The sequence below is a fragment of the Notamacropus eugenii genome, chromosome 5 (assembly GCF_028372415.1).
Source record: "Notamacropus eugenii isolate mMacEug1 chromosome 5, mMacEug1.pri_v2, whole genome shotgun sequence".
NCBI lineage: Eukaryota > Metazoa > Chordata > Mammalia > Diprotodontia > Macropodidae > Notamacropus > Notamacropus eugenii.
The window spans coordinates 97366341-97654698 of NC_092876.1; the positions used below are offsets into that span (position 1 = coordinate 97366341).

At 40.3% G+C, this 288358-nt stretch overlaps 3 protein-coding genes and 3 pseudogenes across 8 annotated transcripts; 2 read left to right on the forward strand and 4 right to left on the reverse strand.

Moving 5' to 3' along the window:
* Nucleotides 1-90989: 90989 nt before the first annotated feature.
* LOC140504919 (butyrophilin-like protein 8) lies at nt 90990-180540 on the forward strand. 3 transcript variants are annotated; one of them, XM_072610334.1, is made up of 7 exons: nt 90990-91087; nt 94397-94507; nt 96393-96737; nt 108410-108763; nt 114948-115070; nt 116837-116956; nt 180356-180540. In XM_072610334.1, exons 1-7 carry the CDS (start codon nt 91030-91032, stop codon nt 180418-180420), a joined length of 1176 nt encoding a protein of 391 aa, XP_072466435.1. In that variant the 5' UTR covers nt 90990-91029; the 3' UTR covers nt 180421-180540. The 3 variants fall into 3 exon arrangements, with proteins under 3 accessions (XP_072466435.1, XP_072466434.1, XP_072466436.1); XM_072610333.1 differs by lacking the exon at nt 180356-180540 and having other exon boundaries at nt 116837-119306; XM_072610335.1 differs by lacking the exons at nt 114948-115070; nt 180356-180540 and having other exon boundaries at nt 116837-119306.
* On the forward strand, nt 110477-114941 carry LOC140503177 (zinc finger protein 131 pseudogene; annotated as a pseudogene).
* LOC140503178 (ecto-ADP-ribosyltransferase 5-like) lies at nt 137476-139841 on the reverse strand (annotated as a pseudogene).
* On the reverse strand, nt 147399-184661 carry LOC140504920 (ecto-ADP-ribosyltransferase 5-like). 3 transcript variants are annotated; one of them, XM_072610338.1, is made up of 5 exons: nt 184508-184661; nt 182700-182787; nt 162095-162217; nt 150564-151266; nt 147399-148717 (listed from the first exon to the last, which is right to left on the reverse strand). In XM_072610338.1, the coding sequence occupies exons 3-5, from the start codon at nt 162155-162157 to the stop codon at nt 148617-148619; spliced, it is 867 nt and encodes a 288-aa protein (XP_072466439.1). In that variant the 5' UTR covers nt 162158-162217; nt 182700-182787; nt 184508-184661; the 3' UTR covers nt 147399-148616. The 3 variants fall into 3 exon arrangements, with proteins under 3 accessions (XP_072466439.1, XP_072466438.1, XP_072466437.1); XM_072610337.1 differs by lacking the exon at nt 182700-182787; XM_072610336.1 differs by lacking the exons at nt 182700-182787; nt 184508-184661 and adding an exon at nt 157174-157600 and having other exon boundaries at nt 162095-162181.
* LOC140504923 (elongin-C pseudogene) lies at nt 176823-180359 on the reverse strand (annotated as a pseudogene).
* Nucleotides 184662-185304: 643 nt separating the features above from the next.
* LOC140504922 (ecto-ADP-ribosyltransferase 5-like) lies at nt 185305-216412 on the reverse strand. Of its 2 annotated transcripts, XM_072610340.1 has the most exons (5): nt 216358-216412; nt 200462-200584; nt 192696-193404; nt 191042-191074; nt 185305-190660 (listed from the first exon to the last, which is right to left on the reverse strand). In XM_072610340.1, exons 2-5 carry the CDS (start codon nt 200534-200536, stop codon nt 190638-190640), a joined length of 840 nt encoding a protein of 279 aa, XP_072466441.1. In that variant the 5' UTR covers nt 200537-200584; nt 216358-216412; the 3' UTR covers nt 185305-190637. The 2 variants fall into 2 exon arrangements, with proteins under 2 accessions (XP_072466441.1, XP_072466440.1); XM_072610339.1 differs by lacking the exon at nt 185305-190660 and having other exon boundaries at nt 190667-191074.
* Nucleotides 216413-288358: the final 71946 nt, after the last annotated feature.

Consider the following 288358-nt stretch of genomic DNA (forward strand, 5'->3'; position numbering starts at 1 on the left):
CTTAGATATGTTAGCAATATTTGGTCCTAAGGCAAATGTTTCCTCAAATTAACTTTTAACTTTCCTACACCCTCTCTCATAATGTCTTCTCTACCTTCCTATGTAACCACACATCCACACACACACACACACACACACACACACACACACACACATGCACACTTAAATATGAGCAGGTCTGTGTGTATGTGTGCATGTGTGTGAGAGAGAGTGAGAGAGAGGGAAAGTGTGAGTGTGTGTGTGTGTGTGTGAAAGAGAGAGAGACAGAAAGAGAGAGAGAGAGAGAGAGAGAGAGAGAGAGAGAGAGAGAGAGAGAGAGAGAGAGAGAGGAAGTGTGTCTGTGTGTGTGAGAGAGGAAGTGTGAGTGTGTGTGTGAGAGAGAGAGAGGAAGTGTGAGTGTGTGTGTGTGAGAGAGAGAGGAAGTGTGAGTATGTGTGTCTGTGTGTGTGTGTGTGAGAGAGAGAGAGAGACACAGAAAGAGAGAGAGACAGACACACACACACACAAAGACAGAGAGAGAGAGAGAGAGAGAGAGAGAGAGACCCATACTCTGGGTTCTGGATGAAAAGGGAGTCAAAACACTCCTTGCTCCCCATTGCTACTTCTAGACTCTCCCTCTACTGTCATCATTTAGCAACTTCTCCTCTGAGTTTCATTTTATCCAAATGTATCATCCAATAAGATCCCAGTGGCTTTTATGTATTGGTCTCCAGGACATTTTCTTTCTTTAATCAACAAATACAGTCTATGCCTTGTAGTCTTCTTCTCTACTCCAATCTTGTCTTTACACTAGAGGACTTTAACATATGTGTTGATGTCACCTCGAAAACCCCAACTTCCAAGTTCCTTGGTCTACTCAGCTTCCTTGACCTATTCCTTACATTTTTATCTAGTCAAAATGATTTATTTTATCTTTTGTGATATCTTTAAAGATCATAGATGTAGGACTGGATGAGATCTTAGAGGTCATCTACTCTAACCCTTGGGCAGCTAGGTGACTCAGTGGATAGAGTGCTGGGTCTAGAGTCAGGGAGGCCTGAGTTCAAATCCAACCTTAGATACTAGTTGTGTGATCCTGGGCAAGTCACTTTACCACATTTGTCTTACTGTCTTCATCTGTAAAATGAACTGGAGAAGGAAATGGCAAACCACTTGAGTATCTTTGCTAAGAAAACCCCAAGCGGGGTCATGAAGAGTCAGACATGGCTGAACAACAACAATATTCTAATTTACAAATTAGGAAGTTGAGGTGACACAGGAATGGTCACATATTTGATCTTGCCACCATTCACTAGAGTCATGCTTCTATGATCAAGAATTCTGAAATTACATCATTTGCTTATTTTCTCCTGTCATTCCATGCTTTACTTCTCTTAAATCTATTCATCCTCACTGTGATCTCTAAGCTGTCCATTCCACAGTATATTCCCAAGTCATCACTCCTTCCTGACTCTGTTATCCTCTTTCTCGATCTTGATCCTTTGGTTAGTCAGTTCAACTCTACATTATCCCTTACTATATAATCCTGCAGTCCCTTGACCTGACAGTGCTTATGCCAAGCCTGGATTGTTTTCCCACTACTTATCTCCTCTACTCCTACTCACATCCCAAATGGAGTTGGAGGAAATCACACAACTGTGCTGACTGAGTCCACTACAGATTTATGTTAGGTGATCTTACCTGGTCCCTCTCTGTAGCAAGGTAGTCCTTCTAACCATCCCTAATGGATTGTCTAGTCTACTTATCCCAACAGTTCAAATTCCATTTTGTTCTCCCTAAGCCTATCATAGCACTGCCTTTCCTCTTACCATTCCAGATGGTGATCTGATCTCAGACTTTACAGAGAAAATTGAGACCATTTCCTATAAGCTCCTTCTCCCATTTTACTCACTTTACATTCCCTTCACATCATCCCTGATTATCTGCTGTTTTAAAGTCTCTGGTTAATAAATGGCCTTTTCTTCATCATAGAAAAACCTTGACCCCATCTTCTTTAGCAGATTGCCTCCACTATCATCCCCTCTCTCTTCAATCTTTAATCTCTTTTTATATACTGATTTCTTCCTTGTTGTCTATTTATTTCCCTCCCCAATTATTGTCAAGACAATTTTTAGTATTCATTTTTACAAGATTTGGAGTTCCATATTTTTCTTTCTCCCTTCCTCCACTCCTCTCTTCTGAAAATGGTAGACAATTTGGTATAGGTCATACATGTATTATCATGTAAAACATATTTCCATATTAGCCACAGTTGTGAAAGAAGAAACAGATCAAAAAGAAAAAAAATGAGAAAGAATAAGTGAAAAAGTGTTCTTCAATCCACTTTCAGAGTCCATCAGTTCTTTGTCTGAATGTGGATAGCATTTATACTTGTCTTAGATCATCATGTTGCTGAGAAGAGCTGAGTCATTCATAGTTGATCATCACACAATGTTGCTGATACTGTGTACAAAATTTTCCTGAATCTGCTCATTTCACTCAGCATCAGTTCATACAGGTCTTTCCAGATTTTTCTGAAATCCACCTGCTTAGCCTTTCTTATTGAACAATAGTATTCTGTTATATTCATACAGCGCAGCTTGTTCAGCTTTTCCCCAATAGATGGGTAGTCCTTCAATTTCCAACATTTTGCTACCACAAAAAGGACTGCTATAAATATTTTTGCACATTTGGGTAAGATCCCCTTTCATATGATCGTTTTGGGATACAGACCTAGTAGTGATATTGCTGGGATCAAAGAGTATGCACAGTTTTATAGCCCTTTGGGCATAGTTCCAAATTGCCCTCCAGAATGGTTGGATCAGTTCACAACTTTACCAACAATGCATTAGTATCCTAGTTTTTCCATGTCTTATCGAACATCTATCATTTTCCTTTTTTGTCGTATTAACCAATCTGATAGGTGTGAAGTAGCATCTCAGAATTGTTTTAATTTACATTTCTCTGATAAAAAGTGATTTAGAGCACTTCATATGCCTATAGGTAGCTTTGATTTCTTCATCTGAAAACTGCCTGTTCATATCCTTTGACTGTTTATCAATTGGGGAATGGCTTGTATTCTTATAAATTTTACTCAGTTCTCTATATTTTTGAGAAATGAGGCCTTTATCAGAGACACTTGCTATAAAAATTGTTTCCCAGCTTTCTGCTTTCCTTTTAATCTTGGTTGCATTGACTTTCTTTGCACAAAAACTTTAAAATTTGATATAATCAAAATTATCTATTTTACATCTTGTAATTCTCTCTCTTATTTGGTCAATAATTGACTTCTCTGTTAAGAATTTGGATTCTGTACCACTTGGCACATATATGTTTAGTATTGATATTATTTCATTGTCTATTACATCTTTTAGCAATATGTAGTTTCCTTCCTTTTCTCTTTTAATTAGGTTTGTTTTTGCTTTTGCTTTGTCTGAGATCAGAATTGCTTTCCCTGCTTTTCTTTTTTTTACTTCAGTTGAAGCCTAGTAGATCATGCTGGCTCCTTACCTTACTTTGTGTGTGTGTGTGTGTGTGTGTGTGTGTGTGTGTGTGTGTGTGTGTGTGTGTGTGTATGTGTACTTCAAGTGTTTTTCTTGTAAACAACATGTTGAAGGATTCTGGTTTTTGCATCCCTCTGCTATCCTACTTTTTTTATGGGAGAACTCATCTCATTCACATTCACAGTTATGATTACTGACTGTATTTTCCTCCATTCTATTTTTCCTTCTTGACAGTGTTTTACTTCTGTCTACTACCTCCACCAGTCTTCCTCCCCCGCCATTTACTTAATCTCCTCCTTTCCTACTGGTAAGATGGATTTCTATATTCAGTTAAGTGTATATTAGTCCCTCTGATGAGAGTAAAGTTCAAGTGATGCCCATCACCCACCCTTCCATCTTTTCCTCTACTGTAATAGGTTTTTCATGTCTCTTCATGTGAAATAATTTACTCGACTCTATCCCTCCCTTCCTTCTGCACCAAATGGACTACTCTTTCTTGTCCATTTTTTAATGTCATTCCATCAGATACACCTTATACCTGTACCCTTTGTCTACGTGTATTCCTTTTAGATGTACTATTAGTGGCACAATTTTAAAGAATTATAAATATCATTTTCCTATGTAGGGATATAAACAGTTCAGCTCCATTGATTCCTTGTGTTTTCTTTCCCCTTTTTCCATTTTCAGACTTTTTTTGGGGTCTTGATATTGGAGATCAAATTTTTGTTCAATTCTGGGTTTCTCCTTATGAAAGCTTGAAATTCTTCTATTTCACTGAATAGCCATTTCCCCTCCTTGAAGTTTTATGCTTAATTTCACTGTGTTGGTGATTCTTGGTTGTAGTCCTAGCTCCTTTGCCTTCCAGAATATCATGTTGCGTTACCTCTGATCCTTTAAAGTTGTAACTAATCTTGTGTAATCCTTATTGTGACTTCCTGATATTTGAATTGTTTCTTTCTGGCCACTTGCAGAATTTTTTCCTTGACCTGATAGTTTGTAACTGGTTATAAAGTTCCATGGAATTTTTTATTTTGGAGTCTCTTTCCTGAGGTGATCAGTGGATTCTTTCAATGCCTATTTTGCCCTCTGGTTCCAGGATATTGGGGCAGTTTTCCTTGATAATTTCTTGAAACATGCTGTCCGGGTCCTCTTTCTGATTATGGCTTTCAGGTAGTCCAATGATTTTGATGTTGTCTCTCCTGTAAGTTGTTTTTCCCATGAGGTATTTTACATTTTCTTCTATTTTTTCATCCTTTTGAATTTGTTTGATTGATTCATGATGTCTCATAGAGTCATTAGCCTCTACTTGCCCAATTCTAATTTTTAAGGAGTTGTATTTCCTTTAACAGTTGGCCAGTTGTACTTTTTAAAGAGTTATTTTCTTTTTCCAAGCTCTTGAGTCTTTTTTTATTTTCAGTTTTCTTGCATTGCTTTCATTTCTTTTCCCAATTTTTCTTCTACTTCTCTTTTATGATTTTAAGCTCTTTTTTGAGCTCTTCCATGAGTTCTTATTACTTTTATTGGATATTCTCAACTGAACAATCTTTAGGTATCCTTTTTGCCTCAGTTTCCTCACCTGTAAGATGAACTGGAGAAGGAAATGAGAAAGCACTTAAGTATTTTGCCAAGAAAACCCCAAATAGGATCATGAAGAACTAGACATGACTGAAAAATGATTGAACTGAAAGCTAGGGTAGGGTTTGATGGATTGATTCTAGAGAAGATTTCTGTGATTTCTAATCTCTGAGAGATACATTTTTTACATGGCTTTTATTAACCCAGAGAAAGATTCAAAAAGGAAATGAGCTAATAGCAGTGTAAGCAGAATGAGACGGCTTGTGCTTAAAGTTCACAAATAGGTGACATTGTTTACTACTTTTCCAACTGAACCTGCTTCTCTTTTTGTCCTTTTGGGTGAGCTTGCAATTCCATTTGGTTTATTCTTGGAGTAGGGTAATGATTTTTCTTGCTCTTTGGAATGAGGATCCAGAGAATATTTGTCTGGACCCTTAGAAGAATGCCTATGGTGCAGGGAATGCTAGATAATGTCGGTGTCTTTTGTGTACAAAGGGACACTTTCTGTACAGACCCCAGTTGGATGGCCTTGTGTGTGTGTGTTCGTCCTTTGTTGCCGAAGAAGACCATGCCATCAGAGAAATAATGACATGACTTGTACCTCACTTTATTTTGAGTGAGGGAGGGCTGTGCAGGTCACCATCCTCACTTCTCCTCCAGAGCCATCTGAATCCAGTGACCAGATATTCATCAGGATGACTGGAGATGACCCAGGATAAGGCAATTGGGGTTAAGTGACTTGTCCAAGGTCACACAGCTAGTGAGTGTCAAGTGTCTGAGGTGAGATTTGAACTCAGGTCCTCCTGACTCCTCCACTGCACCACCACTGAGGGAATCAAGGAAGACTTTCCATCTAAGACAGGTTTTTTTTTTAAAATTTGATTATTGGATGATGCCTAGTTTACCCAGGTCCCAAATCCTAGTGGGGACAGCTCCATGTAGTTTGGGAAGACCAGAGTAGATCAGGTTTCCAACTAAGATAAGAAGTCGATTTTCTTTGCCTCAGTTTTTTTTTTTTGCTTGTAGGTTGAGAAAGGCCCCACACACTGTCTGTTAATGCTAAGCAAGCAGACATACTAGGTAAACATTGTGAAATGTTTCTTATTTTGTTGAGTCTACAAAATGTTGTATTTGGGGATAACTGTGACTTTTACCTGTACATGTGGGATTATATATGATCATGTAACACTATTTAAAGACTTTTTCTGTAAGGCACTGAGGAAGCAAGTGGAAGGATATTGCTATGCCTCCTCAGAGACCCCCAGAAAACTATTCTGAATTGGGGACAAGTACCGTGTTTGAAATGTACTCCTACATATTTGCTTGTGATGGCAATTATTTCAGAGGAGAAGAGTGTGACAGAAGTTTGCTGTATATACTGAGATCGCCTAAGATGGATATACCCATGTGGGAGGTAGCAGGAACCTGCTTCTGGAAAAAGGCATCCTGTATTGTGTGAGTGGCAGTCCCCTATTCCTATTGGATATGTTGCGAGAATATGCTGGGGCAGTCTGTCTCTCTAGTAGAGGTAAGATGATATTGAACTGAAGCTTAGGCACCATGTACTGAGTGAGGTCTGTGTGAAGGACTAGCCTTTCCTCATAGACCTTATGGCCCCAGAGTTTGGGGTTTTGGTCTGTTTGGTTGGTGCTTTTCAGTTCTAGGGAGAGGCCATGGAGTCCCCAGACCTGGGAGTTTGGATCATATTAAACTGGGAGGCAGCATCCAGGCTGGACTTTTCTGCTAGCTGATCAAGGAAGCCCTGAGAAATTAGGGTGCAGAGATAAAAGCCCAAGGGGGCTTTGGACTTGAACTTGGTCTGATTACGATCTACAGGAATTGAATTAAGTTGTGAACCTAAGCACTCAGAGAATAAGGTAGTATGAGGGGAGATTATGCCCCCAGGTATTGGGGGAGAATGTTTACATATTTGTTCTGGCTACCCTTTAGATGCAAGAACTAAGCTTTGTAAACAAGAAAACAGAGCATCACCTGAGCAGGAACACATTCAGAGCTTCATGGTCTTGGGCTGCCCTGACTCTGCTCTGGAGGCTGTGTTAACTTCACCACCCCAATGTTCTCTGACTCTCTTCTGTTTTGTTTCTGGGTGTCCACGCAGGAATATTCCCAGTATCTGGCCCTCTGGTCCAGCCAGGGTCCTGTCCTGGGTGGATAAAGATGTCCTGTTCTCCTTCACCTCTCAGCTAAGATTAATGCTCAGAAAATGACTGTGAAGTGGGTCAGAGGTCACCTGGTTGTGCACAGGTACTACATGGGGAGGGAGATGATGTTAGTCTAAGCCCCTGCATTCCAAGGGAGGACAAAGATGCTGAGAGAGGACGTGACTGAGGGGAAGCTGATCCTGAGCATTCACTAGGTCCATCTGTCTGACACCAGCTGGTACATGTGCTATTTCCAGGCAGGTGCCTTTTACAACAATGCCAGCTTTGACCTTCATGTAGCAGGTAGGACCTACCTGGGTCATGGGTTCTCTAGACCTGGAAGGGATATTCAGACATTGACAATGACACAGCTCTTTAGAGTGCATCTCCCTGGAGTCTCACAACTACCTTGTGGATTACTATTTCTGTAACAGTGATTACATGGGCCCCAATGCCTGAGAGCTTGAACTGTTACCTTTCAACCTCTCAGTGTTCTCTGGGAACTTTAATGGGGTTTAGAGGTATCCAGGCTCTCTGTCATTGGTTCAAACCTACACCCTCATGATATTTCTCAATTTTAGAGGCTTTTCTGTACCCTAATTCTAGGCAACCTCTTAATGGTTAGATTAACTTTTATACAGTATTATTTAATTGGATAATGTCATAAGAACATATATATGAAACAACATTTTTCCTGATACCTGAGGACATTGTCGACCCCACACAGGCCACCTCAGTCTCTGGAGAGATGGGAGGGAATTCAGGTTCATAGCTTAGTCCAGTTCCTACATATTATAGTTCCACCAAGTTCCAAGTCCAAAGGACCCATTGGAATCAAGTCCCAGGCACCCTGGCTTTTCAGGGCTTCCCTTTATTCACAGTAACATTGGGTCTTGATTCTTCCTTCCCAGGTCACCATGGCTTGGGTCTAAATGGAGTGGGGAATCTATGAACTATGCCTAGAAGTAAAAAAGACAAAGAAATAGACCCCTGTTTCTGGAGGGACACAGAGACGAAATTGGGGAGGGAAAGAGAGTCGTTCCTTAGGCAGCTCAGTTCATGGTACCTGTGCATTGTGAGTGAATAGGGCTTTCACCTCTTCTGGACCCAGCTAGGAGGAAGTAGAGGAGAGACAGACAGACAGAGAGACAGACAGAATCCCAACTTGCTAGTTCATAAGTCATAGACTATTCCATCTGTGCAGCTCAAAGAAAGATGCTAGTCCCACCCAAGTGGTAGGAAAACACAGAATGGCTTCTCCCAGTCTCAGGTCCCTGGGATTTCCCACAACATGGTTCCTCCATGTTAGGTCAACTGGACAGGCACCAAGGAAGACCCCCTTATGTCCTTCACTCCATTTCAAATATTTGCATCCTTATGCAATAGGCAGGGGTGCATCTTGAAGCCAGTTCTTGTCCCCAGTTTAGAACAATCCTCTAGGTGACAATACCTTCTGTCCTCTACTTAGCACTTTTGTCATTTCACAGAAGTGCCCCAGCAGTATAACAATGCACACTGGATTATTTCCCCCAACAGTCATCCTTTCCCCCTATACTCAAATCACACAGATCATTTTTCTTCTCTGTGGGGAGAAGGAAAAGTCATTAGCAGAATCACATCTTCTCCTTTGATACTATATGCTCTTAGTACTAGGTATGTCCTGGACTACCATTCTCAAGCAGTCTTATTTATGAATTGGGGTATGGGGTGTGTTCAGGGAGGACTAGTACCTTTGGTGTGATGGCTGCCAAACCCCTTTCAGGGCTGTTTTCTACTTTTGGTGTCCACCTGTTTCACCGAACTCTCACCTGTAGCTCCAAGAACCTGCAGCATGTGCAGCAGCCACAGCCTGGTAAACCATTTCAGCAGATGGGCCACACCAGGCTCAGGGTAACCAAAGGGTTCCAAACCCATTGGAGAGTTAAGGGGGTATGTACCTCAAACATGTGAAGATTTCCCCTGGTAGAATGGGGTGGAATGGGCAGATGAGAACAATTTGTTCCAACAGCCATGCAGGCAGCTGAAGCAGGCAATATGAAGCGCTTGGAGCTTGGTTAGACACCAAAGACTTGACAGGTCATTCACTTCATCCTGAGTCATTGCCAGTTGTCTTGTATCTGTCCTGCAACTGGATTATGATGACTCTGGAGGAGAGAGTGAGGCTGATGACTTTGTGCAATTCTGCCTCACTTAAGTCCAATTTATGCACAAATCAAAAGACATCACCCAGAAGACAAGAAAAAAAAAAAAAGGACATCACTTACGAATTATTTGAACACCAAAGAACCACAGGGACAGCAGAGACCAGGAGAAGTCAATAATTTCTAGCCCCTTCCTTGAAACAGGACAATATCAACACCTCAGACAGCTGGATATATCTGTCCTATTTTCAAAGAATGCTTCAATAAGACCCTTCACCTCACATGATAACCTTTTTAAGGAACTGGAAATGCTTATCCTCAGAAGAGAAAGAATGTAACCTTGGGTCACATTTTGGTTGACCAAATTTTACATGATCCATAATTTTAATTTTCATGATCGGATAGCACCCTGAGAGACTATTGTGTTGAAAAGTAGGCCTTTGTTAAAAGCACTCCCCAATTTCCCAAAAGTTCTCCTTCTCCTGCTTAATTCTGGGCCCAGCTCCTTGTCCATTTGTTGTGTATAAGGTATAAGTCCTACTGGATTTGTTCAAATCTAAATGCACATCACAGTCTCAACATTAGGTATTCTTTGTCCACATTGTTTTTCATATGTGGATAATTGGGGAGGTGATTTTGAGAAATTATAGATTTCAGGATGTTCTTCAATGTTCCAGCATTTGTCTAAACAATCAACAAGTGTTTATTTTTTTTTTAATTGTTTTTAATGGCCTAGTTCCTAGAGAGCTAACCTTGGAAGCCAGGAAGACCTGAGTTGGAGGCCTGTGTCTAACACATAATGGATATGGGACCCTGTGGACAAGGCATTTAATCTTAATAAAGAGAACATACAGAGAAGGTGTTGGTCTGTATTGACAGAGGGAGTTTCTTCATCAGGTAATTCCCTAAAGGAATGAAAGCATAGGCCTTACCCCTATTTTCAAGAAAATTTGTAGTAAAATTAAAGTTATTCATCACATATGTGTTATACCCTTGTATGTGTGTGTGCCAGCTCCAATAGGATCTTCTTCTTTTTTTTTAATTTAACTTTTAACATTTATTTTCACACAATTTTGAGTTACAAATTTTCTCCCCTTTTATCCTCTCCCCCCCCCCAAACCCAAGCATTCTAATTGCCCCTGTGACCTATCTGCTCTCTCCTCTATCCTCCCTCCCTGCCCTTGACTCCGTCTTCTCTTTTGTCCTTTAGGGCCAGATAGCTTTCTTGACCCCTTAACCTGTATTTCTTGTTACCCAGTGGTAAGAACATTACATTTGATCCTAACACTTTGAGTTCCAACTTCTTTAGCTCCCTCCCTCTCCACCCCTTCCCCTTGGAAGACAGGCAATTCAATATAGGCCAAATCTGTTTAGTTTTGCAAATGATTTCCATACTAGTTGTGTTGTATAGGACTAACTATATTTCCCTCCATCCTATCCTGTCCCCCATTACTTCTATTTTCTTATGGTCCTTTCCCTCCCCATGAGTGTCGACCTCGGATTGCATTCTCCTCCCCATGCCCTCCCCTCCATCCTCCCCCCCACCCTGCTTGTGCCCCTGTCCCCCACTCTCCTGTATTATGAGATAGGTTTTCCTATCAAAATGTGTGTGCATTATATTCTTTCCTTTAGTGGAATGTGATGAGAGTAGACCTCATGTTTTTCTCTTGCCTCCCCTCTTTATCCCACCACTAATAAGTCTTTTGCTTGCCTCTTTTATGAGAGATAATTTGCCCCATATAACTTCTCCCTTTCTCCTCCCAATATTTCTCTCTCACTGCTTGATTTCATTTTTTTTTTAAGATATGATCCCATCCTCTTCAATTCACTCTGTGCACTCTGTCTCTATGTATGTGTGCGTGTGTGCATGTGTGTGTGTGTGTGTACTCCCACCCAGTACCCAGATACTGAAATGTTTCAAGAGTTACAAATATTGTCTTTCCATGTAGGAATGTAAACAGTTCAACTTTAGTAAGTCCCTTATGACTTCTCTTTGCTGTTCACCTTTTCATGGTTCTCTTCATTCTTATGTTAGAAAGTCAAATTTTCTTTCCAGCTCTGGTCTTTTCATCAGGAAAATTTGAAAATCCTCTATTTCATTGAAAGACCATTTTTTTTTTTTTGATAAAAGCAACTTTTTAATATGACATCTGTCTCTCAAATTCCATTCCTTTTTTTCTTGGCATAATATTTGAACAAGAACTGATGAATTCAGAGTTACCATGATATAGTATCTCACCAGAGTTACTCACTCTGGTAAGGGTAATTCTTGTGAAATCATTCATTCAATGAACATTATTTGACAAGGTGAGAACTATGTACAGTGAGTGTGCCACATGTAGGAAACAGTTTTATATGTCATGAACTCAGAAGTTAGAAATTGCTGACAGTTTTAAATGGAACTGAGAGTTTATAATCAATTTATCAAATGAAGTATAGATTTTGCTAATGTTAAGGGGAGCTGGTGAAGTTAGAAGTTTTCTTCCATATTTGGAAATATTTCTACTGTACAGGTATGGTTATTTGAAAGACCATTTTTTCTCCTGAAGTATTATACTCAGTTTTGCTGGGTAGGTGATTCTTGGTTTTAGTCCTAGTTCCTTTGACTTCTGGAATATCCTATTCCATTCCCTTCAATCCCTTAATGTAGAGGGTGCTAGATCTTGTGTTATCCTGATTGTATTTCCACAATACTTGAATTGTTTCTTTCTAGCTGCTTGCAATATTTTCTCTTTCACCTGGGAATTCTGGAATTTGGCCACAATGCTCCTAGGAGTTTCTCTTTTTGGATCTCTTTCATGCAGTGTTCTGCCGATTCCTTGAATATTTATTTTGCCCTCTGGTTCTAGAATCTCAGGGCAGTTTTCCTTGATAATTTCATGGAAGATGATGTCTAGGCTCTTCTTTTGATCATGGTTTTCAGGTAGTCCCAGAATTTTTACATTGTCTCTCCTGATTCTATTTTCCAGGTCAGTTGTTTTTCCAATAAGATATTTCACATTATCTTCCATTTTTTGAATCTGCACGCTATGTTCTGCGATATCTGTCTTTCTCATAAAATCCTTAGCGCCCATCTGTACCATTCCAGTTTTGAAAGATCTATTTTCTTCAGTGAGCTTTTGAATCTCCTTTTCCATTTGGTTAATTCTGCTTTTGAAAGCATTCTTCTCCTCATTGGCCCTTTGCACCTCCCTTGCCAACTGAGTTAGGCTAGTTCTCAAGGTGCCAATTTCTTCAAGATTTTTTTGGTTCTCCTTTAGCAGGGAGCTGATCTGCTTTTCATGCTTCTCCCTGATCCCTCTCATTTCTCTTCCCAGTCTTTCCTCCACCTCTCTAACTTGATTTTCAAAATTCCTCTTGAGCTCTTCCATGGCCCGAGCCCATTGGGTGGGCTGGGACACAGAATCCTTGATTTCTGTGTCTTTGCCTGATGGCAAGCATTGTTCCTCCCCATCAGAAAGGAAGGGAGGAAGTGTCTTTTCTCCGAGGAAGTACCCTTCAATAGTTTTATCTCTTTTCCCTTTTCTGGGCATTCTCCCCAGCCTGTGACCTGACCTCTGAATGTTCTCCTCACACCCACCTCGCCTCCTGGTCCTCTCAGCCAGCGTTTGGGGACTGAGATTCAAATGCTGCTTCCCGCCTTAGGGTTTTTGGTGGGGGCAGGGCTGCTATTCAGTGTGAGAAATAAGTTCAGGTGGTCAGGGGCAGGGCCGCCTCTCTGGCTCAGTTCCCTCAGGGGGTTTATGCACAGACCTTCCACAATGGATCCAGGCTCCCACCTGTTTGGGGAGCCCCTGTCTGCAGCCGCCTCTCAGCTTCTATCTCCTGGGGGGGCCCGAGCCATGGGGGCACCCCACTCCCCTCTCGACCTGCCAAAGAGACTCTCTCACCTACTCCCATCAGTCACCTGTTGGTGGGGGGGCTTGTGCCGCCGCTGGAGATCCCATCTCTGGAACCTTCTCAGATCTGTACCTCTCGGAGCCGCGGCCGCTGCAGGTCCGGGCTGGGCTCTGCGTCTGCAGCGCGCTGGACCTTTTGCGAGAGGTTTGCAGATCCCTCTGTGGGTGGGGGGACCCGCGTGGCTGCTGGAGATCCCGTCCCCATAGCCCGCTCGAATCTTTTCCTCACGGTGTCGCGGCTACGGCAGGGCTGCCTTCTGCTCCCCGTCCCGGCGCCCAGTCCACGGTGCGAAGGATCCCCCGCGAGAGGTTTGCAGGTCTCTCCGGAACAGAAATCTCCCTCGCTCCAATATTCTGTGGTCTCTGGGTGCAGAATTCACCCTGGGTTGGTCCCCTCTAGCCGTTCTGTGGTTTGTGGGTTCGGAGCTAGGTGTATGTGCGTCTTTCTACTTCGCCATCTTGGCTCCACCCCTCAACAAGTGTTTATTAAAAACTTACTATGCACCAAGCACCATGTGTGCTGATTGCTAAAGATATAGAGACAAAAACTAGATAGCCAATGCACTCAAGTAATTGATAATCTGATAAGGGAAACAACATGGACACGTAATTTCATACAAAACAGATAACAAATAGATATAAGTTAATGGAGGGAGGGTGGTATTAGTGGTTTGGGAGGTCTGGAAAGTTGGTGCTTGAGCTGAGTTTAAAGCAAACTAGAGACTAAGAACAGGGGGAAGAGGAAGTTCATTCCAAGAATGACGGACACTGCAGTAGTAATGGAGTTCCCTATTTGAGAAACAGCAAGAAGGCCAGTTTGGCTAGACCAAAGATCACACAAAGGGCAGTAATGTATAATAATGCTGGAAGGATGGATTGTGACTGGCTTGTGAAAAGCTTGAAATACTAAACAAAGGAGTTTACGTTCCATGCTAGAGTGGAGGATAGCCCTAGGCTTTGGGACAATCATTTTGGCAACTGCCTGAAAGACGAATTGGAAAAGAGAGAGACTTAAGGCAGGAAGATTAATTTGGAGACTACTACAGCAGTGCAGGTAAGAGGCTCTAAACTAAGGCTATATCATGAAAAAAAACAAAAGGGAATGTTTTTGAAACAAGATATGGAGGACAAAAAGGACAAAAATATGACAACACGCTCAACATGTGCAAAGATCACCAGCACAAAGTCATCCACAAACAGAAGCAACCAGAAGACCACAAAATCCATGAAATTGAAGCTTTTTGAGGGTTGACATAGCTTCACTTCTATCTTTGTATCTCCAAGACTTAGCACAGTATTTTGCATGTGGTAGGTGCTTAAGAAATGATTACTGAATTTAATCTCTAAGGAATTTCTCTTGCCTTTGGATTCTGTGTTGGATATCCTCTGTAAGAATGGCAAGCCTTTGGTGAATAATGACCTTCATATTTTTACATGGTACATGATATTCAAAAAATCAAGCAGTTACAACTTTCAAAGAATCTTGTATGATTCCAGCAAATTCATGAGAGATACCTTTCTGGAGGAGAGTCTTTAAGGTGAAATTCTGCTCTAAGAAATCAAATGCGTTTTTGTGGTCAACAAACATTAAGCATTGTGGAATTTTCTATTCTCTCCACCCTTTAGCCAACTGTATAACTCTAAATAAATACCTGCTATAGAACATTTTGCAAAAACCTTCCTGTTTATTCTCATATTCTAATCAAAATTGTCCTCAATACATATGTATATTATTCTTATAAAGGTGTGGTTGAGATAGGAAGAATGTGGATCAGCAGTTATTGATAGTCTCTCTGTCTCATCATCACTTCAGTCTGTGATTTTCTCTAAGCATCTGGAATCTCTATAAGAAAAAGGAAATTGAATCAATACCTGACAAGGCAGAGGATCCTATGAATTCCCGAGACACCATAGAACCACAGCACGATGTTCTTGAGTGGTTTAAAAGAGAAATAACCATTGAGAAAGAATAATTCATGTTCGACAAGGCAGAAATAATTAGTAGAATAGAAAAATTAGAATCCACCATAGAAAGTCTCACCAGAGATAGAAATATGGACTGGGAATGCATGCAGATGAAAGTGAAGGACAATATGGAAGAAAAGCAAAAAGTAATAAAAGAAAACATGATGTCCATATAAGCAAAATACTGATGTTGAAGACCAGATGAGCAGAGATCACTTGAGAATCGCAAGTTTCTCAAGAATACAAAAAGTTTCAAAAAATTTGAACGTAATTTAAGAAATAATACTTGAAAACTGCCCAGAATAGTATTTCTCTAATCAATGTAAGGGAAGCTGGGTTGTAGAGTGGATAGAGTTTGGGGCCTCATCTTCCTGAGTTCAAATCCAGCCTCAGATACTTACTAGTATGTGTGACTCTGGGCAAGTCATTTACCCTTGTTTGCCTCAGTTTCCTCATAAGTAAAATGAGCTGGAGAAAGAAATGGCAAACCACCTCAGTATCTTTGCCAAGAAAATCCTAAATGAGGTCACAAAGAGTAGGACAAGATTAAAAAAGCAACTGAACAACAAGTAATATAAACTATACAGAATGGATAATAATCAGTTTATTTGGGCTAATTTCTTTTAAGCTAAGGTAGTAAAAAAGCAAAAGAATTGAAGAACATACTGTGAAAGCATACTAAAAAGTTCCTTTTTACTTCAGTTGAAAATATTAAGAAATAACGTTGTCTAGTCTAAAAATCCTTTCCAGACTTTTCCCTTTAGGAAAATGTGTAAAAGGTCAAGGATAAGGTTAAGGTTCTAGGAATGAGGTGGTAACCAGATTTAACTCTTTTCTAGTTATTATCTTTCTCACCTTCTGAAATTAGACTACTGACCCATGTAAGGGCAGTCCCTTCTTTGAACATCTCATGAAGTGCTTAGGGTATTGATCAGAAGGAGGAGATTCCTTTGATTTCTTCATGTCACCTATGATGGGTCATGGAGAGCCATAGAAGGGAGTGGTCAGAGATGAAAGAATAATTTTAGGAGCATGGTTCTCTAATCGCTTTACCGAGAGATTAAGGGACTATTATTCCATGAGATGAAGCAGAACGTTAACCACAAAAACACGTTTCATTATTTTGTGCCATTTTCTTGTTCAAGCTTTCTATAAATGTTATCTCAAAATGTCTTGGAGAAAAAGATGCCCAAGAACATAAAGAGACTATCTCAGTTTGGATATTGCTCTAAGTTAGAAGTTCTTTGTTTTAAAATAATGGTAAATATGTTAAAATATTTCTGGCAGACTTGTCCCTAAAACAGAGTGTATAATATTAATAGTGATTTTTTCTTCAACAACCCAAATTCATGACCTAGACACCTAAATTGAGAGTTAAAATTCCTTAAAACAGTTATCTTAACGGTTTTTCTCAGCAGACAACCAAATGCCTTTCAGTTCAACTTCTTAACGTTTCAGAGAATTGCATTGTTATCTAACTTCTGTCTACTGCAGCAAATATTTCATTTGAGAATTTATGAAATAACAGTTCCTTGTGAGCTAAAGCAGTGTCACTCCTCTGATAAAGGTCTGCATCCAAGATCCAGGGAGGCAACGCAAGGTTAGAGGCTAATCTTGTACTATCAGTCAAGCAGCCAACCTCTGAATATGTTGGTTTGGTTTTTAATGTTCTAATGATATGCTCCAAGTCAGATCAGTACGGCCATAATTCTCTTGCATCATTTCCCAGAATCAAGAGAAGCCCCCATACTACATATAGTACAGCTACTAAGGATATGTATCCCAGGTGGTTTTCCAGAGTTTAATTAAGCATGGGTTACGCTAAGCTTTTTCAAATGTTTATATTATAGAAAAATAGTTGGTATGCCCAGACTTTTAATTTTTTACACAATGCTGGTGAATTCAGATGGCATACAAATGTCTTAGATCTGATGAAATAAACTAATCTTTATCTTTATTATAAACTCATATGGTTTTTGCTGTAACGGCTGCACTGTTCTTAGCACAGGCCCAGTTACAATTCAATTAACGTAACAGAAATATTCCTGAATAGGTGTACATATATCAACTTTCTTTTTATCAAACTGCATAACAGGGGCTCATTATTTAAAGGAGTGATCATAGAATTCCTTCTTAAGTCACAAAATTATTTAGTAAAATGCCTGATAATGGCTAACATTTAAATACAGTTGGGTTTTTACCTATCAGACTTACTTCAGGTGGGATACAATGGACTGGATTCAGAAGGTCATCACGAGTTCATCTAGGCCCAATTTAACTACCCCTGAGAACTCTGCCTCATGTTTATAAATCTCAAGAGACAGAAGATAGCAAAGGAACAACCCCAGCAGGCAAGAAGTCCCTTTTTGTTTCGAATTTAAGTATGTCTTTCCCGTTATGATTTAGTGCCATTTTCTTTGCTATCGCTTTTGTTTCTCTATTATTTCCCAAAAGCTTTTAGGAGCTGATGAACCCTATATTTTAGTGTCATGATTTTATTCCACATTGATAAGAGCAATGTGAAAAATAAGATACAAATTCATAGTAGCCTTAATCATTAGAACAAGGCATCATCTGGAACATGGCCCTGCTCTAACTAAAAGCACTCTGTGCATGCAAACTACCCATCCATGTGAGAAATTAGCAGTTCCAGTGTCCTTGGGTATCATTAGAACATGACTAAATGCGGCATATCAGGCGTTACTGTGGTCTCCCAAAACATCCACGGTTTTTGCAGGTATTTGGTTACTCAGTTTTAATCAATCAACAAGCATTTATTAAGCTCTTACTATATGCCACGTACCATATTAAGTGTTGAGGATTCAAAGCCAAAAAAAAAAAGAAGCAATATTTGTTCTCAAGGAGCTTTCATGTTATTAGGAGAGAGAACACATGCATATATATATATATGTAAAATATTACATGTAATAAATACACAATAAATGCAAAGCTATTAGGGAGGGAGGGCACCATCATTTAGGAAATCAGGAAAGTCTGTAGAGGAGGTGGTATCTGAGCTGCATCTTAAACTATATAAGGTATCATATATCCATATGTGTATATGAAAGAATGAGTTTTAGAAAGTATTCATGGAGCACTTCGTATGTGTAAAGCACTATGCTGAGCACTGGGGATGCCAAGAGAAAAGTGGGACTGCTTTCAAAGCATTCACATTCTAAGGGGGAAATGAAATAGACAAGAGGTTTCAGGTATGGGTCAGATGGAAAGACACTGTGACCTTAGGGAGATACAGACGATGTATAAATGGAGGGAAAGATATATCTTATACATCAGTACTCTTTGCATCACTTCAAGTTTAAATTTCTGCTTTGTTTTCACATCACTTAAACCAGTTACTTCTAACCAGTTATCTCCTTCATTACTAATTTCAATTCTAAACCAAGTAACCCATGAGGAGGGCTATTATACCCAGATAATATAGATTGTACCAAGTGAATTACACAACTGGAAAAATCTACTACAGTCATTTTTTCTTTTTTGCAGAGGGAATTATGTTTTAATCACCTCCCTAACTCCCTCCTTCTTTAGCGAGTGACCATGAAACCAGTGATAGTTTCAGTTTCTTACACAAAAACTTCAGGAATTCATACTGGTCCTTGTAAAGTGCTACTCTGATTATTTTAAATGGAATCATGCTGGGAAGCAGGCTAGCTCCCACTGAATTCCAGATTATAACTGTGGAGCTGGAATACTCTTCTTCCCTAGACCTCCAAAAGCTTTATTTTCTGATATGACTTTAAAAAACACCCCTCAAGCACTAGAGGCATCCTGCTTTGAGGCAGGGAATACCAACTTAAATAACTGTACTTGTCCTCTTAGGATTTCAAACAGCTGCCACACATCAGTTTAACTCCGAAATTAGGGGAATTTATTCTGATAGTCTATGCTCTTACATACACCCTGAAAAAAAAATCCAAGAGAAGAAAATGGCAGCCACTAATGGGATATCAAGAATGTGTCCCATGAGTGATGAAGTAGAGGAGTTGAATAACCAGCAAGACCGTATTTCCCAATGATTAAAAGAAGAACAAGATTGACTTTTCCGTTCGCTTATCAACAAGGTTCACCGTAATGCCAGCTGTGGCAATAAATTACTAAACTGTCAACAACCACAACTCCACACTGGTTTCTATCAAATTGGCCTGAGAAGTCTCTTCTAATGTAACGTTGATGCTTCTACCAGCTTAGCCCTGTAGAGAATATTTGTAATTGTTTTACAATCAAAATATTGGCCAAACATAACAGAATACAGAAAAACATTTTTCTACCTTTAAGCCAAAAGGCTGAAACATGGCAGCTGAATATTTCTTCAACTGAATTAAATGTCTTAGAGACCACTCCAAGAAGCCCTAGGCATAAAATTCACCTTAACCTTTAGGGCTTCTAAACAATTATTAACAGTAATAGAAAAAATAATCGTAAAGGCCACACAAGAATTAAGCCAACTCTACTTTGTACCCATTGGTGGAAAACCTTTAAGAACAATTCTCAATTTTTTTTTGAAAGTAATTTTAAAGGGACAGAAGATCCTAGGCAAAATAATCACCTTTCCTACTCATGAAAACAACAAAGCTTCAAGCAATACATTAAGTAAATAACTTGTTTTTACTTTGATTTCAAGTCATCCACCTTGTCTTCAAATGTAAGTTTAAAGCTAAAATTTAAATTTACGTGAGGAAAGGAAAAAAACCCTCATTTTGGAGACTTGTATTTTGGACCAATGCACAGGCTACACTTTAGAATGACTGCTACAGGTTTCCAAAGTATTTTGCCAAAATTCACCAAGCGAAGACAAAAGCTGTTATCTCGATAAAGCAATAATGTTGAGAGAACTCCCATCACCTCCTAGTTTCAAATACATGTACACACCCAATCTAAGGAGCTATCTCCTTATTTATACACACAACATATGGGGGCATCAGAATGCCCAGCTGAGCAGGCCCCTCAAAAAGCCCACTGACCTGAGTGGAGCTGGTCTTTGGCACTCCATTGGAAGTTCATGGAGTCAATTCCTTTCCCTTTGGGGGCACTGGTTTAGAACAGCTGCCTAAATGAGAGATTTTCCTGAAGCATGGTTACTTGTGAAGAGCACGCTAGTCTTCTTAACCTAACCTGTTCCTTTGAATCAAGGAAATGAGGCAGTTAGTGCTGACTCTAAGCCATGGATGTGTAAGAATTACAAGTGAAAAGTGCTGTATAAAATCAATCAGTAATCATTTATTAAGCTTTTACTCTGTGCTAGGCCCTGTGTTGAGCTCTGAGAATGCAAAGCCAAAAATGAAACAGCCCCTGCCTGCAGGTAACTTACAACGTGTATACAATGGATACACATATAAGCAAACGCAAAATGCAAGCAAAATAAACACAAAGTAATTTTACAAAGAGCCCTGGCCACCAAGGAGATCGAGAACAGTCTTGTACAGAAGCAGTGTGTGAAATGAGCTTTGGAAGAAGCTGAGAATGAGAAATGAAGGGGACGGGGTCAGCCTGGGCTAGGACACAAAGACAGAAGATGAGATCATATTTAGGAATATTGGCAGTTGATGTAAATTGCTGTTCCTGTTCTGCTTAAAAACAATAAGGGTAAGAAAGGAAAGAATAAGCCCCACCCCCCCCTTCAGTTATATACTAAGTGTGACTGCTCAGATCCATACAACACCCAGATGTTTAACTCACCCAGGTGTTTAAAGTCACAGGACAACAGAAGCCGAGCCAGAGAGGACCTAGGGATCACTTAGCCCACCTTACACGCAGAAGGGAATTCCTCCAGCTTCTCCAACAATGGTCAAACAACCTTTACTCCTTTACTTGAAGGCTGCCATTGGTTGGGGACTTAATACTTTTTAAAGAACATAAAGACATAGATAGATAGCTGTGTCTGTCTAGCTGTCTTTCTGTCTAATCTTTATCCCTCTTTATGTCCATTCTGAACATTATTGTTGTTCAGTTGTGTCTGACTTTTCATGACCCCATGGATCAGAGCATGCCCATACACTCCATGGGGTTTTCTTGGCAAGGATACTGGAGTGGTTTGCTTTTTCCTTTTCCAGCTCATTTTACAAATGAGGAAATTGAGGCAAGCAAGGTTAAGTGACTTGCCTAGGGGTCATACAGCTAATGTATTTTGTCTCTTTTGTATCTCCAGTGCTTAGCACAGTGCCTGGCACTAGTAGGTGCTTAATAAGTATTTATTGATTGGTTGATTGATTGGTCCTGTCCAAAATCATGTGTTTGCTGTACCGTCATCACTTCTCTGTTAGGAGGTAGATGACATGCTTTATCATAGGTCCTCTGGTGAGTCATGACTTTGGTCAGAGTTCTTAAGTCTTTCAAAATTGTTTTTCTTTACGATGTTGTCATTGTATAAGTTGTTCCAGTTCTGCTCATTTCACTCTGTTAGTGTTTAATTTCCAGAATTGTCTGAAATTGTGTCTTTCTTCTTTTTCTTATAGTGCAGTACTATTCCATACAATGTGTTCAGCCATTCACCACTTAAAGGATAGGCCCTTAATCTCCTCTCCTACCCTCCCCTCTCATCTCCTCTTCTCCTTCCCTCTCCCTCTTCACTTGTCTGCCTAGCCTTGCCTTTCTTTTTCCACCTTCCCCCACCCCCCAGACTTTCAGAATCAGGAAGTTTGTTTTCTTTATGACTATTTCTTCCCTAGTATTATAGATTGACTCATAGCTTCCATTCTTTTCCCTCCTTTATCCTTCAGGTCTGGAGTTTCTCACTAAAGATTTATGGAGGCCTTCCTGATGTGCTGGGGTTTCAGAAGTCAGATCATTATTTTCTTTCATTCTTTACAGAGAATGTGCCAGGTCTCCAGGGAAGAAAACCTAGTCTCATTGCTTGCAAAATTTCTAATCTAGCCAAGGAGGGAAGATGATTAAGACACCCCAAATAATTAATCTGTAGGAGAATGAAAAGCATTATTGCTCAGTGGATAGAATCCTGGCCTTGTAGTCAGGAAGACCTGGGTCTAGATGCTGCCTCTGACTCTTATCAGTTGAGTGACTTAAACTCTTTGAGTCAACTTAATTCCAAAAGACAATTCATTCTACCTGGATCCACACTGACAATGGTATAGGCCCTAAGGTAATGATGTAAATAGCTAGGTTCCAATTAGAACTAACTGAAGGTATTCCAACTCATATGATTTGAAGTTATAATTATATAAAGTGTGGTAATTGGTTGGAACTCAATGGTAATATGCAGTGGGGATTCAAATAATGTGACCACTTCAAGGAATTCATTATATGAACAATCTAGGACCTAGCTGTATAATCAAATTGTAGACTATATGGGCCATAATTTAATTCAATTCAAAAAACATTTATTAAGCACCTACTATGTGTAGATGCTTATGTTTTGGTGGAGAGGATAGAAAATTTAAATAAGAAAGACCCCTGCCCTCATGTTCCTCAGGTTAAGAATAAACTAATATAGTAAGATCTAAGTATAATACACAAAAATCAAAGATAACAGCCTGAGAAAGGCACAAACTGAAATGATGCATGAAATCTGATGGGGAAGGTATTAGTACTACAGGTTTCAGAAAAGGCCTCTTAGAAGGGTTGACATTTTAACTAGACTTAAAACAACCTGATAGCCACTCAACAGAAAGAGAATGGGGAAGGGCATTTGCAGCACAGGAACTATGACAACAATGGCATGCAAGTTGGAAGAGCAGGTCCAGTGTGGTTCAGTCTGACTGAGGCATGGAGCACATGGAAGAAAGTGGGATGAGCAGGGATGTCAGATGACACCAGACTGAAGAGGTTAAATCTCTCTGGAGACCAAGAGAAGTAAGGTAAACTCCACCATAAAGAGCATCTGGAGATTTTGGAGGGCAGGGCTGTGGGTAGGGCAAAAGAGCCCAGCAGCTGAATGTAGGATGGAGGGAGGGAGTAGAGGAGGAAAAACATGTCTGGAAGCTAATGGAAGACTCCATGCATGAAGAAAAGAAGTCTTGTGCCAGGGTGGTCCCAGGGAGAACAGAGAGGAAGGGAGGGCTGGGAGAGTTGGTGTGGAGGAGCATAAAGAGGAATTACCAATGACTTTGACATTCGGGGTGAGTAACATAGGGGGCATCAGAGATTCCTCAAGCACAGGGTAATGGATGAATCATGAGACCTCTGATTCTAAAATGGTGAATCAGAAAGAGGGACTGATTTAAGAAGGACAAATAATATCCCCTTAACTAGATGAGATGAGGACAAAGAACCAACAAAGGAGGTAGAGGAGTTACCAGAGAAGTAGGTGGACCAAGAGACCATCTTGTCTCTGAAGTCAGTGGAAGAGAGAAAAACAAATGTTCCAGAAGGAGCTGAGGTTGTCTAGGAACATCAGATACTGCAGAGAGGTCAAGGACAAGGCAGACTCAAAGGAACTCCATGGGATCCCTTTACTAGGAGGACTTTGGAGAGTATGTTTTGTGGAATGATGTGGAGGAGAAAGGCAGATTAAAGAGGATAGAAGACTACACCTGCTAGGAGGTACTAGAGACTTTTTGAGTTGGCAGCTTTTCACTTAATTTCAGCAGTTAAGGGGCAGTTATTGGATGGGGGTAAAAATATCACGGAAAGCCTTAGGACTGAGGAATCTTGGTCATACTTTTGGGTCAATGGGAAGGGGCCACTGGAAAAGGAGACAATGAAGATTTGGAGAGAAGGATAATTATGGAGCAGAGTCCTAGGGGAAAGAAGGAGAAAAGGGGACAAGATCAATGGTTCAGGGAAAGAAATCAGTTTTAATGAGTAGGGAGGTCTCTCCTTTTGTGACCAGAGGAAAGGAAGAGAGTGAGGATGAATAGGAGGATGAAGGAATGGAGGGAGAGGCCTCACACTGGGGCTCCTATTGGACTATCTTATAAGGATTCAGCTTCCTCAGAGTTAGAAAGAAACTGTGAGAACACCTAGTCCAGTTAGTAGCTGAAAAGAAAAATCCCTGAAATGTCTAAAACATCCATCTGTTATGTACAATTTGCTATTCCATTTAAGTAGATAATAAAGTTATCATATAAATTTCTTTTTTTTCCTTCCTTCCCCCATCCCCCTAAAGATGGCTACCATTAAACACAAATAAGTATGTGCATGCATATATACATGTATATGTAAAATTATTCTATACAAACTTCTATTTATTTGTTCTTTCTTTGGATGCAGAGAGCATCTTTATTCATATGTCCTTTATAGTCAGTTTCGATATTGGAAATTGTCAAAGTGATTTATTTGCTAAATGTCATTCTTAAAACAATGCTATTGTTTCCATATGCAGTATTCTCTTGGTTCTGATCATTTTGCTCTTCCTTATTTCGTGCAAGTTTTTTGATGTTTTTCTAAGATCATTCAGCTCATCTCTTCTTATGACATAGCATTCCATCACAATCATATACCACAGCTTGTTCAGCCATTCCCCAATTGATGGGCATCTCTGTAATTTCCAATTCTTTGCCAACACAATGAAAGCTGCTACAAACATTTTAGAACATGTAGGTTGTTTTCCTTTTTCCCTAATCATCTTTGGAAATAGATCAAGTAGTGGTATTTCTGGATTAAAGAGCATAGGCAGTTTAATAACTCTTTGGGCATTATTTCAGATTGCTCTTCAAAATGGTTAGATCAATTCACAATTCCACCAACTATGAATTAGTGTCCCAGTTTTTCCACATTCCCTCCAATGTTGGTTGCTTTCCCCTTCAATCATTTTAGCCAGTCTGGTAGGTATAAAATGATACTTCAAGGTTTTAAAATTTGCATTTCTCTAATCAATAGGGATCTTGAACATTTTTTATATGATGAAAATTCTTATGCTTTCTTCATTGGAAAACTGCATGTTCATATTCTTTGAGCATTTATCAATTGAGGAATAATTCATATTTTTATAGATTTGACAAAGTTCTTTATATGTTTTTGATATGAGACTTTTATCTAAGAATGTATCAGTCGATTTTCCCCTTAATTTTCTGCTTTCCTTCTGATTTTGGTGACATTTGTTTTATTTGTACAAAGCCTTTTAAATTTACTGTAATTGAAATTATCTATTTTGCACAAAATTTTGCTTCTCTATCTCTTATTTATTTATAAATCATTGCCCTATCCATAAGTCTGAAAAATAATCTGTTCCATGTTCTTCTAATTTTCTTGTAATATTTCTCTCTTTACATATATCATGTGTCCATCCATGGTGTAAGATATTTGTCCATGCCCAGTTTTTGTTTTACTGCTTTCCAATTTCCCCAACAATTTTTTAAAGCCAAACAATTAATTATGATTCCAAAATCTTGTTTTTAAACTTGTCAACTATAAGGCTATTACATTTATTTGCTGCTGTAATTATGTCTACTCTTTTCTATTGGTATTTCTATTTGTTAGTACCAGATAGTTTTTATAATTTTATAATTATATTTTTATAATAATTTATAATTATATGATATAATTTTTATATTTTGTAATTATAATAATTAAAATTTTTATAGTTTATAATTATAATTTTATAATTAATTTGTTAGTACCAGATAGTTTTTATAATTATAATTACCTTATAATATAATTTAAATCTGATACTGCTATACCTTCTTCACATTTTTTCTTTAATTCCTTGACCCTTCTTGACTTTTTATATTTCAAAATGAATTTTGTTGTTATTTTTTCAAATTCGGTAAAATTAATTTTTGGGTAATTTTACTGGCATGACATAGAATATAAATTAGTTTAGGTAAAATTGTCATTTTTGTTATATTATCCCTGATTACTCATGAATAATTAATATTTCTCCAATTATTTAAATCTGCCAGGGGATACATTATCTTGACAATCCAAAAGCATCAAAGACTGGAATGGTCTATGTTATCTAGAAGAATCTACCTTTAGCCAAAAAAATTTCATGAGAAGGTATCTAGTATTATTCAAGAATCCATCCTGAACCAAGAGAAAGGCTATACACTGTTTCTGACAAACTAGTAATTATAAAAACATCCATAGAATAGGATCACAGACTCAAAGCTAGAAAGGACCTTAGAGGACATGCCATCCTAACACTCTATCTACAGAGGACCTAGAACAGAACATTAGTGTTGAAAAGGACCTTAGAAAATGTTTACATTGAATGTCAGAGTGAGGAATGACATTAGAACTCAGGCATTCACAGTCATGCACACTTTTGATGCTTGAAGGCACTTGCGTCACAACCTTGCTCAGTAAGTTGTACAGGCAATTGATGTATCCATTTGAAAGTTGATGAACAGGATTTTTTTTTTTTATTAATTTTTTTATTTTTTTTAATGTTTAACGATCACTGCCATACAATTGCGATTTTATCCCTCCCCACCCACCCCCCACTACCTCCCTCCCTCCCCACGACTGCATACAATTCTGTATAGATTCTACATATACTTTCCTATTGAGTATATTTTCACTATAGTCATGCTGTGTAGTCAGACTAAGATAAATGAAAGAATCCGTATAACAAATCAGAACATGATACACAAACAGATACACATACACAAACATGATCTGCTACATTATGTGAGTGACTTCCATATTTCTCTCTCTGAGTGTGGAAGGCATTTTGCCTTGAGGTCCACCATTGGGATTTTTTTTTTTTTCAGAAGTTCTTGTGTTATTACAAAAATCTAAGTCTACCAGAAAAAACTCTCACACACTGTGGTTGTTGCTGTGCATAAAGTTCTCCTGGTTCTGCTCCTTTCACTCAGCATCAGGTCATATAAGTCCTTCCAGGCCTCTCTGAAGTCTTCTTGTTCATCATTTCTTATGGCACAATAGTACTCCATTACATTCATATACCATAATTTATTCAGCCATTCCCCAATTGATGGACATCCCCTTGACTTCCAGTTTTTGGCAACTACATAGAGTGCTGCTATAAATATTTTTGTACATGTGGGACCCTTTCCCATTTTTATGATCTCTTGGGGATATAGTCCTAGTAGCGATATTGCTGGGTCAAAGGGTATGCACATTTTTGTAGCCCTTTGGGCATAGTTCCAAATTGCTCTCCAGAATGGTTGGATGCGCTCACAGCTCCACCAACAATGAATTAGTGTTCCAACTCTCCCACATCCTCTCCAGCATTTATCATTTTCTTGTTCTGTCATGTTTGCCAATCTTATAGGTGTGATGTGGTACCTCAGAGTTGTTTTGATTTGCATCTCTCTAACCAATAGTGATTTAGAGCATTTTTTCATATGATTATAGATAGCTTTAATTTCTTCCTCTGAAAATTGCCTGATGAACAGGATTTTTAAAGAATTAGTAATTTATCTGTGATTACCCAGGAGGATTCAAAACCAGGTTTCCTGATTTCAAGTCCATTGCTCTATCCATGAATGATGTGACATTTCTTCACAGAAACATGCAATCTGAAATTGGAAGGGGCCTTGGAAATACAGAAAGTCAGAGATGAAAAGGACTTTAGAACATAGACTGTCAGGTGCCTTAGAATACTTCATGCCATGAGTGGGAGGGTACCTACAATCTAAGACAGAGAATGAAAGTAATTCAAAGGACTTTAGAACATAGATCATAGAATGTAAAAGTTTGAAACTTAAAGCATAGAATATAAAATGTTAGTTCTAGAATCACAGAAAGGGAGTTGAAGGAATAAAACCCAGAATTCTAGAGACTGAATAAATTGAAAAACGCAGATTATTAGAGCTGTAAGGAACCAAAGAGACCAATTTGTGAAAATCCCTGATTTTACACAGGAACAAATCGAGGCCTAGAGAATAAATGAATAACCAAGTAAGTCAGGAAGCACCTATCGAGACAGATAAATGGATAACTCACAATAAAAGAAAACCGTTTATTAAGCACATGCTATATGCCAAACATTGAACACACAGATGAAAAGGGAGAGAGTTCCTGCCCTCAAGGAGCTCACATTTCAATAGGGAGAGACAATAGGAAAGCAGAGTGATAACTGGGAAGGGAGCTGTGGTTTGGGGACTCAAAAGATGGTGAGTAAGGCAGTTCATTGACATGCTTTTCCCAAAGGCAATGCTTAGTGTTGACGCAGTTACAGTGCTCAGAGCAATTTAGAAGGGAAAGAAGAGTAGAGGAGAGTGGGGGAAGAGGTGACTGACTGTGCCCACAACAGGGTAGAAAGTGGCCCAGTGAAGAGGAGGTTGCATGGGCTCAGGGAGGACCAAGGCCAATGGCATGGCCCTGGAGGTCATGTTTGGAGAGCAGGGCAGCATCAGGAGGCAGGGTGGAAGATGTCCAGGAGGAGGCTGAAAGAGATGGGGAAAAGACTTTTCTCCAGCTACACAGGGGACTGATGGCAGAGCCAGGACTAGAAGTGAGATCTCTCAACTCTCAAAGATTCTCTGCTCATTCCAATCCTAGGAGTGTCCTGCTAAGTGCGGACACTTGTGAGATGGGCTGCCCTATTAGGCCATCCTCTGTCTTCCCACCTTAGCAATAATGACTTGGTCAGATCCTTCCCAATACTACCCAGCAGAGATCTAGAACAGAACACCAGACAGACCTCTCCATCTGTTCAAATGACCAGAAGCTGAGTTCCATCTGCTCTTGTAAGTTATCTCTGGATATAGATGGACAGGGCAACTAGGAGATGCAGTGAATAGACTGCTGAGCCTGGAGTCAGGAAGACTTGAGTTCAAATGCAGTCTCAGATACTGACTAGTTGTGTGACCCTGGGCAAGTCACTTAATCCTGTTTGTCTTAGTTTCTTCATGTGTCAAATGATGTGGAGAAGGAAATGGCAAAACACTTTGCTATTTGGCAATCCAGTATCTTTACAAAGAAAACTCCAGATGGGGTCAGGAAGAGTCAGACAAAACTGAAACAACTGACCAAAAGCTACCGGGATAGAGCAGAGGCTGATGCCTCCCTTTAAAACACACACACACACACACACACACACATACACACACACACACACACAGATATATGTTCCAAGTTATCTCCCTCTTTCCCCCCAAGATGGCACATAATTTAATATAGGCTCTACATATCCATTCACGTTAAGTATATTTTCACATTAGTCATGTTGCAAAGAAGAATTATGACCTATGGAATGAACCACGACAAAGAAGAAACAAAACACAAAAGAGAGAGAGCAAATAGTGTTCTTTGATCTGCATTCAGACTCCATAATTCTTTCCCTGCGTGTGGATAGCATTTTCCATCATGAGTCTTTTGGAGTTTTCTGAGAACCTTGCATTGCTGAGAAGAGCCGTCTATCAGAGTTAGACATTGCCCAATGTGATGATAAATATGTACAATGTTCACCTGCTTCTGCTCCCCTCACAAAGCATCAGTTCATATAAGTCTTCCCAGGTTTTTTAGAAATTCTCCTGCTCATCATTTCTTATAGCACAACAGTATTCCATTATATTAATATACCACAACTTGTTCTGCTGTTCCCCAGTTGGTGGGCATCTCCTCAGTTTCCAATTCTTTGCCATCACAAAGAGTTGCTATAAATATTTTTTGTATTTGTGGGTCCTTTTCCCATTTATATGATCTCTTTGAGATACAGCCCTAGAAGTGGTATTGTTGGGTCAAAAGGTATGCATATTTTTATAGCCCTTTGGGCATAGTTCCAAAATGACTGGATCAGTTCATAACTCCACCAACAATGTGTTAGTGTTTCAATTTTCCCACATCTCCAGCATTTATAATTTTCCTGTTTTGTCATGTTAGCCAATCTGACGGGTGTGATGTGATATTTAAGAGTTGTTTTAATTTGCATTTATCTAATCAATAGTGATTTAGAGCATTTTTTTGTATGACTATAGATATCTTTAATTTGTTCCTCTGAAAACTTCCTGTTGCTACCCTTTGAGCATTTATCAACTGGGAATGATTTGTTTTCTTGTAAATTTGACTCAGTTCTCTATATATTTTAGAAATGAAGCCTTTATCAGAGACACTGGTTGTGAAAATTCTTTTCCCTCCTAATCTTGTTTGCATTGGTTTTGCTTGTACAAAAACTTTTCAATTTAATAATCAAAATTATCGATTTTGCATTTCATAATGTTCTCTATCTTTGTTTGGTCATAAATTCTTCCATTCTCCATAAATCTGAAAGGTAAAATATTCTTTGCTCTCCCAGATTGCTTCTAGTATCAGCCTTTATATCTAAATTGTGAACTCATTTTGACTTTATTTTGGTATATAGTGTAAGAACTGGTCTGTGCCCAGTTTTCCCAGCAGTTTTTGTCAAATAGTGAGATCTTATCCCAGAAGCTGGAGTCTTTCAGTTTATCAAATAGTAGATTACCATAGCCATTGACTACTACGTCTTGTATACTTAACCTATTCAACTGATCCACCACTGTATTTCTTACCCAGTGCCAAGTAGTTTTGATGATTGCTGCTTTATAATGCAATTTAAATCTGGTATGGTAAGGCCACCTTCCCTAGCATTTCTTTTCATTAATCAATCCCCTTGATATTCTGGACATTTTTTCTTTCAAATGAATTTTGATATTATTTTTCCTAGCTCTATAAAATAATTTTTGGTAGTTTGATTGGTACGGCACTAAATAAGTAAATGAATTTGGGCAAAGTTGTCTTTTTTTATTATTTTAGCTCAGCCTATCCAAAAGCAACTGATGTTTCCCCAGTTATTTATATTTGACTTTATTTGTGTGAAAACTGTTTTGTAATTGTGTTCATATAGTCCCTGGACTTGTTTTGGCAGGTAGACTCCCAAATATTTTATAGTGCCTACCCTACCTTTGAATGGGATTTCTCTTTCTATCTCTTGCTGTTGGGCTTTGTTACTAATATAGAGGAATGCAGAAGATTTGTGTGGGTTTATTTTGTAACCTGCAACTTGGCCAAAGTTGTTTATTATTTCAAATAGTTTTTTACTTGAGTTTCCGGGCTTCTCTAAGTATATCATCATATCATTAGCAAAGAGTGATAACAGTTTCTTCTTTGCCTATTCTTATTTGAACAATTTCTTATAGTTCTCTTATTGCTACAGCTAACATTTCTAGTACCATATTGAATAATAGTGGTGATAATGGACATCTTTGTTTCACCCCGATCTTATTGCAAATGAATCTAGCTTATCTCCATTGCACATACTGCTTGCTGAAGTTTTTAGGTAGGTATTACTTATTATTTTATGGAAAGTTCCCTTTATTCCTATGCTCTCCAGTGTTTTTAATAAGAATGGGTGTTGTATTTTGTCAAAAGCTTTTTCTGCATCTATTGAGATAGTCATGTGGTTTCTGTTAGGTTTGTTGTTGATATGATCAATAATGCTAATAGTTTTCCTAATATTGAACCAGCCCTGCATTCCTGGTATGAATCATACCTGGTAATCATGTATTATTGTCATGATAAGTTTTTTGGAAATGTTTGAAATAGTTTGTGTGAAACTCAGGTGAGTCTTTGTTTTCACTCGACTGTCTTGGCTCTGCCTTCTGATGCCTTCTTTAAGGGCTCTGAGGGCAGTTATTGACTTCCTGTCCCCATTATCAACCTTCCAGCCCCTAAACAGCTTTCTTTCCTTTCTGAGTATACAAAGTAGTCAAGAAAAAGAATATCTTATCTACAAGGAGATCACAGGAGTGATTTATTTGAAGGTGTGGCAGTTGATCCAGGAACAGAAATCAGAGCTTCAGAGTGGGGGTTCCCCCCACCTCACCTGCAGCCACACAAAAGAGAAGAAAAAAGTAAGATCCAATATGCACCAAAAATATTAGTAAAATCTTTTATATTTCTTTTTGTTGTTGTAACCAGGAAGTAGAAAAAAATACATTCTCTTCATGTGGAGAAAGCCTAAACAACTTATGGCATATAGTTGTAGTGGAATATGATTATCTTGTATGAAGTGTATGATGTATAGATTTATATGTATGAATATGATGTATAGATTTATACGGACTGATGCAAAGTGAAATTGGCAGCCCCAGGAAAACAGAACACACAAAGACTCCAACACAGTAATGGAAAGAACAATGACAAAAAATGGAAACAACATTGTGATGGGGTACTTGGGTTCTTGTGCTTGGACTCCATTTCTGAGATCATAGTTTTCCCTACTTTCAAAACACTATCTGTGACAGTTTTCTCCTCAGCCCAATGACACTATGCCAAGCAATAACTCATGAGTGAGCCCCAGTAAGACAAACTGCCTTTCCCACAATTGCTCACGAGTGACACCTAGAAAAATAAAAAATCTTTCCCCATCAAAATAATAAACTGACCTTTTAAAAAATTCTCTTGCAAAAACAAGAGTATCTTGTAACCACAGGATTATTATGTGTTGATTTCCAAAGTTATCACATTCATATCATATGCTACAGATATAATAGACCTAAACTACAGCCCCAAGAAACTCCTTCCACTGGTTTCCAGTAGTGGATGTTGTCTGTGTCCAAGGTTGTAAGGTATCATCTAATTAGCATATTGTAAAATCCAGCAAAGTGGGATTTTTGTTGTTTTTTTTTTACAGTTCAGTCTCCCAGGCTCATTGCAAACCTCTGAAGGCTCAATCTCCTTTGAACACTAGTAGTTCACAGTTGTACTGACTTATGTGGGTTGTGATGTCTTATTGTTCTGAGCCTATTAGATGAAAACTAGATATACTGGGAAGTTGATATTTTACTTTGGGGACTTGCTTATAAGAAGGATCTTGTGATTCTGTGGTTGAGACTCTGAGTGTCTTATGTTCAGAACTCCCTCACTGCTCAGATATAAAAGCTCTCTCAATCCAGGGACGTATGTAAAGTGCACTGCAATATTGCTTTGATTCAAGCAGTAGAGCCCTGTCTATTGACTTTTATTTCTCCTCTTCTATTTTCTCTGTTTGTATTTGCTCTGAAGTTCAGGGTGCTGACTTTTCCCCTGAACTAGTGAATGTAATTTAAAAAGATTGTTGATCCCTTAAACAGCTATCTTTCCTAGTAAAGCAAGTCTAAGAACCTGTGCTAGCTGTTATCCTGGGTATGCCAGTGTGGTTGCCTTTACCCATATCTGCCAGATAATCCACTACTTTTCTGAAATAAATTGTAGCCTCATTCTCATTAAGTTGCAAGTTCCTTAAGGAGTGCAAGTTCCCTAAGGTGCTTTGACCACAAGATTGGCATTACAATAAACCTTTGTCACCTTGACTTGAAGAATGCTTGAGTCTATGAATTCATTCCAGTTGACCCTCCCCCTCAAAATTTTGGAAATTATAATGACCAAGCTAGGTCCCCCAAAAGAATGAAATATATCTCCCTTCCTTTTTAGCACACCTTTGGGATTGTGGGTGTGAAACACTGTATATCACATCAGATGTTTCATCTGTTAGTTTTGTGGGCTGTTTTTTTTCCTCTTTTTTCTTTCTTTTTTTTTGGTGAGAGTGGATAACTTCTTGGGAGAGTGCTCTGGGCTGAGCCTAATTCAGGCCACTTCTTTGTAGTTCATGCACGATGTTAGAACATGAAGGGACACTTAGAGGTCATTCAACAGTTAATAAGAGGACACTTCCTTAGCCATAGCAGTAGAGGAACATTCAATAATGGTTTACTGAGGGACATCTCAAATTGATGCAATTGAAGTAAGCTTCTCAGCCTCTGAGCTGCCCACAATGGTCTGCCAACCAAGTACCAAAGCCCACCTTGGAGCTCCCTGTGACTGTTTCCTGTTCTGGAAACCAGGAAGTGTATTTCAACAGTCTGAAACTGGAGTTGCCTGGGGCAATTAAAGCTTGGGAGTCCTTTCAGTACTTTGTAAGGAAAAACTAGCCTGACTTGCATGGGGCCTTGAGGGTTAGGATATTGCTTCTAACACAGAGAAGCTGGGGTGAAAGATTTATTCAGAAATGAAGTGACAGAGCTCCATTTCTTGAGAAGGCAATCTACATGAGTTGTCTCACTTCCTCTCTTCTCATTCGCTTCTGAACCCTCTGCAATCTTGCTTTTAACCTCATCATTCAATTGCAGCTGTTCCCTCCAAAGCTGCCTATGACTGACTGACCGCTAAATCTACTGATGTTTTCTTATTCTGTCTTCCCTGTCTTCTGAGCTATCTCTGACATCCTCTCCTCGACTTTCCCTGCTCTCTACATTTTAGTGACATTGCTCTCTCCTGGCTCTCCTTCTGAATGGCTGTACCTTCTCCAGTTCCTTTCCTGGATGTTCATCAAGGTCTCACTCTAATTGTGAGTGCCCCCAAGACTTTTTCCTGAGTCCTCTTCTCTTCTCCTTCTATGCTGTGTTACTTAGTGATCTTGAGCACCATGGATTCATTTATCATTTCTATGCAGATGATTCCCAGCCTTACTGTCTCTCCTGAGGTCCAGTCCTGAAGCACCAAGTGCCTTTTAGACATCTTCAACTGGATATCCCATAAAGCATCTTAATCTCCCCAAATCCAAAAAGATTCATTGTCTTCAGACACCACTCCCAAAACTTTGGGAGTAACTTTCTTGTTACTGATCAGAAACTATCCTTCTCCCACCCAAGTTTGTATCAGCCTTAGCTCCCAACTTCCCCTCACTTCACACATCCAGCCTCTTGTCAAACTTGATTTCACCTTAAATTCACCTCATTTCACCCCTCAAATGTGTCAAATTCTCTCTATTCATACAGGAAGCTCCTCATTCCAGGCCCTTACGGTCTCTCTCTGGGAATATTTCTGTAGCTTTCTCATGAATCTCCCTGCCTAAGGGGTCTCCACCTCCCATTCATCCTCTATTCAGCTGCCAAATGAATTTCCTAAAGTGTATCTCTGACTGTCTTTATTCATTCAACTGTGGGAGGTGCACACAACCCACAGGATCAAATCCAAACCCTTGTTAGACTTTTCCAGTCCTTCTTGCCCCACCTGCCCCAAGTCCCTTCTTCCCTTTCCAGTCTTCTTCCCCTTCCCTCTCTTCCCTCAAGTGCATAGTCAAGCTCTCTTGGCCTTCTAGCTGCCCCTAATCCCTGATGCTCCATCTTCTGAGCTGAGGTTCTGAGGGAGTCACAGGGAGAAGCTTCTGCTAAGTCTCTGGCCCAGCTGAAAGAGCTTTTGACTGCATGGAGATGAAGTAAACTTTCTGAAAGAAAGGACAGCAAGGGCCTGGAGTCAGCTTGGCAGGTCTGTCTCCTACAATTATGTCCCATCCCCATTGTCCTTTGGGTTCCTGCCGGTTCTTTCACCTCCTGGACACTGAGTTTATTTGTGGGTAAGTGTGCCCCTGGTGCAGGGGAGGGAAAATGATTTAAACTGTATTATTTCTGTGCAGTTTGAGTGAATACATTACTTATAACCTGAGTAGTCAGGTGACTGATTGTTAAGATTAAAAGGACGGGGTGTTTGGGTGCTTGTGCTTGAACCTCAACTCTAAAAATCACATTTCTCTCTCAAAATCACATTTCTCCCTAACCTCAACTATCCCAGGCAATTTCTCCCTGTCCCAAGGACAACTTGCCCTAGATCTCACTTCCTGATACAGTAGCCAGCTGCACCTGTAGAATTAGTTCTGAACTGGGCGTATATTGGGTCATAAAGACATTTACTACTCACTGATCAATCATATGTATCCTAGACTTAGACGTGAATACTCCCTTATGTTTATCTTGTTTAACAAGACATTGATGGGAGAAGCCCTGTTAGTTGACATAGTGACATGTCTAAAACCACACCTCCAGGTAGTCCTCCCTCATGATATTTCCCAGTAAACTCTGGGTAAAACAACTGTGCAGTAGATACTAAAAATGCATGTTCTTTTAAGAACTAACCACTCTTAAACCACTCCCTAATTCCTCCCTGAATCACCTAGTTTGCATATTTGGCACATGTTTTACTTCAGAATATCCTATATAAACTTTAATTGTACCCTGCTAAATGTGTGTGTGTGTGTGTGTTTGTGCATATATATGTGTAGGTTCCCTAAGAACTCTTGCCCACTGAAAAGTGTAATAAATCTGTACCTCCTTGACTTCAAGAATGCTTGAGTACATGGATTCTTTTAGGATGACTCCCAGAGAGAAATCCAGTGTTGGGGTTGCTGTATCTTTCCAGCACTCATCAGAAGGACACAGGAGGAAACTTGTGGTCTAGGAGGACCCCTAGAATCCTAAGAATGAGGGAAGAGCTGGAGCAATAGGGCCCAGAGGGTTGTTACAGACATTTTTTATTAATTAATTAATTTAATTTTAGTTTTCAACATTCACTTCCACAAGATTTTAAGTTCCAAATTTTCTCTTCATCTCTCCCCTCCACCCACCCCAAGACAGAGTACAATCTGATTATCCCTTCCCCCAATCTGTCCTCCATTCTATCACCTCCCCCCTTCTCTTGTCCTTATTCCTTCTATTTTCTGGTAGGGCAAGATAGATTTCTATACCCCATTGCCTGTATGTCTTATTTCCTAGTTGCATGTAAAAACAATTTTTAACATTCATTTTTAAAAGTTTGAGTTCCAATTTCTCTTCCTTCCTTCCTCCCCACCTATCTCTATTGAGAAGGCAAGCAATTCAATATAGGTTATACTTGTGTAGTCATGAAAAACACTTCCATTACAGCCATGTTGTGAAAGACTAATTATATTTCCCTCCATCCTATCCTGACCCCCATTTATTCTATTCTCTCTCTTGACCTTGTCCCTCCTCAAAAATGTTTACTTGTAATTACCCCCTCCTCCCATTTACCCTCCCTTCTATCATCTGGCCTGCACCCCACTTATGCCCTTTCCCTCTACTTTCTTGTAGGGTAAGGTAGATTTTCATACCAGATTTGTATGCATATTATTCCCTCCTTAAGCCTAATCTGATGAGATTAAGGTTCACTCTTTCTCTCTCACCTCTCTCCTCTTCTCCACCATTGAAAAAGCTTTTTCTTGCCTTTTTTATGTGAGAAATAATTTACCCAATTCTATTTCTCCCTTTCTCCTTCTCCCAACATATTCCTCTCTCACCTTTTTACTTTATTTTTTTAGATATCATTCTTCATATTCCACTTACCCTGCATCCTCTTTCTATATGTATGTAATCCCTCCAACTACCCCAATACTGGAAAATTGTCTCAAGAGTTACAAATATTATCTTTCCATGTAGGAATGTAAACAGTTTGACTTTAGTAAGTGCCTTATGATTTCTCTTTCCTGTTTATGTTTCATGCTTCTCTTGATTCTTGTGTTTGAAAGTCAGATTGTCTGTTCATCTCTAATCTTTTCATCAAGAATGCTTGAAAGTCCTCTATTTCATTGATTTTTTTCCCCTGAAGTATTATACTCAGGTAGGTGATTCTTGGTTCTAATTCTGCTCCTTTCACCTCTGGAGCATCACATTCCAAGTCCTCTTGTCCATTAGTGCAGAAGCTGCTAAATCCTGTGTTATCCTGATTGTGTTTCCATAATACTTGAATTGTATCTTTCTGTCTGCTTACAATATTTTTGCTTTGACCTGGAAGCTCTGCAATTTGTCTGCAATATTCCTAGGAGTTTTCCTTTGGGGATCTCTCTCAGGAGATGATCAGTGGATTCATTGAATATCTATTTTATTCTCTGGTTCTAGAATATCTGGGCAGTTTTTCTTGATAATTTCTTGAAAGCTGATGTCTAGGCTACTTTTTTTGATCATGGCTTTCAGGTAGTCCCTTAATTTTAAAATTGTCTCTCCTGGATCTGTTTTCCAGGTCCATTGTTTTTTTCACTGAGATATTTCACATTGTCTGCTGTTTTTTCATTCCTTTGGTTTTCTTTTATAATTTCTTGACTTTTCATAAAGTTATTGGTTTCCAAAATACTCCATTCTAATTTTTAAGGAATTAATTTCTTCAGTGAGTTTTTGGACTTCCTTTCCCATGTGATCAGTTTTACTTGTTAAGGCATTCTTCTCCTTATTGGCTTTTTGGATCTCTTTTGCCATTTGGGTTATTCTATTTTTGAAGGTGTTATTTTCTTCAGCATTTTTTGGGTCACCTTTAGCAAGCAGTTGATTCAGTTTTCATGATTTTCTTACATCATGCTCATTTCTCTTCCCAGTTTTTCCTTTTCTTCTCTTATTTGATTTTCAAAATCCTTTGTGAGGTCTTCCATGGCCTGAGACCCATAGATATTTCTCTTGGAGGCTTTGGATGTAGGAACTTTGACTTTGTTGTCTTCTTCTGGTTGTACATTTTGGTCTTCCTTATCAAGAAAGTAAGATTCTATAGTTTGATTCTTTTCCCACTTTTTCCTCATTTCCTCAGCCATTTACTTGACTTTTGAGCTCTTTGTCAAGGTAGTTCTCTGCTTCCAGTGATGGGGGAAGTGCACTGTCAGCTGTTTGATCCCCCCACAACCTGTGAGTCTAGAGCTCTAGAAACAGCCTCTGCCCCTGTTGCTGCTATGGCTGCAGTGGTCTGGGGCCAGGCAACACTATTTTCTCACACAGATAGGACAGATTTTTTTCCACTGACCTCACAATTTCTCCTTGGCATTTTGGGGCTGTAAAGTCTGCAACCTGACACAGATGCCAGAGATTCAGTTGCCCCTGAGGCCTCTCAGGTCCCATTTGTGCTGGTGCAGCCCACACTGGACTGCACTCTGCTCCCAGCATGGCATGATAGATGCTTCCCATCAACCTTCCAGGCTGTCTTGTGCTGGAGGCTTGCTTCAATTTGTCATTCTGTGGGTTCTGAATCTCCAGAATTTGTTTATAGAGTCATCTTTGTAGAGGTATTTGTCTGGATTTGGGGGGAGAGCACTAGGATGTCCCTGCTTTTACTCTGCCATCTTGGCTCCTGTCCTACAGACATTTTTAAAAAATGGGTTATTATGGATATTTGTTGTTTCACATTGGATAGGTTTCCCCTATCTGTATCTTCCTCCTAGGGAGTCAGTCCTTCTCACAACAAATTTTAAAAGAAGAAAGAAAAAGAAGAAGAAGAGGAGAGAAAACAGAGCAATCAATATTCAAAAAATTCATATTCTATACAGTGTTCCATATCCTGGCCTGAGAGTTCTGAACCAGTATGTAGGTCAATGGGAGGGGGGAGGTGTCTTCTCACATTTCCCCTTTGAAGACAGACTTTATGACTTTAATTTACCAACATCCAGTTCTGGTTTTATGGCTGTGCACTGTTCCAATTTCCTGTGGGCCCTATAGTAATCGTGTCAGGTGAGAACCCAGGACTGGTTATCTCTATTTTATAGATAAAGAAATAACTGTAAAGAGCACTTGAAGAAATCTAGACCTAGTCCAGCAATGGCTAAAGGAGTAATTCAAGTTTGAACTGGGGTCTTCTTGACTCCCAGCCCAGCATTGTCTGCACCAAGCTGCTTAGCTGCCTAGATGTATAACTGAAAGGGCCCATAGAGGTCACTAGCTTCATCTCCTTCTATTTGTAGCTATATAAATTAAGACCCATGAAGGATAAAGGGACTTTCCAAGGTCCCACAGGAAGAAATCCTAAGGGGAATGATTTGAACACAGGTCCTCTGACTTCAATGACATTTTTTTTTCTACTTGAGTTATTTAGAAGGGAGGACAGTAAGATTTGGATAGGGAAGGGTCTTATACAAGGTCACACAACTCTGCCAGAGCTTTGGAGTCCAAGAGCAATGCTTCTTCCATTATGTTGGACACCTTGATTGTCCTGGGCTCAGTGTTGGGAGGGATCTCAAAGGGCATCTCTTCTAACCTAGCCCTCAATAAAATCCCCTTTCCAATGTTCCCAGCAAGTCATCCTCCAGCCTTCACTGAGAGAGTCTAACCCAGTTCTCCTAACTCTAAAACTGCTTTTCTGTCCATACCATGGTGCTTTTTAAGATGAAACCAAGAAACAGAAAATGAGTGGAAAAAAGCAGGACCTCTGTATACAATACCAGCTCAGATGCAGGAGTCAATATTTTATGACAGATAACAATTCAAAGATTTGCCTTTGACAAGTAGGACCATGTATTTGTCAGAGATTTGAGCAAAAATGAAAAAGACATGAATATGTCTAGGGGATCTGAAGGGTCTGGTAATAACTTGTGGCTCAATGAGAGGCACTTGGCATGATGACAAGCCCATCCCAAATCTAATTACCTGCTAATAGCTTTTTCCAGCTTTGTACAGTAATGACATAAATATATAGAGAGACAATAGACTTTTCTCTTCTTGGTGGTATGAATTCTCTCCTTTCTGACTGAGAATGAGCCCAGAAGATTTTTTGCTATTCAGCAGATACCAAGGTGAGTCACACAGGAGGTCCCTGTCTAACCTTGGTGTGGGCTGGTGGAACTCTTTTGTTGGAAGGTGCTTTGTTCTGAAGGGCTTGTGTTCATTTTCATGGTGGTCACTTTTCTCTGGACTGTAACCCTGTCTCAGAAACTTGGGAAGCGCAACTGGATTAGTTGTTAATTAATCCCCTCTTAGCACAATGTCTAAGAATCAGACTTAATTGTGAGAGGAAGCCTGAGAGTCAAGCTGGCATATGGAACAGAGGACTAGTCTTGGATCCAAGATTCCTGGGTCATGTCCTGCCTCTGCTACTTAAGAGCTCTATGACTTGGGGGAAACTACTTTTTTTTCTCTGTGCTTCTTTCCCCAAATCCCATCTTCCTTAGAATTGTAGATGGCAACACCAACTAGAAAAGATTTTGCCCAACTATATGCCAATAAAGTTGACAACAAATCAAATGGATAATAAATTAAATTCTAAAATTCCTTTATTTCCTTTTTATTTATGTTTTCTTTTTTTTGATATTGTTAAATTCATCTTGTTCTCTGTTAAAAACCACAATAATAAACCCCACCTCTTGATTTTATCTTCTCATTTCCACATTTCAATTAGCCTCTCACTTCTCACTTTCTACTTAAATAAAGGAAAGGCTAAAGATGCTTCCCTTTTGTTCCCTCTCCCCTTTTGTCTGCGTCAGACAGCTTGAGAAAGGATTTTCCTGATTGCTAAGAGAAGTGGGAAAAGCATGAGTTTGGAGATTTGAACCCAATATATCAATGATAAATGTCCCAGCAGCTAAAACCAGGTCTGGGTCAATGGGCTTCATTCTTTTTGAACCACACCAGGTCTGGCAGTTCTTTTGGTATACAGGAAAAGTCCTTCTCAGAACAAAGTAAAGTAGTAGATATGCTAATTTTCAGGAGGTCAACATCCCCCACTGTCCCCTACAGTCAGCTTTGTCTCTGACATTAGCCATCAGAATGAATTATTATCTCTGTGGAAACAAAATCCAATCCTACCTTGCAGGGAGAGAATTATCTGCCTGGCTGTTCTGTGCTCCCCAAAACCTTAGACACTAGAGACAAGGAATGTGGGAGCTTACACACCTCTCCTTATGGAGAGAAACCAGTTGCCCTGCTGTACCAAATAACCAAGTAGCTCATGAAATTATGTTTTTTTGTTGCCTTTCTGTCTACAATAAAAACATCTCTACTATTTCTTTGGTTGCTTTTCCAGTGGGAACCAGTGATGCCTCTTTCCTTTTTGCTGTAACTTCTTTCCTCCATCTAGTTGTATTTATAGTAAGATTCACTTTCTCCTGTAACATATCCCTCCATTGGCCATTGGAAACAGAGTATTAGCTTGAGAACACCAAGAAGTAAATTTTAGTTCATAGGTGGTCCGAGAACTATTGAACCTGTAGTGTTCTTTGCTTCCTTTGCTGCCACTTTGAAGAGGCTCAAGGGAATTCCAGAGAAAGGAGCATTTCTTATCTACCTTGGTTTCCTGGATTGCCTTGGCCAAGGAATTCATCCCTAAATGGCCAAGCTACTGGTGATAATCATCTTTGTACTTAGTTTGGTCCTCAGGCAACCAATTCAGTCTGTTACTAGTCTTGAACAAGAAGCATTTCAAATCCAGTAGAACCTGTCAGATCTGGAATAGCCTTTCAGAAGAAAGGTCCTATCCATATTATGAGGACATATAGAAGTGGAGTTGGTGAAAGATTTTCCTTCTACTGAACTGAAACTGTCCTAATATAACTTCTTTCCTTTGGCTAATTTGTTCTTAAGCATAAATAATTTGTTTTATATTTTGTACTTGACAGATACCAGTAAAAATGAGCACATTTATATATAAAGAACAGAAAAAAAAGGGTGGTGTATAAAATCACAGATTGTGATTTTGTATTTCCTTGTGTTTTGTAGGTGTAAAAATGACTGTCCTGACCCTCATTATGTGACAACTATGTTATATTCCTTTTTCTTTGAACTTGACAAAATTCATTTACCATTTCTTTTCTTTTGGGGGTTAGTTGATAATTTCTTTGATTTTATCTTCTGAGATTAATTTATTGAAACTCTTTCTCAAACTTTACTGCAAATTTTACTGTCAATTTTGTTGGCACAGACTTGGGCAAAATCTTTTCTAATACAATTCCTTAATTTCTTCTTGATTTGTTATGTTTCCTTTTTTTGTTATTTTTCATACTGGTAAAGTAATGTTGCTATCAACACTGGACATATTGGAATCAATAGAAAGGAGCAGGAAGGACATTATAGGTGAGAAAAAATAGCATGAGCTGGGCTATGGAGATGGAAATGAACATAGGGTGTGTGGGGACCAGCCTGATCTATGAGATCTCTATGATGTGGGAGACACAAGCTGAACCACAATTTCTACGCCTTTTAACGTGTGGTTGCTTAGACTTGGAGACAACACTCCTGATTCCTAGGGTAAGGGAACGTTTTTCAGGCTAAATTATCCTGCTCTTCACAGCCAACATCCTCTTCTTTTTCTTAGTATTTCCCTGGTTTTGTTTGTGTCACCCATGATCTGGATCATAAAGTGGAATCCCTGGCCAGTTGTCCATAGCAGCCCCACTCTGCCATTATACTTCATATTCCTCATGTTCCAGCTTCCTTGTATTCCTGGCTCAGGTAAGTTTACTTTGGTCTCTGCCACTGTAGCATTCACCTACTGATATTTCACTTCAATTAAGCCATCAATTCAAGAAACATTTATTTGGCCCCCTACTGCACACAGATCCCTGTGTTTTAATACTAGAGGCATGGTCTCTGATCTGAAAGTCATTGTGCTCCTCCCAGAAAAAACCATCAATATCTGAAATAGAGTATTATGGGATTCTGGAGTTGAAGTGGATCTCATCCATTTCAGGCCCTTATGTTACTGGCCCCAAAAGGGAGGAGACCTGTTTGAGTAGGAGGATCTCTCATAAGAGGAATTCAAAGTCTTCATTAACGTAGGAGATGATCAGTGTTCATTTCAACTCAAAGAGAGCGGGGAACTTATTGATATTCTTGTACAAAACATAAGGTCTCTGAGAGCAATATGGAAAAGCTTTCACACATCTTGGAGGATCCATCTAAACCTAAGCACTTTAATTTTCTCTTTGTTCTACTAAGAGCTCATGTTAAATGTTCTTAATATAGCAAAACCTGAGAATTTTTGCCGACCTAGAATATCATCCAAAAAAAATCCATGCTTTTGTGGTCAGTAAATATAGTAACATAATTAGATGTTATACATGTGCACTCTATATCAGATATTTTATGAAGATATAAATGAGCATGTATATATATATATATACCTACACACACACACACACACACACACACACACACACACACGGCAGGAATTTGGATGCTGCCTGATTCACCTAGTCTTTTTTTTCTTTCTTTCTTGATCTCTTTGTATGTGAATAAAAAATTCCTTGGAGTCAGTGGAATTTTGAGTCCCATATCTTCCATACAGATCCCATGGAGATTGGTGGACACTCCCCAAAACTGGTTGTGGATATAGAAGCTCACAACCAAAGAACTGATAGGATTTCCAAGGAATTTTGCCCCTCCAAATAACCACATTCTCTGGGACCAAGGATCCTGGGCCACTATATCTATGCAGGCAATCAACAAGAGCCATCAGAATGATACAAATTAAGACTGGCTCTTTTTATTTTTTTTTAACTATCTTGGTCCAGTGCTTACTGGGAATGTTTTCTTCCGAATCACCACATGACCAGGAGATGGAAAATCCCTCACAACTTCTTTGAAAGAGTTGCTTAAGGGTCTGTAATCTCAAAACCCACTTTTGGTCTCTCTCCCCTTTTCCAGCTCCCCTAAATCCCAGCAACTCTCTAGGACTAGTTTGGAGGTTAGGACACAAAGACTCACTTTTGCTACCCAGAGCCTCTTTGATTGGCACTGAAAGAAATCTAGGGACAAAAAGAAGAGCGTCTACATTTCTGCCTTTGTCAGGCAAATCTGCAGCAACAAAAGTACTGATTGCTTATGTCAGAAATGGGCTCACTCAGAACAAAGAACCATACTCACTGTGAAGCCAGGAAAATTCTCATTTTATTTTATCCAAGTATTCTAGGTTCCCAATGAACGAGACACTCCCTAATGGAGAGGACATTTGATCAGACAAATGCTACTTTTTTTATTGTTCCCAGGTGGAACTTCCTGCCTCACTCTTCATTGGCTAGCTGCAGCCTCCTGAACCTCCCACTTCTGTTCTTACTGATAGGTTCCCCTTGAACAGCTCCTTAAGCGTGCCTACAAGCTTCTGACCTTTTACCTCATCAGAAGCCTGCTCTGCTGATTAGAATCATTTCTCTCTCACTTACATTCTGCTATCATGTCCTATCCACAGGGATGAAGAGACAGTAAGTGATGTCTCAGAGGATTTGAGGTCTGGGCCCAGCAAAGCCCTTTCCAAACTTTTCCTCTCTTCCCTAAAGTGCTGGTGATTGAGGCAATCACTGGGTTTGAAAGAAAGACACTGCTGGGGAAGGAAGAGCAAGATGGAAAAGTCTGGAGCAAAACCTCAGGCCAAGGGAGGTTAGGACCCTGAGCTTTTTAGGGAGATGCCACATACCAGGCACTCAGGAAGATGGGAGCTTGGATGGAAGCTTCAGGAGAAAGATGTGCTAGGGTTAGAGGAGGCACAGGACTAGCAGTGTCAGTGAATGAGTGTCTGATGCAATCTGCATCCGAGGAGCTCTGCTTTTTAATCCCATCACTGACTGTTCCTCTGATGGGCAGACCTCTGAGGGTGCTGGTGGCCAGACTAAGCCTTGTCCTCTTGACCTATGTGTGAGGGAGTTGTGAGAACAAGTGCTGTCCACGGATGCAAGGGTCCCATCACTTCTGATCCAGACCCACCCAAGAAAATAGTAGACGTCAAAGTGTGTCACCAGGGGTACAGCTACTTTTCCCCTTCTGAAAGGGACGTAGAAAAAAAGTCCAGGTTTTTTGAGGACTCTGCACCAAAGAACTTCAAGGAGATTCTCCCCAGTGACACATACAATCAAGGGAATAACAAGAAAGAATGATAGTCTTAGAACTGGAAAAAACCCCCAGAGACCATTGAGTTCAATCCTGTTATTTTACTGAAGAAACAAGAGAACCAGAGAGGTCTGGTGACTTGTCCAAGATCCCACAGCTAGTCTATAGCAGAGCTAACAATTGAACTCAAATTCTTTCCTTCCAGGTTCAGTCATCCAGGATGCCCTTACTACAGTAATGCCTGATAAACTCCCCACATTTCCATGTTCACACCCCTCCTCCCTCACTGTCACACAGGGGTCTTCCTCAGTTCTCTGGCCCAGTCTCCTCCTCATTTGCACAGCCATAGAGTCAGGTTAAGTCCAACACAAGCCCAGAACCCTGGGCTTCTTCTGTTGTATTGTGCTATCTATGGGAAGCCTAAGTAGTGAGGCAGAGGCTGGTCCCTCCATGGGGCCATTGACAGGAGCTGTTGCCTTCCTGCCTCCAACCCCCACCTCCCCAATCAGCTGCCCTTCCTCCGTGAACATACATAGTAGTAAAGGGGAGAACATCTTGTCTCCATCCCACAGATGTAGCACAATATGGAAAGTGATTTCCCCAATCCAGGGCTCAAAGCAGAGCAGCACCTGAGCAGGGACACATTTAGAGCTCCATGGTCCTGGACAGCCCTGACCCTGTTCTGGAGGCCATATTAACTCCAGTACACCAGCACTCTCTGATTCTCTTCTGCTTTGTCCCTGGTTCTCCCTACAGGAAGCTTCACAGTGTCTGGCCCTCTGCTTCAGCCCATCCTAGCCTGGGTGGGTGAAGATGTCCTGCTTCCCTGTCAGCTCTCCCCTAAGATGGATGCTTGAAAAATGACCGTGAAGTGGATCAGAGGTCCCCTGGTTGTGAACATGTACCGCAAGGGGCAGGAAGTGGAGGATGTCCAGGCCCCTTTATTCCAAGGAAGGACAAAGATGCTAAAACAGGACATGGCTGAGGGGAATGTGACTGTGCTCATCCACCATGTCCAGCTCTCTGACGCTGGCCGGTACATGTGCTATTTCGAGGCAGGCACCTTTTACAATGAAGCCAGCTTTGACCTTCAGGTAGCAGGTATGTCCTACTTTGGTCATGGATTCTATATAGAGCAGGAAGGGATGTTCAGACATTGGCACTGGCACAGATCTTTGGAGTGTGTCAAGTACTTTCCATATGTTGTCTTACAACTATCTTGTGGGTTAGTGTTTCTGTCACAGTGACTACCACTACCTATACCCTAAAGTCTGTTTCTGGAGGGCCAGAGGGCCTAAATTGGGGAGGGCATAGAGTCCTTCCTTACCCAACTTAGTTCATGGTACCTATGTTGTGGATGAGAATGCCCAGAGCCCAGAGATGGAGGGTCTGTTTTGTGGAATAGCCAAGAGGCCTGTGTCACTGGATTAAAAAACATGTGTTGGGGAGTGAGATGTAGGAAGATTGGGATGGTAGGAAGATGGTGATGGTGATGGTGATGAAGGTCTTTGAATGCTGAAAAATCATTTTGAATTTGCTCTCTGGGGTAAGAGGGAGCCCCTAGAGTTTATTGAGGATCAGGGTGATATGATTCAGCCTCGATTTCAGGGAAGACACTTTATGGATCCTACTGGATGGAGGGTGGATTGGAGTGGGGAGAGACTTGAGGCAGGCAGACCCATGGGCAGACTATTTCAGGAATCAAGGTATGAGGAAATGAGGAAGTACCCTAGAGTGGTGGCAGTATCTGAGGAGAGAGAGGTCAACATGAGTGATGTTTCAAAAGTGAAAGTGAGAGCCTTAGCAACAGGTTGGATGTGGGGGATGAGAGCGTGAGGAATCCAGAATGACAGCTAGGTTGTGAGGCTAAGGGGCTGAGAGGATGGTGTTGCCCTCTACAGTCATATTGAAGGTAGGTGTGGGGAGGGTGTAGGAGAAAGATAATGAGTTCTGTTTTGTTTATGTTGAGATTAAGAAGTCTACTGTAAATACAGATTGAGATGACTAAAAGGTAGTTAGAGACTTGACAGTGGAGGTCAGCAGATCAACTAAGGAAGGAAAGATAGACTTGAGAACATTAGGATAGAGACAGTATTTAAATTCATTGGAGCTCTTGAGAAAACCAAGTCAGGTTGTGTAGAGGGAGAAGAGAAGAGCTCTGAGGACAGAACCCTGAGAGATGGCTGACCTTAGAGGCATGATCTAAGTGAGGATCCAGTCATGGAGAGAGAGAGAAGGAGCAGGTAGATAGGGAGGAGGAACACCAAGAGGGAGACAGGAATCCTGAAAATTTACAGGGAAGAGAAACCAAGGAGGGGAGAGTGATCCACAATGTCAAAGCCAGCACAGAGGGGAAAAGCAGGCCTGAGAAAAGGCCATTGGATTTGGCAGCTAAGGGATCAACAGCAGCTTTGGAGAGAGCAGTGTCAGTGGATTGAGGAGGTCAGAAGCCAGCCTGTAAAGGGTTAATAAGAAAGGGAGAGGAGGGGAAGTAGAGGCAGTCAGTGTAGAAGGCCTTTTGGAGGAGCTGAGCTACAAAAGGCAGGAGAGATATAGGGGATTAGGGACCAATTTGTCTCTAGTCTCTATCTTACAGATAAGGAAGCTGATACAGACAGAGATTTTAGTACCCTGCCCAGGGTCACCCCCCTAGTAAGTGTCTGAGACCAGTTTCAAACTCAGATCTTCCTGACTCTGGTACCAGAGCTCATTCCACTGTGCCACCTGGTGGCCTCGTGAGCAAAGGCAGGTTGGGTCAGAAGAGCTGCTGTCTTCAGGAGACATTGAGTTCTCCACTCTAGCCAGAGCCCAGAGTACCAGGAGTGCAGTCAGATGCAATACACGGGAAGGGTAGGTGGCACCAGTCTGGAGAGGGTTCTGAATGTCAGGAGAAAAAAAATCTGAGCTTCACTTAGAAGGAAGTAGAAAACCAGCACAGATGTTTCAGGAGAGGAGTGGTCACTTCTGGGCATAAATAACATGAGCCTAGAGTCCAGCTTGAGTGGGAAGGGGGTTTGAGGGAGGGGATCTGGAGTGAGAAAGAGATGTAAGTCAGCCAGTCAGTTCACAAGCATTCTTTAAGGACTCCTGGCAGCTTTGTGCCAGAACAGATAGTGAGACTTGGATCTGGGCACATGGGTGCTCTAATCCTGATAGACATTTAAGAATTTTATGATACTGTGCAGGGCACTTACACTCTCCCAGCCTTAGTTTCCTCGTCTGTAATATAGGAATGATAATAAGAACTAGCCTGTCTCTAGCACTTGAAGGTTTGCAAAGCACTTTACCAAAATTTCTGCTTATTATTCTCAAGCCTGGAAGGTTTCTATTTCTATTTCTATTTCAGTTTTATCAATGAGCACACTGAGGCAGACACATTTTAAGTGACTTGCCCCATTTCATGCATCTAGAAAATATCTGAGGCTCGATTTGAACTCAGATCTTCTTGATCCAAGCCCAGTGCTCTATTTACCCACTTTGAACCTACCTACCTCCTAGGGTTGTTAGGTGGACCAAGTGAGATCACCTGTTGTGTGAGAATTAACCCATTTGGACACCTATTCTAGTCTAATCAGCTTTAATCAGATTCCAAAGGAGTAATGATTATAAGTTCTGTATATTAGGCCCCAGAGCTATGAGCTGTAGATTGAAAGTTCACTTCCTTAATCATGGGAAGCTATCTAGAGGACCTTCACTGTAGTTTTCCTTGTTATGGTGACCAAACCCAGCATGATGAGGTGACTCAAATATATAGAAAGTCCCCCAACTTATTTTTATACCTCTGGACCACTCTTTCTTGTCCAACATGAGCAGTTGACCTTCTCACGACCACCTTACATCCACTTTGTCAGTGAAGACGCTCCATGCCTCTCCCAGCCCGAGATCCCCCTGCTTACACACCATTTCTAGCTGATGCCTCAGTTTTTGGCCCTCTAAGACAACAGGAAGAGAAGAGTGGTGACAAGCCAAAACTAAAGTGGAGGAAGAGTTGGTACATGACATTTTGTTTGTAGATCCTCATGCTTCCAATGTGGGCTCTGAAGTTGAGATGCTGTTTGTGCTAATTTTGGTCTGACAATTAACACCAAGAAAACAGAAGTTCTCCACCACCAGCACCACACCATCCCTACATGGAACCATCACTTACAACAGATGGAGAAATTTTGAAAGCTGTGGATAAGTTTACTTACTTTGACAGTATACTTTCCAGGGATGTCCAAATAGATGAAGAAGTTGATGCATGCATTGTCAGTTTTAGTTCAGCGTTTGGGAGGCTCCAAAAGAAAGCATTGGAGAGAAGAGGTATTAGATTGCCCACCAACTGAAGGTCTACAGAACTATTGGACTGATCTCATTGCTGTATGCCTGTGAAACACAGACAGTCTACCAGAGCCATGCCAGGAAACAGAATCATTTCTATTTGAATTATCTTAGGACAATTCTGAAGATCACCTGGCAGGATAAGGTATCTGATACCAAGCTCCTGTATTCAGCTGAACTACCAAGTGTTTCAACTCTGCTTTGGACAATATGACTATAATAGGCTGACTATATTGTTGAAATGCCAAACATAATTGCCAAGAAGAATTCACAGAAGGTAAATGCTTACATGGAGGTCACATGGAGAAATACAAGGACACCATCAAGGTCTCTCTGAGGAACCTTAGAATTGATTGTGAGACAATGGACACACTGGCACAGGACTGACTAGTATGGTGTGACCAGCTCAAAGAAGATGCTGTATTCTATGAGCAAAGCAGAAACTCCAAAGAAACATGAGATTTGAAAATTCAGAGCCAGCCACACTTCAAATATTTATATGGACCATTTGTGCCTGACCTCTGGTACAGTCTTCTGAGCTTGTATTTGTCTGATCAGCCACAATCGTTCACACTGTACCTGGATTCCAACATGGTAATGTCATTTTTGTCCTCTTAGAGATTGAAGGACAACACTCCAAAGAATACAAATACAAAAGTGAGATATTTCTTCCTTCAAGAAACTTACATTCCAACAGGTTAGACAAGAAGAAGAGAAGAGTGGTGACCATGGAAAGGAGCTATGGTTTGGGCAGTTTGAGATGTGGAACTGTAGGGCAGTCCATTGACACACTTTTCCCAGAGACGGTGGTTACTGTTGATTTGGTTACAATGCTCAGAGCAAGATGTGGAAAGGTATGAAGAAGAGTGGCAGTGAAGGTGTGGGAAAGGTTGGACCCACAACATCAGGGTGGAAAATGACCAGGAGAAGGATTCGGATAGAGGGTGAAGGACTGGCCTGCAGCCCACCACACAGGAGGGTGATAGCAGAGCCAAGTCCAGAGGCCAAGTTCCTCAGCTCTCAGAGAGTCCCTGTTCGTTACACTTCTGAGAGTGTCCTGTTAAAATCTAAAGCCTTCTGCGAGGCACTGGCATATTAACCCATCCTCTGCCACAACACGTTAGCAAGAATGAGTGGGTCAGAACCTTCCTAATGAACCAGACAGAACTATCTATGTATTCAGATGACCAGACTCCTCAGCTCCCCAGTGAGCAGAATTCCTCCTCAAAGAGACCTCACCAGGCTCTCTGGCCCATCCTCCTTCTACCTCAGCTGCACAGCCACTAGAGTATAAGGGCCAGGAAAACATCAGCCCAGGTGCCTGGGCACCTCTGTGCTTGTAAGTTATATATGGGCATTAGCAGAGCAGAGCCTAATGCAATGCCTCCATTAAGGTCATTAATTGCAGCTGCTGCCTTCCTGCCCCCATCCCTAACCTTCCAACATCCAAAAAGTTCTCTCTTTCTCACTGTGCAAAGTTGTCAAGAGAGAGAATGCCTTTCTATGAGGGAATCACAGGAAAGAAAGGGATTTGCCCAGAAGTGGGCCCACAGCAGAGCAACAGCTGATCTGAAAGTCAGGCCTTCATGTGCTAGAGCCTCCCAACCACACAAGCAAACACTCTTAATCCTATACCTATCTTGTCATCTAATTTTCTTCTGTTTTCTGCCTAGAATGCCAGAAAGAATCATTCTCCACTGGCCCTTCTCATCCCATTCAGGCCAAGCAGGGGGAAGATGTCACACTCTCCTGTGAACTCTCTCCTAAGATGAATGCTCAGGACATGCCTGTGAACTGCTTCAGAAATAAGACCTTCATCCAAGGGATTCCTGGAGGAATCCCAGGGCACTGATTTCCAGGGGAGGGTGGAGCTGCTGAAACATGACACAGTTGAGGGAAAGGTGACCTTGAGGATACAGCAGGTCCAGGTGTCTGACTCAGGTCCATATACTTGCCAGTTCCAGTCACCTCACTATCACCTTGAAGCCCACATTGAACTGCAAGTATCAGGTAGGTCCTGTGTGGTTTATGGGTTTCTTCTTAATCTCAGGGTATTAGAACTGGGAGAGATTTTAAAGAGCATCAAATCAAAACCCCCTCGTTTGGCAAATGAGGAAAATGGATTACAGAGTGGGGAGGGACTTTCCACAAGATCATACAATTTGGAAATGTCTGATGTTGGGAATCAGACTTGGCTCTTCTCACTTCGAATCTGGCCATTTTCTTTCTTTGAGATTTCCCTTGGTCCTGCATGTGTGAAACCACAGGTTTTGTGAAAGAACAAACTCACTTTGTGACATGAACCTTGACTGACAGCTTCAATCCTGTTCCCTCCCTTTGATCCTTCAGGCCTTGTGTTCCCCACTAAAAGACGATGCAGGCCTCCCCTCTGTCCTGGAGTTCAAAAAGGGGGATGATTTTATTGTTTCTTTCAGAGACACCAGGCCTCACGTGCCCCTCGAAAGGAATATACTGAGTGGGGTACAAAGGGTCTGAGGCCTTCTTGACTGTTACCTGCATCACTTCCATACACACTGGCCTGGTAGCAAATGTTTACTAGATGTCTTCTCTGTGCCCAGTTCTGTGCTGAGTAAGACTGTAAAGAAAGGAAGAAGACCTGGCCTCATCCCTTCATGGAGCTAGGGAGACATGATGCTTAATGTGCTTTAAAAAAATTAGTGTATAGCGGAGTGAAAGGGAGTGTGGCAGAGTGGAGAGAGTGCTAGGCTGAGTTCAGATGCTGCCTCTGACTCTGGGTGAGCATGTGACTGTGGGTGAGTCAGTAAAACTCTCTGTGCTGACAATTAGAAAAGACCTTCATAGTTGTTGGAACACTGACATAATCATAGGTCCTTAATGAATGATGTACATACCATATGAAGCATGTACATACATTGTCCCAATGATGTACATACTGATTAGTACAAGTTTAAAACATTGCAGTTCATACTATTTGAATTCAAAACTCTGTGAAATATGGCCATTGGTTCCAACCCAATGGAATTATGCAGTAGATTTTTAAATGATGCAACCATGTCAGGAGATTTCTTCACTAAACTAATCTGGACTGCACTCTATAATGGAGAGATAGATCATTTGAGATAGGATTTAGTTCAATTTCAAAAATGTTTCTTTCCATGCAATTTAAGTTAATGTGTTAATTTATATATTCATTTTAATCCCATATAATCTAGTTCACTCTAATAATTATTGTGTATGAGTCCCTATACTTTGGTGGAGGAGGTAGAAGATTTAGATTAGACAGGTCTCCCTGCCCTCAAGTTGCCCAGTTTAGGAATAAGGTAGCTTAGGAAAAGAAAGGAAGAGACATAGTTGGAATATACAGTAATACAAGATAAGTGCATGAGAATGGTACAAAATGAAATGAGATGTGAAGTCTGATAGGGAAGGTGTTAGTGACACAGGGATCAGGGAAGGCTTTCTAGAGGTGGTGCTGATTAACCTGGTCTTTGAAGGAAGAGAAGAAAGAAGGGCATTCCCAGCACTGGGCTCTGTGTGAGGGGCATTGTTGTGGTACAAGTTCTGGTCCAGTCAGACCAAAGCACAGAGTTAATGAAGGAAGAAGGGATCAGGTTAGAATGGTAGGATGATGCCAGATTGGGAAGGTTTAGCCTAATATAAGGTCAAGCTAAACAGGGTGAGCTCCACAGTAAGGATCTTCTGAAGGTTTTGGAGGGCAGGAATGTCCTGAGCAGGGTCATGTACAGGGCAGATGGGCCTGGCAGCTGTTTGGAGGGTGGAGGGATAGAGTGGAGGAGGGAAAACATACATGGAAGCTAATGGAAGACTCCAGGTAGGGGGTGAGGAGGACTTGGATCAGGGTTGTCCCAGTGATAAGGAAAGGGAAGGAAGGCTTGGAAAGCTGTTTTGGAGGCAAGATGGAGAAGAATTGGCAGTGGTTTTGATGTCTGAGTTGAGGCAGATAGTATCAGAGATTCCTCAAACAAAGGAGAATGGGTGGATCATGGTGTCTCTGATTTTAAAATCCTGAAATCAGACAAAGGACTGATTTAAGAAAAACAAATATAAACTCAGTGTGTGACATGGGGAGTTTGGGATGATGAAAAAGGCATCTACATGGGGGTATTCTGAGGTTAGGTGGGGAAGAGTGTCTTAATCAGAAGAGAAAGATCAGGGCTAAAGATTTAGGAATGAAAGTCATGTTGTTTGAGGTGTTAAAGACATTTAGTTAATTAAAAGCATTGCAATTATTGAGAGAGAAAAGAGCATTAAAAACAGAAGCTTGACCAACATTCTGCCCCTCTCCCTCCCTGTCTCCCCCACCATTGGTTGAGATAAAGAGTCAAAGAAGAAAACAGAGGAGTCCTCAAAGAAGATTGAGGAGGACCAGGAGAGGGTCTTGTCTACGAAAGTGGAAGAAAGAACATGAAATATCCCAAAAGGGGGTGTGGGTGGGGTAACAACATCAGAGAGTCCCATGACAATGAAGCCTCAAAGGAATCTAGGGGATTCCTTTATTAGGAAGCCATTAATGACCATGGAGAGGACATTTCAGTAGAATGGTGTAAGGTCTGGAATTCCCCTAGCTGGGGAACTCTACACCTCCCCTCTAATCATGGGGTATTCTTTTTAATACCAAAGAAGAGGCCAAGTATCTCCATATGGATTATATGGAGTTTAAGCTTAGTTTAAGCAATTATTTTGATTACTTACAAAGAAGGGCAATCTTGAGTCTGGGACAGTAGCCAGAGAGATTTGTGGATCCCTGCTCAAGTACGTCAAAATCCTCATGGTAATTATAGAAAACAAAGGGAGGAGGAGCTAGAGAGTGTATCACCACTGATTGGTTGATATTTTTGGATTTTTTGCTTTATAATGAACTAGGGAGTTAAGCTAATGTTATGCCCACATGTAAATTTGTGTGTTACTCATATCCTGGTCAGAATATTCTTGTTTTTGGCTTTCTTAGATCATAGTATCTTAAGGTTTGACTCAGTGTCAAAGTTATGATTTAGTATCCAAGTTAGCATTTGTAAACAGGTCACCATTTTTGGGCTTCTACCTTTCACAGAGTTAAAGTTTTAATCGCTTTTCCCCAATATGAACTCTACAAATAGTGTGGGGGGAGAAAGGCAGACTGAAGGGGATGAAAGAGTAAGTATGGTATTGTAGCACCAACAAAATATGCAGAGCACCTATGGTGGCCATGAATATCCCTGTGCAATTCTGAATCACAAAATACAACAGACTCTCTGCATGAAAGACAGAGCCAAAACATTTATTCAGACATCAGAAAGCCAAATCCATCATAATCTAAAGACGATAACAATGTAAAGGACCACACCATCCCCAAATCTTCCCTCTTCTAGGCTTCCCACAAACCAGCTCCCTTAAACAAATCACAAGCAGGCTCTTTCACTCACACTAGTCAGTTGCCTGGTTGCCTGCACCCTTCCTGGCTCAGTCTGCTCTCATGACCAATTTCCTCTCAGCTCTTCTGTAACTCAGCCTCTTCCTATTCCACCCATTCAACAAACTCTTCCCACCACAGGCTCCATGTGACTCAGATTTCCATGTGATCTAGGCCATATGGCCCTATTAATTGAATGGGAAAGATCTTCCCATTTAAATTACCATTATATGGAGCTCCAAGACCTTTCTTATTCACTACTTAAGTTTGTGGGGCGACTGGTATCAACAGAACCCTAACAGGGATAACAGAAAATAAACAAGTAAAACAATATCCTAGGTAACTGGTGTTGATGAGGTGTTTGGGTGCCTGTGCTTGGACCCCAATTCTAAAATCACATTTCTCTCTCAAAATCACATTTCTTGCTAACCTCAAAACACTGTGTCAGGCAGTTTCTCTCTAAGCCAAGGACAAGCTGTCCTAGCAAAAAAAAGAAAAGAAAACAACAAAAACCTGTAATCATTGTTCCTGATACAGCAGACAGCAGCACCTATAGAATTTATTAGTTTGAACCAGCTGTGTACTGGCTGAACTGGTTGTGTACTGGGACATAATGACATTTACTACTCACTGAACTATCATATGTATCCTAGACTTAGATGTATGTGTACTCCCTTACATTTATCTCATCTAAAAAGACATTGAGGAAAGCAGCCTGAGTATACTTAGTCCTTACTGTTAGTTGACTTTCAGGCCTAAAACCCAACCTCCACGTAGCCCCTTTTGGCTATTTCCTGATGAACTCTGGATAAAATACCTCCTCAGCAGATGTTCCTTTAAAAACTAATCTCCCTTTAATGAATGGATAGGAAAGATCTTCCCATTTAAATTACCATTAAATTACCATGAGGCATGTGAAACTCTTGGAGGGCAGGCAACTTTACCCCCCATTTTAGGAATGAAGGAATAGTTACTGAAGGGAGTAAAATGAAACACAAGGAGACTTGACAATGCTTTTAAGTCAATGGGAAAGAGCCACTGGAAAAGGAGACACAAACGATGTATGAGAGAAGTGATAATTATGGAGTAGGGTCTTAGGGGAAGGAAGGAGAAAAGAAGACAGGATCAATGGCACAGGGAAAGGAATTAGTGTTAATGAGCAGGGGGCCCTCTCCTTCTGTGGCCAGAGGAAAAGAAAAGAGTGAATGAGAATGAGGAGAAGCTCTGAGGATGAAGGAAGCAGAGGGAGAGGCCTCATACACAGGCTCAGGCTGGACAGTCCTGCCAGGACTCAGCTTCCCCATGGCATCTCAGAGCTGCAAGGGAGCTCAGAGGCCCCTTTGTCCCTAAAGAGAATCCCTGAAATGTCTAAAACACATGATCATCCAGAACTTGGCTGAAGACCTTCAGTAGAAGGAGACCCTGGCCCCTTTTGAGGTAGCTCATCCCACCTGGGACAGCTCTCTTGAGCAGGAAGGCTAACTGGGCCTCCAACCACTTGTAGCTATTGTTCCCACTTCAGCCTCTGGGGCCAAAAGGAAGAAATCAGTCCGTTTCCCCAACACAGTGCTTCATGTGATAAAAGTTAGAGATGGGGGTCTCTAAGCAGTTAAAATATTGTCTGTCTATACTCCATAAGTAGACCCTACAATGTCATCTCAATCACAAACTGATTCAAAGGGGTTAACTTTATTTCTCCAAAAAGACAGTGAGCTTCTCAGAGGCAGGGCCTACATTGTTTGACTTCTTTCTTCTTATTCTTCTCCATGGCAAAGGGCCTAGGACACTCTGGGCAGGCCCATAGAAGACTCTCAGTAGGGACATCTGCCTCAAAATAAACACTCCCCCAACCAAACATTTTAGAATGGGCCCTGAGGCAGGGAGGGGGAACTTCTGGACTAGAGACCAGGTCTAGTCCTGGACTACTCCATTGTCCAAACTCAAGAGGATGTCCTTCTGGCCAGAGTTTCAGTATCAGAGAATAATTAGCCATATGAAAAGCTTCCTTTCTGTAGAACAGAGTAATTCAAATTTAAGGTTCCAGCTAGAAGAGATTTTATTCATCATTTATTTCAAAGCTCTTATTTCACATTTGGGAAACTGAGATCCAAAGCAGCAAAGAGACATGTTTACCCTAAGTCCCCTGGTAAGTGTCAGTTATGAGATTGGACCCTGCTCCAAGTCCATCATTTTCTTTAATTTAAAGCAAAGGTCCCTAATTTCTCCTTTCACAAGTCTATCTTGCACAGGCTGCCAGACTCACCTATCTAACATACAGCTGTGGTCATGTCACTTCAACTGCTAAAAAAACTTCAAGGTTTCCTGTTGGTGTAGAGTACTCCACAATTTGGTCCCACCATAACTATTCAATGTCATGGCTCTTCCCAATATTCTATTGCCCATGTTACTGATAAAGAAATTGGAACACTGGGTTTCTGGGTTTAGAGGGGATTGAAGGTTACTGGAAGAAAGGAGAGATGCTGACAGAGACTCTTGGTACTGAAGGAGGTCATCTCTGGAAGGGACCCGAGAGTTTATCTAGGACTCCTTCCTCTATTTACTGGGAAGAGACTGAAGTTGACTTAGCTATTAAGGGAGAGAGACACAATTTGAAAACAGATCTTTTGATTTTCCAAGTCTGGGGTTGCTTCTACTCTCCTATATCATCCTGCTGTCCCCAACCCCTTCCTTTTATAGGTGATCAAATCAAGAACCAGAGAGGGCAACGGATCAGTGTGACAATTTTTGGTGTGCTCACCCAAGGGCTGTGGAACACCAGGGTGCTCAGCTAAGATCTAGAGAGTTTCTCAGTGGGGATGTAAGAACAAAATCCACAAAGAACTTTTTAGAAGCATAGCCTACCATGGAATCAGGAGACCTGGAGTTTGGTCCTGTCATAACCTGAGCATAACCTCTTGGGCATGTCTCTTCCTCTCTCTGCTCTCTGTACCTCTTTCTAATGATGGGGTTGGAGTAATTGTGATCTAATTTCCCATCACCCATGAATATATCTGAATCTATAAGGACATAGCTGTGAGGTAGTGGGAAGTGTCTCAGTTTGGAGCCACAGGACCTATTCTTGGCTCTGTGACTTCCCAGCTGAAGGAAGGAAGGTCTCTCTCTCTTCTACTTGTAATCTCAGGCAGTTGGGCTAGATTTTTTTCTAAATTCTCTTCCAATTCTTATTCTCTGAAGTACTTGGGGAAGCTTGTTTTTTGGGGAAGTTTAGATGATTGTGGAGGGGGAGGAAGACAGTAAAATCTGTTCACAAAGCCACTATCCTTTGGAGGGATTTCCTCAGTTCTTATGTCCTCTAAGGTGTCATGAGTAACCTGGGCCACTGGGATCAGGGACTGGGGTTTCTCTCATCTAATTTCCACATTAATGGATTTTGGCTACTTATTTTCAGGCACTCTCCCCACAGCTCAGAAGACACTTCTTATAGCGATTGCTCCTGTGTTCCTGGTGGTCTTCATAGGTCAATAATGGTGCTTTGGTTCTTCTGCAAAACCAAACTCTGGAAAAGCAGAGGTAAGAGGAAGGTTTTGCCTTTAGGTCTTTAATCTTTCTTTTACTCAGTGGACCCTGTGATTATTGCTGTGAGAGGGGATTGAGTATTCCCTGATTTGCTGAACTAGAACACCTCCCTTGTATCTGAACATATAGTCAGGCCCTGGGCTGAGAGACCTAGCATTTACTGGGATGACAGAGAAATTCCTCAGTGTTCCCTGGGTTAGGTGGGTTGTGTCAAAGATGATTATCCACTGGGAGTCAGGAAGATGGACTCTTGGAGAGGAACTTCTTATCCCTATTTTCATTTAGGCTTAATCTTCACCACTCTCCCAACTAGGAGCTGGTTTCTGGGTTACTTTCTAAGGTCGAGGTAGAGGGATGTGGATTGCTGGGGCTTCCCTTTGCCAGACAGCCTGTTCCCTTCAATACTTGAATGTGGACCTGTTCCTAGGAACTGGACCCAAGCACTCACTTGATGTCTTAACCTGTTCTCCCTTGGTCCCTGGGTCCTTACACAGCCATCCTCTCTTCATGCCCAATCCCTTCCCCTGTCTGCATCCACAGGCTAACTCAAGGAATTAAATAATTTCTGACTTGAATGTGTAATTCAAATCAATTATTTCTAGGTGATGGTTGAACTTTCCCTCATATAAGTCTCACACATTTACTTATTTTTGAATAATATTTAAATTATTTTTCCAAATTACATGTAAAAACATTTTTCAACATTCGTTTTTTAAAATTTTGAGTTGCAAATTCTCTCCCTCCCTCCCTCAACTCCTCCCTTGGTTAGACGATAAGCACCTTAATATAATATAATGTTCAATATAATATCTGTACAGTCATTCAAAATAAATTTCCATATTAGTTAAGTTGTGAAAGAAAACACAGACCCCCCCACTCACCTAAAAAAAAACACCATGAGAAAAATAAAGAAAATTGAAAAACAGTGTGCTTTGATCTGCATTTAGACATTGTCAGTTCTTTCTCTAAATGTGGATAATAGTTTTCATCGTGGGTCCTTTGGAATTGTCTTGGATCATTGTGCTCCTGAGAAGAGCTAAGTCATTTATTGACTTAGCTGCTTACTGAAGCAGCCTGGTCCCAGATGCCAGCTCCCCTCTCTAGCCTCCTGGCAGCCCTCCTCCCTGTCCCTGCATCCTGGCTTCCTTTTAAAATGAGAGAGTCTCCCCATGCTCGTGCCTTGGTAAGCTGAGGCCTGAGATGGGGGGAGTAGCTTGGTTTTCCCTGAGCCATATCCTGAAGGGGGAATTTGCTATCTTTGGAGGTAGTGAGCTCTCCATCAGTGCTGATCTTAAAGTAGATGCTGGATGCAAGGGGATTGTACTAGATGACCACTGAGTCCCCCCAGAGGCCCTTCTGAAGTTGTAGGATCATGATGGAAAAGCGATCAAAATCCTCATACATCAGAGTGTCTCCCTACTCTTCACTCAGTGTTTTTTTTTCACTCTTTAACTGAATCCCAATATTAGAAGTTTTGCTAGTTAGCCCCCTGCTGGAAAAAAGTTGACCTGCAAGGGCAGTGAGCAAAACAGTAGCAGCTGATTTTTCTCTAAGACTTGACAACTGACAAAGTACCATCCTTTCTAGTGAGCCTCCCAACTACTCTGAGGGGGAGGCACACAGGTTATTGTGACAGTCTGAGAGATGGAGGAACAGGTTCAGAGAGGGGTAGGGACTTGTCCTGTGTCACATAGCTTCCGAGTGGGGGAAGAAGGGTTGTTTTTAGGTCTTCAGACTTCAAACCAGTTTCCTTTCGAAAGGAACAATGAATGCCATCCTTGTAAAAATCTACTCTAGGCTTCTCCAAATTTCCCTTGAACTGGCTGGTTGGGTCATAAACTAGAGACTTCTAGTATCATAAATGTAAGACTGGATAAGACCTTAAAGTCCTCTTTGTTTTATAGATGCGGAAACTGAGGAAAGAAAAGTGACTTGTCCTAGATCACACAGCTAGCAAGTGTCAGAGGCAGCATTTGAACTCACGTCTTCCTGACTATATGCCCAACACTGTCAGCTACACCACCTTTCCTGAAAATCTGAAAGGCATCTGACTGTTTTCCTCTGGGGTCTATGGGTAACCCTTAGGGTTTGGGGTTTATAGTAGTGCAGCTCAACAAATCCCTATCAAATATGTCTCTCCTTATGAAACAGTCAGTAGGATGATATTAGTTTTTTTAAAAGGCATTTACTAAAATAGTTTGGTAGGAATAGTTGTTACAAAATAATTTCCTCCCCAAATATGGGGGTATGGGATGGAGGGAGGAATTCTTTTATATATCCAAGATCTCTGATAACAGTAGGTTTCACCTTTAGGCATAGTAGAGCTGAGGGACATGTGCAACCTGGACTTTTGAAGGACCCGAAAATGACTTAGGTGACCAGCCTATGCTGTGAGGACTGTATAAGGAGGGACAGATAAAGCTGAGTAAGCATAAATGGGACCACAATTGCTATGCCCCTTAATGTGTGTTTACCTGTCCTCCGAGGCATCAATCCAGGGCTGTGCTAAAACTGGTTTATATCATTTCACCAAAGAACTAGTCAAAATATGCAGTCTGCGCATTTACACCTCAGAAGGAAGCAAATGCTACACCTCAGGAATTGTTTCATTTTGCTTCCTTTCTAGTGTTAAGAGAATGATGACAAAACATTAATAATTTTTATTTATATATTACTTATTTATATATAATTTATATACAATTTATATATAACTTAAAAGTGTGTGTCCTGCTTATACTTTTTCCCCTGAAGAGTCAGTTGTTAAACATTTAATAGCACACCCTCTCATCATTCCCACTGATTTCTTTCTAAGTTGAAGGGAATAGAGGGAACCATACTGAGACTGTCACCTTGCTGTTCACTGCCAACACCATTGACTTCTCCTCAGTACCTGCCTAGTTATTTCATGTTTGCTATCAACTGGAAAATAAAGTGGAAGCCGGAATCTTCTTTTGTATTTGGTGTTCCTTATGCCCATCTTTCCTTGCCAAACTAGCTCATGTAGGGTCACTCTGGTCCCTCTCATTGTGGCCTCATCTCATCACCTGCTGACACCTCAACTTAGCCACAAAGTAGAGAAATACCTACTTAGTACATAATGTCAGTTAGTTAGTCAATAAGCATTTATTATGCCACTACTATGTGCTAAGCATTAGGCTAAGGATATAAGTAAAAGATGGACCCTGTCTTCCCCAAGCTCAAAGCCTAACTGGGAAGACAACATTCAAGGAACTATATACAAACAAGCTATAGAGAGGACAAACAGGAAATAAGAACCAAGAATAGGCACTTGAATGAAGAAAGATTACGAAAGACTTCTGGTAGAAGATGGAATTTTAGTGGGTACTGGAAGAAGTAAGGAAAACCAAGAGACTGAGATGAATAGGGAGGGCATGGGGTAAGCCAGGACAAATGCCCAGTGTCAGAAGATATCAGGATTAATGGGGAAGAGGTGTGATGAAAGGTAAAACTCATGGCCTTGGAAACAGTTTGGATACAGGAGGGTAAGAAAGAGTAACAAGCTGAGGATGACACTTGGGATGTCAGCCTGGTACACTGACAAGATGGGTGGAACTCTCAGCAATGGAGATGTTAGGAAAAAGGGGGGATACAAGGGTGTGTGAGAATGTCTCCAGTTCTGGACAGTTGTATTTAAGATGTCTGGTTTTAGGGGTTCAATACTTAGTTGGAGATACCAGATTGGAGGTCAGGATAAAGGTTGGGGCTGGATAAGTAGACTTGGGGATCTTCAGTACAGAGATGATCATTGAATCCCTGGTAGCTGACAAGATCAAGTGAAATAGTATAGAAGAAGAGAAGAATGCCTGGAAGACACTCAGGTGACCTGAATGAAGATCCAGCAAAGTAGACAGAGGAGAGCTTAGAGAAGTAGGAGGAGGGCTATGAGAAAAATGGTTTTCACAAAAACCTAGAGGGAAAAGATTACTAAGAAGAAGGGGATGTAAGAAAACTTTGTGGCATTGTTTGAACATAGCCTTACTTGACTAGTAAAACCATTCCATTATGAAACAAAACAATCTTCCTACATATAGTTCTCTACAATTCTAAGAGTCCAAGATATTTAATTTGTGATATTCTTCTGTGACTTACTTCAAGAATTTATTTTAATACAAGATATTGTTTTATTAAAGTTATTGCTCAAGCAAATATCAATGATAAAATATAAAATCGATACATGGAGCCATGATAGTGTTTGAATGCCAGGAGAATGAAAACTGGAAATCTCTATGAAACTCACAGGGATAAAAAATAGGACAACTCAACTAAGACAACTCGAAACAACTCATTCCTCTCCTCTGATTCATGGAGAGACACAGTATCCTCAATGAATCACATTGGCTGGAACACTGAAAGCAATGATTCGGAGCAGTCCCTTTTGGCAAGTAGACCTTTGAAAGAAATATGATACATGAGTAAGGAATAAAAGGGAAAGGTAACTCACTGCCATTGTTCATTTCATTGGTACATCATACCTTTAAAGCTTAGACATGTGATATAGCTCTATGTCTGGTCCTCTGGAAACATTCCTGTCAGGCATTGTGGAACAGGCCTATTCTCTGAGTAGCTTTTTCTAGCAGATCTGCTTTTCTGTTTCAGGTCACTTGAAGAGAACTCCTTTTCTGTCAACATCTCTAGCCAAACAGATCTCAGTACGAGTTAACAGTCACTTTAATTTTGCTTTTCCATTACCTAGGTCATGTGATGGAAACTAGTTCAAACATTATGGTTCTAACAGGATTGAGGAACCTGTGTACTCGAGGCTAACTCTGACCCTCTAGGTCCTCAAAAGCACCCCTTTGACTGAGTTCAAACTTCACAGAACAAATCCCTTTAATAAAAGTTTCCCCACCCCTGTTCTAATCCTCTTAATAATAGAGTTTTCTGAAGAACATAAAATTAAAAACTTCTACTCTAGAAAATTTGTATTTTTCCCCTATTCCCTGAATCTCTTTTCCTTATCTACACCAGATACTTGATTTAGACACTACCAACAACAGACTGAATGGAGAATTTTTAAAAAATTATGCAAATCTGACTTGTAAAATAAGCCCTTCTGATTTTTTAAAAAAAGTCATTTACCATTATAGTTATTCAAACTGAGACTATAAGTGTTTTTAAATTGACATTGACTCTACCATTTTTTAACTTCCAGTATCTGTCAATTTTATTCTTCACTTTAGATTCAAGTCCCAGAAAGGGTATAAACTACAGTTTATTACCTATAAATGCCTTGTGATGTAACTTAGCAAATTGTCACATTGATATATTTAGAAGATTCGAATAATCACTAGACCTTATTTGCCTTATTTGCAAACTGGCTAATTTATGCAAAGGGTGAATAACAGAATTACATATATAGAAATCTGAACCCAGGTTTTAGAACTTGCTATTAGAACATGTGCTAGGACTTTGTATCCCATAAGAAACATTTACACTCATCTGATCTTGTTATTTCAAACAACATTTCACTCTAGCTATTTACTTCATTTATTTACTCTCTTTCTTTATTCCAGGTGCTCATTCCCACTTTATGAGGCTGAGGTGGTCACACAAATGAATTTGTCTTCTAGATGCTTATTTTACCTCAATTGTAACAAAGGGCTGTGATAGGGTGTCAGAATAGACTAAGCAAATAATTTCAGATTGTATCCAATGAATTGTGTATATTACATGTTCTGTTACTAATCATTTTCAAATGAAATGGACAATATTTGGTCACATAGACCAAAGTGTTCAAATCCTCTTTAAACCCCTGTGTAATCTGATTGCATTTCAGAGCATGCACACACACACACACACACACACACACACACACACACACACTCACACACACACACACACATACACACACACACAGAGCTACGTACAGGATAAATAGGAAAAAAATCAAAGGAAGGAAAGTTCTGGACTGAAGTGGAGTTGGAGAAGGCTTCCAATACAAGGTGGAATTTGAATTGGGACTTAAAGAAAATGAAGGAGGTCAGTAGTTCAAGAAGAGGAGGGCGATCATTCCAGGCACGGGGAACAGTCGGAGAAATGCCTGGAGCCAGGAGTTACATTGTCTTGCTTGAGATATACCCATGAGGCCTTTGTCACTGGATTGAAAAGCACCTGACAGGGAGTAAGGGGTAAGAAGACTGGAAGTGTAGGAGGGGGCTAGGTTATGAAGGCTTTTGATTGTCAAACAACACAATTTGTATTTGCTCTTTGAAGTAATAGGAAAGAACTGGAGCTTATTGAGTGTGTGTGTGTGTGTGTGTGTGTGTGTGTGTGTGTGTGTGTGTGTGTGTGTGTGTGTGTGTTTAGGGTTGTGATATGACTGGACCTACATTTTAGGAAAATCACTTTAGTGGCTGAATGGAGACTATGAGGTGATGAGAGCCTGCTCTAGAATGCTGGCAGTGTCAGAGGAGAGGAGGGAGCTCATTTGAGAGATCTTGCAAGGGTGAAATTGACAGACCTTAGCAATAGCTTGGATATGAGTGGTGAGAGATAAAGAGAAATCCAAGATAACTCCTGGATTTGGAGTTCAATGGACTTGGAACTTTGATGTTCTCCTCTACTGTAATAGGGAAGGAAGAATTGGGGAAGGGAGAGTTTTGTGGAAAGATAATGAGTTTTGTTTTGGATATACTGTGTTTAAAATGTCTACAGGATATCCAGTTTAAGATATCTGAAAGGCAATTGGAGATAGGCAGTTGGGGCAGGATAGGTAGATGAGAGGTGGTGGTGATTAAATTCATGAGAGCTGATGAAATCACCAAGTGAAGTAATACAGTAGGAGAAGAGAAGAGGACCCAGGAGAAAAGCTAAGGGCCACCTAAGGTATGACCTAGAGAAGGATCCAGCAAAGGAGTTAGAAAAGGAGTGTCAGAGGAGGAGAATCAGGAAGAAGTGGTGTCCTAGAAACAGAGAGAGAAGAAATTATCAAGGAGGAGAGAGGGATCAGGAGTGTCAAAGATTAAAGACAGTGAGGACTAAAAAAAGCCATTGGATCTGGAAACTTGGAAATCATCAGTAACTTTGGAGATGGAATGATTAAGGTCGGAAGCCAGAGTGAACGGAATTAGGAAGAGAGATAGAGAGGAGAAAGTGAAGGCATCTGTGGTAAATGGCCTTTTGGAAGAGTTTAGTCACCAAAAACAGAAGAGATATAGGACAATTGGCAGCAGAGGTAGAAGCATCAAGTGAGGATGTTTTCAGGAGAGGAGAAAGATCACCATGTTTATAGGTGGTAGGAAATAAGCCAGTAGAGAGGGAGAGATTGAAGATAAGTGAAAGAATGGGGAGGACAGAGGGGGCAATGTGTTGAGGGAAACCTGAGTACTAGAGCCCAACAGTATTGCTAAGGAGCATCTAGTGCAACTTCCTATTTTACAAGGAGGGGTTCTGAGACAAGAGTGGGAAGGAACTTGCCGAAAGTCACCCAGAGAGTCAATAGCAAAGTCTAGGTTTCAACTGGGTCTTCTGATTTCAAATTCATTTCTCTTTTCCCAATGACTCATGTCTCCTTATAGACTTAGAGATGGTCACAGCTACAAGGGACGTTAGTGGTAAGCTTGTGCAGCCCCTTCATCTTACAGATGAGGAAACTGAGGCCCAGAGAGCAGAAGTGAATAGCTCAAAGTCCCAGAGTGAATGTGTGGTAAAAGCAGGGCTAGACCCCAGGCTATCTCTGACATACTTCTGTCTTCTGCAGTCCAGTCTTGGTATAATTCCTCCATCCTCAGCTAATGGCTGTCCCGGCTTTCCATCTGAACAATCAGCCCCCAACCACACTGAAGGTTAACCTGGACAGATACCTGACTCATTTCTAATTTCAGTTTTACCATTTGTAAATTGAGGGGTTTAATCTTAGGTAATCCTTTCTAACTCTGATATGGGGGTTCAATTACAAACTAGGCTATATTGTTAAGTCTTTCCCCAGTGAGATCCTTTCCTGAGAAGTGATCAAATGTGATGATATTTATACAATGCTTTGAAAATCTTAAAGTGCTGTACTAATGCTACCAGTTCTTATTATCAGTGTGTGTGCTTTCAGGGCTCTTGTCAACACAGAGTCCTTCACTGGGGTGCCTGCTCCTTCCCTTTCTCCATCCCAAGAAGGTCCTTTCCTTTGGGTTTTTTCCCACAGAACCACTATCTCACAGGACTGTTCCACTCTGTATTGGCATCAATAGAACCAAAAGTAATGTAAGGCAGTGTTGTTGATAGCTGGGATGGGGAGAAGAGGACTCCTTGATCAAGCCCACCTTACAGTAAGAAGTTTTTGCTCCTAGAAAAAGCATCAGAAGACACACTTAGGTGGCCAAGAGACACAAAAGGTGTCCTTTTTGGAGATGTGGGAAAGATACCACTGTGTTTAGAAATCAGAGAACTTGGGTTCTCCCCAATCCCTGCAAAAGCTGCTGTTTGGGAAACTCTCCAGAAGCAGATGTGGTAGCCTCCTATTTAAACTAATTCTTTTTTGGGGGGTGGAGGAAATTAAATTTTTATTCTAAACTTAACCCCCAACAAAATGGCCATTTCCGTATACAAAGTAGAACAGAAAAGGAAGGTTGGGAATCGAATTGCTGCAGGCCTTTGCTGTGCACAGCCACCTTGATTTTCTTTTTAAATAAATAACAGGTTTAACCCACGGTTTTAAGGTTGTCCTGTCCTTTGAAGTCCTTTGTAGACTTCTTTCTGTTCTCTTCTTTGCATATAAAAAAAAGGTCACCTCAGTAACTCTCTTTTCTTTCATTTTTTTTCTGTCATTTCCCTAGCTCATCACTTTAAACTTTCTCCTCTCCGGAAAGAAAAATTAAAGCCTTTGAGCAAATTAGCATAGTCAAACAATACAAAGTCCTATATTGTCTGTGTCCCAAGATGTGCATCTCATTCTGCATCTTGAGTCTAATGCCTCTCTGTCAGAAAGTGGGTAGCAGGTTTCATTACTAATACTGTGGAATCAGAGTTGGCCATTGACCTGATCAGAGTTCTCATGTCTTTCATATTTAACTAATTATTTTTGATCTTTGGGCTAAGTCAGTTATTTCTTCACATTTGACATCCAAGAAACCTGATAACTGGGAGGTGGGAGTGATGTCATCACCTTTACCTCAGATATGCTGGGGAAGGGATCTGAAATGGGACTTAAAGGTGATCCCCTCAAACTCTCAAGTTTTCCTGCAATACAATGAAAGCTTTTTGAGGGCAGGGTCTATTTCATTTTTTTTTTTTAATCTCCAGTGCCTTACATGGTACCTTGTATATAGTAGGTGCTTGTTGAAGACTTGGCTATTGATTGAAAGTATCATGAGAGAGCTGGAAAGGACCTTAGTGATCAGCATTACTTGTATTTATTTTCCCAGCCCTTAGCACAGTGCTATCTGTCTGTCAGTCTATAATCTATCTATCTATCTATCTATCTATCTATCTATCTATCTATCTATCTATCTATCTATCTATCTATCATCTATTTAATCTATCATCTATCTCTAGTTCTTACAGAGATGAGAGTGGGGCCCAAGAGAGGACAATGCTTAGCCCAAGGTCACAAGGGCAGGTAGGTTCATTTAGCTCATTCTCATATTGAGATTGAGCTAAGGCAGATTCAAATGGAGGCCAAATCTCATAGACTCATAGGTAGTCAACCCTGGAAGGGACCTCTGAGACATCTTATTCAACTCCATTTTCAAGAGGAAGAAAGAAATTTATCATATGGGTCAGACCAGGGATTAGGACCTAGGTCTTCCATCTCCCAGTCCATTGGTCTATCAGCCAACCGGCTGAAATTCACTGTCCCAACCCATACCCCACCCTAGGGTTCTCTAGCTCTACCAGTAAATCCATCCTGATCTCAGAACTCAGGTCAAGCTGTTGAGCAAGGAGTGGGGCCTTTGGTCCTTCCAGTCTCACTCTGAGCCAAAGCTCATCACCCACTCCCACGCCTAAGTCTCTGTTCTACAGGAAAAATTTGAGTAGCTTAGGAGGACTAAACTCTTAGGGAATGAAATGGTACCTGGGATGGGAAGGAATTCTACCAGGCACAGAGGGGCTGAGAAGCTGTCACCTAGCCTACCTTCACTGCCTGCCCCCACTCCCCCTCCTCTGTATTTCCCTCTCCACACTCAAAACAAAGTTAGTGCCAGTCATGTCATTATTTCTCTGATGTCATGGTCTTCTTCGAAAATGAAGAATGAACACAACTTGTGAGTAGAACGAGGTCCCTGATTGTGGACCCAGCTAGCTGGGTAACCCAGCTCATCCTCTCCTTTCTGTCTCCCGCTCCCCTTTCTTCTCCTCTCCAAAGGAAAGTAAATTTGGATGGCCAGAGGCTGCCCAGTTAACCTGAGGTTTACTGACCAGATGTCTTCCTTCCTTCCTTCCTTCCTTCCTTCCTTCCTTCCTTCCTTCCTTCCTTCCTTCCTTCCTTCCTTCCTTCCTTCCTTCCTTCCTTCCTTCCTTCCTCTCTCTGTCTCTCTCCCTCACCTTTTCTATCTCTCTGTCTCTCTCCCTCCCTCCCTCCCTTCTTCTCTCTCTCTCTTTCCCTCTTTACTTCTTGTTTCCAAAACCTTCAACCCAGTGTACTCTGAAGCCTATAGATTGGACAATGGTAGGTCCCTGTCCACGCTCCACTTAATGACTGGCTTAGAGTGATTATCAATAGTAACAGTTTCTCTTATCCTCCCAACTTGATTTATTTATTTACTTTTTTGCTCATTAAAGGGGCCATTCCTTGACTACTTCCTAAAGAGGCCTATTCACTGAATGGGCATTCCCTCCCTCTAAGTGAGTACCTAAAAAGGCCAAGGTCTCCCAATGTATCCTGGGCCATCTCCAGTCATCCTGATGAATATCTGGTCACTGGATCCAGATGACTCAGGAGGAGAAAGTGAGGCTGGTGACCTTGCACAGCCCTCCCTCATTTAAAACAAAGTCAAGTGCAAGTCATGTCATCATTTCTCTGATGTCATGGTCTTCTTTGAAAACAAAGAACAAACACAACAACAACGCCAAGGATGGTGTTGAGGCGTGTTCAGGCATAGTTGAAGACATCTGGGCTTGGGGAAGTGTCTGCTTCTCTCCAAGTCCCTTAAGCAGCCCCTCCACTCACAAGGTGACGCCCTATACTTTCAACATGGAGAGATTTTGAAACCAGGGATGGTAAAATTTGAGAGTACCAAACGAAAAAGAGTCTCACCTGGAGAAAGGGGAGTCAGAATCCTCCTAGGGACATACTCGAGCAGGGACAAAGGTACAATCTTTCCACCCCCATCCCCCTTCAATGCTCCCCTCTCAAAGGCTAATTGTAGAAAGGGAGTGTTGTGATTGTCTCCTAGTCTCCAGGCTGCCCTAGTGCTGGGGGAAGCATAATGTGTTCTAATGTGCCTGCTGACCTCTAGTGGCACCAAAGGGACTAGGCACAGGCCTCTGTTTCCACCTCTGGACTGAGTCAGAGCCTCGATCTTTCTGCTCCCCATCCTCTCTTCTCTTGCAATGTCCAGGGTACATGCTGGCACTTGCAGTAATTGTAATTTTTATACTGTTTGGTTTTGTTGCTGTTGCTTAGTCATTTTCAGTTGTATATGACTCTTTTTGACCCCATTTGGGGTTTTCATGACAAAGATGCTAGAGTGGTTTTCCATTTCCTTCTCCAGCTCATTTTACACATGAGGAAACTGAGTCAAACAGAGTTTAGTGACTTGCCCAAGGTCACAAGAACTTGCCCAAGAACTAGTCAGTGTCTGAGGCTGGATTTGATTACAGGTCTTCCTGACTCCAGGCCTGGCACTGTACCACTTAGCTGCCCTATATTGTTTTGCATTATAGTCATAACATCAGACCCCGATATGTAAAATCACTTTAGCTGAAGGGTCCTAATTCCAGCTACTGTTCTTGTTGTTTGTCCTTTGTCCTCAAGGAGGACCAAAGACATCAGGAGGGTGATATCTTGACTTCACTAGCAAGATGATTGGATTTCAGTGAATCTGAATGCCCTTCTGATGTGACCTGAAGTGCAGGTCCCACTGATCTTCTAAACCATGTAGATCTCTCCACATAGGGAGATCATTCAGGTTTGGAGTTTTCCCATTGACAGGTTGGGGGGACCTGCTTTCTGGCATCCAGGCCAGAGAACTGGGATAATTATTCTCTCTTCTCTAAAGGCACCAGGCCTGGACTGACACCCAGTTTCCATGCACTGAGGAGGGTATGGAGTAGCTCAGGATGCCCCTCCTGACCAAAAGTTTGAATTGCTTTATCTGTTATAAACTGTGTTAAAAATAAATTTAAAAAAAAAGGAAATAATTGGGGATCACTTGAGAAAAACCTATATTAGATATCTATTACTAAAATTTGAATTGATAGTGCAATGTACCTAATTGAATTTATTCTCTGATTTGCATGTAGGGGTGATGGGGAGAGAGGTTCCAGAATTGTGATTTCATTAGACTAGGAAATCCCTTGAGGAAATTCCTCTTATCCATGTAGATAGCAACTTTTCTACAACTGATCTTCAAATAGTTGTTGGGGTGCATTAGGTTAAGTGATTTTTAGAGGGTCACAGTCCTATGTCTATTCTAAGCGATATCCCTTTTACACATAATTTGCAGTCCTTGGGAAATATGTCATGTGAACATTTTTAATCCTTTATTCCTGAAATTGAGTTTTATTTAAGGAAATCACACAATGGTTCCTTTTCTTTTAAAAACACCGCAACATTTTAGTTGCTTGGAATGATATAACTTGTTGGTAGTCATCCACTTCAGATAAACATCACTAGCGGCGACAATATAAGCATAGCTTAGAATGGTGCATATTTTCCAGTAGTTACCATAGAGATTTAAATTTGGATATTTAACAAAAAGCACATTCATCAGATTTTGAATAGATCAATTTTGGGTAAGCAAGATGTACTTGGCTTTCTAACTAAATTGTCACATATTGCTATAATGGGTTTGCAATTCTATTTTGCAAATTAAAAGTCCAAATATGAGCACATAGAAATGGACTTTATTACACTGATTTCTTGAGCTCTTAATGGAAGTCTCATTAATTCTCTCATACTAAACCAAGTGCTTCAGAATGTGTTGTTAATGGAATAATGAAATTTCATTCATGTATGTTTGAAAAAAAGATTGAAAAAATTAGACATCTTTAGGCTAAGCTCAAGTCTAATGTGCAGTATGCCACTAGAAGAGTCTGGAAAATAACTGTAAACTACTTGGCAATTTTTGTGTTAAAGACAACCACTGTGTCTAATTTTCCCTATTTTCAAAGTTACCTTTACTCTCCCATCTATTCTGATTCTCCGATCATCTGCAGCTCTTAATGTCATAGGATTTGGTGGAAGAATGGAGTTTATACATCACTTAGTTCAATCACTTCAAGAAGGCGTCTCAGGGAAGTTAAATACTTTCTTAGTGCCTCACAGCTATTAAAGCCTAGGATTTGGAAGCATATCAGTTCTCCACTATTTCTATAAAACTACATTCAATATTCCCTTGCCACACAATTGCTACTTTGCTTGCTTGTATTGCTTTTTAAAATAAAAAAAAATAAAACTCATATACAATGTAAAAAAAACACCAAAAAACCAAAATTCAACATGTATTCCCAATGTATATATTTACATTTTTACAAATGATATACAATCATTACTGTACAAGAACTAATAATTCTTCAAATTGTCAACTCATGCAAAACTAGACATTTAAAAGGATATTAAAAAAAAGAAATAATGTTTCATTTTCAAGTCAATAATGAGCCCAAGTCACTGAGCAGGGCAATGACATGGCCAGACTTCTGCTCTAGGAACATCACTTTGGGGGCAGTGTGGAGGATGGATTAGAGAGATTAGAGGTGGATGTACCATTCAGGAAGCTAATGCAGATGCCCACGTCAGGGGTGTTAAAGGTCTGAACTAGGGTAATGGCTAAGGAGTGGAGGGAAGGGGACATATGTGACCTGTGATGGATCCAGAAAAGGATACGATCACAAATGTGGAGGAAGGAGAGTGAGGAATCAAGAATGACAGAGTGGTTGTAGTCTGAAGGAGGAGGAGGAGGGTGGTGCCCTCAATAAAAAAGGGAGCTTTGTGGAAAACATAATGTGATGAGAACTATGATGAAGACCACAACCCCTCCATGACCTCTCATCTCATACAAGTCATTCTATCCCCCTCCCAGCCATGATGAAAGTGGGAGGAGGCAAGACTCTTACCAAGAACTTCTTGTGGCAGCCCCCAGTGCTCCAGGGGACAGGGTGTGCTGCAAGATGGGGACAGTTTTTCCAGTGACACCTGCAGTACAGCTGCCCAGGTGTCTGTTAGTTTGCAACCCTCCCCACTTCCTCCTGTCTCCTTTTTAACCCCTTGTAATCTGACTCCCAACCTCATCCCTCCACTGAGACTATTCTCTCCAAAGTGAGCCATCATCTCTGTACTGAGAAATCTGAGAAAGAAAGCAGCAATGTGTGTCCTTGGGCAAGTCCCTAGCTACTTTGTTCCCAAGGTTATTGGGAGGAGAGCCATATCATTATATATTACCAAGCATTCAAATTATGCTTCAAAGAGCGCAACTCTGAAGGACTAGCCATGTTGTTTGAATGCAAAATATATGCTTGCCAAAACAACTATTTTATGGAGAACTCACATGGGGCAGGTGATCATATGGTGGTCAGAAGAAGCGATACAAGGACACTCTCCAGGTCTCTCTCAAGAACTTTGGATTTGACTGTGCAACATGGGAGACACTGGCACAGGACCGCTCAGCATGGCATGCCCACATCAGAAAGAGTACTGTGCTCTACGAGCAAAGTAGAATTGAAACAGCACAAAGGAAGCATAGGATGCCCAAATTTGGAGTATCCACCCCCAAAATTCATATGGACTATCTGTGCCCAACCTGTACTAGAGCATTCCAAGCTCTTATTGGTCTGATCAGCCACACAGTCCAACACACTGAAACTTCACTTTATCATGGTGATGTCATTTTGGTCCTCTTTGAAATCAAAGGACAGCAACTAACCAACTGAAAGATCTCATGGCCTCTTCTCAGTCCCCATCCTTCTGGATGCAGCACTAGACTGCTGACCACTCTTTTCCACGTGGATACTCTCTCTACCCTGGTTTTTCCTGATTACTCTGTCCTGGTTTTCCTCCTACCTCTTTAAGTATTCTTCTCAGTCTCCTTTGGGGGATCATCATCCATACCTCATCCTCTAAACAGAGAATTCTGCTGAAACCTCTAGAGTACCGACCCCTTGTCATCTAGTCCTTTCATGACTCAGGGAGAGAGGGACAGAAGCCATACTACTAATAATTCAAGTCCTAGTCCCCAACACTGCCCCCACCCAACCACCTCCTAAGAACAAACTGACCACCTCCAAGGGAAACCTGTCCCATGTATATAATACAGTCATGTCTCTTCCACTCTTTCTGCCTCCTTTTCAGTCAATCTGCTTCCATCTCCACAGAAGCAAAAAGGAGTCACATGGACCTTAAAGCCTGTTTGCATTTTGTTTGTTTCAAGGATTTCCATGGCCAAAGACTTCTTCACCAAGAGGCCTATGGGTGATGGTCCCCTCCTAACCTTAGGAGGCTGCTCCTTTTAGAGCAGACTTGGTCTGCTCCTAGGACTATACTCAAGGCTTAACCATGGTGGTAGAACCAAGCAAAGCATCCACTCCTTGCCCTGGCACAGCCTTGGAAATGCAAGATCACCTGTACATGACAATATGGCATCAGAGCATGACATTTTGGGAGACATAAAGAAAAATAAAAGACAGCTTTATATCAGACCAGCATTTGGTCACCTCCCTTTCATTACTGATAGTGTAAATTGTGTGTGTGTGTGTGTGTGTGTGTGTGTGTGTGTGTGTGTGTATGTGTGTGGATCTGTGTATACCCTGCTGTGCCTGCTGAACTTTAACTGCCCTTTTGGATGATCAGCATTCCAGATGTCTCTTCTTCCTTGAGGAATCAGCACCCACTGGCTAGTTCAGCCTGGACACACTGGACAGTGCTCAGTACAGTGTTCCTTGTACTGCTCTGATCAGTAGAATGAAGAGCAAGGCTTTTTTTTTCTTTAGAGATGTCACTCTAGGAATTCTGGAGTCAAAGACAATTGCAGTTGAAGAGGAATGAGAGAAGGAAGCCCTGGGGATCTGCCATGGAGTGAGTGTGAGGGAGGGGCAAAGATCCCAGACTTCCTCTCTCTAAGGGAAAGCAGTGCCAAGAGCATGCCTATTAAAGGCAAAGCAGAGATGGTTCCCAGGACATGATTCATTCTTCATGTGCTTGTACCAGAATAGGAAGTGTTCTGTCTCTCAGATACTTTGTGCTACATAACGCAGTTGACCAATGACCTGGAAGAAAGCAGAGGGAAGGGAGGAGGCATCAGTGATATTGTGAGGAGAACTGGCCCCTTTAGAGGGTTGCCAAGGCAGCAACACCAAGGAAGTTTGAGAATGAGCAATAGGACAGAATGAGCAACAGCAGGACCAGACCAGATAGGAAAAGTATGCACCTCATGTCAGGACCGTAGAAGAACGTCCTGATTGCCCCTAACCTAATTTCTTCTCTATCTTTTATGTACTTCTTACTGCTTTCCCACTCTTTGACATTTCATGAAAATGAGGGCACTGGTAAATCCGTACTCTGACTTCTACCTTATACCAGAAGATGATGAGAAAGCCCAGTGGGGAGTGCTTTATTAGGGAATGAGGTCATGGCTCTGAGCTTGAACCAGCTCTATAAATTTGGCTTTACACAGGGTTAGGCTCAGTCCATCTGGGGAGGCTGAATTTGCTGACGTCTTGTACAGCTCTTCAGTTCTGGTTCCTGACACCTCTTTTATCTAGTTTGTAATTAAGGCCCTCAGGACCAGAATTATGAGGGACTGAGTCATCATGGCAGAGAAAGAGAAAAAAGGGTTGCCTAGTTGTAAGTGACTTTACCCCCACTGCCTGGAAAAAAGAAATCAGCATCGGGGTGGGTTAATCCTGTCTAAGTCCATGAAGATAAACGCTGATGCAAGTTAATCATTTCTGAAAGGTGCAGATTTTTTCCTGGTAAGTCAACTCAAGTCTGTGGAAATCAAACACCACTTGAAATGTTGTAGCCATGCCTACAAAAGAGCTGCGTTCACCTTTCCTTAGGGCTTTGTACTCAAGTATATTTGTTTTTTTAAAAAATTTTTATTTATTTGTTTCTAGTTTTCAACTATCACTTCTCTAAGATTTTGAGTTCTACATTTTCTCTTTCTCCCTCCACAGACCCAAAACAGCATGCAATCTGATATGTGCTTATATTTCTTAAGCTATGTTTCCATATTTTTTCTTTCTTTCCTGTGAATTTCTTTTTTTTTAATCTTGGGACCCCCAGATGTACCCCTGGTATCCTGTGCAGGAATCTGAAGGCAGCAAGAGGCAGCTGATATGCTTTAAAATTAATTCTGGAGGGTTTCTTTTCTTCCTTTTTCTTACTTTAAACTCTTTTTAAAACAAAACCCACAGAAACAAAATTTGTCTTTGACTGTTTGTTGTATATTATGCCCTTTGAGGTCCTTTTACAGTCAGCAGACTGTTACTGTACAGGACTAACTGTGTAAGTACTTACAGTAAAATAAATTGTTTTACTATATTCAAAAAATGAGGTAGTCAAATCCATGCCAGTGCTGGCCAGCTGAGATCTAGAAGAGGAGGCCAGACAGGCCCAGCTCTCTATCCAGATGACCAGACACCCCTTCCTCCTCATTGACCTTCATTTCTCTGCCACACAGAGCCCTTATCTGGCTCTGACATCTTCTAATACACTCAGCATCACAGTCATAATATAAGGGCCAGGCTAACACTAGCCCAGAAGCCTGGGCTCCCTCCTCACAGGTAAATTACCTATGGACAGGGGTAGAACAGAGGTTGGTGCTTCCTCTAAGGCCATTGATAGCAGCAGGAGCCTTCTTGCCCCTGCCTCCAAACCCCAGTCCTCAAACAGCTGAACTACCTCCATGACTACACAAACTAATCAAGAGACAGAATGTCTTATCTACAAATAAATCAGAGTTTGGAAAGTGGGCCCAGAAGTGGGTCCACAGCAGAGCAGCCACTGATCCAGGAACAGACTCAGAGCTTTGAATTCCTGAGATCTCCTGCCTCACACCCTCCACATACCTGCGCTCCCTCCATGTCCTACATTGTCCTCTGATTTCCTTCTGTTCTGTTCCTAGAACTCCCCTCAGGACTCTTCACTGTGATTGGCCCTGCTGAGCTCCTTCAGGCAAAGCATGGGGAGGATATCATATCCCTCTGATAACTCTCTCCTAAGGTGGATGCCAGGAAAATGATTGTGAAATGATTCCAAAATGAGACCCTTGTGTACAGGTACCATGACGAGGACAGTTGGAGGAAACTCAGACCCTGAGTCCCAAGAGAGGCCCAGACTGCTGAAACCTGACATGGCTGAGGGGATAGTGGCCTTGAGAATCTATCAGGTCCAGGTCTCTGACCCTGGTCCATACTCTTGCTATTTCCTGTCACCTGACTATTACAAAGAGGCCTGCTTAGACCTGCAGGTAGCAGGTAAGTCCCACTTGGTCCATGGCTTCCTTCTGAAAGAACATTGAGTCAAATCTCCTCATTTCACAGATGAGGAAAAGAGAGGCAAGGTGCTTTCAACCAAAATCATCTAACTTAGAAATGGCCAAGGTGAAAGTCAAACTCAGCTCCTCTTACTCCAAATTTGGCTCAGCTAAGAGCCAGAGAGAGCTTCTCAATTGGAACGACAGGACCAGATTCAGAATGGATGTTAGCAGAGTGGCATCTATGGAATCCTCAGACCTAGGTTGGGTCTCTGGAGACCTGGGGTCTAGCCCTGTCTCTGTCATTTCCTCAACTCTTGGATAAGTCTCTTCCCCTCTCTGTTCTCTTTCCCCCTGGGATTAGACTAGAGGTAATCTAATATCCCATCATCTCCTGAACGTCTCTGAATCTATAAGGACCCAGCTGTGAGGTAGTAGAAAGAGGCTTGAATTGGGAGTTAGAGCACCCAGGCTTCAGTCCTGGTTCTGTGACTTACAAGCTGAAGGATGGAGGGCCTCTCTCTCTATTTTCCTTTCTGTAAACTGAGGCAGCTGGACTCAATTCTTTCTCAGTTCCCTTCCAATTTTTACATTCTACTCTCTGAAGCCCTGGGGAAACTTGGTTTTGAGGGGATGTTTAGAGGCTGGTTCAGGGGAGGAAGACTGCCTCAGTTGTGCACAAAGGTACTATCCCTGCCCAATATTTTCTGAATACTGATGCCCTTTATGCTTCAACCCTAACCTGATCTGTAGGGATTAGGGACAGGGTTTCCCTTTCTTTGATTTCTACAGTAATGGTATTTGAGGACCCATTTTCAGTGAATCTTCCCACATCTGAGAAGATACTTCATAAAAGGATTGTTGCTGTATGCACAGTGGTCTTCTCTGGCTTCTTAGTGATTTATTTCTTCTGCAAAACAAAACTCCAGAGAATCAGAGGTAAGAGGAGGGCTCTTCCTTTAGTCCTTCAATCCTTCCATTACTCATTGGATCCTGTGATTATTGCTGGGAGAGGGATTTGAGGATTCCCTGATTTGCTAGACTAGAGCAGCATCCTTTGATCTGAACATATGGTCTGGTCCTTGGGTGAGGGAACTGAGCTTTCCTGGGATGACAGAGTAACTCCTGAGTGGTCTCTGTGCCAGGTGGGTTGTGTCAAAGATGATTATCCACTGGGATTCAGGAGGATAGATTGTTGGGGAGAAACCTCCTAGCCATGTTCTCACCTCTGCCTAATCCTCTACACACCCTCATGCAGGATCTTGTCCCTGAGTTACTTTCTAGGTCTAGGTGGAGGGATGGGGGTTGCTGGGACTGCCTTTTGCCAGGCAGTCTGTTCCTAGAGCTGTTCCTTTCAATACTCGAATGTGCATCTGGTCCCAGCAACTAGTCCCTTTCAACCCCTAGATGTTCTAGCCTGCTCTCTCATACTCTTTGCCCTTACCCAGCTGCCCTGGCCCCATATCCTGTCCCTTTTCTTAGGCCTACCCATCCATAAGCTGAATCAAGGAATTAAGTAATTTTGACTTAAATAAATAATCTTTAAAAATTTTTTCTCTTTAATTTTTGTACATATTCAATATTTTATTTTTCCCCAGTTACATGTAAAACAATTTTTAACATTTGTTTTAAAACTTTGGGTACCAAAATCTCTCCCTTCCTCCCTTTACTTCCCTTTTTGTTAGACAGTAAGAAATTTAACATAGGGTATACTTGTGCAATAATGCAAATCATATTTCCATGTTAGTCAAGTTATAAAAGAAAAAGTAGTCCAAAAAACCCCACAAAAATTAATAAAATGAAATATATTGTGGTTTGATCTGCATTCAGCCTCCATCATTCTTTCTCTGTAAGTGGACAGCATTCGTCATCATGAGTGCTTTGGAATTGTCTTGGATCATTGTCCTGCTGAGAAGAGCTAAGTCATTCACTTACTTACCTTCTTGCTGAAGCAGCCAGGTCCCAGATGCCAGCTCCTCTCCCCAGCCTCCTGGCAGCCCTGCTCCCTGTCACTGCCTCCCTGCCTCCAGCTCCTCTGTCCTAAATGAAGCTGCCTCCTCCTCCTCCCCTGGAAAACTAGCACCCTGAGACTGAGAGGGGACGGCTGGGGCTTCCTCTAAGAATCATATCCTGAAGGCAGCAGGAGCTTACTTGGAACCCAGACAGGGTTCCCAGGTCTCCTTTATGTGTCACCTGTTGCCAGAGGCTGTGTCCCTTCAGTTGTCAAGCATTCTACCCCACCTTCTGCCAGGAAGATTTTTATTAGTCCAGTTACATTAGGTATTTTCTATTCAATTCACATTTGTTTTAGAAAACAACTTATTTCCATTTAAAAATATATTTCCTATATTTTATTAGTTCATATCACTTATTTTTTCTCTTTTCTTTTTCTCTTTTCTCTAATTTGGTTCTTTTAGATACTTTTCCATTTTTATTTTCATACAACCTGGTTGTGTTACCCTGGGCTAGTCACCTACCTTTCTGTTCTCTCTTTGACTAGAGTTTGCATAGGATGCACAGACCAGCATTGCTCATGGAAGTCCTGCCTCTAGAATTCCCAAGATCAGTGAAATCTCAAGTCCATTCCCTTATCCTTCAGAAAATCAGTGATGTTATGTTATTGAAGAAATAACCTATCTATATTGTTCAAAATGGTTTTTCTTATTTTTTAATTTACAAAGGTATTACATTTACCTTGTCAAGACATTGCTAACCCTTATAAAAAAACTCATCTTGTTTCCTTGTATTTGATGGTGTCCAATCCAGGAAGGAAGCTGAAGAAGCAGCCCCTGCCTCTCCTGGGGAGCTCTGGCTTCTCTGCAGGCCATTAGCTAGAGATGCTTCGATTCTTTAGTGATAAAGAAGGGGAAGGTGGGGCTGCATGAGGAGAGGGCAATGTCTACACAAAATCTCTTCTTTTGTGCCCCTTTCCCTTCCTGGGACTTTCAGCAAAGGGGACAAGGGAAGGCTTTCTCTCCCCTCCCTCCCCAGCATCACAGACAATGGGTTGTAGTTTGTGGATGCCCAGGCAGGCCAGAGAGAGCATGGAATCACTGTCCATTTCTGCCTTTCCATTTCTTCTATGAGCATAACATTGACTCACGGTCTGGAAAAGTGAGCAGTTTCCACCTCAGGGAGCACCTGGAAGGGAGAGACTTCTTGAGCTCTGGATTTGGTTAAGAGTTTCCCAGATGGAGATTTCTTCAGAAGCCCCTAGCTCCCAAGAGCAGATGGCACCTCTAAGCTGAAGGAGGCCCATGCCAGGCTGGCTAGGAGATATGGACCCATCTTCAGATCCAAGGTTCCTCTGAAATACCAGTTCAGAGGTCCCACTGCAGATCTTTGCCTTTCAAAGGTAGTCAATTACCATTTATGAAGTGTCTATTATGTACCAGGTAAGATGTTAAGCCCTGGGAATACAAAGAAAGGCAAACAACGGTTGCTGTTTTCAGGGACCTAATCAGGTAATGGGGTAGACAATAAGCATAGAGCTCTGATCAAATAAGATATATTCAGGATAGTCTGGAGATAGCTCCAGGAGAAATCATTAAGATTAAGGAGGCATGATGACTGGAGGAGAGTCAGGATGACCACCTTGTGAAACTCTGCCTCACTTAAATCCAATTCATGATGAAGACCCTCTTGAGCTCCCTACTCAACACTTGAAGGGGGCCAAAACCTTAACTGACCAATCAGACCTGGAAGCGTTGGCTCACTCTGTGTGAGCATAACAGACATGCCTTTCCAGTGACTCAAAACTCTCCTGCTGGACTGAGTTGACTAGAACATTCTTCTGTATAACTCATGAAGACCAAAGACCTTGGACTGGACATCTCCTCATTGTATTGTTTTATGGTCTTCTCTTCTTATGTGCTATTTTACAACTTCCTATCTTTACACAGTTGGCAGTAAGCAGATGATGATCTGGGGCCATTCTATTTTTACGGAACTTACAGTTTTGGCTAATAAAGGACACTGGTGTCCTGAGTTGGAGTGTGGGTGGGTTACTCTATGGGTATAAAAACTTCTTCAACTGTTCTTTGAGTTCAGAATTGTTTTTGAGTTCCATGCATGCTTGTTTTCTGTTAGCTGAAAGGAAATAAACTACACACCCACAGTCACATACCCATACCCACATACCCCTCCACATACACACATATTGTCCATCTCTGCAGATTTTGCTCTAAGAAAAGACAAGCAAAACTAGGTTATGTCTATGTTTTTAATTTTTCTCAAGCTAGTAACAACTATGCATTGCATGGAAGTCACAGTCCAGAACTGAATCCCTCTAAGGGACCCAGTCCAGAACTGACTCAGTTTAGGGGTGGGGTGCCCAGTTTATATACCTTTTCTACACGGACTGATATCAGCCCATTGCTGTTTTACCTTCCTACAGAGGAAATACCTGTTCTATCAGACCAACCCCCAACCATGCCAGACCACTCCCAGCCTTGGGCTATCTAGGCAGAAGAATCTGTCTCCACCCAAGTCTGAGCAGAACCCATTAGAGCTTCTATACCTCTGATTAAATCAATTCAGGCTTGGAGTTTGAACTGGGCAAGACTCAATGCAATCTCATTTTTGGTAATGTTCTTCTGAAGAAATCTGGGAGAAGGGGGCTAGGGGTAGGGGTGGGAGAAGCTCTGAGTCTCCAAGATACTGATTACTAAGAAAAATAACTTTTTACAATATATACACACATACATACATACACAGTCACGTATATGTCACCTAATTGTTTCCTTTTAAACAAACTCTGAAGGTTGACAGTAACAAGCAAGCCAAGACAACAACAAAAAGTTTTGCATAGGGGAAGGGGGGATGGGAGGAGAAAGAGAGAAAAAGAGAGGGAGAGGGAAAGAGGGAGAGAAGGAGAGAGGGAGAGAGATAGACAGAGAGACAGAGAGAGGGAGAGAGAGAGGCTTTATGAGTTAAACCTTTGTCACTCATGTTACACATTAACCTAATGACTATTATGGTCAAAGTCTAAGCTTCCTCCTCTGCTGGATGCTGTGCGTATTTCTGGGAAGGAGTCAATCTGGTTTTTGACGAGGTTGGGGGGGGTGCTGTATAATAAAATAGTATAATAAAAATATGATTGCATATGAAACTGCAAATCTGTTATGTACAACTTGGTATTCCTTTTGAGTATATAATAAAGTCATCATGTAAATTTTTCTCTTCCCTTCCTTCCTCTGCCCAAGAGACAGCCACTATTAGACACAAACAGGTATTTATGATTTTGGGTGTGCAAACATACACATATCAAATATGTGTATGCACATGTATACACACATACATGTAAAATTACTTTATAGAAACTTCTGTTCATCAGTTCTTTCACTGGATGTAGAGAACAGCCTTCTTCACATGCCCTTTATAGTAAATTTGATTACTTAAAGTAGTCAAAATGACGTATTTGCTCAATGTCATTTTTAAAACAACATTGTTGTTACCTCATACAATATTCTCATGGTTCTGACCATTTTGTTCTTCGTTATTTTGGGCAAGTCTTTCCATGTTTTTCTAAGATTATTGAGCTCATTATTTCTTACTGCACAGTAGTGTTCAACCACATTCATATACCACAATTTGTTTAGCTATTCCCCATTTGATGGCCATCCCTATCATTTCCAGTGCTTTGCTATCACAAAGAATGATGCTATAAATACTTTAGAACATATAGGTTCTTTTCCTTTTACCCTAATCGTATCTGAAAATGTATCTAGTAGTGGTATTGCTAGATCAACGAGTAAAGGAAATTTAAGAACTGAGCATTATTCCAGATGGTTCTTCAGAATAGTTGAATCAGTTCACAATTACACTAACAATGAATTAGTGTCTAAATTTTTTCACATCCCCTCCAATATTGGTTACTTTTCCCTTCAAATATTTTAAGCAATCTGGTAAGTGTAAAATTATATTTCAGTGTTTGGGGTTTTTTTTTTTTTTTTTTTGGCATTTCTGTAATCAGTACTAATTTAGAGTATTTTTTCATATGACTACAAATTGTTTTGATTTCTTCATTGGAAAACTGTTTCTTCATATCCTTTGACCATTTGTCAAATGGGAAATGACCTGTATCCTTATAGATTTGATAATGTTTTATATATATTTGAAATATGAGACCTTTATCAGAGAAACTAGCTACAATTTCCCACCCCAATTTTCTTCTTTCCTTCTGATTTTGGTGGTTTGTTTTCTTTGTAGAAAACCTTTTTTTTTTAATTTCATGGAACTGAAATTATTCATTTTATATCTAACTTTACCCTTTATCTCTTGTTTATTTATAAATTATTTCTGTAATTTGTTAAATAATCCATTTCATGTTCTTCTAATTTTCTTGTAATATCTCTCTCTTTCTGTAGGTCATGTATCCATTTTGACCTTATCTTGTTAGATGGTGTAAGATATTTGTCTATGCCCAGTTTTTGCCATATTGCTCTCCAATTTTCCCAACAATTTTACCAAATAATGAATTCTCATCTCCAAATCTTAAGTCTTTCCACTTGTCAAATAAAGTTGTTCTATCTGTTAGCTACCGTAAATTATATGTCTATCCTGTCCCATTGATTTATCTTTCTGTTTATTAGTCCATTATTATTAGTCCATATAGTTTTGATAATTATTGTTTTATAAGTTAACATCTGAGACTGCTAAACCTCCTTCCTTTACATTTTTCATTAGTTTCTTTGATAGTCTTGATATTTTTTGTTTTTTCAAATGAGTTTTTTTATTTATCTATCTCAATGAAATCATTTTTGGTTAACTTTATTGGGATGGCATTGCATATATAAATTAGTTTAGGTATAATCTTTTTTTTTTTTTTTTTGCTTTTTTGACCCTGCCTAACCAAGAACAAATCATATGTCTCCAATTTTTAAAATCTGCCAGGGATACATCATGCAGACATCTAAAAGCATCAAAGACTGGAATGGACTGTATTATCTGAAAGTATCTATCCTCATCAAAGAAAATTACCATGGGAAGGTATAATTCAAAACACCATGCTGAACCAAGAGAAAAGCTGTACACTGTGGCTGAAACATCAGTAATTACACAACGTCCACAGTAGAATCTCAGACTCAGAGCTCTGATCCACAGATGTTTACGCTGAATATCAGAGTGAGAAAGAACCTGATAACACCATGACTTATAGTCACATACTGTTTTGATGCTTGAAAGCACTTTCCTCACAACCCGTTCAGTAAGATGTGCAGGCAATTGTTGCACCCATTTTTAAACTGATGAAACTGAGGATTTTTCAAGGGTTAGTTATGTGTGCATGTTTACTCAGGAGGATTCAAAACTGGGTTTCCTGACTCCTAGTCCATTGCTCTATCCATGAATGATGTGACATTCCTTCAGAGTACAATGCAATATCAAAGCTGGGAGGGGACTTAGAATAGAGAATGTCCGAGATGAAAAGGACCCTAGAACACAGACTGTCAGGGGGCTTAGAAGCCATCATGCCAAAAGTGAGGGGGGTACTGAGAATCTAAGACAGAGAATGAGAGTAATTCAAGGGATCTCAATATAGGAAGTACAATGTAAGAGCTGAAATTTTAAAGCATGCAATATAAAATGTTAGTGCTAGAATCAAGAAAGGAACCTGAAAGCATAAAACCTAGAATACAAGTGACTGAGTGAATTTGAGAAAATATATTGTTAGAGCTGCAGGGACCTTGAAATTACTGTGTGAAAATCCCTCATTTTATACAGGAATAAATCAAGGCCTAGAAACCAATGAAGAAACAAGTTAGTAATGAAGCAGATAATGAAGAGAGAGGAAGGAATTTATTAATGCCAAATACTGGACACACAAATATAGAAGTGAGATAGTTCCTATCCTCAGGGAGCTTACATTCTGATAGGAAAGACAGTATATAAAACCAAGTGGTGGCCAGGGAAAGGAGATGTGGTTTGGGGAGTCAGGAGATGGTGAGTAAGGCAGTCCACTAACTTGCTTTTCCAAGAGGCAATTGTTAGTGTTCATTTAATTACAGCAAGATTTAGAAAGGAAAGAAGAGTGTTTTGGAGTAGAGGGAGGAGGTGGCTGATGTGCCCACAATAACAGGGTAGAAAGTGGTCCAATGAAGAGGAAGCTGCATGGTCCCAGGGAGGGCCCTGGAGGGTCTGTTTGGAGAGTAGGGTGGCGTCAGGGGTCAGGGTGGAAAATGACCAGGAGGAGGCTGAAAGATAGAGGATAAGGACTTGCCTGCTGTGACACAGGGGTTTGATGGCAGAGCCAGGTCCAGAAGCCAAGTCTCTCAACTCTCAAAGATTCTCAGTTTATTTCAGTCCTAGGAATATCCTGCTAAAATCTGGTTACTTCTGGGAGGGGTTGCCATATTACACCATCCTCTGTCCTTGCACCTTAGCAATAATGAGTTGGTTAGATCCTTCCCAAAGCTACCCAGCACAGAGCACCAGATAGGCCTCTCCATTTATCCAAATGACAAAATTTTACCAACCCTTAGTGAGTTGAGTTGTACTGACACGTAGTGATCTGACCTGACTCTCTGCCTAACTGCTGCTTCTAAAATAGTCAGCTACACAGCAACAGTATTAGGGTCAGTTTAACACCAGCCCAGAAACCTGGGCTCCCTCTAATCTTGTAAGTTACCTCTGGACAGAGATAGATAGGGCAACCATGGGATGCAATGAATAGAGTGCTGAGCCTAAAGTCAGGAAGACTTGAATTCAAATCCAGCCTCAAAAACTTATTAGCCATGTGACCCTGGGCAAGTCATTTTCCCCTGTTTGCCTCAGTTTCTTCATCTGTCAAGTGAGCTGGAGAATGAAATGGCCAAATACTGTTAGGCAATCCAGTATCTTTGCTAAGGAAACCCCAAATGAGGTCATGAAGAATCAGACATGACTGAAACAACTGACCAATATTCTGACTCAGAACAGACATGGAGTAGAGGCTGATACCTCCCTTAAGGCCACTGATGGCAGCTATTGACTTCCTGTACCCATCCTGAAGCCTCCAGCCCCTAATCAGTTTCCTTCCCCTCAGACTATACAAAGCAGTCAAGAAAGAGAATGTCTTGTCTACAAGGGGATCACAGGAGGGAAGATGATTTATCCAAAAGAGTGGCAGTTGATCCAGTAACAGAAGTCAGAGCTTCATAGATCTTGGATCCTCTCACCTCACCTGCATCCACACAAAAGAAAAGAAAAAAGAAAGACCCAGTAGGCACCAAAATATTAGAAAAATCTTTTAAGCCTCTGTTTGTTGTTGTAGCCTAGAGGTGGAAGCAAAATACCCTCTCTTCAAGTGAAGAAAGCCTGAAAAAGTTGTGGCAGACACTTGTAGTAAAATACGATTATACTGTATGCAGTGATGAATATGAAGTATAGACTTATAGGGGCTGATGCAAAGTGAAATTGGCAGCCACAGCAAAAAAAGATACATAAACACTCCAACACAGTAATGGAAAGAAGAATGACAAAAACAGGGAAACAACACTGGGAAATTGCAATGACTAAGTTTAATACCCAAAGAAGGAAATATATCTCCCTTCCTTTTTAGCACACTTGGGGGCTTATGGGTATAGAACATTGCTTATCATGTCAGACTTTTTCACATTAGTTTAGTTGATCTGGATTTTTTTTCTCCCTCTTTTGTATTTTTTGCTAGAGAGTATGTCTTCCTGAATGTTCTAGGCTGAGCTTGACTCAGGACAATCCCTGTGTGATTCATGGTTGAGGTGAGAACCTGAAGAGACACTTCTAGGTCATTCAATAGTTAACAAGAGGAGGCTTCCTTAGCAGTTGAGGACATTCAATAAGGATTCACTGAGGGACATCTCAGGTTGATGCAGCTGAACTAAACCTCTCAGCCTCTGAGTTTCCCACAGTGTTCTGCCAGCAAGTTTCAAAGCTCACCTTGGGCTTGTGCCTTCTCTGGAAACCAGGAAGTATATTTCAACAGTCTGAAACTGGAGTTTCCTGGGGCAGTTAAAGTTTGAGGGTGGTTTCAATGCACTGTAAGAATAGCCTGACTTGCATGGACCCTTGAGCATTTGCTTCTAACACAGAAAAGTTGGGGTGAAAGATTTAATCAGAAATATAAGTGATAGAGCTCAATTCCTTGAGGAAATCATTTACACGAGGTGTCTCACTTCCTCTCTTCTCGTTCACTTCTGAACCTTCTGCAATCTTGCTTTTAACCTCATCATTCAACTGCAGTTATTCCTTCCAAAATTGCCTATGACTGACTGTCATTTTTTGGCAAGTATACATTTTGCATTTGAACAACATGTCCAGCCCATCAGAGTTGGTTTCTCTGAAGCATAGTTTGAATGCTTGACAGTTTAGTTCGAGCAAGGACTTCAGTGACTGGTACCTTATCCTGCCAGGGGATCTTCAGAATCTTCCTAAGACAGTTCAAATGGAAATGATTCAGTTTCCTGGCAGGGCCCTGGTAGACCGTTTATGTTTCACAGGCATAAAACAATGAGGTCAGCACAACGACTCTATAGACCTTCAGTTTGGTTGTCAGTGTAATACCTCTTCTCTCCCATACTTTTCTTCAGAGCCTCCCAAATACTGAGCTAGCTCTGGCAATGTGTGCATCAACCTCACTATTGTATGGAGTAATTGCATGGGTCAGGCATTCACATGGTGGTTTGAAGAAGCAATACAAGGACACTCTCAAGGTCTCTCTCAAGAACGTTGGATTTGATTGTGTGACATGGGAGACACTGGCACAGGACTGCTCAGCATGGTGTGCCCGCATCAGAAAGGGTGCCTGCTTTGAGCAAAGCAGAATTGAAACAGCCCAAAGGAAGTGTAGGATGCATAGAATTTAGAGTATCCCTCCCAAATGTTCACAAGGACTATCTGTGCCCAACCTGTGGTAGACCATTCCGAGCTCATATTGGCCTGATCAGCCACAGTCAGGCACAATGAAACTCAACTTTATCATGGTGATGTCATTTTGGTCCACTTTGGGAATGAAGGACAACAACCAACCAAGCATGAGTGGCTGATTATCAAATCTAATGACTTTCTTCTCACTCTTTATCCTTCCTGACTTCTGAGCTGCCTTTGACACTCTCTCTTTCTTGTTTCCATCTGCTCTCTAGATTTAAGTAACACTGCTCTCTCCTGATTCTTCTTCTGACTCTCTGCTCCTTCTCAGGCTCCTTTTCTAGATCTTTATGAAGGTCCCACTCACTGATTGTGGTGCCCCCCAAAACATTTTCTTGAGTCCCCTTCACTTTCTATGCTGTGTCAGTTAGTGATCTTGAATCCCATGGACTCATTTATCATTTCTATGCAGATGATTCCCAGCCTTAATCTCTCTCCTGAATTTCCAAGTGCCTGTTAGACATCTTCAACTGGATGTCCCATAGGCATCTTAATCTCATATCCAAAATGGCTGTTCATATTCACACACCACTCTGTAAACCTGCACTTTTGCTAAGTTTCTTGTTACTGATCAGGAAAATAAACTCCTCCCACCGACATCTGTACCCAGGATGTCAGCCTTAGCTCCCCACTAGCCTTCACTCCACACATCCAGCCTCTTGTCACATCTTCTCATTTTACCCTTATAATGCTCCTCAGATGTCAAGCTCTCTCTATTTATACAGGAACATCTTCATTCCAGGCCCTTATAGTCTCGGTCTGGGAATATTTCTGTAGCTTTTTCATGAGTCTCCCTGGCTAAGTGTCTCCCCCTCCTGTCTGTCCTCTACTCAGCTGCCAAAGTAATTTTCCTAAAATGTAGGTCTGATCATCTTTAATCATTCAACTCTAGAAACTCCCCATGACCCCCAGGATCAAATCCAAACCTTTGTTAGACCTTTCCAGCCCTTCCCCATCAGATACCTTCCTGCCTTTCTAAGTCTTATTCCCCTTCCCTCTCCTCCCTCAAATTTAGGATTAAGCTCTCCTGGCCCTGTGGCTTCTCCTCACACCTGATGCTCCATCTTTTGAACTGAGGTTCTGAGGGAGTCAAAGGGAGAAGTTTCTGCCCTTCCTAAGCTAAGTCTCTGCCCCAGGTGGAAGAGTTTTGACTCCATGGAAATGAAGTAAACTTTCTGAGAGAAAGGACATAAAGATCCTGGAGTTACCATGGCCAGGTCTGTCTCCTACACTTGTGTCCCGGACCTATTGTCCTTTGGGTTTTTGCCCATTCTTTCCTCTCCTGGACACTGGTTGTATATGTGGGAAAGTCAGCTCCTGGGGCAGTGCAGAGAACATGCTTTGGACTGTACTGTTTGAGCGAATACCTTATTAAAGACCTGAGTAGTCAAGTGATTGTTAGGGTGGAAGGACACAGGTGGAGGCTTGTGGTCTAGTGTTGGGTAGGATAGCCAGCCAGAGGGTGATCCCTGGAATCCTGGGAGTAAGGATATGAGCTGGATGAGGGGGGGGTCAGGGGGTTGTTATAAATGTGTTTTAAAATGGGTTGTTATTGATATTTGTGGTTTCACATGGCCTAGTTTTTTCCCCTACATGTGTCCTTCTCCTAGAGAGCTAGGCTCCTCTAACAAAGGATTTACAGAGAAGAAAGAAAAAGAGGAAGGAGAGGGGAAAACCTGGAAAATCAGTATTCAAAGAACTAATTTTCATTGTCATATTCCATATCCCTGTACTCAGAGATCTAAATCAATGTGTGTTGGAGGGAGGGAGGTGTCTTTTATTTCTTTTTGAAGATAGATTTTTGGACTGCACTTCTCTCGGATTAATTGTGGGCCCCATAACAACCTTATCAGTTGAGAACAAAGGTCTGGTCTTCTTTTCTCAAACAAGGAAAAGACAAAAGGGAAATGTGATTGCAATCTGTACCTTAGTCCCTTAGCTGTTAAGGGAGAAATTCAAATTTGAACTTAGGTCATCCTGACTCCAAGCCCAGCACTCTCTGCACCAAGCTGCTTAGCTACCTAGATCTATAAATGAAAGAGATCCCAGCGAACACCAGATCCAGTCCCTTCAATGCAGCTCTTTAAATTAAGGCCCATGGAGGGCAAAAAGAGTTCCCAAGGTCCCACAGTAATCCTCAGGGGAAGGATTTGAACACAGGTCCTCTGTGTCCAAAGACAGTTTATTTCTACTAGATTAATTTATAGGGGAGGACATTAAGATTGAGACAGGGACAGGTCTTCTACAATGACACACAGCTCTGCCAGAGCCAGACCTGAAACTTTGAACCCCAAGAGCAATACAAGTTCCATTATACTGGACACCCTGATTGTCCTGGGCTCAGCATTGGGAGGAATCTCAAAGGGCATCATGTCCAACCCAGCCCTCAGTAGAAATCCCTTTTCCCATGTTCCCAGCAAATCATCCTCCAGCCTCCCCTGAGAGACTCCAATCTACTTCTAGTTCTAGGACTGCTCTTCTGTCCATACCATGCTGTTTCTCAAGATGAGTCAAAGAAATAGACAATGAGTGGGGGAAAGCATGATTGGTTTGTAAACAAGCTGGCAGAGATGCCACTTTTGATACTGCGCTGTATAACACACCAGTTCAGACACAGAAGCTGTTTTTTAATGAGAAAGATCACAATTCAAAGATTTAGCTTTGGCCAGTAGTACTGTATTTGTCTGAGACTTAAGAGAAGAAGGAAAAGACATGAATATGCCTAGGGAATCTAAAGGAAAGAGAGACAAAAGTCTAAGATGTAGGAATAGCTTTTGTGGCTAAATGAGAGGCACTGGGCATGGCAACAAAGAAGCCACTCCCACAACTAGTGATATGCTAATTACTTTTTCCAACTTCCTGCAGCAAAAATTAGATAAATAGCTAGAGAGACAACTGACCTTTCTCTTCCTGGTGTGATGAATTCCCTCCTGGGAAGGAGCCCAGAAAATTTTTGGTTATTCAGTAGAAACCAAGGTGAGTCACTGAGAAGGTCTCTGTCTAACCTCTAGGTGGGCTGGGTGAGCCCTTTTGTTGGAAGGTGCTTTGTTCTAAAGGGTTTGTGTTCATTTTTTTGGTGATCACGTTTCTCTGGGCTGTAATCCTATCTCAGAAACTTGGGAACTACAACTGTGTCAGTTGTTAACCAGCTTTCTCTTAGCACAACGTCTAAGAGGCAGGCTCAGTTGTGAGAGGAAACTTGACAGGCAGCCTAGTGTATGGGGACAGAGGATCAGTCTTGGATCCCAGAGTCCTGGGGTCATGTTCTGACTCTGCTACTTGGGATCTGTATGACTTTGGGTAAACTACATTTTCTTCTCTTGCCTCTCTTTCCCCAGATCTTATCTTCCCCATAATTGTAGATGGCAACACCATCTAGAAAAGATTTTGCCCAACTATATGCCAACAAAATTGACAAAAAATCAAATGGATAATAAATGGAATAATAACATTCCTTTATTTCTTCTTTACTTTTTGTATTTTCTTTCTTTTTTGATATTAAATTCATTTTGTTCTCTACTAAAAACAATGACTAAATTATCATTTGTAAAATTTTCTCAAGACTGATTTATTAGCCTCTTAAAAGTCTCTTGTTTCATTTTTATAATTTTATTTAAAGTAATTTTATTATTTTTATTTGTTTCTTTTAGCCAATCAATTGTTTTGGATTAAATAACTTCATTTTACAAAACAAGTTTGAATTCTCTCTTCAAAGGACTCATTAATTGTCAATTTTCTTCCACTGTGATCAGTCAAGCATATGCTTATTTGATTTTTCTGTATTTCAACATGAAATTTTATGCCTTATCACATGGTTAATTTCTTCGAAAGTGCCATCCATAACTGTGACATATGTAACCCCCATTATGTTTCAACTCAGTTATGACAAGGGAGCTAACATCTCACTTTCTATTGATCTATTGAAGGCTGTTAACTTCTATCATTTGGTTAATTAATATTTTGAGAATGATTAAATAAAAAAGTTTTACCACTTGTATTCCCAGGTAGCAAGGAATCAGTTAGCCAACTCAATTATCATGCTTTTGCTGAACCTGTAAGATCTTGGACTTTTGCTTAGTTACTCAGGTTAGAGGAGACACAGTTTACACCCAGAAGCCACGTGTACTCTTCTCAGTGATACTGATAACAAGGGTAAAAGTCAAGGCACATCAAGAAGTATTTATTAAGCACTTACTCTGTGCCAGGGACTGGGATAAGTACTGGAGATAACATGAAGAGCAAAATGCAGTCACTACCCTCAAAGAGCTGTGGTGAATATACCCTAGAGATAAACTTTCCAGGTATTATTAATGAATTTATGAATTAAGGTAGCCAATAGTCTATAAATTGGTAGTCCGTGATTTCTCTAGGTGACCACAGAAGCCAAGGGAGACACTGAAATAATTCAAATCAGGCATGTACTTTCCCATAGGAAACTCTCCTGACAAATGAAACTCAACCTCATTGGTGGACATTTAATGAGGAGGTGGGCTAAAAGTTTTTAGTTCCTCCTTTTAAGAACATGGCTTGATCTTGAAACTCAGCAGCCTCAAGACATCTGGGCAGGAGAAACCATCTCCATCTGGACCACACTGGCTACTTTTCTCCTTCTTGAGCTAATTTGTCCTAAATTCTAATGGAGGGGATCAAGGACAAGGAGACACGTCCCAAGGAGAAGATGTAGCTGAGGCTGGCTTTCATTTACAGAGCAGACAAAATGAAAGGGTCCCAGCCCAGGTAGATGCCTTGGGGCTGGGAGAAGATTGTCTTACCCACTTATATCTTTCAGAAACTGTCTGACCTTTTCTGGAGTGGGGTTTTAACAGAAATAGGAGGAAAAGGATTGATCAAACTTAATAATTAGTTATTAATATGGTAAATAAGATTAATTTCTCCCAAAGCTCCCAGTGTGATGACTGTTAGGAAAATGATGGATCAAAATGAGCAATTAATGATTAATATAATAGTGTAATATTAGTCTCTCTCAGAGCTCACAGCCTACTAACAACAACCTTTAAGAAGGATAAATTGAAGATAACATTGAGAGAGAAGACACCAGCATTAAGGGGAAACAGGAAAGGCTTGTTGCTGGAGGTTAGATTGGAGACAACATCTGAAGGAGGTCAGGATATGGAGATGAAAAGGGAGAGTTCCAGCAATGTAGGACAGCCAGACAAAATGCTCCAAGTTTGGGCATGGGGGCTACTGTTTGAGGAACAGCAAGGAAGTCAGTTTCACTGAGTGGCAGAATACATGAGAAGGAGAAGGACAGAGGGAGGGTAAGGGAGGGAAGGAGAGGAGGAATAGTGGGATGAGAAGACTAGAAGGGAGACAGCCTGATTTTTACGGACTTTCAACACTAGAGAGTTTTTCACTTGGTCCTAGAGATGATAGGGAGCCACTGTATTTTACTGAATTGGGAGCTGGCATTGTGACACCTGAAGTAAAGGAAGATCATTTTGACAGCTGAATGGAGGAAGGATAAGAGAGCTGAGAAACTGAGGCAGGGATACTAACCAGGTGCTAAAGTATTAGAGGAGAGGAGATGGGTATGACAGAAGTTTGAAAGATAGAATGGAGAGGATGAGCAATTAGAGAGGGGGAGGCAGAGTAAAAGACAGGAATAAATTCAGAATGATACCTAGTTTTGAGGCTGGAGCTGTCCTTCACAATAATAGAGAAATTAGTAAATGGAAAAGTTTAGGGGGGAAGACAGTGAGTTCAACTTTGCACATGTTGTCTTTACTGTCTGTGGGACATCCTGCTCAGATTGTCCAATGGGCACTAGAGGTCAGGAGAGAGATTAGGGCTGGATCAATGAGGCTTAGAGGTCTCTACGTAGAGAAAGTCAGTGAATTCCTGTGAGTTGTTGAGATGGTGAAGTGAAATACAGAGATAGAAGATCAATGAAAAAGTAGTTAATGCAACAAGTCTTGAGGGAGCAGGAGGCCCATTGAGTTAGACATTGGCGTGTTGTAATAAGTAGAAAGGATCAGGAAGGACATAAGTTAGAAAAAAATAGCTGGACTATGGAGGTGGAAATGAACATGGGGTATGTGGGGACCAGTCTGATCTGTGAGACCTGCATGAGGAAGGGGAGATGAGGTAGGATGGACACAGGCTGGACCACAATGTCTATGCCCTTTAATATGTGGTTGCCTATATTTGGAGATAATACTCCTGATTCCTAGGGGAAGGGAACTCTTTTCAGACTAGGTTATCCTACTGTTCATGAACAGCATCTTCTTCATGTCCTTAACATCTCCCTGGTTTTGTTTCTGTCAGCCATGAACTGCATCACAAAGTGGAATCCCTGGCCAGATGCCCACAGCAGTCCCACTCTGACTTTATGCCTTGGATACCTGATCCTCCAGCTTCCTTGTATTCCTGGCTCAGGTAAATTTACTCTGGTCTCTGCATCTGTGGCATTCACATATCACTACCCACTGATATTTCACTTCAATGAGACTATCAATTAAAAAAATATTTATTTAGCCACTAAGGATGTCTTAAAAGGAAGAGTTAATAGAAAAATAGTGTCTACATTTCTGTCTCTCTGAGGCAAATCTGCTGCAACAAGAGGACTGATCATTGTTGGCCAGCAGAGATTTCCCTGGTCTCCCAACTGAAAAGTGTAGAGAATAAGAATCACAAAACTTAGACCTGGGATGGCACTTGCACACTATCTGATCTAATCCCCACCTGCATTTTACAAGTAAGACAACTGAGGCTTGGGCTGGTTGGGATTTGCTTAACATGACCTAGCAGGACATGAATCCAATTGTGCTAAGGTCCAGTCAAAAACTTCCCAGGATTCTCCTTCTTTGTCTTATCCAGAGGGAAGAAGAGGCAGTAAGTGACATCTCAAAGGCTTTGAGGTCTGGGTAGATTTCCTTTAGGGCCCAACAAAGCCCTTTCCAAACTCTCCCTCTCTTCTCCAACATGTGCTTGTGATTGAGGCAATTACTGAGTCTGAAGGAAAATCACTGCTGGGGAAGAAGTGCAATATGGAAAAGTCTGGAGCAAAACCTCAGACCAAAGCGGGTCAGGACTCTGAGCTTTCCAGGGAGATGCTACATACAAGGCACTCAAGAATACAGGAGTCTGGATAGAGGCTTCAGTAGAAAGATGTGTCAGGGTTAGAGGAGTCACAGGACCAGCAGTGCCAGTGAATGAGTGTCTGATGCAATCTGCATCCCAGAAGCTCTGCCTTTTAATCTCAGCACTGACCATTCCGCCTCCTGCCTCCTCTCATGGGTAGACTTCTGAGGGTGCTCGTGTCCAGGCTAAGACCTCCCCTCTTGAGCTGTGGGTGGGTGAGGTGACAACAAATGTCCCCCACAGATGAAAGGATCCCATTGCTTCTGATGTAGACCCACCCAAGAAAATAGGAAAGGTCAGAATGTGTCACCAAGGGAACAGCTACTTCTCACTCTCTGAAAAAGAGGTAAAAAAGTCCAGCTTTTTTGAGCACTCTGTACCAAAGAGCTACACGGAGACTCTTCTCAGTGACACATACATCCAAGGAGAATAATACAAAGACAGAGTCATAGTTTCAGAACTGGAAAAGGCCCTTGGGATCATTAAGTTCAATCCTGTTTTTTATTGAGGAAAGAGACTCAGAGAGGTCTGATGACTTCGTCAAGGTCACACAGCTAGTCAATAGCAGAGCTAATATTTAAAGGCAAATCCTTTCCTTCCAGGTCCAGTCACTCAGGATGCCATCACTACAGTAATGCCCAGCAAGCCCCCACATTTCCATGCTCACACCCCTCGTCCCCCACTGAGCTGCACTGCTTGGTCACACAGGGATCTTCCTCAGCTCTCTGGTCCAGCCTCCTCCTCAGACACTCAGCTGCACAGCCATAGAATTAGGGTGAATCCAACACCAGCCCAGAAGTCTAGGCTTCCTCTGCCGTAGGAAGTTATGTATGGGCAGTCTCAGTGGTGGGGCAGAGGCTGGTCACTCCATGGGGCCATTGACAGGAGCTGTTGCCTTCCTGCCTCTACCCTCAGACTTTCAGCCCTCAATGAGCTGCTCTGCTTCTCTGGATACACATGGTAGCAAAGGGGAGAATGTCTTGTTTGCATCCCACAGACATATCACAATATGGAAAGTGATTTCTCCTTGGGGGGCTCAAAGCAGAACAGCACCTGAGCAGGTACACATTCAGAGCTTTATGGTCCTGGGCTGCCCTGACCTTGCTCTGGAGGCCATATTAACTCCACCACCCCAATGTTCTCTGATTCTCTTCTGCTTCGTCCCTGGTTCTCCCTACAGGAACATTCACAGTGTCTGGCCCTCTGACCCAGCCCACCCTGGCCTGGGTGGGAGAAGATGTCCTGCTCCCCTGTCACCTCTCCCCTATGATGGATGCTCAAGAAATGACTGTGAAATGGGTGAGAGGTTCACTGGTTGTACATATGTATCACATGCATAATGAGATGATGGTCGTTCAGGCCCCTTTATTCAAAGGAAGAACAAAGATGCTAAGACAAGACATGGCTGAGGGCAAGGTGACCGTGCGCATCAACCATGTCCAACTCTCTGATGCAGGCCGGTACACATGCTTTTTCCAGGCAGGTACCTTTTACAGCGAAGCCAGCTTTGACCTTCAGGTAGCAGGTACGTCTTTCCTTGGTCTTGGATTCTATGTAGAATGGGAAGGGATGTTCAAACATTGGTACTGGCACAGATCTTTAGAGTGTATAAAGTACTTTTCATGCATTATCTCAATGGAGTCTCAAAACTACCTTGTGAGTTAGTGTTTCTGTAACAGTGACTACCCTGGGCCCCCACTCACTGAAGGCTGGGTTTATTAAATTTCAGTCCGTCAGGGTTCTCTGGTACCTTTAATGAGGCTTGGAGGTATCCAATTTCTCTGTCATTGGCTCAAGCTCCCTCAATGATGTTCCCCAATATTAGAGGCTTTTCTGTACCCTTAGTCCGCATAACCACTTAATAGTCAGATTAGGTTTTATACAATAATATTTAATCATACCATGTCATGAGAACAGACAAATGACACTTTCACTGATGCCTGGAGACACTGTCCTCTCTACACAGGTCACCTCAATCTCAGGTGAATTTGGGGCTGGAATGGGTTCAGGCTCATAGCTTTGCCCAGTTCCTACATAATATATTTTCACCAAGTTCCAATTCCAAAGACCCCGTTGTACTCAAGTCCTAGGTACCCTGGCTTCTCAGGGCTTCCCTTCTGTGCTGGCAGCAATATTTGACCTTGACTCCTCCCTCCAAGGTCACCATGGCTTAGTTCTGAGTAGGGTGGGGAATCTATCACCTGTGCCTAGAAGTGAAAAAGAAAATGACATAGACATCACCCACACCCTAAGCCTGTTTCTGGAGGGCCACAGAGCCTAAATTGGGGAGGGCAATAGAGTTCTTCCTTACGCAGCTCAGTTCATGGTACCTGTGCTGTGAGTGAGAATGTCCAGAGAGATGTCCAACTAGAATTCCTATGGGGAAGCAACTCTGCCTCACTTCAATCCTATTTATCCTCCAGTCAAAAGACATCGGTGATATCATTTAACCATTTTTGCCTGCCTCAAAGTCCTTTGGGGATGGACAAGTGATGAGTCAGCAGTTGTGGATACACTATCTGTTGCCACATCCTGGCCCACAGGTGGTCCAGGCTCTAAAGTCATCTTCTTTTTTTTTTTTTTTTTTATATTTTTTTATTTTTTTTAATGTTTAACAATCACTGCCATACAATTGCGATTTTATCCCTCCCCACCCACCCCCCACTACCTCCCTCCCTCCCCACGACTGCATACAATTCTGTACAGATTCTACATATACTTTCCTATTGAGTATTTTTTCACTATAGTCATGCTATGTAGTCAGACTAAGATAAATGAAAGAATCCGTATAACAAATCAGAACATGATACACAAACAGATACACATACACAAACATGATCTGCTACATTATGTGAGTGACTTCCATATTTCTCTCTCTGAGTGTGGAAGGCATTTTGCCTTGAGGTCCACCATTGGGATTTTTTTTTTTTTCAGAAGTTCTTGTGTTATTACAAAAATCTAAGTCTACCAGAAAAAACTCTCACACACTGTGGTTGTTGCTGTGCATAAAGTTCTCCTGGTTCTGCTCCTTTCACTCAGCATCAGGTCATATAAGTCCTTCCAGGCCTCTCTGAAGTCTTCTTGTTCATCATTTCTTATGGCACAATAGTACTCCATTACATTCATATACCATAATTTATTCAGCCATTCCCCAATTGATGGACATCCCCCTGACTTCCAGTTTTTGGCAACTACATAGAGTGCTGCTATAAATATTTTTGTACATGTGGGACCCTTTCCCATTTTTATGATCTCTTGGGGATATAGTCCTAGTAGCGATATTGCTGGGTCAAAGGGTATGCACATTTTTGTAGCCCTTTGGGCATAGTTCCAAATTGCTCTCCAGAACGGTTGGATGTGCTCACAGCTCCACCAACAATGAATTAGTGTTCCAACTCTCCCACATCCTCTCCAGCATTTATCATTTTCTTGTTCTGTCATGTTTGCCAATCTTATAGGTGTGATGTGGTACCTCAGAGTTGTTTTGATTTGCATCTCTCTAACCAATAGTGATTTAGAGCATTTTTTCATATGATTATAGATAGCTTTAATTTCTTCCTCTGAAAATTGCCTGTTCATATCCTTTGACCATTTATCAATTGGGGAATGACTTGTATGATTATACATTTGGGTCAGTTCTCTATATATTCTAGAAATGAGGCCTTTATCCCCGAGCTTAGCTGTAAAAATTTTTTCCCAATTTACTACATCCCTCCAGATTTTGGTTGCATTGGGTTTGGTTGTGCAAAAACTTCTCAGTTTAATGTAATCAAAGTTATCCATTTTGCATTTCATAATGCATTCTATCTCTCCTTTAGTAAAGAATTCTTCCCTTCTCCATAGATCTGATAAATACACTATTCCTTGCTTCTCCAGTTTATTCATGGTATCAATCTTTATACCTAAATCATGTACCCATTTGGATTTTATTCTTGTGTACGGTGTCAGGTATGGGTCTATGCCTAATTTCTGCCACACTGTTATCCAGGTTTCCCAGCAATTTTTATCAAACAATGAGTTCTTATCCCAGAAGCTGGGGTCCTTGGGTTTATCAAACAGAAGGTTGCTATATTCCTTGCCTACTGCATCTTGAGTGCCAAGTCTATTCCACTTGTCTACCTCTCTGTTTCTTAGCCAATACCAAGTGGTTTTGATAATTGCTGCTTTATAGTACAGTTTAAGGTCTGGTAGCGCTAGGCCACCTTCCCAGGCATTTCTTTTCATTAGTCCCTTTGATATTCTGGACCTTTTGTTTTTCCAAATGAATTTTGATATTATTTTATCCAGCTCTCGAAAGTAATTGTCTGATAGTTTAATTGGTATGGCACTAAATAAGTATATTAATTTGGGTAGAATTGTCATTTTTATTATATTAGCACGGCCTACCCATGAACAACTAATGTTTTTCCACTTACTTAAATCTGACTTTATTTGTGCAAAAAGTGTCTTGTAATTGTGTTCATATAGTCCCTGGGTTTGTTTTGGCAGGTAGACTCCTAAGTATTTTATACTGTCTACCCTAACTTTAAATGGGATTTCTCTTTCTATCTCTTGCTGTTGAACTTTGTTGCTAATATATAGGAATGCAGAAGATTTGTGTGGGTTTATTTTGTACCCTGCAACTTTGCCAAAGTTGTCTATTAATTCAAGTAATTTTTTACTTGAATCTCTGGGATTCTCTAGGTAAATCATCATATCATCTGCAAAGAGTGATAACTTAGTTTCTTCTTTGGCTATTCTAATTCCTTGAATATCTTTATCTTGTCTAATTGCTACAGCTAACATTTCTAGTACCATATTGAATAATAGTGGTGATAATGGACAACCTTGTTTCACCCCTGATCTTATTGGGAATGCATCTAGCTTATCCCCATTGCATATAATGCTTGCTGAAGGTTTTAGATAGATACTGCTTATTATTTTATGGAAAGTTCCCTTTATTCCTACGTTCTCCAATGTTTTTAGTAGGAATGGATGTTGTATTTTGTCAAAAGCTTTTTCTGCATCTATTGAGATAATCATGTGGTTTTTGTTAGCTTTGTTGTTGATGTGATCGATAATGCTAATAGTTTTCCTAATATTGAACCAGCCCTGTAGTCCTGGTATGAATCCTACCTGATCATAATGTATTAATCTCGTGATAAGATGCTGTATTCGTTTTGCTAAAATCTTATTTAAAATTTTTGCATCTATATTCATTAGGGAAATTGGTCTATAATTTTCTTTCTCTGTTTTGTCTCTTCCTGGTTTGGGTATCAAAACCATATTTGTATCATAGAAAGAATTTGGGAGGACTCCTTCTTCCCCAATTTTCAAGAATAGTGTATGTAGTATTGGAATTAACTGTTCTTTAAATGTTTGATAGAATTCACTTGTGAATCCATCTGGCCCTGGAGATTTTTTCCTAGGGAGTTCATTGATGGCTTCTTCAATTTCTTTTTCTGAGATGGGGTTGTTTAAGTATTCAACTTCCTCTTCTGTTAATCTGGGCAATTTGTATTTTTTAAAATATTCATCCATCTCATTTAGATTGTCGAATTTGTGGGCATAAAGTTGGGCAAAGTAGTTTCTAATTATTGTTTTAATTTCCTCCTCATTGGAGGTGAGTTCACCCCTTTCATTTTTAATGTTAGTAATTTGGTTTTCTTCTTTCTTTTTTTTGATCAGATTAACCAAAGGTTTATCAATTTTATTAGTTTTTTCATAAAACCAACTATTGGTTTTATTTATTAATTCAATAGTTTTCTTTATTTCAATTTTATTAATCTCTCCTTTGGTTTTCAGTATTTCTAATTTGGTATTTACTTGGGGATTTTCAATTTGTTCTTTTTCTAGCTTTTTCAACTGCAAGCCTAAGTCATTGATCTCCTCTCTCTCTATTTTATTTATGTAAGCATTCAGAGATATAAAACTTCCCCTAATAACTGCTTTTGCAGTGTCCCATAAGTTTTGGTATGTTGTCTCACTATTGTCATTCTCTTGAATGAAGTTGTTGATTGTTTCTATGATTTCTTCTTTAACCCAATCCTTCTTTAGAATTAGATTATTTAGTTTCCAATTGATTTTTGGTTTCTCTTTCCATGGCCTTTTATTACATGTAATTTTTAATGCATTATGATCTGAAAAGGATGCATTGATTATCTCTACCTTTCTGCACTGGATTGTGAGATTTTTATGTCCTAGTACATGGTCAATTTTTGTAAATGTTCCATGTACCGCTGAGAAAAAGGTATATTCCTTTCTATTCCCATTTAATTTTCTCCAAAGATCTATCATATCTACCTTATCCAGAGTTTTATTTACCTCCTTAACCTCTTTCTTGTTTATTTTGAGGTTGGATTTATCTAGTTCAGAGAGGGGGAGGTTGAGGTCCCCCACTAGTATAGTTTTGCTATCAATTTCTTCCTTCAACTCCCCCAACCTCTCCTCTAAGAATCTGGATGCTATACCACTTGGAGCATACATGTTTAGTAATGATATTGCTTCATTGTCTATGGTGCCTTTTAGTAGGATATAGTTTCCATCCTTATCCCTTTTGATTAGATCTATTTCTGCTTTTGCTTTGTCTGAGATTAGGATTGCTACTCCTGCCTTTCTTACATGAGCTGAGGCACAATATATTCTGCTCCATCCTTTGACCTTTATCCTATGTGTATCCCCCCGTTTCAAATGTGTTTCTTGTAAGCAGCATATTGTTGGATTATGGCTTTTAATCCATTCTGCTATCCGTCTCCGTTTTATGGGAGAGTTCATCCCATTCACATTCACAGTTATGATTACAATCTGTGTATTTCCCTCCACCCTCTTTCCCACCATTTGTGCTTTTAACTCTCCCGTCTCCCTTCCCCTCCTCAATAGTATTCACTTTTCTCCCCCTCCTCCTGCAGCCTTCCCCTCCTTCTTTTAGCCCCCTCCCTTTTAGTCCCCTTTACTCTTATTGCTTCTTTCCTCCCTTTTAGCCACCCTCCCCTTTCTTCCCCCTTCCCCTCCTACTACCTATAGAGCTAGTTAGGATTATCTGCTTAAGATTATTGTTCCCTCCTTTGAACAAATCAGATGAGAGTACCTCTCAAACAATGCTCATCTCCCTCCCCTCCTTCCCTCTACTATAGTTTTGTACTTCTTCCTGTGATATAATTTGCCATTTTCTGCTTCCCCCTTTCCACACCTCCTATTACATTCCCTTCTCATACTTAAATCATATTTTTGACATGACATCATTTACTTTATGCCCGTTCCCTCTACATATATCCCTTTTATCATAATAGCTGCACAGTTCTCAAGATTAACAGGTATCATCTTCCCTTACAGGGAGGTAAACAGATTGCCCTAATTGAGTTGCAAGTTTTTGTTTTTGTTTTTTCCCCTCTGTTTACCTTTTTATGATTCTCTGGAGACCTGCATTTGAAGATCAAATTGTCTATTGAGTTCTGGTGTTTTGGTCAGGAAGCTCTGGAAATCCCTTATTTCGTTGAATGACTTTCTCCTTGCCTGAAATGTTATGCTGAACTTTGCTGGGTAGTTGATCCTTGGTTGGAGTCCCAACTCCTTTGCCTTACGGAATATTGGGTTCCAATTCTTTCGATCTTTTAATGTAGAAGCTGCAAGGTCCTGTGTGATCCTGACTGTGTGACCTTGATATTTAAATTGTTTCTTTCTGGCTGCTTGTAGTATTTTCTCCTTCACTTGATAGCTCTGGAATTTGGCAACTATATTTCTTGGGGTTTTGAGTTTGGGATCCCTTTCCGGTGGGGAACGGTGGATTCTTTCGATGACTATTTTGCCCTCTGAGTCTAGTACTTCTGGGCAGTTTTCCTTGATGATTTCCTGGAAGATATTGTCCAGACTCTTTTCTTCATCATGGGTTTCTGGCAGGCCAATAATTCTTAGATTTTCTCTCCTGGATCTATTTTCCAGGTCAGTTGTTTTTCCAATTAAATATTTTAGATTTTCTTCTATCTTTTCATTCTTTAGATTTTGTTTGACTGATTCTTGTTGCCTCATTGAGTCATTAGTTTCTACTTGCCCAATTCTAATCTTGATCGTATTGTTTTCTTCAGTTAGCTTTCGCATCTCCTTTTCCATCTGGCCAATTTTTCCCTTTAAGGAGCTATTTTCTCCATTTGATTTTTGTACTTCTTTTTCCATTCGACCAATTTTCCCAGTTAGGTTTTGGGTTTCCTTTTCCATCTGATCAATTTTCCCTATTAGGTTTTGAGTTTCCTTTTCCGTTTGATTAACTCTTCCTTTTAGGGAATTATTCTCTCCAGTTAATTTTTGAACTTCCTTTTCCATTTCTTCAATTTTCTTTTTCAGATTGATGTTCTCATCAGTGAATTCTTTTTTTATAGTTTTAAAATCATTGGCCAGTTTTTCTTTTATATCCTTCTTCAGACGTTCCAGGTAATCTAGTTGTGCTTGCGAGAAATTCATAGTCCCATCTGAGGTTTCAGATGGAAGTACAGTCTCAGCTCTGACCTCTTTGGTGTTTGTGTTTTGGTCCTTATCCCCATAGAAAGATTCTATGGTTTTTTCACTTTTCGTCTGCTTTTTCCGATTCATGATGTTGGCTGAGTGTTGTAGCTTTTGGGTCTTTCAGTCAGAAGGTACAGATCTTTTAAGTTGAGTTGATGTTTGTCTAGGCTGAAAGCAGGCTTTTTTTTTTTTTTTTTTTGTTGTTGTTGTTGTTTCCCAGATCAACCCTGGGGTTAGCTTGATAGGTGTGTGGGAGGTGTGGTCTGGTCTCAGGATATCTCCTCAGCTGGCCTGAGGCAAAGGCAAGGTCCGGGGATGGTGATCCCAGCTTCCCTATTGTCTTCCCTTTCCCCTGGAGGGCTGGGGCACGCCTAGAGGCTAATGCGTGTTCCCGCCCCTCCTGGGGCTCGTCTCCCGGGCTGAGGCTTGCTTGGGTCTCAGTGCGAATTTTCTCTGCCCTGGGTCGTCTGTCCCTCCAGATCGCCTCCACCACGGTGGGAAGAATCCCCCTTTGCCACTTTTCCAGCCTCTGGTGTTATGAGACCACCCGCCCCCTTCTGCTGTTCCCACTGATCCAGGATTGATCTGGGGAAGAATTTTATGGTTCCCTCACGGTCATGGGGGGGAGGGGAGAGCACTTACTGATCACTCCGGCATCCCAGCTCCTGGATGTTCAAGTAGTGACCCACTGAAGTCCCGTCTTTAGGCTGAAGATTTCAAAGGCTGTTGCGCTGATATCGTTGGCTCGGCCTGGCTTATCTCCTGCTCCGCTGGTCTCGCCCGCCACTCTTGGGCCCCTCGGGTCGCCTCCGCCCTGCCGCGCCGACCGCGCTGCGCTGTGCGCCGGGGTCTTACCCCCGCGGAACAGATCACTCCCGTGGACCTTCCAGTCCAGCCTGGGCTGCGAATCTGTCAAAGTCCGTCTCCCACTGGATTCTACACCTCCAAAGTCTGGTCAGACTCTCCCCCCAGAGATATCCAAAGGAGTTTTTCCAGCAGCTTAGGTGAGTCGTTGCTTTCACTCCGCCATCTTGGCTCCACCCCCCCTAAAGTCATCTTCTTACTGGACTGAAGTAGCGGTGGGATTCAGCGGTTCCTGGGTATCTGAGCAGCTTTTTTAAAGGACTGCACCAGTCACCTCCTGACATGAAGAAGGGGCTAAGAAAGGTTCCCCCAAAATTGTCTGTTTCCCCCAACCCTGGCCTGCTTGCTGAGGTAGGTGGGTATCCTACCTTGCAGTCAAAACAAAAAATGTACAAAACCTTTTGTAAAGATGGCTCCACTCACCTTTAGTACATGGAACGTGCGCACACTTGTAGATGACATGAAGTCCAGTAGACCAGAAAAATGAATAGCTCTTCTTGTGAGAGAACCCAGCAGGTATTGTATCCATTTAGAAGCCCTGAATGAAACAAGGCTGGCAAATGAAAGCCAGCTTACTGAAGTTGGAGCTGGATACACATTTTTTCTGGAGTTGATGCAGTAATGGGGAGCACTATGAAGCTGATGGAGATTCTACATTCAAAATCAATCTAGTTAAGAAGCTTGTATGCCCACAAAATTAGAGAATGACAGATTCAGGACAATTCAATCACTATTTGCAGGAAAGCACCGTGCTGCCATCATTGGTGCCTATCCTTCCACCATGATGAACTCTGAGAAAGTCTAAGAAAAATTTTACATTCATTGAGGATGAAAACAGCATCCAGCTCAACTACTGCAGTGACAGCAAATCATTTAACTTGAAAAGGCTACAAGCCAAAACTAAAGTGGAGGAAGAGTTGGTGCGTGGCTTTTTGTTTTCAGGTGATCATTCTTGCACTGCAGGCTCTGAAGCTGAGATGCAACAGAGTTTGAATCAGTTTTCTGCTGCTTATGCTAATTTTGGCTTGATAATAAAACTAAGAAAAACAAAAGGTTCTCCACCACCTAGCACCACACAATCCATACATGGAACCATTAGTTACCAGAACTGGAGAAATTTTGAATTCTATGGATAAGTTTACTTACTTTAGCAATCTAATTTCTAGGGATGTCCACATAGGTGAAGAGTTTGATTCATACATTACCAGAGCTAGCTCTGGGTTTGGCGAACTCCAAAGGAAAGTGTTGGAGAGAAGAGGTATTAGATTGCCTATCAACCGAAATAGTTGGTAGGACTCTCCAGTGTTGTGCTGATCTCATTGTTGTATGCCTGTGAAACATGAACAGTCTATCACAACTATGCCAGGACACTAAATCATTTCTATTTGAACTGCCTTAGGAAGATTCTGAAAATCACATGGCAAGACAAGATATAAAAGTACTGAGGTCCTTTTTTTTTCTTTTTTTATTGTATAATTGATTTAGTTACTTTTAGTTTTCAGCATTCACTTCCATAAGATTTTGAATTTTCTCCTCCACCCTCTCCTCTCCCTTCCCCAGGATGGTTTGCAATCTAATATAGGCTCTAGTTATACATTCATATTAAAAATATTTTCACATTAGTCATGATGTAAAGAAGAATTAAAACTAATGGGAAGGACTACAAGAAAGAAGAAATAAAGCAAAATAAGAAAAGGAGAGCAAATTGTATGCTTCCACTTGCATTCAGACGCCAAAGTTCTTTTTTTGAATATGGATACCATTTTCCACTGGGAGTCTTTTGGAGTTGTCTTAGATTCTTGCATGGCTGAGAAGGGCTAAGTCTATCAAGGTCAGTCATCACACAATGTGGCTGTTAAAGTGTACAGTGTTCTCCTGGTTCTACTCATTTCATGTAGCATCCGTTCATATAAGTCTTTCCAGGTTTTTATGAAGTCCACCTGCTCATCATTTCATATAGAACAATAGTATTCCATTACATTCATATACCACAACTTGCTCAGCTATTCCCCAATTGATGGACATTCCTTCAATTTCCAATTCTTGGCCACCACAAAAAGAGCTGCTATAAATGTTTTTGTACATTTTGTACAAAATGGGTCCTTTTCCCATTTGTATGATCTCTTTGGGATACAGTCCCTGAAGTGATATTACTGGGTCAAAGAGGATGCACAGTTTTGTAGCTCTTTGGGTAGAGTTCCAAATTGCTTTCCAGAATGTTTGTATCAGTTTACAACTCCACAAATAATGCATTAGTGTTCCAATTTCTACACATTTTTTGCAACATTTATCATTTTCCTGTTTAGTCATGTTTGCACTGAGGTCCTTTCTCCAGATGAATTACCAAGCATTCGAACTCTACTTTAGAGACTACAACTCCAGTCGAATGGCCACATTGATAGTATTTCAAACATACATTTACCAAGAACTCACACAAGGCAAGTGCTTACTTGGAGGTTACAAGAAGCAATACAAGGACATCCTGAAGGTCTCTCTGAGAAATTTTGGAATTGATTGTGAGACAATGGACACACTGGCACAGGACTGCTCAGCATGATGTTCCCAGTTCAAAGAAGACACTGTACTCTAAGAGCAAAGAAGAATTGCAGAATCTCAAAAGAAACATGAGATATGCCACTTTAGAGACATCCCCACTCCAAATATTCATATGGACCACTTTGTTCCTGAACTGTGGTATAGTCTTCTGAGCTGGAATTGTTCTGATCAGCCACAGTAGTTCAATCTGCACCTTGAATCCAATCTGATGATATTATTTTGGTCCTCTTACAGATTGAAGGACCACAACTCACTCAATACAAATACAATGTGAGATAATCCCTGCCTTCAAGGAACTTACTTTCCAACAGGATAGATAATAAGTAGAAAAGAATGGTCACCATGGAAGGGAGCTGTGGTTTGGGCAGTTTGGGGAGTGGAACATTAGGACAGTTCATTGACACACTTTTCCCAGAGGCAGTGGTTACTGTGGATTCAATTACAGTGCTCAGAGCAAGCACTGGAAAGGCAAGGAGAAGAGTGGGAGTGAGGGTGAGGGGAGATGAAGGACCCACAACATCAAGGTGGAAAATGACTGAGAGAAGAGGAGTCTGAAAGAGGGGAAAGGACTTGCTTGCAGCCCTTCACACAGGAGGGTGATGACAGAGCCAGATCCAGAAGCCAAGTCTCTCAGCTCTCAGAGTCTCTGTTCATTACAGTTCTGGGGGTGTCCTGTTACTTTAGATATTTCTGGCAGGGACCAGAATATTAAACCATCCTTTGTTGTAATCCTTTAGTAAGAACGAGTGGATTAGACCCTTCCCAATGCTAGTCCAGGGAGATACAGACTAGGACAGCAGACAGAACTATCCATCTATCCAGATGACCAGATTCTCCACCTGCCCATGAGCAGAATTCCTCAAAGAGAGCTCATCTGGCTCTCTGGCCCATCCTCCTTCTACCTCATCTGCACAGCCAATAGAGTATAAGGGCCAGGAAAACACCAGCCCAGGAGCCTGGGCTCCCTCTGCACTTGTATGTTATTACAGGCAGAGCTGAGGCTAATGCAATACTTCCATTAAGGCCATTAATAACAGCTGTTGCTTTCCTGCCCTCATTCCTAATCCTCCAGCGTCGAAAAAGCTCCCTCTCTTTCCCACTATGTAAAGTAGTCAGGAGAGAGAATGTCTTTCTCATAGAGAATCACAGGAAAGAAAGGGATTTGGCAAGACATGGGCCCATAGCAAAGAAACAGCTGATCTGGAAGTCAGACCTTCATGTGCTGGAGCTCCTCAACCACAAAAGTAAACACTCTTAATCCTGGACCTACATTGTCGTAATTTTCTTCTATTTTGTCCCTAGAACGCCAAAAACAACCATTCTCAGTGACAGGTCCCGCTCAGCTCATTCAGGTCAACCAGGGGGAAGATGTCACACTCTCCTGTAAACTCTCCCCTAAGATGGATGCTCAGGACATGACTGTGAACTGGTTCAGAAACAAGACCCTCATGTACAAGTACCCTATTGGGAAGAAGCTGGAGGAATCCCAGGGCTCTGATTTCCAGGGCAGGATGGAGCTGCCAAAATATAACAAAGCTGAGGGGAAAGTGACCTTGAGGATCCAGCAGGTCCAGGTCTCTGACTCTGGTCCATATACTTGCCAATTGCAGTCATCTGACTATCACAGTGAAGCCCACATGGAACTGCAGGTAGAAGGTAGGTCCTGTGTGGTTTATAGGTTTCTTCTGAATCTTAGATTATGAGAACTGGGAGAGATTTTCAAAAGCATTGACTCAAAACTCCCACATTTAACAAATGAGGAAAACAGGGCATTGAAGAAGGGAGGGACTTTACACAAGATCGTACAATTTAAAAATGTCTGGGCTGGGAATCAGACTCGGCTCTTCTCACCCTGAATCTGGCCATTTTCTTTTCCTTGATACTTCCCTTGGGTCCTGCACGTATGAAACCACAGGTTTTGAGAAAGGACAAACTCACTTTAGGACACGAACCTTGATTCATGGCTTCAATTCTCTTCCCTTCCTTTGATCCTTCAGGCCTGGTGTTTCCCACTAAAAGATGATGGAGACCTCCCCTCTGTCCTGGAGTTCAAAAATAGGGATGATTTTATTGTCTCTTTCAGAGATGCCAGGCCTTACCTGCCCCTCAAAACCATACACTGAGTTGGGTTCTAAGGGTCTGAGACCTTCTTATCTGCATAGCTTCCATCCACACTGGCGTAGTTACAAATGTTTACTAGGTGCCTTCTCTGTGGCCAGCCCTGTGCTAGTTGAGGATGTAGAGGAGGGAAGGAAAGAAGACCTGACCTCATCCCTTGATGGAGGTAGTAGAGAAATATGATGCCTAATCTGCTTCAAAGAAAAATTAGTATATGGCAGAATGAAAGAGAGTGTGGCAGAATGGAGAGAGTGCTGGGCTTGGAGTCAGGAAGCATTGTGTCCAGGTGCTGCCTCTGACTCTTATTGTCTGTGTGACTTTGGGTGAGTCACTGAAACTCTCTGTGCCCACAATTACAAAAGACCTTCAAAGCTGTGCCCACATTGACTTAGTCCCTTTCTGTATTGATGTATTTACCTAGGTCCTGATTAATACACATTTACTACATTTAAATTCATGCTACCTGAATTCATAATTATGTGGAATATGGTCATTGTCTCCAACCCAATGAAAATATGCAATAAGATTTCAAATAATACGGCTATTTCAGGAGATTCCTTTATCAAATTATTCTGGGCCTCACACTATAACAGAATGATTGATCATTTGGGATATAATTTAATTCATTTTCAAAGACTTTTATTTCCATTTCCATAACTTAATTGAATACATATTTACTTATATATTCACTTCTATCCAATATAATATAGTTCAATCTAATAATTATTGCGTACAGGTCCTTATACATTGGTGGAGTAGATAGAAAATTTAGATAAGACAGGTCTCCCCTTACCTTAAGTTGACCAGCTTAGGAATAAGACAGTTTAGGATGAGAAAACAAGAGACGTAACTGGAATATGCAGTACTTGAAGATAAGTGCTTGAGAAGGGTGCAAAGTGAAATGAGATGTGAGGGCTGATGGGGAAGGTGTTAGTGACACAGGAATCAGGGAAGGCTTTCTAGAGGTAATTAAGTTGAACTTTAAAGGAAGAGAAGGAGGAAATGCTTCCCAGAACCAGGAACTGTGTGAGCAAAGGCATGGCTGCAGGAAGAACAGGGCATTGTTAGGGCACAAGATCTAATCCAAAGCACAGAGATCACAGAGGAAGAAGGGATAAGGTTAGAAGGGTAGGATGATACCAGATTGGGGAGGCTTATCGTAGTATGAAGGTGAAGCTAAGTTAAACAGTAAAGAGCCCCTGAAGCTTTTGGAGGTCAGGAATGGCCTGAGCAGGGCTGTGTGCAGGGCAGATGATCCTGGCAGCTGATGGACGGATGAAAGGAGGGAGTGGAAGTGGGGAATCATGTATGGAAGCTAATGGAAAACTCCAGCTAGGGGTAAGGAGGACTTGTGCCAGGGTTGTCCCAGTGAAAAAGAAAAGAAGGGAGGGCTGGAGAAGCTATTCTAGAGGCAGGATGAATAGGAATTGGCAGTGGTTTTGATGTTAGAAGTGAGGCAGACAGTGAACATCAGAGATTCCTCAAACAAAAGGGAATGGTTGGATCATGGTGCCTCTGATTTTAAAATTCTAAAATCAGAAGTACAGACTAATTTAAGAGGGACAATTACTCTTATTCACACACATATGCAGCAAAATTAGTGATACAAGGTGAAGAAGAAGCAAATGATATGTGGAAAACAGCAGAATTTCTTCAGATGTTAGAAGCCATCAAAGCACTCAAAGTTAGGAACAAAGAAAATTTCCCACCACTAGAGGAAAATGCAACAAGAGGACAAAATGAAGCAAAAAAGAGGAAGATTGTTGAAACCTTCAGTGTTATCACTGAAATGTTATCCTCTGCAGAATCAGAAGCTGTGGAAATTGAGGTGGAGATGGCTGAAGGGACCATTGAAGCAGAAGATGACTTAGAAACTCTAGAATAGGAACTTCTGCACAACAGTCTATAAAATACATACAAAGCACTGGTTCCTCTGATTCTTCTTTGGCTTTGTGGCTGATATTACCAGCAAGTACCCTCAAGGCTATAGAAAGGGACAGATTCAAGAAGAAGAGGGCTGTGCATATGATCCCCCAAGTCACATGAACACCTGAAACAGGAACACATGAAGTCACACTCCACTGAGAGTTTCAAGTGTGATATATGTGATAAAAGGTGTCTTCAAGAAAGTGCATGGAAATAGCACTTCATCAATTACCTCCTTGAGGAAGCTGGAACTGGCAAGAAACAGTAACCAAGCGGGAAAAATTCAGATATGTCAATATTGTGACAAACAGTTTGTTCATTTTGGACATTTTAAAGAACACCTTTGCAAGCATACAGGTGAGAAACCTTTTGAATGTCCAAACTGCCATGAACATTTTGCTAGAAATAGTATACCCAAATGTCATCTGACTGCATGCCAATCTGGTGTGGGGGCTACAAAAGGAAGAAAGAAATGCCAGGTCTGTAACAGTGTGCATTTAATAACTGGGACCAGTTCAAAGATCACTTAGTAATACACATAGGAGATAAACCCAACCATTGTACCTTATGTAACATGGTTTATGCAAGGAAATGAACTAAGGAGGCATCTCAAGGAAATACACAGCATTTCAGAACTAAGAGTGACAGAAGTTGTTACAGAAATCTAGTTAATTAAAGGCATTACAGTTTTTGAGAGAAAAGAGGATTACAAATGAAACCTTGAACAATGGCAGTGGGGTAATGGAGGTGGAGGGAGGACCCCTTAATTGGAAGAACCAAGAGCCAGCAAAGGAGCCAGAAGAGTTCTCAGATAAGTTGGAAGAGGACCAGGAGAGGGCCTTGTCTCTGAAGTCAGTGGAAGAGAGAACAACAAATGTCCTCAGAGAGGTCACAGACAATGAAGACTCAAAGAAATCCACGGGATTCCTTTAGTAGGAAGCCATTAGTGACACAGGGGAGAACATTTCAGTGGAATGGTGTAAGTTCTGAAATTCCCCGGGCTGGGGAACTCTGTACCTCTGCAATAACCAAGGGGTGCTCTATTTAATAGCAAAGAAGAGGCCAAGTATCTCCATATTGATTATAGGTAGTAGTTTAAGCAATCATTGTGAATACTAACAAAGAGGGGCAATCTTCAGTCTGGGGCAGCAGCCAGATAGTTTTGTGGATTCCCTCTGAAGAACCCCAAAATCCACATGGTAATTATACAAAACAAAGGAGGAGGAGCTAGAGAGTGTAGCACTACTGATTGGTTGATTTTTTGTTTTTTGGTTTGTTTGTTTTATAATGAACTTGAGAGTTAAGCCAAAGTTATGCCCAAACATAAATTTGTGTATTAATCATGTCCCTTTCTGAATATCCTTGTTTTGGCTTTCTTAGATCATAGTATCTTAAGTTTTGACTCAGTGTCAAAGTTATGATTTAATATCTAAGTTAGAATTTGGGTATAGGTCACCATGTTTGGGCTTCCACCTTTCACAGATTGTAAGTTTTTATGACTTTTCATTTATTAATGCATTTTATGGCTTTTTCCCAATATGAACTGTACAAATAGTGTGGGAGAGAAAGCCACATGAAGAGGATTAAAGAGAAAGGATGATACAGCACCAACACAATATTCACAACTCTTATGGTAGACATGAATATTCCAGGGCGATTCTGAATCACAAAATACAACAGACTCTCCACATGGAAGACAGAACCAAAACATTTATTCAGACACCAGAAAGCCAAATCTATCATAATCTACACAATAACAATACAGAGGACCACACCATCCCCAAGCCTTCTCCTTGCTAGGCTTCCCATTAACCAGCTCCCTTAAACAATCATAAACAAGCTCTTTCACTCATGCTAGGCAGCTGCCTGCTTGTCTGCACCTTCCTAGCTCTGACTACTCTCATGACCAATTTCCTCTCTCCAAGTTCCCCCTCTTCCTGTTCTACCCTTTCAGCAAACTCTTCCCACCGCAGGCTCCATGTGACTCAGACCTCCATGTGACCCAGGCAGGTCACATGGGCCTATTAATGAATAGGAAAGATCTTCCCATCTAAATTACCATTACAGGGATGATGCATGTGAAATTCTTGAGGGGCAGGTAACTTTACCCCCAATTTTAGGAGTGAAGAAAGAGTTACTGAAAGGGAATAAAAAAAACACAGGGACACTTGACTATACTTTTAAGTCAATAGAAAGGAGCTACTGGAAAAGGAGACACCAATGATGTGTGAGAGAAGGGATAATTATGGGGTAGGGTCCTAGGGGAAGGAAGGAGAAAAGGAGACAGCATGCCCAGAGGCAGGGAGAGGTAACTTCTGGACTGGGGACCAGGTCTAGCCCTGGACTATACAATTATCCAACCTCAAGAGGATGGACAGAGTTTCTTCTCAAGGGATAATTAGCCCCTTGATCATCATTTGATTCAAAACTCTTATTTCACATTTGGGAAACTGAGGCCCAAAGCAGCAAGGGGATTTATGTACCCTGTTGTCACTGACAAGTGCCAGTAATGGAATTGGACCCTAATATCTCTACTCCAAGTCCATTTTTTTCTTTCTTTGAAAGGAGGGTCTCCATTTTCTCCTTTCACAAATCTACCTTGCACAGCTTTCCAGGTTCATCTTCCTAAAACACAGCTGTGGTCATGTCACATCAACTGCTCAAGAAACTTCTGTGGCTCCTTATTGTTGGAGAATCCTCCACAATTTGGCCCCACCATAGTTGTCCCGTGTCATGATTCCTCCCAATACTCTATTGCTCATGTTACTTATAGGGAAATTGGAGCACTGGGCTCCTGGGGTTAGAGGGGATGGAAGGTTACTGGAAGAGGGGAGAGATACTGATAGAGACTCTTTGGGCACTGAAGAAGGTCATCCCTGGAAAGGACTTTAGAAGTTATCCAGGCTTCTTCCTGCATTTACTGAAGAAGAGACTGACATCTGGTGACCTGCCGAAGTTCACTTATCCATTAAGGGATAGAGATGCAATTTGGAACCAGATCTGATTTTCCAAGTCTGGGGCCATTTCTGCTCTCCTGTATGATCGTGTTGCTCTCTAACCCCCTCTTTTTATATGTGGTCAAACCAAGGCACAGAAAGGATAATGGACCAATGTGACAGTGATGGAGGGTTGACCCCAGGGCTACTGGACTCCAGGCTGCTCACCTCAGAGCCAGAGAGAGTTTCTCAATGGGGATATGAGTGCCAAATACAGAAGGGACTTCAGAAGAAAGTAGCATCCTATGGAATCAGGAGACCTGGAATCTGGTCCTGTCTCTCTCATTACCTCAGTGTAACCTCTTGGACAAGTCTCCTCCTCTCTCTGCTCTCTGTCCCTCTGTCTGATGATGTGGCTGGACTAGGTGTACATCCCTTCATCCTCTGAAAGACTCTGAATCTCTGAAGACACAGCTGAGAGGTAGTAGGAAGAGGCCTAAATTGGGAGTCAGAGGACCCAGGCTTCAAGCCTGGCTCTGTGATTTACAGCTGAAGGATGGAGGCCCTCTCTCTTCTGTTTACCTCTGTAATCTCAGGCATTTGGGGTAGATTTTTTTCTAAGCTCTCTTCCAATTTTTATTCTCTGAAGTCCTGGAGAAACCTGGTTTTGGAGGGATGTTTAGAGGCTGGTGGAGGGAGAGGAAGACTGCATCATCTGGGCACAAAGCACTATCCTTGCCCAGGATTTCTTGAATCCTTGTGTCTTTTACACTCCCACCCCCAATGTGGGTCACAGAGATCAAGGATTGGGGTTTCCGTCATCTGATATCCATGGTAATGGAATTTGGGATTGCTTTCAGGGAATTACTCCACATCTCAGAAGACCCTTCCCATAATTATTACTGCTGTATTCCTGTTTGTCTTCATTTGTTTCTTCTTGGTGATTTATTTCTTCTGCAAAACAAAACTCCAGACAACCAAAGGTAAGAGGAGGGCCCTGCCCTTTGGCCTTTAATCCTTCCATTACTCACTGGGCGTGATGATTATTGCTGTGAGAGGCATCAGAGGACTTGTTGGACTATGGCACCTCCTTTGGATCTAAACACATGGTCTGGCCCTGGGCTGAGGGACCTGAGCTTTACTGGGATGACAGAAACTCCTGAGTGTTTTCTATGCTAGGTGGGTTGTGTCAAAGATGATCATTCACTGACAGTCAGGAGAATGGACTTAGGGAGTGTGCCAAATACAGAAATGAGAGCAGGCTTTATAGGGTTGATAATTCTGACTCCTGCCTTCTGGATCAGGACTGGACCCAATCCTTCTGGGTTACAATCTTCTTTATATGTCTTTCATATGTTTTCCCCTTCCCATGTACTCCCTCCCTCATCATGAGTCATGTGCTCCCCTAATGAGGTTCTGATTTTATGCAGGGAGTTTCCCATTATATGCATGAGGTTAAGTAAGCCTGCATTGTAGTAAGAGAATGACGGACTGTTCATGACTGTTCATGGCTTGGTCTGGTTTACCTAGGGCCCCAGGGTTTATGAGATCCTTCAGTTTGCTGCTGATTGGCTGATGACTTTTATCTTATCTAATCAACTTCTGTCCCCCCAAGACTGAGGTTCAATGATTTTAACAGTGTGGAAACAACTATTTCATATCTCTCACACTGGGGCTGCCCTTTGCTGGGCAGCCTGTTCCCTGAATTGTTTTCTTTAATACTTGAATGTGCACCTGGTGCCAGGAACCAGCCCCAGTCAATCCCTGGATTTCGAAGTCTGCTCTCTCTTACTCCTTTGGCCCTTACCCAGTAACTCTCAGCCCATGCCCTGACCCTTCCCTACATACTCACAGACTGACTCAGGGGATTAAGTAATTTTTGCTTGAATAAAAATTAACCAGTGATTTCTGGGTGTGGCTTGGACTTTGCCTCATCTGAGTCTCATTTATCTCCTTATTAAAACAACCTGGTCCCAGGTGCTAGCTCTTCTCCCCAGCCTCCTGGCAGCCCTGCTACCTGTCACAGCCTCCTGGCCTCCAGCTCCTCTGTCCCAAATGAAACTGCCTTCTCTCCATGCTCCTGCCCCTGGTCAACTGAGGATGGGACACTTGGGTCATAGCTTGAAGGCAGTAGACTACCTTGGTGGAACCCAGCTTGGGTCCCCAGGTTTCCCTGATTTGTCATCTTTCACCAAGGCTGTGTCCCTTCAGTTGTCAGGCATTCTACTCCGCCCTTTGCCAGAGAGAGTTTTATCTGTCCAGTTGAAATAGGTCTTTTAAATTTGAATTTGTTATACAAAATAACTTAATCCTATTTTAAATGTGTTTCCTTAAGATTTTATTAGTATATAGCACTTATATTTATCTTTTCTCTAATTTGATTCTTATGAATTCTTTTCCACTTTTATTTTCACCCATCCTGCCTGTGTGACCCTGGGATTGTCACCTACCTGTCAGTGCTCTGTAAGATAAGAGGTAGCAGAAGAGGCAGAGGGCAGCATTGCTAAAGGAAGCTCCTCCTCCAGAATTTTCTAGACCAATGAAATCCCAAATCCATTCCCTTATTGTTTGGAAAATCAGTTATAATTGCTTTTATGATGTTCTATCATTTAGAAAAATAATTTAATTTAAATTGGTGTTGTTTTAAGTGGTTTTTATTTCTTATTGCTTCACTTACAAATGTTTTACATTTACATCATTTAAGATATTTCTCACCCTTATAGAACAACTGATTTTGTTTTATTGACAGAAGAGATTATTCCACGGTGGGCAGCTACAAAAGGAGGACAGAGAAGCACCAGAGACCTACCTGCCTCTCCTGGAAAGCTCCAGCTTCCCTGCAGGCCAATACCTTGTGAATCCTTACTTGGTACTGGAAAGGGAAGGCTGGGGGGCAGCATAACTAAATTTTCGTGGCTTCTTTTGTGCCCCCTTTTGTTTTCTCGGAGGGTGGAGGGTGTTCAGAACCCTCTGGTATGAGGGCAGCTGATCCCTACTGAGGGATCATTCATGTTTGGTCCTGATAATGTTTAATATAAAATTTTGGAATAATCTCTTTGTTCTCTCTGAAGCAAACTCAGAGAACGCCTCTTCCTATGTCAGCAAAGCCAGCCAAGGCTGATTCTACATTCCTTAGGAGACCTTTAACCTAAGACACTATCTTGAATAATGGGACTTTCCCTTATATCTTATTATCTATAGACACATACTATGTCATGGCATATTAATGGTAAAGAAAATATAGACATCTTAGGTCCTAATTTCTATTGAACATTGTTTACCCTTTCCTATGTCAATTATCTGTTTAGGGCAGGAAGCCTGCCACTTACTAGTGGTGTGATTTCCTTCCTTGTCACTGAGACATATGTTTACACAGCCTGGAATCGCAAGGCCTGACCGACATTACTTTGTTAATTGTCTTGTCTTACTAAATTTATGATTTGTTCAACTAGGAGAGTTCCTTTCTCACGGCAAAATGTATATAATCCAGAAGATTTCTGCACTTGGCAGCCAGAACATTTCTGGATCCATAATGCATTATGTTACCGTTTTCTTTAATAGGGAATTGATCAATTAATTAATTATATCATAGAATGTATGCATTTAGCCTGTTGCTTTTTCTTTAACTAAGTTTTCAGGACAACAGTCCCTATCTGGTTCACCCGCCTCTTGTATGGATAACAGTGTGGCGGAAACTAGGTATAGACCCATGCCTGACACCATACACTAGAATAAAGTCTAAATGGAGACATGATCTAGGTATAAATATTGATACCATGGACAAACTGGAATAGTGTATTTATCACATTTATGGAGGAGGGAAGAATTTTTGACTAAAGAAGAAATAGAAAGCATTATGAAATGCAAGATGGATAACTTTGACTACATTAAACTGAAAAGTTTTTGCACAACCAAACCCAATGCAACCAAAATTTTGAGGGATGTAGTATATTGGGAATGAATTTTTACAGCTAATCTCAGGGATAAAGGCCTCATTTCTGGAATATATAGAGAACTCAGTCAAATGTACAACAATACAATTCATTCCCCAATTGATAAATGGGCAAAGGATATGAATAGGCAATTTTCAGAGGAAGAAATTAAAGAAATCTATAATCATATGAAAAAATACTCTAAATCACTTTTGATTAGAGAGATGCAAATCAAAACAACTCTGAGGTACCTCATCAAACCTGTAAGATTGGCAAACATGACAGAACAGGAAAATGATAAATGTTGGAGAGGATGTGGGAGAGTTGGAACACTAATTCATTGTTGGTGGAGCTGTGAACTCATCCAACCATTCTGGAGAGCAATTTGAAACTATGCCCAAAGGGCTACAAAAATGTGCATACCCTTTGACCCAGCAATATCGCTACTAAGACTGTATCCCCAAGAGATTATAAAAATGGGAAAGGTTCCCATATGTACAAAAATATTTATAGCAGCACTCTTTGTAGTTGTCAAAAACTGGAAATCAAGGGGATGTCCATCAATTGGGGAATGACTGAATAAGTTGTGAAAAAGTTGTGGTATATGAATGTAATGGAATACTATTGTGCCATAAGAAATGATGAACAAGAAGACTTCAGAGAGGTCTGGAAGGACTTACATGATCTGATGCTGAGGGAAAAGGAGCAGAACCAGGAGAACTTTGTGCACAGCAACGACCACAGTATGCGAGAGTTTTTTCTGGTAGACTTGGAACTTCGTAATAATGCAAGAACTTAAAAAAAAAATAATTCCCAATGGTTTTCTAAGGCAAGATGCCTTCCATACTCAGAGAAAGAACTATGGAATTCATTTGCAGAATGTAGCAGATCATGTTTGTGTGTGTGTGTGTGTGTATTATGTTTTGATTTGTTATATGGTTTCTTCTATTTATTTTAGTTCATCTGCCCAGCATGACTGGTGAAAACGTATTTAATAGGAAAGTATATGTAGATTCTGTAGACAATTGTATGGCATCTTGGGGAGGGAGGGGGGTGGTGAGGGGTAGGTGCGGGGCAGGGTAAATATCTAAGCTTTTTGTAGAACATTAAAAAAACAAACAAATAAATAAGGAAAAAATAATATAAATAAAGATATTGTGTCTATGATAACAGATGTAGAAAAGATTAACTCAATCTGAGGAAAAGCATGGAAGGACTTGCATGAAATAAAGAAGAGCAAAATAAGAACATTGTCTATAATAAAAACAATATTGATTTTAAAAACAACTTTGAATGAATGTTATTTTTGATGTGGATACAAACAGTTTCCTAAGGGTTAAAAGGACTATTAAGGGTTAATTTCCCAGGCTCCCTGAGGGGGTTTGAGGCTCAGTCAGTAACCCATCCTGACACTTAAGATCCTGTAACTTGTGGATATGTGGAAGTCCTTTTCCCCTTATCTTGAAATACCATATAACTTGTACCAAAAGAATTGCTTTTGTCCCCCTTATCCTGTGTTCCCCTATCCTATCATTCATCTTCCTCATCCCAAATCATGACAATTTTTCCTTATTGTGTTAGCAACCATCTTCATCTTCCTTTTTGTCCTTAATCTGTCCCTAATCTTCAACCCACATAAGAAACACTAAAAATTACATCATCATCCTAAACATTTCTATATAAGCATAAACTCCCCTAAATATTGGGTTCTCATTTAGCTTTCTTGCTAAGGAGGCTTGGGATGTTTTTGCATTTAAAATAAAAAGCTCCCATTGGCTAAAAGAGAAGTTCTAAATGAATTCTTTCACACCTGAACCTCACTCTCCCACATCTGACCATCAAGTTTGTGGTGCCAAAACTTGGGATGTCCAAATATCAGTTGGATTCCCCTGATCTTCTCTTAGTCACTGGGATAACAGGTAAGCACCTTTTTCTTTTTGGTTCTTTCCCCAGACCTTTCTGCTTCTACTGTCTCCCTAACAGCAAGACTCTTGGAGTGCCCAGACACTGCCAGTGGTATCTGAAGCTCCACTGATTCCTGGGCTGTCAGTTGGACTGTAGATCCTCACATAAGGGTCCCTTATGCTGGGTGTATCGCATTTCTTTTCTCTCTGCCCTGGAACTTGGGACAAGCAGTGAGAGGTCACTAGGAGGGAAATTCAGGAAGGAGATCTTAAGAAAAAGTACCTAGTGTTCCATTGTAACACATCCTGACCTCAATATAATCGAGAAAGTGATTTGTGAAGGGGATTTCTAAACAAAACAAGTTTTGTGAGAAATTTGGTCTCCAAAACTTAAAGAAAAGGCACCTTGTTCTGCTTGAGTGGACTTTTTACTTTGTATGGTTCCCCCTGTGCCCTGGTTTACCCTGTGTGGATCCTTCCCCCTTCCCACGGGACTTTGGGGGAGGCCAGTGGGTGGGCCTCTGCATCTGGTTTTCTTTGGGGGCCTTGGAACCCTAGTTTGGAGCTCTCTGTGCCCTGTGTTGTTAACTTAAAACTTTATATGCATTTTCTAGTACCTTGCAGCTTGAAATTCCCAGAAGGAAGGGAATGGATAGCTGGAATGCTTAGGGATCCATAAGTCTCAAAGATAAAAGGGACTCAGAACTCCAGCTCAAGGAAATAAAAGGTTATTTGGGGCTGGGAACTGTCACCCCATGTACTCAGGGAAAAAAATTGTGAATTTATGGATAATAACCTGTTGACCTGAAAACTTGGTTAAAGAAAAGGCAACAGGCTAAATGCATACATTTTATGATTTAATTAATTAATTGATCAAATCCCTATTAAAGACAACGGTAACTTAATGCATTATGGAGCCAGAAATGTTCTGGCTACCCAGTGCAGAAATCTTCTGGCTTATATACATTTTGCCGTGAGAAAGGAACTCTCCTAGTTGAACAAATCATAAATTCAGTAAGACAAGACAATTAACAAAGTAATGTTGGTCAAGCCTTGTGATTCCAGCTGTCTCGGTGACAAGGAAAGAAATCCCACCACTAGTGAGTGGCAGGCTTCCTGCCCTAAACAGATAACTGACATAGGAAAGGACATAGGAAAGGGTAAACAAAGTTCAATAGAAATTGTGACCTAAGATGTCTATATTTTCTTTACCATTAATATGCCCTAACATAGTATATGTCTATAGATAATAAGATATAAAGGAAAGTCCCATTATTCAAGATGGTGTTTTAGGTTAAAGGTCTCCTAAGGAATGTAGAGTCAGCCTTGGCTGGCTTTGTTGACATAGGAAGAGGCATTCTCTGAGTTTGCTTCAGAGAGAACAAAGAGATTATTCCAAAATTTTGTATTAAACATTATCAAACCTTTTCTTTTAAAGTGCTAAGAGTATCAACCTTTAGAAATTAAAATGTTACCATTAGTGATTGTGAATCCAGATCTAATTTGCTCATCCAACTAAACTAAGGTCACATGATTGGTAATTAATTGGTTCTGCTTCAAATTTTATATACATAATAACTGCTTGTATTATGATTATATTTCTAAATTTTCTTATGTTGTATAATTTGGTTAATAATTGTATCACCTGTGTTAGAAAATCAATTTCTCTTATAATCTAGAAGTTGATGACGTTATTATCTAAAACAAGAAATTTTAAAGCCATTTTATCAATCAATTATTATCAACCTCGAGTAAAGTCTTCTGGGTCCTGGAATTCTTACTGAGTAAATTTTGAAAGGCCTGCTAAACTTGGTTATTGTGATAAGACTAGTTTAATTGGATATTTCTTGCCTTAGGGGGCAAAACAACAACTGAACTTCTTCCAAGGTAAACACCTTTTGGTGCTTAGGAATTTGTGATTATTGAGAATTTTGTGTTTTATGGTACTTTGGGGATTTGTGATACTTAAAAGACATTTTATAGCAACTTGGTTTTGATAAATTCCAGCCTTTAAGGTTTCCAGTGAATTTACTTTATGAAAGTTTAGTGCTTATTCCTTTTAACATCAGGATAAATTGTAAGCTTAAAAAAAGCTCCAGAGGCTGAATTGAGAACAACTAGCAACGGTAGGGAGATCTATTTAACTTTCTCGTTCCTGGGACCTGGCCTGGGTGGGATGGACTGCCTCAGAAGGGGTCAAAGATAGATTTTCACAAAATAATGAAGAATGAAATAAGCAGAACCAAGAAAATGTTGTATACAGTAACTGCAACCCTGGACTGCCTGATGTGGCAGGTAAAGATCCCACCCTGTGGTTGAAACACACATAAAAACATGTACAAAAACTTCTGCAAAGATGATTCCACTCAATATTAGTACAGGTGCATGATTATGGACAATATTAAATCCAGTAGAACTGAAAAAACAGCAGCTCTTATTTTGAGAGAACTCAGCAGAAATCACATCCAAATAGCGGGCTTGAATGAAACAAGGCTGATAAATAAAAACCAGTTTAGCAAAGTCAGAGCTGGATACATGTTTTTTTGGAGTGGTCTCAGTGACGGGATTGCTATGAAGCTGGAATAAGTTTCACAAATCAAAACTAATCTATTCAACAAGCTTGTATGCTTCCCAAAAGAGTGAATGGCAGATTCAAGACAACGAAATTCCTAGCTGCAAGTAAGTGCCATGCCATTATCAGTGCATATGCTTTGATAATGTTTAATATAAAATTTTGGAATAATCTCTTTGTTCTCTCTGAAGCAAACTCAGAGAATGCCTCTTCCTATGTCAACAAAAGCCCTACAGGGCTGACTTAACATTCCTTAAGAGACCTTTAACCTAAGACACTATCTTGAATAATGGGATGTTTTCCATATCTTAATATTTATAGACATATACTATGTTATGGCATGTTAATGGTAAAGAAAACACAGACATCTTGGGTCATAATTTCTATGTGAAACTTTGTCAAACTCTGTTATCTTATCGTATTTACAACCTATGCAATTAAGAAATTCCTTTCCAATGTCTAGTTAGTCACTTATGGAGATCATAAATCTGAAGGACGTAGAACACTTCTTTGACCTAAAAACACATTTAAGGCTGCCCAATTCTTTGTATCGGTAGCCAGAACATTTCTGGCTCCATAATGCATTATGTTACCGTTGTCTTTAATGGGGAATTGATCAATTAGTTAATTAAGTCATAAAATGTATGCATTTAGCCTGTTGCCTTTTCTTTAACCAAGTTTTCAGGTCAACAGCTTTCACCATGACAAACCCTGATGATGTCAAAGAAAAATTTTATGAAGACGTGAGTACCTTCATCAGCGCACTGAAAGAGGACAAGCTTATAATTCTGAGTGACTTCAGTGCTAGAGTAGGCACAGATTACCAGACATTGAGGGGAGTCCTTGGGTCACTTTCTACAGAAGTCTTGTATGTCTTAGGACCTTCTCAGGGGACTGCACCTTTTCATTCTCCCCTCTCACAGCTCACAAAACTCACTTATCCTCCTTTCACCTGCAATGTTAATTAGACCTTCCCATTAATAGGCCTCAAGTACCTTTTGTTAATTTTCTAATGAGGCACTGGTTCCTTAGGGTTGTGGTGCCCTCTGGCTCTGCAAAGTGTATAAATACTCTGAGGTGAGGTTTGCTTTGGGGCTTAGTTTTTGAAAGAAGGCTTGTGATATATATATATATATATATATATATATATATATACATATATATATACACACATGTATGTATGTATGTATGTATATATGTATACTTGGTTAAAGTGATTGTTGACCCCTGAAAAGTTGCTTTCCTTTTAGAAAAGCAGATCAAAGAACCTGTGATAGCAGGCCACCCCTGCTGACACCTCAAGTGTCAGGGTACTTGCTTTTATACCAACTCATCAAGACTGGTGAGAGCCCCTAATCTTTCCTCCAATTAGAAATCAGATTACCTAACCCTGTGTCTTGGTTTCAATCCTGTTAATTATTACCTTTTAATTCATAAAAATCAGTTTTCCCCAGTATTCAGGGTCCAAGAGCAAAGCTGAGGAGGTCTGGTTCTGATATGTTATTCAATTGTATATATTACTTAATAAATTGATGTTCTCAGTGGCATGAACCTTGTTTCCTCAGTCATTTCAATCCACCCACCACAAAGCCCTCTAGAACTCCCTTTTCCCTCTTTTAGAAATGTTACAGAATAATTTTTCTTGGTATCATATTCAAAGTCTTTGTTCTTGCCTGGTTATGAAACCCAAATCATCTGCTGGGTTTTAAAGTCCTTTGTAACCCGACTCCTTCTTACCTTTCCAATCTTTTTTAGTCCCTACTATTCTCTATGAACCCCATGATCCAATGACACCAGTCTGCTTCCTGTTGACCAATTCCATACCCAACTCTGTGTCTTCTCATTGACTGTCTATCAATCAGGAAACATTGATTAACTACCTTCTCTGTGCCAGGCACAGTGCTAAGTGCTGGGGATAAAATGCATAAAGAGTGCCCTTGCCCTCAAGAAACTTATACTTTAATGGAGGAATACAACAAAGAAGCTGAGTTGGGGGATGTCTTCTGTGTGCTGTTGACCTGAAAACTTGGTTAAAGAAAAGGCAACAGGCTAAATGCATACATTTTATGATTTAATTAATTAATTGATCAATTCCCTATTAAAGAAAACGGTAACATAATGCATTATGGAGCCAGAAATGTTCTGGCTACTGATACAAAGAATTGGGCAGCCTTAAATATGTTTTAGGACAAAGAAGTGTTCTGTGTCCTTCAGATTTATGATCTCCATAAGTGACTAACTAGACCATTAGTAAAGGAATTTTTTAATTGCATAGGTTGTAAATACAATAAGATAACCGAGTCACCTAGAAATTATGACCCAAGATGTCTATGTTTTCTTTACCATTAACATGCCATAACATAGTATATGTCTACAAATATTAAGATATGGAAAACGTCCCATTATTCAAGATAGTGTCTTAGGTTAAAGATCCCTTGAGGAATGTTAAGTCAGCCCTGGCAGGCTTTTGTTGGCATAGGAAGAGGCATTCTCTGAGTTTGCTTCAGAGAGAGCAAAGAGATTATTCCAAAATTTTATATTAAACATTATCATTCCCTCCTTTTGGTCAAAGGCAAGCCGAAGGCTTCGCCTGTAGCCCAACAAAGATATGAAAAAAACCTTTAAATAACCAGGAGTGTGAGAGTTTACTCTTTATGCAAGTCTGGTCCAGGCTCTTGGGAAAGTTGTCTATGTCTGATGGCATCTTCTTCAAGCCTCTTCAAAATTAGAGGGCATGATCCACTCAGGAGCAGGAGCAACAGAGGTGACAGATGGATCCAAGAGTCTATACAGACAACTTGACAGGGTCTCCCAGAAAACATGGTTTGATAATTGAAATGAAACAATACAACATAGTTAATGTGGCAAAAGACACTTAGCAATAGTTCAGTTTCCCAGCCATGCAGGGCTAGGTTCAAACAACACAGTGAAGTTTTTTTTTTACAGTTCACAAATTATATTTTTACATTAAGTCAGGTATAGATTAAAACTTAGATGGCTCACAATAGACTAGTTTTGAAAGGGATATTTACATGTCACCAATGTAAACAAGAAAATTAAACATGAACCATACAAATCAATGCAATTATTATTTAAAAGTTAATTAACATCATGTTCCTTGTATCCCAGTAATCCATTCTTAATTTTCATTTAAACAAAACTTTGAATCCCAGATTTCTCATGTAGTTATCTGATACCTAGGTATCCTTTCTTTGACAATAGGTTTTATTCTTGGGATAGTTCAAAAAGAGAATTCTGCCTTTCTGGTTCAAATCTAGAAGTTCCCCGATACTTCTGACAGTATAAATTAGTATAATTACTTAAAATTTGTTCTCCATTTTTTTTTTTAAATTTCGGTTCACATTATTTGCTGTTTCTGTCTTTATCTAAATCTTGTACCTGGAATAAGAATCTTTTAAAATGTGAGGGTTCAACTATACAATGAACTCATCTGCCTTTTAACTTATTGGACAGATATTTTAACGGAGAAGAAATAATTTCACTTACTTTTACTACTATCCTGTAAAAATATTATGCAAAAATCGAAATTTGAGATCTTATTATCAAAAACATGACAAATTTTAGAAGTCAATGATATACATTTGCATACAATTCTTAGAGGAATCAGACTGATCCTGTTGTTTTTCCTCAAAATCTGTTACTCTATTTAATTAGACATCTATCACATTACATCTTTGTCTTATTACCTGATCTAATCATTTCCTCGATGTTATCTCTATATTAGATTTATTTATTTGGCCAGGAATATAGGTTAAAGTTGTAAGCTATTCATTCCTGCATCCCATTATAATAACTCAGAGATGTTCCAATTTCCATTTATTATTTGATAGAATTAATATTGTACTTACAGAACTTCTGAATTATAAAGATTTGCCATAAAAGAGAAAGAGGGACAATGTTAACAGAAGGAAAGGATCTCCTTAGTTCTGGTTGATTCCAGGAATAAGCCATTATCTGACATGTAATCACGAGGCTACCAGGTGCTGAAAGCAGGGCTTAGAGGTAATCAGGTGGGAGATTTCCTTTCTCAGAAAGGAAATAGCAGATTTGGAAAATAAAGTTAGGAAGATCCTACCTAGGCCATGTCTAAGGTCGTCTTCAAAACCTTTCCAAGCATCTACCATTAGCCTGCAGCACATGTCAGTTGGCTTTATGATAACTTAGACAAGTATTCCTGCAATCAGAGCTTCAAACAATAGTAAATTGCAGTCCCCATCTTATATAGCAAATCAATATTGGCTGGTATCCCTCAGATAAAATACTTCCTCACACTTTAAACCATGTAAAACTGACATGAAAGTATCCAGAACAATTATCTAGGAGCAAGAGGGGTTTAGATAACCCATATTTATTCCCAAATCTTTTCTACCTTTCATAGTTTCAAACAGAACTTAATTTATTCTCCAAATCTCTCAATCCTATTCTTCCACTTGCTTTTACATTTTAACCATAAGACAAGATAGCTCCTAAGTTATTACTTTTTACTAGCATAACTGTACTGAAATCTCATTCCAGCTTAAACAAAACAAAGAGGTGAATGACTAAATTTATAGTTTGATGGAATTATGTCTTTGTTTCATAAGTTGTTATTCTTCCCTAATTATACTCACTCTGGAAGAATGAGATACTTCAGGAATTAAATCTTTTACATAATAAATTCAAAAGCAAACTTTAACTCTAACTTAGGCCATAGAATGACTACATATTCAGATCAAAACAGCTTAATTTAACAGTATATTATTTCGAAGTTTTAGTAGGCCTTCTAAGAATCACACATAATTATTCAAAACATTTCTTCTTAAAGTATTTCCCTTCCTTAAAAAAGGTTTAAAATTTGCTCTAATGTTCACTAAACTCTTATGAAGAAAACTAGTTGGAAACTTTTAAAATGCTTGATATCTTTCTTGTTTTTTTCTTAAGCAAAAACAAACCTTTAAAACTGGAATTCATTAAAGCTGAGTTGTTACAAAAATGTTCGTAAGAAATACGAATTTCCAAAGTATTATAACAAACTGAATTCTTAATTACTGCAGTATTCTTAGATATGTGACTGACTCACAAAAAAACACTGTAGCTTTTAAAATCCTTTTAAACAATGGGAACATCTTAAAGTGAGTCTTAAGTAGTTTACATAAATTTCTGCATATGTTCTAATTTCAGATAAAAATAATATTAGATTTTCCAATAAGATTACACAAAAGGCTCACATGTTTTGTTGGTCACTTGTTATTGACCATGGAAATTTGCTATAGTAGGAAAAAGCAGGGACATGTGACATACCAAATATGACAGGATAAAACATCCTTTACTCTGTTTGAATTCAGATAAGAGTGAAATTCTCCAATCATGCAGTTTCTGTTCATAGTCAGACTCAGGAATAGGGAAACTGAGCCAGGGGGATCCCATCCTAGATTGAGTTTAGAATTGTCCCCTCAGTGTTTAGTCAGGTGAGAAATATTCCTTTGTGGCATGTGTCTCAGATACTGATTTAATGCAGACAACTACACCCAAATTCAAACTGAAAACCAAAAATAGTTATGGTCCCAAATGACTTTACCTTAAACAGCAAGTCTCACTAATCACAACTTAAGTCAGATAACAGTTATTTCCACTCTCTTGGAATTACAATAAACAATAAAGATTTACCAGGACACATACACATAAGGGATTCCATTTAACATCTTTCCTTCTCAGATTTAAAACTTGTCCTGATGTAAAAACCAATTATCAAAAATTCTCTCTATTACAACTTCTGTGCAAGTAATATTCACTGTTTAGAATTTGCATTAACCAACCAAATTCCTTTACTAGGACTGATGATCTTACCCACAGGAATGGGAGGACTATTCTGAATGAACAGAAGGAATTTAAATAAAGTTTTCACTCCATTGTGGGACTGTTCTGAATGGGCAGAGGGAGTCTAAATAAAGTTTTCACTCCATTCCCTCCTTTCCATACATAGGAATCATTTAACAATGTTAGGTTTCCACATTCAAACAGTAATCCCAAATAACTTAGTTAACAATCCTACAACTTCATAGAAGATAGCCAAATTGTTTAGCTTTAATTTTTTTTTTTAACAGATAAAGGTGAAAACACCTGATTTTCTAAATGGCAATTACAAAACATTATAAGACAAAGTTAGCAGGACTGATAAAGTAACACAACTGGTGTTACACAATTTTCCCAACATCTTTAACAAAATTCAGATTAAAAATTGCTTTGTCTAACACTATTTCTCGATTACAGTGGTCACTCAGTTTTCACAATCTAAGAGAAATTCAGAAATACAATCCTAGAAATAGTTTTAACACAACAATAACTGTAGATGGTATAATTTGCATTTCCAGAAATTATTGATCTTATTACTTTTAGCAATTAAAACCACTTCAAAGGTAACAATTACATTAGAGAGAGATAATAATGTTGTATGTAACATATACCAGTCATTATGTTAAGCATTTTAGAATCATTTTATCATTTTGATCCCATAACAACAAGCATAATTATTTTTACAAATCAGAAAATGGGTCAAACAGAGATAAAATACTTTTTGCAGCTGAACAGAGAAGTGAAGCTTACCGAGAGCAGAGAAACTGATGTCCCAGTGGTGACTTTCACAGGCAGAGTGTAGAGAATGCTCGCTACAGGCCTGATTCATCCATCTCCCCCAACCCCCCACAGCAGCAGAATTTACTGAGCCTCTAAGGCAATATGCGACTTCTGGGACAGGGTGGGCGGAATGTCTAGGACCTAGGTGGCATTTCCAAGCTTTATCTAGAATGGTGAGCTACCCACAATCTTAGGAGTTATTTCAAATGATCAGTTCCCAAAATATTTTATGATTAATTTCACAACATACAAATCTGCTAAAATGATTTTCCCTAAGATGATCTAACTTTCCATTGTAATTCCAGGTTGGCCAGACCAGAATGACAAGGAAAAGTCTCAAAGTTTTGTTTGTATATTTCCCTAGCTGCAACCCTTGAAGTGTGGCTGCTTGCATTTAAATCTTACAAGATAACACACTCCTTCACAGCATACATGATGTGGACAGGGACATACACCAACAGACAAATTGACAACAGGACAAATACAAACGTAGCTCACAAAAAACAACCCAGAGAGAGAAGGCAATTAGAAGCTTGCTAGAAATCCCCATCATGAATTGGCTATTATCATTCTGAGGAAAGGATGCTGCAAGAATCCAAGGTCTGATAATAAAGGGAATCCTGCAGCCTTTGCTCAGAGCACCCCTGCGGTCTTTGGAGGGTTGGGGAGCCTTGGTGCCCCAAAGTTTCTGACTGCCTTAAAGGAACAGGCCCCATGAGAATAGGTTCAGGCCTCTAGTTCTTAGGTGGATTGTAACTGTCCTCTTCAGGACCAGAGCCCTTACGGGAAACGGGGAGGGGGAATGGGGAGGAGGGAGGCAATGGAGGCTTGAACAGAGGCTGCCTTCCTCAGGTCTAAGGTAGGGGAAGGCGAGGGGGAAAGATTGCATCTAGGTGCCATCAGTTTCCCCAGATCAGAGGCCTTCAAGGGGAAGGGGAGGGAAGAAAGGGGCAAGGAATAGGGTGGAGGGAGTGAAGGGAAGGACATAATGGAGCCCTTGAAGAAGAAAGGATTTTTGCCAGGATACAGCTAGGTGCTGAAGCAGCTCCCAGCCTTACAGGGAAGAGGCTACCTGTCTTTTGTTCTCGCTCAGCCAAGTCAGCAAGCCCAAGATGAAACATTCTCGCTGCTGGCTAGTTGTTTTGTTGGCCTTTCTTAATTTGGTTGTAAGATAAAGTAACTTTGACGGGTCCAAAAGAGCCCTGTGGTGGCCAACATAATTTAGGGCTATCTTTAATTGATTGACACTAGTGCTAGCAATACCTGTACTAATATTCCTGAGATCAATAGCCAGAGGAGACCTAAGTCATACAGAGTGATTTAACGCGATTTGGTCTCCGGTCCCCAGAGTTTCCTTTAAAGGGAATTTAAAGTGAGAGTTCTTTTGAAACTGGGAATGGAAGGACTTACCCTGACCCCGTCAAGGCCCAGGACTCTAGGAAAAATGGTTCCTATTGGCGCCGGAGTCCTGGCATTGGCGAGATGAGGAAATATCCATTCTCTTCCTCAGTTCCAATCCATGTTTGGGCGCCATAACTGTTGACCTGAAAACTTGGTTAAAGAAAAGGCAACAGGCTAAATGCATACATTTTATGATTTAATTAATTAATTAATCAATTCTCTATTAAAGGAAACGGTAACATAATGCATTATGGAGCCAGAAATATTCTGGCTACTGATACAAAGAATTGGGCAGCCTTAAATATGTTTTAGGACAAAGAAGTGTTCTGTGTCCTTCAGATTTATGAACTCCATAAGTGACTAAGTAGACCATTAGTAAAGGAATTTCTTAATTGCATAGGTTGTAAATACAATAAGATAACAGAGTTTGACAAAGTTTCACATAGAAATTATGACCCAAGATGTCTGTATTTTCTTTACCATTAACATGCCATAACATAGTATATGTCTACAAACACTAAGATATGGAAAATTTCCCAATATTCAAGATAGTGTCTTAGGTTAAAGATCCCTTGAGGAATGTTAAGTCAGCCCTGGCAGGCTTTTGTTGGCATAGGAAGAGGCATTCTCTGAGTTTGCTTCAGAGAGAGCAAAGAGATTATTCCAAAATTTTATATTAAACATTATCAAGGTGAAAAAGGATGGTTAGATGAAAGCTAGACTGGCATAGGTATTGAGAGTGGTTGAGGTGAGCTATATTTCAGTATGAGAACCAGAGCATGTAAGATGGTGCTGGGGTAGGGAGCCCCAGGAGTTGTGATACTTCCTCTGTAGTCATTATGGTCCACGGGGATGTGTGCATTTAGGTGTGTCTCAAGAAAGGTATAATTATGGCCTTTTTTGTACCCAACACTATGGGACAAATGGTGGTGGGAGTTCTCCACATCTAGTCCAACCCAGACCCACCATACTGCCCTCCAACCATTTACATATGATGCCAGCACTTGGCACCCTTACCTCCCTCCACTCATCTCTTCCTCCTCCACTCCAATTTCTGCTTCTATCTCTGGGACAGTAATCAAATCAACCCTAAGTTTCCAGGAAAGGACATGTTAATCAATTGCCATATCGCTCCACTGACTATTCCTGTGACCATCCTAGCCCCAAGCATCCCATTTTAGCCACTGATCTCCTATTTGTCTTGTCTTCCCTTATTAGAATATGAACTCCTTAAGATCAAGAATTGTCTTACTTTTTCCATTTGTATGGTCAGTACCAAGTACAGTGCTTGGGACATAGTATGTGCTTAATAAATTCTTTTTTTTTTCATTGGTTCATTCGTGAAGAATAATTGTTGATCAGATTATATCTGCTTTATCTGAGTCATAAACACAGTTGAATTAATCTCTGGATTTTCATTCTCAAAGAGGCCTGGGGTAGCATGGCCAATAAGGCGTAATGAGGCATACCATATAGACTTTCAGTACAAAGTTCTGACTTCAGTAAAAAGGATGACCATTTTCTAACAGGCAATTGTTAGAAATACTTTGCCAGCCATGTTGCTGTTTAGCAGATAGGAAAGGTGTCCATGTCTTTATAGGTGAGGTCCAGTTTTCTTCAGGTACATGTAGGGAAGGCAAGTTGTATATCCCCTCCCAGTAAGGAGATGTGGGGATAAGGGGCCTTAGAAGTGGTAGGGAAGGGGTAATGCTGATATAGTCAAGGAGGTAAGACCTAAGGGGGCAGTAAGTAAGAAGTTACTGTCATCAGCCTTAATCATTCCTTAGACTCTCAAGTTGCCTGTTGTCAGCTTATAAAAGCATAGGCAACCCAAGAGGGTTCCAGATCTGGCCTTTACCTGGTGGCTATAGAATTGAGTGTTCTGTTATCCTGTCAACAGGAGAGATTAGAAGAAAACCAGGTGAGGAATCTTGGTGGCAGAGAGGCATGGGCCCGATTATATGGATGACTTTTTCCTGTGTTATATGTGTCCCAGATGAGTCTTCTATGCTGTGCTGTAACCTGACTTAGACGTTAAGCACAGAAAACACCAAAGGGTGGTGACAATCACTGCGTCACCAGGTCAATGACAACATTTTCTGAGTCTTTCTCTGCTCCCTGAACCTATATCAGACTGGGACCCATGGTCCTGGCATTCAGCAGCTGCAGGAGCCTGGCACCTTGGGATACCAAGTCATTTGTGACCATCTCTTTGGTGTTCTCTGCAGCCAAGACATCAGACTATTTGCAATGTCACCTAGTATATGGGACTCTTTCAGCTATTCATATTCCCTCACCTAATTAAATGACTACACCTGCATTTTGTATTTACTTATATGTATACCTGTTATTTCCCACTAGAATGTAAGGTCCCTGATGGCAGCCTGGGTGTTTATTTTTTTGTCTTTGTATATTCGCACAGTGCCTAGTACATTACATACACTTAACATCTTCATAAAGGGATTTAATTAAAGCTTTAATAAATTTTTATTGAATTGCATTATTCCTGCCTTGAGGGAGAGGCCCAGTTCTCTCTTGTCTCAATCCTCATAAAACTACTCTCAGGAAAGACCTTGATCTCTAAGGTGGCTTCCAGCAGTAACATTCTATCAGGAGAGAATTATCTGACATGAGTGCCTATGTCCTAGTGTGAATTTCATTTTCTCCCAGGGGTATTTCCATGTGAGGTCTTGTCCTTCCCTGTGGGATAATAGGCTTTCATCTGCTTTCCCCATCTCCCTATTCCTATCTTCCATGTCCTTGTTTTCCCCTCTACATCTCTTGACCCCCTCTCCATTTCTTTCTTTTTTTCTCTACCCATTTCCCTCACTGTTACCCCTACTGTACTCTTTCTTCAGAAAAATACATAATTATTGTGCAAGTTATCATCTGTTTGTTGTTTACTCTTTCTTGGTTATTTACCTTGTATATTTGTGTTCTTGTATCTCTGAGAAGGGTTCAATGGGCTGAAAGTGTGTAAGAGGGCAATTGAAGAGAGATTCCAAACTGACTGTATGGATGATGGATTTAGGGGTTAGGAAGAGGCTTCCCAGCAGCTCTAACATGAAGCAAGCAGGATGGCACCTAGGACAGTGAAGGTCCTGTACAGTGTTATCAAGGATACTAATGTTCATCCTGACCTGATGGAGGAAGTGGGGAGAAAGGGGACAGAACTTTGGCTTCTTAGTCTTTATCTTGGAGGAAGGAAGAAAATAAGCATTTATTAAGTGTCTACTATGTGCCTTTCCTTCATTCATTTTTATCCTTCATTCTCAAAGAGGACCTTGGCATCAGGGAAGTGATACCATGACTTGCAAGTGAATTGGATTTAAGTGAGTGAGAGCTGTGCAAAGTCAGCAGCCTCACACTCTCCTCTGGAGTCATTTGGGTCCAGTGGCAAAATATAGATCTGAATGATTGGTGATGGCCCAGGAGGCAGTGGGAGACTTTGACCTTTTTAAGCCAAGGTCTTTCCCAGGTCTCAGTTTTACTGAGGCAATGCCCACTCACCGATTAAGGCTAGGTAAGAAATGAGGCAAAGAATGGTCTTTTTTACTTTGTCAAAAAACCCCAAACAAAAATCAGTCTGGTAAGGGAAGACACTTGGGGTTTCTGGTCAAAACAGAAACAATTGCTATTTATACTCATTGTGAGCTATGAGGGCCCAAACAATGACCACATGAGACTTGGACTTGGACCTATTGTTGCCCAATCAATGAGAGTCAGAGTGATTTGGGTTTAAGGTATGGTCCTTAAAAAAGAAATCTAGGCCAGCAATATGCTAGGCTCTTTACAAATGTTATCATAACACCCTGGGAGGTAGGTGCTATTATTATCCTCATTTTATAGCTGAGGAAACTGCTGCAGATAGTACCTAAGTGATTTACCCAAAGTCACACAGTTAGTGTGTGAGCCCAGATTTGAACTCAGGTTTTCCTGACTTTGGATCTAGCACTTTTTTTACTGTATTCCCTAGCTGCCCTTGTAAAGGGTTCTCAACACTCAGAACTAATAGTCAGAACATGGTTGTCATGTGAAGTATAGTTGTCATTGTTCTTTTTGGCATCAGAGAGCAGATGTATGAGGAATGGAAGGAAGTTGTCAAGAGGCAAAGTTAGATTTGAGTTCAGTAAAAACTTCCTAACAATTTGAGCTGTAAGTGGAATGGGGCAGCTAGGTGGCAAAGTGGATAGAGTGTTTGGCTTGGAGTCAGCACAGCTCTTCTTCCTAAGTTCAAATCTAGTCTCAGAAACTTACTAGCTGGTTGACCCTGGGCAAGTCACTTAATCCTGTTGGCCTCAATTTCCTCATCTGTAAAATGAGCTGGAGAAGGAAATGAGAAAGCATTCCAGTATCTTTGCCAAGAAAACCCTGAATACGTTCACAAAGACTTGAACAAGTTTTAGAAAATGACTAGAATAAGTGGAATATGGCTTCCATTGAGTTCCCCCTCCTTGGAGGTCTTTATGCAGAGGTTGATTAGCTACTTGTCAGGCATGGTATAGTGGGGATCCCTTTTGGGTGTAGATTGACTAGATGCCCTGATATGGTCTTTCCAACTCTTCATATTTTGTGATTTTATGGCTAGAGAGTGGGTGATCGCCACCATTAGAAACCCTAACTTGCTGTCTTGGTTGAAAGATTGTGCCAGCAGGTTGGTGGGAGCAGGCATGTACCCACAGCTATTAGATATGGCTAAACAGCTCCCAGTAATTTAAAAAGCATTTGAAGGAGAAATAATGTCCATCCACTGGCTGTGCTGTTAAGTGGAGGGATTATGGAATTAGTAGAAACTAAATATGTTAGTGATATAGCCTAGTACAAAACACTGAGCACCTAAGGCTGGAAGTTTGTCCTTAGGCTGAATTAAGGTCTCCAGAGAGAGAATCAAGCCCCATCAACATATACCCTAGGACAGAAACTTCCAAGTGGAGACTGGGTGTAGTGGGAATGTTTACTGCCAGAGGGCACCAGAGAGCTATCAGTCATTTTTCACTCTTCTCAGACTCTTCGTGACTCCATTTGGAGTTTTCTTGGCAAAGATACTGAAGTGGTTTGCCATTTGCTGCTCCAGCTCGTACTCTTTTTTGAATTATTATAGAGGGGCTTTAACAAGATCCCCAATGAATAGGGTGTAGAGACAGAGATGGAGATAGGGTAGGTATAAGGTAGTCTTTCCAGGAAGGACTCAAGGACAGAAACTTCTGAGGAACAGAAGTTCACTTTCCACTAAGAACCTTAAATAGGGTCCCTTTCTCAAGGACCTGCTATTTGTGCCTACCGAGAGCAGAAAAATATGGAGAATGAGTGAAGGGGGTGGGTGATTGAAACAGAATGGGGGCATGTATGTGAGAGAAGAGAGCAGTGATCAGGTTCTATGGAATGAGATGTGACTAGTGTAAAACCATTTGTGGGCCCCCACAGGAATTAGGGAGTATGAACAGGTGGATTGCCGGGCTGGCAGAGGTTGGAACACTCTTCTGGTGATGTGAGCTTTGAGATTGTATGTGTCTTTAGGTTTCAGCGATTTCCCACACTAATATCAGTATTTATGAAGTGTTGATGAGTGAACAGATATAGAGATCTGGTTGGTATAACCAGTAGTTTTTACAGAAGAAAAGAGAGGGCTTGGGGAGAAATTAATGGTCCTGAAATATACACATGAGTGGAAATCTGTGGAATTAACTCACAAAAGCTTCATGCTTCCAGGTTCTGCTTCAGTGAATGAATGAAAAAATGTTATGAAATACTTCTAATATGCCAGAAATGGAAGGAGATCTCCCTGTCCCTGTCATCCAGCTGCATTCTTCTTTCCTCCCTCCTTGGCTTGGATCTAGACTCCCAGGGAGAGAGGCAGTCCTTCTGAGGCTGCTACCAAGATAGTCAGTCACAGCTGGGATGGAGTAGGCCAAATGAGAATGGCAGAATTTCTCCCATTTCTCCTTTTCCCCTCTTCTACCTCAGTTCTTGGCCTTTCCTTCTCCTGCATTATTACCATCTGGTAATTCAACAAACATTTTCAAATTCCTCTTGGGGACTAAATCATGTGCCTCTTGTGCTGTAGGTGAAGAAAAATGGAAGTCTTCAAGAGCCTTTAGACATATTGGAGAGACAATACAAACATGAAAAGTTTAATAAAATACGACCACGATGAGAGGCAGTGTAGCATAGTGGATAGAGACTTATCTAGGAAGACCTGGAAATAGACACTATCTATGTGACTCAGGACAAATCATGTAATCTCTGTTTCTCAGGCAGCGCTCTAAGACACTAAGTTGCACAGTTGATAGAGGCAGCTTTCTTACCTAGAATTCCTTACCCTACTAAAATCATACATCTGGATTAAACAAAAAAGGAAAAAAAATCCCCCATTACAAGAAACATCATAAGGTTGTCTAGGGCTAATTTGCCTATGAGTGGGGTAGGCAAAGGGGGTTGTTGGAGCTCCCTGGAAGAGGAGATTTTTTGGAATAGAGCTTGAGTTAGCCTTAGAAGAGAAGAGGGGATCTGGAAAGTTGATGAGATAAGGGAGAGCATTCTAGTTAATCAAGGGAGCCTGGAGGCAAGACAGACCATGGCTCAAAGCCTAGCACTGAGACTTTTCTACCCAATACTTCCTTTTCACAGATAATTATAGGTCATTTAATGGAGACATGAGGCCAAACAGAGGCTGGGGTCTCCAGAAGAGATAGTCCCAACCGGCAAACCAGTCTGGGGTAGGGATGTGGGTGTAGGGATTTCCATGTGATGACTGACCTCCATGGGAATATTCACCACCAGGGGGCAAGAGGGAGTTATCCTCTTATACTCCGAAAAAATTGAAGAGGACTTTGATGAGGGTATCTGGTATGACTGGAGATCACTGAGGCTGATAGGGATAGGTCAAGAAAAAGTCACAGTCTCTCTAGGAAGTTCTGAGGAGCAGAAGCTGAGTTCCCACAAAAAGTCATGGGGTCACCTTCCCAAAGACCATGCTGTTAATGTTTCCTGTAGGGAGAAGAGATAGGGAGTGAGTGAAAGGAATAGGAGGATCAAGGGGAGGAATGGGAAACAGAAGAAGGAGAAAGAGAAGGGATGAGGACTGGTAGAATAGGACGATGGGACAAGGAAAAAACAGGAGAGGGAGACAAAGTAGTATAGAAAGATGAAAAAAAAGAAACAGGGAGAGGAGATGAGGAAAGGGAGCAGTCAAAAAGGAGGAAGGGAAGAGGTGGATAGGAAAGGGAAGAGAGAAAATTAGAAGAGAACAGGAAAGGAATCAATGAGATGGAAAAAGAGGAAGAGAGAGGAGAAAGAAATGAGGAGAGGCCAATGGGGAATCTGGGAGAGAAGTCAAGTTTACAAACATTTATTAAATATCCTCTATGGTCTAGGAAGAGAGGGGTGCACAAAGGAGGGGAACAGGGCTTGAGTTGAGAATGGTAGGGGACATGCAAAAGGAGCATATAGGAATGGGAAGAGGGCTGGGAAATATGGAAGCATCAGGTATCTTACCTGATTTAACCTCACAATTTTGACTCTTCTCTCCTAAAGTGCAAAGAGAAAGAATGTCATATTCCACTCCAGGATCATACCCCACCCTGCCTCTTACCTAAATCTCTGCCACTGTAGCATATCATTGCCACTTGTGGAGAACAGAAAGACTGGGATTAAATGCCACTTACCCCAGGAAAGCTTCCTAGCACCCACAGCTCTTTGCTCTAACACAGTCCCATGTTGTTTCCTTTGTATGTGTAGGTATGTGATCCCCCTCTGAGAGGGTGAGTTTTAAAAGGAGGAATCCAGCCTTATTCATTCACATCCTTTGAAGCATAGTTAAGCATATAATTAATGGCACATAGTGGGACTGGAGTAGGGAGAAGGTATCAAGATTCCCCCTCTCCTTGCCTCAGATTTTCCCTTTGGAAAGAATGGGCATGTTGGTTCTTTCTCTTCCATCTGCCCCCATCCTAGTCATGGGTCACAGGAAGAGAGGGTTTGGTCAGAACTTTGATATTAGCCCAGGCAGAGTATGTGGCCTCAGTTTATATCAATATAATATAGCTGCATATGGTAACATGACATATGTACCTTGATTTCTAACTCACAAGTGTTCATATACATGATCTGATTAAACCATGGCAATTAGCCATCTGAGGAGCCCCCTTTTCAAGATGGTGAAACTGAGGCTCTGAGAGGGGAATTACTGAAGGGGGAGTTGCTGAAGATCACATAAGGACTGTATGGAAAAATTAGGAATTCCAACCTCTAGGTCTCCTCCAGCCCAGTTTTTTATATCTCATAGGCATGGTCACTAAGTGTCAGTAGCTAAGTACGAATCATATAGAATTTCAGAAATGGAAGGGACCCTAAAGACCAGTGAGTGTAACCCTCTCATTTTGTGAAGGAAACTGAGTCCCAGAGAGGGAAATTAACTTGTGCATGTTCAAACGTCAAATCACTGTCAAAACTGGGCCTAGAAACTAAGTTTTTTCACATCCAAGGCCAGGATTCTTAAGGTCCACCGGGATGCCTCAAGAAATGTCCTCTTCCCTTCTCTTCTTTCTACACCATGGCCCTACCGTTCTTGCTCTCCAATGTGCCACCCCTTCAGCCTGGTATGCTCTATACTCACTCCTCAGGTAAGCACAGTTGAAGTTGCTGCATGTCTTTTTGAGGCTTCTGAGAGTCACCAGGTTTTGAGTTCCATCCTGGGAGAAGTCAGACACCTGAAAGACCTCATTGGGTGGGAAGAGTACCTCTTGCTCACTGGGGAACACTGAGAAGTCCTGGATGGGGATCCCAAAACATGTGCTCAGGGTAAATAAGGTGGCATTGCCGAACATCTGGGCCACCTTCTGCTGCTTGGAAGTGGAGGCAAACTGGCCAAGGTTTCCTGGGCTTGAAGTGGATGCTTCTCCTGCCTCGGAATACCTTTTGCCCAGAGTCGTGCATACAGCTCTTAGGAGACCTCAGAAGCTGCAGGGCCCGCATCAGGTTGAAGTGCAAGGCCTTGAAGGGAAAATACTCTATGTAGACCTCAAAAGAACTTCCCAGTTCCCTCACAGCTGAGTTCAGCTCCCGATGTAGGGAGTTGGATGAGTTAGTATAGACCAGGATAGCCAGTGCATGGTGGGTTTGGAAGTCTGGGGGAAGGGAGTGGTTCTGATAGCTTTTCAAAGAAGCTGTGGCAGCCTCCCATGATTCTCTGAGCAACTGGTGCTGTGCCATCTCTTCCTGTAACAGGATGGGGGCAGCCTTCTCCATGTCTTCCACACAGTCAGTGTAGGCATCATCAAAAGTGTCTGGAGCCATGTCAAGGGTCAATGTTTTGCCTCTTGTCTATGATGGGAAAGAAGAGAGAGAGGATATGGAGGAGACAGGGGCTCTGGGCCTCATGGGCAATCAGGTTTTATTGGTTTAGAAAGCATTATATTGTTTCCTTTCCTCACCTCCCCCCCCCCCCCCCCCCCCCCCCCCCCCGCCCCGCCTTTGAAAGCAGGGACTACCCTTTGCTTTTCTTCATATCCTTGGCCCTTAGTACAGTGCTTAGCACAGAGTAGGCAATAAATAAATATTTGTTGACTGACTAACAATGGCAGGCAGTACAGTAGACTGGAAAGAACACTGTCTCTGAAGTCAGAAGATGTGGGTCCAAATCTTCCTTTCATGGTTATTACCTCAGTGATGCTTTACCTTCCTGGGGTTTAGTTTCCACAATTGTAAAATGAGGGAAGCTAGCTGGCTTAGTGGATAGAGCTCTGGGCCTGGAGTCAGGAAGACCTGAGTTCAAATCCAGCCTCAGATACTAGCTATGTGACCCTGGGCAAGTCACTTACCCCTATTTGCCTCAGTTTCCTCATCTGTAAAATGAGCTGGAGAAAGAAATGGCAACTCCAGTGTTTTTGCCAAGAAAACCCCAAATGGGGCCACCCAAGGGGGACTTGACTGAAAAATGACTGAACAGCAACATGAGGAGGTTGGACTTCATGGACTGTGGGTCCTGGATCTATAAGCATTATTATTGCTCTCATTTTGTAGAGGAGGAAACTGAGGCAGGAAGTAACTTGCTCAGAGTTACATAGTTAGTGTTAGAATTTGAATCCAGGTATCTCCTTATTCCAAGTCCAGTGGTCATTTTACTGGGTTCAAAGATTCCTTGTGTATTTAGTTATCTTGCAGGGGAGACAGGAGAAGATTTGCTCACTTCCCCTGATGTGCAAATATCTCCCTTCTAGGCTGTGAGCTCTGCTAGGCATGGGTCTTGTTTTATCCAAACTTTCCTTCTGGTCCAGGGATGAGCCAAGGGTTTAGCACACAGGAGGTATTTTCAAAATTTTGCCAAGATTTACCTTCCTAGCTTGATCTTACTCCAGTTTCCTCTCTGTATTCTCTTCTGCAGAAAAATCTAAACTACTCATCAGAGCAGGAATTAAGGCGAGACAGACAACTCTTGTCACCAAAGGATCAGTCGTAAAGGTACCATAGGGGAAATAATGGATACTTTAGTTACTGGCATCAGATTAAAGACAGCCAGACCCCCCCCTTCCCCCAGCAGAGGCACAGATTAAAGACAGCCAGACCCCACCCTTCCCCCAGCAGAGGCACAGATTAAAGACAGCCAGACCCCACTTCCCCCACCAGAGGCACTGTCCTCCTGTTTCTCAAACTACTTCTCAAATACTGGTGGTGCCTCCTTCTGCTTGGTTCTAACTTGAGATCACAGACCCATATATAGTCAGAAGGGATCTTCGAAGGTCTCTTCTTTTGCAAATGAGGAAATTGAGGCCCAGACAGCAGAACTGACTTTGCCCAAGGGCTTACCAGCTTTAAGCAGAAGAAAGGGACCTTTGAACTCATGAGTTCTGACTCCAGAATTGCTCTTTCCACTGTTTTCTGATAGGTAAGACTCTTGATGGCCTGGGCAGGGGAGATATCTAAGATATGAAGCTCTGTATTAGTATTGGTGGGTAGCTGAGTGTAGAATGCCAAGCATGGAGTCAAGAAGATTTTTTCCTGAGTTCAAATCCAGCCTCTGATATTTACTAGCTGTATGACTTAATCCTGTTTGCTTCAGTTTCCTTATCTGTCAAATGAGCTGGAGAAGGAAATGACAAAGCACTCCATTATCTTCACCAAGAAAACCCCAAATGGGATTGGAAGAGTAGGACATGACTGAAATCACTGACCAACAGCAATCAGCATAGAACAATCTTTGCTTTGTCTCCTTAGATAAGGTACAATCTAGTATAGAAAAAAACATTCTTTGCAGCTGCCCAACTCTCAGCACATAAGACAATTAGAGGGAAAGATGTCTAGAATGGTTTTTAAAACCTGTAGGGTCCTGATCACTGGAGATACAGAGATGAATATCTCAGGCCCTTTCCTCAAAGAGCTGGCATGAAGGTAGAAAGATAAGATATATACAAAAATAAGCATGATATCCCATAGACTGGGTGATGGGAGGTTGTTTGAGCAGGCATAGATACACACTCGCTTAAATGTCATTTTGTACAAATACACTCAGATATCCAGTAGAACATAAGCTCCTTGAAGGCAGGCTTCTGTCTTTGTAATAATAACTGGCATTTAGGTAGCACTTTAAGGTTTAAAAAGCACGCAACAAATATTGTCTCCTTCTAATGTATAGCAGATGGAGTTCCATACTTGGAGTCAGGAAGATGAGAGTTCAAATTTAGCCTCAAATGTTTACCAGCTATGTGACCTTGGGCAAGTCACTCAAACTCTGCCTGCTTTAGTTTCATTAAGTGCAAAATGGGGATCATAATAGCACCTGCTTCCCAGAGTTATGAGGATCAGATGTGATAATATTTGTAAAGTGCTTTATAAACTTTAAAGATGTACTGAATATTCATAGCTTAGAAAACATATTTCTAGAAATGCTGTTATCATTATTGTTGTTAGGTTCTAGAAATGTAGGAGGAAGAAAAGATCGCTTTGAGCTGGGAGGGCTAAGGGAAGGTTTGTGGGAGAAGGTGGCACTTGAGGAGAGACAGCTTGATTGAATACATAGAGAGGGCTAGGGGCAATGGGGTCATCATGAATAGTCTGGTCTGGATGGAGCACAGAGTGTATGAAGGGGAGATGGGATTAGACCTGTGGGTTCACTGATTTAGGGTTTTCCCAGATGAGGAAGCTCTGTCTGTGAATGCAGGTCAGTATCTTCCCTGAAACTTAGTCTTAGAGAATTGTCCAGAGCTAGAGATTTAGAGATGCCCAGTAGAGTCACCTAGTCACTATGTGTTCGATATGAATTCAGGTCTTTCTAGCTCTGAAACCAGCTCTCAATCCATGACATCCTGTCCTAGTGGACTGAGAAAGGGGGTAGAATGAAAAAAAAAACCTTATGAATAGGTGAGTCAGTGTCCAATAGTGGAGGCCAGCTGAAGAGTCTGCATTTTATCTTACTGGCATAGTTTTCTGTTTCTGTCTTGTTTTATTTTGAGGAGAATAATACCATAGCTATTCACTTTGACAGGTGCATTAGTGCTGAGTTTGTTTCTGGAATTGTACGGAGTTGGACAACAGATAAGGATTTAGCCTTGACTTCTGGACCAGAGGTCAGGGTGACCTGGAGCACTTTGGGAAACCTTCTAGGGAGAGATGGATTTGGTGAGGAAGAGAGGTGAGCACTGACCTGTCCAAGATGGACCCAAAGGGGTTGGGTAGGAAGGGCAGACAATGGAGAAGACATCTCAAAAAGTTGAAAAACCAGCTGGAACTGACTTTGGGGAAAGCTGTCACTGCCGCCACACTTGGAGTTGGCATGTAGGTTCTAGGAATTTCTCAGTGTTGGGAGGGGAAAGGCAGCTAGCCGTGTGTGTGTGTGTGTGTGTGTGTGTGTGTGTGTGTGGTGCAGGGGATGAGGGGGAGTGGTACCTGAGGGATTTGCTGTGAAATGAAGATCGCGTAGGCAACCACAGCAATGGTGAGAAAGTACTTCATCTCCAGCTTCTCTGGGGGCTGCAGGGGCAAGACAACAAGGCTTCAAATGTACACAGTGCATTATATTTTTCTAAGGTAGAGGACTCATTTATTTATTAATTATTTTAAATAAACATAAACATATAATATTATTATATAACTATTTTTTATAATTATTATTATTCAAGGTAGGCTCAGGGGGGCATCTCCACTCCAGTTTACCCACATCTCTCTCTGCTCTTCATTATTTTAGCACTAAAGATCTGCCCTACTCCTCTGGTCAGTCAGTCAATTAAGAAACATTTCTTAAGCACTTCGTATATGTCAAGCACTGTGCTAACTAAGTAAGCGTTGGGGATTCAGAAAAAACTAAGACAGCTGCGACCTTCGCAGAGCTCTCACATTCTAACGAGAGAGACAACGTGTAAATAATAAGTCCTATAAAGTAGATGGAAGGTAATCTCAGATCAAAGGCACTAACAGCTTGGGGGATTGGAAGAGATCTGTGGTAGAAGGTGGGATTTGATCTGAGTCTCAAAGAAAGTCGGGGAAGCTGAGACAGAGATAAGGAGGGAGAACATTCCAGGTATGGGAGACTGCCAGTGCAGAGACAGAGTGTTGTGTTTGAGGAACAAGCTGGTCTGAGGAGTGTGTGGAATGGAGGAAAAGTGTAAGAAGGCTACAATGGTAGGAAGAGGCTGTATTGTGAAGAACTTTAAACCCCAAATGGTAAAGTTAATTGTGAGTAGGGCATGGGGACATGATTAGACCCATGGTTTAGAAAAATATCCTTGTTATCAGAATGTCGGATAGATGAGAATTGGGAGAAACTTAAAGCAAGGAAACCAACTGGAAGGCTATTTCATTAGTCCAGGAATGAGATGATGATGGCTTGAACCAACTCAAAGTAGGATAATAGGATGGTGAGAAGAGAGAAGGGCATATCTATCCATCTATCTAATTATCTGTCTGTCTTTCTGTCTATCTATCTATCTATCTATCTATCTATCTATCTATCTATCTATCTATCTATCTATCTGTCTATCTATCTACACACATATACACATATCCCTGTATAAAAGGGGATGTGTGTGTATATGCACACACATATATATGTATATATACACACATGTTTATTTAGAGGTATATTTTTTCAAAGAATTTTTACTTTATTTTTCTTTAATTATATATAAAACATTTTTTAATATTTAAAAAAAAGTTTTTGAGTTCCAAATTTCCCTCCTTCCCTTCCCTCCTTGAGAAAGTAAACACTTTGATATAGATTACATATGTGCAGTCATTCAAAATATATTTCCTTATTAGCCATGTTGCAAAAGAGAACACAGACGATGGAAAAATAAAGAAAAGAAAACGGAAGCTTTGATTTCCATTGAGACTCTATCAATTCTTTCTTTGGAGGTGGTAGTGTTTTTCATAGGTCATTAAGGGAACATATGTGACACAAGCTATGATAAGATTTGCAAGATGCTGTTTGTGTGGGGGTGAGAGTGAGGAGTTGACAATGGCACTTAATATGCACTGCCTGACTTTATGTGACCAAGTAGAATAATGCATAGAAAAAGCTTTGCAAGGCTAAAACCATATAAATACGATCTATTTTTATCTTGTGTATAGGCTCATGGCTGTATAGTTCTGATTGCTATCTTCAAGGACTAGATAATGACATGGTAGGAGTGTCTTACACATTTCTGTATGGCTTCCAGTACCAGGTGCAAGTTATAAAGAAACAGATTTCAAGTCAATTTCAGGAAGCATTTCTTAGTGGTCAGTGATATCAAAACACAGCACAGGTTTCCTCAGGATGTTGTAGGTTCCTCATTCCTTTAGATGGTCCAAGAATCTGTGACTTTTTTGCCTAAGGAGACTCATAGGTTTCTGGGGTATAGGTCATGCCTTGCTCTTCTTACTTCTTAGACCAGTGTATTGCACAGTAGGCCTCAGGAAATGAATGTCAAAATGATTTCGAGATGTGAAGGCAGTGTTTAAGTTCCCCTTAAAAATCAGCCCCAATTTGACTATCTAAGGTTGAAGTTCTAGACTAGCCTTCATTTGATTTGGTCCCTTTCATTAATGATGCTCTATGTATTGAGCTAAGCAGAGGGGAGGAGATACCTAGAAGGTGGTTTCCAGAATAGCACCTAGTACTCTCCATGTGAGGTTGAGCAGATCAGAAGATAATGGGATGATTTCCCCTTTTTCCTTTTGGATACAATTCTTCCTCAAGCTCACACCTACTTTCATTATCCAAATTCAGTTATGTCCATCCAACGTCACCCCTAAACTTACTCATTCAAATTCTCATCCCACTGTCATCTTCACATACCTTTAATCCTCCCATACTTTTATATACCGTCCCCCCTAACTCATACCTGCATTTTTATATGCTCTTAGTTTTAAAGTAAAAGGGAACTTAGAGGTTGTCTTATTTAACCCCCCTTTTTTTAGATGAGGAAACTGAGACCCAGGATTACTTTGTTTAAGGTCATACAGATTTGAACCCAGGTCCTTCTGACTGCAGGACTAGTGCTCTTTTCATTGGGTCAAACTGCATCTTAAACCCATTAAATAACATACCTCAACACCTCCCCAAACTCATTTGTTTACCTTTATTCCTCTAACTCATCAACAGGCACCCATCCCTCCAAGTCACTTAAGACCATAAATCATAGATTTAGTGGTCAAAGAGACATTAGATATCTAGTCCAACCCTCTTATTTTATATAGTTGGGGAAACTGAAGCTTAGTCAAGTTCAATTATTTGTCAAGGCTACTCATATACAGAGAACTAGGTGGTACAGAGGATCAAACAATAGGCCTAGAGTCTGGAAGACTCATTTTCCTAAGTTCAAATCTGACCTTAGAAACTTAGTAGCGGTGTGACTCTGGGCAAGTCACTTAACCTTGTTTGCCTCAGTTTCCTCACCTGTCAAGAGAGCTGGAGAAGGAAATGGCAAATCACTCCAGTTTCTTTGCCAAGGAAACCTCAAAAGGGGTCACAAGGAGTCAGACACAACTGAAAATGACTGAACAATAACCCAAATGCTTAACCTGCATTCAAACCCTAACTCCATTTTACCTCATTTAAGACCTCTTCAAATTCTCTGTCCCATCCCTCTTGCCAAGGAAAACATTTTGTCTTTGGAGTCAGAAGATCTGGGATCAATGCCTGTCTCTGCCACTTAGACGACCTAGGGCAAGTAATGTATTTTCTCTGGGCCTCAGTTTCCTTATCTGTAAAATAATGGAGCTGGACTAGATGGTCCTTTCTAGCCCTAAATACTTGATCCCATGATCCCTGTCACATGGTTATCCATTATCCTATGATTTTCTCACTCACACACCCAAGCAAATCTGTGCTTGCCTACATTCACCACCCACCCACGATCAATTCCTTTCTGTTTCCTTTACCTTTTATCCTGTGTTTTCTTCTTGGTGTTGGCCCCTCTCTCTGCCTGCTATTGACTTGGCTTTGGGCAACACTCTGACTTTAACAGGAAGGAGATAAAACCACTTCCTCACCCTCTTCCTCCAGTCATTGTTGATCAGGAAAAGCAAGGGGTTGTAGGCACTGGGAAAGAGGGTGATGAAGGGAGCTCGGATCAGAGAGAAGGATCATCTGCATCCAGGGCCTTTTCTCAAACTTCTGCTCCATGTGCCCTTTGCACTTTCTCCTCCCCTCTACCTCCACATACTCTCCCCCCTTTCCAGATTCTTCTTCTTTTTGCTTCTTTTTGTATCCTCAGCATTTACAAGATGTCTGGTACATAGTAGGTGCTTAATAAATACTGATTGATAAAGAAGATTTGTGAGAATATATGTATGGAGATTTTGAGATGCAGAGTAGGCTTAGGAAACCCTTTGATCCAGTGATATCTCCATCAGGCCTAGACCTCAAAGTAATCAAAAGAAAGAGGACAAGACCAATATACACATAAAATATTATTCGTATCTCTTTCACAGTAGCTTCCAGTTGGAAAGTAGTTGTTCAGTTGGGGAATGGCTAAATAAATGGTGACATAAGAAGGTAATGCAATATTAATATGCATAAAATATGATGAAGTGGGTAATTTCAGAGAAACTGGGAAAATCTTTACGAACTGATGAAGAGAGAAGTGAGCAGAAAAGGAGGAGAACAGTTTAGGTAGGGATAACAACATTATAGAGAAAAATAACTTGGAAAGATTTAGCTCTGATCAATGCAATGATGGACAAGTCCAAAAGCCTGAAAATGAAACATACCACTCATCTCCTGGCAGAGATGTGATGAACTTCAAACAATAAAGAAATATCATTTTTTTCAACATGCCCCCCCATCTTGGAATTTCACTTCCTGAATGATGTGGATATGTGCTGAGGGATTTGTCTCAAAATGCTAAAACAATGAAACGTGTCTTCTGTATGCAGCTCTTGAGCTCCAACTGCATGTCTCTGAACTCTTCTCTCCCTGCCATGGCCCCAGTATCTACAGATTCAGTTAGCATACTGTTCTCACACAGTTTATTGATCATAACAAAATTAGAACAAAATAGGTCCAAGGCTTAACTATCTCTAGACCTTTAGGGTTCTGGGAGTCCCTGTGTCTTTTGGATTTCTTTCCCTCTGTTATAAGGGAAAGCTGAATAGGTGGTTGTGTATGGGAAAATGACTGTGATTTAAGAATAAAAGCCAACTAATGGTGAGAAATCATTTCTTTCCTATTTCAATTTAATAATCTTACAATCAATGATTAAATGAAGCCTTTAAAACTTTCCATGTTAACACCTTCTATGGATTATTGTGAGGAAAGATAAAACCAGACTCAAACTATCACCCTCTCCAACCTGCTCCAGCTGAGCATACCAATGTCTGATAACCAGACATTGTCTTAGGTCATGTGGGGGTGTTCCAGAATGAGCTCCAATGTGCTTAAGAAAGCTGATTGTTAGATTTTCAGAGTGAGTATTTATACTTAGAAACTGGAAAATACTACATCAGTTCTTGTTTTATTGTTAGTCTACGTTTAAGAAAGTGATGGAAAATATTAATAATGCAGATTATACTTAGAAGTGCTCCAATTCCGATTTCTTTTTTGAGAGGTGGGAAGAGTCATTTAAACATTTGCTAGCACGCCACTGTCTATATAGGTCCCCAGTGTAGTCACAATCATATCAAGATCTGGGAATGAGCTTGGAGGACCAGGGTGAGGACTCCAGAGAATAAGATGGTTGTCAGTTGTTCAGGAACTGCTACCTTATTAGCAGAAGCTGTAAAGGAAAAAATATAGAATCAAGGGTGAGTTCAGTTTGGAAGCTTGCCTCCATTCTCCCCCTTCCTATCACTGCTGGAAGAGTAGGAGTCAGGGTCTGCTGTTTTCATCTTCCCCTCATCTCTGACCTCCTCTTACCAGAAGGCACCACAGATAGTTAGGAATATCCTGGACGACATTCTGGACTGAACACTGGTTCACAGGATCTATAGCCTGTGGAACCTCTTCTATTCTGGTGAGAATTATATGTGATCTTAGTGGCTGCTTGAGCAGCGAGACTGTCTCCAGTTCTGCTAAAAATGGAGAGAGTGGGATGAAGTGAAGAAGTTGGGGTTCTGGGACAGGATCCTTGCAGGCCCCATGGATGGAGCCTAGAGAAGGATGGAGAGGGGGAAAGAGATTCCTTATTAGGGCCTTGTAGCAAATTAACTGCTTTCTCTTTCTGAAACAGAAATCAATGTTTTCATTTCTTAGAGCTGGGCTTTAGACAGCTCAGATCAGTGCAGCCCTTGCAATTGGCTCCATCACAGCATTAGGAAGGACCTGATCAAACAGGGCAGGCCCAGGCCCATCACTCTGTACTCTAATTCCCAGTCCTCCCAATATCCCAGTCCCACCCAATTCGTTCTACATGGCTCATTCGGCAGAACTGGGTATGTATATTCTATTCCTGAAAATAGCTGGTGTCCTATCACCTTCCACCTTCCTCCACCCCTGTAACAAGGTCTCCAGAGAGGCATATGTGAAGTCCATGAGAATACCAGAATCTAAGGTACAGATTCATATACAGAGCTGGAAGGGATCTCAGAAATGATCTAATTCAAGTGTCTTACTATACAGGTGAGGAAATGCAGGCCCAGAGAAATGAAGCAGTAGTATGCCCAAAGCCACACCTGTGCTAAGTAGCATAGCCAGGATTTGAAACCAGGTCCTTTGAATCCTAATGCAGTGCTGTTTCCCTTAGACTGTACTGCCTTTAGGCCTTCCAGGTCATATGATTCACCATATGTCACCTCTCTTATCTACAGGACCACAGAGGCTTAGAATTGGAAATAACCTCAGGGGCCATTGCGTCCAACCCCTACCTAAGAATTCTCTCAGCAATATTCCCTAAGAGTGCTCAGTTATCCTCCATTTAAGACCTCAACTCATGGAGAACAAATTGCCTTCTGAGGAAGTCTGTTTGGTTGGAGGATGTGACTAAATGTTGCCTCAAGTCTTTGCCTCTCCAGACTGGATCATACCCATGCCTTCTAGACAGAAAGGGTCTGTGTTTTTCTAAAGTTATCCCTAGGAATGGAGACGGCTCAGTTTCCCTCAGTTATTCCTACTCAAGTCCAAAGGAGTATCTTCCTGAAGCAGCATCACTGGCTGGGCTCCAGGAATGACAGGTTCTGAGAATAGGCTCAGAGACTAATTTTTGGTTAGTGGAAGTTCCCAGTTTCTCAGTCCTCAGATATTATGTCTTTTGGGACTCTCTCACCCTAGTCCAGGATGCTGCAGCAACTAAAACCACTGGATTTGGGGCTCAGAGGTCCTGGATTTGAATCCTGGCTCTTCTACTTACCACCTGTGTGTCCTTGGATAAATATGTTTTTTCTCCTAAGGCATCAGTGGAAATGGAAGGGTTGGAAGGGACCCCAGGGAGTTAATCAGCCTATCAGTGGCTCTCTAGTTCAACCACTGGACACGTAGCTAGTAACTGCCAGGGGCAGAAATTGGAATCCAATTTTCTTTGATTCAGGAACAATATTGTAGTAAATGCCAGCTCAACCTTTCTGACCTCAAATTTGATCTCTCTAGAGCCCAATCCAAGCCCTGCCTTGTTCTACATCCCAGCTCACCTTCTTGGTAGGCACAGTTAAACTTGCTATATGTTCTTGTGCTCCGTAGCTCAAAAGTTTTTAAGCCATTCTTTTCAGGTTCTGAGACACTGAACACCTCATATGGGGGGATCAGTACCTCCCTTTCATCTGGATAGAATGACAAATCTTCAATAGAAGCCCCTTCACAGGTGTACACCTTGAAGAGGGTCCCTGAGGACCCTGAGGTTTTTGCAAAACTTCTGGCTTTATCTTCTTTCAGAGAGGTTGAAGCAAATTGACCAAAGCGCATCTCCTTTGCTCCTTCACGATGCACCTTCACAGAGACGCCCCTGTAAACATTTTTGCAGGATCTTCTCATGATTTGCACAGCTCTAGTCAGATAGAAATGAAGAGCTTTAAAATGAAAGTTGTTCATATAAGCCTCCCGGGACTCACAGCATTTTCTCACTGCTTCGTTAAAGGCTGAGTAAATCTTAGGGTTTTCCAACGTGTAAGCAATAACAGCAATTTCAAATAGCATCTCCATTCTGTTTTTGCTTTTTTTCTTTTTCCAAATATTTTCTGCCTCTACCCAAGCTTCATCGAAATTTGAGTTCATTGCCCTTTCTTGAGCTAAGAGTTCTTTTGCCTTCATCTCCATAGTCTTTTCACAGCCCACATACTGGTCATCAAAAGCATTGTGTTCAAGGCTAATGACATTTTCTGACAATCCAACTTTTTCCTGGAAAAGAGAATGAAATCTCAATTGCATTCTGAAAGTAATCAGAGACATGAACTACCTGGTGATGAAAGTGCAAATGGACCTACATGGCCTTTTCTTTTTTTTTTTTTAAAGATTCAGTTTCTCTATCTAGTCTAGTCTGGAAATGCAGTGGCAGCTGTTCTCACTGCTGACTGGCACTAAAGTTTTAGCAGGCTGGTGCTGCCTGCTCTCCCAACACTCTTTCCCTCACTCTCTTTCCCATGGGTTCACCATATTGGTATTGGATTTATTTTGAACACCTCATTGGCTTTGGTCCTATTGCAGCTCAGAACTCCAGAGTTCAAGTGATTCACCAATATCAGCTTCCCCAGTAGCAGGGATTATAGGCATTCACCATCATGCCTGGCTTCTCATAGTCTTTGGAGAAACATTGGAAGAACATGAAGAGAGGCTGATGAAAGACTGGATCTACCAGAGGAAACTGCTCTGAAGCTGTCAGTAGACAAATGTCAAAAGTTTTTGTTCATCTTTTGCAAAGCTTTTGTTAAGTATGTGGGTCACCTGATATCCTAACAAAATATGAGTCTTGACCAAGAGAATGTAGAAGAGTTTCTGCATTGATTGAGTCCCCTCAGTCTTTGAGATTCAAAGGCTTTATAGAGGATTTGGTGGTTGTTCTTGCAAATTTGTTAAGTATATTGCTGTTTCTTGATAATGGTTAAGTAATATGATTAAGTGGTTAAATGGTTAAGAATGACTTTATCCATGCATATATCATTGAGGAGATTCAGAAATTAAAGGGTAAGGAATGAAAAATTGTCGTAAAAACCAACAAAGCCCTTTGGATGGATGATCTGACTATTGTGAAAACAATCCTTCAAAGGTCGTCTGTTTCCTTACAAATAAACCTGTGTTGGCCTATGTATAACCAAGTAAAAACCCTTCTGTTCTTGAGAAAGATGCCAGCCTGGAAGGTCTGAGAGCTATCCTGAGGGATGCCCACCAGAGATCAACTGCATTTACCAAGAGAAATTTGGTTGACAGTGAGACTCATTACTCTGTCCATGGGCTTGAGTTCTTGACTTTGAAGTGGGCTCTCACTGAAAAGTTCAAAGACTACATGTATGAAACAAAACTTCATGTGTAGACTAACAATCCTTTGACTCATAGTTGGACCAGTGCCAATTTAGATACCATTTTCCAGATTTGGGCAGCACCACTAGCCAATACTACTTCAAAATTTGCTACAGGCTAGGAAAACTAATGTGGATGTGGGTGACCTGTTCCAAAGGCCACATGGTAATGAAGCTGAAGTGACACTGAAAGGTGGGAGAGGCATGTATATATGACACCCAAGCTGTGGGACTAGAATTAAGTGGAAGTGTAGTTGAGAACTTGGGACTCCTTCCAGATAGAGTTGTTAATTTTGTTTCATTGAACCAATCTTTCTTATCTTAGTTGTCTGTGGGTAACTGGCAGCAAGAGAAGATGGTGGATGAAGTGCTAAAAGAAGGCATACTAGGCAAAAAGCAAGTTAATGACACTAAGGGACTTTTATTAGGCAGAAAGAATCTTACTGTGGAGAAAATGGCAGAAATGAGAGTTATGCAATGGAGCGCTGAACTGGCCTGGGATTCATTCCGTAGCAGGAAATAGTTGGTACTAATCAGAATATAGTACTCTATGGCCATGAGAGCTCTGTGTGATGGCTTTGGAAATATGGGTCAAAAAAGGATTCTAGAGCTGAAAAGAAACAGATCTGCCTGACCCAAGATAACTTTAGATGCTTCCAAGGAGTGTGATGCTTGTGCTCAGTGTGTGCAAAGGAAAGCAATGACAATTCATGCTTCATATTTGGAGAACATAAACACCAGCAAATATTTAAAATTTACCTGCACTGATTTTTTTTAACCTCTGGAAGGAGAGACTGAGAATATAAGCCATATACCAGGGCTATATCTTACCAGATACAGATAAGCATTGCCAAGAAGTATCTTTCAGCGTATGGGGAGCCTTCAAGACAATGAGTTCCTCATCACTGTAGGTCTTCTAATGAAGACCAAATGCTGCCTTGTTGAGAATATTGAGGTTGCTAGTAAGGCTTTAGGTAATGGACTTTTGAGGCTAATTTCAAGGTTGTAATTCTACGATTTTGTGAGGAGCTGTGATCTTTCCATCTTCCCAGGAAGAACTTAGGATCAAGAGACCTGGGCTGGAGGAGAACAAGATGAATGCCATCTTGAAGCAACCTTGATAACTAGGACTGATATGACAAGTTCATTCTTATGAAATCAAAATCTTGCTTAAGTAGTAACTTGCTTTAGAATGTAAAACTTAGATTATCACAGAATTAGAATGAAAATGTAGAAACTGCAAAGTGTTGTTACATTCTTGATGTTTTCCAACTATTGCTTATTTCATTTGCTCTTTAAACCTACACAAATGTAAAACTCCATGGAGAATTGGAACAGTGTTCAGAGTGACTTGACCTTTGTTTAAACAAGACCATTTGGGTTTATATAATTATTATTCTGCCTGATTTTTTTTTCTCCCATAATGTTGTGGACAAAATTAGTACAGGAATACATTGGGAAGCAGTGTGGTACAGTGGAGGTCATTCATTGCCTTCCCCGCTTACATTAAACTATTTTAATGGTGTCAAAATTCTGTGATGGATTTTTGGTCATTATTTCCATTTAAAAATTACTGATTTCAAAAACTAATAGCTTAAAACTGCCACCAACAAAATAGTCCTAAAACATTGCTTTCCTCCTGAAACTTTTATGATGTATTGTGATCATGAACTAGTCTTTAAGTATTAAACTTCAATAGCCAATTGAGACAAACTGTTCTGAGACCTTCTTTCTACCACTTATCAATTCTGGGGTGCCAGGTATTGTGTGGAACATTCATTTAGCCTTCTGGGCAGATCTTGTTACCTTGCCAGCTCCAGTAGACCTTCTTGTCAACTGCCTCAATGACATCAACTGCAATGGTTTGCCTCATAGCAACATGACCCAGAGGAAGACAATCAGAGAAGTTCTACGCACTTCGGCTTGCCTGGAACAATGTCAACTATGCAGCATCTCCAGATTTCAGGAATTTAGGGCCATCTTCCAGCTTCTTTCCACAACAATGATCCATCTTCTTCAGTTCAAGAAACTTGCAAGCAAAGTGAAGAGTGTGACAGTCCAGAACAGGTGCCTAGCCAGCACTGATTTGACTTGCATGGTTCAGGATAATGACCTGCATGGTGAAGCCAGCTGCCTTCCATGGGTGAATTGTTCTTTTTTTTTTTAAGTATTGTTACTTTTAAGTATTGTTACTTGTCTCTTTTTTTTTTCTTATTTAATATTTTATTTTTTCCCAATTACGTGTAAAAACAGTTTAAACTTTATTTTTTTTTCAGATTTTGAGTTCCAATTATCTCCCTCTATTACCTTTCCCCTTGTTTAGAAGGTAAGCAGTTTTTTGACATACATGCAAAACACATTTCCACATAAGTCATTCTGTGAAAGAAAAGACAGGTAAAAATACCCAAGAAAAATAAAGAAAAAGTACCTTTGATCTGCATTCAGGCTGTACCAATTCTTTCTCTGGAGATGAGCAACATCTTTCATCATAAGTCCTACAGAATTATCTTGGATCACTGTATTGCTGAGAATAGCTAAGTTATTCATAGTACATTATCATATAATATTGCTGCTAACTGTGTGCAATGCTCTCCTGGTTCTGCTCATTTCACTTTGTATCAGTTCATGTATACTTCCTCATAGTATATATTAGTGTTTAATTTTCCCACATTCCCTCCAACATTTGTCAGTTTTCTTTTTCAGTCGTATTAGTCAATCTGACAGGTGTGAGGTAGTCGCTCAGAGTTGCTTTAATTTGCATTTCTCTAGTTAATGATTTAGAGCATTTAAAAAATATTACAATAGATAGCTTTGATTACTTTGTCTGAAAACTGTTCATATCATTTGACCTTTTATTAATTGAAGAATTTGACTCAGTTTTCTATATGTTTGAAAAATGAAGTCTTTATCAAGGAAACTCACTGTAAATTTTTTTTTTCATAGTAATGATTACTATGTACTTCCACCTATTCTATTTCCCCCGTTTGTCGTACTCTCTCCTTTTACTTTGTTTATTCTTAAATGAACTTTTATTCTGACTTTTACCTCCCCCAAACTACCCTCCCTTCTATCAACTCCCTTCCCTTCTCTTATCCCTTTCCCCTCCTACTTTCCTGTATGGTGAGGTAGATTTCTACACTAAATTGAATGTATATATTATTCCCCCTTTGAGGCAGTTCTGATGAGTGTAAGATTTGCATGCAAGTAGCCAGAAAGATATTTCAATTATATTTTTGGCTGCTTGCAGTATTTTCTCCTTGATCTGGGAGGTCTGGAATTTGGCTATAATATTCCTGGGAGTTTTCATTTCGGGATCTCTTTCAGGAAGTGATAGGTAGATTCTTTTAATTTCTATTTTACCCCCTGATTCTAGAATATCAGAGCAGTTTTCCTTGATTAATTTCTTGGAAGATGGTGTCCAGGCTCTTTTTTTCATCATGACTTACAGGTAGTCCAATAATTCTTAAATTATCTTTCTTGCATCTATTTTCTAGATCACCTGTTTTTTCAATGAGACATTTCACATTTTCTTTTATTTTTTCATTCTTTTGATTTTGTTTGTTTCTTGATGTATCATAAAGTCTTAGCTTCAACTTTCTTAATTCTAACTTTTAAGAAATTGTTTTCTTCAATGAGCTTTTGTACCCCCCTTTCTATTTGACCTTTTTAAGGAGTACTTTACTTCAGTGAGTTTTTGCATCTTTTCCTATCTGACCAATATTGCTTTACAAGACATCCTTTTCTTCATTGGATTCGTTGGATTTTATCATTTTGACTATTTTATTTTTAAGTGTTATTTTCTTCAGTATGTTTATGCCTCCTGTTTTGCAAACTGTTGAATTTTATCATGATTTTCTTGCACCACTCTCATTTCTCTTCCCATTTTTTCATCTCTCTCTCTTCTTTGATTTTCAAAATCCTTTTTTAGCTCTTCTATGGCCTGAGCCCAGTTCATATGTTCCTTTGAGGCTCTGGATGTAAGAGGTTTGACTTTGTTATCTTCTTTTGAGTGTGTTTTTTGATCTTCCTTGTCACCATAGTAAATGATGATTTCTATGGTCAGATTTTCTTTTGCTCATTTTTCAGCCTATTTTTTTTTTTTTACTATAAACTTTATACTAAATTGGGGCTCTGCTTCCCAAATGGAGGGGGCACTAACCCAAGCTTCATATTTTTTCTACAACTGTTTTAAGAGATAGTTCTGGGGAATCTTTAAGTTTTTTGGCTCTTTCAAGGTGGTAAAATCTAGGAAGAGGTGTGTTTACTACTTTCCTCTACTGTATACTGGTTTGAGAGTGACTATAAGCACTGCTTTTGACCCTAGAACTGTGACCTGGGTTCCAGCTCCCTTGTGGCCTCAAGCTCTGCTGTGCTAGTGCTCTACCTCACACTGGGCCTGTGACCTAGATCCAAGTGACACTGATCCAAGTATAGGCAATGCAGAAGAATCCTGCCTCTGGCGCCAGCAAAGGTACCCCTGTTAATCTCCTTCTGACTTTGATTCCCTTACTTTCTGTGGACTGATAAGTATGGAAATCACCACTGCTGCCTCTGATTCAGTCACCCAGGAGGCCTGCTCCTGGTTTTCTGGTGCCTAGTCTGTGCTGGTCTGGCCTTCACTGGACTTCACTCTACTCTCATCCTAGAGCAACAGACTTTTTCTGTCAACCTTCTAAGTTGTCTTGGGCTGGAAAATTGTTTCACCCCATCTTTTTGTGGGTTCTACTGCTCTAGAATTTGTTTAGAGTCATTACTTAAAGGAATTTGTAGGAGAGCTCAGGTGAGTCCTTACCTTTTCTCTGCCATCTTGGCTCTGTGTCCATGGATCATTCTTGCTATCACTAATCATATTATCATGGTGGATATCTTTGAGAGTCATGTTCTTGACATTGAAACCAATATTATTCCTAGACAGAGCCTCACTTCCTGATGCATATCAACAGATTTTTCTTCAATTGTAATATTGACTGGAGCAAAGATGACCAGCATGCCTGGTTTTAGAACACCCATCTCCATATGGCCAACAAATGCACCACCAATAATGCCAATCTTGTAGACATCTTGGAGGGGTAGACACAGGGGCTTCTCAGTTGGGTGATTTGGTGGCAGGATGTAATCAAAGCTTTAAGCAATAGAGTTTTATTAGACTTGCCATCTTGACATGTGACTTTTCATCCTTTGCGTTAGAGCTTGGCTCCAGCATGTTGTCACCATTCAACCTGAAATTGGCACAAAAGCTATTGTGTCAGGGTTGTAGCCAGTTTTCTTAATATGGGCACTAACTTGATTACTTCCTCATATCTCTTATGGTTATGGTAAGGGATTCACTGGAATTCATTTTGTTGACACCAATAATTAGTTATTTCACACCTAATATGTAGGTCAGCAAAGGGCATGCTCACAGGTCTACCTATTCAGCTTAAAAAAATCAATACCACCAGCAAAAATGAGGACAGCACAGTCAGGCTGAGATGTGCCTGTAATCATCCTCTTGATAAGGTTTTTATGTCTGGGAGCATCATTAATGGTTGCATAATACTTGCTGGTCTCAGATTTCTAGAGGGAGATATCAATAGAGATATCATGCTCATGTTCAGTTTTTAGCTTATTCAAGATCCTGTCATCTTAGAAGGAGCTCTCTCCCATCTCAGCAGCCTCCCCCGTGAACTTCTCAGTGGTTCTCTTACCAATTTTAGCACATTTGTAGAATAGGTGACTGGTAGTGGTGGACTTGCTAGATTCTATGTGTCCAGTGACAATGATGTTAACGTGAATCTTTTCCTTGCCCATTTTTGTGGAGGTTTAGTGATGGTTTTCACAACATCTGTGTCCTGGTTGCAAACTCATTGTGAAAAAGCATTCATTGTCCTTTAAGACAGAGGTCCTAGATTCAAGTCTTACATCTGAGACTTTGGGCAAGAGTGGAGGTCAATAGCACTAAGTATACTATTCCTCTGTTGTATTGTTAAAATCAAAAATTAATATTTTAAGTGTCTTTAGCCTGGTATATTTCTTTTCTTTCCTTCCTTCTTTCCTTCCTTCCTTCCTTCCTTCCTTCCTTCCTTCCTTCCTTCCTTCCTTCCTTCCTTCCTTCCTTCCTTCCTTCCTTCCTTCCTTCTTCCCTCCCTCCTCTCTTTTTCCTTTTCTTTTCTCTCTTTTTTCTTCCTTCCTCTCTTTTTTCTCTCTCCTTTTCCTTGAATCAAAGAAGTAATCACCATACAGTGTATACTTCCCAGAGAAATCAGAACTAAGGATTAGATCAACGGTAGAAATGTCCTTTACATTGTCAGGGACCAAATCAAGAAATTAGATGTCTTCTTTGCCTACCATTTACTTGATGGAAAGGAGGAATACCTTTAATTTTCCCAGATGATAAATTTTCCCTCAAGGGTACCCTGACATCAATATGCCTATTGTTCTATCTGGTAAGTCAAAACCTCTAAACCTCTAAACCCCCAAACCCCCAAACCATGGAACATTGTTTCCCATTGCTGGGGAATCTCATCTTTTTATTTTGCAATTAGTATAAAATGTGAGTTGGAAATTATTTGGGTTAATAGCCTTTGTAACCTGTAGACAGAATCATTTTGGTCAGAAATCTCTCCAATCAAAATCTTATATATTAATAAATTATCTGACATTTTAGCTGAAATGCAGGTTGTTTTTTCCAACTGAAACCTCTTAATCAATCTGGTTCTCATTTTCCAGCCAGGAAAAGGAGAATTCATCTCATTTGCAAATATCCTGTCCCTTCCTTTCATCTGAGAAAGAGATTCCTTGGCCTCAATCTCTTAGTCAAAATGGCACTGAATGAATATGGCAGAGATGTTCACTATGGTCTTCTATTTGTTTTTTTTTTTTTTTAATTTTATTTTTCATTTTTAACACAGTTTATAACAGATAAAACAATTCAAACTTTTGGTCAGGTGATACTTCTTTTTAAAGCATTTACAATATGGACCACAAAGAATTTTTCTTTTTAAACATTAACCAACTGAGATACGAATAATATTTATGTTGCTAACTTCACAAGCTCTTGACCTAGTTGTCTCCACAGTATTGCTAAGAATTAAAGAACTGTAACTTATTGTTGTTAGTCTAAAGTCTTATGCCTAATAGCTTAATTTTAGACTTAGCCTCGGATGTTCCCCTATCAATAATCTACAATATAGTAGATCTGATATTAAGCTTACAAACCTTTTGACTACAGGAAATTGCCACTAAGAGTAAGGACATTGCAGGGATACAATATCTCCCCAACTTCATGCCAATTCCAGGCAGGATTAGATTGTCCACTTGCATTCAGTCAGGCTTAAAGTTGCCAGGTGTCAATGGGGAAACTGAGTCAGGAGAATCCTACCTCAGCCCAGGCTGAACAGCCACTCTCCCACCCTTCCCATGAGGTCACCTTTTGCAGTTCATAACAACATCTCACTGGCTTCCTGGCATCATGGATTGGAGGCCAGACTGCCTTTCTTGCTATCCATACCTGGAGTTAGACTCAGAAGAACACTTAATAGTCCCATAGCATCTAAAAATGACAAGTTCCAATAACCAGGTTTCAAATATGATTATAATTTCACTTTGGCTAAGGAACATCTTTTGAGGCAAGTCTTAAGTGGCTTACATGCCTTTCTATACATGTTCTAGTTCCTGATTAAATGGCAGTCATAGAATCAAGTTTACCATGAAAACCTTGACTTTTCCATCAATGCCAAATTGTACCCGAGGTTACCTTCCTCTAGGAAATTTAGACTGAAATTCTTTTCCCCAAACTAAAGATGTCATTGATTTATTCTCAGTAATTAATTCATTCAATTGTTTAATACTAATTACTTTTACCTCACTTTGTAACATGTCTGATTTTTCTCCCCATCACTCCCCTCCCCCTGCTTCCTAATACCTTGCATTCTGATTACTCCTTCCCTCAATGTACCCTCCCTTCTAGCACAACCCACCCTTTTCTTATCCCCATCTTCTCTGTTTTCTTGTAGGGCAAGATAAATTTCTATACCCCATTCTCTGTATTTCTTATTTCCCAATTATATGCAATAAAAATTCTCAACATTTGTTGTGAATACTTTGAATTCCAACTTCTCTGCCTCCCCCTTTTCTCCCCAGCCCCAGTGAGAAAGCAAGCAATTCAATACAGACTAAATATGTGTTGTTTTGCAAAAGACTTCCATAGTAATCATGTTGTGTAATACTCATTATATTGCCCTCTGTCCTACTCCATTCCCCCTTAATTTTCCCCCCCACAATTAACCTTGTCCCTTCTCGAAAGTGTTTATTTCTAGCGACTCCTTTCTCCCATTTGCCCTCCCTTCTAACATTCCCCTCACTCCACGTGTCACCTCCTCTCCTACTTTCCTGTGGTGTAATATAAATTTTCATATCAAATTTAGTGAGCATGTTATTCCCTCCTTCAGCCCCATGTGGAGAGAGTAGCTTCATTTTTCTCCTCTCCTTTTCTCCCTTTTTTCCTCCATTGAACAAGATTTTTCTTATCTCTTTTATGAGTTATAGCCTGCCCTGTTCCATTTCTCCCTTTCTCTTCCCGGTATTTTGCTCCTTCACCCCTTAATTTTTATTTTATTTTATTTTATTTTTGTGTGTGTGGATATCATCTTTTCTGATTCAACACACCATGTAGTCTCTTTCTGTTGTTAAGCGGTTAAGTGAAGCTGGAGTTCTTGGACCCCTAGAATTTGGGGAACATAATCAGTGGAGTCTTGAGTTAATGGCAGGGATGAGAGGCCTCTCTCCAATGTCTTTAAAGGCACAAGAGACCTTGGGGGAAGGGGTGGAAATGTCACATACTTGGCCTTCAGGCAGAGAGGGTCAGAGTAGTTATTGTTACACGTGATTAGACAGATCCATTGCAAAGACTGGGCAGCTAGGTGATGCAGTGGATGTAGTCCTGGCCCTTCAGTCAGGAGGACCTGAATTCAAATCCAACCACAGATACTTTAGTAGCTGTGTGACCCTGGGCAAATCACTTAATCCTATTTGCCTCAGTTTCCTCATCTACAAAATGGGCTGGAGAAGGACATGATAAACCACCTTAATATCTTTGCCAAGAAAACCCCAAATGGGGTCATGAAGAGTTAGACATGACTAAATCAATGAAACCATAACAAAATTGCAAAGACTGAGTCCTCGAATTCTCATGCTGCCATTGGTTACTTGTGCTATTATGTAATCATTCTCAGTGCTTCAAATTCTTCTTTTCCTCTAACCTAAATCCTTCTTGTTTCACTTAATCACATAACCTGTAATATTTTTTCTAGTAGAAATTGATTAAATTAAAATTTTCTAGTAGAGATTAAGCCCTTTAAGAGAATCCACTTTCATTTTTTTATCTTTGTATCCAGATGCCTAGCATGGTGCTTGGTACTTAATAGGTGCTTAATAAGTGCCTGTAAATTGGTTTATACTAGTCACCATACTTGGAATAGGAAGAGTCACTCAGACCCTGGGAGAAAGCTACATAGTAGGTGCTTGCTCTGTTTTGTTCATTTTCCCATCAGCCTTGGCACTTACAAATGGATGAACCCTAGTTTCCTTGCCTGTCTCCTCATAGGTATTATATTCCATTTCTTACATTCGTATCTTGGCTTTTTTTTTTTATGGGTGAACCCTAGAATCATTTTATTTTGTTTCCCTGGGTTGGAAATGAGGCATAGTGTATGTGGGTAGCATGAACTACTCACTGCAGATATAATTAGCTGAAACATCAGGACAGTTACAATGGAGATGTCCCTTGTGTACTTCATGGGGATGTTTAGTTCCTGTCCAAGATCTTGCAGGAGTTTTCTCTTCTATTCTGATGTTACCTTTGAAATTGAAAAAGAGAAATTGAAAAAGTAGCTTCTTGTTTGTCCTTCTAGTATAAAATACAAACATCTTTGATATTTAAAATGCTTCCCAATCTGACTCCAACCTATCTTTCTGGACTGGTTTCTTATGACTCTATCTCATGTACTTCACCTTCCAGACAAAAAGACTTACTTGACACTGTATTTCCTACCTTTGTATCTTTTTTTTTTTAATAATTAAATTTATTTATTTAACTTTTAACATTCATTTTCACAAAATTTTGGGTTACAAATTTTCTCCCCTTTTATCCCCTCCCCCCCCAAACACCAAGCATTCTAATTGCCCCTATGACCAATCTGCTTTCTCTTCTATCATCCCTCTCAGCCCTTGTCTCCGTCTTCTCTTTTGTGCTGTAGGGCCAGATAGCTTTCTATACCCCTTTGCCTGTATTTCTTATTTCTTAGTGGCAAGAACATTACTCGACAGTTGATCCTAACACTTTGAGTTCCAACTTCTTTACCTCCCTCACTCTCCACCCCTTCCCTTTGGAAGGCAAGCAATTCAATATAGGCCAAATCTGTGTAGTTTTGCAAATGACTTCCATAATAGTTGTGCTGTATAGGACTAACTATATTTCCCTCCATCCTATCCTGTCCCCCATTACTTCTATTCTCTTTTGATCCTATCCGTCCCCATGAGTGTCGACCTCGAATTGCACTCTCCTCCCCATGCCCTCCCTTCTATCATCCCCCCCACCCTGCTTGTCCCCTTATCCCCCACTTTCCTGTATTGTGAGATAGGTTTTCCTACCAAAATGAGTGTGCATTTTATTCTTTCCTTTAGTGGAATGTGATGAGAGTAGACTTCATGTTTTTCTCTCACCTCCCCCTCTTTATCCCTCCACTAATGAGTCTTTTGCTTGCCTCTTTTATGAGAGATAATTTGCCCCATTCCATTTCTCCCTTTCTCCTCCCAATATATTTGTCTTTCACTGCTTGATTTCATTTTTTTTAAGATATGATCCCATCCTCTTCAATTCACTCTGTGCACTCTGTCTCTATGTATGTGTGCGTGTGTGCATGTGTGTGGGTGTAATCCCACCCAGTACCCAGATACTGAAAAGTTTCAAGAGTTACAAATATTGTCTTTCCATGTAGGAATGTAAACAGTTCAACTTTAGTAAGTCCCTTATGACTTTTCTTTGCTGTTCACCTTTTCATGCTTCTCTTCATTCTTGTGTTTGAAAGTCAAATTTTCTTTTCAGCTCTGGTCTTTTCATCAAGAATGCTTAAAAATCCTCTATTTCATTGAAAGACCAATTTTTCCCCTGAAGAATTATACTCAGTTTTGCTGGGTAGGTGATTCTTGGTTTTAGTCCTAGTTCCTTTGACTTCTGGAATATCCTATTCCATGTCCTTCAATCCCTTAATGCAGAGGCTGCTAGATCTTGTGTTATCCTGATTGTATTTCCACAATACTTGAATTGTTTCTTTCTAGCTGCTTGCAATATTTTCTCCTTGACCTGGGAACTCTGGAATTTGGCCACAATGTTCCTAGGAGTTTCTCTTTTTGGATCTCTTTCAGGCAGTGTTCTGTGGATTCCTTGAATATTTATTTTGCCCTCTGGTTCTAGAATCTCAGGGCAGTTTTCCTTGATAATTTCATGAAAGATGATGTCTAGGCTCTTTTTTTGATCATGGCTTTCAGGTAGTCCCATAATTTTTAAACTGTCTCTCCTGGATCTATTTTCCAGGTCAGTTGTTTTTCCAATGTGATATTTCACATTATCTTCCATTTTTCCATTCTTCTGGCTTTGTTCTGTGATTTCTTGCTTTCTCATAAAGTTCTTAGCCTCCATCTGTGCCATTCTAATTTTGAAAGAACTATTTTCTTCAGTGAGCTTTTGAATCTCCTTTTCCATTTGGCTAATTCTGCTTTTGAAAGCATTCTTCTCCTCATTGGTTTTTTGAACCTCTTTTGCCAATTGAGTTAGGCTAGTTTTCAAGGTGTTATTTTCTTCAACATTTTTTTGGGTCTCCTTTAGCAGGGAGCTGATGTGCTGTTCATGCTTTGACTTCATGTCTCTCATTTCTCTTCCCAGCTTTTCCTCCACCTCTCTAACTTGATTTTCAAAATTCTTTTTGAGCTCTTCCATGGCCTGAGCCCATTGGGTGGGCTGGGACACAGAAGCCTTGATTTCTGTGTCTTTGCCTGATGGTAAGCATTGTTCTTCCTCATCAGAAAGGAAGGGAGGAAATGCCTGTTCACCAAGAAAGTAACCTTCTATAGTCTTATTTCTTTTCCCTTTTCTGGGCATTTTCCCAGCCAGTGACTTGACCTCTGAATATTCTCCTCACACCCACCTCGCCTCCTGGTCCTCCTAGCCAGCCTTTGCGGTCTGAGATTCAAATGGTGCTTCCAGCCTTAGGGCTTTTGGCGGGGGAAGGTCTGCTATTCAGTGTGAGATTAAGTTCAGGTGCTGAGGTGGGGGCAGGGTCGCCTCTCAGGCTCAGTTCCCTCAGGGGGTTTATGCACAGACCTTCCACAATGGATCCAGGCTCCCGCCCGTTTGGGGAGCCCCGGTCTGCAGCTGCCTCTCAGCTTCTACCTCCCGCGGGGTGGCCTGAGTTATGGGGGCACCCTACTCCCCTCTCGACCCGCCAAATAGACTCTCTCACCCACCCCCATCACCTGTGGGTGGAGGGACTTGTGCGGCCGCTGGAGATCCTGTCCCTGAAGCCTGCTCAGATCTGTTTCTCTCGGTGCCGCGGCTGCGGCCGTGGCAGGTCTGGGCTGGGCTCCGCGTCTGCAGCTTGACCAACCTTTTGCGAGAAGTTTGCAGGTCCCTCTGTGGGTGGAGGGACCCGTGTGGCCACTGGAGATCCCGTCCCTGAAGCCCGCTGGGATCTTTTCCTCTCGGTGCCGCGGCCGCGGCAGGGCTGCACTCAGCTCCCAGTCCTGGCGCCCAGTCCGCAGCGCGAAGGACCCCCCGCAAGAGGTTTGGAGGTCTCTCTGGAAGAGAAATCTCCCTCGCTCCAATGTTCCGTGGCCTCTGGGTGCAGAATTCTCCATGAGTTACTTCCCTGTAGCTGTTCTATGGGTTGTGGGTTCGGAGCTATGTGTATGTGCGTCTTTCTACTCCGCCATCTTGGCTCGGCCCCCCCCCCCCTTTGTATCTTTGCACAAGCTGTGTCTTGTACTTGAAGCGAACTTCACCTTTTGAAATCCTTAGCTCATTTCTAGGTTGATCTTAAGCTCCTGCTCATCTGTGAAACATTTTCCTGATCTTGAGTTGTTTATACCCCCTTTGTGTATACTCTATATTGCTTGCTTTATTCCCCTGGTCCTCCATGAATTATGTTCATGTAAGGACAGGGACTGTATTGGTTAGCATAAGTCTCTTTGGGAGTTAGCCCTTTGTGGATACAAAGATATACTGTACCTGGTTTCAATTCAAGTAACCATGTAGAAACCTACTTCTACCCTAGCCACACTCTCCTTCTTTCCTCAGCTTTGGTGAGCTAGTAAAGTTCTACACCATCCTCTTCTCTTGATTATTTTGCCTCGTTATCATATCACCAATTGTGCCCTGCCAAGCTTTAGCTTTGGATCACTCCCACACTTACCTTGTCTTCTCTCCTCCACTCTTGCTGTTGGATAAAGATGAATAAAATCATGCAACCATTTTGATTGGATCCACTACAACTTTATGTAATAGAACCTCAACCAGGCCATCAGTGGTGCTATACAATTCTACTATCCCAACCTCATCAACTTACTATCGCATTTACCACAGTGCTTCTTCTAAACGTTTTTATTGGTCTTCAAATCTCCCAAGGCTCCCCATCCCTCCAGCCTCATATCTAAGAACTTTGTCTTGTATTTTATAGAAAAAATTGAGGCCATTTGCTGTGAACACCCTCTTTTCCTCTCTTTCGCATCTCAGATGCCTTCTGCTACTTCTTCACCTGTATCTCAAATAAAGAAGAGATCTTTCTTCTTGTCAAGGCAAACCCCTGTTCAAGTGATCACCTTCCATCCTGTCCCCTCCAGCAGATTTCCCCCTCTATCATCGCTACTCTCTTACCTGTCTTCAATTTGTCATTGTATACTGGCTCCTTCCCTACTGCTTACAATCCTGCCCATGTCTCTCCATCCTCAAACACCCTTCACTTAATATTTCAATCCCTGCTAACTCTTATCCCATATCTCTCCTTTGTTTTTGGCTAAACATCTCGGGAAAGTATCATCACTTTGTCTTGTGGAATTATGATTTTTATATTAATCTATATAATGTGTAATGAATATACTAATAATTTTCAAGAATTACTTTTTCCAGTTTGTAAGTCAGAGTTCCCAATGAAACTTGAAATGATCAAACTTTGACAAGGTTCACAATCACTGGCACCCTTCTGTACTTGAAGGGAAGAAAAATCAGATAGATAGAAATAGAACCTCTTTCCATTATGGAACTCTGATCCTGTGACCCACCATATAATGACCCCCAAAGACTTGAACAATACTGTTCCCACAGAACTTCAGGACACCTGTATGTTAATATTGTGGAATCTGTGACCTGGCAGTGGGAAACCACTTTGGCCCTGGGAACACTTGTTTGTAATACACCTCCCCGCCTCCCTTTCCACTTGTGATTTATGTATATAATCTCTGTCTTCACTTCAACTAGATAGGATTTTGATCAGGAGAATTCTTGATGTGCAAATCTGTTCCTCATCATGAAACAAATTAATGAAATGGCTACCTGACTACTGACACTTTGTCTCTGGTCTGCTATTTCATCATTCTCAGGTTAGAGAGTGGCTCAGTAAAATCTTGTTAACATTAATTGATGTCAGAAGTGGGATGGGGTGGACATAGGATGAAGACTTCAGCTCTCCAATATGGGGGACAAGGGACAGGCACCACTGGATCTTTTTCCAGAGTCCCAGCTGAGCTTGTCTGGGAGGTTCAATGATCTCTTTATTACTGGTCCAACCTTTGATGAAGCCCACCTTTCACTGTGAGGAATGTTCTTGGGGATTTTTCTTGGCTTGGCTTACTCTGATAAGCCCTGTTAGCACATGGATTTGGCTTGGATTGTATCTTTTTTCTTTATAATGTAGGTCTGGCTATGATCTGCAGTTTTTCTCTTCTCTTTTATAAATGCACTTCTGAGCTATGGACTGAGACTTTTATTTCTGCACAGTGGTAAAATTTATTTGTGTAAGAGTTACTTGTGTGGTAGGTTTTGTATGTAGTTAGACGGGCTGAAATTTACTTTTTAATTGCACACTTGATTAGAGTTGTGGAATGTTTACTCTTACTCAAGTGAATTGGTATTCCAACGTGGAATATTTGTATTTGTATACTTATATTTTGTGTATTTTTGTGGTTATATCCCCTTATAGTGTATTTGTGTACTTGTTAGTTAAGTGGTGCTATTCTCTTTGAGTGTACACCTTTAAAATGGGACAGATATGTGGTAAAGGCATGGGGAAAGATACAGCAATTTCTATTAGCAAACATCAGAATGAACACATGCCTTTCAAATGCATAAGAAATATGGCTTTGAGTGTCCCTTATATTGCCGGGACTGGGTTGATTTGACTAGTGATGACCGTAAACTTTGCTGGTCTCACTGGGACAGCTTTGATAAGACCATATTAGAGTATTTAAGGAAGAAACTTATGAATAAGGAAACTCAGTCTATTAAGTGGGGCAGTTATAATAAATGGTACGCAAAGGCAAGAAAAAAGGAATATAGGTCTAAATTAGAATCAATGAAAGAAAGGATTAAATCATTTGAAAACCTCTTCTTAACAACCTCCAAACTACCCAACTCAAAGTGCAAGCCAAAGTTCTACTAGGAAACCCCCCTGAGGAGAATGGTTTCATTGGGACTGATGGTTTTAAGCCCTGGCAATGTGGAGACTTCCAGGCTATTGCTAAAAGATGTGTCCCAGCCCCAGGGGGCATCCCATAGGCTTTGTTAAGCAGTTCTAATTCTCCCTATGTTCATACAGACGTGCATATCTGGATCTGTATTAACCCGTGGTTGTCTGAGTCAGGGAAGGGGAGAGTAGAAGTTGGTGTTGGAAAATACCTAAGAAAGCATTGAGAGACCCTCCCTGCAACCACAATCACTCAACATGACTAGGCTCCAGGGAGGCTTGGCAGAAGGGGCTGCAAAAAGAGGGGAATATACAGGAGATGCTCTATATCTCCATGACTCCTGTTGGAAAACCCTCTGCCTTGCTCACTGTCCTCCCCCGGGGTAAAGAGAGTATCTCAGTTGTGAGATTGCTAATAAGATCATGATAGCCCATATCTCAGATCCACTTTCCCTTTTTATTGGAGAGATCAGAGCCTTTCCTCTTTTTGTCCTAGCCACTTATTAGGATAGGCCACTATTTCCTTTGACCCAGGATGGAACCCTTCCTTGTGTCCTTTATCCCTGACACCTTCCGCAACCACTTCTGACCATCCAGCTCTCAATTAAATTCCCTCCAACCTGTGGGCTTCAGATGTTACTGATATTGGGTCAGTTATCAGTGCCCCACCTATTGTTGTCTAGTTAGCTCTCCTGTTTGATTTATTCACCTTTGAGAAAGGAGAGACTGTAGTTGGTGTGAACACATTCAATCCAGCCACTTCTCTACCTGAGACTTTGGCATATGACTTTGGGGTGCGATGGAAACATCAGGACTTCCTTACCTCCTCAGAACAGCCCATTAAAAAACAGAAACAGGTTTTCTGTCTATTAATTTACTTTTTCCCTAGACTGTAACAGTAATTAAAATTCTAGGGCACAGTCAAGAGAACAACCTTCACAGTGTGGAAATTACTTGGTTGACCAAACAGTGAAAATTGCAGCTTTAACTCCTCAAACTCCTGAGGGAGTGACTCCTATAGTACAGGTCCCTATGGAACTTTCACTTCACTCCATAAACTCCTAGCCTAACAAAAGAAGAGACAGCCACTGCCCAGAAAAGAATGCTTATCACAAAGCAAGTGCTTCAAAAGGAGTATCTGAAGTAGCTGATGTCTGGGGTAGATGACTGTTCCCGAGACCTCGGGATGAGAAGATGACGGCAGATGCAGACCACTGACCCAAGAAACTGGACATGGCCTGAGCTTTGTATCTCCTTCCCCTATGAGCTAAGCCCTCTCTTTCTTCCTCCTATAGCAGTCTCTGACCATTTTCTGAAATGCTTATCCTATTCCTATTCCCTTAACTCTGTTCAATAGGCTTATATACCTTACTCCTGTCGAACCACCCACTCAGGAGCCCAATACAAGGTTTCTCTAAAACACTCAATTTATCTGACTGTTGGGCACATTATTCAAGGTCCCAAACCCCTGAAGCTTTAGCCTTAGCTGCCTTATTAGAAGCCTGGATCATGACCCAAATGGGAGGGTGCTATTTTCTAGCCCTATGAGACATCCTCCAAAAACCTATGCTCCTCCCTGGACTGAGAATCTCTCTCATCCCGGTCTACTTCATAGTGCAGCAGCTTATGTGAAGGGAGCAGCTAGTGTCCCCTACCAGTACTTCTATCTCTATTTTCAGGACACTATCATAGTTGCAAGCACTACACCTGTCCATAAGAAAAGGAGCACATCAACTGAGAATTAATGGATTTAACAGCATGTTTTAGGGTACCCAGCTTATCAGACCCTTCCGTACAGGGTCCATTATACTCAGGGGTCTCTCTAGAGATGCAGATTCCATTCTGTGTCCAGGGCATAAGTGGCAACATGGGCCCTTGCCTTGGGTCATTAAATTCTGTGCAATGTATATCTTTATTCTGAATTCCACATGGGTTGCTTTCCTTAATACCTCATTTGATTCCTCTGGCCAGTTCCTGCACGTACAGATTTCCCTGAATGGGACTGGGGCATCTTATAATACTGTAAAAGCCTTCTGTAGAATGTGGAGTGTGGAGACCTACCTTATCAAATCAGGTATCAGCCTTCTGACCTTTGCCTACAACAAAGGCAACTGTAAAGGCATCTATGTGATTTCTGGGTTAGTATGGGAATCCCAGAAAGGCCTGTGGTACCATAACCATATCAGGGTTAAATACCCATGCATAGAGGTACTGAGTTCCATGAATTTCACTTATTCTGCCTGGGATTTACCTTCTGATACCAGTACCTTTGCCGTTGAATTGCCCTCATGCACAGGACTGTTCTTATGTGGTCCACACTATATCACAGTTTCCCTCCCTTCTGGGAAGGCTGCTGTGCTTTTGTCTACACCGTGCCCAATTTGTCCCTTTTCCCAGGGAACTCCACTGAAGCTCCTATCTGGTTAAAGTTGTCCCTCCATTGTCAGTGAAGGCTTACTTTCCTGCCCATTGTGGTCCTAGGCATCTGTTGGATATCTGGCTGGTACCGCAGCCACCTTTGGCATGCTGTATCTGTCTGTTGGCAACCTGTCAGCAGAACACTGGCCTGGAGTATACAGGGAAGCTTGTCAACAGCCTCCAAATGCAAGTTGATTCACTTGCCCTCATAATACTGCAAAACCATCAGGTGCTGGATGCTCTACCAGCTAAGAGAGGGGAGGCCTGAGCCATCATTGAGGAGGAATGTTATTTCTATGTTAACCAATCCTCTCAAATAGAGGAAGACTTTAGTGCTTTAAACAAGGAAGTGGAAGATTTATGGATAGAGATCAAAACACTCTAAAGTATGTTTCCCTCTCACCTTCCTTTGATCTACAACTTGTAACCGACTTATTCTTACCTAAAATTAAAATCATGTTTCAAAAGAATGGTCCTCATTGGCCTTCAAGGGTTGTTCTGACCTTCTTGACTGAAAGGAGGGAATGTGGAATTATGATTTTTATGTTAATCTATATTATATGTATAATGAGTACACTAATATTCATTAGAATTCAAAAGAATTGCCTTTTGTCATTTATGAGTCAGAGGTCACAATGCAGCTTACAATGATCAATCCAACCTTGACAATGCTCATGATCACTAACATCTTTCTGTCTGTGAATTGAAGTGAAGCCAATCAAAGACTGAAGAACCTGTTCCCATCTCTGAGCTCTGGCCCTGTGACCCACCAAGTAATGACTCCCAAGGACTTGAACTTAGGGCTTAAGGACTTAACTCTCATGCTCCTCAACCTCTCTGTGGTCTTTGACACTACTGATCAGTCTCTCCTCCTTGATACCTTCTTCTCCCTGTGTTTTTGGGACATCATTCTCTCCTGGTTCTCTTATCTATTTGACCCCTCCTTCTCTGTTTCCTTTGTTGGATCCTCCTTCAAATCACTATGTGTTGAGGGCCAGGGTGGAGTGATGTTGACAAGATCAGGAAAGACCTTTGGGGAAACTGTTCTTTGAGACTGTGCACATCATCATCTGGAATGGCTCTCCATGCCTCCCCAGATGTTGCTGTCTCTGTAAGACAAACATGGGAACTACAGAAGACAAGAGATATGTAAAATAGATGTCCTCTAGGCTAACAGTCTTTAAAGACAACAGGACTGGCCAAATCTCTGGGAACTGGAGATGAGCAGAATCTCACGTAGACTTGCAGTTTCTGTCTATAAATACCTTGACCCTCAGATCAATAAACAGAACTGGTCTATCTTTTCCCGCCTCCTGTGTCTCTTTTCTTCAACCACATCACCCAGCCGTGTAGGGATGCCGGCCATCCGCTACAACTATGTACCACATCTAGGACACAGCTTTGTCCTTCTTCTCTTCTCCCTCTGTACTACTTCACTGGGTGATCTCATCAGCTTCCATAGATTTAATCATCATCTCTAGGCTGATGACTCTAAAATTACCTATCCTGTCCTAACCTATCTGCTGATTTCCAGCCTGGAATCCCAACTGCCTATTACACATCTTGAACTGGATATGCTAGAGATATGTTAAATGGAGCATGTCCAAAATGGAAATCATTTTCTTTCCCCCAAATCCTCCCCTGCCTCCTATTTTCCCTATTGTTGAGGACAACACTATTCTCCCATTCTCCCAGGATCACAACTTAGGTATAATATTTGGCTTCTCCCCTACCTCTCATCCCTCACATTCAATCTGTTGCCAAGTCCTGTTTATTTTACCTTTGCAGTATCTCTAGAATACATGCCCTACTCTCTTTTGAAGTTGCTACCACTCTGGTGCAGGCCCTCATCATCTCATGCCTAGAGTATTGTTATATCATGCTGGTGGGTCTGTATGCCTTAAGTCTCTCCACACTCCAATCCATCCTCCATTCAACAACCAAAGAGTTTTTCTTAAAGTGAAGGTCTGAATGTGTCACTCTCCTACTCTATTTCATTGAAAGACCATGTTTTTCCCCTGAAGTATTATACTCAGTTTTCCTGAATAGGTGATTCTTGGTTTTAGTCCTAGTTCCTTTGACTTTTGGAATATCATATTCCACACCCTTTGATCCCTTAATGTAGAAGCTGCTAGATCTTGTGTTATCCTGATTGTATTTCCACAGTACTCAAATTGTTTCTTTCTAGCTGCCTGCAATATTTTCTCCTTGACCTGGGAACTCTGGAATTTGGCTACAATGTTCCTAGGAGTTTCTCTTTTTGTATCTCTTTCAGGAGGTGATTGGCGGATTCTTTCAATATTTATTTTGCCCCCTGGTTCTAGAATCTCAGGGCAGTTTTCCTTGATAATTTCATGAAAGATGATGTCTAGGCTCCTTTTTTGATCATGGCTTTCAGGTAGTCCCATAATTTTTAAATTGTCTCTCCTGGATCTATTTTCCAGGTCAGTTATTTTTCCAGTGATATATTTCATGTTATCTTCCATTTTTTTCATTCTTTTGGTTTTGTTCTGTGATTTCTTGGTTTGTCATAAAGTCATTAACCTCCATCTGTTCCATTCTAATTTTTAAAGAAACTATTTTCTTCAGTGAGCTTTTGAACCTCCTTTTCCATTTGGCTAATTCTGCTTTTTAAAGCATGCTTGGACCTCTTTTGCCAATTGAGTTAGCCTATTTTTCAAAGTGTTATTTTCTTCAGCATTTTTTTGGGTCTCCTTTAGAAGCTGTTTTCCCACTTTTCATGATTTTCTTGTATCTCTCTCATTTCTCCTCCCAATTTTTTCCTCCACTTCTCTTACTTGATTTTCAAAATCCTTTTTGATTTCTTCCATGGCCTGAGACCATTGAATATTTATTTTAGATGTTTGGGATACAGAAGCCTTGCCTTTTATATCTTTCCGTGATGGTAAGCATTGTTCTTCCTCATCAGAAAGGATGGGAGAAGATATCTGTTCACCAAGAAAGTAATCTTCTATAGTCTTATTTTTCTCCCCCCTTTTTTGGGCATTTTCCCAACCCCTTACTTGACTTTTGGGTTCTTTGTCAAGAGTATGGTATACTCTGGGGGTCTGTAAGATCTCGGTTCCTTCAAGGTGGTACAATCAAGTGTGTACACTGGTCTGGGACATCCTTCTACTCAATAAACCCAGCTGCCTACTGATTGCCTCCAGGATTAAATACAAGGAACCTCTAATATTCAGAGTACTTCATAACCTAGCCTCCTTCTATTTTTCTAGTCTTCTTATATCTTACTCCCTATCACATGCTCTTTGATCCAGTGACACTGTTGTCCTGGCTGTTCTATGGATAAAACGCTCCATCTCTCAAGGCTGGGCATTTTTTCTAGCTGTTTCCTAAGCTTGCAACACTCCTCTTCCTCATCTCTGCCTATTTCCTTCCTAATTAAAATTCCACCTTCTACAAGAAACCTTTCCTAACCCCTTTTAAATCTATCACCTTCATTCTGTTGATTATTTTAGATTTATTCTATAAACATCTTGTTTGTATGTAATTGTTTTCATGTTGTCTCCTCCATTAGACTGAGAGCATTTTTAGATGTAGGACTATTACCTTTCTTTGCATCCCCAGCATTAGCCCAGTGCCTGGATGCATAACAGGTGCTTAATAAATGCTTATTGACTGACTGAATAAAAACAAGCAACAGGAGAGGATAAGTAATTAATTTTAAGGCCAACTTCAAGAAAAAACTTATAGGACACGTGGAGATAAAAAAGAGCAAACAAATGAAAAGAGATAACCATATAATGGATACATTCTGCAGAATGAAATTGAGTTGAAATTAAAAAAAAATTAAAAGTCCAGATAAGAAACATAATTTTATGACAACAAGAAGACCCTCAGAAATAATAGAATAACTACAGGAAATTCCGGAGTGTTTGAGAAGATCAATGAATAATTAAAGGAAGGAATGCAGATCTATATTGGAGGTCTCAAAAGAGAATTAAAAAAATAAAAAATAATACTAACATTTATAAGAAATTATGGAAAACCTCTCCCAAACTATAAATTTTCTGGAAAACAAATCAGCAGAACTGATTTAGATCTAGAACTAGAACTTGAATAGTGAATAGGTGAAAGAATTTCAGAACCAAAGCAAAAGACAAATAGGAAGAACTGAGATTATTAGAAGTCAAGACTATTAACCTTGAATACAGAATGTGTCAAGAGAGTCTGAAAATAACTGATCTTCCAGAAATAAATGATGAAATTGAAAAAAAACATGAACACTATCTTTGAAGAATTTGTATGATTCCCAGAAAATAAGGTAGTAAACAATGTAATCCACAGATAGTCAACAAAAAAGAAACTCCAGATTTAATACACCTAGAAATATTATTGTCAAAGCAGTAGAACTTTACCACTGGACAACGTCTCTTCTTACATCCAGTAGCAATCTTTTTATAAGCCAAGGAAAGGTCCAAATCTTTTAAGATCATAAGACATAGGATCAAAATTCTTGAGATAGAAGTAACATCAGAGGCCATCTAGTCTGTCCCCTTCATTTTGCAGATGAAGAAACTGAAGCCAATAGAAGTTAAATGACTCGCCCATAGTCACATAAGTGTAAATATCAGAGAATGGATTATCAAGGTCCTTTTCAGTCAGTGCTCTTTCCATTTATACCTCACTGAGAAATGAGAAATAAATTAGAATATACAGTACTACTTCTTTTACTTGAAATGCAGAAGACCTAAGACAAAATCCTTCCTCACATACTTCCTAGATGTACAATGCTGGGCAAGTCACTTAACCTTTATGGGCCTCAGTTTCCCCATCTGTAAAGTGGGGAAAATAATAGCACCTACCTCTCAGGAATGTTGTGAGGATGAATTGAGATGTTTGTAAAGTGCTTTGCAGATTTTAAAGGCTATTAAAAATGTTAACTATTCTTAGTGCTCAATAAACTCTAATGGCTCCACATTGCCTTCAGTATGAAATATAAAGTCTTCTGTTTTTCATTTAAAACCCTTCACATTCCAGCTTCAGCCTTCTCTTGAAAACTTGTTACAGATTCTTCCCTTTCATGCAGTCTACTGTCTAATGAAACAGACTTTTTTATTGTTCCTAAGACATGAGTCTATTTCTTATCTTTGTGTTTTCGCAGAAACTATTTCTAATCTCATTTTTTGGATGTGCCCAATATTTGGAATTTCCACACCCCTCTCCCCCTACAAACTATTAGCATATCTAGTTTCCTTTGAGAACCAACTCAAGAGTGTCTCAGTCTATAGGAATGTCCCTATCCAAGAAGAAAGGACTAGAGACACTGTGGACTTGTTGAAGATGCTGCCCCTGGGGACGAACACTGGCTGTGGTCTTCATGTTTGCAGGAGGTTGGGCCTCTTAAGACAGTACTTAGGCCCTGGACATCTAGTTATGAACTCTGTAGAAGTAAAAACCATAAAGGTGTTCTGAGAACTGATGAATAGACTCTATATCAGAGTTGTTTGTTGCATCATCAGATATATCTAAGTATTCACTTTAAGAGGGTGCAGACCATTGGATTTGAGCTCTCTGAAGGGGGTCTTCAACATGGAAGAATGGGAGCAAATAAACAAGACTGATACGAATGAAAGTGAAGTGGCAGTCTCTGTGCTCAAGCTCAGGAGCTTAGTGAACCGGAATGCCATGTTTGCTGTATCAAACAGGGCATCCTGGTGGCAGTCTCAAACTGGTCCTGGGCTGTGTTCTGCTCCTGACATTTCTCTTGGAGTTGTTAGGCAGCAAAATCATATTGACTGTTCTTGGCCCTTTCTGAAGCCACACTGGCTCTTATGTACACACACACACACACACACACACACACACACACACACACACACACACACACACACACATACACACGCTTATTCTCTCCTGAGACAGAATATAAGTTTCTTGAGGTCACCACTTCAGTTTTGTCTTTGTATTCTGAGTGCCTATCACATAGTAGGCATTTAATAAATGGTTGTTAATTGAATGATTGTTTAAATAATCAGCAAAATTAAACTTGACCATCAATGAAAAAAGATGGACTTTCAGCAAAAGGGAGTAAAGTTTCTTTCGAAGAAAACACAGATGAGTAGGATATTTGATGTTCAATATCATAGTCAATAAACTTTTTTTTCTGTAAAAGATTTAATTTGTAATAGAATCCTATGTATTGCAGATGCTATGTTGTAAGAAAAGGTACTAGGGAGGGTTTTAAATGGATTTTCAAAAACAAGCTAATATCAATTTCAGAAATAATTACACATTTGAATATGATATAAACTATTAAAATCTCTTAAATTAAACCAAACAAGAGATGTTTAATTATTCTGGGTATCACAAGGATTTTATTGAAAAGACCAATATGAGAATAAAAACTGTGAACTGGAGATTTTAATGGTTTTGAAAATAAGGACAGACTACATATGTAATAGAAAATATTTCATTTTTTAGTTAATATTTTCTTCCTTATGCAGTACTACTTCTGGAATACACAATCCCTCCTTTTCTGAATTCTAATTCTATTAAACAGTACATATCAATTTTAGTATTTTGTGATGTTTCAAATGTAGCCATGAGTTAAAATGTTAGCCTTCTAGGATAGACCAGAAATGTAGTCTCTGTTACCATCTTGACCTATAAGATTATCATATCTTCTATAACTGGTATTTTTTTTGTCACCATTAAAAGCTTTTTTTCTGTTTATGGCCATTAGGGATGAGACCCTTAACCTGAGACGTTATCTTGAATAATGGGACTTTTTCTTATCTTAATATTTTATGAACACATACCATGTTATGTCATGGTAATGGTAAAGAAAACACAGATATCCTGGGTTGTAACTTCAATGACACTTTGTCAACTCTCTTATCTTATTGTATTTACCACCTATTCCCCTAAGAAAATTCCTTTCTCATAATTTGGTTAAACATATGTGGAGATCATAAATTTGAATGACATAGAGACCCTGAGTTGGGATTGTTCTAAAACATACTGAAGGCTAGTCATTCTTTTAACAGTCAGAATTCACATTCTGGTTCCTTGTATGTACAAGTTCTCTAACTTTAGCGAACGTTAAGAGAATAAGCAATATGAATTTATTTATCACCTAGCCTGTTTGCCTCCTTTAACCAAGCTTTCAGGTTAATACTGTGTATCACTGAAAATCCCTGTACTTGATAAGCAAATACTAGTAAATACTTCAGTACTGTGTATATGAACCAGAGTTTATCTTAAGGAATTAACTAAAACAGTTATAGCAACTAGTTCTAATCAAGATTAAGAGCAATTTAGATTTAGATTTGCTGATAAGTTCTTTTTTCTTGGTAATTTGGGGAGTGAATCAAAAGAAACTAGTCATCTGTATCTAAATTTGCTGTTGTTTTGTCATGTCAGTTGAGAGAAATGATTATTAAATAAACAATTATTGGGGAAATCCAGGGTTATTTCCTTTTTAAAGGAAATCTCTGTCCTTTCCCAAAAACTTACTTCACCTAGACTTATCTTATCTAGGAGGAGTTCTTGCCCCACCCAACTAGTGAATCTTACAAAGAATTTAAGCTAAGATGAATTCAGTCCATTGTGTTCTACTCAGGCTTGGGTAGGAGGTAAATCATTTGTCTAGATAGACCAAGGCTGAGGATGGCCTGGAAGTAAATCACAAAATCAGTGACATCCTCCTCCTTATTAGAATAGATTTGCCTCTCATTGTAATATTCATTCTTTCATTATTTGTTAATAAGTTGATTGCCACCCTCAGGAATACCCATCCTTCCAAGGGCATATAAACGTTGGGTTTTTGGTATTTGAGAGTGGCACTGATCCATTTTATTAATATCTGCTAGCATGATTAATAAAATGATGAATCACCCAGAAACTGTGTCTCTCAAACTTTTTACACATCATATAGTTGCATTAGACTTTTCATGAACCCATTTGGAATGTTCTTGGCAAAGATACCTAAGTGGTTTTCTGTTTCCTTCTCCAGCTTATTTAAATTTACATTTGTATAACTAATTGTCTGCTGTTTGTAAAGTAGGAAACTGAAATTAACCTTCATGTTCTTGATTCTACACTTAGAAATGAGATGTCCAGACAAAAGTTTTTATTTGTCCTTCATAATTCTAAAGGTTAAAGTAATATTTATTTTTAGCTTAGGGTAGTCATGAAAGGATATTACCCTTGTATGGTATAGGCTTTGTGCCTTAATGGCAACAATATTCCCTATAAAGCCACTGTATACGAAGAAGTCATGATTTGACCATCAATAAAACTGAACCCACAAACCATTAAAGCACCTATGCCAGGCTCTTACCATGTAGTAAGTCCCAAAAAGATCATTTTGATGGCTGTTTTGGGTACTAGTCTAGGTTTTTCTCTTTTTGGGGGGTGGGAAGGAGGTTGGGTAAATTTTGCCATGATCTTATTTTAATACTTTTAAATAATGTTTTTACCAGTGTAGTAAGTGAAAAGTAAATTACAAAGGAAACTTTCTTAGCCAGATGAATAAGTACAGTACTTTGGATTGTTCAAAAAATGTATTATATCCCTAAATTTTCAGAGCCAAAGCTATCTAATATGGAATTATTTATTGACAGCTTGTCAAAAGTTCTTAGAAATTTGCTACTACAAAAGCTATACCTAAGAATTTTCCATAATGGTCTTAAAAGAAAGATACTACTTAAGTTGTACTACAGAAAGAGATAAGCAGATACACTTTAATATAATAGCATGACAGTGATTTATCAAAAGACCTATAAAATGAGTTCTTACATATTCAAGAGTTATTAAAAATAATATTTTGGCCAATCCATAATTAGAAACAGAAGTTGACAATACGAAATAGTTGTACAACTAATAATGCTAGAGAGCTATGGTTTGGTAGTTTCAAGTTAACCCTTACTTGTCCAAAACCAAACTAAACCCCTAAAAATACTTAGCCAGTATAAACCCGTAGTATTTGCCCAATTTTCAGTACTTACTATAATCATTGCCCTAATATTTAAAACCTCATCCAAAGGGTAAGGGATAGTCATTTACTAACTGGTATATGTGTTTGTTTCTCATTGTGTAAAAATGTCCTTATTTAAGTCACAAAACAGTTTAGACTCTGCTATGTAAAAGAAAGTTCTGAAGTTGTCTGTTTTGCACTGAACTTTATGGCTTTCAACACTTCTCCCTCCCCACCCAAAACACATTCAACATGTTATATGAAAAAGTTACTAACTGAGCTACAGGTATTAAATACCCCAAAATTAACAGCTTATAAATAATTTATTTTATTTAACAATCTATACAGGGGTGGGGAACCTGGGATCTTAAGGTCACATGTGGCCCTCTGGGTCCCTGGGTGAGACCTTTTGGTTGAGTCCAAGTTTTACAGAACAATCCTTTTATTAAAGGAATTTGTTCTGTGAAGTTTGGATTCAGTTGAATGGCTGCACTTGAGAACCTAGGGGGTTACATGTGGCCTTGAGGCCACAGGTTCCCCATCCCTGATTCTAGAAAGTTTGCAGGCATCAGCAATTCCAGCGCAATTCCAGGTGCACCTGGGAATTCAGGAATCTCTGTAGAGCTGTTAGTGTAGTGAAACTTATAGATAAAATCCATGTATACTTTTGATAACATGTGATGGAATTTCTCTAAAAATTTACCTTATTGATTTCATTTTCAGCAAACTAACTTTGGTCACTTAACATGGCTTTTATTGTTCCCTGATATTAAAGTATGCTCCCTTTTTCAATGAATTCATGACCACCGGAAGATATCAGTTTCACATCTGGGCCCTCACCCCCACATTATGTTTTCTTTTCACCATCCATCATTAACTTATGAAATTATATTTTGTTTTCACAGGAAACATCTGTGGAGTTTTAGGGAAACATCTTATCAGTTCTGCAGTGTCTGCAGCTTGGTCCTAGATCACCGCCACAGCCCTCTGTTCCCAGAACCATCCCCTAATCTGCCACCCCAGGCCCCAGCCATTGAGTGTCTTCTTGGGCAATGGAAGTAATCATTTCAATAAAAATTTATTAAGCTGCTTGCTCGGTGCTGGTCACTGTGTTAAGTGATAGGGGAGACAATGTACAAATGACCAGGTACAGAGAAACTATATACAGGCTATGTTGGAGATAATCAACAGAGAGAAGGCACTAGAATGAGGGGAATTAGGAACCTTCCTGTAGAAGGTTGAATTTTAGCTAGAACTTGAGGGAGGCTAGGAACTTGAGGCAGATGTGAGGAGAAAGAGCATTACAGCCATGAGGCACAGTCAGCGAAAATGCCTGGAGTTGGGAGATGAGGAATAGCACGTTTAGCTGGTGTCACTGGATCACAAGGCACAAGTGTAGGGGGGTGGTAGGAGGAGAGAGAGGATGAAGGAGTTTAAGGTGTAAGAAGACTGGAAAGGTGGAGGGTGGCACAGGTTATCAAGGGCTTTGGATGTCAAATGGGATTTTATATTTGATTGTGGAATGTGATTGAGAGTCACTGGAATTTGTTGAGAGGGAATGGTGTGACATGGTCAGGTCTATAATAGAGAATTTCACTTTGAAAAGTGAAATTTAGGAAAGTAAACAGGTTAAATACCAGTAAAAACCTAAGTAGTTAAATCGTTGTTTACATGCTTCCAGGTCTAGACAAAGTAATTGTTTTGTAGGAACTGTCACTTAATCTGATGACCATTAAGAGAACAAGTAGAGAACATTTAGGGACAACTTTTCACAAGGATGATCAAACAAATGGGTTTGTTTGTTTGAGGAGGGAAGGAGAAGAGTGAAGGGCAGTCGAATTCATATTTCTTAAAACAGAATATCACAGTTGAAGCTCATCCAAGCAATGCAGTGGGTCATGGGTTCCTGCATTCCAATGTAAGCCCCTTCAGGAAAGGGACTGTTTTTCTCTTTTTACTTATATTTATGTTTCCAGCTCTTAGCCCAGAATCTGGCACATAGTAAGTGCTTAACAAATGCTTGTTGTCTGACTCTCTGGCAGAGGAAGTGTTGTCCAGAAACACATTTATAACTGGGATGAACAAAATTGATGTACAAGCACTTCCCCTTGAAAAACTTCACTTTATCTGAGGCTCACGAAAAACACGAGAGGTCATTCAAGGGGATAGTATTATTGTGAGAAGAGTTTCTTAACCTGGGCCCCTGAATTTAATTTAATTTATTTAAATTAATTAATTAATTAAATTTTAAAAATTAAAAATTTTTATGACCACTATTTCAACATAATTAGTTTCCTTTGTAATCTTGTATGTTTTCTTTTATTCATTTACAAATTTGTTTATGAGATCCATGACACAAAAAAGGTTAAGAATTCTTTTTTGTAGTATCCACGTGGAGTGGGGAGTGGGTAAAATTAGATGGATTCATGGATAGAAAGAAAAGGAACCTTGGATTTTGTAACATTCTCTGTATCTTCTTTGGTTCTAAATTCTTCACTTATCCATAGATCTGACAGATAAACTATTCCATGCTTTCCTAATTTATTTATGGTATCACCCTTTATGTGTAAATCATGTACCCATTTTGACCTTATCTTGGTATATTATATGAGATGTTGATCTATATCTAGTTTATGCAATACTGTTTTCCAGTTTCCCCAGAAGTTGTTGTCAGATAATAAGTCTTTGTTCCAAAAGCTTGGATCTTTGGGGTTATCATGGTCATTTACTATAATGTAATTTGTACTTAATTTATTCTACTGATCCACCACTCTATTTCTTAGCCAGTACCAGATTGTTTTGACAATTACTGCTTTATAACACAGTTTGAGATATGGTATGTTTAGACCACCCTCCTTCACATTTTTTTTCATTGATTCCCTTCATCTCCTTGTTCTTCCAGATTAATTTTGTTATTATTTTTTCCAATTCTATAAAATAATTGTTTGATAGCTTAATTGGTAAATGTCTAAAATGGTAAGTGTCTGGAACAATCATCTCACTTCTTAGATGAGGGCTTTGGGAACAGTGATATGGTAGAAGGGGGGTAACACCTGAGGTTCTGAAACTCCAAATTCAATGTCTTCTCATTTTACCCATTCTTTATCCATCAATTAGCATTATTGGAACTGGTTATATATATGAAGTTCTTTTAAATGAAGAGAATGGGAAGGATTGACATTGGAGGAGATCTGGAGACTTACTAATGTCTCACCTGGACAAGAGTGGGGAAAGGGAGTTTTTTCTAACCTTGTTGGATGGTTGATCAGATTTTGTGCTTGTGGAAGAGATGATTTGAGGGATTTCCATGACTGTTCTTCCTAGGAGGAACTCTTCTCTGAAGATAGCAATATATTAAAAAATAATCAATTTGCCAAAATTAGATTAATATCAGAAATATAAAGACAGATTAACTTTAAGATAACAAGACAGTGAATCACATAAGCCAACAAAACAATAAAAATATATATTGATAGATGCAGAAAATGTGTTTCACAAATTATAGTCATATGTGTTAAAAACTCTGAAAGTGTAGACCCAGAGGAAGGAACTCACTATTTGACAAAAACTGATAGGAAAACTGGACAGTAGTCTGGTAGAAATTAGGTTTACCCCAATATTTTTAATCATAAACTAAGATAAGTTTTGAATGGATACATAACCTAGACATTAAGGTCAAACCATAAACAAATTAGAAGAACAAGAAAGAAATTATCTTTCAGAACTATGGATAGAAAAAACATTGATGACTAAACAATCAATAAAGAGGAACACACTACTAAATAGGCAATTCTGATTACACAAAATTTTTAAAAAAAGATTTTGCACAAACCAGTACAATATAGATATGATTAGATGGGAAGCAGGTGAGGAAAAAAAACCTATAAAGTTTCTCCAATAAAGTTTCTCTAATAAAGGTCTCACATCCAAGATCTCAAAGAAATTGTTTCAAAGAATCAAACAAGTGGAACCTCAAAAGAGTGATAAAATATACCTCTCACCTGTTGGCTGCAATGTATTAGACCTGAGATGCAGAATGAGGATTACTTTCTCAGACATGGCCAATTTTTAATTTGTTTTGCTAGACTATAAGTACTTGTTGCAACAGATGATTTCTACCTGGACAGGGTTGGGTTGGCTTGGTGGATTAATGGATGGGAATAAATATCAAAAAAGCACCAGAAAACATTTTCTTTCAATGTACAGAAAACAACACTAAAGGAGACACAAAAAAATTAGAACAGCCAAGTTACTACCTTGTTCTTTAATTTAATGCATACGTGTGTGTGTGTATACATCTATACATATATACACACACATTTGTACATGCATGTATGTATATGTATGCAAAAGCAAGCTGTGCATAAAAGAAGTTTATAATTTCTTATATAAGACTCAATCTTTTTTACATTGCAGTGTTTTCTTAGTTAATGATTAAGTCCAGAATTAAAAAGAGAGGAAATTAAAGTGACAGGAATGAAGGGAGCTTGTTGTTTTACAAAGTAGTGATTATTAAAACTACCAGTTAAAAAAAAAGGAAAAGTTGATTGGTGACTTAGTTGAAATAAGCAAAACCTAGAAGAAAAGGAATACAGCCCCCTCTCTTTTTTTTTGAGAAACTCAGAAAGGGAGATTTCTCAGTGAGGGACTCTTTTTTGAGGGGGGGGGAACAAAAGCTTCTTGGAGACATGGAAAGCAGTTTGATGGGAATCAGGACTAGTATCTTATAATACTATCTTATATTATTATAATAATTAGTATTTTAATAGTATCTTATGTTATTATATAATAAATTCCAAATGTATTAGCAGTCTAAGTATGGAGTGAACCAAAAGACTTTTTGGAAACCCTGTATAAAAGGTCATGTAATTAAAAAAATCAAGGGAAAATGGAGCATCATTTCTTTCACAACAGACTTCAGGTAAAAATCAATGACTAGTGTTGCCTCTACACGTTTGAAGCTAAAACATACTTCTTTTCTATTGAAACAAAAAAACCCTGAACACATATCACTTATGCTGATAATGGAAAAGACTATATTCTATGGTTTTGCTTACCTGTTTTCTATGGAAAGATCCTGTAGGGCTCTTGTATATTGGGAAGTGATCAGGGTGCCACAAAGAATTGAATCAGTTTTACAAAGGGAGTAAGAGGAAAAGGAGCTTAGAGCTGCCCTGTATCCCACACTGAGTGAGGAGAAAGGCAGATTTTGCTTCCTTTTAACTGAAGCTAAGAATCTACTTTTAGTTTCAGAATTAATATGGGTGAGGTTAGGGGAGATTTAAGAAATAAAGGAACAATTTGGATTTCAGAATCAGTAGAAAGAAGGTGAAGGGTTCCCCTTTTATTTCAGTTCCTTGTCTCTAGTTCAGATTTGCCTTCTACACTTAATAAATTTTGACCATCTCCCTGTGCAGAAAACTCTCCATCTTTTGTCCTGGTGTCACATGTTACTACATTTTCACAATGTCGACCCCTTGATTCCTTGGATGTGACATTTGTTAACATGAAAATATGAGTCCTCCCCAGATCATGCTCACTCCTCTAATTCTCCCCTACTTTTAATAATGTCATTGTTATCCTGAGTTCCAGACTCAGAGATTCCTTGCAGCCATCATCCTCCTAGGAAGCCAAGTTTAAAACCTTGGCATCCTCTTGGATTCTTCATCTCCCTTTGTCACTCCCTATTTAAGCAGTCATCATGTGACTTGGAGAATAGAAATAGAGAAAATAGGAAAAGCAGCTTTCTGGGGAAAGGTGATGAGTTCTGATTTGTGGAAGATGATTTGATTGTTGGGAATGTTGAGCACAATGTGCCAGTCAAAATGGATGAATGAACGAATAAGCACTCAAGTTCATACCATATATTGTTACATTAGATAATTAAGGTAGACTGAAGCAGACAGCTTTGAGCACATGTATTTTGTTGGCAAGGATAGCAATTACCCATCAAAAGGATCTCTTGTCTTCTCCGTCAGTCAGAAGACCACAAAATAAGAATTATTAGCATTTCTATACCTTGGGAAGTACAAGAGAACAAGGAACAGGAAGCATAAAATAGTACAATTGGTAACAAAGTTGGAAGTGTCATAGATAATGGAAAACAGTACCATTGGATGCAAGGCAAGAATGCAGGACACGCAACAACTCCTTTTTCCATCTTGTTGGTATGGAAAACTCATTGGTGGTGTCCACCTGTGTGGTTAGCTAGTCACAGAGATAATAGTTCAGACTTTCTTGAAGGACAGCCAGCACTGCAGAGATAACAGACATCCTGTTGCTCACATACATCTTGCAAGGATTGTTGGTGAGATACCAGATCTCCCTTAAAGTCAAATGGGCAGTAAGATGTGTTGAGATAATGTAGTTCTGTGACTTAAGGTGATTTGTGGAATAACTTACCTCAGAGAGAAAAGCTGAACTTCTGAACTTAATTCAAAGACATGGCATAGGCAATCAATTACAAAATGGAATCAGAATCAATTTGATTTTCTCCATACAAAGCACTGTACTAAATATTAGAGATTCAAATAGGAATGCAAGAGAATTCTTGCTCTGAAAAAGCTTACATGATAATAATAATAGATCTAGTTGGTTAGAGGGGATATACTGCTGAGTTCAAGAAATAGTTAGCAGTCTAGTTTGACTAGAAGATAAAGTTCATGAGTGGGATAATAGGATTTTCATCTGTGTGGGATCTTAGGGCTCATCTAGTTCAATTTCCTTGTTTTATAGATGAGGAATTCGGCTTATCTAACTGAGGATAAGTGGCTTCTCCTTGCTTTACAAAATGGCACAATTCAATGGATTTGAAGTCAGATCTTCAGATTCCAAACTCAGTGCTCTTTCCAAGATACCGTACTTGGGGATAGAGACAGAACCTGATTTTGCTGCTATATGGAACTCCTGAATAAAGTTCCTACCACCAATTCAGGTCAACGTCTTCTCTGCAACTTAGTCTTGGAGTTGCCTAGAGCATTGAGTGGTGATTCCATTTTGTCAAGTTCACACAGCCAGTTTGTTTTAGAGATAGGACTGCATCCCAACTCTTCCTGGGTCCAAGGCTGCCTCTTTATTTACCTCATTATTCTGCTTCTCATCACCAAGCTCAGAGTACTGTGGAAAGAGTCTTGAAAGGTAGACTAGACCTACAATGCGGAGGGCTTTAGATGTCTTCCTAGGAATTTGTTTCAGCTTAGAAGTAACGAGGAACTGATGAAGATTTATTTTTAACTTTTATTTACATTTTTTCCCCCAGTTACATGTAAAAAACAATTTTTAATATTCATTTTTAAAACTTTGAGTTCTAAATTCTCTCCCTTCCTCCCTCTCCCCCACCCCATTGAGAAGGCAAGCAATTCAATATAGGTTATATATGTGTAGTCATGCAAAATATATCCATAATAGTCATGTTGTGAAAGCTGACTACCCCTTCCCCCTGTTATCACTTTCTCCCTTCTGTCACCCCCACCCTTCCCTTATTGCCTTCCACTCCTACTTTCCTGTAGAGCAAGATATCTCTTTACCCAGTTAAATATGTATGTTGTTCCTTCTTTGAGGCAATTCTGATAAAAGTATGGTCACTCACTCCCTCTCACCTCCCCCCTCTTCCCCTCCATGGTAAAAGTTCTTTTTTGCCCTTTTTATGTGAGATAATTTATCCTATTCAACCTCTCCTTTTCTCTTTCTCTTAGCACATATTTCTCTCACTCTTTAATTTTATTTTTTAGATATCATCCCTTCATATTCAACTCATGCCTGTGCCTCCTATCTATATTTATATATCTATATATATATCTACACACACACACACACTCCATTTAACTTCCCCAATAATGAGAAAGGTCTTAGGAGTTACAAATATCATTTTCTCATGTAGGAAGTTTAAAATTATTAAGTCCCTTATGATTTCCCTTTTTTATTTCCCTTTTTAAACTTCTCTTGAGTCATATATTTGAAAGATAAATTTTCTATTCAGCTCTGGTCTTTTCGTCAAAAATGCTTGAAAGTCTTCTGTCCCTTTGAATACCCATTTTCTCCTGAAGGATTATATTCAGTTTTGCTGGGTAGGTGATTTTTTGTTGTAATCCTAAATCCTTTACCCCCTAGAATATCACATACCAAGCCCTCCAAACCTTTAGTATAGAAGCTGCTAAATCTCATGTCCACCTGACTGTGGCTCCACAATACTTGAATTGTTTCTTTCTGTCTGCTTGCAATATTTTCTCCTTGACCTTGGAACTCTGGAATTTGGCTATAATATTCCTGGTAGTTTTCATTTGTGAATCTCTTTCAGGAGGTGATCAGAAGATTCTTTCAATTTCTATTTTACTAATTTTCCTTGATAATTTCTTGAAAGATGATTTCTAGGCTATTTTTTTAAAATCATGGCTTTCAGGAAGTCCAGTAATTTTTAAATTATATTTCCTGGATCTATTTTTCAGGCCAATTGTTTTTCCAGTGAGATATTGTGAGGAGTGTCCCCTCTCCATTGTGACCTTCAAGCTTTGCTCTGCTAGTGCTCCTCCTTACCCTGGGACTGCCACCCAGGACTATGTCCTGGATCTGAGTATGAGCAAAGCAACAGTGTCCTTAACCCCTGTAATCTCCTTCTGATCAGTTGTTCAACTCCATACCTTCTGTGGGCTGAGAGCTCCAGAAGCAGCTGCTGCAACTGCTGCTGATTCGGTCACTCTCAAGGCCTCCTCCAGGTTGTGCTGGTGTGCCCTGCACTGGACTGCACTCCACTCTTACTCTGGTACAACAGACCTTTCCTGCTGACCTTCCAAGTTGTCTTGGGCTGGAAATTTGTTTCATTCTGTCTTTTTGTGGATTCTGATGATTTAGAATTTATTTACAGTCATTTAAAAAGTATTTTGAGGGATTTGGGGTAGAACTCAGGTGAGTACTGGCCTTTATTCCACCATCTTGGCTCTGTCTCTCACCAATGAAGATTTTCGAGAAGGGGCATAAGATGGACAAACATCTGCCTTAGGAAGATTATTTTGGTAGCTGTGGTGAAGGAAGGATTGGCAAAAGAGAACACTTTTAATTAAATTTTATTTTTTTCCATGAACAAAAATCTCTTTTCCTTACCTCTCCCCTCTCCCCCATCTCATTGAAAACAAATGTAAACAAACCTTGTAACAACTATGAAAAGTCAAGCAAAATAAATTCCCTCATTGACCACAACCCCAAAATAGATGGCTCATTCTGCACCATGATGATATTACCTTTTTGTCAGAGGTGGGCAACATGCTTCGTCATCAGTCCTCTTAAATTGTGTATCAGTTAATTAATGTATATTAAGACCTTACTTGGTGCAGCTATATGGCACAGTGGATAGAGAGCACCAGACCTGGAGTCAAGATGACTTATTTTTCTTTGTTCTAATCTGGCCTCAGACACTTACTAGCTGTATGGCGCTGGGCAAGTCATAGGCCTGTTTGCCTCAATTTCTTCATTTGTAAAATGAGCTGGAGAAAGAAATGGCAAACTACTCCAGTATCTTGACCAATAAGCCCCAAACAGGGTCATGAGGAATTTGACACAACAGAACAACAACAAAAGAGTTTACTATGTGCCAGATACTAAGTGCTGCTGATGTAAACAAAGGCAAAATAAGTTTCTGCTCTCAAGGAGCTCATAGTCTAATAAGGGAGAGTCATTATAGTTGGTTGTTGCATAGATCAGAGTTCTTAAATCATTCACAGTTGTTTGTCTTTGTAGAGTTTTTATTATATAAAATGTTTGTCTGGTCTTCTTTTCTCTACATCAGTTTATACAAGTGGGAAGACAGACTTTTGAGCTAGAGGGAAGAATTAGGAAGCTATTATAATAGTCCAGGAAGGAAGCTGTCAAGACCTTACTGAAGACAGTAGCTTTTCTAAGTTACAGGAATCTGCTACAGCATTGTGTACAGTATAAAAATAGCAACTAAAGAAAGATGAAATGAAGATGAAATTATATTTGATTCTAGAACTGGAGTTCTTGATCTTTCTTTGTTATGTCATGGTGACACATAACAGTCAGTTAAATCCTTCTCAAAACAGGGGCTCAATTCATATTCTACTGGCATTAGTCAAGGCTTACTCAGCTCTTTGAATTCTGTTAGCTTTTAATTTCCTCTTGGTCAATTTCATTCACTACGTATTGAGTGAGTGAGTTCTTTGGGACTATTCTAAGAAGGTAACCAACATCTGCCAACCTAAATGGGACTGGGTAGCAGTCACATAACTTGAAGTTACCATTTTAACAGAATTAGTTCATAATTCTCGGTTTAAATTTCAATCCAAGGGAAGGGCACACTGCAACAGGTGTAGTTATTCCTGTGCTTAGATCAGTGCCTGGCATGAAGCTGATGCTTAATATAGCAGATGATTAATAAATATCTATTGATTGGTTGATTCATGGATCAACCCATGGGTTTTTAAGTTAAGGCTTCTCCTATGTTTTTAAGAGTTGGAGACTAAAACAACTGTTTTAAGAGTTAGAGACCAAGACGTAAAACTATTAATCATTTTTCAGAAAGCCTGCTGAGAGTGCAGATGGTATGACCCAAACCATCACCCAGGAAAATACAAGTAGCAGGGCAGACCTGCTGTTGGGGAGTTCAGCTCAGCAAATGGTATGTGTGGTGCACTGAGAAGAGAGCTAGTTAATAGGGAGAAATCTGCTATTTATTCTTTCAATTTCAAAATTTCATATTTCTGTGTTAAGATCATCCTTGGATTGTCATGGGGAGAGTGGTGGTATGTGGAAAGTGTGCCTAAAACCAGGAGTTTTATTGACTTGACCTCTGTGAATTAAAAATTTTTTTTGATATAATTTGATTTAATTTTGTTATAATTTGATTAAATATAATTGTATTTCAATATAATTGGTTTCCTTTATATTCCTATGTATCTTAATCATTTAACAATATTTTTCTGAGAAGTGATTCATAGATCTTACCAGACTGGACTGCCAAAGCAATCCAGGACATAAAGAAGGTTAAGAACCCCTGGACTAAATTCAGACCAATGTACCTTCCCAGCCTGCCTCATAATTAGTCAATGGTACAGACCACATTGCTGAGGAAATCCTATGTGAGGCCCAGGTACAGTCAGAACCTCTCTAGAGGTAGAGCCATTCTTGGAGGAGCAGGATGAGAAGACCAAACAATGGCAGGGGAGTTAGGTGTCCAGACTATGCTAGGATGTTACCAGGAGCTAGGAGAGAAAGAAGAGGGAAGAGAGGTGAGTTTAATGTGGGAGCCTTTCCTTAATCCCCTTCTCATCATTACTAGAAGGTCAGAAAATCACCTTTTGGGAGGCTGGTCTCATTTCTTTTCCCTCCTCCTCCCTCTTTGGAATCCCACAGACGGAGGACATTTGGGGCTAAGAAATAGTTTATAGGACCTATAGTCTCAGTAAAGCCTCCCCTGTCCTGGGATGGACTGTGTGATCTCATGAGACAAATGAGGAGGGACCAGGTCTCTAAGGCCACCCAATATGAAGTGAGAGAAGAAGTCATTGTAGGACTATTGGGTATGTGGGACTATTGGGTGAGGGCTCTGATTGGGGATGGGGAGGTATGGAGAGATTTCTTACCAGAGTTGGAAGGACATTTGTTTTTTGTCTTTCCTGAAATTGAGAGAAACACAATCAATTCTTGGTACTAGGCTTTAAGACTGGCATTCCTAAGCTTAGCCCAGTTTTTACAGCAGATCTCACCACAGCTTTGGGAATGACCTAATTAAATAGGCTAGGAGCAGCCAGCCTGAATATCCTCTTCCTGCTTTCTGGCCTCTAACTTTGGAGTGAGCTCTGTACTCCATTCAGCCTTAGATCCCCAAATATCCCAGTCCCATCCCAGTCCAGAACTTTGTTCCCACTCAGCATAACTAGATATGTATCTTCCATTGGTTATTACAACTCATGACCTAACTATTATAAATGGAGTCTCCAGAAAGGATCAAAGGTAGACTAGAAACCCTGAAAATCCTAGAATCAAAGGCTCAGAGATTTATATTTAGAGATGGATAGAACTTGAATGTAATGTTCTCCCTCTCTCTCTCTCTCTTTCTCTCTCTCTCTCTCTTTTTTTTTTTTTTTAACAAATGAGGATGCTGAGGCCCAGTGTCATGGAGAAGTAATTCACCTAAGACCATAGTGGTAATAGTATAGTCAAGATTGGAATTCAGGTCATCTGACTCCAAATTCTATTTTAAACATAGATCTCAAAAGTCAATGTGACATAGAAGCTAGAACGCTGACTTGATGTCAGAAAGACCTGGTTCTTAATAAGGATATTATCTCCCTTTCACAGATGAGAAAACTGAGGCATGGAGAAGTTAACTCTGCCTGTGGTCACAGAGTTAGTAGATATCTGTGGCAGAATATGGAGTTGGAATTTCCCAGCTCCCAGGTAAGGAGAGTCAGATACAGATACAGAGAGAGACAGAGAGAAAGAGATAGATAGAGACAGACACAGACACACACACACACACACACACACACACACACAGAGAGAGAGAGAGAGAGACACACACACACACACACACACAGAGACAGAGACAGAGAGAGAGAGAGAGAGGATAATGATTTTTTTGGATGTTCCAGATATGTAGGAGAAGCCATATCTTTAACATGTCCATGATTTCTAGCTTGCCTCCATAGAGACTTCAGAAACTTTCTCTTGATTTCTTGCCTTTTCAATGGGTAGGGAAGGGGTGAAGGGAGGGAGAGGATCTGAAAGTGAAAATAAAAATAAAATTTAAGGAAAAAGAAAGAAAGTTACTTTCCCTGGAGTAAGATTGAAACCTTTCTCTTGGTTAAGCTGAGATCTCATCTTGTTCCCTTCTAAAGGGTTATGGTGGAGAGAGCCTAAATTTGCAAGTGTAAGCAAAGGGAGAGCAATGCCAGTTTAGTTCTGAATCTATTAAACTCCTCCTAGACCAACAATATTTTTGGGGGAGACAGGTTTAATTCTAGCCCAGCAATGCTTTTGAAGATTGGAGAAAAGAGCACCTAATCTCATGCTGTTCCTAGCACCTTCGTGTCCCTTCCTGCCCCCAAACCATCCAAGAACCAGATATGTTTAAACAACCTATGTGGATGTCTTGGACAAGGCTTACATATATCTTACACAAACCAGTAATTCTATCCATTTAAGGTATCCCTTATATGGCCTCCAGCCTGGACTCTGCTGAGCCCAGTCTGTTCATACTCTTTTTTAGATCCTCTCTCCCTACCCCCAACTCACCTCTCAGGTATGCACAATTAAAGTTACTACAGGTAGCTTTATTCTGTAGGTGGATAGTGTTGAGGCCATTGGCTTCAAAACTTGAGATATTGAAGACCTCATATGGTGGGACCAAGACTTCCCCTTCTGATTTATTGTATGATAAATGTTCAGTGTGAGCCCCAAGGCAAGTGGTAAAATGGAAGAGAGTCCCTGAGCTCTTCGAATAATCTCTGGCCACGTTTATGTTTTTAGATGATGAGGTAAATTGACCAAAGCGCATTTCTCTTTTCTTATCAGGATAGACTTTGTGCTTTATGCCTCTGTAAACAGGAATACATTTTCCTCCAAGTTTTTGGATGGCTCGTGTCAAATAAAAATGGAAAGCCTTGAAATGGAAACTTTTCATGTAGTCATCTGTGGAGGAACAGCAGGTTCTGACATTTTCATTAAATTTCGAGTAAAATGGAATTTTAGCCTTAGAGTCAGGGTCAGTGTAAGCGATGACAGCAATTTCAAAAGGCTTTTCAATGGGCCTCTTATTGAAATTCAGGTTCTCTCTTCTCTTCTCTGCTTTCTCCCACACATCATTTAACTGAGCATCTACTTTTCTTTCTTTAGCCAAGAGTTCTTCTGCCTTCTTCATCATGTCCTCTTCACATCCCATATACTGGTCATCAAAAGCATTGGGTTGAAGGTTCATGTAAATTGTCTTAAATCCAACTTTTATCTGCAGAAAAAATGGAAATTTCAGCTACAATCAGAATTTCAACTCAATATTACTAATAATTTATAAAGGAAGACTGCATGCATGTGTGTACGCACATCTGCTCACATGTACACATGCACTTGCTCATATACATACACACATACCTCACTGTCCCTTATATGCATGAACCATTTTATTTGGCCACCCAAAGAGAAAAAAGCATTGTGTTATATGTATAGTGAATCACCAGTCAGCTGGGGTATGTTCAAAATTTTAATTTCAGAGGTGACTTGGAGGAACGAGAAATAAGGACTTGAGAAGAGGGTATCTCATTTGCCTGGGTTTTGACCTCTTCAAAACCAAGGACTCTCTTTGCTAGGGAACAGCATGATACTTTGGGCAGAATGATGGGTTTGGAATCGGAGCACCTAGGGTCAGAACTTGGCTCTGTGTTTGGGTGAGCCCCTCCGCATACCCATCTTCCTCATCTGTAAGAAAAGGAGTTTGAACGAATTGACTTTTGAGGTCCTTCCAGCTTTGTCTACCATCCTACGTTTGACTCCAAAGTCACTACCTATTCTCCCCCAGGCTTATTTGGACTTTCCCTTTTATTAGACCATGAGGTTAGAGTGAAACAGAATTATACTTGAAGAGTGAAAAATGAAGGGTAATGGGGAAGTCCCGGCAAATATAGTCTGAGGGGAGATATTATGATATTATAATATTCTTAACAATAAGAATATTCAGAATAATATTGGACTTTCTTTGCTAGGGAACAACATGATACTTTGTGCAGAACAATGGGTTCAGAACACCTAAGGACAAAACTTGGCTCTTTGTTTGATCCTGGGTGAACCACTTCCCATGCCCAGCTTCCTCATCTGTAAGAAAAGGAGGTTGAACTAATTGACCTTTGAGGTCTTTTCAGCTTTGTCTGTGATCCTACAGACTCCAAAAATGGTACCCATTCTCCCCCAGGCTTATTTGGACTATCCCTTTGATTAGACCATGAGGTCAGGGGAAACAGAATTATACTGAAAGAGTGAAAAATCAAGGGTAGTGGGGAAGTCCTGGCAAATATGATCTGAGGGGAGATAATATTCAGAAGGGTTGTGAGGTTATGAGAAAAAAAAGCAAAATGGGCAAAAGCAGCTAACACTCAGGATTATATTCAGATTATATTCAACATTGCTAGTGTGAAAGAAAGGTTGGGGCTGTTGTGTATGATGGGGTGATTCTACAAAATGAAATAGGCTGGGGAAAGGTAAAGGGAATAATTATATTATGAAAATGGGACATGAAAGGAAGAACTGATTCAGAGGAAACAGGTGAGGGTGGAGGGCTGGTAATGGAATCTTATTCTCATCTGGGATGAAGAGGAGATAATGTGTACATCTGAGAGGGTTTAGAAGTTTTCTGAACACATAGATAGGTGAGAAAACTGGGGGACAGGGTGGGGTAGGGACTTTTAGAGGGGTCTATAGATTGAGATTTGGGAGGGTAGGGGGAGAGGATGGGTGAACTTTTGGAGAAGTGTGTGGATTGAGATTCTGGGAAGTAAAGGGAGGGTATGGGGGACTCTTGGAGAGGTGGATGAAGTGAGAAGGTAGGAGGGTGGGGGGAGAAGATAATGTAATAGAAAAAGAGTAAAAAGAGAGGCTAAGAAAGAAAATAGTGAGTAAAAAGATGGAGAGAAAGTCACAAATAGTAATTATAACTTTGAATGTGAGTAAGATATTTATAGCAGTTCTCTTTGTGGTGGCAAAGAATTGGAAATTGCAGGGATCCCCATCAGCTGACGAATGGCTAAACAAATTATGATGTATGGTTGTGATGGACTACCACTGTCTTATAACAAATGATGAGCTCAATGACCTTAGAAAGACATGGAAAGATTTCCATGAAATAATGAAATGAAGTGAGTAGAACAGTAACAGCAATATTGTTTTAAGAACAACTTTGAGTGACTCAGTCATTTTGACTACTATAAACACAGAAATTAAAAATAAAGAACATGTGAAGAAAGACACCATCTGCATCACAAGTGTCCTTTGACTCTCCTGTCAGCTTACTGAATTGTGATAGAAAGCCTTTTAATTGCTTAATGGGCGAGAACTGAATGCACATACAAAAGGCACAGGCCATTTTTCTTTTTTCCCTTGGCAGCTTTTGAATGACCCTCCAGGAGCAGAGAGAGGTAAGAGAGACGGCAGGAGCTGACTGCTCCTTCCATCAGTCTCACTCTGCACCTAGGCTGCCTTGTGGCGTGACACCACTTTTTCTTCCTCTTGCGTTTGCTCATCCCTGATCTTAGGTAACTGAGCATCAGAGACAGAAGAGAATAGGGCCATCATCTTGTAAGGTTTGAAAGATCGGCAGAAACAGTAGAGTTCAGCAACCATATACCAGAACAGAGTCTACTGTTGGTCATGGTATCCAAGCATGGCAAGGAGCCAGCTCTGAGGACTGACCTGCTTGAACCAGCCCAGCACTGGATTGACCTGAGTCCTATAATCATGGGGTGGCTAAGCCTCACTCAGAAGTGACTTGAGATAAAAGGCTCTCAGAGTCGGGAAGTACTACCCACCTTAGGCTGGGGTAGTAGAGAGAATGTTTTAGAACTACTACTGTAAGTTTGAACCCATTCTCCCCACGGACTGAAATGATATAGGACAGTGTGATTCAGGAGTTGGAATTCTTACACTGGGCTCTTGTTTATATATATATTTTTTCAATAAATATCCCTCTGTAAGAGTTAATTCATGTTAATTCATATTGAGAAACGAAGTGGCCAAATTGATATTGGGAGATACTAAATGGTGATTGATGTTAGGGGAAGATGGTGGATTCATTCATTAGGTATAGGAATAGAAGGCACCCCAATCTCTCAAAGGCCCCTAGAACCCTTGAGGGAAGCACTTGTCAGTCATGCTCTGGGGATCTGACTAGCCATTGCTAGCTGGGATTGAAAGAGTGAGCTTTGAACCTATCTGCTCCATAATTTTGCTGTGGGATTTGATGATCAATGATAATCTAAAGCACAAACCCTCATGTTAGAAATATGGCAAAGCAAGAGATTCTTTGAATTTGAGAAGGATTCATAGAGGGTATGACAATGAATGAGACTAAAATATTAAACACTTTGGGATGACTTTGATTTATATATGTCTCTATGGACAGCTATCATAGAACCACAGAGTTAGAGCTGGAAGGTGCTTTAGAGTCCAATCTCCCCATTTTACAGATGAAGAAACTGAGGCATTGAGAAGTTAAGTAAGTTGCACAGGATAACACAGCTAGTAATTGTCTGAGATGGTGCTTTAACTGAGATCTCTCTGACTCCAAGTCCGGTGGTCTATTATACCACACTGCCAGTCAGGTGTGAGAGAGAGCATTGCATAGTACATAGGGGACATTTCTAAAGTCAGGGTAACCTGAGCTCAAGTCTTATCGGACACACACTAATGATATAACTATAACATAGTTTTATATATATAGAGAGTCATATAACCCTGGACAAGTTATTTAATCTTTTAGCATTCTAGTAATTTCTCTGTAAGTTGCAGAGAAGTCAATCAACAAGCATTTAAGTGCCTTCCGTGTGCACTAAAAATACAAATAAAGGCAAAGAACATAGACTTTACCCACAAGGAGTTTGTAGAGAGAGACAACATGTAAACAACTATGCATAAACAAGGGAAATACAGGATATATTGTGAGAGAAATGAGTATTTCATATATCTACCTAATCATTGAGATTCATGTTCTCCCCTTCTATTTCCTCATTCAGAAGTAAACCCCTGAAGGTTATTCAGCCACTCTCTGCAAGGACATTGCTGATAGATGAGATTGCCCAAATCTTTGATCTTGGGGGGACTCCACCCAACTAGGAGACCTTACAAAAAGAATCCAGTCTAAGTGAGATCTTGCCCATAGGAAATAAGACTCTGTCTGTCCTTGAAGCCTCCATTAGAATTTAGGGTGACCCAGTTTATGAAGGGGGAAACCAAGCATGTGGTCTGGGTAGAGATGGATTCTTTTTTCCAGATTGTTTGAGGTGGCTGAGTCTCATGATGAGGTCATGTTCTCTACAGGAGGAATAGAAGACTTTGTCCACCTCCTTAATATGTCCAAACCTTCCCCCCCTCCCCAAATTGATTGCTAACCAGTCAAAATTGATTTTCATCCTCAGGGACACACTCTTTTCCAAAGGCTTTTTAAATATTCAATATTTTCCAGGAAGGGTCTTTCATTTATGAGAGAAAGCCAAATAATCACTTTATTAATTATCTATGAGTCATAATTTATAAAATTATTAATTACCCAGAAACTATGGCTCTTGAACTTTTCATATATCACAATGGGAAATAATCAATAGAGGGAAAGCACCAACATTAAGGGGCAGCTAGATGGTGCAGTGGTAACAGCACTAGGCCTAGAGTCAGAAAGATCTGAGTTCAAACTCAGATTCAAACACTTCCTGGCTTTGTGACCCTGGGTAAGACACTTAACCCCTATATGTCTCAGTAGTTCATCTATAAAATGGGGACACATTGGATAAAGGAAATGGCAAACCATTCTGGTATCTTTGCCAAGAAAATAAGACAGACATGTCTGAACAACTGAACAAAAACCAGTATTAAGGCACTCTGGATAGGGTTCTTGTAGAAGGTAAATTTTAGCTTAGACTTAAAGAAAGTCAGAAGATGAAGATGAAGAAGGACAGCCAATGTCTTTGGACAAAGAACAGCAAGAACAGCACTAGATCATAGAATACATGAGAGACACTAAGGTGTAAGAAGACATTAAAGGGATAAAGGAGCTTGCTTGTGAAGGGCTTTAAAGACCAAACAGGATTTTCTGTTTGATCCTGAGGATAATAGGAAGCCCCTAGAGTGGCTGGGGGTGGGCATGGGGGTTAAGGGGGTATGATCAGACTTGCACTTTAGGAAGAATAGTTTGGTAGAAGAGTGGAGGATGAACTGGAGTGAGGAACTTTGGTTCATGAAGTAGGCTGGGCATGAGATGAGGAGAACCTGAACTAGGTTAGTGTCAGAGGAAATAAGAGGTTGCAGGCGACAGCTAGGTGGCACAATGGATGGAGTGCCAGGCCTGGATGGAATAAAGAAGACCTGACTTTGTATTTGACTTCAGATATTACCTATGTGACCTTTGGCAAGTCATTTAACCTCCACTTCCATTTCCTCAAAAGTTAAGTGGGGACATAGTCAATGTATAATTCATTTTACTTGACTGTTCATAATTGTTATAAGGGCTTTGTTTTTCTTTTCTTTTTCAATGTGTGGAAGAAGTGGGAAAATAAGTGTAGATAGGGAGAGGCTAGCAAAAAAAAAAAGAGAAGAGAATCATTGAGATATTGAGATTTTTTTAATTGTACAGAAATAAATAGAAGGACAGTCAAAAAGAAGCACAGGCAATAGGAAAGCTTTGAGAGCTACAGGTTGAACTCATATGCTTAATATACTTAAATAGACTTATGTACTTAAAAATAAAATCAAACTATGCATATTAGAGACCTGTCGTTTCAAGTACAATCCTTCCCCCCTCTCCCCCTTTCTGCTATGTATGTGCAAATGCCAATTCTTTCTGGTGTTTCTTAAGTTCAGGCTAAAAAATGATTAATGAAGGGGTTGGACTCAGTGACCTTTAAACTATGATGCTTCAACAGACTAAACTACCATCATTTCATTTTTTGATGAATTTATGTGATTGGAGCAGTGGAAAGGACATTGAAATTGGAGTGCTGGGCCTGAATTTGAACCTTGAATCCCACCTCTGTCACTTAATACCTGTGCAACTTTCAGCATGTCACTTAATATTTCCAAGACTCTTTCCTCAGATGTAAAACGAGGAAGGGTCAGACTGAATGATCCCTCTACTCCCAGCTCTAAATATATTGACCCTCTGAACAGATTAATGCCTCAAAGAAATTCTACATGCTCGGCAGATGTGTATTCCCATAAGGTATTTGACAAGATCTCTCCTAGTACCCTTGAGGATAAGGTGGAGAGATGAGGACTAGATCTGTTGAGATGAGGACATGGTCTGATGCATTTGGAATCATTATATCATATGGATGAACCAAAGAGTTGTCACTCTTTTTCTCAGAAAACCCATGTGGGACCCAGACTGGGGAGAACCTTAAATATTGACTATATTTTATCCTAGAAGCAACGGAATTCCACCAGTACCTATACAGAGATTAGTTTATACAAAATATACACAGTCTAGATACAAAGTAATTTCAGTAGGGAAAGAGCTGTAACAATCAAGGCTTCCGGAATGACCAGGAGGTGGCACCTGACTTGCGCTTAGAAGGAAGTTAGAGAGGCTTTGAGATAGGTGAGGTGAGGTAAGAGAGCAGAAGGGAGAACAGAAGAATGTTCTAGACCCACCATATTAGAGGGTGTCAAAGATATGACCCAGAATGTGTGTGTGTATGTGTGTGTGTGTGTGTGTGTGTGTGTGTGTGTGTGTGTGTGTGTGTGTGTGTGTGTGTGTTTGTAAAACCAGCTTTTGAGCATACCTAGTTTGTCTGGACTATAATCTGCTCCATTCCTATTATGTGGGTAGGATAAACTCCTTTGATGAAATTCCTGCATCTTTAAAACTGATGAGACAGAGTTAGTTTCTCTCTTTCTGCCATCTTTTTGGCAGTGTATATAGCTGCTTAGCCCAGTGTGGTCACTGGGAACTGAATCGGTGATAAGGGGAAAGTTCTTGCCCTTCTCCAGTTCTTCCTCTTTTACCTGGCTTGGAGACATGGGCATGGGGTGGGGGGAAGTGGGAAGTCGTTCCTTCTTTGTGCTATTTGTCCTCAGTTTCAGGTGCTTAGCTCAGGGTCTTTAGAGCCCAGTTCCAGTTCCAAGTTCAAAACCCACCTGGGGTTCAAGTCCCAGGCACCTTGCCTTCTCAGGGCTTCCATGTCAACCTGTCTGGCCACACCAGCCAGCCTTCAATCCTGGCTCCCAAGTTGCCTTGGTTTGAATTTCTGGTCCTGTGAGGATCACCTCTGACACCTGAAACTGAGTGTCTATGGATAACATGGACCACTTACTTCACATGTAACTATAGCAATGATCCTAATGATCACAACTATAGCTGTGGCGATGATTATCCCTTTGCAATTCATTTCAAGATCTCCTTGCCCGGGCTTTCTTCCTTTCTCCTGATCTTGTCCCTGTAATTGAAACACAAACAAATAAGAAGTCTATTATTTCTGCTTATGAGACAAAATACAAACTCCTTTGCAGTTAAAAGCCTTCATAATCTAGCTACAATATAAATTCTTGATTTTACATTACTTCCCCTCGTTTTCTCTCTGCTTCAGTCAACCTGGCCAATTTGCCATTCCCTATTGTTAAGGAAAAAAAATATTAACACTATACTCTGCATTTTAGGAACAAGAAACAAGCTTACTGCCAGAAAGAATTTTGTTTAACATCATTTAAATCCAAGTTGTTTCTAGTTCAGAGAGAGATGGCAAAAATAACGTCATTCCCCCATGCTCCAGGACATGTTTGTCCCCTAAGACAATTTGGGGTAACATTTATAGGAATCTTGCATAAGGAAACATTTATATCATATGTTAAAACTTTCTTATAGATTAACATTTCAAAGCAATAGTCATTACTCAGCTCCTTCCTTCCTTTCCCTCAAGATTTGAAAGGGCTTCCTTTCTGTGACCATGATCTCTATCTTGTGTTGTGGGAATTTTCTAGCCTGTGTTTTTTGATAGCCCAGGGAAACTCTCATGCACCGTCAGGTCTACAAGACCAAAACGTGATTATCAAGAATGAAAGTCTTCGCTGATCTTAGGTAACTCATTATCTTAGAATAACCTTCAGGGTTACTCATTGCAGAGATCAGTACTTTTAAGTTTTTCCTGAAGTCAGGAAGATTTGAACTCAAACCTGGGCCCAGACATCTACTGGCTTTGTAATCCTGGACGAGTCACTTAACCCCTATTTGCCTCAATTCATCATCTGTAAAATGGGGATGCTGGAGAAGGAACTTGCAAATGACTCCAGTATCTTTGCTAGGAAAACAAGTAAGACACATGTCAGGCACTGCTGAACAACTGAACAACAACAAGGGAATTTGAAAAGAGTTCTTCTGAATTTCAGCTTAGACTTAAAGGAAGCCAGGGAAGCCAGGAGATGGAGAAAAAGAGGGACCGCATTCCATTCATAAGGGACAGCCAATGAAAATTCAGGAAGGTGGGAGTTGGAGTGTCTTTGGACAAAGAATAGCCAGGATGGCAGTGTCACTAGACCGTAGAACACCTGTAACTCTCAAAGCCTTCCTACTCATCTATGCTTCTTTTGGGCTATCCTTCTATTCTCTTCTCCGCATTTTAAACAGTAAAGATATCTCAATGACTCTTCTCTTTTTTTGTTTTTTGTTTTGCTAACCTCTGCCTATCCATGTTTATTCTCCCACTTCTCCCACACATGTGAGAAAACAACAACAAAGCTCTTGTAACAAATACTCATGGTCAAGCAAAATAAATTCCACATTGACTATGTCCACAAATGTATGCCTAATAGTGTATCTTGAGTCCATTATCTGTCTGTCAATATCTGGGAAGCATGTCTCATCATCAGTCCTCTGGAATTATGCTTGCTTCATTAGATAAGGAAGGCAGTTGCTTCCTGGAAGCAACTTCACTTTCTTAGGATAAAGATTGGATTCTGATAACTTTTCAGGCTCTCTTAGCATATACAGTCAATCAACAGCAATCTTTGGCAGAAAAGAAATGGGCAAATGTATAAGCTTTGGAATGAGTGAGGGGTGGTAGTCACAGGAGTTGCTAAAGATCAGTTGTTTGTTCCCACAGAAAGTGCATCTCCCAATGCCTGCTGTTGGGTTTAGCTCTCTGTTTCAAGAAGTCACCTACTCTTAGCAAGCAGCTTTTTCCTAGTAATTGTGAGTCAAAGGGCTCTGTCCTGGACCACTGTTCACAGATTGTCCAGTAATATCAATGTTACGAATAAATAACAATTCATAAAAATATTTATTTTTAGTGCTTATTAAGCATATACAAAGTCTTTCCAAAAGCTTTCAGCAAGTTAAAAAAATTTTGTGATTAGAAACTGAAAAAAAATAATCTTAGTTTGGGCATTTTCCCTTGCTGGAAGGCTCTTCCTATTGGCTTCACTGGCTTCTTTTAAGTCTCAACAAAAATCCCATCTTCTACAGGAAGCCTTTTCAATACCTCTGAATTATAGTGCCTTCCCTCTATGAAGTATTTTCTGCTCATCCTGTATGTAGTTTGTTTGCTTACTTTTTGTCATCTCATTAGATTGTGAGCTCTTTGAGGGCAGGGACTTATCTTTTGCCTCTTTTTTTTTTTTTTTTTTTGTATCCTCAGAGCTTAGTTCAGTGACTGGCATATAGGAGATGTTTATTATTTAGTTAAATGTTCATTATTTGCTGATATTGTCTATATAGCAAAATATTCATAACAGTACTTGTTGAGATCTGGGTTGCTGGGGACCCCGAAATACCAACACTCTGGGTCCTGCTTGAATGAATTCAACATAAGCCTTCTTAAAGTCAAAGAAAACAAAGTTAATCAAAGATTCACCATATTGGGTTGACGCTTAAGGAGCCTAACCTTTTGTAACATTCGTATTGACAAGCAGGCCAGATAGAATCTCACCTAGACAGAGTCTGAGCTGGATTAAACCTGAGTGCCTTCATGGAGGCAAGATGGAACTTAAATACGAAAAGACTGAGGGAAGAATCCAGGTGTCGCCAAGTAGTCTGGGGTCCCAGGGATGGTCTCTATAGATTAAACCCAGGCAGAATCCTGATGGGACTGGCTGATAGGTAGCCCAGATAATCCACAATCCAAAATCCAGGCTGGGGAACTTGGACTTCAAAAGGATGCTTGGATTAAAGGAAGAAAATTTTAAATGGTGATGAGATAGGGAGTATCTGGCCTGGGAGAAATGGAAGGGGAATCCAAGGGGTTCCCCTCAAGGCCTGACTTTCCAGGGCCCTTCAGATGAATGTGACAAAAGCCCTCCCGATCTAAGTGAAAAAGATCTTGGCTTGGGCTTGTGCCCATCACATTTTTGTGGTAACAAAGAACTAGAAACAAACTATGTGCCCTTGATTGGGGAACAGCTGAACAAATCACCGTTCCTGAGAAACAGGAAGAGTTCAAGCCACAGGAAGACCTCTATGTATTAGTGCAGAGTATAGCAAACAGAACCAGGAAAGCAATTTACACAATCACAATGACCACACCAATGTAAACAGGAAGAAAAAACAAAAGTGAATGTTGTGTAATTGACCAAACTTGGCATAAAAGGAAAGTTTAAAAATGCTTCCCCCCCATTTTCCTGCAGGGGTGGGAGGTGAGGGGGTTATGTGTATGGGATATTGGGTCCAGAACACTGTCAAACATGGTAAATATATTTTTAGTTCCTCCAAATTGCTTTTTCTCTCTCATTTGTAATCTTTATTACAAGGGAATGGCTTCCTAGTTGAAGACCAAGGACAGGGACGGATAAATTCAGATATTTTAAAAAAGGCTCAATAAAGATCTGATTGCTTCTTCATGTGTTAAGTAGAGATGGCACAAACTTCAGCCCCATGGCAGCCCCTGCCTGAGACAGTGAGGAGGCTTTGTTAAAATAAAGGGCTCCCTATTCCCCAAAAGATAAATGGTCAAAGGATATGAACAGGCAATTTTCAGAAGAATTCAAGCCATCTATAGTCATATAAAAATACTCTAAGTCCTTATTGGTTAGAGAAATGCAAATTAAAATAATTCTGAAGTACCACTTTGCACCTATTAGAAATGAGAAATGCTGGAGGGGAAAAGGGAAAATAGGTACACTAACAAATTGTTGGTAAAGTTGTAAACGAATCCAACCATTCTGGAGAAAAATTTAGAACCACGACCAGAGGGCTATAAAACTATGCACATCCTTTGACCGAGTAATATATCTAATAGGTCTATACACCAAAGAGATCAAAGGAAAAGGAAAAGGACCTATGTTTGTGCAAAAATATTTGTGGCAGCTCTTTTTGTGATGAAAAATTGGAATGGGAAATTGAGGGAATATTCATCAATTGGGAATGGCTGAGCAAGTTGTAGCATGTAATTGTGATGGAGTACTGTTGTGCTATAAGAAATGACAAGGGGGATGGTTTAAGAAAATCATGGCAAGACATGAACTAATGCAAAATGAAGTGAGAAAAGCTGGGAGATCTTTGTGCACAGTAACAGAAATGTTGTAGTGATGGTCAACTGTGTAAGATTTGGCTACTTTGATTGATATAATGAACCAGGTAAATTCTAAAGAACTCATGAAGGAAAAATACTATCTACCTCCAGAGAAAGAACTGATGAACTCTGAATGCAAATTGATGTGACTAATATGGAAATATATTTTTCATGATTTCTTATGTAACTGATACATTGCTTGTTTTTTCAGTGGTTTGGGGGAGGTTTGGAAGGAAAGGGAAAGTTTAGAACTTAAAATTTAAGAAGACAAGAATTTTAATAAATAAACAATACATTTAAAAATTCTTAAATAGTATCCAAGAGACAAATGACAATAAAATAAATCTCAGATATCTGAAAAAAGTCACATTTCAGGATATTCCACATAGAGTGATTGCTTTCACATCATTAAGGTCCTGGTTATTGATGAACCAGATAATCTAGTTCAATGCACTGTACAGTGATCCCTAGGGCAAAAGGGGAATGTTTTAAACTTTTGAGTACTGATCCAAAGTTACTTCAAAGCTGTAACCCTGATATATATACCCATTGAGTCACAGTATTTCCAGTGAGTTACCATAGAGTCCATAACAATCAGTGGTGAGACAATTTACAATATAACTAATTTCCATGCCACATATGAAAACATCAGAACTACATGCCCATTTGTTTGTGACTGCTTGTGTGTTTGTGTTGGGGGAAAGGGAGCCTTAGCTTCTCTGGCAGTGTCCTAGTTATCTCTAGTCTCTAGAGGAGAAAGTGAGGCTGATGACTTTGCACTGCCCTTCCTCACTTCAATCCAATTCACTTGCAAGTCATGGCATCACCTTCCTGATGTCATGGTACTCTTTGAGAAAGAAAGACAAACAGCAGAATGCACATGGGTCTCATTTACATAAACTACCCTATAGCATCTTTTTTCATGAGCTGCTAAAGTTTTATGATCTTACCAGGGTAGAAAATTTAGAGCAGCTGGCAAGTTCTCACAGAGCTTCTTCTCACAGTGAGAGTCCTCAAGGTCCCTTGTACCTTCACCAAACACCAAGTTACTCTTGACTCATTTGAATACTTCAGATAGTCTTTAACCAGAAGAGCTCTCTGCTTTCTAGAAAAGTCTCTAATAAGTATTAACCCGAAGTTCTAAAATCAAGTACTAGAACCAAAGAGGAGCTAAACTCTTAATGATACCAAAGCATCCCACAAATCAGCAGCACTTGTGGCAGGTTATCAAGTGGTTACCTGTCTTTAAGTGTGACCTTTCGACTGAATCCAAATTTTGCAAAACAATTTTTAAATAAACAATTTTAAATAAGAGAATTTATTCTGTAAAATTTGAATTCAATCAAAAAGCTGCACTTTAAGGATCTAGAAGACCACATGTGGCCTTAAGGCCCAAGGTTCCCTATCCCTGACTTGAAGATAATCAGCTAAGTGGCCCAGTGGATAGAGCACTGGACCTAAGGTCAGGAAAAAAAGGTCTGACCGCAGACACTTAACTAGTTGAGATCCTGGGCAAGTCACTTAACCCTGTTTACCACAGTTCCTCATCTGTAAAATGAACTGCAGGAGGAAATGGCTAAATCATTCTGGTATGCTTGCCAAGAAAACCCCAAAAGAGGTCACAAGAGTCCAACATGACTGAACAACAACAGTCATGAGAAAATAGAACTAAACCTCAACTTCCTGTGGAAGAGATAGGCTGTTTTCTGAGCAGCGTTAACAGTTGTCTATGCCTATCAGACTTTCTGGTTTCCTATCCTCTCATTTATGAGAGCTCACTAAAACTAACATACATTTCTTGTGACACTTCCTTAATTCTCTCAAATTCAATAAGGGTTTTTCTCCCATTACACTTCGGTTCTAAACTCCCATTTCAAGGGGCACTACAAACATTTAGATGAGAGAGCATAGAATTAATTTCTTTAACTTAAAGATCTGTGGGGGAAAAATTGAGCTCCTTGAAGGAAAATTCTTTAAGTAGTCTTCCTGGCCAGCTTAAAATTCTAAAATAACTTTTGCTAAAGGAGTCCTGGGAATGTTCCTTATTTTGTTCATCCTTAAAACAATTTGGCTACTCGGTAGTATTCCTATGATTCAGTTTATGTTCAGGCTTTTATCAGAGTCGCTGCCCCAGTGACTGTACTACAGTGACCTGTCTTAAGGACAAAACAGCAGCATCTTTCCATAGGCTTCCCCTCAAGTTATAGAATAATAACTAAGTTAAATAGTGCTTACTATGTGCCCAACATGGTGTTAAGCACTTCAGTGATTATTATCTCATTTGATCCTTATAACAGTCCTGGGAAGAAGGTGTTATTATTATGCCCATTTTATCGTTGAGGAAACTGAGGCAACCCCCCTCTCCCAGAGGTTTAGTGACTTGCCCAGGGTTACACAGATCATAAGTGTCTGAAGCATTTTCTGAACTCAGATTTTCCCAACTCCAGGCCTGGAGTTCTTCTATGCGTTGTGCCATCTAGCTGCCTTGAAAAGAAACATTTGTGGAGTTAGTCTCCTCTTCTGAGCTTTCAGCTTTTTAATCACCACTGATTGGTCATCTGTTCACATTACTATCAATCAAGCAACAAACATTGCTTGCACCTACTATGTTCCCCAGATTAAGATTAGTGTAGTGGTGAAGATGCTAGGTAGTCTTAGCCTTGGGCCATGGTTTACAAGACCAAGAATTTCCCCATGACTTCTCTAAAATGATAGAAGGACATTCAGCTGTATGCCAACAAGAGTCAGCTTTTGTTTCAGTTTGGCTTCTTGCAGATAACTTTAAAGGGAAAAAGACCCCTGTTGTCCTTTTGAAATAGGACCAATCATCTTAGGAAGCCACTTGGTCAAAATGTTACCTTGTGTACCCTCTAGCTTCCTTGGGTGCAGTGAAGTCAGTCACTTTCCCAAGAAGCTCGAATTATCCCCACTGCTGCTACCAAATTGTTGTAGGAGATTCCCAGCATGGGTTCCTTGAGAGCCCAGGGAACATCTCACCCACCATCATGTTTGCAAGACTTGGCTGGGGGAGAGTAGCAACTGAAAGAAAAAGAAATTCATTAATGTAGTAAAGAAGATGACTGCCTCCTGGTAGCAGCTTCCATTTAGTTTTTAGCCTCATTTAGGGTATGTGGGCAATCAGTGGCATTCTTTGGCAGAAAAGGCATGGTGAAGTGTGAAAGCCTCGAGGTCATGAGTTCCTAAAAGGTAAATTTGTTCTAGTGTTAAATGCATTCTCTGTGGTTAGTCTGGTCAACATTTCTTGTATTAGTCAATCTCTAAGATAGTGGAAACCTCATTTTGCAAAGAATCACTTTTGTTCATCCTGTAGTTGCCAGTAAGGAGGGAAGTCTAAACCCATAGTTCTGCTTCTTTGGTCTTAGAGGTTACTTTATTTGGGGACAAGCTGTTTTCCCCAAACTGACAAAATTCACATTTGTCCACCTTGCCCACAAACTGGTGTGAGAAAGAGCACACGGTCTTTGGGTGAGTCTTGGCCCCCACCATGTTAAGAGGATGTGGAAGCCATGTTCTTATCAAGACAGTTAGTTATTACTCATTATCCTTTTCCCTAAGAAAGGGCTCAGCTTTCGTTTGACCAGTTTTCCTAAGGGGAAAAGTCTGGCAAGGTTTCTTAGACTAAAGAAATGTTTATATCTTAATATTCCCAGAGAAACTGAAAAGGAAGTTTTAATTATACTCCCACCTTATATAGGCCATTCCTTCTCCTGCTCCCAAGCCTTAGCAAAAGCTTTCTAATCCCTCTTCCTCCTTCCCTCCATCTTTGGAATGCTTCCCTTCCTCTCCTCTTCCTTTTAGGATTCTGGATTCTTTTCAAAGTGTTCACTGATCATTTCCTTTAAGAAGCCATTTCTGACCTCTTCTCCCTTCAAGTTCCCTCATCAGTGTTCTTTTCCTTGAAATTATTTTGTATTTATTTTAAATATTTACTTTGCTGTCTACATGTTGAATTCTGCAAGGGCAAGTATGATTTTATTTTAGAGTCTGTGAGCCCAGAATTCAGTACAGAGCTTCACACATAGTAGGTATTTAAAAATGCTTGCTGGATTGAATCAAAATTTTTCTACTTGTACCTTTTTGTCTAATTTCATTGAATGTCAGAGTTATAAGGTCCTGAAAGACCATTAAATCCAATCTGTACATTTTATGAATAATGGCTCATAGAGGTACGCTTAACCACTTACCTCTGCAATCAGACCCTCAGGCATCTGGTTGTTCACCTAGAAGACCAGAGTCTACAATGGCTGGTCATGGTCTTAAGGACCCTGCTGGGAACAGTCAGTCAGTCAGTCAGTCAATAAGCATTCATTGAGCACCTACTTTATGTGAAACTGTGCTAAGGGCTGATACCAGACCGTTTTTCTCTCAGGAGTTCATCCATAGGAAGGATGACTAACCTTAGGTTCACTCAGCCTTCTTTTCCAGATTTTACAAGAGAACAAGGGCACAAAACTAAAAGTGGCAAGGTCAGCACTAGAACTCATATCTTCTGAATTCTGATTCAGAGACCATTACAAAGTTTTCCTTGAACTCATTCCTCTTTTGATTTCAATTAGTGTCAGTCTTCTGAGTTCCCCTGCTTCAAAATCTAGATTTGATTCTGCTTTTTCTATTCCCTTTGTCAAATTAGTCACCAAATCCTCTTCAAGTTCCAACCATAAATTCACATAATACTTTCATCTTCTCCAGTGCCATAATCACCACCCTGGGAAAGGCCCTCTCAATCTCATACTATAATCACTACAAGAAGATTTGCCTGGCTCTATTTGATTCCTCTGACCTTGCCCTTCCCAGTTCCTTTCCCAGCCAGAGCTTCTTACAGAAGGAAGGTCCAGCCTTTTGTGGACTCTGATTCCTGGAGAGAAAGAGTGGTTTCTATTTATGTTAAAAGGAACTGTTGAGGTCAACTATTAGGGTCAACTTTCGTCAGAGTGAGAGGAAGAGAGCTGCAAGCTGGAGAAGCACTTTCATGGAGTCTGGCAACCCTACACTCACCAGGCAAAGTTACTTTGAGGAAGGTTTGGATCAAATATTCTTTGGCATTTTATTTTCCAAATCCCCAGGTCATCTGATCACAAACTGAGATACATAAGATGGCTAGGGAATCACCTTCATCATCGGAGTTCTTCAGGGCCTATTTTCCAGAGGGAATCATGTACAGAGAACGATACCTCAAACGAGCCTAAGGCACTCTTAAAAGAAAAAGGAACTAGAAAGAACGAGGGGGACTTCCAGAAAAATGATGAAATGAAAATGTGCTCTAAGCCTAGCATGCCCCTCTGCCCCACAGCATTTCAAAAGAGCAGGATATGCACCAAATAGAATAAAAACAAGCTACTGCGGTAACCGCACAGAAGGCCCAGAAATGACAATGGCACAATGACAAGACTCCTCATTTGGAGGGGTGCAGAAGAATTTCAGCACTTCCTTATGACCTCTAGGATCAAATCGAAAATTCTCCACTTGGCTTCCAAAGCCCCTCATAACCTGAACTCTTTCTACCTTTCCAGTCTTTTTCTATCTTACTCCCTTTCATATACTCTGTGATCCAGTGCTGCTGGCATCCTTATTACCCCTCACACAGGACCCACCATCTCCAGACTCAGAGCTTTTGTGCTTGCCATGCCCCGGGTCTGGAGTATTCTCCTTTTTTCTTCTCTGCTTTGTAGGGAACCATAGAGGGCCACAACAGTTTAACACGTGATGGCCTGATAAGCCCACTCTATTGTGCAAATGGAACAAAGATTGTTGGTTCGGCCCTCCGGGATCTCATACGATAGCCCCAAGTCTTTCGGGTCTTAGGTAAACATCCTCGTATTTGACAAACGTCCTGAGGCAGTCGTTGGGACAGGGGTTTGTTAATGAAAGAGGGTTGGTGAAAGTAATCCCAGCAGGAGCTTGCCACCAGTATGGAACTTATGGCTGCACAACATATAAGGCTTGTACTTGCCAATAATAAACGGAGCTTGCATCATCTCTGTCTCCCGCCTCATCACTGCGAGCCTGAGAATCGAGACGTCCCGCTGGTCGGGGGGCTCTTCACTGAGCTGACCGATACCCCAACATGGCTTCCCACTTTCTGCACAGAACTCTTTCTCAGTCTCCCTGAATCTTAATCCGTTCCTTTTGATAGCATCCCTACTGATATTATATTATACAGTTTATCTGCTATATAGCCTGCTCATATGTAGTCACTTGCATGTTATCTGTCCCTTTACACTATGAGCTCTTTGAAAACATGGACCTTTTTCTTTTGCCTAAGGCTAAGAAAGTGTCTGGCACATAGTAGGTACTTAATAAACACTAATTGACTGACTAAAAGAAGAAATAAAGATGGGAATAAGAATTCTCAAGAAAGAATTTGTTTGTTAGAGCTTGTTGTGGTTTCATGATATGTTGTGGTGGTTCCATCAAGGGAAAGTAGCCACTTTAGGAACTTTCGTCTCTGGGCATTTGACGTACTGTTTTGTACTGTGATTCACCCTGGGAAGACAAGACTTTGTATCCCCAGGGACTTCTAGAACAAGGGGCAGCTGAGGAACAGTGTGTCTGAACTCCAGAGGGATGATATGTGTGATTGAAGAATGTGCCTGTACTGAATGACCATGTGTAATTTTAGCCTGGGTCCTATGACTCTGGACCCAGAGGATTCCTCCCCAGCACCCTGCCCTTTGTTTTTTAACCATATCGTGCTTCATGAATTAATGTTTTGTGGAATAGGGCTCCTCAGAAGAAAGCCCCTCAAACAAAGATACAGGGAAGGGAGGAATGGGGGAGTTCTTTACAAAAAAACCTGAACCTCCATCAGGGCAGGACTCTTCAAGTATAAGCCAGTACAATCATCTTTGAGGTTACAGGCAGATTTTTGTTGCTGAGTCAATTTTCAGTCATGTCTGACTCTTTATGACCCCATTTGGGGTTTTTCTGGCAAAGATAATGGAGTGGTTTGCCATTTCCTTTTCCAGCTCACTTTACAGATAAGGAAACTAAGGTAAACAAGGTTAAATGACTTGCATAGGGTCATCCAGCTAGTAAGTGTCTGAGGCCAGATTTGAACCCTGGAAGATAAGTCTTGTGATTGCAGGCCCAGTATACTGTCCCACTTAGCTGCCCCTACAGGCAGGTAAGCTTGTTCATTGTCAGCAAAACTGGAGGAGATATTATCAGGTACTATTAGAGATTCCTGCCAGGCCTAGAGGCCTGTGGGCTACCCGAGTCTTCTTACCTTACCTCTCGGTCTTCAGCTGGCCAAGCCGGGTGCTCGTATGAGAGAAGAGACCTCTCAGAGTCGAACAAGGGTTAAGCTTTATTCAGGGTCCTGGTTACAAGTGCAGGGGAAATTCTTCCTTAGGAGGGAGAGAGAAAGATCTCCCAAGGAGGCAAAGATCTTACAATAAGAGATTGGAAACAGAAGTAGAAGTGGGGAGAGAGGAGGAGGGGAGAAAGGAAAGAGGAAAGGGAAGCCTTCTGTCCACACACGTGGCCCCTCTGCCCAAGAGAGCTTTCAGGCTTTCCTGACCCTACTTAAGCTCTGCTGTCACATAGTTTACACGTCAATACTGAGCCTGTTAGGTAACAATAGGTGTGCCCAGATCCGGGACAGCCTCGAGAGCGGGGATGCTCCTCCCATCACGTATCTCACGGGAAGAGGCGGAAATACACGAGATAGCTCGGTCTCCTCCTTGATTCCCTATTGTATTATGGGGGGCCTCGTGAGAACTCTAAGATTTAGAAGTTCCCACCTTTACCCGCCGGAGACTGTCCACATGGAATTGAGCTTCAACAAGGTTAAATGACTTGCATAGGGTCATCCAGCTAGTAAGTGTCTGAGGCCAGATTTGAACCCTGGAAGATAAGTCTTGTGATTGCAGGCCCAGTACACTGTCCCACTTAGCTGCCCCTACAGGCAGGTAAGCTTGTTCATCATCAGCAAAACTGGAGGAGATATTATCAGGTACTATTAGAGATTCCCTTATCCTCCTCCCCTACAACCTATCACTCTGGGGTCTTCTGCTACTCTGCCCAGCCTCATTGTTTCAACAGAAAACTCAGTTCTCTTTTACCATCTTATGGGACCCTGAGTAAAGCCTTGGTTAATTGGACTAGACCCAGCCCAAGACCAAAATATCACTTGTGACTTAACTTACCTCACCTCTTACCTCCAAGTCCCAGTTTAGGACTTGACCCACAGATACCTCTAAGATTAAAGTCCATGCATCTGGGCTATTATCTCTAGGACAGAAACTACAAATACCTGGCCTTCTTCTCAAGGACTAAGCCTAGGAGGAAAGACTCAGGTAGCAGCCCTCTTGCCGCTGAGAAGTCATCTACAGTAAAAGATATGAACATTACTTTCAATTTCCCTTCTTCCCTAAGACTTAGAAGAGAATTGACTCTGTCCCCTGGCATTAGAAGGACTCTTGAGAGTGAGAACCCCAGTCAAAAGGTGCATCATCCATGGCCAACAAACTCCCTGTTATTCTTCTAAACCTATTGATGCAGAACCTCTTATATCTAATGTAAGCCACACCCTATCCCTACCCTACTGGGGTAACCACATCTTATTTTCTCATCTCCCTCCACCCTTCCTTTCTTAAGTCACAATTTGGCTCTTTCCATTTTTTTCCATGTTGGGCCTCTTCCTGTTCTGCTCCTTCTATCATGTGGTACCCTTGGAGAACTGGGTCCCTCCAGGAGACACTGCATCTTTGATCATCCTCTCCACTGATTGAATACACATTCTCTCTCAAGTGCGTTGCCCAGTGCACTTGGTTAGGAGAGAGAATAGGTATAGCCCTCCTCCTTCTTCTGCTGCCATCATTAATTTAGTGACCTCCTTTGTGGGCTATTCTATTCAAGGGATATTATCCAAACTGGATCTTCTTTTATGCTATGTATGAACCACAAGGTCATTCTCCCTCCTTTCTCAAGGACTCCAGTATCTTTCTTACAATCTTTCTTTGTACCACAACCCAACTAGTGGTAACTTGTGGGTTTTGACATGAATGTTGATGTTTCCTCAAACACCCTGGTCATTTAGTTCATTCAACTCAACTCCTGTGACCTACATCTTTTTTCCTTGTCAGTCATATGCAGGGATAGTCACAGTCTTAATCTCACCATCACCCAACAGTATTCTACTTCCATGATGAACCATTCTGAAATTCTATCTTCTATCATCTTCCCTGAATCTCACTTCTCCTAAACCTATATTTTGTCCTCATTGTGAACTCCCTGCTCCCTAGTTCATCTATTCTCCAGTGTTCTCCAATAGATCACCACTCCTGTCTAATTTCACCTTCCTCACTTCCCAGTACTGATCCTATAGTTAATTAGTTCAACTCTACACTGTCTTCTACCCTCAAATTCTTTACTTCCTTGTCCTATCAATGCTCAGGCCTTGTCAAATCCCAGGTCTAGATGACATCTACCTTCTCTGTTTCAATTCATGGGCTGCTAAACAGCAAAGAAAAAACATGGAACTTCTATGTAAACATGTGATTTCTTCTGATAGAATATAAGTTCCTTGAGGGCAAGAACTGTATTTTTTGTTTTTGTATTCTCAGCCTCTATCATGGCACACAGTAGGCACTCATTAAATATTTAATGATCAATTAGCTGGGTTGGATAGAGGAAGAAGTAAGAGTTTTTTCTTTGACCAACTCATAAGAGAATCATTTGTAGAGTAAAGAAAGAACAGTTATTCTTTTATTCAATAGCCAACAAATATTTATAAAGGACCCACGATGTACAAGTCATGTTATACTGCCTGTGATTGAGTAATGGATGAAAAAAATCATGGTATATAGATGTAGTGGGATATTATATTACTTTAAAAGAATACTCTTAGAGCAGAGGTTCTTCATATGGGTCCATGGATTTCTCCTTTTGGATTATTGAACTTGGGTGGGGAAAAAGATTTCATCTTTATTTTCACTAATGTCTAACTGAAATTTAGCATTTCCATCATTTCTGAATGTAGGCACCAAATCATGGCAGGATCAGTAGTACCTCTGATGTTGTCACCAATCAAAATCAGATATTTCCATATCCCGTTCCAGTTATTTCAGATATCTCAAAATACCATTTATGTTTATCACTACTTTGAAATTACTGAAGTTATTGGGTATATACCACTGCTAGATCCCATGGGATAGCAGTCTTCCTGAATATTTCAATATAAGTGGGTTCCTTTGTAAGCCCATGTGCCTTGTACATTTTAAAACCTTCTTTTGAGAAGAGATACCCATAGGCTCCACCAAACTGTCTAAGGAGGCCCACAACACAAAAAAGATCAGGAACTTCTATACTGGGGCACAAAAGCATAGGGGACAAAGGGCAGGCTTTGGAGTCAAGAGCTTTGTTTTAGTTCTGCCTCTGATCCATTGGTCATGTGATAAGGGGTTACCTGTGACAACCTTTGAAGAAAAGAAATTGTAGACAATTGCTGTTTGGTGGACTGAGTTTTTCCAACAGGCTTTCCCCATATAGATGAAACCATGGATGTGGATCATAAAAAATAAAAAGCAGCAACCAGCAGGAAAGACTCAGAGAAATACAGGAAGGCTCATAGTAAGAAGCCCTTGGGGATAGTCTCCTAGTGGGTACAATATATATCCAGGCAAGTAAATATAGAGCAATTTGAGGAGGTCAGGAGCTTGTGGGAAGGATCCCAGAAGAGGAAGAGTTTCCCCAGAGTTGAGCCTTAAATGAAGACAAGGATTAGAGAGGTGCAGAGAAAACATTTCAGTGATGAGGGGTGGTCTGAGTAAATGAAGGGAGATAAGAGACGGAATGAGCAGTTGAGAGAACAGCTAGTAAGTTCATATGGTTAATAACAAAGTACTACTGGAAAATAGGGTGAAGCCATGGGATGGAGGGTTTTAAATGAGTGGAGGCTATGAAAATGTCAACGAAGAAGATGATATGAGTCATGTTGAGGAAGCCATGATTCAGTATTATGGGGAGAAAGGAAGACAAAGAGAGAGAGAGAGAAGGAAGGAAAGAGGAAAGGAAGAAAAGAAGGAAGGAAAGAGAGAGAAAGATATCACAAGCGAAAGAAATTAAAAGTTTATTAAATTAAAAATAAATTAAAAAATTAAAAAAAACTTTAAGACCTTACTACATTCTAGACGTGGTGCTAAATACCGAGGATACAAATAAAAAAGCAGAATAGTTCCTGCTCTCCAGGAGTTTACATTCTAATAGAAGAAGACAACATATATAGGTGAGGGGTGGTCAAGTAATGGTATTTTTGTCTGGAGAGTCATGGGGATGGTGAATAGAGCCATGTTGGCAATGGATTGCTAAATCTATTCTGGGAATTGCAGTGTTAATATATTATTATCCCCAGTGCTGGAAGTGGAAAGTGGGATGGTGAGATGGGAGAGTGAAAAGGGGGTGCACAGCATGAAGATGATCAGATCGTCACATGGTGGGTCTAGGTCAGACTAGATATGGGGAATTCTCACCCATTATGAGCCCAGGGTCCTCTGCGTGGGAGCTAGAGAGCCAGGTAGGAGGCAGAGACTCCAGCAAGGAAGCAGACTGAAGAGTGAAAAATGACTGAACGGAGACTGAAAGGAAAGTGATGTCAAGAAAAAGAAAGAGTTTGTGAAAATTCCCACCCTCCTGCCTTTCCAAAGCACCAACCTATTCTTAGGAGAAGATCCACATTCTTTGTAACGTACCTGTTTTTGAGAAAGGATCCCGTGTAGACTCAGTTGTCTTGCTTGGCTCCAGCTCGAGTGAGAATGCATTGACATTTGGACTTTTTTTTAGTAATGCATGTTTTTAGTTTCACTTGTGGCACAGCTGTCTGTGGTTTATGGTCCTTTATTTTTGGTGGGGGTTCATGATTATAATCAATTTACCACTATTTATGCTAACTAGTGGATGGAAATCCAAACTGGACTTACAATTCTCGATGCCTGCAATCAAACTTGATTAATTGAAGTACGCAAACAGTGCCCTTCTATAAGTCTTCTTGCTTTTGAGTCATTTTCTTTATGGCCGCATTTAGGGCTTCTTGAGATACTGGAGTGGTTTGCTTTTTCCTTCTCCAACTCATTTTACATATGAGGAAACTGAGGTAAACAGGGTTAAGTGATTTGCTCAGGGTCACACAGCTATTCAGCAACTGCGGCTGGATTTGAAATCAGGAAGATTAGTATCCATTGTGACCCTTGTGTCTTAGAGGTTCCAATAAACTAATTTCATACCAAACTCCCAACAAATATGGTTCTCTCTCTGCTCAACCAAGGTCATGTATCTCCCTCAGAGGTTGACATCTGGCAAGTCTCCTTCAATCAGTACTACCCTCAAGTGAACAGAAGCAGTTGAGTCTCAATATAAAGGACAGAAGAATGAGTTCTAATCACACCCTAGGGAGCAGGCCAATGGCTGGGGCCTCCTATTTTTTTTTCTTCTTCTACGTATGGGTATTCCTAAGATATTCATCAACTAATTACTACACAAAAAACTGATAAAGTTGTTTATGATTTTTTTCATTGATAGACTGCCTTCTTAGAGAGTCCACATATGTTTAGCAGTTGTTTAAGAAGACATAAGCTTTTAGCACATCCTGCCACAGGATTGCTCATCTTATTACTGAATAACTGTCTCAAAATAACTCCAACAGAAAATGGAGTTCAAAACACAATCAATTATGCTAAGTAGACAAACTATTTTCTTAAGGTAATAAAACCTGTTCGAGCTACATTATCAGTTAGGTTAAGTTGCCAAACTCATTCCTAACATCTTATTGAGGGACTCAGACTTGTTGCCACAATGGTAACGATGCAACCTTGAAGAAGCCAGTTCATTGCTTGTCTGCTTGGTTTTCTTCTTTGTAAAATAGCTTTGGTTAGAGGGAGCTTCAGGTACAGGGGACAGGATACTGGGTTTGGAGTCAGCAAGATCTGGGTTCTAACCCGGCTTCAGATACTTACTAGCTATGTGACCCTAGGAAAGTCACTTAAAGTCCCTGTGCCTCAGTTTCTTCATCTGTAAAACAAAGAGACCGAACTCAGTGGTTTCTAATGTCCCTTCATGTATGATTCTTAATCTATGACTTAAGTCATCTTGAAGACCTTTCTGGCTTTAAGTCCTCTGAACTCATAATCCATGGTAAAACAGGGGTCATAGTGATCCCAACTCCTAGGGACCAAGTGCAAAGAAACGCTTCATGTGGGAAGGTTTTTCCAAATAAACTCTCAATATGGCACAGTGGCAGTGGTAGAAAGACAGAGGTACAGTTGTCCCAGAAACTCTGGAGGGTGACATGAATTCAGAAGAGGGCAAAGAACAGCACCAGGAAGGTGTATGACCGGGATGTGACTTCCAGACCTGGTCACCTTCCCACGTGAGAATAATTACTTATACAAGTTAGATAGCCTTGACACTCAAGCCTGCTCTTCTTAAGATGGGCTTTCTCCCTCTTAGATATGTTAGCAATATTTGGTCCTAAGGCAAATGTTTCCTCAAATTAACTTTTAACTTTCCTACACCCTCTCTCATAATGTCTTCTCTACCTTCCTATGTAACCACACATCCACACACACACACACACACACACACATGCACACTTAAATATGAGCAGGTCTGTGTGTATGTGTGCATGTGTGTGAGAGAGAGTGAGAGAGAGGGAAAGTGTGAGTGTGTGTGTGTGTGTGTGAAAGAGAGAGAGACAGAAAGAGAGAGAGAGAGAGAGAGAGAGAGGAAGTGTGTCTGTGTGTGTGAGAGAGAGAGGAAGTGTGAGTGTGTGTGTGAGAGAGAGAGAGGAAGTGTGAGTGTGTGTGTGTGTGAGAGAGAGAGGAAGTGTGAGTATGTGTGTCTGTGTGTGTGTGTGTGAGAGAGAGAGAGAGACACAGAAAGAGAGAGAGACACACACACACACACACAAAGACAGAGAGAGAGAGAGAGAGAGAGAGAGAGAGACCCATACTCTGGGTTCTGGATGAAAAGGGAGTCAAAACACTCCTTGCTCCCCATTGCTACTTCTAGACTCTCCCTCTACTGTCATCATTTAGCAACTTCTCCTCTGAGTTTCATTTTATCCAAATGTATCATCCAATAAGATCCCAGTGGCTTTTATGTATTGGTCTCCAGGACATTTTCTTTCTTTAATCAACAAATACAGTCTATGCCTTGTAGTCTTCTTCTCTACTCCAATCTTGTCTTTACACTAGAGGACTTTAACATATGTGTTGATGTCACCTCGAAAACCCCAACTTCCAAGTTCCTTGGTCTACTCAGCTTCCTTGACCTATTCCTTACATTTTTATCTAGTCAAAATGATTTATTTTATCTTTTGTGATATCTTTAAAGATCATAGATGTAGGACTGGATGAGATCTTAGAGGTCATCTACTCTAACCCTTGGGCAGCTAGGTGACTCAGTGGATAGAGTGCTGGGTCTAGAGTCAGGGAGGCCTGAGTTCAAATCCAACCTTAGATACTAGTTGTGTGATCCTGGGCAAGTCACTTTACCACATTTGTCTTACTGTCTTCATCTGTAAAATGAACTGGAGAAGGAAATGGCAAACCACTTGAGTATCTTTGCCAAGAAAACCCCAAGCGGGGTCATGAAGAGTCAGACATGGCTGAACAACAACAATATTCTAATTTACAAGTTAGGAAGTTGAGGTGACACAGGAATGGTCACATATTTGATCTTGCCACCATTCACTAGAGTCATGCTTCTATGATCAAGAATTCTGAAATTACATCATTTGCTTATTTTCTCCTGTCATTCCATGCTTTACTTCTCTTAAATCTATTCATCCTCACTGTGATCTCTAAGCTGTCCATTCCACAGTATATTCCCAAGTCATCACTCCTTCCTGACTCTGTTATCCTCTTTCTCGATCTTGATCCTTTGGTTAGTCAGTTCAACTCTACATTATCCCTTACTATATAATCCTGCAGTCCCTTGACCTGACAGTGCTTATGCCAAGCCTGGATTGTTTTCCCACTACTTATCTCCTCTACTCCTACTCACATCCCAAATGGAGTTGGAGGAAATCACACAACTGTGCTGACTGAGTCCACTACAGATTTATGTTAGGTGATCTTACCTGGTCCCTCTCTGTAGCAAGGTAGTCCTTCTAACCATCCCTAATTGATTGTCTAGTCTACTTATCCCAACAGTTCAAATTCCATTTTGTTCTCCCTAAGCCTATCATAGCACTGCCTTTCCTCTTACCATTCCAGATGGTGATCTGATCTCAGACTTTACAGAGAAAATTGAGACCATTTCCTATAAGCTCCTTCTCCCATTTTACTCACTTTACATTCCCTTCACATCATCCCTGATTATCTGCTTTTTTAAAGTCTCTGGTTAATAAATGGCCTTTTCTTCATCATAGAAAAACCTTGACCCCATCTTCTTTAGCAGATTGCCTCCACTATCATCCCCTCTCTCTTCAATCTTTAATCTCTTTTTATATACTGATTTCTTCCTTGTTGTCTATTTATTTCCCTCCCCAATTATTGTCAAGACAATTTTTAGTATTCATTTTTACAAGATTTGGAGTTCCATATTTTTCTTTCTCCCTTCCTCCACTCCTCTCTTCTGAAAATGGTAGACAATTTGGTATAGGTCATACATGTATTATCATGTAAAACATATTTCCATATTAGCCACAGTTGTGAAAGAAGAAACAGATCAAAAAGAAAAAAAATGAGAAAGAATAAGTGAAAAAGTGTTCTTCAATCCACTTTCAGAGTCCATCAGTTCTTTATCTGAATGTGGATAGCATTTATACTTGTCTTAGATCATCATGTTGCTGAGAAGAGCTGAGTCATTCATAGTTGATCATCACACAATGTTGCTGATACTGTGTACAAAATTTTCCTGAATCTGCTCATTTCACTCAGCATCAGTTCATACAGGTCTTTCCAGATTTTTCTGAAATCCACCTGCTTAGCCTTTCTTATTGAACAATAGTATTCTGTTATATTCATACAGCGCAGCTTGTTCAGCTTTTCCCCAATAGATGGGTAGTCCTTCAATTTCCAACATTTTGCTACCACAAAAAGGACTGCTATAAATATTTTTGCACATTTGGGTAAGATCCCCTTTCATATGATCGTTTTGGGATACAGACCTAGTAGTGATATTGCTGGGATCAAAGAGTATGCACAGTTTTATAGCCCTTTGGGCATAGTTCCAAATTGCCCTCCAGAATGGTTGGATCAGTTCACAACTTTACCAACAATGCATTAGTATCCTAGTTTTTCCATGTCTTATCGAACATCTATCATTTTCCTTTTTTGTCGTATTAACCAATCTGATAGGTGTGAAGTAGCATCTCAGAATTGTTTTAATTTACATTTCTCTGATAAAAAGTGATTTAGAGCACTTCATATGCCTATAGGTAGCTTTGATTTCTTCATCTGAAAACTGCCTGTTCATATCCTTTGACTGTTTATCAATTGGGGAATGGCTTGTATTCTTATAAATTTTACTCAGTTCTCTATATATTTGAGAAATGAGGCCTTTATCAGAGACACTTGCTATAAAAATTGTTTCCCAGCTTTCTGCTTTCCTTTTAATCTTGGTTGCATTGACTTTCTTTGCACAAAAACTTTAAAATTTGATATAATCAAAATTATCTATTTTACATCTTGTAATTCTCTCTCTTATTTGGTCAATAATTGACTTCTCTGTTAAGAATTTGGATTCTGTACCACTTGGCACATATATGTTTAGTATTGATATTATTTCATTGTCTATTACATCTTTTAGCAATATGTAGTTTCCTTCCTTTTCTCTTTTAATTAGGTTTGTTTTTGCTTTTGCTTTGTCTGAGATCAGAATTGCTTTCCCTGCTTTTTTTTTTTTTACTTCAGTTGAAGCCTAGTAGATCATGCTGGCTCCTTACCTTACTTTGTGTGTGTGTGTGTGTGTGTGTGTGTGTGTGTGTGTGTGTGTGTGTGTGTGTATGTGTACTTCAAGTGTTTTTCTTGTAAACAACATGTTGAAGGATTCTGGTTTTTGCATCCCTCTGCTATCCTACTTTTTTTTATGGGAGAACTCATCTCATTCACATTCACAGTTATGATTACTGACTGTATTTTCCTCCATTCTATTTCTCCTTCTTGACAGTGTTTTACTTCTGTCTACTACCTCCACCAGTCTGCCTCCCCCGCCATTTACTTAATCTCCTCCTTTCCTACTGGTAAGATGGATTTCTATATTCAGTTAAGTGTATATTAGTCCCTCTGATGAGTGTAAAGTTCAAGTGATGCCCATCACCCACCCTCCCATCTTTTCCTCTACTGTAATAGGTTTTTCATGTCTCTTCATGTGAAATAATTTACTCGACTCTATCCCTCCCTTCCTTCTGCACCAAATGGACTACTCTTTCTTGTCCATTTTTTAATGTCATTCCATCAGATACACCTTATACCTGTACCCTTTGTCTACGTGTATTCCTTTTAGATGTACTATTAGTGGCACAATTTTAAAGAATTATAAATATCATTTTCCTATGTAGGGATATAAACAGTTCAGCTCCATTGATTCCTTGTGTTTTCTTTCCCCTTTTTCCATTTTCAGACTTTTTTTGGGGTCTTGATATTGGAGATCAAATTTTTGTTCAATTCTGGGTTTCTCCTTATGAAAGCTTGAAATTCTTCTATGTCACTGAATAGCCATTTCCCCTCCTTGAAGTTTTATGCTTAATTTCACTGTGTTGGTGATTCTTGGTTGTAGTCCTAGCTCCTTTGCCTTCCAGAATATCATGTTGCGTTACCTCTGATCCTTTAAAGTTGTAACTAATCTTGTGTAATCCTTATTGTGACTTCCTGATATTTGAATTGTTTCTTTCTGGCCACTTGCAGAATTTTTTCCTTGACCTGATAGTTTGTAACTGGTTATAAAGTTCCATGGAATTTTTTATTTTGGAGTCTCTTTCCTGAGGTGATCAGTGGATTCTTTCAATGCCTATTTTGCCCTCTGGTTCCAGGATATTGGGGCAGTTTTCCTTGATAATTTCTTGAAACATGCTGTCCGGGTCCTCTTTCTGATTATGGCTTTCAGGTAGTCCAATGATTTTGATGTTGTCTCTCCTGTAAGTTGTTTTTCCCATGAGGTATTTTATATTTTCTTCTATTTTTTCATCCTTTTGAATTTGTTTGATTGATTCATGATGTCTCATAGAGTCATTAGCCTCTACTTGCCCAATTCTAATTTTTAAGGAGTTGTATTTCCTTTAACAGTTGGCCAGTTGTACTTTTTAAAGAGTTATTTTCTTTTTCCAAGCTCTTGAGTCTTTTTTTATTTTCAGTTTTCTTGCATTGCTTTCATTTCTTTTCCCAATTTTTCTTCTACTTCTCTTTTATGATTTTAAGCTCTTTTTTGAGCTCTTCCATGAGTTCTTATTACTTTTATTGGATATTCTCAACTGAACAATCTTTAGGTATCCTTTTTGCCTCAGTTTCCTCACCTGTAAGATGAACTGGAGAAGGAAATGAGAAAGCACTTAAGTATTTTGCCAAGAAAACCCCAAATAGGATCATGAAGAACTAGACATGACTGAAAAATGATTGAACTGAAAGCTAGGGTAGGGTTTGATGGATTGATTCTAGAGAAGATTTCTGTGATTTCTAATCTCTGAGAGATACATTTTTTACATGGCTTTTATTAACCCAGAGAAAGATTCAAAAAGGAAATGAGCTAATAGCAGTGTAAGCAGAATGAGACGGCTTGTGCTTAAAGTTCACAAATAGGTGACATTGTTTACTACTTTTCCAACTGAACCTGCTTCTCTTTTTGTCCTTTTGGGTGAGCTTGCAATTCCATTTGGTTTATTCTTGGAGTAGGGTAATGATTTTTCTTGCTCTTTGGAATGAGGATCCAGAGAATATTTGTCTGGACCCTTAGAAGAATGCCTATGGTGCAGGGAATGCTAGATAATGTCGGTGTCTTTTGTGTACAAAGGGACACTTTCTGTACAGACCCCAGTTGGATGGCCTTGTGTGTGTGTGTTCGTCCTTTGTTGCCGAAGAAGACCATGCCATCAGAGAAATAATGACATGACTTGTACCTCACTTTATTTTGAGTGAGGGAGGGCTGTGCAGGTCACCATCCTCACTTCTCCTCCAGAGCCATCTGAATCCAGTGACCAGATATTCATCAGGATGACTGGAGATGACCCAGGATAAGGCAATTGGGGTTAAGTGACTTGTCCAAGGTCACACAGCTAGTGAGTGTCAAGTGTCTGAGGTGAGATTTGAACTCAGGTCCTCCTGACTCCTCCACTGCACCACCACTGAGGGAATCAAGGAAGACTTTCCATCTAAGACAGGTTTTTTTTTTAAAATTTGATTGTTGGATGATGCCTAGTTTACCCAGGTCCCAAATCCTAGTGGGGACAGCTCCATGTAGTTTGGGAAGACCAGAGTAGATCAGGTTTCCAACTAAGATAAGAAGTCGATTTTCTTTGCCTCAGTTTTTTTTTTTGCTTGTAGGTTGAGAAAGGCCCCACACACTGTCTGTTAATGCTAAGCAAGCAGACATACTAGGTAAACATTGTGAAATGTTTCTTATTTTGTTGAGTCTACAAAATGTTGTATTTGGGGATAACTGTGACTTTTACCTGTACATGTGGGATTATATATGATCATGTAACACTATTTAAAGACTTTTTCTGTAAGGCACTGAGGAAGCAAGTGGAAGGATATTGCTATGCCTCCTCAGAGACCCCCAGAAAACTATTCTGAATTGGGGACAAGTACCGTGTTTGAAATGTACTCCTACATATTTGCTTGTGATGGCAATTATTTCAGAGGAGAAGAGTGTGACAGAAGTTTGCTGTATATACTGAGATCGCCTAAGATGGATATACCCATGTGGGAGATAGCAGGAACCTGCTTCTGGAAAAAGGCATCCTGTATTGTGTGAGTGGCAGTCCCCTATTCCTATTGGATATGTTGTGAGAATATGCTGGGGCAGTCTGTCTCTCTAGTAGAGGTAAGATGATATTGAACTGAAGCTTAGGCACCATGTACTGAGTGAGGTCTGTGTGAAGGACTAGCCTTTCCTCATAGACCTTATGGCCCCAGAGTTTGGGGTTTTGGTCTGTTTGGTTGGTGCTTTTCAGTTCTAGGGAGAGGCCATGGAGTCCCCAGACCTGGGAGTTTGGATCATATTAAACTGGGAGGCAGCATCCAGGCTGGACTTTTCTGCTAGCTGATCAAGGAAGCCCTGAGAAATTAGGGTGCAGAGATAAAAGCCCAAGGGGGCTTTGGACTTGAACTTGGTCTGATTACGATCTACAGGAATTGAATTAAGTTGTGAACCTAAGCACTCAGAGAATAAGGTAGTATGAGGGGAGATTATGCCCCCAGGTATTGGGGGAGAATGTTTACATATTTGTTCTGGCTACCCTTTAGATGCAAGAACTAAGCTTTGTAAACAAGAAAACAGAGCATCACCTGAGCAGGAACACATTCAGAGCTTCATGGTCTTGGGCTGCCCTGACTCTGCTCTGGAGGCTGTGTTAACTTCACCACCCCAATGTTCTCTGACTCTCTTCTGTTTTGTTTCTGGGTGTCCACGCAGGAATATTCCCAGTATCTGGCCCTCTGGTCCAGCCAGGGTCCTGTCCTGGGTGGATAAAGATGTCCTGTTCTCCTTCACCTCTCAGCTAAGATTAATGCTCAGAAAATGACTGTGAAGTGGGTCAGAGGTCACCTGGTTGTGCACAGGTACTACATGGGGAGGGAGATGATGTTAGTCTAAGCCCCTGCATTCCAAGGGAGGACAAAGATGCTGAGAGAGGACGTGACTGAGGGGAAGCTGATCCTGAGCATTCACTAGGTCCATCTGTCTGACACCAGCTGGTACATGTGCTATTTCCAGGCAGGTGCCTTTTACAACAATGCCAGCTTTGACCTTCATGTAGCAGGTAGGACCTACCTGGGTCATGGGTTCTCTAGAGCTGGAAGGGATATTCAGACATTGACAATGACACAGCTCTTTAGAGTGCATCTCCCTGGAGTCTCACAACTACCTTGTGGATTACTATTTCTGTAACAGTGATTACATGGGCCCCAATGCCTGAGAGCTTGAACTGTTACCTTTCAACCTCTCAGTGTTCTCTGGGAACTTTAATGGGGTTTAGAGGTATCCAGGCTCTCTGTCATTGGTTCAAACCTACACCCTCATGATATTTCTCAATTTTAGAGGCTTTTCTGTACCCTAATTCTAGGCAACCTCTTAATGGTTAGATTAACTTTTATACAGTATTATTTAATTGGATAATGTCATAAGAACATATATATGAAACAACATTTTTCCTGATACCTGAGGACATTGTCGACCCCACACAGGCCACCTCAGTCTCTGGAGAGATGGGAGGGAATTCAGGTTCATAGCTTAGTCCAGTTCCTACATATTATAGTTCCACCAAGTTCCAAGTCCAAAGGACCCATTGGAATCAAGTCCCAGGCACCCTGGCTTTTCAGGGCTTCCCTTTATTCACAGTAACATTGGGTCTTGATTCTTCCTTCCCAAGTCACCATGGCTTGGGTCTAAATGGAGTGGGGAATCTATGAACTATGCCTAGAAGTAAAAAAGACAAAGAAATAGACCCCTGTTTCTGGAGGGACACAGAGACGAAATTGGGGAGGGAAAGAGAGTCGTTCCTTAGGCAGCTCAGTTCATGGTACCTGTGCATTGTGAGTGAATAGGGCTTTCACCTCTTCTGGACCCAGCTAGGAGGAAGTAGAGGAGAGACAGACAGACAGAGAGACAGACAGAATCCCAACTTGCTAGTTCATAAGTCATAGACTATTCCATCTGTGCAGCTCAAAGAAAGATGCTAGTCCCACCCAAGTGGTAGGAAAACACAGAATGGCTTCTCCCAGTCTCAGGTCCCTGGGATTTCCCACAACATGGTTCCTCCATGTTAGGTCAACTGGACAGGCACCAAGGAAGACCCCCTTATGTCCTTCACTCCATTTCAAATATTTGCATCCTTATGCAATAGGCAGGGGTGCATCTTGAAGCCAGTTCTTGTCCCCAGTTTAGAACAATCCTCTAGGTGACAATACCTTCTGTCCTCTACTTAGCACTTTTGTCATTTCACAGAAGTGCCCCAGCAGTATAACAATGCACACTGGATTATTTCCCCCAACAGTCATCCTTTCCCCCTATACTCAAATCACACAGATCATTTTTCTTCTCTGTGGGGAGAAGGAAAAGTCATTAGCAGAATCACATCTTCTCCTTTGATACTATATGCTCTTAGTACTAGGTATGTCCTGGACTACCATTCTCAAGCAGTCTTATTTATGAATTGGGGTATGGGGTGTGTTCAGGGAGGACTAGTACCTTTGGTGTGATGGCTGCCAAACCCCTTTCAGGGCTGTTTTCTACTTTTGGTGTCCACCTGTTTCACCGAACTCTCACCTGTAGCTCCAAGAACCTGCAGCATGTGCAGCAGCCACAGCCTGGTAAACCATTTCAGCAGATGGGCCACACCAGGCTCAGGGTAACCAAAGGGTTCCAAACCCATTGGAGAGTTAAGGGGGTATGTACCTCAAACATGTGAAGATTTCCCCTGGTAGAATGGGGTGGAATGGGCAGATGAGAACAATTTGTTCCAATAGCCATGCAGGCAGCTGAAGCAGGCAATATGAAGCGCTTGGAGCTTGGTTAGACACCAAAGACTTGACAGGTCATTCACTTCATCCTGAGTCATTGCCAGTTGTCTTGTATCTGTCCTGCAACTGGATTATGATGACTCTGGAGGAGAGAGTGAGGCTGATGACTTTGTGCAATTCTGCCTCACTTAAGTCCAATTTATGCACAAATCAAAAGACATCACCCAGAAGACAAGAAAAAAAAAAAAAGGACATCACTTACGAATTATTTGAACACCAAAGAACCACAGGGACAGCAGAGACCAGGAGAAGTCAATAATTTCTAGCCCCTTCCTTGAAACAGGACAATATCAACACCTCAGACAGCTGGATATATCTGTCCTATTTTCAAAGAATGCTTCAATAAGACCCTTCACCTCACATGATAACCTTTTTAAGGAACTGGAAATGCTTATCCTCAGAAGAGAAAGAATGTAACCTTGGGTCACATTTTGGTTGACCAAATTTTACATGATCCATAATTTTAATTTTCATGATCGGATAGCACCCTGAGAGACTATTGTGTTGAAAAGTAGGCCTTTGTTAAAAGCACTCCCCAATTTCCCAAAAGTTCTCCTTCTCCTGCTTAATTCTGGGCCCAGCTCCTTGTCCATTTGTTGTGTATAAGGTATAAGTCCTACTGGATTTGTTCAAATCTAAATGCACATCACAGTCTCAACATTAGGTATTCTTTGTCCACATTGTTTTTCATATGTGGATAATTGGGGAGGTGATTTTGAGAAATTATAGATTTCAGGATGTTCTTCAATGTTCCAGCATTTGTCTAAACAATCAACAAGTGTTTATTTTTTTTTTAATTGTTTTTAATGGCCTAGTTCCTAGAGAGCTAACCTTGGAAGCCAGGAAGACCTGAGTTGGAGGCCTGTGTCTAACACATAATGGATATGGGACCCTGTGGACAAGGCATTTAATCTTAATAAAGAGAATATACAGAGAAGGTGTTGGTCTGTATTGACAGAGGGAGTTTCTTCATCAGGTAATTCCCTAAAGGAATGAAAGCATAGGCCTTACCCCTATTTTCAAGAAAATTTGTAGTAAAATTAAAGTTATTCATCACATATGTGTTATACCCTTGTATGTGTGTGTGCCAGCTCCAATAGGATCTTCTTCTTTTTTTTTTATTTAACTTTTAACATTTATTTTCACACAATTTTGAGTTACAAATTTTCTCCCCTTTTATCCTCTCCCCCCCCCCAAACCCAAGCATTCTAATTGCCCCTGTGACCTATCTGCTCTCTCCTCTATCCTCCCTCCCTGCCCTTGACTCCGTCTTCTCTTTTGTCCTTTAGGGCCAGATAGCTTTCTTGACCCCTTAACCTGTATTTCTTGTTACCCAGTGGTAAGAACATTACATTTGATCCTAACACTTTGAGTTCCAACTTCTTTAGCTCCCTCCCTCTCCACCCCTTCCCCTTGGAAGACAGGCAATTCAATATAGGCCAAATCTGTTTAGTTTTGCAAATGATTTCCATACTAGTTGTATTGTATAGGACTAACTATATTTCCCTCCATCCTATCCTGTCCCCCACTACTTCTATTTTCTTATGGTCCTTTCCCTCCCCATGAGTGTCGACCTCATACTGCATTCTCCTCCCCATGCCCTCCCCTCCATCCTCCCCCCCACCCTGCTTGTGCCCCTGTCCCCCACTCTCCTGTATTATGAGATAGGTTTTCCTATCAAAATGTGTGTGCATTATATTCTTTCCTTTAGTGGAATGTGATGAGAGTAGACCTCATGTTTTTCTCTTGCCTCCCCTCTTTATCCCACCACTAATAAGTCTTTTGCTTGCCTCTTTTATGAGAGATAATTTGCCCCATATAACTTCTCCCTTTCTCCTCCCAATATTTCTCTCTCACTGCTTGATTTCATTTTTTTTTTAAGATATGATCCCATCCTCTTCAATTCACTCTGTGCACTCTGTCTCTATGTATGTGTGCGTGTGTGCATGTGTGTGTGTGTGTGTACTCCCACCCAGTACCCAGATACTGAAATGTTTCAAGAGTTACAAATATTGTCTTTCCATGTAGGAATGTAAACAGTTCAACTTTAGTAAGTCCCTTATGACTTCTCTTTGCTGTTCACCTTTTCATGGTTCTCTTCATTCTTATGTTAGAAAGTCAAATTTTCTTTCCAGCTCTGGTCTTTTCATCAGGAAAATTTGAAAATCCTCTATTTCATTGAAAGACCATTTTTTTTTTTTTTGATAAAAGCAACTTTTTAATATGACATCTGTCTCTCAAATTCCATTCCTTTTTTTCTTGGCATAATATTTGAACAAGAACTGATGAATTCAGAGTTACCATGATATAGTATCTCACCAGAGTTACTCACTCTGGTAAGGGTAATTCTTGTGAAATCATTCATTCAATGAACATTATTTGACAAGGTGAGAACTATGTACAGTGAGTGTGCCACATGTAGGAAACAGTTTTATATGTCATGAACTCAGAAGTTAGAAATTGCTGACAGTTTTAAATGGAACTGAGAGTTTATAATCAATTTATCAAATAAAGTATAGATTTTGCTAATGTTAAGGGGAGCTGGTGAAGTTAGAAGTTTTCTTCCATATTTGGAAATATTTCTACTGTACAGGTATGGTTATTTGAAAGACCATTTTTTCTCCTGAAGTATTATACTCAGTTTTGCTGGGTAGGTGATTCTTGGTTTTAGTCCTAGTTCCTTTGACTTCTGGAATATCCTATTCCATTCCCTTCGATCCCTTAATGTAGAGGGTGCTAGATCTTGTGTTATCCTGATTGTATTTCCACAATACTTGAATTGTTTCTTTCTAGCTGCTTGCAATATTTTCTCTTTCACCTGGGAATTCTGGAATTTGGCCACAATGCTCCTAGGAGTTTCTCTTTGTGGATCTCTTTCATGCGGTGTTCTGCGGATTCCTTGAATATTTATTTTGCCCTCTGGTTCTAGAATCTCAGGGCAGTTTTCCAAGATAATTTCATGGAAGATGATGTCTAGGCTCTTCTTTTGATCATGTTTTCAGGTAGTCCCAGAATTTTTACATTGTCTCTCCTGATTCTATTTTCCAGGTCAGTTGTTTTTCCAATAAGATATTTCACATTATCTTCCATTTTTCGAATCTGCACGTTATGTTCTGCGATATCTGTCTTTCTCATAAAGTCCTTAGCGCCCATCTGTACCATTCCAGTTTTGAAAGATCTATTTTCTTCAGTGAGCTTTTGAATCTCCTTTTCCATTTGGTTAATTCTGCTTTTGAAAGCATTCTTCTCCTCATTGTCCCCTTGCACCTCCCTTGCCAACTGAGTTAGGCTAGTTCTCAAGGTGCCAATTTCTTCAAGATTTTTTTGGTTCTCCTTTAGCAGGGAGCTGATCTGCTTTTCATGCTTCTCCCTGATCCCTCTCATTTCTCTTCCCAGTCTTTCCTCCACCTCTCTAACTTGATTTTCAAAATTCCTCTTGAGCTCTTCCATGGCCCGAGCCCATTGGGTGGGCTGGGACACAGAATCCTCGATTTCTGTGTCTTTGCCTGATGGCAAGCATTGTTCCTCCCCATCAGAAAGGAAGGGAGGAAGTGTCTTTTCTCCGAGGAAGTACCCTTCAATAGTTTTATCTCTTTTCCCTTTTCTGGGCATTCTCCCCAGCCTGTGACCTGACCTCTGAATGTTCTCCTCACACCCACCTTGCCTCCTGGTCCTCCCAGCCAGCATTTGGGGACTGAGATTCAAATGCTGCTTCCCGCCTTAGGGTTTTTGGCGGGGTCAGGGCTGCTATTCAGTGTGAGAATTAAGTTCAGGTGGTCAGGGGCAGGGCCGCCTCTCTGGCTCAGTTCCCTCAGGAGGTTTATGCACAGACCTTCCACAATGGATCCAGGCTCCCACCCGTTTGGGGAGCCCCTGTCTGCAGCCGCCTCTCAGCTTCTATCTCCTGGGGGGGCCCGAGCCATGGGGGCACCCCACTCCCCTCTCGACCTGCCAAAGAGACTCTCTCACCTACCCCCGTCAGTCACCTGTTGGTGGGGGGGGCTTGTGCCGCCGCTGGAGATCCTGTCTCTGGAGCCTTCTCAGATCTGTACCTCTCGGAGCCGCAGCCGCCGCAGGTCCGGGCTGGGCTCCGCGTCTGCTGCGCGCTGGACCTTTTGCGAGAGGTTTGCAGATCCCTCTGTGGGTGGGGGGACCCGTGTGGCCGCTGGAGATCCCGTCCCCATAGCCCGCTCGAATCTTTTCCTCACGGTGTCGCGGCTGCAGCAGGGCTGCCCTCTGATCCCCGTCCTGGCGCCCAGTCCACGGCGCGAAGGATCCCCTGCGAGAGGTTTGCAGGTCTCTCCGGAACAGAAATCTCCCTCGCTCCAATATTCTGTGGTCTCTGGGTGCAGAATTCACCCTGGGTTGGTCCCCTCTAGCCGTTCTGTGGTTTGTGGGTTCGGAGCTATGTGTATGTGCGTCTTTCTACTTCGCCATCTTGGCTCCGCCCCTCAACAAGTGTTTATTAAAAACTTACTATGCACCAAGCACCATGTGTGCTGATTGCTAAAGATATAGAGACAAAAACTAGATAGCCAATGCACTCAAGTAATTGATAATCTGAGAAGGGAAACAACAGGGACACGTAATTTCATACAAAACAGATAACAAATAGATATAAGTTAATGGAGGGAGGGTGGTATTAGTGGTTTGGGAGGTCTAGAAAGTTGGTGCTTGAGCTGAGTTTAAAGCAAACTAGAGACTAAGAACAGGGGGAAGAGGAAGTTCATTCCAAGAATGATGGACACTGCAGTAGTAATGGAGTTCCCTATTTGAGAAACAGCAAGAAGGGCAGTTTGGCTAGACCAAAGATCATGCAAAGGGCAGCAATGTATAATAAGGCTAAAAGGATAGACTGTGGCCGGCTTGTGAAAAGCATGAAATACTAAACAAAGGAGTTTACATTCCATGCTAGAGTGGAGGATAGCCCTAGGCTTTAGGACAATCATTTTGGCAACTGTTTGAAAGATGAATTGGAAAAGAGAGAGACTTAAGGCAGGAAGATTAATTTGGAGACTACTACAGCAGTGCAGGTAAGAGGGTCTAAACTAAGGATATATCATGAAAAAAAAGAAAAGGGAATGTTTTTGAAACAAGATATGGAGGACAAAAAGGACAAAAATATGACAACACACTCAACATGTGCAAAGATCACCAGCACAAAGTCATCCACAAACAGAAGCAACTGGAAGACCACAAAATCCATGAAATTGAAACTTTTTGAGGGTTGACATAGCTTCACTTCTATCTTTGTATCTCCAAGACTTAGCACAGTATTTTGCATGTGGTAGGTGCTTAAGAAATGATTACTGAATTTAATCTCTAAGGAATTTCTCTTCCCTTTGGATTCTGTGTTGGATATCCTCTGTAAGAATGGCAAGCCTTTGGTGAATAATCACCTTCATATTTTTACATCCTGCATGATATTCACAAAATTAAGCAGTTACAACTTTCAAAGAATCTTATATGATTCCAGCAAATTCATGAGGGATACCTTTCTGGAGGAGAGTTTTTAAGGTAGAACTCTGCTCTAAGAAATCAAATGCGTTTTTGTGGTCAACAAACATTAAGCATTGTGGAATTTTCTATTTTCTCCACCTTTTAGCCAACTGTATAACTCTAAATAAATGCCTGCTATAGAACATTTTGCAAAAACCTTCCTGTTTATTCTCATACTCTAATCAAAATTGTCCTCAATATATATGTATATTATTCTTACAAAGGTGTTGTTGAGACAGGAAGAATGTGGATCAGCAGTTATTAATTGTCTCTCTGTTTCATCATCAGTTCAGTCTGTGATCTTCTCTAAGCATCTGGAATCTCTATAAGAAAAAGGAAATTGAATCAACACCTGACAAGGCAGAGGATCCTATGAATTCCTGAGAGAGCACAGAACCACAGCAGCATGTTCTTGAGTGGTTTAAAAGAGAAATAACCATTGAGAAAGAATAATTCATGTTCTACAAGGCAGAAATAATTAGTAGAATAGAAAATTAGAATCCACCATAGAAAGTCTCACCAGAGATAGAAATATGGACTGGGAATGCATGCAGATGAAAGTGAAGGACAATATGGAAGAAAAGCAAAAAGCAATAAAAGAAAACGTGATCTCCATATAAGCAAAACACTGATGTTCAAGACCAGATGAGCAGAGATCACTTGAGAATCGCAAGTTTCTCAAGAATACAAAAGGTTCCAAAAAATTTGAACATAATTTAAAAAATAATACTTGAAAACTGCCCAGAATAATATTTATCTAATCAATGTAAGGGAAGCTGGGTTGCAGAGTGGGTAGAGTTTGGGGCCTCATCTTCCTGAGTTCAAATCCAGCCTCAGATACTTACTAGTATGTGTGACTCTGGGCAAGTCATTTACCCTTGTTTGCCTCAGTTTCCTCATAAGTAAAATGAGCTGGAGAAAGAAATGGCAAACCACCCCAGTATCTTTGCCAAGAAAATCCTAAATGAGGTCACAAAGAGTAGGACAAGATTAAAAAAGCAACTGAACAACAAATAATATAAACTATACAGAATGGATAATAATCAGTTTATTTGGGCTAATTTCTTTTAAGCTAAGGTAGTAAAAAAGCAAAAGAATTGAAGAACATACTGTGAAAGCATACTAAAAAGTTCCTTTTTACTTCAGTTGAAAATATTAAGACATAACGTTATCTAGTCTAAAAATCCTTTCCAGACCTTTCCCTTTAGGAAAATGTGTAAAAGGTCAAGGATAAGGTTAAGGTTCTAGGAATGAGGTGGTAACCAGATTTAACTCTTTTCTAGTTATTATCTTTCTCACCTTCTGAAATTAGACTACTGACCCATGTAAGGGCAGTCCCTTCTTTGAACACCTCATAAAGTGTTTCGGGTATTGATCAGAAGGAGGAGATTCCTTTGATTTCTTCATGTCACCTATGATGGGTCATGGGGAGCCACAGAAGGGAGTGGTCAGAGATGAATGAATAATTTTAGGAGGATGGTTCTCTAATCGCTTTACCAAAAGATTAAGGGACTATTATTCCATTAGATGAAGCAGAATGTTAACCACAAAACCACATTTCATTATTTCGTGCCATTTTCTTGTTCAAGCTTTCTATAAATGTTATCTCAAAATGTCTTGGAGAAAAAGATGCCCAAGAATATAAAGAGACTATCTCAGTTTGGATATTGCTCTAAGTTAGACGTTCTTTGTTTTAAAATAATGGTAAATATGTTAAAATATTTCTGGCAGACTTGTACCTAAAACAGAGTGTATAATATTAATAGCGATTTTTTTCTTCAACAACCCAAATTCATGACCTAGACACCTAAAATGAGAGTTAAAATTCCTTAAAACAGTTATCTTAACGGTTTTTCACAGCAGAGAACCAAATGCCTTACAGTTCAACTTCTTAACGTTTCAGAAAATTGTATTGTTATCTAACTTCTGTCTACTGCAGCAAATATTTCATTTGAGAATTTATCAAATAACAGCTCCTTGTGAGCTAAAGCAGTGTCACTCCTCTGATAACGGTCTGCATCCAAGATCCAGGGAGGCAACACAAGGTTAGAGGCTAATCTCGCACTATCAGTCAAGCAGCCAATCTCTGAGTGTGTTGGTTTGGTTTTTAATATTCTAATGATATGCTCTAAGTCAGATCAGTACGGCCATAATGCTCTTGCATCATTTCCCAGAGTCAAGAGAAGCCCCCATACTACATATAGTACAGCTACTAAGGATATGTATCCCAGGTGGTTTTCCAGAGTTTAATTAAGTATGGGATACTCTAAGCTTTTTCAAATGTTTATATTATAGAACAATAGTTGGTATGCCCAGACTTTTAATTTTTTACACAGTGCTGATGAATTCGGATGGCATACAAATGTCTTAGATCTGATGAAATAAACTAATCTTTATCTTTATTATAAACTCATATGGTTTTTGCTGTAATGGCTGCACTGTTCTTAGCACAGACTCAGTTCCAATTCAATTAATGTAACAGAAATATTTCTGAATAGGTGTACATATATCAACTTTCTTTTTATCAAACTGCATAACAGGGGCTCATTATTTAAAGGAGTGATCATAGAATTCCTTCTTAAATCACAAAATTATTTAGTAAAATGCCTGATAATGGCTAACATTTAAATACAGTTGGGTTTTTATGTATCAGACTTACTTCAAGTGGGATACAATGGACTGGATTCAGAAGGGCATCATGAGTTCACCTAGGCAGAACCCAATTTATCTACCCCTGAGAACTCTACCTCATGTTTATAAATCTCAAGAGACAGAAGATAGCAAAGGAACAACCCCAGCAGGCAAGAAGTCCCTTTTTGTTTCTAATTTAAGTATGTCTTTCCCTTTATGATTTAGTGCCATTTTCTTTGCTATCTCTTTTGTTTCTCTATTATTTCCCAAAAGCTTTTAGGAGCTGACGAACCCTATATTTTACTGTCACGATTTGATTCCACATTGATAGGAGCAATGTGAAAAATAAGATACAAATACACAGTAACCTTAATCATTAGAACAGGGCTTCATCTGGAACGTGGCCCTGCTCTAACTAAAAGCACCCTGTGCATGCAAACTACCCATCCATGTGAGAAATTAGCAGTTTCAGTGTCCTTGGATATCATTAGAACATGACTAAATGCGGCATATCAGCCGTTACTGTGGTCTCCCAAAACATCTATGGTTTTCGCAGGTATTTGGTTACTCAGTTTTAATCAGTCAACAAGCATTTATTAAGCTCTTACTATATGCCACATACTGTATTAAGTATTGAGGATTCAAAGCCAAAAAAAAAAATGAAGCAATATTTGTTCACAAGGAGGTTTCATGCTATTGGGAGAGAGAACACATGCATATATATGTAAAATATTACGTGTAATAAATACACAATAAATGCAAAGCTATTAGGGAGATAGGGCATTATCATTTAGGAAATCAGGAAAGTCTGTAGAGGAGGTGGTATCTGAGCTGCATCTTAAACTATATAAGGTATCATATATCCACATGTGTATATGAAAGAACGAGTTTTAGAAAGCATTCATGGAGCACTTCCTATGTGTAAAGCACTATGCTGAGCACTGGGGATGCCAAGAGAAAAGTGGGACTGCTTTCAAAGCATTCACATTCTAAGGGGGAAATGAAATAGACAAGAGGTTTCAGGTATGGGTCAGATGGAAAGACACTGTGACCTTAGGGAGATACAGACGATGTATAAATGGAGGGAAAGATATATCTTATACATCAGTACTCTGCATCACTTCAAGTTTAAATTTCTGCTTTGTTTTCACATCACTTAAACCAGTTACTTCTAACCAGTTATCTCCTTCATTACTAATTTCAATTCTAAACCAAGTAACCCATGAGGAGGGCTATTATACCCAGATAATATAGATTGTACCAAGTGAATTACACAACTGGAAAAATCTACTACAGTCATTTTTTCTTTTTTGCAGAGGGAATTATGTTTTAATCACCTCCCTAACTCCCTCCTTCTTTAGCGAGTGACCATGAAACCAGTGATAGTTTCAGTTTCTTACACAAAAACTTCAGGAATTCATACTGGTCCTTGTAAAGTGCTACTCTGATTATTTTAACTGGAATCATGCTGGGAAGCAGGTTAGCTCCCACTGAATTCCAGATTATAACTGTGGAGCTGGAATACTCTTCTTCCCTAGACCTCCAAAAGCTTTATTTTCTGATATGACTTTAAAAAACACCCCTCAAGCACTAGAGGCATCCTGCTTTGAGGAAGGGAATACCAACTTAAATAACTGTACTTGTCCTCTTAGGATTTCAAACAGCTGCCACACATCAGTTTAACTCTGAAATTAGGGGAATTTATTCTGATAATCCATGCTCTTACATACACCCTGAAAAAAAAATCCAAGAGAAGAAAATGGCAGCCACTAATGGGATATCAAGAATGTGTCCCATGAGTGATGAAGTAGAGGAGTTGAATAACCAGCAAGACCGTATTTCCCAATGATTAAAAGAAGAACAAGATTGACTTTTCCGTTCGCTTATCAACAAGGTTCATCGTAACGCCAGCTGTGGCAATAAATTACTAAACTGTCAACAACCACAACTCCACGCTGGTTTCTATCAAATTGGCCTGAGAAGTCTCTTCTAATGTAACGTTGATGCTTCTACCAGCTTAGCCCTGTAGAGAATATTTGTAATTGTTTTACAATCAAAATGTTGGCCAAACATAACAGAATACAGAAAAACATTTTTCTACCTTTAAGCCAAAAGGCTGAAACATGGCAGCTGAATATTTCTTCAACTGAATTAAATGTCTTAGAGACCACTCCAAGAAGCCCTAGGCATAAAATTCACCTTAACTTTTAGTGCTTCTAAACAATTATTAACAGTAATAGAAAAAATAATCGTAAAGGCCACATAAGAATTAAGCCAATTCTACTTTGTACCCATTGGTGGAAAACCTTTAAGAACAATTCTCAATTTTTTTTTGAAAGTAATTTTAATGGGACAGAAGATCCTAGGCAAAATAATCACCTTTCCTACTCATAAAAACAACAAAGCTTCAAGCAATAAATTAAGTAAATAACTTGTTTTTACTTTGATTTCAAGTCATCCACCTTGTCTTTAAATGTAAGTTTAAAGCTAAAATTTAAATTTACATGAGGAAAGGAAAAAAAAAACTCATTTTGGAGACTTGTATTTTGGACCAATGCACAGGCTACACTTTAGAATCACTGCTACAGGTTTCCAAAGTATTTTGCCAAAATTCACCAAGAGAAGACAAAAGCTGTTATCTCGATAAAGCAATAATGTTGAGAGAACTCTCATCACCTCCTAGTTCTAAATACATGTACACACCCAATCTAAGGAGCTATCTCCTTATTTATACACACAACATATGGGGGCATCAGAATGCCCAGCTGAGCAGGCCCCTCAAAAAGCCCATTGACTTGAGTGGAGCTGGTCTTTGGCACTCCATTGGAAGTTCATGGAGTCAATTCCTTTCCCTTTGGGGGCACTGGTTTAGAACAGCTGCCTAAATGAGAGATTTTCCTGAAGCATGGTTACTTGTGAAGAGCACGCTAGTCTTCTTAACCTAACCTGTTCCTTTGAATCAAGGAAATGAGGCAGTTAGTGCTGACTCTAAGCCATGGATGTGTAAGAATTACAAGTGAAAAGTGCTGTATAAAATCAATCAGTAATCATTTATTAAGCTTTTACTCTGTGCTAGGCCCTGTGTTGAGCTCTGAGAATGCAAAGCCAAAAATGAAACAGCCCCTGCCTGCAGGTAACTTACAACGTGTATACAATGGATACACATATAAGCAAACGCAAAATGCAAGCAAAATAAACACAAAGTAATTTTACAAAGAGCCCTGGCCACCAAGGAGATCGAGAACAGTCTTGTACAGAAGCAGTGTGTGAAATGAGCTGTGGAAGAAGCTGAGAATGAGAAATGAAGGGGACGGGGTCAGCCTGGGCTAGGACACAAAGACAGAAGATGAGATCATATTTAGGAATATTGGCAGTTGATGTAAATTGCTGTTCCTGTTCTGCTTAAAAACAATAAGGGTAAGAAAGGAAAGAATAAGCCCCACCCCCCTTCAGTTATATACTAAGTGTGACTGCTCAGATCCATACAACACCCAGATGTTTAACTCACCCAGGTGTTTAAAGTCACAGGACAACAGAAGCCGAGCCAGAGAGGACCTAGGGATCACTTAGCCCACCTTACACGCAGAACAGAATTCCTCCACCTTCTCCAACAATGGTCAAACAACCTTTACTCCTTTACTTGAAGGCTGCCATTGGTTGGGGACTTAATACTTTTTAAAGAACATAAAGACATAGATAGATAGCTGTGTCTGTCTAGCTGTCTTTCTGTCTAATCTTTATCCCTCTTTATGTCCATTCTGAACATTATTGTTGTTCAGTTGTGTCTGACTTTTCATGACCCCATGGATCAGAGCATGCCCATACACTCCATGGGGTTTTCTTGGCAAGGATACTGGAGTGGTTTGCTTTTTCCTTTTCCAGCTCATTTTACAAATGAGGAAATTGAGGCAAGCAAGGTTAAGTGACTTGCCTAGGGGTCATACAGCTAATGTATTTTGTCTCTTTTGTATCTCCAGTGCTTAGCACAGTGCCTGGCACTAGTAGGTGCTTAATAAGTATTTATTGATTGGTTGATTGATTGGTCCTGTCCAAAATCATGTGTTTGCTGTACCGTCATCACTTCTCTGTTAGGAGGTAGATGACATGCTTTATCATAGGTCCTCTGGTGAGTCATGACTTTGGTCAGAGTTCTTAAGTCTTTCAAAATTGTTTTTCTTTACAATGTTGTCATTGTATAAGTTGTTCCAGTTCTGCTCATTTCACTCTGTTAGTGTTTAGTTTCCAGGATTGTCTGAAATTCTGTCTTTCTTCTTTTTCTTATAGTGCAGTACTATTCCATACAATGTGTTCAGCCATTCACCACTTAAAGGACAGGCCCTTAATCTCCTCTCCTACCCTCCCCTCTCATCTCCTCTTCTCCTTCCCTCTCCCTCTTCACTTGTCTGCCTAGCCTTGCCTTTCTTTTTCCACCTTCCCCCACCCCCCAGACTTTCAGAATCAGGAAGTTTGTTTTCTTTATGACTATTTCTTCCCCAGTATTATAGATTGACTCATAGCTTCCATTCTTTTCCCTCCTTTATCCTTCAGGTCTGGAGTTTCTCACTAAAGAATTATGGAGGCCTTCCTGATGTGCTGGGGTTTCAGAAGTCAGATCATTATTTTCTTTCATTCTTTACAGAGAATGTGCCAGGTCTCCAGGGAAGAAAACCTAGTCTCATTGCTTGCAAAATTTCTAATCTAGCCAAGGAGGGAAGATGATTAAGACACCCCAAATAATTAATCTGTAGGAGAATGAAAAGCATTATTGCTCAGTGGATAGAGTCCTGGCCTTGTAGTCAGGAAGACCTGGGTCTAGATGCTGCCTCTGACTCTTATCAGTTGAGTGACTTAAACTCTTTGAGTCAACTTAATTCCAAAAGAGAATTCATTCTACCTGGATCCACACTGACAATGGTATAGGCCCTAAGGCAATGATGTAAATAGCTAGGTTCCAATTAGAACAAACTGAAGGTATTCCAATTCATATGATTTGAAGTTATAATTATATAAAGTGTGGTAATTGGTTGGAACTCAATGGTAATATGCAGTGGGGATTCAAATAATGTGACCACTTCAAGGAATTCATTATATGAACAATCTAGGACCTAGCTGTATAATCAAATTGTAGACTATATGGGTCATACTTTAGTTCAATTCCAAAAACATTTATTAAGCACCTACTATGTGTAGATGCTTGTGTTTTGATGGAGAGGATAGAAAATTTAAATAAGAAAGACCCCTGCCCTCATGTTCCTCAGGTTAAGAATAAACTAATATAGTAAGATCTAAGTATAATACACAAAAATCAAAGATAACAGCCTGAGAAAGGCATAAACTTAAATGATGCATGAAATCTGATGGGGAAGGTATTAGTGCTACAGGTTTCAGAAAAGGCCTCTTAGAAGGGTTGGCATTTTAACTAGACTTAAACGGCCTGAAAGCCACTCAACAGAAAGAGAATGGGGAAGGGCATTTGCAGCACAGGAACTATGACAACAATGGCATGTAAGTTGTAAGAGCAGGTCCAGTGTGGTTCAGTCTGACTGAGGCATGGAGCACATGGAAGATGGTGGGATGAGGGGGGATGTCAGATGGCACCAGACTGAGGAGGTTAACTCTCTCAGGAGACCAAGAGAAGTAGGGTAAACTCCACCATAAAGAGCCCCTGGAGATTTTGGAGGGCAGGGCTGTGGGTAGGGCAAAGGAGCCCAGCAGCTGTATGTAGGGTGGAGGGAGGGAGTAGAGGAGGAAAAACATGTCTGGAAGCTAATGGAAGCCTCCATACATGAAGAAAAGAAGTCTTGTGCCAGGGTGGTCCCAGGGAGAACAGAGAGGAAGGGAGGGCTGGGAGAGTTGGTGTGGAGGAGCATGAAGAGGAATTAGCAATGTCTTTGACATTCGAGGTGAGGAACATAGAGGACATCAGAGATTCCTCAAGCACAGGGTAATGGATGAATCATGAGACCTTAGATTCTAAAATGGTGAATCAGAGAGAGGGACTGATTTAAGGACAAATAACATCCCCTTAACTAGGTGAGATGAGGACAAAGAACCAACAAAGGAGGTAGAGGAGTTACCAGAGAAGTAGGTGGACCAAGAGACCATCTTGTCTCTGAAGTCAGTGGAAGAGAGAACAATAAATGTCCCAGAAGGAGCTGAGGTTGGCTAGGAACATCAGATACTGCAGAGAGGTCAAGGACAAGGCAGACTCAAAGGAACTCCATGGGATCCCTTTACTAGGAGAACTTTGGAGAGTATGTTTTGTGGAATGATATGAAAGAGAAAGGCAGATTAAAGAAGATAGAATAGTACACCTGCTAGGAGGTACTAGAGACTTTTTGAGTTGGCAACTTTTCACTTAATTTTAGCAGTTAAGGGACAGTTATTGGATGGGGGTAAAAATGTCATGGAAAGCCTTAGGACTGAGGAGTCTTGGTCATACTTTTGGGTCATTGGAAAAGGAGACACTGAAGATTTGGAGAGAAGGATAGTTATGGGGCAGAGTCCTAGGGGAAAGAAGGAGAAAAGGGGACAAGATCAATGGTTCAGGGAAAGAAATCAGTTTTAATGAGTAGGGAGGCTTCTCCTTTTGTCACCAGAGGAAAGGAAGAGAGTGAGGATGAATAGGAGTATGAAGGAATGGAGGGAGAGGCCTCACAGTGAGGCTCCTATTGGACTATCTCATAAGGACTCAGCTTCCTCAGAGTTAGAAAGAAACTGTGAGAACACCTAGTCCAGTCAGTAGCTGAAAAGAAAAATCCCTGAAATGTCTAAAACATCCATGACACATGATCATCCAGCCTCTGACTGATGAGTGGGAGGAGGCCTTGGTCCCTTCTGAGGCTGCCCTTCCCACCTGGGACTAGGACAAGTCCAGGCACACCCACAGAAGACCCTCATTGGGCACATCTTGTCTTGATAGAAAAATTCTGCTCTGGAATATTTTAGAAGAGTGCTGAGTGAGGGAGGGAGCACTTCTGGACTAGGGATCAGGTCTAGCCCTGAATTTTGCCATCATTCAGTTTCAAGAGAATGTCTCTCTGGCCATGGCTACAACTCGGAGGATTCTTAGCCCCCCCACAACTGTTCTTCCATGGAACATAAACTTTTTTTCTGAACTTAACCCCCAATAAAATGGCTATTTCCATATACAAGTAGAACAGAAAAGGAAGACTGGCCATGAAATTTCTACAGGCCTCTATTATACACAGCTAATTTGACTTTCTTTTAAATATATAGCAAGTTTAACCTCCAGTTTTAAGGCTGTCCTTCTCCTCTGTGGCTCTTTAAGACCTTTTTTTCTTTTTTTTGCATATTAAAAATAACCCCTAGTTCTTTTTTTCCTGTCCTATCTCTAACTCTTTCCCTCTTTAAACTCTCCTCTCCTGAAAGAAAAACTAAGTTCTTTTAACAGATATGCATAGTTTAGCAAAGCAAATTCCCATATTGGCTGTGTCCCAAGATGTATGTCTCATTCTGCATCTTGAGTCTGTTGCCTCTGTCAGAAAGGGGGCAGCAGGTATCATTGTTAATACTCTGGAATCAGTTATTGGTCATTGCATTGATCAGTGTTCACAAGTCTTTCAAATTTAAATAATTATTTTTGATCACTAGGTGATAAGGTCAGCTGTTTCTTCACATGTGACATTCAAGAAGCCTGAAAATTGGAAGGTGGGATTCATGTGGTCACCCTTACCTCAGGTACTTTGGAGGAGGGATCTGAAATGGAGCTTGAAGTTGGTCCCTGCAAACTCTGAAGCTTTCTGGCAATAGAATGCAAGGTCTGAGGACTGATTCAGTTTCATTTGTGTCTTTTCATCCCCAATGCTTTGCATGTTGCCTTGCACATAGTAGGTGCTCGGTAAATGCATGTGATTGATTGAAAGTATCATGAGAGAGCTGGAAAGGTCTTTAGGGATGATGATTGCTTGTATTTATTTTCCCAGTCCTTGGCACAGTGGTTGGCACCAAATGCTCTATCTATCTATTCATCTATGTATCCAGTCATCTCTCTGTCTTTCCATCTATCCATCTATCTAGCTCAAGTCCTGCAGAGGTGGGAGTAGGGCCCAAGAGAGGAGAATGCTTTGTTCGAGGTCACAGTGGCAGGCAGGTTCATTCAGTACATTCTCACCCTGAGACTGAGTTAAGCCAGAGTCAAATGGAGCCCAGATCTCATAGACTTACAAATAGCCAGCCCTGCAAGGTACCTCTGAGACATCTTGTTCAACTCCTCCATTTACCAGAGGAAGAAACAAGTCTAGCATCAGGGTCATAGGACAGATTAGGACCCAGGTCTACAGTGTCCCAATCTATGGGGTTTTCAGCCTGGTGGTAAAGTTCATTCTCCCTATCCCATGCCCACCCCACCCTAGGGCTCTCCAGCTCTGTCAGCAATATACTTTCTGTTCTCAGCATTCAGGACAAGCAGTTGAGCAGGAAGTAGGGCCTTTGGTCCTTCCAGGCTCATTAGCCACACCCACTCCTAAGCCTCTGCTCTATAAGAAAATCTGAGTAGCTTAGGAGGGCTAAACTCTTAGGGAATGAAATGATGTCTGAGATGGGAAGGACTTCCAGCAGGAAGAGATGGGCTGAGGAGCTGTCTCCCTACCCTACCCTCATTGCCTGCCCCCAACAATCCTCAATTTCTTTCTCCACAGGGAAGGTGTTGAATGGGTATTCAGGCATAACTGAAGATATCTGGGCTTGGGGAAGTGTCTGCTTCTCTCCAGGTTCCTTAAGCATCCTCTCCACCCACAAGGTGAACCCCTACACTTTCAACATGGAAAGATTTTGAAGACAAGGAGGGTAAAATTTGAGAGAAACAAAAAAAATCTCAGAGAAAAGGGAAGCAGAATCACCCCAGGAAGGCATACACTCAAGCAGGGGTTAAGGTACCACCTTTGTCACCCATCCCCATTTTTTTCACATTGATTTATCTTATTTTTAATTTAATTCATGGAATAAAGCAAGCATTTCCTTACCATAGTATAGTAAAAATTTAATTGCATAGGAAAGTGCAGATCTGTTACGTACAATTTGCTATTCCATTTAAGTAGATAATAAAGTTGTTATATAAATTTCTTTTCTTCTTTCCTTCCCCCATCCCCCTAAAGATGGCTACCATTAGACACAAATAAGTATGTGCATGCATGCATATGTATATGTACATATATACATATATATGTAAAATTATTCTATACAAACTTCTATTTATTTGTTCTTTCTTTGGATGCAGAGAGCATCTTTATTCATATGCCCTTTATAGTCAGTTTGGATATTTGAAATTGTCAAAATGATTTATTTGCTAAAGGTCATTTTTAAAACAATGCTATTGTTTCCATATGCAGTATTCTCTTGGTTCTGATCATTTTGCTCTTCCTTATTTCGTGCAAGTTTTTTGATGTTTTTCTAAGATCATTCAGCTCATCTCTTCTTATGACATGGCATTCCATCACCATCATATACCACAGCTTGTTCAGCCATTCCCCAATTGATAGGCCTCTCTGTAATTTCCAATTCTTTGCCAACACAATGAAAGCTGCTATAAACATTTTAGAACATGTAGGTTGTTTTCCTTTTTCCCTAATCATCTTTGGAAGTAGATCAAGTAGTGGTATTACTGGATTAAAGAGCATAGGCAGTTTTATAACTCTTTGGGCATTATTTCAGATTGCTCTTCAAAATGGTTAGATCAATTCACAATTCCACCAACTATGAATTAGTGTCCAAATTTTTCCACATTCCCTCCAATGTTGGTTCCTTTCCCTTTCAATCATTTTAGCCAGTCTGGTAGGTATAAAATGATACTTCAAGGTTTTAAAATTTGCATTTCTCTAGTCAATAGGGATCTTGAACATTTTTTATATGATTAAAATTCTTATGCTTTCTTCATTGGAAAACTGCATGTTCATATTCTTTGAGCATTTATCAATTGAGGAATAACTCATATTTTTATAGATTTGACAAAGTTCTTTATATGTTGTGATATGAGATTTTTATCTAAGAATGTATCAGTCAATTTTCCCCTTAATTTTCTACTTTCCTTCTGATTTTGGTGACATTTGTTTTATTTGTACAAAGCCTTTTAAATTTACTGTAATTGAAATTATCTATTTTGCACAAAATTTTGCTTCTCTGTCTCTTATTTATTTATAAATCATTGCCCTATCCATAAGTCTGAAAAATAATCTGTTCCATGTTCTTCTAATTTTCTTGTAATATTTCTCTCTTTACATATATCATGTGTCCATCCATGGTGTAAGATATTTGTCCATGCCCAGTTTTTGTTTTACTGCTTTCCAATTTCCCCAACAATTTTTAAGCCAAACAATTAATTATGATTCCAAAATCTTGTTTTTAAACTTGTCAACTATAAGGCTATTACATTTATTTGCTGCTGTAATTATGTCTACTCTTTTCTATTGGTATTTCTATTTGTTAGTACCAGATAGTTTTTATAATTTTATAATTATATTTTTATAATAATTTATAATTATAATATGATATAATTTTTATATTTTGTAATTATAAGAATTAAAATTTTTATATTTTATAATTATAATTTTATAATTAATTTGTTAGTACCAGATAGTTTTTATAATTATAATTACCTTATAATATAATTTAAATCTGATACTGCTATACCTTCTTCACATTTTTTCTTTAATTCCTTGACCCTTCTTGACTTTTTATATTTCAAAATGAATTTTGTTGTTATTTTTTCAAATTCGGTAAAATTAATTTTTGGGTAATTTTACTGGCATGACATAGAATATAAATTAGTTTAGGTAAAATTGTCATTTTTGTTATATTATCCCTGCTTACCCATGAATAATTAATATTTCTCCAATTATTTAAATCTGCCAGGGGATACATTATCTTGACAATCCAAAAGCATCAAAGACTGGAATGGTCTATGTTATCTAGAAGAATCTACCTTTAGCCAAAAAAATTTCATGAGAAGGTATCTAGCGTTATTCAAGAACCCATCCTGAACCAAGAGAAAGGCTATACACTGTTTCTGACAAACTACTAATTATAAAAACATCCATAGAATAGGATCGCAGACTCAAAGCTAGAAAGGACCTTAGAGGACATGCCATCCTAACACTCTATCTACAGAGGACCTAGAACGGAACATTAGCGTTGAAAAGGACCTTAGAAAATGTTTACATTGAAGTCAGAGTGAGGAATGACATTAGAACTCAGTCATTCAGTCCTGCACACTTTTGATGCTTGAAGGCACTTTCGTCACAACCTTGCTCAGTAAGTTGTACAGGCAATTGATGTATCCATTTTAAAGTTGATGAAATAGGATTTTTAAAGAATTAGTAATTTATCTGTGATTACTCAGGAGGATTCAAAACCAGGTTTCCTGATTTCAAGTCCATTGCTCTATCCATGAATGATGTGACATTTCTTCACAGAAACATGCAATCTGAAATTGGAAGGAGCCTTGGAAATACAGAAAGTCAGAGATGAAGAGGACTTTAGAACATAGACTGTCAGGTGCCTTAGAATACTTCATGCCATGAGTGGGAGGGTACCTACAATCTAAGACAGAGAATGAAAGTAATTCAAAGGACTTTAGAACATAGATCATAGAATGTAAAAGTTTGAAATTTAAAGCATAGAATATAAAATGTTAGTTCTAGAATCACAGAAAGGGAGTTGAAGGAATAAAACCCAGAATTCTAGAGACTGAATAAATTGAAAAATGCAGATTATTAGAGCTGTAAGGAACCAAAGAGACCAATTTGTGAAAATCCCTGATTTTACACAGGAACAAATTGAGGCCTAGAGAATAAATGAATAACCAAGTAAGTAAGGAAGCACCTATCGAGACAGATAAATGGATAACTCACAATAAAAGAAAACCATTTATTAAGCACATGCTATATGCCAAACACTGAACACACAAATGAAAAGGGAGAGAGTTCCTGCCCTCAAGGAGCTCACATTTCAATAGGGAGAGACTATAGGAAAGCGGAGTGATGACTGGGAAGGGAGCTGTGATTTGGGGACTCAAAAGATGGTGAGTAAGGCAGTTCACTGACATGCTTTTCCCAAAGGCAATGCTTAGTGTTGACTCAGTTACAGAGCTCAGAGCAATTTAGAAAGGAAAGAAGAGTGGGAGAGAGTGGGGGAAGAGGTGACTGATGTGCCCACATCAGGGTAGAAAGTGGTCCAGTGAAGAGGAGGTTGCACGGCCTCAGGGAGGACCAAGGTCAATGGCATGGCCCTGCAGGTCATGTTTGGAGAGCGGGGCAGCATCAGGAGGCAGGGTGGAAGATGTCCAGGAAGAGGCTGAAAGAGATGGGGAAAAGACTTTTCACCATCTACACAGGGGATTGATGGCAGAGCCAGGACTAGAAGTGAGATCTCTCAACTCTCAAGGATTCTCTGCTCATTCCAATCCTAGGAGTGTCCTGCTAAGTGCAGACACTTGTGAGATGGGCTGCCCTATTAGGTCATACTCTGTCTTCCCACCTTAGAAATAATGAGTTGGTCAGATCCTTCCCAATACTACCCAGCAGAGATCTAGAAGAGAACACCAGACAGACCTCTCCATCTGTTCAAATGACCAGACTCTTAACACTCTCCAATGAGCTGAACTACCTCATCACACAGAGATCTTACCTGGCTCTCTGTCCAACCATTGTTTCTAAAATACTCAGCTACGCAGCTGCAGTATATGGCCCAGGTTAACACCAGAAGCTGAGTTCCATCTGCTCTTGTAAGATATCTCTGGATGTAGATGGACAGGGCAACTAGGAGATGCAATGAACAGACTGCTGAGCCTGGAGTCAGGAAAACTTGAGTTCAAATGCAGTCTCAGATACTGACTAGTTGTGTGACCCTGGGCAAGTCACTTAATCCTGTTTGTCTTAGTTTCTTCATCTGTCAAATGATGTGGAGAAGGAAATGGTAAAACACTTTGCTATTTGGCAATCCAGTATCTTTGCCAAGAAAACTCCAAATGGGGTCAGGAAGAGTCAGACAAAACTGAGACAACTGACCAAAAGCTACAGGGATAGAGCAGAGGCTGATGCCTCCCTTTAAAACACACACACACACACACACACACACACACACACACACGCATGCACATGTTCGAAGTTATCCCCCTCTTTCCCCCAAGTTGGCATATAATTTAATATAGGCTCTACATATCCATTCACATTAAACATATTTTCACATTAGTCATGTCGCAAAGAAGAATTATGACCTATGGAATGAACCACGAGAAAGAAGAAACAAAACACAAAAGAGAGAGAGCAAATAGTATTCTTTGATCTGCATTCAGACTCCATAATTCTTTCCCTGGAAGTGGATAGCATTTTCCATCATGACTCTTTTGGAGTTATCTTAGAACCTTGCATTGCTGAGAACAGCCAAGTCTATCAAAGTTAGTCATTGCCCAATGTGACAATAAATGTGTACAATGTTCACCTGCTTCTGCTCCCCTCACAAAGCATCAGTTCATATAAATCTTTCCAGGTTTTTTAGAAATTCTCCTGCTCATCATTTCTTATAGCACAACAGTATTCCATTATATTAATATACCACATCTTGTTCTGCTGTTCCCCAGTTGATGGGCATCTCTTCAGTTTCCAATTCTTTGCCATCACCAAGAGTTGCTATAAATATTTTTTGTATTTGTGGGTCCTTTTCCCATTTATATGATCTCTTTGGGATACAGCCCTAGAAGTGGTATTGTTGGGTCAAAAGGTATGCATATTTTTATAGCCCTTTGGGCATAGTTCCAAAATGATTGGATCAGTTCATAACTCCACCAACAATGTGTTCATGTTTCAATTTTCCCACATCTCCAGCATTTATAATTTTCCTGTTTTGTCATGTTAGCCAATCTGACGGGTGTAATGTGGTATTTAAGAGTTGTTTTAACTTGCATTTATCTAATCAATAGTGATTTAGAGCATTTTTTCATATGACTATAGATATCTTTAATTTGTTCCTCTGAAAACTTCCTGTTGCTACCCTTTGAGCATTTATCAACTGGGAATGATTTGTTTTCTTGTAAATTTGACTCAGTTCTCTCTATATTTTAGAAATGAAGCCTTTATCAGAGACACTGGTTGTAAAAATTCTTTTCCCTCCTAATCTTGTTTGCATTGGCTTTGCTTGTACAAAAACTTTTCAATTTAATGTAATCAAAATTATCCATTTTGCATTTCATAATGTTCTCTATCCTTGTTTGGTCATAAATTCTTCCATTCTCCATAAATCTGAAAGGTAAAATATTCTTTGCTCTCTCAGATTGCTTATAGTATCAGCCTTTATATCTAAATTGTGAACTCATTTTGACTTTATTTTGGTATATAGTGTAAGAACTGGTCTGTGCCCAGTTTTCCCAGCAGTTTTTGTCAAATAGTGAGATCTTATCCCAGAAGCTGGAGTCTTTCAGTTTATCAAATAGTAGATTACTATAGCCATTGACTACTACGTCTTGTATGCTTAACCTATTCAACTGATCCACCACTGTATTTCTTACCCAGTGCCAAGTAGTTTTGATGATTGCTGCTTTATAATGCAATTTAAATCTGGTATGGTAAGGCCACCTTCCCTAGCATTTCTTTTCATTAATCAATCTCCTTGATATTCTGGACATTTTTTCCTTCAAATGAATTTTGATATTATTTTTCCTAGCTCTATAAAATAATTTTTGGTAGTTTGATTGGTATGGCACTAAATAAGTAAATGAATTTGGGCAAAGTTGCCTTTTTTTTTTATTATTTTATCTCAGCCTATCCAAAAGCAACTGATGTTTCCCCAGTTATTTATATTTGACTTTATTTGTGTGAAAACTGTTTTGTAATTGTGTTCATTTAGTTCTTGGGTTTGTTTTGGCAGGTAGACTTCCAAATATTTTATAATGTCTACAGTAACATTACATGGAATTTGTCTTTCCAGCTCTTGCTGTTGGGCTTTGTTAGTAATATGTAGGCATATCAAGAATTTATGTAGGTTTATTTTAGAACCTGCAACTTTGCTAATATTATTTATTATTTCAAGTAGTTTTTTACTTGATTCTCTAGAATTCTCTAAGTATATCATCATATGATCTGCAAAAAGTGAAAGCTTTGTTCCCTCATTGCCTATTCTAGTTCCTTCAATTTCTTTTTCTTCTCTTATTGCTAAAGCTAACATTTCTAGTACCATATTGAATAACAGTGGTAATAATGGACATCCTTGTTTCACCCCTGATCTTATTGGAAATGCTTCTGGTTTATCCCCATTACATATAATGCTTGCAGATGGTTTTAGGTAGATGCTACTTATCATTTTAAGGAAGACTTCATTTACTCCTATGTTCTCTAGTGTTTTTAATAAGAATGGATGTTGTATGAAAATATTTTTCTGAATCTATTGAGATTATCATATGGTTTCTCCTAGTTTTGTTGTTGATATGATCAATTATGCTGATAGTTTTCTTAATATTGAACCTGACTTGCATTCCAGAATAAATCCTAGCTGGTCATAGTTTATTATACTTGTAATAATTTGCTCTAATCTTTTTGCTAATATTGTATTAAAATTTTTGATTCTTTATTCATTAGGGCAATTGGTCTGTAATTTTCTTTCTCTGTTTTGACTCTTTCTGGTTTAGGTATCAGTACCATATTTGTATCAAACAAAGAATTTGGTAGGACTCTTCTCTTATTTTCACAAACAGCCTATGTAGTGTTGGAATTAGTTGTTCTTTAAATGTTTGATAGAATTTGCTTGTAAATCCATTTTGCCCTGGAGATATTTTCCTAGGGAATTCATTGATGGCTTGTTCAATTTCTTTTTCTGAGATGGGGCTATTTAAGTATTTTACTTCCTCTTCTGTTAATCTGGGGAATTTATATTTTTGTAAATATTCATCCATTTCACTAAGCGTATCAACCAGGACCCCAATATACACAGGAGGGCCTACTATCACTGGTTCTTTTATCTACTTTTCTAAAAGAAAAGGCAACTTTTGAGGGGTCAACAATAATTTTAATCAAGAACATATATGATTCACTTAGTTCAGGGGGAAAAGTCAGTACACTGAACTTCAGAGAAAATACTAAGAAATAATAATCAATAGACAGGGCTTCCAACTGTCTGACCATAAGCAATACATACACATCAACAGAGAGATGCAACTGTCTGACCATACATCTGGGCTTTCAAAGCTGGGGAACTCCTTAGTGGCTGCCCAGAGTCTTGTCTGGCCAATGATTAAACCCCAAAGGAAAACCACGCCTCAGAGTATTTATAAAGCCAGAGCTAGAGGTCATCACAACCCTTGAGAACCCGTGCCTCATTATCAAAAGTTGTGGGCCATCCTACAAATCTCCCCTAATTAAACTCTCCTTAATGGGCATGTCCATTAAAATGGGTGGGGAAGAACTTTAATCTCATTAGCATTACACTGAGATTGTAGAATTTATAGGCATACAGTTGGGAAAAATATTTCCTGATTATTATTTTAATTTCCTCTTTATTAGTGGTGAACTTACCCTTTCATTTTTGATACTGATAATTTGCTTTTCTTCTTTTTAAATCAAATTAACCAAAGGTTTATCAATTTTATTGTTTTTTTTCATAAAACCAGTTCTTAGTTTTATTTATTAGCTCAATAGTTTTCTTAATTTCAATTGTATTAATCTCTCCTTTGGTTTTCAGTATTTCTAATTTGGTATTTAATTGGGTTTTTAAATTTCTTCTTTTTCTAGGTATTTTAGTTGTGTGTCCAATTCATTGATCTCCTCTTTCTCTATTTTATTCATGTAAGCATTTAGAGATACCAAACATCCCCTAAGAACTGCTTTTGCTGAATCCCATAAGATTAGATATGTTGTCTCATTATTGTCATTTTTTTGAAAGAAGTTATTGATGGTTTCTATGATTTGTTGTTTGACCCATGCATTCTTTAGGATTAGATTATTTAGTTTCCAATTGATTTTTAGTCTGTCTTTCCATGTCCCTTTATTACATGTAATTTTTTTTGAATCATGATTTGAAAAGGATGCGTTTAACCTTTCTGCCTTTCTGCACTGAATTGTGAGGTTTTTACATCATAGTACATGGTCAATTTTGGTGTATGTGCCAGATATCACTGAGAAAAACGTATATTCCTTTCTATTCCCATTCCATTTTCTCCAGAGGTCTACCATATCTACCTTTCCTAAAATTCTATTCACCTCCTCAACTTCTTTATTGTTTATTTTGTGGTTAGATATCTCTAATTCAGAAAGAGGGATATTGAGGTCCCTTACTTATATAGTTTTTCTGTCAAATTCTTCCTGTAATCCTTTAACTTCTCCTGTAAGAATATGGATGGTATAATATAGCTGTTGGTGAATATATGTTTAGTAATGATATTGCTTCCTTGTCTATGATGCCTTTTAGCAGGATAGAGTTTCCTTTCTTATCTCTTTCAATTAGATATATTTTTGCTTTTGATTTGTCCGAGATCAGGATTGCCACCCCTTCTTTTTTCACTCTAGCTGAAGCATAATATATTCTGCTGTATGCTTTTACCTTTACCCTGTGTGTATCCCTGTTTCAAATGTGTTTCTTGTAAACAATGTGTTGTAGGATTATGATTTTTAATCTGTTCTGCTATCTGCTTCTGTTTTATGGGAGAGTTCATCCCATTTACATTCACATTAATGATTACTATTTGTTTTGCTCTCTGTCCTATCCCCACTCCTGCTTATGCTTTTCTTTCTCCTTTCTCCATTTCTCTCCTCATTCAAGTTTTATTTTTGCCTCAATCTGCCCTCCCTTGTATCAGCCCCCTCCCTTTTCCCTACTTCTTCCTTCCCTTTATCCTTGCCTCCCTTTTCTTTTCCCTTTCTTCCTCAACTGCCTATAGGACAAGTTAGATAAGTGAGTATATTATTCCCTCCTGAGCCAAATTCAATATGCTCATCATCCTCCCTTCATTCCCTCTACTGTATTATATCTTGGTGCCTCTTCATGTGATGTAATTCACCCTCTTCTGCCTTCTCCTTTTTTCTTCTCTCGTTACACAATCGTTTTTTAAAGCACTTAATTAATTAGGCTTTTTATTAACACATTAAAATCAACTTAAACCCACCCACATCTATATATTTCCTTTCTATATGATGTAATAAAATCCAGTTGTCAAGAGTTACATCATCTTCCCACATGGGGATGTAAGCAGTTCATCCTTACTGAATAACTTGAACCTTCCCCCCCTTTCCAGTTTACCTTTTTATGCCTCTCTTGAGTGTTGTATTTGAAAATCAAATTTTGCATTGTGCTCTGGTCATTCATCAGGAAAGTCTGGAAATCTTGTATTTCATTGAATATCTATCTCTTCCCCTAAAAATATTATGCTCAATCTTCCTGGGTAGTTGATCCTTGGTTATAATCCAAGTTCCTTTGCCTTATGGAATATCACATTCCAAGTTCTTTGATCTTTTTTTAAATGTTTGTTTATTTATTTTTAGTTTTCAACATTCATTTCCACAAAATTTTGAGTTCCAAATTTTCTTCCCATCTCTCCCCTCCCCTACCCGATAATGCCTTGCTCTGATTACCCCCTTCCTTCAATATGCCCTCCCTTCCACCACACCCCACCCTTCCCTTATCCCCATCTTCTCTCTTTTCTTAGAGGGAAAGATAGATTTCTATATACTATTACCAGTATTTCTTATTTCCCAGTTTTATGCAAAAACAATTCTCAACATTCTTTTCTAATACTTTGAATTCTAACTTCTCTCTCTTCCTCCTTCCCCACCCATCCCCACTGAGATGGCAAGCAATTCAATGTATGTGTAGTTTTGCAAAAGACTTCCATAATAATAATTTTGTGTAAAACTAACTATATTTCCCTCCATCCTGTCCTGTCCCTCATTTATTCTATTCTTTCATTTGACCTTGTCCCTTCCCCAAAGTGTTTACTTCTAATTATTCCCTTCTCCCATTTGCCCTCCCCTCCATCATTCCCCCCCCACTTGCCCCCCTCTCCCCCACCCTTCTGCGGTGTAAGATAGATTTTCATACCAAATTGAGTGAGCATGTTATTCCCTCCTTAAGCCAAATGTGAAGAGAGTAAGCTTCACTTTTTCCCCTCACTTCCTCCCTTTTCTCCACCATTGAAGAAGATTTTTCTTAACTCTTTTATGAGTCACAATTTGCTGTACTCCATTTCTCCCTCTATCCTCCCAACACATTCCTCTTTTACCCCTCAATTTTATTTTTTTTAGATATTATCCCTTCCTACCCAACTCAATCCATCTCCCTGTCCACATGCGTGAGTGTGTGTGTGTGTGTGTGTATGTGTGTGTATGTGTGTATAATCCCTCCAACTACCCAAATACTGAGAAAAGTCTCAAGAGTTACAAATATCATCCCTCCATGTAGGAATGTAAACAGTTCAAACTCAGAAAGTCCTTTATGATTTCTCCTTTCATGCTTCTTTTGATTCCCATGTTTCAAAGTCAAATTGTCCATTCAGTTCTGGTCTTTTCTTCAAGAATGCCTGAAAGCCCTCCATATCATTGAATTAACCATTCCTTCCTCTGAAGTATTATACTCAGCTTTCCCAGGCAAGTGACTCTTGCTTGGTCCCAATCCCAGTTCCCTTGACTTCTGGAATATCGCATTCTAAGTCCCTTGATCCCTCAATATAGAAGCTGCCAGATCCCGTGTTATCCTGATTATACCTCCACAACACTCGAATTGTTTCCTTGTAGCTGCCTGCAACATTCTCTCCCTAACCTGGGAACTCTGAAACCTGGCTACAATATTCCTAGGAGTTTCTCCCCTTGGGTCTCCCTCAGGAGGTGATCGGTGGACTCCTTCAATATCTATTTTGCCCTCTGGTTCTAAAACATTAGGGCAGTTTTCCCTGATAGTTTCATGAAAGTTGATGTCTAGGCTCCTCCCTTGATCATGGCTTTCAGGTAGTCCCATGATTTCTAAATTGTCTATCCTGGATCTATTCTCCAGATCAGATATTTCTCCAATGAGATATCCCACACCATCTTCTATTTTTTCATTCTTTTGGTTTTGCTCTGCAATTTCTTGATTTCTCATAAAGTCATTAGCTTCCATTTGCTCCACTCTCACCTCTAAAGAACTATTTTCTTCTGTGAGCTCCTGAACCCCCCTTTCCATTTGGCCAATTCTGCTCTTCAAACCATTCCTCTCCCCATTGACTTCCTGGACTTCCCTTTCCAAATGAGTCAGTCCATTCCTAAAGGTGCTATCCTCTTCAGCATTCCCTTGGGTCTCCTCCACCAAGCTGTTGATTCGCTTTTCAAACTCTTCCATGGCATGAGCCCATGTCATATTTATTTTGGAGGTACTGGATTCAGAAGCTTTGACTTCCTCTGACAGTATGCATTGTAGCTCCTTAACAAAAATGAAAATTCCTGTTCACCAAGGAAGCAATCTTGTATAGTTTTATCCCTTTTCCCTTTCTTGGGCATCTTCCCGGTCAGTTACATGACCCTTGAGTCCCTTGTCAAGAGGAGGGCACACTCTGGGGATCTGAAAGTTCTCAGTTCCTCCAAGGTGGCACAATCAAGGGAGAGGAATTCAAAAACTTTTCTGTCCAGAATCTGCAAGGAGTAGAATTCCCTCTCCACAACCACCTCCATCTCTGCTACATTAGCTCAGCATACCTCTTCATCCCAGGACCATGCTCAAGGCTGAGATTCAAATCATCTGCTCAATTCCCCCAGGGGCATAGGTGGAGGAGTCCTCAAATGGACGCTGCAGTTGCTGCCACCACTGCTGTTGCCTGGGGCCGGAGCTAGGGGTGGACACTGCCGCCTTCTTGCCCATTTGGAAAAGTTCTCTCACTGACTCCTGAAGCTTTATTTGGCACTTGTCTGTTGAGGGGTCTGGGAACCTCTGCTGCTGCTGGAGATTCAACCCCTGAGGTCTGTTTCAGTCCTGTTCCTCCCGGAGCCAAGTGACCAAGGCTGCACTCCACCTCATGCTCTGCATGATAGATCTTTCCTGTCAGCCCTCCAGGTTACCTTTGGCTAGAAATCTCTTTCACTCTGTTGTTCCATGGCTTCTGCTCCTCTAGAGTTTGTTGAGAGTCATTTTTTACAGGTATTTTGTGGGCTGTGGTGGATGAGCTAGTGTATGTGCATCTTCCTACTCTGCCATCTTGGCTCTGCCCTCCCACCTTTGATCTTTTAATGTAGAAGCTGCAAGGTCCTGCATAATCCTGAATGTGGTTCCATAATATTTGAATTGTTTCTTTCTGGCTACTTGAGGTATATTCTCTTTAATCTGTTAATTCTGGCATTTAGCTACAATATTCCTTGGCATTGTCAATTTCTGATGTCTTTCAGGAGGTGATCAGTGGATTCTTTCAATGACTATTTTACCCTCTGGTTCTATGACCCCAGAGCAGTTTTTTTTTTGATGATTTCTTGAACGATGCTGTCCAGGCACTTTTTTCTCATCATGATTCTCAGGTACATCAGTAGTTCTTAAATTCTCTCTCCTTGATCTATTTTCCATATCAGTTGTTTTTCCAGTGAGGTATTTTACATTTTCTTCTATTTTTTCATTCTTTTGAGTTACCCAGTTCTAACTTTTAAAGAATTATTTTCTTCAGTTAGCCTTTGTACTTCCTTTTCCATTTGGTCAATTGTACTGCTGCCTTTAAGGGAATAAACTATATTTATTTAGCCTGTTGCCTTTTTCTTAACCAAACTTTCAGGTCGACGGGTAATATTCTCTGGGTTTTTCAACATCAACAAGGGAAGGTGAGAGAGAGTTACTGTTTTCTCCTCCATCTTGGCTCCAAGAAGTTTAAATAGGTGAGTTTCAAACATTCAGTCTGTGAGCTGTTGTTGCTCTGGCAGGCTCTGTGCAGGACTGTGCTTCTCCCTCACCCAGTCCTGACAGATCCCCCTTTTGCACTGAGAGGTCTGGAAATTGTCACTGCTGCCAATGATTCAGTCTATTGGGATCTGCTTCAGTTTTGCTATGGTTGAGTCTGTACTGGTGCAGGCAGCTTGCTAGACTGTGGTCCTCTCCCAGTTTGGTGCAACGGACCCCTCCTTTCCACCTTCCAGTTTGTTTTGAACTAGAAATCTTCCATACTCTGTCTCCCTGTGGATTCTGTCACTCTAGAATTTGTTCAGATTCACCTTTTGGAGGTATTTGAACTTCATAATGCTTTGTATCTCTTGTTTAGTCAAAAGTTCTTCCCTTCTCCATAAATCTGATAAATGCACTATTCCTTGCTTCACTAATTGTTCATAGTATCAATCTTTATACCTAGATCATGCATCCATTTGGACTTGATTCTTGTGTACGGTGTAAGGCATTGGCCTATGTCTAGTTACCACCACACTGTTATCCAGTTTTCTCAGCAATTTTTGTGGAACAGTGAGTTCTTATCCCAGATGCTGGGCTCCTTGGATTTATCAAACAGTAGATTGCTATATTCATTGATTACTATGTCTTGAGTACCTAGCCTGTTCCACTGGTCTACCCTTCTGTTTCTTAGCCAGTACCAAGTGGTTTTGATAATTGTTGCTTTATAATACAATTTGAGATCTGGTAGAGTGAGGCCACTTTCCCTAGAATTTCTTTTCATTAGTTCCCTTGCTATTCTGGACCTTCTGTTCTTCCAGATGAATTTTGGTATTATTTTTTTCTAGCTCTAGAAAATAATTATCTGATAGTTCAGTTGATATGACACTGAATAAGTAAATTAATTTAGGTAGAATTGTCATTTTTATTATATTGACTCGGCCTACCCACAAGCAACTGACGTTTTTCCATTTGCTTAGATCTGACTCTATTTGTTTGAAAAGTGTTTTGTAATTGTGTTCATATAGTTCCTGGATTTGTTTTGGCAGGTAGACTCCCAAATATTTTATAGTGCCTACCCTACCTTTGAATGGGATTTCTCTTTCTATCTCTTGCTGTTGGGCTTTGTTACTAATATATAGAAATGCAGAAGATTTGTGTGGGTTTATTTTGTAACCTGCAACTTTGCCAAAGTTGTTTATTATTTCAAATAGTTTTTTACTTGAATTTCTGGGCTTCTCTAAGTATATCATCATATCTTTAGCAAAGAGTGATACCAGTTTCTTCTTTGCCTATTCTTATTTCTCCAATTTCTTATAGTTCTCTTATTGCTACAGCTAACATTTCTGGTACCATAGTGAATAATAGTAGTGATAATGGGCATCTTTGTTCCACCCCGATCTTATTGCAAATGAATCTCGCTTATCTCCATTGCACATACTGCTTGCTGAAGGTTTTAGGTAGATATTGGTTATTATTTTATGGAAAGGTCCCTTTATTCCTATGCTCTCCAGTGTTTTTAATAAGAATAGGTGTTGTATTTTGTCAAAGGTTTTTCTGCATCTATTGGGATAGTCATGTGGTTTCCGTTAGGTTTGTTGTTGATATGATCAATAATGCTAATAGTTTTCCTAATATTGAACCAGCCCTGCATTCCTGGTATGAATCATATCTGATAATCATGTATTATTGTCATGATAAGTTTGTTGGAAATGTTTGAAATAGTTTGTGTGAAACTCAGGTGAGTCTCTGTTTTCACTTGACTGTCTTGGCTCTGCCTCCTGATGCCTCCTTTAAGGCCTCTGAGGGCAGTTATTGACTTCCTGTCCCCATTATCAACCTTCCAGCCCCTAAACAGCTTTCTTTCCTTTCTGAGTATACAAAGCAGTCAAGAAAGAGAATATCCTATCTACAAGGAGATCACAGGAGTGATTTATTTGAAAGTGTGGCAGTTGATCCAGGAACAGAAATCAGAGCTTCGGAGATCTGGGTTCCCCCCACCTCACCTGAAGCCACACAAAAGAAAAGAAAAAAGTAAGATCCAATATGCACCAAAAATATTAGTAAAATCTTTTTTATTTTTTTGTTGTTGTTGTAACCAGGAAGTGGAAAAAAATACATTCTCTTCACGTGGAGAAAGCCTAAACAACTTTTGGCTTATAGTTGTAGTGGAATATGATTATCCTGTATGAAGTGGTGAATATGATGTATAGATTTATATGGACTGATGCAAAGTGAAATTGGCAGCCCCAGGAAAACAAAACACACAAAGACTCCAACACAGTAATGGAAAGAACAGTGACAAAAAATGGAAACAACATTGTGATGGGGTACTTGGGTTCTTGTGCTTGGACTCCAGTTCTGAGATCATAGTTTTCCCTACCTTCAAAACACTATCCATGACAGTTTTCTCCTCAGCCCAATGACACTATGCCAAGCAATAACTCATGAGTGAGCCCCAGTAAGACAAACTGCCTTTCCCACAATTACTCATGAGTGAGCCCTAGAAAAATAAAAAATCTGTCCCCATCAAAATAATAAACTGACCTTTGAAAAAATTCTCTTGCAAAAACAAGAGTATCTTGTAACCACAGGATTATTATGTGTTGATTTCCAAAGTTATCACATTCATATCATATGCTACAGATGTAATAGACCTAAACTACAGCCCCAAGAAACTCCTTCCACTGGTTTCCAGTAGTGGATGTTGCCTGTGTCCAAGGTTGTAAGGTATCATCTAATTAGCATGTTGTAAAATCCAGCAAAGTGGGATTTTTGTTGTTTTCTTTTTGGAGTTCGGTCTCCCAGGCTCATTGCAAACCTCTGAAGGCTCAATCTCCTTTGAACACTAGTAGTTCACAGTTGTACTGACTTATGTGGGTTGTGATGTCTTATTGTTCTGAGCCTATTAGATGAAAACTAGATATACTGGGAAGTTGATATTTTACTTTGGGGACTTGCTTATAAGAAGGATCTTGTGATTCTGTGGTTGAGACTCTGAGTGTCTTATGTTCAGAACTCCCTCACTGCTCAGATATAAAAGCTCTCTCAATCCAGGGATGTATGTAAAGTGCACAGCAATATTGCTTTGATTCAAGCAGTAGAGCCCTGTCTATTGACCTTTATTTCTCCTCTTCTATTTTCTCTGTTTGTATTTTCTCTGAAGTTCAGGGTGCTGACTTTCCCCCTGAACTAGTGAATGTAATTTAAAAAGATTGTTGACCCCTTAAACAGCTATCTTTCCTAGTAAAGCAGGTCTAAGAACCTGTGCTAGCTGTTATCCTGGGTATGCCAGTGTGGTTGCCTTTATCCATATCTGCCAAATAATGCACTACTTTTCTGAAATAAGCTGTAGCCTCATTCTTATTAAGTTGCAAGTTCCTTAAGGAGTGCAAGTTCCCTAAGGTGCTTTGACCACAAGATTGGCATTACAATAAACCTTTGTCACCTTGACTTGAAGAATGCTTGAGTCTATGAATTCATTCCAGATGACCCTCCCCCTCAAAATTTTGGAAATTATAATGACCAAGCTAGGTCCCCCAAAAGAATGAAATACATCTGCCTTCCTTTTTAGCACACCTTTGGGATTGTGGGTGTGAAACACCGTATATCACATCAGATGTTTCATCTGTTAGTTTTGTGGTCTGTTTTTTTCCTCTTTTTCCTTTTTTTTTTTTGGTGAGAGTGGATAACTTCTTGGGAGAGTGTTCTGGGCTGAGCCTAATTCAGGCCACTCCTTTGTAGTTCATGCACGATGTTAGAACATAAAGAGACTCTTAGGGGTCATTCAACAGTTCACAAGAGGACACTTCCTTCGCCATAGCAGTAGAGGAACATTCAATAAGGGTTTACTGAGGGACATATCAAATTGATGCAGTTGAAGTAAGCTTCTCAGCCTCTGAGCTGCCCACAATGGTCTGCCAACCAAGTACCAAAGCCCACCTTGGAACTCCCTGTGACTGTTTCCTGTTCTGGAAACCAGGAAGTGTATTTCAACAGTCTGAAACTGGAGTTGCCTGGGGCAATTAAAGCTTGGGAGTTCTTTCAATACTTTGTAAGGAAAAACTAGCCTGACTTGCATGGGTCCTTGAGGGTTAGGATATTGCTTCTAACACAGAGAAGTTGGGGTGAAAGATTTATTCAGAAATGAAGTGACAGAGCTCCATTTCTTGAGAAGGCAATCTACATGAGGTGTCTCACTTCCTCTCTTCTCATTCACTTCTGAACCCTCTGCAATCTTGCTTTTAACCTCATCATTCATTTTTAATTGCAGCTGTTCCCTCCAAAGCTGCCTATGACTGACTGATCGCTAAATCTACTGATGTTTTCTTATTCTTTGTCTTCCCTGTCTTCTGAGCTATCTCTGACATCCTCTCCTTGACTTTCCCTGCTCTCTACATTTTAGTGACATTGCTCTCTCCTGGCTCTCCTTCTGAATGGCTGTACCTTCTCCAGTTCCTTTCCTGGATGTTCATCAAGGTCTCACTCACTAATTGTGGATGCCCCCAAGACTTTTTCCTGAGTCCTCTTCTCTTCTCCTTCTATGCTGTGTTACTTAGTGATCTGGACCACCATGGATTCATTTATCATTTCTGTGCAGATGATTCCCCACCTTACTGTCTCTCCTGAGTTCCAGTCCTGAAGCACCAAGTGCCTTTTAGACATCTTCAACTGGATGTCCCAAAAAGCATCTTAATCTCCCCAAATCCAAAAAGATTCATTGTCTTCAGACACCACTCCCAAAACTTTGGGAGTAACTTTCTTGTTACTGATCAGAAGCTATCCTTCTCCCACCCAGGTTTGTATCAGCCTTAGCTCTCAACTTGCCCTCACTTCAGACATCCAGCCTCTTGTCACACCTGATTTCACCTTAAATTCACCTCATTTCACCCCTCAAATGTGTCAAGTTCTCTCTATTCATACAGGAAGCTCCTCATTCCAAGCCCTTATGGTCTCTCTCTGGGAATATTTCTGTAGCTTTCTCATGAATCTCCCTGCCTAAGGGGTCTCCACCTCCCATCCATCCTCTATTCAGCTGCCAAATGAATTTCCTAAAGTGTATGTCTGACCGTCTTTATTCATTCAACTGCAGGAGCTGCACACTACCCACAGGATCAAATCCAAGCCCTTGTTAAACTTTTCCAGTCCTTCCTGCTCCCCCTCCCCCCAGGTCCCTTCTTCCCTTTCCAATCTTCTTCCCCTTCCCTCTCTTTCCTCAAGTGTATAGTCAAGCTCTCTTGGCCTTCTAGCTGCCCCTAATCCCTGATGCTCCATCTTCTGAGCTGAGGTTCTGAGGGAGTCACAGGGAGAAGCTTCTGCTAAGTCTCTGGCCCAGCTGAAAGAGCTTTTGACTGCATGGAGATGAAGTAAACTTTCTGAAAGAAAGGACAGCAAGGGCCTGGAGTCACCTTGGCAGGTCTGTCTCCTACAATTGTGTCCCATCCCCATTGTCCTTTGGGTTCCTGTCCGTTCTTTCACCTCCTGGACACTGAGTTTATTAGTGGGTAAGTGTGCCCCTGGTGCAGGGAGGGAAAATGATTTAAACTGTATTATTTCTGTGCAGTTTGAGTGAATACATTACTTATAACCTGAGTAGTCAGGTGACTGATTGTTAAGATTAAAAGGACGGGGTGTTTGGGTGCTTGTGCTTGAACCTCAACTCTAAAAATCACATTTCTCTCTCAAAATCACATTTCTCCCTAACCTCAACTATCCCAGGCAATTTCTCCCTATCCCAAGGACAACTTGCCCTAGATCTCACTTCCTGATACAGTAGCCAGCTGCACCTGTAGAATTAGTTCTGAACTGGGCGTATATTGGGTCATAAAGATATTTACTACTCACTGATCAATCATATGTATCCTAGACTTAGACGTGTATACTCCTTATGTTTATCTTGTTTAACAAGACATTGATGGGAGAACCCCTGTTAGTTGACATAGTGACATGTTTAAAACCACACCTCCAGGTAGTCCTCCCTCATGATATTTCCCAGTAAACTCTGGGTAAAACAACTGCGCAGTGGATACTAAAAATGCATGTTCTTTTAAGAACTAACCACTCTTTAACCACTCCCTAATTCCTCCCTGAATCACCTAGTTTGCATATTTGGCACATGTTTTACTGCAGAATATCCTATATAAACTTTAATTGTACCCTGCTAAATGTGTATGTGTGTGTGTTTGTGCATATATATGTGTAGGTTCCCTAAGAACTCTTGCCCACTGAATAGTGTAATAAATCTTTACCTCCTTGACTTCAAGAATGCTTGAGTACATGGATTCTTTTAGGATGACTCCCAGAGAGAAATCCAGTGTTGGGGTTGCTGTATCTTTCCAGCACTCATCAGAAGGACACAGGAGGAAACTTGTGGTCTAGGAGGACCCCTAGAATCCTAAGAATGAGGGAAGAGCTGGAGCAGTAGGGCCCAGAGGGTTGTTACAGACATTTTTTATTAATTAATTAATTTAATTTTAGTTTTCAACATTCACTTCCACAAGATTTTAAGTTCCAAATTTTCTCTTCATCTCTCCCCTCCACCCACCCCAAGACAGAGTACAATCTGATTATCCCTTCCCCCAATCTGTCCTCCATTCTATCACCTTCCCCCTTCTCTTGTCCTTATTTCTTCTATTTTCTGGTAGGGCAAGATAGATTTCTATACCCCATTGCCTGTATATGTCTTATTTCCTAGTTGCATGTAAAAACAATTTTTAACATTCATTTTTAAAAGTTTGAGTTCCAACTTCTCTTCCTTCCTTCCTCCCCACCTATCTCTATTGAGAAGGCAAGCAATTCAATATAGGTTATACTTGTGTAGTCATGCAAAACACTTTCATTACAGTCATGTTGTGAAAGACTAATTATATTTCCCTCCATCCTATCCTGACCCCCATTTATTCTATTCTCTCTCTTGACCCTGTCCCTCCTCAAAAATGTTTACTTCTAATTACCCCCTCCTCCCATTTACCCTCCCTTCTATCATCTGGCCTGCACCCCACTTATGCCCTTCCCCTCTACTTTCTTGTAGGGTAAGGTAGATTTTCATACCAGATTTGTATGCATATTATTCCCTCCTTAAGCCTAATCTGATGAGATTAAGGTTCACTCTTTCTCTCTCACCTCTCTCCTCTTCTCCACCATTGAAAAAGCTTTTTCTTGCCTTTTTTATGTGAGAAATAATTTACCCAATTCTATTTCTCCCTTTCTCCTTCTCCCAACATATTCCTCTCTCACCTTTTTACTTTATTTTTTTAGATATCATTCTTCATATTCCACTCACCCTGCATCCTCTGTCTATATGTATGTAATCCCTCCAACTACCCCAATACTGGAAAATTGTCTCAAGAGTTACAAATATTATCTTTCCATGTAGGAATGTAAACAGTTTGACTTTAGTAAGTGCCTTATGATTTCTCTTTCCTGTTTATGTTTCATGCTTCTCTTGATTCTTGTGTTTGAAAGTCAGATTGTCTATTCATCTCTAATCTTTTCATCAAGAATGCTTGAAAGTCCTCTATTTCATTGATTTTTTTCCCCTGAAGTATTATACTCAGGTAGGTGATTCTTGGTTCTAATTCTGCTCCTTTCACCTCTGGAGCATCACATTCCAAGTCCTCTTGTCTGTTAGTGTAGAAGCTGCTAAGTCCTGTGTTATCATGATTGTGTTTCCATAATACTTGAATTGTATCTTTCTGTCTGCTTACAATATTTTTGCTTTGACCTGGAAGCTCTGCAATTTGTGTTCAATATTCCTAGGAGTTTTCCTTTGGGGATCTCTCTCAGGAGATGATCAGCGGATTCATTGAATACCTATTTTATTCTCTGGTTCTAGAATATCTGGGCAGTTTTTCTTGATAATTTCTTGAAAGCTGCGGTCTAGGCTACTTTTTTTGATCATGGCTTTCAGGTAGTCCCTTAATTTTAAAATTGTCTCTCCTGGATCTGTTTTCCAGGTCTATTGTTTTTTTCACTGAGATATTTCATATTGTCTGCTGTTTTTTCATTCCTTTGGTTTTCTTTTATAATTTCTTGACTTTTCATGAAGTTATTGGTTTCCAACATACTCCATTCTAATTTTTAAGGAATTATTTTCTTCAGTGAGTTTTTGGACTTCCTTTCCCATGTGATCAGTTTTACTTTTTAAGGCATTCTTCTCCTTATTGGCTTTTTTTATCTCTTTTGCCATTTGCTATTTTTGAAGGTGTTATTTTCTTCAGCATTTTTTGGGTCACCTTTAGCAAGCAGTTGATTCAGTTTTCATAATTTTCTTACATCATGCTCATTTCACTTCCCAATTTTTCCTTTTCTTTTCTTCTTTGATTTTCAAAATCCTTTTTGAGGTCTTCCATGGCCTGAGACCAATAGATATTTCTCTTGGAGGCTTTGGATGTAGGAACTTTGACTTTGTTGTCTTCTTCTGTTTGTACATTTTGGTCTTCCTTGTCAATAAAGTAAGATTCTATAGTTTGATTCTTTTCCCACTTTTTCCTCATTTCCCCAGCCATTTACTTGACTTTTGAGCTCTTTGTCAAGGTAGTTCTCTGCTTCCAGTGAGGGGGGAAGTACACTGTCAGCTGTTTGATCGCTCCACAATCAGTGAGCCTAGAGCTCTAGAAACAGCCTCTGCCCCTGTTGCTGCCATGGCTGCAGTGCGCTGGGGCCAGACAACCCTATTTTCTCACACAGGTAGGACAGGTTTTTTTCCACTGACCTTCCAGTTTGTCCTTGGCATTTTGGGGTTGTAAAGTCTGTAACCTGACACAGGTGCCAGAGATTCAGTCCCCCTGAGGCCTGCTCAGGTTCCATTTGTGCTAGCGTAGCCTACACTGGACTGCACTCTGCTCCCAGCATGGCATGATAGATGCTTCCCATCAACCTTCCAGGCTGTCTTGTGCTGGAGGCTTGCTTCAATTTGTCATTCTGTGGGTTCTGAATCTCCAGAATTTGTCTACAGAGTCATCTTTGTATAGGTATTTGTCTGAATTTGGGGGGAGAGCACTAGGAAGTCCCTGCTTTTACTCTGCCATCTTGGCTCCTGTCCTACAGACATTTTAAAAATGGGTTATTATGGGTATTTGTTGTTTCACATTGGCTAGGTTTCCTCTATCTATACCTTCCTCCTAGGGACCCAGCCCTTCTCAAAAGAATTTAAAAAGAAGAAAGAAAAAGAGGAAGAAGAAGAGAGAAAACAGAGCAATCAATATTCAAAAAATTCACATTCTGTGCAGTGTTCCATATCTTGGACTCAGAGTTCTGAATCAATATGCACATCAAAGGGAGGGGGGAGGTGTCTTCTCGCATTTCCCCTTTGAAGATAGACTTTGTAAGTTTACTTTACCAACGTCCAGTTCTGGTTTTATGGCTGTGCATTGTTCCATTTTGCTGTGGGTCCCATAATAAACCTACCAGGTGAGAACCCAGGTCTGGTTATCTCCATTTTATATATAAGGGAATAGCTGTAGGGAGCCCTTGAAGGAATCTATACTTAGTCCAGCAACTATTAAGGGAGTAATTCAAGTTTGAACTTGGGTCTTCCTGACTCCCAGCCCAGCACTGTTTGCACCAAGCTGCTTAGCTACCTAGATCTATAACTGAAAGGGCCCTCAGAGGTCATCAGGTTCAGCTCCTTCTATTTGTAGCTATATAAATTAAGACCCATGAAGGGTAAAGGGACTTCTCAAGGTCCCACAGGAAGAAATTCTAAGGGAAAGGATTTGAACACAGGTCCTCTAACTCCAATGACAGTTTTTTTCTACTTGAGTTATTTAGAGGGGAGGATGTTAAGATTTGGATAGGGAAGGGTCTTATACAAGGTCACACAGCTCTGCCAGAGCCAGAAGTCTTTGGAGTCCAAGAGCAATGCTTGTTCCATTATGTTGGACACCTTGATTGTCCTGGGCTCAGTATTGGGAGGGATCTCAAAGGGCATCTCTTCCAACCTAGCCCTCAATAGAAATCCCCTTTCCAATGTTCCCAGCAAGTCATCCTCCAGCCTTCACTGAGAGAGTCTAACCCAGTTCTCCTAACTCTAAAACTGCTCTTCTGTCCATACCATGGTGCTTCTTAAGATCAACCCAAGAAACAGAAAATGAGTGGGAAAAAGCATGACCTCTGTATAAAATACCAGCTCAGATGCAGGAGTCAATTTTTTATGACAGATAACAATTCAAAGATTTACCTTTGGCAAGAAGGACCATGTATTTGTCAGAGATTTGAGCAAAAATGGAAAAAACAGGAGTATGTCTAGGGGATTTGAAGGTTCTAAAGGTCTGTTAATAACTTGCGGCTCAATGAGAGTCACTTGGCATGATGACAAGCCCATCTCAAATCTAATTATATGCTAACAGCCTTTTCCAACTTTGTACAGTAAGAACATGAATAGTGATAGAGTGGACCTTAGGAGAGCCAGTTCATGTGGAAAAAAAAAAAAAAAAAAAAAACAAGGAGTTTTCAAGGTGAGGTTTTCCAGGGCCTTCAGACAAATGAAACTAAAACTCTTTTGGGGTAATTGTAATTGTAATTCTTCTCCCAGGGGTGAGGTAAGATTGAGAGGCTCAAGGTTACTATGTTTTTAGAACAGAATAATTCCATATAAGGATATAAAACTATGTAGTACATTAGGGTCTCAATGATTGGATAACGTTTACCTAATTCTTCAATGTCTTCATTTCAAAAGGGATTGGTTAGATTTCATGTCTAGAATGTAAGATCATATTCTCAGCTAATGAGAATAATGGTCAGTGAGGGGGAGGGACTTGCATTAGGGTCTGTATAAATCAATGCCTTTTCTCTGTCTTCGGGTTTCCTACTCCAGGTGAACTGGTATAGGATTGTCCCGCTTCTTGAGAATCGAATAAATAAACTTTCTGTCATCACTTTGAGAGGCCTCTGAGTAATTAATTTAAGTAGAGATTTGAGCCATCCCACACAGAGCTCACTAGGAATTTCAAATGATTGCTACTCTGGGAGCAGCCTAGAAATGGAAGTCATTGTCACTTGGGGAGGGGAGAGAGGGAGGATGTGTGTGTGTGTGTGTGTGTGTGTGTGTGTGTGTGTGTGTGTGTGTCTTCTTTTCCCAATACCCTTTGAAACTACTGACTTTATGGTCGCTTCTATATCAAGATATTAGGGAGCTCCTGTGAATCTCCCCTTCCCAGGAGGAAAGAGAAGCCATAGAAGTTAAGAAGAGCAGCTATCAGCCACTTAGAAGTTCTACTTTCTTCCTCATTGCTTCTGAGTGAGGGATTTCTTCCTGTGCTGATACTCAGCAAGTAAAAGGCCTCAGACAAAGGAAAATTAATCTGATTTTCCCTGGCCAAACCCAGCCGTGGCTAACTTCCACCCTCTGTTTCCTCTGTTCCTATTCACTCACTTCTCCTATCCTGGTCTCCAAACTTTTTTGAACATAATCTTCATCAGCAAAAAACCAAACAAAACCAAACAAAACCAAAATTCAACATGTATTCCCAATGTATATATTTACATTTATGCAAATGATATACAATCATTACTGTACAAGCACTAATAATTCTTCAAATTGTCAGCTCACACAAAGCTAGACATTTAAAAGGATATTCAAAAAAACAAATAATGTTTCATTTTCAAGTCAATAGTGAACCCAAGTCACTGAGCAGGGCAGTGACATGGCCAGACTTCTGCTCTAGGAACATCACTTTGGGGGCAGTGTGGAGGATGGATTAGAGAGACTAGAGGTGGATGTACCATTCAGGAAAATGCAGATGCCCATGTCAGGGGTATTAAAGGTCTGAACTAGGGTAATGGCTAAGGAGTGGAGGGAAGGGGACATATGTGACCTGTGGTGGATCTGGAAAAGGATACGATCACAAATGTGGAGGAAGGAGAGGGAGGAGTCGAGAATGACAGAGTGGTTGTAGGCTGAAGGAGGAGGAGGAGGGTGGTGCCCTCAATAAAAAAGGGAGCTTTGGGGAAAAGATAATGTGTTCAGAACTATGATGAAGACCACAACCCCTCCATGACCTCTCATCTCATACAAGTCATTCTATCCCCCTCCCAGCCATGATGAAAGTGGGAGGAGGCAAGACTCTTACCAAGAACTTCTTATGGCAGTCCCCAGTGCTCCAGGGGACAGGGTGTGCTGCAGGATGGGGACAGTTTTTCCAATTACACCTGCAGTGCAGCTGCCCAGGTGTCTGTTAGTTTGCAACCGTCCCCACTTCCTCCTGTCTCCTTTTTAACCCCTTGTAATCTGACTCCCAACCTCATCTCTCCACTGAGACTATTCTCTCCAAGGTGAGCCACCATCTCTGTACTGAGAGATCTTAGAAAGAAAGCAGCAGTGTGTGTCCTTGGGCAAGTCCCTAGCTACTTTGTTTCCAAGGTTATTGGAAGGAGAGTCATATCATTATATATTACCAAGCATTCAAATTATGCTCTGACGATGAGGAAGGGAAGGGAGAAGACTCACACTCGTGCTCCTATTGGACTGTCTCACCAGGACTCAGCTTCCTCATAGAAACTCAGGTCTGGAAGGGCACTCAGAGAACAGCTAGTCCAGCCAGTGCCTGAAAGGAACTCACTGAAATATCTGAAACATCATCAGCCTCTGACTGAAGAGTGGGAGGAGGCTTTGGCCTCTTCTGAGGCAGCCCTTCCCCCCTGGGACTAGGACAGGTCCAGGCATACCCACAGAAGACCCTCAGTAGGCACATCTTGTCTTGATAGGAAAAATCCTCCTCTGGAATATTTTAGAAGAGTCCTGAGTCAGGGAGGGATCACTTTTGGACTAGAGACCAGGTCTAGCCCTGAGCTTTGCCATCATCCAACCTCAAAAGAATGTCCCTCTGGCCATGGCTACAACTCAGAGGATAATTAGCCCCTGACAAAACTGTTCCTTCATAGAACAGAGCAGTCCAAATCTGAGGTTTCAGAAAGAAAGAAATTTCATCATTTAATTCAAAGCTCTTATTTCACATTTGGAAAACTGGGGCCCAAAGTGGCAAAGGGATGGGATTTGACCCTAGTTCTCCTGACTCCAAGCCCATCTTTTTCTTTTGTTAAAAATGGGGGTTTCCATTTCCTTTTTTCACCAATTTGTCTTGCACAGACTGCCAGATTCATCTCCCTAAAACATAGCTGTGGTCATGTCACTTCAATTGCTCAAGAAACTTCCACGGCTCCCTATTGTCTTGGAGTCCTCCACCGTCTAGCCCCACCATAACTGTCCAATGTTATGGCCTCTCTTTCTACCCTATTGTCCATGTTACTGAGGAGGAAATTAAAAAATTAAAAAAAAAAAACTTGGCTCCTCAGTGATTAGGGGGAAGGAACTGGAAGAGATGCTGATAGAAACTATTTGGAATTAAAGTATTTCATCCCTGGAAAAGATCTTAGAGGTTATCCAAGCCTATTTACTGAGGAAGAGACTAGAGACCAGTGACCTATAGAAGTTCACTTAGCCTGTAAGTAACAGAGTCAAAATTTGAAACCAGATGTTCTGATTTTCCCAGTCTGGAGGAGTTTCTGCTCTGCAGTATCATTCTGCTGCCCCTAACCCACTCCTTTTATACATGGTCAAACCAAGGTCCAGAGAGGGTAATGGAGTGATGTGACCATTTAGTGGAAGACTGACCCCAGAGCTACTGGATTCCAGGTTGCTCAGCTAAGAGCCAGAGAGAGCTTTTCAATTGAAATGACAGGACCAAATTCAGAATGGACTTTAGCAGAGCGTGGCATCTATGAAATCCTGAGAACTAGGCTGGGTCTCTAGAGACCTGGAATCTAGCACCATCTCTGTCATTACCTCAGCTCTTGGACAAGTCTCTTCCCCTCTCTGTTCTCTTTTCCCCTGGGGTTAGACTAGATGTGATCTAACATCCCATCACCTCCAGAAAGTCTCTGAATCTATAAGGACCCAACTGTGAAGAAGTGGAAAGAGGCCTGAGTTGGGAATCAGAGCACCCAGGCTTCAGTCCTGGTTCTGTGACTCACAAGTTGAAGAATGGAGGGCCTCACTCTCTATTTTCATTTCTGTAAACTGAGGCAGCTGGACTCAATTCTTTCTCGGTTCCCTTCAAATTCTGACATTCTTCTCTCTGAAGCCATGGGGAAACTTGGTTTCAAGGGGATGTTTACAGGCTATTTGAGCGGAGGAGGACTGCCTCAGTTGTGCACAAAGGTACTATTCCTGCCCAATATTTCCTGAATTCTGATGCCCTTTATGCTCCTACCCAACCTGGTCTGTAGGGATTAGGGACCATGGTTTCTCCTTCTTTGATTTCTACAGTAATGGCATTTAAGGACCCATTTTCAGAGAATCTCCCCACATCTCAGAAGACACTTCATAAAAGGATTGTTTCTGTATTCACAGTGGTCTTCCTTGGTTTCTTAGTGATTTATTTCTTCTGCAAAGCAAAACTCCAGAGAACCAAAGGTAAGAGGAGGGCCCTGCCCTTAGCCCTTCAATCCTTCCATTACTCACTGGGTTCTGTGATGATTGCTGAGAGAAGGATTTGAGGATTCCCTGATTTGCTGAACTAAACCAGCATCCTTTGATCTGAACATATGGTCTGACCCTTGGATGAGAGACCTGAGTTTTTCTGGGATGACAGAGAAACTCCTGAATGGTCCCTGTGCTAGGTGGGTTTTGTCAAAGATAATTTTCTACTGGGATTCAGGAGAATGGACTGTTGGGGAGAAATCTCTTAGCCATAGTCTCAACTCTGCCTAATCCTCCACACACCTTTATCCAGGAACTGGTTCTTGAGTTACTTTCTAGGTCTAGGTTGAGGAATGGGGGTTGCTGGGGCTACCCTTTGCCAGGCAGCCTGTTCCCAGAGCTGTTTCTCTTCAATACTTGAGTGTGCATCTGGTCCCAGCAACCAGCCCCTGTCAACTCCTGGATATCCTAGTCTGCTCTTTCATACTTTTTGCCCTTACCCAGCTGCCCTGGTCCCATATCCTGTCCCCTTTCTTAGACCTACCAACCAATAGGCTGGCTCAAGGAATTAAGTAATTTTGACTTGAATAAACAATCTTTTAAAAAATTTTTCTCTTTAATTTTTGTGCGTATTTAATATTTTATTTTTCCCCAGTTACATGTAAAACAATATTTAACATTTGTTTTAAAAACTCTGAGTTCCAAATTCTCTCCCTCCCTCCCTCTACTTCCCTTTTAGTTAGACAGTAAGAAATTTAATATAGGTTTACTTATGCAATAATGCAAAACATATTTCCATCTTAGTCCCTATCTTCTCTCTTTTCTTATAGAGTAAAATAGATTTCTATACCCCATTACCCATATTTCTTATTTTTTAGTTGTATGCAAAAATGTTTCTCAACATTCATTCCTAATACTTTGAATTCTAACTTCTCTCCCTTCCTCCCTCCCTCCCCATGCCCACTGAGAAGGCAAGCAATCCAATATAGGCTATATATGTGTAGTTTTGCAAAAGACTTCCATAATAATAATGTTGTATAAGACTAACTGTATTTCCCTCCATCCTATCCTTCTCCCCATTTATTCTATTCTCTCTTTTGATCTTGTTCCTCCCCATAAGTGTTTACTTGTAATTATTCCCTTCTCCTGTTTGCCCTCCTTTCCATCCTCCCTCTCACCCTACTTGTCCCCTTCTCCCATACTTTCTTGTAGTGTAGTATAAATTTTCATACCAAATTGAGTGAGCGTGTTATTTTCTCCTTTAGCCAAATGTGAAGAGATTAAGCTTCACTTTTTCCTCTCACCTCCTCCCTTTTCTCCTCCATTGAATAAGCTTATTCTTGCCTCTTCTATGAGTGACAACTTGCTCCATTCCATTTCTCCCTTTCTCCTCCCAATACATTACTCTCTCACCCATTCATTTTATTTTTTTTTAGATATCATTCCTTCTTATTCAACTCACTGTGTCCTCTTTGTCTATCTGTCTATATGTGTGTGTGTGTGTATGTGTGTGTGTATAAAATCCCTCCAACTACCCAAATACTGAGAAAAGTCTCAAGAGTTACAAATATTATCTTTCCATGTAGGAATGTAAGCAGTTCAACTTTGGAAAATCCATTATGATTTCTCTTTCCTGTTTACATTTTCATGCTTCTCTTGATTCTTGTGTTTGAAAGTCAAATTTTTGGGGGGCAGAGCCAAGATAACAGAGTAGAAAGACACACATATTCTAACTCTTCCTCCACAGCCCATAAAATACCTGTAAAGAAAGACTCAACAAATTCTAGACCAGCAGAAGCCACAGAAAGATGGAGTAGAGGAAATTTCCAGACCAGGGTGACTTGGAAGGCCAATGGGAAAGGTCTGTCACACTGGATGTGGAGCTGAGCCCGGCCCAGCCTTGGTTGCACAGCTATGGAAGGAGCATTCTTTTGGTTTTGTTTTGTAATTTCTTGGTTTCTCATAAAGTTATTGGCTTCCATCTGCTTTGTTCTAATTTTTAAAGAACTATTTTCTTCAGTGAGCTTTTAAACCTCCTTTTCCATTTGGCTAATTCTGCTCTTTAAAGCACTCTTCTCCTCATTGGCTTTTTGGGCCTCTTTTGTCATTTGGGTTAATCTATTTTTTAACATTAATTTCTTCAGCAATTTTTGGGGTCTCCTTTAGCAAGCTGGTGACTTGCTTTTCATGGTTTTCTTACATCACTCTCATTTCTTTTCCCATTTTTTTCTCCACCTCTTACTTGATTTTCAAAATCCTTCTTGAGCTCTTCCATGGCCTGAGACCAGAGCATATTTATATTGGAGGTTTTGCATGCAGAAGCCTTGACTTTTAGGCCTTTGTCTGAAGAACTAAATTGTTCCTCCTCATCTGAAAGGATGGAAGAAAATACCTGCTTACCAAGAAAGTACCTTCTATTATCTTATTCTTTTTCCCTTTTGGGGGCATTTTTCCAGCTAGTTTCCCAGCCAAAATCAAAAGACTTTTGAGTTCTTTGTCAGAGCCGAGATCAGGGCTGAGATTCAGATCAGCTGCTCAATTCCCCCAGGACTTCCAGAATGAGGGCTCCAAAAATGGGAGCTGCAGCTGCAGTGGCTGCTGCCAAGGTCCAGATCAGGCTCCCCTCTCCTGCGTGACTGGGCCCTTCCACTCACCTTTGAAGCTGTCTATGGCATTTGTGCATTGAGAAATCTGGGAGCTGCTACTGCCAGTGGCTTCCTGAAATCTGTTCATGGCCCTGTCCCTGCCACTAGGTTGTACTGCATGCACTCTACACTTCCTCAGACTGTCCATGTTTTGCAAGCATACAACAATGAGGTCAGCGCAATGACTCTGTAGACCTTCAGTTTGGTAGTCAATCTAATACCTCTTCTCTCCCAAACTTTTCTTTGGAGACTCTCAAACACTGAGCTAGCTCTGGCAATGCATGTCAACCTCATTGTCAGTGTGTACATCTCTGGAAAGTACCCTATCAAAGTAAGTGAAATATCCACAGCATTCAAAACTTCTCCATTTGTTGTAACTGATGGTTCCATGTAAGAATGGTGTGGTGGTAGCTCATGGAACATCTATGTTTTCTTCGTGTTGATTATTAGGTCACAATTAGCACAGGCAGCAGAGAATTGATCCATACTTTGTTGCATCTCAGCTTCAGAGGCTACATTGAGTGCACAATCATCTGCAAACAGAAAATCATGCACCAACACTCCCTCCACTTTGGTCTTGGCTTGTAGCCTTTTCAAATTGAAGAATTTACCATCAGCATAGTAGTTGACCTTGATGCCATGTTCATCCTCATTAAAAGCATTTGATAATATGGCTGAAAACATCATGCTAAAAAGCATGGGAGCAATCCCACAGCCCTGTTTCACTCCATTGGTGCTGGGAAGACATGAGAGAATTGTTCACTATCCAGAACCCAGATAGCAAACATGCTATCATAAAATTGACATAAAATACTGATGAACTTCTCTGGGCAACCAAATTTTGACATAATTTTCCATAAGCCCTGACAACTAACAGTGTCAAAGGCTTTGGTCAGATCTACAAACCTTGTGTACAGACCTCAGTTCTGCTCCTGGCATTTCTCCTGGGCTGCAAACACCAATATCAACTATTCCTAGGCTCTTTCTGAAGTCACACTGGCTCTCAGGGATATGACCATGTTCCAGGTGAAGGATCACCCTATTAAGGAGGACTCTAGCAAGAACCTTGCCAGCAATGACTAATAGAGATACCCCCTGTGATTGTTGCTGGACAATCTATTCCCTTTACCTTTATAGAGATGGACAATGGAGGCATCCTTGAACTCCTGGGAGATAGCCTCCTCTTGCCATATATCCTGGAAAATTTCAGTCATCTTTTATATGAGCAATGATCCCCCTCCCTTGTAAGTCTTAGCTGGAATAAAATCAGCACCAGGTGCTTTGCCACATGAAAGGAGCCTAATGTCCCTCAAAACCTCTTCTTCAGTTGGAAGTTCAGCTAAGAAGAAACTGACTTCAGCCTGAGAGAATGGTCAATAGCCTCAGCATTAATTGATGATGGTCTGTTGAGAACACTATGAAAGTGTTCAGTTCATCTCTCTAGGATTATATCTTTATCACTAATCAATGTGGCTGCATCAGCACTGAGTAGTTGTGATGCACCATAGGTTTTTGGTCCATAAATAGCTTTCAGGGAATCATAAAAGCACTTTGGATTGTCATTATCAGCATAAAACTGAATTTCATCTGTCTTTTTACTGAACCAAGAATCCTGCATCTCTCTAAGCTTTGCTTGTACAATTGAGACAGGTACTGTTTGTGCGCTGTCCTAATTCACTTCAAGTTTAAATGGCAGCTGCTTGGGGCAGGTACATGCATTCCTTAATGCCTTACCTGTGGTTTTCCCCTCACTGACCATGCCCACTTGCTTTATAAGACAACAGATAAAGAAGGCATATTACCTGACAGGTTACCTTCAGCAATATTGTCATGGGACTCAAATGTATTATGTCACCCTTGATCTCACAGTGCAGTCTCAATAGATCTGTCAGTCACTATGATTCTGGGAATTACTATCTCAGATCCTTGGGGCTATTCCAGGAGTTATTCTCTAACACATGGAAATTAGACAGTCCCATGACCATCAATCCTGAGAAACTAAACTCTAAAAGGATAACAAAATCCTCCTTACATACACCATACCTTAAATATGGGTGCTCTGTCCATAGGAATATGATTTTTGATAACTTTTATTTTGTAAGATATTTTAGGGGTTGGGAGCTATACTTTATTTATTTATTTATTTTTCAAAAGCTAAGACTTTTTGTCCTGTGCTGTTTCCATTTAGGATTTCTTGAACTACAACTCTGAGAAAAACAGGGTCTTAAAAAGTCCATTGTGAGTCAAATGGAGCTTCTTGGCTGGTCTATAAACCTGAATTACTCTGACTTCCATTGAATAGGCAATAATAGCCTCTAGGGTTGCTCTTCCTTTAGGTTTGGATGGCTTGGTTTTTGTCCTTCATTCTCAAAAAGGACCAAAATGAAATCACTGTTTTACAGTGAAGTCACGGTGCTTCCCATTGTGGCTGATCAGATCAATATGAACTCAGAATATTTTACCACAGGTTGGGCAAAAATATTTTGTCCATGTGAGCATTTGAGGTGGATTCTCTAAATTTTTGCTTCTCCCTCTTTTTGAACTACTTCAATCTGATTTGCTCGGAACACAGCACCTTCTTTTATGCATGCACGCCATGTCGGGCAGACTTGTGCCATGTCTCCCATGTCACACAATCAATTCCAAAGTTCTTAAGAGAGACTTTGAGAGTGTGCTTGTATTGCTTCTGACCACCATGAGAGCACTTACCTGTGTGAGTTCTCCATAAAATAGTCTTTTAGGCAAACCTAAGTTTGACATTCAAACATTGTGGCCAGCCCATTATAGCTGTGCTCTCTGCAGTAGAATTTGAAGGTTTGACACTTTAGTTTGAGAAAGGACCTCAGTGTCTGGTATCTTATTCTCACAGGTGATTTTTCTAAGACAATTCAAATGGTAGCAATTAAATTTCCTGCCAAGGTGCTGGTATATTGTCCAGGTTTCACAGGCACACAACAATGAGGTCAGCATACATCACTGCATAGTTCTGTAGACCTTCAGTTTTGGTACCAGTCAAATTCTTCCACTTGAAAAGGCTACAAGCCAAGACCAAAGAGGAGGGAGTGTTTTTGCATGGTTTTTTGTTTGCAGATGATTGTACACTCAGTTCAGGTTCTGAGGCTGAGATGTAACAAAGTATGGATCAATTTTCTGCAGCTTGTCCTAATTCTGGCCTAATAATTGACACCAAGAAAACACAGTGCTGTATCATCCAAACGTGGAACCACTGATTACAGCCAATGGAGAAGCTTTGAATGCTGTAGATAAGCTTTACCTGGGCAGTATAATTTCTAGGGATATATACACTGATAATGGCATGCATCAAAGCTAGCTCAGCATTTAGGAGGCCCCCAAGGATAGAGTGGAGAGAAGAGGTATGTGAAGGCTTAGAAGGACTGTAAATAACATTGTTTCCAGCCTGGCTGATCTTCCAGGTAGTGTTTATCAGTCTGTAGTTTCATATGTTCTAGTCCCCTTCCCCTTATCCCTAATCTCATTTCCCCATGAAGAGATAATCAGGCGAAGGAATGAAAACTCCATGGTCCATCCGCTTTTAGAGACAGCACCTATTACGATTATCCTGTTCTTATGGAAAGTTATCTTTAAAAGCAGTCATCAACTTGAATCTCAGGCTGGTTGCAGTCAACAGTCCTATAATACCTTCTGCCTTGGTGTGTTCTAATAAACCCCTTTTAAATTTTGTTTTCCTGAGTTTTACCTCTTTAATCAGGGCAAAGCCCAAATAGAGAATTTTCCTGTTAACAGCCTGTTACTGGTTATATGCTAATTCTTTAGTGTCTTACGTTTGTTACTTCTTGGAACAAATCACCAGTTGTTTCCGATATTCATGTTTTACAATGAATATTTTATCTAGATTCCACCTGGCTATCACCCTGGTGAGCCGCTAGACATGAGCCTTATTAAACTGAAGAGGTACAGGGGTGATGGGGGACCCCAAAATACCGACAGTCTGGGTCGTGCTCGAATGAATTTGACTCAAGCCTTCTTAAAGCCAAAGAAAACACAGTTTATTAAAGATTTACCAAATTGGGTTGCCTCTTAAGGAGCCTAAGCATTTGTAACACTTGTATTCACAAGCGGGCCAGATAGAATCTCAGCTAGACCAGAGTCTGAGCTGGACTGAATCTGAGCGCCTTCATGGAGGAGAGATGGAACTTAAATACAGACAAGAGTATAGGAGGGATCTGGGGGGTGGTCTGGTAGTCCAGGGTGATGGGAGGAGGGGTTTAGGAAGGGTCTTGAGGAGAAATCCAAGGAGGGAATCCAAGGAGGGTCAAAGGCTGGAAACAGCTGGAGGCTATCAGGAGATATCAGACAGTGGAGGGTTTGGGTGGGAAGCAAGTAGGGCAAGAGATCTTGATAGGGGCAGTTTGGGAATGGATACAGATCTGAGTATGAAAAGCCAGGTTCTGTGGAGAGATACCAGGGGAGCTCAATTTGAGTATGAAAGGCCAGATTCTGTGAGGAGATACAAGGAGAGCTCAATTTGAGTATGAAAAGCCAGGTTAAGTGAGGCGATTCCAGGGGAGCTCAAGGAAGTTCCCAGAGTCTGAACCTCATCAAAACCACACCTTAGAGATTTCCCTGGAGGTCACTCTGAGTTTGAGGCAAAGTCAAAGAAAAAATCTTTTTGGGGATCATCTTTCTCACCCCATGTATTCAGATCTCTATGAGCCTGGACACAATTCTTTGGTGGGAAACCCTGGGCCCCAGGTCACATCATAATAACAATGCCTTCCATTTCTAGAGGGTTTTAAGTTTTACAAAGGTTATTCCCCCACCCTAGGTTATTCCCCTACCCTAACCCTCCTAATGTGTAAAATGCAAAATGGAAGTATTACTATGGCCATTGTACAGATAAAGAAAGTGAAGTTTAAGGGACATTCAGTAATTTCGTCTTCAGGCTTTGGTAGCTTCCAGAAAAGGGCAGACTGTCCAGTCTTACATACCTACTCTAGCCAAGATCTGAAATTTACCCCACACAAGATAATCATTAAAAAATCCAATGCAACTGTGATGTACAAAATTTCAAATCAAAATTATGCAAAAGGTCAGACAGAATCCAAAGGGCAATAGCATAGGGGGACACCAGTAAAAGCAGGGCCACCACAGGCAAACATGGCCTATCATGGAAAAGAGTCATGTGTGTAAACTGCAAGACTCTGAGTTTAGAGGTCACAAGACTGGACGGGTTCTTGAGCAAATAGCAGGGTGGTCAGAAAGGCCCAGGGTGAAGACTTTGGATGATTTGGGTAAGGGGAGTGACCAAAAGAACATAAAGTGTTCATTACTAGACAGTCCAGCCCTCTGTCCTGAGATCTCAGTAACTCTCATGAATATCAGTACTCTGTATTTCAAAGACTGAGGAGGTGGAGCACAGCTCAGGAATTCAGAGGACCAAGGAAATGATTGGATCAATATCTGTCAGGGTTTCCTCCTCCTCCCTTTCCCGTATAGGTTAAGAAAAGGGGCACAAAGACTTAATTGGTCCAGCCATCTTGCTGCACTCTGGCTAGGTTAATGTGACTTACTGTTCAGTTAAGGTGAGATCATGGCTCCTCCCTTTTGAAGGAAGTCTCCAGACTAGAAAAGTCATCACTCCATGCCTGGCTGAGCAGATCTGCTTCCATGTGGAGAGAACATTGGCTGGGGGCAGGGAAGGTTGGAGTGAGGGTGGGTATATCTAGGGAAGTTAGGTACCATTCTATCCTTGCTGAATCTCCTTGCTATGATGGGGCTAAGTAAACTTGCTTTTGTTAACTATTCAGTGACTTCCAAGTGCCTCATTTTATTCCAACATCAAAGTTGAAATAACAGGGTAAATAACAGATTTCAAGACCCCCTCTAACATAGGTATAGTCAGTAGTTGAAATGAAATGACACAGCTCCATGGCCCATATCATGGTTTGGTTGCAGGATACTGTGCGGGACAATCAGAGTGTTGCTAGACAGGGCGCCATCCAAATGATGGTGAGGACCCATTCTGGTCCTTATGGGGAAGTTGCTCATTGGACAGGGAGGAGCTCCCATTCATGCAGAGGGACTAGCCCCATGAAGCTGGAGGTAGCTGCCAGAGAGAGCAAAGAAAACACCAAGTTCTAACATTCCCTTCTTTTTGCTGACCATCCTAGAGAAGTTGGACAACCAGCATAATGAGATTGAAAGTGACCTATCCTAGCACATTCCACAACTAGAGGCTGAGCTCTTGGTTTTTAAGTATTTTGTAATGAAGACCACAGGGCCACTAACAGAGCTGGTGGCAGCACCACTGAAGAGATCTCTTCTGATGGGAGAAAGGACCAACAGGGTCCTGCCAGGAACATGTATGGTCTCTGATCTAGAGGTTCAGGCTCTGCTTCATCCTGCAGAAATAAGAACTATGAGGCAGGACCATGGGAGCATAAGGGAGGAAGAGACTTGGGAGCTCCCTGGCTCAAACACAAGCTGGGGTCTCAGTCAGGCTCCCCAGTGAGGGAGCATTTCTACTCCACCTTCACCCAGGGAGTAAGGGATGGATGACCTTTTACCACCAAGCCTCTGGACAAGTTGTAGGAGAAGGTCCAATAGAAACCTAATGAGTCACTGGAGCCATGGGTCTCAGGGTATGGTCTAATGAGCCAAAGCTGAGACATTGATGAGGTTCTCTAGAGGGGGCTCTCTGAGGCTGTTCTGTTACCCAGTCAGTTAAAGCAGTGAGGGTCTCCTGATGGGGATCACCCTTTGTTCTTTTAGGTGGCTGAGATGAGGAGTTACTCACTGCAGCCTGCTCCTAGATGGGAATCTGCAAGGGAGGATGTGAAGTTGCTAAAGGAAATGGGTTTGCTAGATTGGATATATGCTCTCCCCCCTGCCTGCCACACCCTGTGGCCAGTCTGGGGGGGGCAAAGGAGCTGGCAATGAGATTCCACCTGCTGGCTGGAGCCCACCAGAATGGCTGCAGGCTTTACCTATAGGTCTCTCCCTGACATGCTACTATACATGTGCAGCCTGATTAACTAATGATATTTGAACAAGAGGTTGGGACAGCTGTGGTTTGGAAGGGAACAACAAACAGACAAACCCACTATTATTTCAAGAGATGTTCTGAGAATGGAGGGAGAAGTCACAGAACGTGACACCCTGCTGAGTGGACAGAGGGCAACGATATCTTCTCCTGGAGGGAGCTGTGTCTGTGGCTCCTGAAACTTGGAATTGGTAAGAAAGCAATTGCTGTCCAGCTTATGGGGGTGCCAAGAGAGCTGGACATCAGAGCAGTGGGGACCATTCATCCCCACCTAAGCCTAAGGCATCCTCTAAAGCCTCTGCCCTGTTTGATCATTCAAGAAAGGTTATAAAGGGAAGACCATGAAGGAAAGGAATATCTTGGGGTCTTAGGAGCCAGAATCCATTCAAGCCCCTTGAGAAACCTCTGTTCAGCTTATTATGAGTAGGACCAAATGGAAACCCTTAGACCAACATGAGCTATCCCATGGAATGAGCACCAAATACTATTGGGTCCCCAGTGGGGGGGATACTTCTTCTCTAGTGATGGAGATGAAAGAAGCAGATGAAAGAAGCTAGCTAGAGTATTTTATTATACTAGCTGCCCTTACAAAAACTCTGTGCTTCCTATGAGGAAGACAGCTGTCACCTAACAGCTTCCTGTCAACAACAGGGAGCTGAGTAAAGTCCACATGATCATCACTGCAGATGTTCCTGATAGGTAACCCTAATATAGGATGAGAGGGAGGGGGTAAGTAGTCTCCCCTTTGCTTTTTTCTTTATTCCTTAGATTAGTCAGGAATAGTTTGATTAATCCAGGAAAAAGTTCAGTAAACTCTCACTGTACTTGCCCAGGATTACCTGAACTCTCCCTCAGTCAGTCAGTAAGCATTTTTTAAGCAGCTACTGTGTGCCAGAGCACAGCTAGGTGGCACAGTGAATACAGTGCCCTGCCTGAAGTCAGGAAAACTCATCTTCTTGAGTTCAAATCTGGAATCAGGTTTTTATCAGCTGTATGACCTTGGATAAGTCACTGAAACCTGGTTGCTCCAGTTATCTTATCTGTAAAATAAGCTGGAGAAGAAAATGTCAAACCACTTGGAGATCTTTGCCAAGGCAGCCCCAAACAGGGTCATGAAGAGTCAGACATGACTGAAATGACTGAAGAACGATGTGTTCCAGGGACTGCACTAAGCTCTGGGGATACAAAGAAAGGCAGAAGTCAGTCCCTGTCCTCAGGAAGCTCATAGTCTAGTGAGGGAGACAACAAGCAAACAAATATCCGAAAACAAGCTCTCTGTAGGATAAGTAGGAAATCATCACCAGAGGGGAGGCTCTAGAATTTAGAAGGACCAGAAAAGACTTCCTGTAGCAGAAAGGATTTTAACTTTCCCTGGAAGAAATCAGAGAAGCCAGGAGGAATGAAGATGAAGGAGAGCATTCCAGGCACAGGGAACAGCCAGGACACTGCCCAGAATCTGGAGACAGAGGGTCATGGGATAGGGGTGGGTTGGGGAAGGGGAGGCCTATGTCACTGAATTGAAAAGAACATGGCCGGCAGTCAGAGGTAAGAAGAATAGAAAGGCAGACAGGGGCTAGGTTATGAAGGTTTTGGATGCCAAACAACACATTTTGTATTTGCTCCTAGAAGTAATAGGAAGTCACTGGAGCTTATTAATTAGGAGACATGATTGTACCTTCATTTTAGGAAAATCACTGTATTGACTGAATGGAGAATGGATTAGAGTGGGGAGTAGGACAGGATGAGTACCCACCCCTCACCTGGAGAACCCTATGGTTCTCCAGCTCTGCCAGCAAAGCACCTCCTGGTCTCAGAACTCAAGACAAGCAGCTAAGCAGGAAGTAGGGCCTTTGGTCCTTCCAGGCTCACTCTGAGTCCAAGCACATCATCCACACTCTATTTCATGCATCTGCTCTAGAGGAAAGTTTGAATAGCTTAAGACAACTAGTTACTTTTTTAAATTATTATTATTTTGTTTGTTTTCAGAGTTCTACAGTCACTTCCATATAACTTAGATATTTTCCCTCTCCCTTCCCCCTCCCTCCCCAAGATCGCATACAATTTTATATAGGTTCTACAGATACATTCCTACTAAATACATTTTCACCTTAGTCATGTTGCATAGAAGAATTAAAATGAATGGGAGAAACCATAAAACAAACCAAAACATAATACAAAAGAAAATGACCTGCTACATTCTGCGATTGAATTCCATAGTTGTTTCTCTGAATGTGGAAGGCATTTTGCCTTAAGAGACCATTGGGAATTTTTTTAAATTCTTGCATTGCAATGAAGTTCTAAGTCTACCAGAAAAAATCCTCACATGCTGTGGTTGTTACTGTGTACAAAGTTCTCCTGGTTTTGCTCCTTTCACTCAACATCAGTTCATATAAGTCTTTCCAGGCCTCTCTGAAGTCTTCCTGTTCATCATTTCTTATAGCACAATAGTATTCCATTACATTTATATACCACAGTTTATTCAGCTATTCCCCAGTTGATGGGCATCCTCTTGATTTCCAGGTTTTGGCCACCACAAAGAAGGCTGCTATAAATATATTTGTACATGTGGGAACTTTTCCCATTTTTATGATCTCTTAGGGATACAGTCCTAGAAACATTATCACTGGGTCAAAGGGTATGAACATTTTTGTAGCTCTTTGGGCATAGTTAAAAATTGCTCTCCAGAATGGCTGGATCAGCTCACAGCTCCACCAACAATGAATTAGTGTTCCAACTCTCCCACATCTTCTCCAACATTTATCATCTTCCTGCTTTGTCATGTTAGTCAATCTGATAGGTGAGGTGGTATTTCAGAGTTGTTTTGATTTGCATCTCTCTAATCAATAGTGATTTAGAGCATATTTTCATATTACTATAGATGGCTTTGATTTCTTCCTCTGAAAACTGCCTGTTCATATCCTTTGACTGTTTATCATTTGGGGAATGACTTGTATTCTTGTACATTTGATTCAATTCTCTACGTATTTTAGAAATGAGGCCTTTATCATAGATACTAGTTGCAAAAATTCTTTCCCAGTTTTCTACATCCCTCCTAATCTTGGTTGAATTGGGTTTGTTTGTGCAAAAACTTTTCAATATAATGTAATCAAAATTATCCATTTTGCATTTCATAATGTTTTCTGTCTCTTGTTTAGTCAAAAATTCTTCCCTTCTCCATAAATCTGATAAGTACACTATTCCTTGCTCCACTGATTTATCTATAGTATCAGTCTTTATACCTAGATCATGTACCTATTTGGACTTTTTTCTTGTGTACTGTGTCAAGCATTGGTCTATGCCTAGTTTCCACCACACTATTATCCAGTTTTCCCAGCAATTTTTGTTGAACAGTGAATTCTTGTCCTAGAAGCAGGGGTCCGTTACTGTATCAAACAGCAGACTGTTATATTCATTGACTACTGTGTCTTGGGTACCTAACAGATTCCACTGGTCTACCCTTTCTTAGCCAGCACCAAGTGGTTTTGATAATTGCTGCTTAATAATGCAATTTGAGATCTGGTAGAGCTAGGCCACATTTCCCTAGAATTTCTTTTCCAGATCTTTTGTTCTTCCAGATGAATTTTGATATTATTTTTTCTAGCTTTACAAAATAATTACCTGATGCTTTAACTGGTATGGCACTGAATACACAAATTAATTTAGGTAGCACTGTCATTTTTATTGTATTGGATCGGCCTACCCATGAGCAACTGATGTTTTTACACTTGCTTAGAATTAACTTTATTTGTGTGACAAGTGTTTTGTAATTGTGTTCATATAGTCCCTGGGTTTGTTTTGGCAGGTAGAATCTGAAATATTTTATAGTGTCTCCCATATCTTTAAATGGGATTTCTCTTCCTATCTCTTGTTTTTGGGCTTTGTTAGTAATGTATAGAAATGAATAAGATTTGTGTGGGTTTATTTTGTAACCTGCAACTTTGCCAAAGTTGCTTATTATTTCAAGTAGTTTTTTACTTGATTCTCTGGGATTCTCTAAGTATATCATCATATCTTCTACAAAGAGTGATAACTTAGTTCCTCATTTGCCTATTCTAATTCCTTCAGTTTCTTTTCCATCTCTTATTGCTACAGCTAACATTTCTAGTACCATATTGAATAATAGTGGTGATAATGGACATCCTTGTTTCACCCCAATAAGAATTTCCATTCTTAATGGAAATGCATCTAGCTAATCCCCAATGCATATAACGCTCGCTGAAGGTTTTAGGTAGGTACTGCTTACTATTTTATGGAAAATTCCATTTATTCCTGTGTTCTCCAGTGTTTTCAATAGGAATGAGTGTTGTATTTTGCCAAAAACTTTTCTGCATCTGTTGAGATAACCATGTGGTTTCTGTTACTTTCGTTGTTGATTTGATCAATAATGTTAATAGTTTTCCTAATATTGACCAGACCTGCAATCCTGGTATAAATCCTACCTGATCATAATGTATTTTTCTCATGATTAGTTTCTGTATTCTTTTTGCTAAAAACGAATTTAAAATTTTTGTATCTGTATTCATTAGAGAGATTGGTCTATAATTTTCTTTTTCTGCTTTGATTTTTCCTGCTTTAGGTATCAAAACCATATTTGTATCATAAAAAGAATTTGAGTGGACTCTTTCTTCCCTAATTTTCCCAAATAGTTTATATCATATAGGAACAAACTGTTGTTTAAATGTTTGATAGAATTCACTTGTGAATCCATGTGGCCCTGGAGATTTTTTCCTAGGGAGTTCATTGCTCAATTTCTTTTTCTCAGAGGGGGTTATTTAAGTATTCAACTTCCTCTTCTGTTAGTCTGGGCATTTTGTATCTTTTAAAATAATCATCCGTCTCATTTAGATTGTCACATTTATGTTTAATTTATGTCACGTTTATGTTTAATAATAATTTCTTATTATTGTTTTAATTTCCTCTTCACTGGAAGTGAGTTCACCCCTTTCATTTTTGATATTGGTAATGTGGTTTTCTTCTTTCTTTTTTTTAATCAAATTGACCAAAGGTTTATCAATTTTGTTGGTTTTTTTCATAAAACCAACTCCTAGTTTTATTTATTAGTTCAATAGTTTTCTTAATTTCAGTTTTATTAATCTCTCCTTTGGTTTTCAGTATTTCTAATTTGATATTTACTTGGGAATTTTCGATTTGTTCTTTTTCTAGTTTTTCAGTTGCATGTCCAATTTATTGATGTCTTCTTTCTCTATTTTATTCACGTAGACGCTCAAAGATATACAACTTCCTCTAAGAACTGCTTTTGCAGTATCCCATAAAATTTGGTAGGTTGTCTCATTATTGTAGTCCTCTTGGATGAAGTTGTTGATTGTTTCTATAATTTGTTTTTTAACCCACTCATTCTTTAGGATTAGATTGTTTAGTTTCCAATTAGTTTTTGGTTTATGTTTCCATGGCCTTTGATTACATATAAGTTTTATTGCATTATGATCTGAGAAGGATGCATTGACTATCTCTACTTTTCTGCACTAGTTTGTGAAGTTTTTATGGCCTAGTATATGGTCAGTTTTTGTATGTGTGCCATGTACCACTGAGAAAAAGGTGTATTCCTTTCTATCCCCATTTCAGTTTTCTCCAGAGATCTATCACATCTTCCTTATCTAAAGTTCTATTCACCTCCTTAACTTCTTTCTTATTTATTTTGAGGTTAGATTAATCAAGTTCAGAGAGGGGAAGGCTGAGTTCCCCCACTAATATAGTTTTGCTGTCTATTTCTTCCTGTAACTCCCTTAACTTCTCCTCTAAGAATTTGGATGCTATACCATTTGAAGTGTATGTTTAGTAATGATATTGCTTCATTGTCTGTGGTGCCTTTTAGCAGGATATAGTTTCCTTCCTTATCTCTTTTGACTAAATCTATTTCTGCTTTTGCTTTGTCTGAGATTAGGATTGCTACCTCTGCTTTTTTTAATATCAGCTGAAGCACAATAAATTCTGCTCCAACCTTTTACCTTTACCCTATGTGTATCTCCCCTTTTCAAATGTGTTTCTTGTAAACAACATATTGTTGGATTATGGTTTTTAATCCGTTCTGCTATCCATCTCTGTTTTATGGGAGAGTTCATTCCATTCACATTCACAGTTATGATTACTATTTAAGTCTTTCCCTCCATCCCCTTTCCCTTTATTTATGCTTTTAGTTCTCCCTTCCCCTCCCCAATAAAGTTTTAATTTTTGACCACTGCCTCCCTCAGTCTTCCCTCCCTTCTTTCAGCAGTCCTCCCTTTTAATCCCCCTTTCCCTTACTACTTCTTCCCTCCCTCTTAGCCTCCTCTCCCTTTTCTTTCCCCCTTACCCTCCTATTGCCTATAGAACTAGTTGTATTTCTATACTTAACTGAGTTTGTTGTACCCTCTTTGAATCCAATCAGATGAGAGTACCTCTCAAACAATACTCATCTCCCTCCCCTCTTTCCCTCTACTGTAATATATTTTTGTGACTCTTCCTGAAAGGGACTCCAAACTAAAAACACCAAGGAATATCGTTGTCAAATTTGAGAACTAATTTCTTAGGAAATGAAATGATACCTCAGATGGGAAGGACTTCCCCCAGGAACAGAGGGGCCAAGAATCTGTCTCTGACCCTACCCTCACTACCTGTCCTCATCATCCCCAATTTTTCTCTCTTCAAGGACTATGTGCTCAGCCATAGCTGAAAATATCTCGGCTTGGGGAAATGTTTACTTCTGTCCAGGTCCCTTAAGCATCTCCTCCACTCACAAGGTAGCCAGCTACTTTTGACATGAAAAAAAATTTTAAAGGCAAGGAAGGAGAAATTTAAGAGAAACATAAAAAGTGTCACCTATACAAAAGGAAAACAGTATCAGCCCATCAGAACGAAAGAAATACATTCCAGTGGGAGAAAAGGTACCATCTTTTCCCCTCATCCCCATTTTTTAAATATTTATTTTATTTTTAATTTGATTTATGGAATAAAACAAGCATTTCTGCAAAATAGTAAAATGAA

Excerpts from the sequence above, each read along its gene's own strand:
- LOC140504920 (XM_072610336.1), bottom strand. The coding sequence starts at position 157,260 with ATGACTCTCAAAGATATCCACCATGATAATATGATTAGTGATAGCAAG. Across the intron at positions 151,267-157,173 it reads GCCAAGATGGCAGAGAAAAG|GAAAAAGTTGGATTGTCAGA; the intron begins GTAAGGACTCAC and ends TCTCTTTTCCAG. Across the intron at positions 148,718-150,563 it reads TAACTGTGCCTACCAAGAAG|CTTCTGCTAATAAGGTAGCA; the intron begins GTGAGCTGGGAT and ends TTTCCTTTACAG.
- LOC140504922 (XM_072610339.1), bottom strand. The coding sequence starts at position 200,536 with ATGAATTGCAAAGGGATAATCATCGCCACAGCTATAGTTGTGATCATT. Across the intron at positions 193,405-200,461 it reads TTGCTATAGTTACATGTGAA|ATAAAAGTTGGATTTAAGAC; the intron begins GTAAGTGGTCCA and ends TTTTTTCTGCAG. Across the intron at positions 191,075-192,695 it reads TAATTGTGCATACCTGAGAG|GAAAGACAAAAAACAAATGT; the intron begins GTGAGTTGGGGG and ends TCTCAATTTCAG.
- LOC140504919 (XM_072610333.1), top strand. The coding sequence starts at position 91,030 with ATGAATTCCCTCCTGGGAAGGAGCCCAGAAAATTTTTGGTTATTCAGT. Across the intron at positions 91,088-94,396 it reads GTTATTCAGTAGAAACCAAG|CCATGAACTGCATCACAAAG; the intron begins GTGAGTCACTGA and ends TGTTTCTGTCAG. Across the intron at positions 94,508-96,392 it reads TCCTTGTATTCCTGGCTCAG|GAACATTCACAGTGTCTGGC; the intron begins GTAAATTTACTC and ends TTCTCCCTACAG.